This window comes from Lithobates pipiens, unplaced genomic scaffold (assembly GCF_037356315.1).
Source record: "Lithobates pipiens isolate NorthernLeopardFrog02 unplaced genomic scaffold, aLitPip1_a1.2 Scaffold_19, whole genome shotgun sequence".
Taxonomy (NCBI): domain Eukaryota; kingdom Metazoa; phylum Chordata; class Amphibia; order Anura; family Ranidae; genus Lithobates; species Lithobates pipiens.
The window spans coordinates 73,319,335-73,607,692 of NW_027507764.1; the positions used below are offsets into that span (position 1 = coordinate 73,319,335).

General features: G+C 44.0%; 1 protein-coding gene across 4 annotated transcripts; it reads right to left on the bottom strand.

The window, feature by feature from the left end:
• Positions 1 to 20,342: 20,342 nt before the first annotated feature.
• ST8SIA6 (ST8 alpha-N-acetyl-neuraminide alpha-2,8-sialyltransferase 6) lies at positions 20,343 to 194,104 on the bottom strand. 4 transcript variants are annotated; one of them, XM_077490899.1, is made up of 9 exons: positions 193,860 to 194,100; positions 118,145 to 118,231; positions 82,829 to 82,882; positions 69,845 to 69,925; positions 61,434 to 61,520; positions 53,011 to 53,155; positions 33,826 to 33,938; positions 24,649 to 24,741; positions 20,343 to 23,548 (listed from the first exon to the last, which is right to left on the bottom strand). In XM_077490899.1, exons 1-9 carry the CDS (start codon positions 193,949 to 193,951, stop codon positions 23,080 to 23,082), a joined length of 1,221 nt encoding a protein of 406 aa, XP_077347025.1. In that variant the 5' UTR covers positions 193,952 to 194,100; the 3' UTR covers positions 20,343 to 23,079. The 4 variants fall into 4 exon arrangements, with proteins under 4 accessions (XP_077347025.1, XP_077347026.1, XP_077347027.1 ...); XM_077490900.1 differs by lacking the exon at positions 69,845 to 69,925 and having other exon boundaries at positions 193,860 to 194,104; XM_077490901.1 differs by lacking the exon at positions 118,145 to 118,231 and having other exon boundaries at positions 193,860 to 194,096.
• Between the last annotated feature and the right edge of the window lie 94,254 nt (positions 194,105 to 288,358).

Sequence of the window (288,358 nt, forward strand, 5' to 3'; positions counted from 1 at the left end):
TGTACTCACCGAGGCCAAGATGCCGAGAGCGGTCGCTGTTGCGACTCGGCGCAGACCACCCCTGAAAGTGGCACAGAGAGTGGTTGCACCAAGAGGCACAAGCTACCAGTAGGACAGTCACTTGCTAGCAGATCAGCAGGTAGCTTGAGCAGAGCTGAGAGGTGATGTCCCGTGGGAAGGTCCGAAAGCAATGGTAGCAAGTCCGTAAGGCAAAGACAGAATCCAGGAGACAGGCCAGGGGTCAAACACAGTCCAGATCAGAAGACAAGTACCAGGAACGCTGAGACAGAAGGATAATCCAAGACAAGCCGGGGGTCGAACACAGGAGACAGCAGGTAAGTCCAGATGCAGGCTGAGGGTCAAACACGTTAGAAAGCAGGAGTCCAAGATCAAGCCAGAGGTCGGGTCAGGAGAAGATCAGCGAGGTCGATAAGGCAATCCGGGTCACAACGGGTAATACAGATAACAGAAGCAGACGTGGGAATCACAGGAAGCTGAAGACAAACCAGCAGTGTGTTTGGATGACCTCACTTCCTTTATAGGTCAGCGAGGGGTCACACCCTGTGTGTGTGTGCTTGTGTGCTTTCGTTTATTCCTCTTGCACACAGCTGTGCGCCGGAGTGCTTTAACCGTGCGCATCCTATGACACAGCCTACCCAGAAGAGTTGAAGCTGTTATAGCTGCAAAGGGTGGACAAACTCAATGTTGAACCCTACAGACTAAGACTGGGATACCATTAAAGTTCATGTGCATGTAAAGGCAGGCGTCACAATACTTTTGTTAAAATAGTGTATATGGTTAAATTGACTCCGTCACAGGCCTAAAGAATGTAAAAAAACAGGGCCTGGAAATGAAGAGTGTTTATAAACTTTTCCTCGGCCCATTCTTTTGATCTTTACTCTCTAGTAGAGCAACAGACCCTTCACATTCATCACACTGGGAGCGGTGGGTACCTTGTCTTCCGTTGTAAACCTGTTGTCCCTTCCATCGGCCTCTACGTTGTTACAGGATACACTAGTGATGTATAGGTATGGGCGAATGGTTCGGCCAAGCATAAGTTTGTGCCGAACCTTCAATGTACGGACATAACAGCTGGACAAACGGGACGTTCGACTGTTTGTTCGGCCCCCCAAACCATCCACAATACATTGCGGTGCTGAATTAGGTCACAGAGCACTGGCAGAGTTATGATTGGATACTGCCATCATGACTTTATCTCAGGGATCCTCAAACTACGGCCCTCCAGCTGTGGCAGAACTACGCATCCCATGACGCATTGTAAAACTTTGACATTCACAGACATGACTAGGCATGATGGGAATTGTAGTTTATGAACAACAGGAGGGCCATAGTTTAAAACCCCTGCTTTATCTAACCATGGCTCATTCCCGCCCCACAGTATAAAAGTATTCTTTCAATGGCAGGCATTTTCAGCGTGATTTTGGCGTGGAGAGAGATAGAACAGGGCTCTGTTCAGTGCTATTAGTTAGTTAGCATGCGATACTGTGCTATTTTGCTTCAATTGTCAGTGTAGAATATTAGTTTAGTGTCAGTCTAGGGATAGTGTGAGTGCAGTGAGGAGGACCATCATTCAGCTTTGCATAGTGTGCAGCTAGAGTAGGGACAGCTAAGATAGTTTCACTGTAGCGTAGTGAGACCGTGTCATTCATACATACATTAGTGTAGAGTAGGGACATCTCAGATATTTTCAGTGTAGTGTAGTGAGACCGTGTCAGTAATCTTTACATTAGTGTATAGCGTAAGGACAGTTCAGATAGCGTCAGTGTAATGACGGTTGAGCGTCGTCTATTTGATTGCGTTACTGCCAGTTTAACGCTATTTACTTCTGTGTGTGTTACTGCCAGTTTAATGCCATATAGTTTTCTGTGCATTACTGCCAGTTTATGCCATATAGTTTTGTATGTGTTACTGCCAGTTTAACGCCATATAGTTCTGTGTGCATTACTGCCAGTTTATGCCATATAGTTTTGTGTGTGTTACTTCCAGTTTAACGCCATATAGTTCTGTGTGCGTTACTGCCAGTTTAATGCCATATAGTTCTGTGTGCATTACTGCCAGTTTAATGCCATATAGTTTTGTCATAGTTTTGTGTGCATTACTGCCAGTTTAACACCATATAGTTCTGTGTACGTTACTGCCAGTGTTATGCCATATAGTTTTGTGTGCGTTACTGACAGTTTAACGCCATATAGTTTTGTGCGTTACTGCCAGTTTAATGCCATTTACTTTTGTGTGCGTTACTGCCAGTTTAACGCCATGTAGTTCTGTGTCTCACTGTATTTATTATCATTATATTGCAGTATTTTATAGTGTATCTGTGGAGTGTGTCTGTGTAGTGTGAGTACTCAAATTAAAGTGCACCAAACACCTCTTTACATTGATTGAAGTACATCTATGTACAGATTTTAACTTCTTCTTTAGATTTGCTTATGAACACCGCCCCCCCCCCCCCCCCCTCTCCCAATAATGTCTGGGAGGACAACAAGGAGAGGCAGATGTTCCCTTGGCACTGTAAGGGAGCCAGCGACAAATGTGTCCACAGGCAAAGGTGGTCATGGTGGTCAGCACTCGGGCAGTGCATCATTTCCTCTGTTTAGAGAGTTTACCCATGCTATCCAGCCACAGCATGCAGAGGAGGTGGTGGACTGGCTTACTAAACCTTCCTCATCCTCCTCATCCTCTGTCACTCAATCAGAGACAAGTGTGCAGTCCCCTGCAGTTACCAGAGTGGATAAACCTGCCTCCTTGTCCACATCAATTCTTGCCATAGCCCCAACATCAGCCATTGAGAAGTCAGCTGAGTTATTTGACCACAGCGTCATCCACTTGATCCTTGATGATGCCCAGCCATTACTGGATTCAGATGTTGGTTCTGAGGTTGAGGATGGCGGGAACATGAGCCTAGTGAGAGAGAGGAACACTGATAGACAAATTGGCATTCATGTTCCCCAAGCCGCAGCGTATTGCCAAGTTGTCTCCAGTGGTAATGATGAAGATGGAGGAGATGGAGATGATGATGATGAGGTCACTGATGCAAATTGGGTGCCAGATAGAGCAGAGGAGGAAACTGAAGGGGAGGCGGCACAACCCCAAGGAGGCTGACATCATCACATTCTGCAGCTGTTATCTCCCGACCCACTCACCAAAGCTCAGCTGTCTGGGCCTTTTTCAGTACTTCAGGAAATTGCACTGTTGCTATCTGCAAACTGTGTCTCAGGCACATCAATGGTGGCAAAAACACCAACTAAATGCATATCATTGTATTTTTTTTGCCTTGATCAAGAGCACCTCTATAGGGTTATGGTGGGTTATGGTGTCTACACCTGTTTGACAGGTGCATATGATTACAATTTTTTACAGCAAGGCCAATTCTTGCTTTCATCAAGAGTACCTCTATAGGGTTATGGTGGAAGGCACCACCGACACTCAAAGACCAACTTTTACACACCAGTTACTTCTATACAAAGTCAAAGTGACACCAGAATGTATTCAAAAAATCTCTAATCTTGTTGAGTTGTTGGGCTGCTCTGCATCCAGCGTGTTTTTAGAACGGGCATGCAGTGCTGCAAGAGGTTTCGTTACTGATCATAGAACGCATCTGTCCACAGACTCTGTGGACCGTTTGATTTTTATAAAAATGAATCGGTTCTGGATTACCAGCTATGAAGCACCAAATGCTGGTGTCCCTGATTAAGTCTTTTTGGGATGTGGAATCTCTGCAGGACTTTGAGGCTGCCTAGCTTTGAGGGTGTTTAATCATTTCATCTGGAAGAATGCTTTCGGTATAAGTTTCATGGGCACAGTTAATACCCAAAGACCAATTTTTCAGCACCTGTTTGACAGATGCATATCATTGCAATTGTTTTTGCCTTCATCAAGAGCACCTCTGTAGGGTTACGGTGGGAAGGTGCCCCCGACACCCAAAGAGTAATTTTTCTGCACCTATTTGACAGGTGCACATCATTGCAATTTTTTACAACAAGGCCAATTCTTGCTTTCATCAAGAGTACCTCTATAGGGTTATGGTGGAAAGGCGCTACCAACACCCAAAGACCAATTTTTACCCACCCATTACTTCTATACAAAATAAAAGTGACACCAGAATGTATCCAAAAAATCTCTAATCTTGTTCCCTGTGCACTACATTGTGGCCTCATCATACACACCGGCTCCCAGCTGTTGCTGAGCAAAATAAAGGCAGCTTGCAGAGAAAATGTCATTGGCTTTATAAATGCAATTATTGCTGCAGCAGATTCTAAACATGGTACAGATCTGCCACTTTACATGTAGACTAAGGGGACCCCCCTAGGCACTATATTGGAAGGAATATTTCATTTTTAGGCTTTCCCTTTAAAAATCAAAAAATCACTGCTCATTTAGAATTTTTTTTTTTTTTTATTGATACATGTCCCCCAGGGCAGGACCCAGACCCCTATAACCATTGTATTCCCAATTACTTGCATATAAGTCTTCAAAATTGGCACTTTTGATTTTTGATGTTCAGGTCCCATTGACTTTAATGGGGTTCATTATTTGGGTCTGAACATTTGCGGTGTTCGGAAGTTCTGGTGCGAACCAAACAGGGGTCTGTTCGGCCCATCCCTAGTGATGTATTAAGAAATGACAGCATGCAAAAGGGGGGGCACAGGGGTCTGACAGTCCTGGAAGTGTTGAACGGGAAGATTCTTCAGGCATCCTTGGCTCTTAAAAAAGCAAATGCCAGGGGAAAGTATAAGTGACTATTTCTGCTGAGGAAGTCCAATCAGAGGTCAATACTCGTGCAGAGGGGAGGAACCAAGCCTGTGACGTCATGCAGCCACGGTGGTGAGCGAGTGGACGCTCTTATTATACACACATGCGAGTGTTTGTTTCTATCTTGTAAGTGTCATCTTTTATTTTAATACATATTACAGGACACTGGAAACGAGTACCTAGGAGTGGAGGAGTATCTAAGGAGAGAGGCTGTCTGTATGGGAGAACAATCTTCTATCTATGTGAAACATATTGAAACACAATGAGTAGCTGAGACTGCAAAAGGGCGGATGGTGAACAGTTGATCCTCAGTAGAAGGGAGAGATCATTGAAGATAGTTATGCTTGAGTCTGCCTGAATCATTCTTGAGGTGAGCAGGTAAAATAGCTGGTGGAGGTGTGCACAAACATTAAGTGTTTAATGAAAAGCACGGTGGTGAAAAGATTATCACAGAAAATCACACCAATCAAAAATTGTGTTTATAATAAGGGCTTTTTATGTTGTGTGCTAATATAATGATTAGATTTTTATGTATTATTTGCAAATGGTGTGGTAGTAGAGTTATCACTATAGTAGCAATGCACTATATATATATATATATATATATATATATATATATATATATATATATATATATATATATGTATATATATATACATATGTATATATATATACATATACAGATATGTGTACAATATAAGTGACTATAACAACGTTGTTTCTTGGCCTAGGCTGACAAGGCCCAGGCCTAGGGCGTCACTTTGCGAGGGGTGGCAAAACAACCCCCCTCATAAAAAAAGCCTCCTCCCGGCTCTGCCTCCTGCAATAACAGTCCCCGGCTTGCTGTAGCCCAGTGTTATGGGGCGTACTTGGCAGGAACTGGTGCTCCCCCAGCTGCACTTATGCAACGGGCAGAGGTGGAGCCTAATGCTCCACCTAGCCTCCTCCATGGCATTCACCCACCTGTCGTAGGAGAGAGGAGGATGGGGGGAACCCCCAGGCCTGAAACCTCCCATCAAACAGTCATAGTAATTCTCATTGTGCAGCTGTTCTTCTTCTCGGTCTCTATGGTGTCCAAGGCTCAGAGCAATGCTAAGGGTGAGTGTCAGGCTTCAGCTGTCTGTGTTTATTGTACAGTTTAGGCATCAGGGAAAGTTTTTCTATCCTAGCAAATGAGTACAAGCGCCTCACCCAATGTTAGACTAGTCCCATCTGCAGGGAAGAGCAACGCCTGTAATTTGATGAGAACTATTGTGACAGCACTTGTTACATATAGCACTTTGCTTTATATTTATATCACTGCTTGGACATGGGATGTGTGCTTAACTACAGATCTGCCATTCATAATTTTTCTATTTCCCATATTTAGTTAATGCTGAGATGTTCTGCCGTGACTTTACTATATAGAACATTTACATTGATTAAAATGCAATAAGAGACCCTTACTGGGGCAATATGAGACTGCATTGATGGGCACTGATGAGGTTGCTTTGATGGGCACTGGTGAGGCTTCACTGGTGGGCACTGATGAGGTTGCCTTGATGGACACCAGTGAGGCTTCACTGATGGGCACTGATGAGGTTGCGTTGACGGGCACTGGTGCGGATGCATTGATGAACACTGATGAGACTGCATTGATGGGCACTGATGAGGCTGCATTGATGGACACTGATCGGGCTGCATTTATGGACACTGGTGCAGCTGCATTGATGAGCACTGATCAGGCTGCATTGATAGGCACTGGTGAGGCTGCATTGATAGGCACTGATGAGGCTATGTTGATGGGCACTGCTGAGGTTGAATTAATGGGCACTGGTGAGGCTGCATTGATGAGCACTGATCAAACTGCATTGATGGGCACTGGTGAGGCTGCATTGATTGACACTGATGAGGCTGCATTGATGGGCACTTAGCAGGCTGCATTGATGGTCACTGGTGCGGCTGCATTGATGGACATTGATGAGGCTGTGCTGATGGGCACTGGTGAGGCTGCATTGATGGGCACTGATCAGGCTGCATTGATGGGCATGGATGAGGCTGCGCTGATGGGCACTGATGAAGCTGCATTGATGAGCATTGATAGACTGCATTGATGGGCACTGATGAGGCGGCACTGATGAAGCTGCACTGATGGGCACTAATAGGCTGCATTGATTGGCACTGATACGCTGCATTGATGGGCACTGATGAGGCACAGATGACACGGCGAGTTTTAAACATGAAGGGGTTTGGCCATGATGGGAATGGGTGGGTCATATTTAAATTAGGGGGTGCACGAGTAAGGTCAGGCCAAGAGCAGCACAAAACCTAAATACACCTCTGGTTAATAAACCCTCTTCTTCTGCAGGTTCAGCTTTTTTTTAATTTTTTAATGTGGCTTTTATTTGATTAAATACATTTCAAAATCAATTTTTTTTTCATTTGTAAAGGCGGTTATATGTCACATATGTAGTGCTTTACATCCTTCTAGTTACATTTTGAAATATATTTGACATCCTGCAATTTTGTACTGTTGACTAGCAAATATGTGCCACTAAGCGATTCATAACACACAAGTATGCACTACTGGCCAATATATTAGCTGAGCACATATTTGTTGGTCAAGCATGTGCTGCCCCACTAGTATCATTGGAGGAAACAGAATGTAAAGTGATATATTAATTGAATACGCTGCACTAAAAATGATATACCGTAGATTGCAGTGTATACTATACTAAAATTAATCAAATTAATATAACTAATAAATGGATATGTAATTTTCATAATATATTATTGGAGTCAATTCAGAGAAGAAATTTCCAAAAAGATGATTTTTTTTTATTACACTATTTTTATGGCTTATTTACAACATATTTAGTTGTACTTCAACATCGCAACTTTGCATTTTCAAACTCTTTTTAGACTTGGCTAAAAAAACTTGTGTGAGAATTATTTTTATCAACCTTTGTAAACAAGTTCTGCATTTCAATATCTTCTTTTAGAAGTAGTGCTGGCATGGAAAACAGTCTCTGCGATCCCCCCCCCCCCCCCCTTCTTTTCACATTCTGTATTTAAATAATTTAGAAGGTGAAGAGCTCCTACAGGAGACTGTAGGGAGTTCACTCGTTAAGTGCAAATTTGGCAACACCGGGCTGTGTGCAGACAGCATGCAGTTGGACAACATGCGGTTGGCACTGACAAAAACTAAACCCAATTTGGGAGGGGGATTATAGGCCTGATTTAAAAGATTTGTTCCCTGGTTTGTTAGCGTCAAGCGATATAATAGAACAAAACAGCAGAAAACGTATTGCTCCCAACTGTCCCTCAATTGGTGTACTGTCCCTCTTTTGGGACCAATCTCTCTGTCCTTCTTTCCTCCTTAGTAGAACCTCTTGATTTGATGTGTACACCGGTGGAGGCTGAAACAAACTGAAAAATACTGAAAAAAAACCCATTATATGCAGCCACTTGTGCCCATCATATGACATCACTTTTGGCTCATCAAATGTCACCACTTGTGCCCCATTAAATGCCACAACTTGTGCCCATCATATGCAGCCACTTGTGCCCCATCATATGCAGCCACTTGAGCCCATCAAATGCAGCCACTTGAGCCCATCAAATGCAGCCAATTGTGCCCCATCAAATGCAGCCAATTGTGCCCCTTCATATGCAGCCACTTGTGCCCATCAAATGCTGCCACTTGTGCACATCATATGCCACGACTGTGACCCCCGCCCACCCACTGTCTGCCCGGCACTTACCCCGTCTTAGTGGTGGGTCAGGCAGCGGGTGACTGCTGTGAGCTGTGGGACGGTTCCTGTGTCCTCCATGCTTCCCCTCTTCTATTTTTCCGTTCTGCTAGGCACCCAGTCGGAGCACCTATGCCTTCAGCCAATCAGGTAATGGGTATTAGACCCGTGCTACCTGATTGATGGAGAGGCGGTTTAGTGTTAGAAAAGCAAATAAATAATAATTTGCTTTTCTAACACATCTGGGTGGACAATGCTCTGCACTCCAAGTCCACCTTTTTTTAAACCTATTAGAGCCTAAAATACCCCGCCGCTGAAATTCAGGCGCCCAGTGTCTGAAAAGGGCTCGGACACCTAAATAGGGGGTGGCAGTGGGGCCATGGATGCAATCTATCCATTAGTCATATGGGGGGGTGGCGTGACAGAGGGGGCAGCGCCTGTGCGCCCCTAGTGGAAGGGCCACCCCTGGTGTACACCTATATAAAAAAGTGCGCAATTTAACCTACATCCATACAATATACCCTCCAACCTTATTCAATGTGTTATTATGAAAAGCCTGTATAAATGAAAAGTAGTAAAAAAAAAAAAAGCAAATGTGAGTTTAATCAACAATTTTCTGCATATTCTGCAATGTTTGAGTAACTAGGAATGTGTCCTTTGCCTATATATATATTGTATTAGAAGGTTTAAAAGCTGGAAGATTTAAAATGTAAGTAAAAAAAAACAGCAAAGGGGATGGTACTTATATTTAATGTCTTGTGCTGCTGGCTGCTGCTTTAGTTGAGATTCAAAATCCTCTTCTGCATATATTTTGGAGCAGCCCAAAGTTTCGCCCATTTTGGAATGTGTCAAACAGTTAGGGCTCATATACACTTGCTTCAAAACATGGCTTCGGGCACACTTTTTTAAAGCTCTCTGAACGTCAGTCAAAGCTCAAAGTCACTAAATAAAATGGCTAGCTTACGGTCCTGTTTACACCTTGCCTTTGCTTTGCTTCAAAAATGATACCCTGTGTAGCTTTAGTAGTGCTTCAAAGTGTCTTCAAACTCTCCATAGAAGTCTATGACAAAGCTTGCTTGAAGCACCTGCAGCTTTTATTCAGCATTGCTTTGTTTAGGAGAAATTACAGGTATGAGATATCCACACACACAGGGCATTCGCCAAGCTTCATTAAAGCTTTAAAGAAGCACCACCGAAGCATGAAAGCACCACAAAAGCATCCTCGAAGCACCACCAAAGCATCATTGAATCACCACCGAACCACCACCGAAGCATCACCGAAATATCCTTGAAGCACCAACGAGGCATCATCGAAGCACCACTGAAGCATCATTGAAGCACCACTGAAGCATCATCAAAGCACCACTGAAGCATCACTGAAGCATCAAAAACACACGTTGAAGCAGTAAGTGTTTTATCGTGTGTTGAAGTCAAAGTGACTGTAAGCCCTAAGTAGTGATAGACGAACTTCCGACGGGACATTTCGTAAATGCGAACCGCAAATGTTTTGCGGCGGACCCCATTGACTTTAATGGCAGGCGAACCTTAAAAACTTTCAGGTCATATTTCCAGCCACAAAATACTTATTAGCTGTGCACACATAGTCCCACAACATGGACACTGACATAACAAAAGTATTAAGTGAATCTGGGATTGACAACGACAAGCATTCTTTTTTTTAATCTGTGAAATTTTGACAATTCAGGAGTGCATGAAGGCCATGGAGGAGAGGCAAGGGTAGGCTATGAAAGGGGTGCAGGAGATGATCAGTGCCACAGTCAGGGCAGCGCAGTCCGGTGCCAGTGTCCCAGTGTGCCAACCTGTGCTTGAGCCCCTCCCTCTGCCCGGCCCTTACCCTCACCTATGCAGGGCTCCACTGCGGTGGTCCAGAGGTGTTAGTCCAGTGCTGATCCTCAGCCATGGTTCTGGCACTGCCTGCTGATTGGCTGATTGAATCTCCCTCACTGTCTGAAACCAGCACCGTGATAGAGACTGAGCACTGACACCAACACCGTGATAGAGAGCACTGACACCAGCACCGAGATAGAGAGCACTGACACCAGTACCGTGATAGAGAGCACTGACACCAGCACCGAGATAGAGAGCACTGACAACAGCACTGTGATAGAGAGCACTGACACCAGCACTGTGATAGAGAGCACTGACACCAGCACTGAGATAGAGAGCACTGACAACAGTACCGTGATAGAGAGCACTGACACCAGCACCGAGCTAGAGAGCACTGACACCAGCACCGAGCTAGAGAGCACTGACACCAGCACCGTGATAGAGAGCACTGACACCAGCACCAAGATATAGAACACTGACACCAGCACCGTGATAGAGAGCACTGACACCAGCACCGAGATAGAGAGCACTGACACCAGCACTGTGATAGAGAGTACTGACACCACACCAGCACCGTGATAGAGAGAGCACTGACACCACACCAGCACAGAGATAGAGAGCACTGACACCAGCACTGATACCAGCAACTCGCTGCGGGACCCAAAAATATGACACCGCCCAACCTCTTCAAACAGGAGGGTACGGGCATATAGTACGGTGTGCTTTTTTTGTACAAGGAAGTGAGCCAAAGGTAGAAAAAAGGTCTGTGTGCTTGATTAAATAAATTGTTTATAGAGTTATGCATATACATGGTCTACTGGTCACGTGTTGAATTCCTCCGAGATCCATGCCTCATTCATTTTTATAAATGTGAGGTAGTCAACAACTACCTTTCGGACAGGACACTGAACGAGGAGCAAGCCGACAGTTCCATTGCAAATTGGGCAAGCTCTGGCCAGAGGTCAAGCCTGTCCACCCAGTAGTCCAGAGGTTCATCACTTCTCAGAGCGTCCACATCGACCGTTATCCCGATGTAGTCGGACACCTGTCGGCCTATGCGTTCCCTGATGCTGAATCCGGATGAGACCTGTCGATGGTTCGGCTGAAAGAATTATCTCATATCTTCTTGCAGGCGCTGTTGGATTGGTACCCGCAACTCTTTCTCTGGGAGTGAGAATTCCTCCTCTGCCAGCGCACGCAAAAGCAGAATGCAGCATTTCTCGAAGCAAGGTCTGTAAGTGCTCCATTCTGACATCCCTCTGTGATGGTGGTAACATTTCCGCCATTTTGTGTTTGTACCAGGGGTTTAAGTACGTTGCCACCCAGTACTGGTCCTTGACCCTTATGCTTTTTATACGGAGGTCCCTGTTAAAACACTGGAGCATGAAGGCCCCCATTTGCACTAAACTGGAAGCGGTGTGGTGGCTTGGCTCCTGCTCATCATCAGGATAATGTCGTCCTCCTCGTTCTCCTCTCCCCATCCACGCACAACAACAGGGATCCCAGAAAGGTTTAAAGCATGCTCTTCTTGCTCCTCCTCATCCGCCCCGACACCATCCTCCTCTGACTTCTCTTCAGACTCCTGTTGTTGACTTGTCTCAGATAGAGTAGCCCCCCCTGGGAATTCATCCAGCATTGCAACTTCCTCATCTTCCTGCTTCTGCTCCTCCACGGCTTGATCAATGACAGGACGCAGTGCACGCTCCATAAAGAAGGCATAAGGTATGATGTCACTGATGGCGCCATGGCTGCGACTGACCAGTTTGGTGATCTCATCAAATGGCCAAATAAGTCTGCATGCGTCGCGCATGAGCAGCCACTGGCGCGGTGAAAAAACCCAAGCTCTCAGAACCTGTTCTGCCAGGTTCATACAGGTAGTCATTAACTGCACGTTTCTGCTGGAGCAGCCTATCAAGCATATAGAGGGTTGAGTTCCATTGCATCGGGCAATCGCAAATAAGACGTCTGACTGGCAGATTGGGTCGCCGCTGAATGTCAGCAAGGCGAGCCATGGCCGTATAAGATCTTCTGAAATGGGGCAAGATTTTCCTTGCCTGCCGCAAGATGTCCTGGGCCCCAGGGTATTTGACGAATCGCTGCACGACCTAGTTTAAGACGTGTGCCATGCATGGCAAGTGTGTAATTTTGCCCTGTTGCCTGTGAATGCAAAGCTGAAAGGAGTGCAGGGCCAGTGTGGCTCTTGGCTTCCAGGCACAACAGACGCAGCACAGCATGGCAACGTCTCACCTGGCATGTCGAATAGGTTCTGGGGATCTTGGGCGGCGCAGCGGAAGAGACGCTAGCAGCGGAAAAGGAGGAGTAAGCCGAGGAGGAGAGGGAGGAGGATGGAGTAGGAGGAGGAGAAGAAGAGCCAGGCCTGCATGCAATCCGTGGCGGTAAAACCAAATCTACATGGGTGCCACGGGTTACATGCTTGACGGCCATCAGAAGGTTCACCCAGTGGGCAGTAAAAGTTATAGACCACGTGTCTGTGGTCAGATGTATCTTGGCACCGACACTGTGTGCCAGAGATACATTCACTTGCCGCTGAACATGGCCATATAGCTCTGGGATGCCCTTCTGTGAGAAATACTTCCTTCCTGGGACCTTCCATTGTGGTGTTCCAATGGCCACAAATTTGCGAAAGGCCTCCGAGTCCACCAGTTTATATGGCAGTAGTTGGCGGCTATCAGTTCTGACAAGCCAGCCGTCAGCCGTTGGGCAAGAGGGTTATCCGGCATCATAATTTTTTTACGCTCAAACATTTGGCCCACGGAAGCCTGCCTTTTTGCAGAAAAACGTGAGTAAGGCATGATGGAAGGTGGAGTGGAGGACAATTGTGAGGAGAGAGGAGAAGGAGAAGTAGAAGACGAAGCTGGACGGTGAGAGCCTGGAGTGTGGCTTTGTGGGTTCCATTGCTCCCACTGGGCTCGGTGATGGCAGCTCATATGCCTTCTTAAGGCGGTCGTCCCTAGGTGAGTGTTGGGCTTACCGCGACTTATGTGTTGACTGCAAAGGCTGCAGATGGCAACACTATTGTCAGCAGCGGATACGTTAAAAAAAGCCCACACTGCGGAGCCATGTGCCGGCGTTCTTGGAGCGCCAGATGTGACCGTACATGGTTGATGCCTCAATACTGATACATTAGCAGTCTGGTTTGTGCCTCCTGTGCAATCTAAGTTCCACCTGCTTCTCCTCCCTATCTGCTGGTTCATATCTCTGAACTCCCCTCCTCTTCCTCTCTTGTGAGCAACCACGTGACATCACTAGACACGTCATCATCTACGTCACCTTCCCCACCGCTATAATTAGAGATTTCGGAGTAGGCAGCAACACCGGGGACCAACCTCCTCCTTGGGCTGATCTGGGTACTGTCGTCAGACTGCTGAGTGCCGGTTGTTGCTACCTCCTCTTCCTGATCCAATGCCAAGAGTGGCTGCGCATCGGCAATGTCTTGTGATGGATCGGAAAATAATTTCTGTGACTCAAGTGGAGGGTATATGGTGGTGGTGTTGGTGGTAGTGTCTTTGGGGGTGCACACAGCAGAGAGTGAAGACAAGTGTGCAGATCGAGAGGATGAGGAGGGTGCAGAAGAGTAAGGCTGAGTGAGTCACTCAACCAAGTCTGGTGCGTCCTTTGACGTAATCGAACGCACCTTCTGCAATTTGCCACTTTGGCTCAAGCCTGTTGCTCCTGCCCTACCCCTACCACCCCTGCGGAAAGGCCTGCCTCTTCCTCTGCCTGTCATTTTTTAAATGACCCTGTGACAAAAGTCTCTAGAGAAGTGCAGTATATGTGGAAAAAGGTATATAACACCCCACTTCAATCTGTCGTTTTGTGGGGGCCACTGGTCTATCACACCAGTTATAGTACTTTTTTCTAATTGCGTTTGTCACTCTTTGTAGTATCGCTGCAGAACCACTCAGCAGTCACAATGCTGCACAGTGGAAATGCACTATACTATAATTTCTATATGTGCAAGTATTTTATACGTGTATTACACCCCTATATACTGCACACCAAATAGTGCACCTATACCAGTCCTTAAAAGGACCTTTGTGGACCTAATAGTAGCTAGCTAGTAGCTAGTGAATTGAAGACTGTCCCTGCTCCAAAAACCAAACTGTCCCTCCCGACACTGAGAAACTACAGCTGCAGAATCGGTCAGAAGCACTGCATGCAGTGCACTATAATATGCTTTCTATATTTGAAAGTATATTATACATGTACAACCCTATATACTGTACACCTATAAAAGGACCTTTGTGGACCTAGTAGCTAGTGATTTGCAGACTGTCCCTGCTCCAAACACCAAACTGTGCCTCAGTCCCTACACTGATAAAAGACAGCCGCAGAATCGGTCAGCACTCAGCTCAGCAGCACAGCAGTCAAGTATAATAGGCTTTCTATATTTGAAAGAAAGTATATTATACGTGTATAACCCTATATACTGTACACCTATACCAGTCCTTAAAAGGACCTTTGTCGACCTAGTAGCTAGTGATTTGCAGACTGTCCCTGCTCCAAACACCAAATTGTCCCTCCCGAACACTGATGAAAGACAGCTTTAGAATCAGTCAGCACTCTGCAGCACAGCAGTGCACCATAATATACTTTCTATATTTGAAAGAAAGTATATTATAGGTGTATTACAGCCCTATATACTGTACACCTATACCAGTCCTTAAAAGGACTTTTGTGAACCTAATTGTAATAGCCAATTAGCTAGCTAGTGATTAGACTGACTGTCCCTGCTCCAAACAGCGTCCTTTCCCTACACTGACAAAAGACAGAATGTAAAATGGCCGCCAGATCAGGTCTATGTGTAAGGTAGGGGTATGTCCAATTGTCCATGTGCTGAAATGTCTCAATTGGCTGTCCTGTACCCTATGATGGATGTGTCATGGGTCAAAGTTCTTCACAATGTAAACAAATATGGCCGCCACGAACAGCGCCAGAAGTCTGCCGGTTTGGCGAATCGCGAACAAGCAAAATTTGCGGCGAACCGACCGCCAGGCGAACCGCAAGGCCATCTCTAGCCCTAAGTGCTTCAGCTTACTTCAGTAGATCTGGGCCAGCATTCCATAAGCTATCTATAACATCCTAAAAAGGTGCTGCTTTTCCATTGTACGTTTTCCTTAACAATCCACCTATTAAACGCTGCCAAGCCATGTATTCCAGCTGTATGGAAGCAGCCAATTACCCTCTCAGTCTCCCTGTGGCTAGTTAAAACTGACACATTAGGGACATGGAAAGTCTTATGGCTTCTCTATATAACAGAGACAAAAGATTTTGTAATACTTGGTACCCCTTGGTGGCATTCACATGCTCCTCTGCGTACCAAGACATGCTACATCCTTCTGATGTAGGGCTGCCTTAAATTGCATGGAGAGTACCCCATGGCTCATCCTCCGGGATCAGATTATGAAGTGCATTTTAGGCACTTGCAACGTGCACATAACGGTCATGTGATTGTCTGCCTCTCCAAAGAATGGAGGAGAGGGTTAGAAGGGGCAAGCATAGTTGGCACTCTTGACAAGTGCATATGATAGGTCCCTCGGCTTGTATTAACCTCCACATCACCAAAAGATTATGGCTGCGTAGGTATGGTGAAGGGGTGGGGGAACACAGGACTTTGGTATTTAACTAACACTGGCATTGAATGTAAATACCATCCACTGTGCTATTTATTTATTTCTTTTTTTGTTGACTAAACTTGGACTGTAATCAAATATGATGCGCACATGTATGCCCTTGAAATGCATACAGTGCCTTGCGAAAGTATTCGGCCCCCTTGAACTTTTCAACCTTTTGCCACATTTCAGGCTTCAAACATAAAGATATAAAATTTTAATTTTTTGTGAAGAATCACCAACAAGTGGGACACAATTGTGAAGTGGAACGAAATCTATTGGATAATTTACACTTTTTTAGCAAATAAAAAACTGAAAAGTGGTGCGTGCAAAATTATTCGGCCCCTTTACTTTCAGTGCAGCAAACTCACTCCAGTAGTTCAGCGAGGATCTCTGAATGATCCAATGTTGCCCTAAATGACTGATGGTGATAAATAGATACCACCTGTGTGTAATCAAGTCTCTGTATAAATGCACCTGCTCTGTGATAGTCTCAGGGTTCTGTTGAAAGCGCAGAGAGCATCATGAAGACCAAGGAACACACCAGGCAGGTCCGTAATACTGTTGTGGAGAAGTTTAAAGCCGGATTTGGATACAAAAAGATTTCCCAAGCTTTAAACATCCCAAGGAGCACTGTGCAAGCGATCATTTTAAAATGGAAGTATCAGACCACTGCAAATCTACCAACACCTGGCCGTCCCTCTAAACTTTCAGCTCAGACAAGGAGAAGACTGATCAGAGATGCAGCCAAGAGGCCCATGATCACTCTGGATGAACTGCAGAGAACTACAGCTGAGGTGGGAGAGTCTGTCCATAGGACAACAATCAGTCGTACACTGCACAAATCTGGCCTTTATGGAAGAGTGGCAAGAAGAAAGCCATTTCTCAAAGATATCCATAAAAAGTCTTGTCTAAAGTTTGCCACAAGCCACCTGGGAGACACACCAAACATGTGGAAGAAGGTGCTCTGGTCAGATGAAACCAAAATTGAACTTTTTGCCCACAATGCAAAACGATATGTTTGGCGTAAAAGCAACACAGCTCATCACCCTCAACACACCATCCCCACTGTCAAACATGGTGGTGGAAGCATCATGGTTTGGGCCTGCTTTTCTTCAGCAGGGACAGGGAAGATGGTTAAAATTGAGAGGAAGATGGATGCAGCCAAATACAGGACCATTCTGGATGAAAACCTGTTGGAGTCTGCAAAAGACCTGAAACTGGGACGGAGATTTATCTTCCAACAAGACAATGATCCCAAACATACAGAAAAATCTACAAAGGAATGGTTCACAAATAAACGTATCCAGGTGTTAGAATGGCCAAGTCAAAGTCCAGACCTGAATCCAATCGAGAATCTGTGGAAAGAGCTGAAAACTGCTGTTCACAAACGCTCTCCATCCAACCTCACTGAGCTCGAGCTGTTTTGCAAGGAAGAATGGGCAAGAATTTCAGTCTCTCGATGTGCAAAACTGATAGAGACATACCCCAAGCGACTTGCAGCTGTAATCGCAGCAAAAGGTGGCTCTACAAAGTATTAACGCAAGGGGGCCGAATAATTTTGCACGCCCCACTTTTCATTTTTTTATTCGTTAAAAACGTTTCAAAAATCCAATAGATTTCGTTCCACTTCACAATTATGTCCCACTTGTTGGTGATTCTTCACAAAAAATACAAATTTTATATCTTTATGTTTGAAGCCTGAAATGTGGCAAAAGGTTGAAAAGTTCAAGGGGGCCGAATACTTTCGCAAGGCACTGTATAAGCATCTTAGGACTACACATATGTACAAAAGTCAAGGACATGTCCCCATGGTCATAACAGCCTATTTTCTAACATATCTTCCTGGCTCACAAGAGCAGGCAACCATCGATTTCAAAGCGGAAGGATGAGGTGTTACAATGTCCTTTAGGTTGATATTGCTGTTGTTCTCTGTTTTCTTTAGGGAGATTTCCCAGATAATGATTCTTCTGGTGTCACTTGTATCAGGGTATGAAAGGGTCTTACTGGGACAGGAAATGGGGTGAAATCTCACCAATGGGGACATACACAGGAATAAAACCTAAGTTGTATAGACCATCCGATCTAAAAAAATAAATAAAAAAGAAAAGTTTTGGCTGCAGTTGAGTTTTATCATTAGACATAGCTTTCCTATGTTAGTAAATGAATGGGGTTGATTTATTATAGGTAAATAAACTGTGCACTTTGTAAGTGCAGTTGCTCCAGAACTTAGTTATTATTATTATTATTATTATTCAGGATTTATATAGCGCCAGCAATTTACGCAGCGCTTTACAATATAAAAAGGAGACAATACAGTTACAATACAATAAAATACAAGAGGACTAAGAGGGCCCTGCTCAGAAGAGTTTACAATCTAATAGGGTGGGGCAGGTTGTACAAAAGGTTATAACTGTCGGGAATGAGCTGATGGAAGTGGTAGGAGATTAGTTGGAGACATGATAGGCTTCCCTGAATAGATGAGTTTTCAGGGATCGCCTGAAGGTAGCAAGATTAGGTGATAGCCAGACAAGTGGAGGCAGTGAGTTCCAGAGGATTGGAGAGGCTCTGGAGAAATCCTGGAGACGAGCATGGGAGGAGGAGATGAGAGAGCTTGAGAGTAGGAGGTCTTGAGAAGAACGGAGGGGACGATTTGGGTGATATTTGGAGACAAGATTGGTGATGTAGCTCGGGGCAGAGTTGTGAATGGCTTTGTATGTTGTGGTTAGTATTTTGAATTTAATCCGCTGGGTGATTGGGAGCCAGTGTAGGGATTGGAGAAGAGGGTTGGCAGACACTGAGTGGTTGGTAAGGTGGATAAGTCTGGCAGCAGCATTCATGATAGACTGAAGGGGGATAGCCTATGGAGAGGCAGGCCAATGAGAAGGGAGTTGCAATAGTCAAGGCGAGATATAACGAGGGAGTGAATGAGGAGCTTGGTGGTTTCATTTGTTAAAAAGGGGCGAATTTTAGAGATGTTACGGAGGTGAAATCTACAAACTTTTGACAACGATTGGACTTGGGGCTGAAATGACAAGTCAGAGTCTAGGATTACACCGAGTACCCTGGCGTGAGGCTTGATGGTTGCATTGTTGATTTTGATGGAAAAGTCATGGAGGGGGGCATGTGCAGGGGGAATATTAATAGCTCAGTTTTAGAGAGGTTTAGTTTAAGGAAGTGGTGTGACATCCATGCTGATATGTCGGTTAGCAGGTTAGTAATGTGAGAGGAGACTGAAGGTGTGAGGTGAGGAGTAGACAGATAGATTTGGGTGTCATCGGCATATAAGTGGTATTGGAAGCCATGGGCGGTTATCAAGTGACCAAGGGAGGAGGTGTAAATAGAGAAGAGAAGGGGTCCAAGAACAGAGCCTTGGGGGACCCCCACAGAAAGAGGCAATGGAGAGGAGGAGACAGAGTTGTACGTGACACTGAAGGAGCGCTGTGATAGATAGGCAGAGAGGTAGAGAACCAGGAAGGTTGCTATTTAAAGGAAAACCCCGGTGTCTCTGCACTAAACCTAACAAAGCAAAAATAGCAGCCATTTAAATCAATATAAAAAACCCACACATATACAGTATATTTATATATAAAAGTTGAAATAAAAGTGTTGTTATACTTGATGCATTGCCGCTACTCCTTTCTCTGCTCAAGTCAAGACTAGGAAGCCCTCTACTGACTTTCAATAATCGTTTTTTTGATCTGGTCAATCTGAGCATGCATTGAGCACTGGAAAATATATAACATTGCAGGGTAAGGTCTTTTTAAGATGGGTGGTTGGTAAAAACGAGTGGCTGAGCAGCGTTTTTAACTCCGGGTGCAGAGTTTGACAAGCAGCACCATGTGTCAAGTTTGCCCATTGAGGGCCATGCCTCAATCACGTCCAACGATGTAGTAGTGCGGCATTATAGGGTTAAAACAGGAAGTGAAGAGGCAATATAACAAATCCTCAACACTTGTCTGAAATGCGATCTGAACACGGATCGCTCATAAGAGGGCAAGGCACTCCACCGATAGCAGGGAGGAGCACTAAATGTGAGCAGGCCATGTTAATGTGGCACCAGAATGGCACCCTGAACACCACAAGGCTTATGAAAGACAAAAACATTTGCTTGTGATTATATAATAAAGTTACATTTTTTTTTTTTTATTGAAAAAAAAAAAAACCACATTGTAGACTTAATGGATAAGTGCACTGTCATAACGGCTTATTTCTTTTAAGGTATCCAGGTAAATCAAGAAAGACTGTAAGTATACAGTATATACTCCCATTTTCTGCTCCATGACCCCACTAAGCCATAGTGTGATAGGGTCCCCTTTGGAAGAGTTGTCTCTATCAATGATCTTGAAAGGCAAGGTACATTCACGTCATTTTTATTTAGTAGTGTGATAACAGCAGTAGCAGTGTGAGCAGTCACCACTGGGTTCATGGCCTTTGTGGGACCAAATCTAGCTCACCCCTAATAATATGTATCTCTTTCAGCTTCAATGCATTAATGGTGATACCATCTTGATATCCCTAATCGGCAGAAGTGGTTTTCATGCTTACAGATTTGAAATAATGAATGAGCTATTGCATTGAAAGGTAGGTGTTACTGATAAGCAATAAAAATGCCCCCCTTTATTGAATATAAATATATATGAAGGGGAACTGAGTCTTAAAAAGGGGAAAGAAAAGCAATGGCCTTTAAAGCTGAAGTTTAATCTGCTTATATTTTGCATTTACTGCACATTTACTGCACCCCACATCAAAATGTTAATGATTTTTAAACATTTCCGTTTTGATTACATACCTTATTTTAAACCTAGTGACATCATCCGGACTCTCATGACAATAACACTATTTTCTCGGCTTCTCTGTGCAATGCAGGCAGATCATGGCTGGTGTAGGGGTGGTATTTGTGTGGTGGTGGACATACTGTAGCTTACTAAAAACATCATGGCACCCTGGCCCTAATCTCAAGAACCCCCAGACCTGATGCAAGTAGTGGGTTGTTCTTAGTTATACAAATATAAAAATACCTTCATGGGCGGTTTGTTAGTCTGGAGGAGTGGGCATTTATAGACTACCGTAGGAAATGCCTACATTTTATGATGAGGAAAAGTCAAGCTGAGGAGGAATGAGTTAGATGAAGCAGCATGTCCTCCAGCTAGGAAATGAGGTGGGCTCTATATGGCTTTTTTGCAGCTTTTAATGCACACTGCGATAAGTTCACAGTATGCCGTGAAGTCAGAGTAAGCAGTTTCAGTACCGAGGAGGAGCCTATACAACTGTGCAAGACTAAAGGGAAGGTATAAGTTCAGTTTTTGGATATTTTTCCATTGATGCTAACAGCCCCACACCTCCCTGTGATGAATTTACTTTGCACAGCTCAGCACCCTCTACTAATTGTCTAGAGGAAAAGAGATTTCATCTCCAAATACGGAAAGGTTTCTTCACAGTAAGAGCTGTGAAAATGTGGAATAGACTCCCTCCAGAGGTGGTTCTGGCCAGCTCAGTAGATTGCTTTAAGAAAGGCCTGGATTCATTCCTAAATGTACATAATATAACTGGGTACTAACATTTATAGGTAAAGTTGATCCGGGGAAAATCTGATTGCCTCTCTGGGATCAGGAAGGATTTTTTTCCCCTGCTGTAGCAAACTGGATCATGCTTTGCTGGTTTTTTTTTGCCTTCCTCTGGATCAACTGTGGGTATAGGATTGGATATGTGGGATTGCAAGTTATTTTTTATTTTATTTATTTATTTTTATGGTTGAACTAATTGGACTTGTGTCTTTTTTCAACCTAACTATGTAACTAAGTCTGAATAATTGGCTGAACAGCTAGTGTGTATTACAGAGCACAACACATCCCAGCCAATTACTGTGCTGGATTTGCACGACATAACACAGCACCCTTTTTTGGTCAGTTGTGGGGTCCTGATTCACATACTTTTTATAGGGGACAGAAGGTGGATAGCTATTCTCTCTTTCTGCACTCCTCACTTATCTATTTGGCCATATGAACAATGTGTAAATCTTAGCGGAATGTTTAACATATCAAGTAAAGGCAGAAAACACCTCTAGATATAAAGAACACTTCACACAAGTATAATATGTTTACTAGCTATAAAAACAAGGTTTTCTTGAGTTTTCATCAGTCCCCTTGTTAATTTGGCTTTCTTCACCTGACATGTCCATTCACTAACAAAAATACTTTTCGCGTCTATTTAAAGCATAAAAAATGTAAACAATTTCAAGTTGAAAATTTTGTCAACTGAGCTCCTGAGTTTGTTTGACACGTACATAAATAAATATATCTATACTTTTTGAAAACGTCAGAAAAGCACAAAAAAAAAAACGATCCGTAAAAGGAAAGCAAAAAGAAATCTTTGCAATCAAGGAAGTTAATAATATATCTTTAAAATCCCTTTAAGTGTCTATTTTTCACTATCAATTGCCATGGTTTCTCCTCCTGCTTTGCAAAAAAAGGATGTTAACTATATTGCAGTTTAAGTCCATAATGAGATTTGTATTGCACAAGTGTCCTTTTTATAAGATTTTTCTTAGAACTACTAACAAAAAATTCTATTTAAGTTGATGGAGAAAAACTCAGCAGTGGTAAAAAAAAAAAAAAAAAACCTTCTTGCATTTGCGAATGCAGAAAGTGGTAACGTTTTTGTTTATTAAATCTTTCCAGATTACGTATCAAATATCCTGTTTATCTGGTATGTGCACCAAAGAGCAATACCACTCCCAAAAACTTTCCACAAATGAAAATCTGGTGGCTCCAAAAGCACTTGGATCTTTTTTCACCGATTCATAGTGTGATCCATAGTGAAACCCATGTAAGGTCAATACACTTAGAAATTAAATTCAAATTTGGCAATTTGATTGTTATCAGCTCTTGTGTCTCCAGTGTCCATAATGGAATCTGTGGTGGACCAAGAATTCCAAATGACATTTACAATAGACAACATTTTTTTTGTTTACTGATTCTTAAAGTTTTCCATAATGGAATCTATGTTAACCTCTGAGGTCCAAACATATCCAGATGCAGATCTTGATTGGAGACAGCATTTTAGCATTTGAATCAGTTAAGACCTTTAGATTCTCATCTCTTCTCGCATTCACCAAGTTGAAGCTTTAGAACTCCTTTATGATGGAGCTGAAGAACTTGATAAAACTCTTTGGGCATAGCATGAAAGCCAGGCTTTGGTAGCTGGTTGTCGTAGTAGTGGTGGCTGATGGGTTTCCCATCCAGGTTTTTAGAGAAAGGCCAGAACCCATACAATGTGACATCCTGACAGAGTTCTATGGCCGCGCTGGTTATCATAAATCCGGTGGACAGGCGGTAGGCCCGGACGCCCCTCCCTTTCCAAAATTGAGCAAGGCTTTTAAGGTAGTTGGGATGAAAAAATATAGCTTTCTGTTTAGCTTGGTATTTCTTCAGTAGGTGGTGGACTTCAAAAGAGATGGCTGTGTTACTGCTATAGGAAAATGCAGGCAGCAACAGAAACGAGTATCCATAATTGGTGAGATTTTTCAGAAAGGCGGTTTTCATGTCATTGAGTTTTCCATATCTGCATAAAAAATGGCAATACAAGTTATGTAAGATCAAATGTAGTGATTTAAAAGCAACATTTCAATAAATACATTTTGCATTTGTATAGTGTTTTGTTATGTATAATGTTGTATGGAAAATATTTTAACTTAAAGCGCAGCTTACTTTTTGCTATAATACATATCACCAAAAATGTTTTAAAAAAATAAATTTCTTCATCAGTTTAGGTATATATTATTTTTATACATATTTTTGTTAAAAAAAAAAAAAATCGCAATAAGTGTATTTTAATTGCTTTTTGCAAAAGTTAAAACGTCTACAAACTACGGGAAAGATTTATGGCATTTTTATTATTTTTACTAGTGATGGCAGTGATTTGCAGCGGACAGATTGGACACTTTTGACACATTTATGGGACCATAGACATTTATACAGTGATCAGAGCTATAAAAATGCACTGATTACTGTGTAAAAGGCACTGGCATGGAAGGGGTTAACACCAGGGGTGATCAAGAGGTTAAATGTGTTCTCTAGTTAGTGTTTCCAAGACCCCTTTCACACTGGAGGCATTTTTTAGGCTTTTTAGCGCTAAAAATAGTGCCTGAAAAATGCCTCATCTGCAATCCCAGTGTGAAAGCCCGAGTGCTTTCACACTGGGGTGCTGAACCGCTCCTAAGGTGCCCCTGCCCATTGAAATCAATGGGCAGTGCCGCCAAAGCACCTGTGTCGCTTTTAACCCTTTATTTGGCCGCTATTGAGGGTTAAATGTGCCTCTAAAACTACAGTAAAGTGTCGCTCTAACTGTACGGGGATAGGACTGACTGGGGGAGGAGACATATCGTTGTTCCTACTTACTAGGAACAAACAATATGTCTCCTCTCCCCTGACACACACAAATCCCCAGTCTAGCTCTCCTTCCCGCAATCACAGGTGGCCAGCGACGATTGCGCCTGTGGGCCATGAGCATCGGGCCCCCTGCCACCGGCTTTTAAAGGGAAAGACGTACCCATACATCGATATGTGCCACTTTACATATACTGGCGTCAGTCGGTCGGCAAGTGGTTAAGTAAATATCTTTGAACTAAACAGAAGCTTTTATTTTACAGCAGATCAACTTACTTCAGAGCAATGATGCTGGGATTCACTGTGACAAGGTCAGTCTTATTTCCAACATCAATACTGACATTACCCCAAATGGGTGGAAGGTTACACCTGAAACACAAAGAACAACATCATTTATTATAAGGACAGCTAAGTCAATAGAGTTTTACTGATAGCTTTTGAAGAGTCATATAGTAAATGCTATCCAGTTAAAGTGATGCAGTCTGAAAATACATTGGGGGTTAATTACAAAAGGCAAATCCACTTTGCAATACAAGTGCAAACTACAAGTGAAAAGTGCACGTTAAATTGCACTGAAAGTGCACTTGAAAGTGCAGTCGCTGTAGATCCGAGGGGGACATGCAAGGAAAATAAAAAACAACATTTTAGCTTGCACATGATTGGATAATAAAATCAGCAGAGCTCCCCCTCACTTCAGATCTACCCCTCAGATCTACAGCGACTGCACTTCCAAATACACTTTCAGTGCAATTTCAAGTGCACTTTGCACTTGTAGTTTGCACTTGTAGTGCACAGTGGATTGCCTTTCGTAAATAACCTCCATTGAACGCTGTGGCTGCTTTATCAAGGAATAGACAATGTTCACATAGGAGGTTATTTACTAAAGGAAAATCCACTTTGCACTGCAAGTGCACTTGGAAGTAAAGTCGCTGTAGATCCGAGGGGGACATGCTAGGAAAATAAAAAAACAACATTTTAGCTTGCACATGATTGGATGATAAAATCAGCAGAGCTTCCCCTCATTTCAGATCTACCCCTTGGATTTAGAGCGATTGCACTTCCAAATGCGCTTGCAGTGCAAAGTGGATTTGCCTTTCATAAATAACCCCCATAGTATTGGCACTATCAGAAAATGCTGGAGCTTTGCCTCTAAAGCTGTTCATACACAAAGACATTTTCCAATGAATGTTTCTACAAACATTTGTATGAAAATTCTCAGTACATTCAACAACTTGATGAATGTTGTTTGAAAGTACTTCAAATTTTAATTTTCTTTTAACATTTGATTTTGATATGAATGAACTTTAACAAATAAAAAACGCATACACTAATGAGACTTGCCAGTCTCTATAGATTTAGAGGACTGGAGCAAGGCCTGGTGATCAGTAGCCAAATGTTTCTCAACATGGTCACCATGGAGGTGGCCTATAAAGTTCTCTTCCACTAGTATTAGGTCCCGGCCCGAATAGCCCATTCAAACCCGTCATACGATGATAGATGCTTTAGGGGATGTGGCCAACGCAGAGACGAGATTCATATTTGGTGGTCGTGCCCACGTTTTGTGGGATTCTGGTCCAGGGTCTAGGGCTTCCTCTCAACATTTTCATGTACCCTTCCACAAGGACGCCCAGCATGCACTTCTCCACTGCCCCTTCCCAGGCCTCTTCTCATACCAACAAAAGCTTGCCACCTACCTTTTCATTGCCGCAAAGCATGCTATTGCCAGAGCTTGGAGGAAGCCCTCATTTGGATTTGCAAAGGTGAAGAGCATTGTGACTACCCTCATGTTACATGAGAAGATGGCCAGTATACTTCATGACTCATGCTAAGTTCCTCAAAGTGTGGAAAGCTTGGTGGTCCTATGCTCTCCCCTCTCTGCTTCGGTATTCTGGAGCGCGCTAGTATACGTCTAATGCGAAGGCTCCACTCTCTCTTTACGTTTAAGCCTACATCTCCTTTTTCTATTTGTGTCTTGACCATCTCCTCCCTGCTATCGGTGGAGTGCCTTGCCCTCTTATGAACGATCCATGTTCAGATCGCTTTTCAGACAGGTGTTGAGGATTTGTTATATTGCCTCTTCACTTCCTGTTTTAACCCTATAATGCCCCACTACCACACAGTTGAACGAAGAGAAGAGATGCAGAACCAAATGGGGGGGGCGGGGGGGAGGAGGAGATGGTCAAGACACAAATAGAAAAAGGAGATGTAGGCACCTTTGTTTGTTAAAAAAAAAAAAATAATTCTCCTACTCCTGACGATCGCAGTGATACCACATTTGTGTATTTTAGTTGTTGGTTCTACCTGTAGTGCAGCGCAGAAACAATAGTGCTCATTTTGCTTTTTTTTAAATCTAAAATACACGGACACTAGCCAACACTGATACCATTTAAAAAAAAAAAAAAAATCCTGCCCAAAAAAAAAAAAAAAAAAAAGAACCTGACCTTGACTCAAACACTAACCCTGGCACTGACCTAGATCAAACTTTGATCTAGGTATTTTTATATATTTTTTCTTTTTTTACACATACTTTTTTTCTCTCTCTCTCGGCAAAGAAAGAGAGAGAAAACATGGGGGCGGGTTTCACAGTGACTGATCACTGTGGTAGCCAATCAGAGGCTATCATAGTGATCAGGTGACCCAGAATTGTGCGTTTCGGGTCCCGATTATTAGTACGGGGCTCCTAGCACACAGGGAGATATGCATACATGTGGCCCCACAGAAAAAAGCCCAGTTTAGTGGGGCTGCATATTTGTGTTAGGTCAGCATCAAGGGGTTAAAAAAATTCCTGAAGCTTTTTTAAACGAATCTTAGGTGCATCTTAATCACTGTCAAGCTTTAGTATTGATTTAGTGCAATGATATCAATTGTAGTGACAGGATGAGACTGTGCTATGATGTTAGACATAATGGGGTTGATTTACTAAAGGGAAATAGGCTGTTCATTTTTGCAATCGAAAATTCCCTTAGCCGAGGGAATGAGCTAAAGCTCTGCTGACTTCCTTTATCCTATTGTGTGCATGCAAAAATTAAAGTTTTTAAAATTTTATTTTCCTTGCACGTTACTGTATATTTTTTTCAAAGCGAATACTCAGCACATACACCAAGCTAAGTAAAAATGTTTTTTTGGGCTGGGTGGTGGGGTTGTGTGACTTACCAGTGCCCATCAATGCTGACCAGTAAACACACCTGCCTGACACTGACCATTACACTCACCTGCCTGACCTACGTACACTGACCACTGGCCTGCCTGACCTACATACACTGACCTGCCTGACCTACATAAACTGACCTGCCTGTCCTACATACACTGACCTGCCTGTCCTACATACACTGACCTGCCTGTCCTACATACACTGACCTGCCTGTCCTACATACACTGACCTGCCTGACCTACATACACTGACCTGCCTGACCTACATAAACTGACCTGCCTGTCCTACATACACTGACCTGCCTGTCCTACATACACTGACCTGCCTGTCCTACATACACTGACCTGCCTGTCCTACATACACTGACCTGCCTGTCCTACATACACTGACCTGCCTGACCTACATACACTGACCTGCCTGACCTACATAAACTGACCTGCCTGTCCTACATACACTGACCTGCCTGACCTACATACACTGACCTGCCTGACCTACATACACTGACCTGCCTGACCTAAATACACTGACCTGCCTGACCTACATACACTGACCTGCCTGACCTACATACATTGACCTACCTGACCTAAATACACTGACCTGCCTGACCTACATACACTGACCACTGACCTGCCTGACCTAAATACGCTGACCTGCAGGGATCCAGACAATAATGTTGGGATCTGCCCAGCTGTCTTACTGGCAGCTTGCTCAGCCTCTCAGCGTGCCTGAGCAAGCCGCTCCCACCCTGTCCACAGTCCAGCGAGCGCTGGAGCGGCAGTACACAAAGCGGTGACTGACAGCAGACTAGGAGCAGACACGAGAACTGGGAGATCAGCTGTATTTGATTGCTCAGTTCTCAGTGTAGAGCTGGCCGTGGGCAGCCATTTAGGTGAGTACATGTGTTAATTTTTTTTGATTCCCGTACCCGTAACTGACCTTAAAGGTGTTTTCTTTTAAAAATCTACCAGGAGTTCAGCTTTAAAAGAAAATTCTTCACTTTTCATTTGTACAGCTATTAAGTCTAAAGACAATTTTGTACCACCCATGAAAACCTCCAGACTACGGTGTCCTAGCGGATAAAAAAAGCAAAGTGTTAAACCCCTATAAAACGCGACTTATTTACACATTCTTCTAACAAGCTCCTTTGAGCATTTTTTTTTTCTTCTCATAAGATTTACAAGAGCCCAGATCTCTAGGGATCGGTGAGGCTCATCTCCAGTTAATATGTCATAAATCGCTTGAGTCATAGAGATAAATTGAGAAGTTGTTAGTCATTCAAGAACAAAGCAAAGGACAATGACTTAATGTACTCCAGATCCCGTGTTCTTTAATCTAACATCATTACAACTTCACAATTTACAGTTGGAGAATCGCCTTCCATCAAATATTAATCATATTACTTTATTGAACTAAATTGTCTGCTAAAGACTAAGGTTACATGGTGTTTAGGACGTTAAAAAAAATTAATATGGCTCATAAATAGCACTGCTTACACAGCAGCTTATTGAAAAATAACAAAGTGACTTTTACTGCCTTCATTTATTATGGTTAATAAAGAAGTCAGGATCATACATATCCTTGTTTTATTTGAAGTATGCTTAACTGCAAAGCATTAAAGATATGATGCCAACTTTGAAGAAGACCTATGAGATAGAGCAAGCTTCGTTCATTAAAGGGAATGTGAAGCCTTTTCTTTTTTTTAGATACACTCAATTGATCTAAATAATCTTTAGTATGTTAATGTTCTAAGATCCTTGTTACTGCATGTAAATCAATATCATAGATGTTTGTGGTTCTACACAATGGTTGTACTTTGCTACTCCTTTCCATATGAAAGTATATGAGTTAAATGACTCATTCAAACCAATGCACCCATGGTGTGACTGAAATCTTATCTCAACAGCTGTTAAACCCAAGAAGAAAAATATTATATATTTAAGCCTACCAGTCTTTAGATGTAATGGCTTTCTTTTTTTCATGCATTTTCACTTTATTATCACCCATGATCCTGCTATTAACTCACTTCCTGTCCTAGGGTCACAACGATTACTCATTAGATTGTATACAGTATATAGTGGAGCAGTGTTGTCACACTGGAAGTTAAAGTGTGTTGGGACAACATGTAAAAGAGGGCTACTGGTAAGGTTTGGTAAATTTTTACCAATCATAGGCGTGGGAGTGAGCGAGACCCGTGTATAGTGTGGTAGAAGCCTTGAAGTGGGGTATATTGAGTCTTTTGGGTTGGAAAAGAGAGTAGTCAAGATGAGGATGTATTCTGGTACCCTTTCCCATATGAACCTGCACGGTAAGGCCTGTGGCCAGAAAAAGGAAAAGGTGAGTCTTGGAGAAAACATAAAGACATCATTGCAGCAGCTAACTCCCTAAAAACCACGGACTGGACAAGTTGTGAAAAGTGAGCTCCATATGATAGACAAAAGGATAACTTTACGGAGTCAGAGCCTATGTAACGGTGCACCTAGATGAAATAGCCTCCTATGGCCTGGTATAATCTTGGCTTATTCAGGAGAACGCGTGGGAAATAAGAGACCAATAGGTTCCAGCTTTTATGGCCACTCGGGTTTAATATATTATTTTATATGGTCTTTAATATTTTTTTATTTGCTTTTACAAACAAATGGCCCTTGCCCCAGGGGAATTTTCTTGGTAGCAGACTGGTTGGAGAGTTGAGCTGAGAATTTGCTTTAGTTTTGTTTTGCATGCGTTACCCTTCTATGTGCTCCTTGCTGTGATGGCCAGTTGTAGGTGTGGGCCGGGGCCATTTGTTTGTTACTGATGTAACATCGATGAGGGGACACACTGAAAAACTTGTACTGTGTGTCCAGTGTGCCCCTGTGCCTGTAAGGAGGGGGGTGGGCTACCCCAGGCTCACCTGCTCTACTATAAAGTACACCATGCTGTACCCAGCTCCCATCAAAAAGGAAGCATGGGTAAGTCCAGGCACAAAAGAGAGCTATATACATGCATGTATAGTGTGGTGAGGTAAGAAAGCAGCTATATACACATTGCTTATTCTCTCTTTTGTGACTGGACTTACCCATGCTCCCTTATTGATGGGAGCTGGGTCCAGCATGGTGTACTTTATAGTATGTATCCACTTATGCTTCTCTTTCCCTTGTACTTTATAGTTTTATGCTTCAGCTCTGTGGCTCCAGCCTAACCTTGGGTGCCTGGCTGAGTATTGCCATTCATAGGAGACTAGAAGTCTGGCTCTAATTTAATTTTCCGTGCCCCCCCCCACCGGATAGATGCCAATTTAATTGGTCTAGTAAGGTCAGTTACCCAGTTATCTACAGGGCTTTCTCTTCCCATCCCTCTATTTCCCTCCTTCCCCTCATTCCCTTTCCCCTCCCCATTACTCTTTTCCCCCCTCCCCTTACACCCCCCCCCCACTCTTTTCCTTCCTTTGCCTCTCCTCCCCTTTATCTCCCCCCCCCCTGCTTTCTCCCCCCCCCTTTTTTTCTATCACCTCCCTCCTTCCTCCCCCTTTTTATCCTCCTTTTCCCCTTCTCCTACCCCCCCCCCCTTGCTTTTTACTGCCCATTAATCTACCTACATATTTTATTATATATTTTTCTATCTTAATTACTCCACTTGTATACGTCCCCCACATCCGCCGTAGCGGAATCTTTTGGGTGGTGCTTCGATCTTGGCTGCTTATTGGTAAGTGACAGTGTTCTCTGTGTCTTGTATTTTTCCCCATTATACTGCTAAATATTTGGCATATCATGGTGTAAACCATGTTTATATGCTTTATTTTGATTATTATGTGAATAACTCATTTCAGACAATTCTCCTGATGATGAAGTGGTAGAGGTCCGTGAAACATGTTGAGGAATACATGACCTGTGAGGACCCACTATACCTACCTCTGGGTACCTGAGGGGCACTTTAAATATTAGTGACACACATGTATTGCTATATTATATTTTTAATATTGTCTTGGCATGGAATTTATTGAACATGTTACAATGTATTGGGATATCCTTTTTTATCTTTTTTTGTATAAAAATTTAATTTTTTTTAAACCAACTTGTCTAAACTGGTACAGAGATTCCACACTCTTTTCATTCATGGGGCACCAGTAGGGGACTGGCCTCCTTTCCCATTTTTCCTTAACATGAATAACTCAACACCAAGTTCACTATATGGACCACTTATGTATTTATACATATTGATCCCCCCTTAATCTCCTTTTCTCAAGATGGAATAAATTCAGTTCGTCTAATCTTTCCCAATAGCTGAGCTCATGCCTCTTATCTGTTTGGTTGCCCTTCTCTGCACTTTCCCCAGTTCCCCAATATCCTTTTTTGTGAAATTGTGCCCAAAACTGAACAAAGCCTATAACAAATACAAAGATATATATATATCAAGCACGGCGCTGTCCCCACCTATCCAGTTCCTCCAGAATGCTTCTAAAGAATATGTGTTACATCCACTCCGGGCGTTGCTGCTCTTACTGGAGTCCACTGGGTGGCAGACAATCCTATAGAGTACAAGAGCAAGAAAGAGCGCACACCAGCCCTAGTGCATTAACGTTTATTAAACTTAGTAAAAGAATAAAAAAGCCAAGTTTTTCACTCACAAACCGCCGATATGGTTATTGCATTGACAACTGAAGCCTCCACGGCTACCTCCTCCCCCGATTTCTTGCTCCCTGCAGCGGCTAACAGCAAAGGTGACCAGGCATTCACTTCGCCTGCTTGCTATAGGTACGCTGTCCCTCTCTCCGTGCCTCACATACACGGACCTGCCGGCTGTGGATGACGTCACTCGCGGCGGGGGGCGGATCTTTCAGCGTGTGTGCTGGCTCTAACGCTGGCTCTAACGAACTGTTTCCGTGACAACATGTTTCGGAGGCGTGGCCTCCTTCTTCAGGTCATGTTAGCCGCTGCAGGGAGCAAGAAATCGGGGGAGGAGGTAGCCGTGGAGGCTTCAGTTGTCAATGCAATAACCAAATCGGCGGTTTGTGAGTGAAAAACTTGGCTTTTTTATTCTTTTACTAAGTTTAATAAACGTTAATGCACTAGGGCTGGTGTGCGCTCTTTCTTGCTCTTGTAAAGCCTATAACAACACTGCTACTTTTTGCAATTGGCTTGCATTTAAACTCCACTTTTGTTGAGAAAAAAAAATCCCCTTCGGGTTAACAATGAACATTTTTGCAGATTCCTACCTTTTTTTAGCTCTGAAGAAAAAGCTGTTTGTTGGGTTATGGCAATGTGCATTTTGAATTTGAATGGGAGTGACTTTTTCATTACCAACTAGCTAAGTATCATAATGTAATAGTATTTAAAGTGATTCTAAAGTCTCTTTTTTGTTTTCTTTAAAAACAACAAACGTGTTTTACTTACCTGCTCTGCATAATGGTTTTTCACAGAGCAGCCCAGACCCTGCTCTTCTCAGGTCCCTCGCTGGTCATCCTAGCCCCTCCCTTCTTCCGAGTGCTCCTTACAGCAAGCAGCTTGCTATCGAGGACCAGAGCCGAGACGCAGCTCTGTGTGTCTATTCAGACGTGGGGTTGCATTTTGGCCCCACCTCCTCTCTCCTCATTGGCTAACTGACTTTGATTGACAGCAGTGGGAAAGTCCTAGATGGCCGAGGCACTCGTGCACATCGCTGGATTGAGATGGAGCTCATGTAAGTATTAGGGGGGCTGAGGGGGGCATTAAGATAAAAATTCTGCCTTTAGAACCACTTTAAGATTTAAGTTGTGGATAAGTCTTGATATTGTACCACTCAAAAAATGGAAACTAAAACATTTAATTGAGAAAAAAAAAGAAGCGATTAACCCTTTGGGAATCTCTCACCAAAAATGTTATTTTTGTTGGAGGAGATGCCTAAATTCTGATGTGTATATTAGTGCAGACTTCCGGGAAAATCAGTGAGCCAATCATGCAGGCAGGAAATTACATTTCTGGGGTGTTCTGTACACAGACTGTGTACAGAAAGTCTCCGGGTTGTCATATTGCATTACATTTTACAGAAAATTACAGCGCTGCAGATTGAAAAGGAAAGGTAATTTTTTAATAAAAGTCGAATTTCAATATGGCTTGTGTAGCAATTGTATATGATTTTATATACTGTATATATAATTTTTTATTTGCTATTTCTTTTCTCCACAAAAAGTGTTGTTACCCTTTGAATCGGCCCAAAGACAACACAGTTGTAGAAGCCTCTACAGGACAGGGTCTCATGCTGGCCACTCAGCATTCTTGATGGGAAAATAGAAAATGGAAGCTTAAAGTTTTATACTTAGAGAAAGAAATGCTCAAGGTTTATCTTACCGAAAGACAAAATCTGATTGGTCAATTTCAGCCCCGCAGCTGCTGTTCTTTAACATTCCACCGTTGCCAACCACAGCGCATTGCTTGAAGGGAATTCCATCAAAGGGCTGTGACTAAAATATTAATATAACCACATCATTAACATTTCTCTTTTCTTACCTTTTTTTTCACATGATAAAAACAAAGCATCTATAACATAATGCCATTCTGTTAAAAGTGGTTTCCTGATCAATAAAAAAGCACCCTTGAGGCTATCTTCCTCCTTGCCTATCTGGGCAGTGTATGGAGTGATACTGTGCTTCCCTGAAAATAAGCCCTACCCTGAATATAAGACCTAGCGTGATTATCAGGGAGAATTGCAATATAAGCCCCACCCTGAAAATAAGCCCCTGCTAGTAAAGTTAATGAAAAAAAAACTGTAATCTGTTTTGTAAAACGATTATACTGGTATAAGGTGCAGTGTGTCTCCCCATGTAACTGTATTAAAAAATACCATATTTACAGCCACCGGCGGTCTTCTCTCCTCTCGGCTGACATCAGTGGCCCCTCCCTTTTAGGGGCTCGGAGTGGGCTCTCAGAATGGAGAAGAAAAGCAGATCACGTAAGCCCCCAAAGGAGCTGTAAAAAAGATATTCTCCATAAAACATCTGCACCTTATACCAGTATAATCTTTTTATGAAATGGATTACATCATTTTAAAAAGGATTTTAATCAAGATGTTTTTTTTTTAAATGATATGAAAATACTTATTCCTGACTTGACAGGGGGAGGGGGGAGAGAAGACAGGGGACACAGGAACTTTAAAAACAATATTTTATTCCAGGAGAACATACCGTAGAGAGGGGTAAATGGCACAGCACAAGCACTGTGCTGTCTATCATGACTTACCTGCTTAACTGCCATTCTGCCAACGATATACGTCGGCAGAATGGCATGGTAGCACAAAAAGGCGACCCCGTATGTCCCTTCGTAATTCCAGGGATAGCAGGCACTTGCACGCCGCCGCAGGAGCGTGCCCACAGGTCTCGCGGACTCCATGTCCCTCTGTGGCCAATGACCGTGGCGAGGAGAGGCAGAATGGGGTAATGCCTATGTAAACAAGCCATTTGCCTGTTCTGCCTAGTGACATGACAGGGATCTTCTGTTAGAACACACTGAAGGAACATATTTAACTCATTGCTCGCCCCCTAGTGTTTAACCCCTTCCCTGCCAGTGACATTTATACAGTAATCAGTGGCTATTTTTAGCTCAAAAGTGTCTGATCTGTCCGCTGCAACGTGATCACCGCCATTACTAATAAAAAAGAATTAATAATAAAAATGCCATAAATCTATCCCAAATTTTTGTAGACACTATAACTTTTTCGCGCAATCAATATACACTAATTGCATTTTTTTTTTTACCAAAAATATGTAGAAGAATATATATCGGCCTAAACCGAGAAAGAAATTCGTTTTTTTTTTTTTTACATATTTTTGGGGGATATGCATTGTAGCAAAAAGTTAAAAATATAGCTATTTTTTCAAAATTGTCACAAAAAATAAAAACCGCAGAGGTGATCAAATACCACCAAAAGAAAGCTTGATTTGTGGGAAAAAAAGAACGTCAATTTTGTTTGGGTATAACGTAGCATGACCGCGCAATTGTCAGTTAAAGCGACGCAGTGCCGAATCGCAAAAAATGCTCTGGTCATTAAGGGGGTAAAACTTTCCAGGGCTGAATTGGATAACCACTTCAGCCCCGGACCACTTTGCTGGCCAAAGACCAGACCACTTTTTGCGATTCGGCACTGCTTCGCTTTAACTGACAATTGTGCAGTCATGCGACGTGGCTCCCAAACAAAATTGACGTCCTTTTTTTCCCACAAAAAGAGCTTTCTTTTGGTGGTATTTGCTAACCTATTCAAAGCAAACGCCTCCAACATACAGGCCTCAGAGAGTTTGTCAAAGGTTATCAGGCTTACAAAAGAGGAAGGGGCAGGACAGAGCTACGAGACTAAGCCCTTGTACACATGGTCGGACATTTCGACAACCAAATCTGTCGGATTTTGTCCGACGGATTTTGTCCGAAACTGTTGCATATACACAGTCGGACAAAGTTGTCAGAAAATCCGATCGTACGTAACGTGATGACGTTATTTCGTTAGGACGGGACTACGTTCAGGCTAGTAGCCAATAGCTTTGGTCTAGGAATTTGATCTGAGCATGCGTGGCACTTTGTCCGATCGGAATTCTCTACACATGATCGGACAAAGTTCGATCGGATCACGTTGTCAGAAAATTTTATAGACAAGTTGGAAAACTTGGTCCGTCGGATACTCCGATGGAAACAGTCCGATGGAGCCCACACACTGTCGGATTATCCGACAACACGGTCCTATCGGACATTGTCCATCGGAATATCCAACCGTGTGTACAAGGGCTAAGTGCTTTGGAGAGAGATAACAAATTACTGCAGATAGATGTGTCCAGCTCAAATTTCATGAATCGGTTTACATCCACTTTGAAACAAGTTCTGCTGCTACGGTGAGCCTGGTATCAATTTTAGTAGTGGCGAAGGACTTTCAGGTAAAAGTGATCCAGATCCACCCAACCACTTTTATGAGGCTCTGAAGGTGCACCCATGATTAGCTGTATTGGAGGCAGATACAGCTAATCTCCAATAAAGAGGACCTGCCACTTGCCCAATAACGTTAAATGAAAAAAATATATATTAAAAATTAATTTTATATATATATATATACACATATACACAAACATTATATATATATATATATATATATATATATATATATATAAATAAAGTGACACTCCACCCCCTATCGACTCATGCCTCTGTCATGGTAAATCATTTCACTGTCACGTATCACGTTCCGATACGAATCCAGTCGCATCTATGATGCACCAATTCGTCCGGCGTGCCCCAGGTATTTTTCGGCCTCATTTCAGTACATGCTCCAGAGTCCCGTTCGTTGTCAGTCGCAGGTTGCAGCGCACCGATTCGTGCCTCTGTCATGGGAAATCATTTCACTGTCACGTATCACGTTCCGATACGAATCCAGTCGCATCTACGATGCACCAATTCGTCCCGGCGTGCCCCAGGTATTTTCGGCCTCATTTCAGTACATGCTCCAGAGTCCCGTTCGTTGTCAGTCGCAATCGCGGCACGACCGATTCGGGCCTCTGTCATGGCAAACTTTTGTCACTCATTTCACTGTCACTTACCGCGCTCCGATTCGAATCTAGTCACATCCATGATGCACCGATTCGTTCCGATGTGCCCCAGTTGGTTACGGCCTCATTTCAGTACATGCTCCAGAGTCAGGATTCATTATCGGTTGCAGGTTTCGGTTCCCTGATTCATGTCTCTGTCATGGGAAATCATTTTCACTGTCACGTATCACGCTCCGATACGAATCCAGTCGCATCGTGCACTAATTCGTCTCGGCGCGCCCCAGGTATTTCAGCCACATTTCAGTACATGCTTCAGAGCATGCACGATTAACGGACAGTCGCAACAGCGGCATGATCGATTCGTGCCTCTGTCATGGTAATCAAAATAATTTCACCGCCACGTACCGCGTTCCGTTTCGAATCCAGTTGCATACATGCACCGATTCGTTACGGTGTGCCCCAGTGCTTTAGCCTCATTTCAGTGCATGCTCCAGAGTCCGGTTCATCATCAGTCACAGTCGCGGCACGCCCGGCTTATGCCTCTGTCATAACAGATTTTTCATTAAATTGACCGTCATATACCGTGCCCTGATTTGAGTCGGTCTCATCTGACATGCACCGATTCGTTCCGGTGTGCTCCAGTTGTTTTCATTCGTACGACCGATTCATATTGGATTCATTCCATACACATCCAAGAAACAACTTCTTGCAAATCGCTGCTAGCACGCACCTAAGCATACACTCCCTGCAATCATTGCAAACACATTCCCAGGCACAGACTTCTTGCAATCGTTGCAAGCACGCATTCAAGCATGGACGTCTTGCAGTCGTTGCAAGTACGCATTCAAGCGTAGACTTCTTGCAATCGTTGCAAACACGCATCCAAGCATAGACTTCTTGCAATCGTTGCAAGCACGCATCCAAGCATAGACTTCTTGCAAATCGTTGCAAGCACGCGTTCAGGCATGGACGTCTTGCAGTCGTTGCAAGTACGCATTCAAGTGTAGACTTCTTGCAACCGTTGCAAGCACGCATTCAAGCATGGACGTCTTGCAGTCGTTGCAAGTACGCATACAAGCGTAGACTTCTTGCAATCGTTGCAAACACGCATCCAAGTGTAGACTTCTTGCAGTCATTGCAAGCACGCATCCAAGCGTAGACTTCTTGCAATTGTTGCAAACACGCATCCAAACATAGACTTCTTGCAATCGTTGCAAGCACGCATTCAAGTGTAGACTTCTTGCAATCGTTGCAAGCACGCATTCAAGCATGGGCGTCTTGCAGTCGTTGCAAGTACGCATACAAGCGTAGACTTCTTGCAAGCGTTGCAAACACGCATCCAAGCGTAGACTTCTTGCAATCGTTGCAAGCACGCATCCAAGCATAGACTTCTTGCGAATCATTGCAAGCACGCATTTAAGCATAGACTTCTTGCAATCGTTGCAAGCACGCATTCAAGCATGGACATCTTGCAATCGTTGCAAGCAGATGTCCAGGCACAAACTTATTGCAATCATTGCTAGCAGGCAGTTCTGGCTAGCTCAATAGATTACTTTAGGAAAAGCCTGGATACTTTCCTAAATGTACATTATATTACGGGGTACTTATATTTATAGGTAAAGTTGATCCAGGAAAAAATCCGATTGCCTCTCGAGGGATCAGGAAGGAATTTTTTCCCCTGCTGTAGCAAATTGGGCTATGCTCTGTTGGGGTTTTTTGCCTTCCTCTGGATCAGCTGTGGGTGTAGAATTGGGTGTGTCGGGTTGTGCGATACTTTATTTATTTGATTTGTGGTTGGACTGGATGGACTTCTGTCTTTTCCGACCTGACTACCCATGTATCCTACCATAACTCCTTGCAATCGTTGCAGGCACGCATCCTGGCATAACTCCTTGCAATCGTTGCAGGCACGCATCCTAGCATAACATCTTGCAATCATGGCAAGCACGCATCCTGGTGTAACTCCTTGCAATCGTTGCAGGCACGCATCCTAGCATAACATCTTGCAATCGTTGCAAGCACGCATCTTGGCATAACATCTTGCAATCGTTGCAAGCACGCATCCAAACACACGTTCAAGCACAACTCCTGCAGTCTTCGCAAAGCACATGCGGTAACACGAATTTCTCACAGTCACTACGAACACATCTCCAGTGACAAACTCCCGCGCAATTGTCGCAAGCACATGTTTAAACACAACTTTTGCAATCATGCCAAGGCTTGCGACTTAGCATAACTTCTTGCAATCATTCTTTTGCAAGCACATTCTCAGTGGCACACAAACTGGCTACACGTCGTTTTCAGCAGCACTTAATTGGCCACTTGTCTCCTGTGGCTTTTCTTACAAGCCACTCACCGTTTTCTGTCTATCTGTCTCTCCCTTAGGACAGTTGAGTTCAACTTCCGTCCTGCACCAGGATCATGTTGACACACGCAACTGGCTTCTTCCTGTAACACGCTCAGGCTATATCTAGCCAGCGTTCAGCATTTCTAATCCTTACAGTACACGGAGAGCCATCTGTCTTTACGGCCCATACAGCAAGATCCCCACTATGAGGCATCCAGAGGCATCAGCCCATAGCCAACGGCAAACGCTCGCCCATCACAACTGCCATCTTTAGGGACATATAAAATCCTCGCATATTCCCCAGTCTAGTCATCCAAGCGGCCATCTACCTGGCCCTTTGTGGTTTTCCATGGCCTAGCCAATTTATTGTTAGTAGCACTGGCAGCCAGGTTCTACACAGACACCACCTGACGAATGTTCAAATCTGCAATACGGTCCATTCCCCAGGGTCGATCTTTATGTGACTCCTCCTGGTCTTCCTCTCACGGACACAGGACCCCTCTCAGATCCTTAATTTAGATGCCGTGGCAACAGCAGACCTATCAATGACGGAAGGTTCCTTACTGCATGGATTGGTGTAGCGATGTTTAGACCATCTACGATGCCCCTGTCACCCCTGGTAGTAACAGATGCCGCAGCCTCCACAGGCTTCGCTGCAATTTTTGGCCACCACTGGTTTACAGAACCATGGCATCAGGGATACTCCTAAACCCCGGGTTTACCTGGACTTCCTCCCTCTTCAAGCTATACCCAGTCATGACAGCCTCTCGACTCTGGGGTCATGTCAGGACAGGACAAGCCGTGGCTTTCACCACCGACAACTGGGCCTAGGTTCATCTTGTTGATGAAGCCAGGTCTGGACCGCTCTCGGTTGTGTCCTTCCTGTGCAGACTGCTGCAGTTATCTTGGCGGCACCAGTTTAATGTCCATTGTATGTTCATTCCAGGCCTTCAGCAATCCCACAGGCCAAGTTCTGCATAGTCGTCACTTGGCTCGCTACCAACACCATTTCATCCTCCACCTTGCAGTGTCTAAAAACCCAGCAATCTGGCTCCAGGATAGACGTCCATTTCTATAGAACAAGCAGTGCTTGGTGTCGAGTAACCATACTCGACTACCTACTGTCACTCCTACCGGAACGGGTAAACTCTAGTCCCCTATTGCCTTTTCGTGCTAACGCTTGTGTACCTGCCAGTTTCCCAAACACATGGGGTTCTTCTACGCAGCCTACACCTCGACCCCGGTCCATACCGTGGTCACTCTTTAGTATTTGAGTACCCTTGGCAGCATGTTGGCATGGGTCCCAAGTCACGTCATTGAGAGACTAAGCAGTTGGAACCCTGCCTACCTCGCCCGGTACATCCCCAATCCTCGGATGGAAATGGCACAAGCATTCACCAAACTTGCTCAACTAATTAAGCTAAAACTAATAAAACTACACCCCTACCTGAATGTTTTTGCCCCCTTATTTTGGTATACCGACCATCAGACCAGGGCACACTTCAGGTCCATTTCATGTTGTTAATCTTATGGTAAGTCTATTTGTTCATATCCGTATCGGCCATAGGGCTTCGACCATAAGTAGGAAGGCCAGTATGGTGGCCTGAATTTATGGGAGGAGCCCGGAGGGTATTTAACCAGCCCGCTCGCCTGTGGTCTTTGTCGGTTTCCGGTGCGCGGCACCCACCCTCCCATCCCCTTTTTCAGGGCATTTCTCAAATTCATTTCTCTTCACCAAATATTAATTTCTAATCTAGGGTATGCCCCCTTATTTTGGTATACCGACCATCAGACCAGTGCACACTTCAGGTCCATTTCATGTTGTTAATCTTATGGTAAGTCTATTTGTTCATATCCGTATCGGCCATAGGGCTTCGACCATAAATATATATATATATATATTTATGAATTGTATATATACACAGTACTGTGTAAAAGTTTTATGCAGGTGTGAAAAAATTCTATAAATTAGGAATGCTTTCATAAATAGAAGTGATAATAGTTTATTTTTTATCAATTAACAAAATGGAAAGTAAATGATCGTAAAAGAAGTCCGGATCAAATCAATATTTGGTGTGACAACCCTTTGCCCTCACAACATCTCCTGTGGGTGTCGGATGCCTCAGATCCTTCTGTCTCTTCGTGTATATCCAGACAGACTCCATGATCAGGGTTCTGTGGGGGCCAAACCATCACTTTCAGGAATCCTTGTTCTTCCTTACACAGAATTTAGTTCTTGATGACATTGGCTGTACGTTTGGGGTCATTGTCCTGCTGTAGAATAAATTTGGGGCCAATCACACACCTCCCTTAAAAAGTGGTATGGTGGAAAAATAACTGCCATTATTTCTCAGCATTGAGGACACCATTGATCCTGACCATGTCTCCAACTCCATTGGTAGAAATGCAGCCCCAAACTTTTAAAGCGGTTGTATACCTCAAATATTAAATCATAGTGTAGCGCTGAAAAAGAAAGAAAGAGTGACCTTATATATAACTAATCAGTGATCTCACAATGTTTATCCAGACATTAAATCCAGAATTATATAGCATTCAAAAGATACACCTTATGTGCATAATTCATTGGTGTAAAAAATCATAAAAAACATATAGTGATACGAGAAAGTCCAAAAAAGAAAAAAGTCTCTTGTAGATAGTGATCCAATCCAAACGTGAAGTAAAAATCACCGTCCACCTTCTTTATATGAGACTAACATGCAGACACCATGTGGTATTCCCATCACCATTTATGATATAGGCTTACCAGATGTATTGGATCCAAACGAATATACATTCGAAGGATCGCAAAGGCTTGTGCACTCGTATGCAAAATCTTTCAAAGATAAACTCTCCAGGGAAGTTTCGGATCAGACTAATCCATTCCAGTACTCAAAACAATTGTCAAATCTTCAGCGATATAATCCAACTCACATTGTTGAACCCATACAAAGAGAAATGAGGGCCACAATAGTGTAATTCCGTTTTAAAGAAAATTTAATAAAAAAAGTAATGAACTTACATGTAAACAATGAATCAAGCGCTTATTTCATAAAAACACAGCTGCAGTAGGAGTCCCGACGCGTTTGGCCCCAGATGACGTCTTTTGAGGACAAAACGCGTCGGGACTCCTACTGCAGCTGTGTTTTTATGAAATATTGAAAGAGCTATCATACGGTATCAGTACCTCGCAGCCAGTCCGGTGATACCATATGAGTGTAGATCCATTTAGTGTCCTTCAACTGAGTCTCCAGGCTCCTTCGGAGGAGCCAGCCTTGTGCATAGCCTCCTCCCGAAGAGTCCTCCCCTGGGTGCTTCTCCAGTTGCTGTGCCTCTCCTCAGGTGAGACGGCACCGGACCACCTTTGAATCCTCTCAGTTACTTCGCCCCAGGCTATCCAGCCCCAAGACTCGGAATTGAATGGATCTGCACCCCAGGCCATGAGGGCCATGGGGGCTGGTCAGGACCAACAGACAGAAGGATCTTCTGGACCGGAACCCAGAATAACGTGATTCCCATACCTTAAATACCACCTCCCAGAATGCACAGCAGGATGACACTCCCACTGGGCTGGTTCCGAGAAAGGATGGCACTCGATATGCCTAGCTAAACTGCATTCTCACACTTTCCAGTGGTGACAGCGACACCTGTGACCAAGGAGAACCCAGTGCAATCCAGCTAGACTGGTACTGAAACCACAATTTGGCATAATTAGCCCCAAAACCCAACTGTGGTTTTAGGAATATTAAATTGAAAAAAACATATAGCGCGTGCTCGTCAGGAGCCGGCGCTACAACATTATTTTCTGCTATAAAATTATTTGGAACACCCAAACATGATATATATATATATATATATATATATATATTTTTTTAGCAGAGACCCTATAGAATAAAATGGTGTTGTTGCAATATTTTATGTCACACCGTATTTACGCAGCAGTCTTTTAAATGCAATCTTTTTTGAAAAAATACACTTTCATGAATTTAAAAAAAAACTAAACAGTAAAGTTAGCCCGATTTTATTTTTGTACAATATGAAAGATGTTACGCCGTGAGAATCGTCGAACTTTACTCTAAGCAAAAAAATTGTGATTCTCATTTTAGCCAAAATCGTGCAGCTCTACTCTGGAAATAAGGGGGAAATCTCAGAACACAGACAGCAATAAAAAGCTAAAAGATATTCTAGGCTTTCTGAACCTTACCAATTAAAAGCTGAACTCTGGCAAAGAAAATCATTTACCCTTGTAGCGCCCCCCCGGGTTAACTGCTTGTTTTGTTCCAAAAAATTTACCTATGCAGGTAAATGATGCCCTTGTTGAAGGTGTAGGTGTATAAAGGAGGAGTGGTGGTATATAAAGAGGTATATAGATAAACTGCCTACATACCCAATAAACAATGGGGGTTATTTACTAAAGGAAAACCCACTTTGCACTGCAAGTGCACTTGAAAGTGTATATATATATATATATATATATACACACACACACACACACATACATATATATATATATATATATATATATATATATATATATATATTTTTTGCTATTGTGTAGCCATTGAAAAGATTTACCCTCACTTCCTGTCCTGGTATCAATGTTGTTACTGGGACAGGAAATGGCGGGGGGGGGGGGGGGGGGGGTTTAGTGTTCGGGATTTAATAAGGCAGCTCTACTCTATTGTACGCCTGTAGTGATTTTAAAGCTTGAAGGAAAAAGTCTGCAGGCACTTCCACAATATCGATAAGAAAATGTTATTAATTTTGCCATTGTATGCTGAGTTTTATTATCAGACTTTCATTAGTAAAATGAAAGTGCCTGCAGTGAGGAGCTATAAGACGCACACCGGAGGATTCGGAAATGACTCTTCTGCAGTTGGACTTCTGCCAGCTGATATAATTGTGTATTGTTATTAGCTGCGACATGAGCCGTGTAAAGCCTTTTCTTTCCCAGGTGATGTGAGAAAAAGAATTCTGACAAGTGTTTACAGCCTTATAGGGATATCTGTCATCCCTACATTCCGGGCTGTATTTACCAAACAGGCAGCCTAGGCATGTGCTTGAGGCCAAAACCTCTGGGGGGGTCACCATGAACACCATAGAAAATGATTCTGCACATGTTCTTGCTTTTTGGCTTTGTTACTTCTGGTTTAGCATACTTATTAAGAATGGTACCATTTATTTATATATTTTATTCCTTTATATATGCCACCAAACATATTTTATTCCTATATATATATATCACCAACAAGCTTGTAGATGGGGTGCAGCATTATGCAGCGGCAATAACACACACAGTCCAAATGCTATGTAATACTTATATTGAAGTAATGCAGTGACAGTGCACAATAAATCTGATGGGAAGATTGCCCAGCCGGGAACCCTCATGGTTCCAACAGCGTGTAGAGAGTAGATTTCAATTGCATTGACAGCGCCTGTTAGGAGGGGCAGACTGCGCCCTGGGTGTTTTGTGAGCATGTCCATAGAAGTTACGAGCCCTATGCTTTCCCTCCTCATCAGGAACCTTTCCCTGATGCTAGCTACCAGGCAGGATACCTGTCCCTACTTTACCCTCTACCAAAAAGCAACCAGGCCTGGGAGCCAGGGCCTTAAATAGCGAGAGTCAAATGGGGCGGCAGCATCCAACCAGATAGCTTTCCCAGTGACCCAGGAAGCGATAGAGCAGGGGTAGGCAACCTCAGCCTTCAAGTTGTGGTGAAACTACAAGTCCCATGAGACATTGCAAGACCCTGACAACACATGACTTCTAGAGGTAAAGGCATGATGGAATTTGTAGTTTCACCCCAGCTGGTGTGCCAAGTTTGCCTACCCTTGCCATAGAGGAACCATGTTCCCCTTGGCCTCCTCTCTAAAAGTACCATCACTATGGTTGAGCACCACCTACAGTAGGGAAAGTAGACTAACCCTGCCTACAATCTCCCCAAGCTTCCTTGTTCCAGTCCTTCTATTGCTCCATGATACTGTCTTGTTTTCACCTGCCCTCTGGTTTGGTCCACCACTTCTCTCCTGCACCACTTTATTTAGGTTACTTGTTGGCAGTCATTAGTCTTCACTAGTATGTTTTATTACTATATACAGTATTCCTTTCAGCGCATATCATGCAATAGGGTACATGTAGGGTGATGATTCTATTTTATTTTTTTATTCATCATTTCATTTGTTTTTCATAATTTATTTTTCAGGATATATTTGCCTAATTTTTTTTTCCACATGAGATTAGTGGTGGTTTTATGAAGTATTTTGGTCTTATGGCTTGATACACTATTTATTTAGTATGTATTATATACATTTGACTGGTGTTATACCAATTTAGGGCTCAATATGTGTTTGCTTTTTCAGCTAAATATAAAACTACTGCAAATAAAAAATAAGTGACATAAACTAAAAAAGCAACAATGCTTTATTGGTAAACTACAAAATACCATATAAAATCCCAAAAACACCATTAAAGTAAGAAAACCTCTCCCATATACTACTCCTGCACATGAAAACCATTAAAACCAAACCCATCAAGCAGGATTCCGGTCCAAGTCTATATAAAAAAAAGGACAAAGGTCCTCAAGAATTTGTCAACAAGAAACAGCCGGTTTTACAAAAGTACAAATTTCAACCAAATGCAAAAATACCCCTCCACCATATGAGAAGGTAAAATTTGACAATGTTGCCAAAAATGACACAGCTACCATGGACAGTCATCCATCCATATACATGCTGTTGTGATCACAAGTACTCCCAACCTCACTGAGATGAGTCCATACCTGAACACCCGGGTGGAGGGAATAATAGACAGTCGCCTTGTAATGCTATAGCTAGGTTAGCAACAGTTTTCTGCACTCTGACTTATTTTATTCATGTGATGAAAGTCTGTAGAGGGGATGTACATGGTGCTTTAAGTATGGGTGACAACCAATACGCTATAGTTACAGAGGATATAAAAAGACACCCACCCCTAGCCCCTCCTTGTTCAGAAGAAGTTTGCCCGATGAGTGAAATGCGTCAACATGACGTCATCACGCTTGTGATGCTTGGACACGGACTGCTTCCCATAGTTACTCTGCCTTCACCTGGGAGTCATTTGCAGAAGTAGTGGTAAACGCCACTTACGGAGGCCACAACGAGGTTTACATGGTGTGCAGGGTGTGGGATCATTCACTCCGTGAAGACTGCTGGACAGTTCAGTGCTGGTCAGTGAAGTACGGGAGAATTGGGGAGTGGTGAGAGACACACTGGAACAAATTTTTTCCCCCGTTGGGGATGTGTATTTATCTGTGTTACCTTGCCTATCCGGCCCCACTGCACATGAGCCATGCCCACTGCAGGACTGTGTTTAATGTGGCTGCTAAGCACGGTGCTTCTAGTGCAGGGATTAGGATTTTTCCCTACTGCCTTTGCCACACACGGCATTACCACACCGAAGTGCAATTTTACCCAATATACCAACTCAAATCCCAGGGGCTCATCCTTGTCCCAGGACATCACTTTACTACACATTCCACACCAGCATAGTATGTCTAACAGCAAGTGAACTATGTGAACATCCTGGGAGCGTGTGAGACATGATTCATACATGCACACTGCACACCAATTTTCTTACTGATTGGTACAATCTGACCCATGGAACATCACATTGATCCCTATATTGGGCAACTTTGCTCCTCTGAGTCTGTGATTACATTCCATACAGCGGGCTTACTTGTTATTTACATTTCCTACACAACAGCATGTATGTGGATGGATGAGTGTCCTTGGTAGCTACCTGTGTTCTTTTTGACAAGGTTGTCAAATTTTACTTGTTCATATAGTGGAGATGTATTTTTGCATTTGGTTGACATTGTGATTTTTTATTAAAGCAATTTTGTAAAATCGGCTGTTCCATGTTGACACATTCTTGAGGACATTTGTCTTATTTTTTTATATACGCTGTCCAGAATGTAGAGGAACACACTCTCTATCCATCTATGGATCTACTTGAGTGATGGTTTATCTATTTTTGATCCAAGGTGGCGACATTAATTGGCCCCTTGGATCCACTTATTAGAGTAGTGTAGCCTAATTACCTTTTTCGTTGTTTGTTCAATCCAGTCCAAGTGTGCCAAATAGGCTCTAGCTGAAAAGGGAAACTCACACTGAGCCCTAAAATGGTATGACGCAGGTCCAATGTACAGTATATCGCACACAATAAATAAATAGTGCAAACATCTTCCAAATCAAAGGATTATTTTATACTAGTATGTGCCACCATCCCAAACATTATTATTATTATTATACAGGATTTATATAACGCCCACAGTTTGCACAGCTCTTTACAACATGAGGGCAGATAGAGCTAAATACAAAAATTACAAGTGGCTGAGACTTTAAAAGCACACTAGAAATTGTGTACAAACTAGCAATGATCTAAAATCACATACAAACTTTATTTAACATACATAAAAAAATAGTCATGGCTGATCCAAGTGCAATTCATGTAGTCCTTGACAAATTATTTGTACAGCATTATACCACTGCATTAAAGACACAAAATGAAAAATCGTAGTAATGTCTTGCTTTCATACAATATGGTTCACATAAGACAAATCCACTGCGGTTCAAGTAGTTATCTTGTTTAGGGTTGCCTGTGGTATATTACGTATATAAAGATCAAACATCATGCATGTCCCGCCAGTCCACTCCAGTCTAAACAGCACTGACGGTCCCGGTCCCAGCTTGCCTTGCTCCCATACTGCAGACCGATGCTGCATTACGATATGCTCAGGCACCACTTCCGCCAGAGCCGCCCGATCACACTGTAGCAGGTAGTCGGATGGTCCCAGCCGGCTCTGCACCAAGCCGAGTGCCAGAGACATATTTTTTACTGGCATTTACTGACAGGAGAAAATTGCCTGTTTTTTACTGGTTGCCAGTAAAAATACTGGTGGTTGGCAACACTGCATCAAAGCTTAAAGATATATCCAGGTTTTAGAGCAGCATATGCTTCCAACCAAATGATGTCTTTTTCAGGGAAGGCTTTGCATATTACAGGACAATTCTAAACTGCATTCTGCATCTATCACTACAGCATGCTTAGTAGGAGAAGAGTCAGGATGCTTAACTGGCCTGCCTGCAGTTCAGACCTTTCACCAATGCCGCGTACACACGATCAAACAATCAGGTGGAAAAGTCCGGCAAACTCAAGTCCGCCGGACAATCCCCCCGTGTGTAGCCTCCGGCGGACTTTTTTTACCTGAAAGTTTTTTATTTTTGCACTCCAATCTTCCCGCCGGACTTGCATTTCGGCGGACAATCCGGCCATTGGTATGCCAGTCCGCCGTACTTTTGAAATGAGCGGACTTTTCCCGCGTGGAGAAAAGTGAGCTAATTTTGAGCGGGTCTTCAGGTAGACAGGGCCAGCGAAGGAGGCGTCGCTAGCCCTGTCACCTGGTATGGACTTAAAGGGGGACCCTAACGCCGAACAAATCAGCGTGGGGGTCCCCCCAAGGTCCACATCAGACCCTTGTCCGAGCACGCTACCCGGCCGGACAGGAAAGGGGGGGACGAGCGAGTGCCCCCCCTCCTGAGCTGTACCAGGCCGCGTGCCCTCAACATGGGGGGTGCCTTGGGGAAGGGGGGGCCACGCAGCCCCCCCACCCCAAAGCACCTAGTCCCCATGTTGATGAGGACAACGGCCTCTTCCCGACAACCCTGGCAGTTGGTTGTCGGGGTCTGCGGGCGGGGGGCTTATCGGAATCCAGGAGCCCCCTTTAATAAGGGGGCACCCGGATCCCAGCCCCCCACCCTATGTGAATGAGTATGGGGTACAATGTACCCCTACCCATTCACCTGTAAAAAAATGTAAAAAAAACACAACACACAAGGGTTAAAATAGTTTATTGCACAGCTCCGGGGGTCTTCCGTCTTCGGGGGTCTTCTCGCCAGACTGCTCCGCTATCTTCTTCTAGCTCTTTTGCTAGCGGAGGAGCCCGGCTTTCTTCCTCGCCGCCGCCCTCTTCTTCCGACTTCGGGGGTCTTGTCCGCCTCTTTGGTTCTTCTTGCCGGGCCACCGCGCCTTCTTCTAGCTCTTTTACAGGCGGTGGCCCGGTCTTCTGACTCCGCTTTCGCCGTCTTCTCTTCAGATGTTGCCTCGTCGCATCCTCCGCTCACAATGGCACTGACGCGACGAGCGGCGACTTATATAGGGACATCGCCGGATGATGTCCCCGCCCATTATGGTGTCACAGTCCCAGAGGATCCCATAATAGGCGGGGACATCATACGGTGATGTCCCTATATAAGTCGCCGCGTGCCTTGTCCCTGTCATTGTGAGCAGAGAGAGCGACGAGGCAACATCTGAAGAGAAGAAGAGAAGAACAGAAGGCGGCGACAGAAGACCGGCAAGAAGAACCGAAGAGGGGGACAAGACCCCCGAAGTCGGAAGAAGAGGGCGGCGGCGAAGAAGAAAGCCAGGCTCCTCCGCTAGCAAAAGAGCTAGAAGAAGATAGTGGAGGAGTCCGGCGAGAAGACCCCCGAAGATGGAAGACCCCGGAACTGTGCAATAAACTATTTTATCCCTTGTGTGTTGTGTTTTTTTTTACTTTTTTTTTTACAGGTGAATGGGTAGGGGTACATTGTACCCCATACTCATTCACATAGGGTGGGGGGCCGGGATCCGGGGGCCCCCTTATTAAAAATGAGCGGACTTTCCTCCACGTGTGTGGGCGAGTCTGTTCATTTCAAAAGTACGGCGGATAGTCCGGCGGACTTAGTACGCCGTATTAGTCTGCTGAAAAAGTGCCGTGTGTGGGCAAGTAGCCCGTTTGGAAAGTCCGGCGGACAGTCCGGCGGATAGTCCGCTACGTGTGTACGCGGCATAATTGAAAATATTTGGCGCATCTTGAAACAAAAAATACAACAAAGAGGACCCAGGACTGTAAAGCAGTTAGAATCCTATTTAAGGCAAGAATGGGACAACATTCTTCTCCCAAAACTCCAGAAACTGGTCTCAGTTCTCAGATGTTTTCAGAGTGTTGTTATACTTACCAGAAATGCCCTGTTGCCATGTAGAGCTCTTAATCTGTCACTTCCTAGTCTACGGAGCTCCTCGTCACTTCCTCCCTCTCCTGTGCTCCTGGGAAATGTTTGTCATAATTTCCCAGGAGTCTGTGAGCAGTATTGTGAGCAAAAGTTGCGTTATTTCCCGACAAGAAATTATGCGATTTAAGGCGGTTTCCATAACAATGGGTAAGGGCCTTCCTCCGTCGTCGCCCGTTGTTATGGCAACTTTCTAAACATGTGCGATATCGAGAGGTGCATGCTGGTTATCCAGAATGCACCTCTCCATCGGTAATCCAGGAAGAGATTGCGATTGGGCTTCACATGCCCACAATCATCATGGCAACGGCCAGAAGAGGATTTACTAAGTTGTGAGTATAAAATAAATATATTATCAACATCCACTAGCAAACATATAATATCGTTCTTTATGCTAATAATGCATTGTGCTCGGATACCTGAAAAAAAAAAAATGAATATGTCCGGAACTCCTCTTTAAAATAGTAAATTTTCTTAGTTTAAAAATTTGATATGTTTTCTATTTTCTATTGCGAATAAAATATGGGCTTATGAGGTCTATAAATCATTGCATTCTGCTTTTTTGTAGACTATACATAGCGTCCCAAGTTTTGGAATTGGGGTTGTAGTTTATCGGGCCCATTTTTTGAGGCTCTTTGATGTTCTTTGTGGGTGGAATTTATTTTTTATTTTTTTTACTTTCAAATGTTTTTATTGAGATTTTTAGCAGAGTTAGTTACAACAAGGGCTACAAAAAAAAAAAAAATAATATATAGTAACAAAAGTAACATAACACAGTATAATGTAGTGACAGGGTTTTCTCAGCACAATAAAGCATAGTAACAAATAGTCCACAATAAAGAATAAAGTAGTATTCCCAAGTATCTAATATTCATAGTCATAAAGGGATTCGAACAAGAGTAAGTCTCTTAGAACTTGTATAATAAAGTCCGTAATATAATTATTGTAAGAGTTATAAATAGCGATATGGATAATGGCCACTTCTGGACCCCAAGACACCCCTCACAGGGATCTATCTGTGTCCTGGAGTACCTAGGCCAACATCTTAAAGGAAATTCAAACACAGTAGTTATCTTTTATGAAGGAGAATCAAGATCTATTCTTACTCCGCAGCTCAATTCAGTTAAACAGACATGTGATACATTTGTCACTTTATTATGAAATTATTTTTAAAGCCATCCAAAAAAATATTAAAACGCACAGGAGCTCTTTCTTCTATATGATTAAAGAATCAGCATTATCTAAATTGTGGAAGTATAATTTTTGTACCATATACTCCAAGGTTCCCATAGTTGTTGTTCCTTAATATATAGGGATTTGTCATTAGGAAATAACAATTCGTAGGAGTGGTGGAGTTGGGTTAATTCTATAACTTCTGTCATAGTAGGAAGAGAGTCAGTTTTCCATTTTCTAGTTATGGATAGTCTCGCAGCTAAAAGTATATGTGTTACTACTTTACGATATTGTTTGGGAATCGTATGTAAATTCATATTCAGAATGGCTAGTTCTGGTGAAAGTTGAAGGACAATACCTGTTACGGAAGTGAGTAAATGGGAGATTGCCTGCCATGTGGGTATAATTTTTGATCCCCCGTGTCCCACCTCAAGAGAATTGACTAGCAAAACAAGAACAGGGTCCATAGCCTTGCACTGAACATGAAGACACTGATGGACAGTCGAGTCATGGGGGAGCACCGTCTGCTGGGGATGTGGAGGATCTGGTAAATAAAATGGTTTCTCCTTTCCCCTAGATCAGTGGTCTCCAAATTTCAGCCTCGGGGCCAGAGGTGGACCTTTGCTTACCATTATTCGGCCCTTGGGACACTATTCCTCTCACAGATACAAGGCACTATCCCTTCCACTAACACTATTCCTTCCACTGACACCATAATGGGTAATTTTTCCTTTCACTGACACCAAAAAATGGTGCTCTGTTTCTCCCACTGGCACTAATGATGGGGCACTGTTTCTCCCAATATTGCCAATGATTGCAATTGTTTACTCCCATCAATGTGGGGGCATTTTCTACTCCTACTGTCCACAGTGTGGCCCCCTTAAAATCCAAAGGACAGCGAACTATCCCTTAGTTTAGAAAGTTTGGAGACCCCTGCCCTAGACAAAATGAGCAATTATCCTTGCAGCATACATGCAACCTCACTGCAAGGGGTAGTTTATAATTTTCCCGGAATTGGGCTTTAAAGTATCTATAACCAGGAAAAAGTTTATATTTTGCAACTTACCAGTCCTTAGATGTGGTGACTGCATTGGATTTCAAATTTTTCAGGCTTTTTTCCTTTTTTGTTTTTACCTACTGATCCTGCTAAAAACGTAGCTCCTGTCCTAGGGTTACACACTTGTTGGAAGACTTTTTTGGTCACCCTTGTCCCACCTCAAAGCAGCTAAATGGTTATCCTATCTCTTTGAATGAATGGTACGTCTCCAAAATAGGTGTCATCTATGTGCCGTCTCCACCTAAAACCCTGGACAGCGTCTCAGCAGCCGACATTTAATTTACATTACCGCCGATAAGGTTCTAATTAATTTCCTGACACGAGTGCTAATCACACTGCGGAAGCCTTACCTTAGGCAGCATTCTGTAAATGTCCTCTGCAATTAAAATATTCTTTTTACTTTCCACCTCATACGTGATATTACTTCCCAGCGAGGTATTGTTCTGAGAGACGATGAAGTTATTAACTGCATTGCAGCATGAAGACAAGTAGAGTCTGCAAACAAAAAATCACAACATAAATCTCGATCTCTACAGTGCTTATATTCTGTAATAATAAAGGGCTGCTAGAGTCACAAATGCAGAATCTATGCAGGGAACAGGCTTACAGAAGAATGGAAGGAGAGATTGATTTGTCTTTGGTGTACGGTGGGTGGCGGCGCTTGTCTATGGAAGTACATTTGGGGGTTTATTTATAAAGCTTGGAATCAGTGGGAGGCTTTTGTTTAAATTCCGGCATGGCACTGCCGATTGTTTATGGAAGTGAAGAGAAACGCCCGACACAAAAACAATCCTTCTTCTCCTGTGTGCCGCAGAATGGGAAGCATTAGGTCATTAATACAAGGGTACCGCTGTGATCCAAATATGGTGTGACTGTTTTATGCTCCTGCTCTTCTGCTTCAAATCAAAGCCTTCATAAGTATTAGAAGTTAAAGCAGAATCATAGACAAACAAGAAAGCCCCGGTTCTATTCAGTTATGTATTAGCCTCTTAGCGCCAGTGCCTCCCGGCCCTTTAAGAGGTTTATAATGCTGGGAGGATGGGTCCGAAAACTCCCGATCACAAAGAGCGATCTGGAGCTCTCGGTTAGGCGGTGGCAACTGTGCTGGGAGTGCACAGCGCGTACGCACTCAGCGCAGGTGTATACACAGCAATTCATGCAAATATGCGGCTCCTCTGCGCTAAAGACCAGGCACCGACAGGTCACATTTGCATACGGCCGGTGCCAAGGGGTTAAAAAAAACTGTTAGTGTTCCATAACACTTGCGGATGGGGGAAACGGTGAAAAGACGCCCCCGACTGCTCCTATTTAAAGTGGTTGTAAATCTCAGACATGACATATGAACAAAGCATGTTCCTCTATAGTGTGTACTTGTCTCAATTAAGAGCGCTAAGTGTCATTTCTGTCTGCTGCTTCGTTCAGCATGAATGACTTCTGAAATGTTTTCCTGATACCAAGAGAAAAAAGCTGACAGGGAAGGGACCTCCAGCACACTGCCTGTGATTGACAGCCTCATCTCTGTTCCTGTGTGCTGTATGAAGAGGGGGGTGTCACGTCCACCCCAATCAGCTTTCAGAGCTATCCTCACTGAACTCTGCAGTGTGTAATTTCAGCTCTCCGCCCCGTTTTGTGACAGCTCAGACAAGTTTTATAAATTCTGGACTTGGAACTGCTGAAGAGTAGAGTGCAGATGAACAGGTATATTTTATGTAGGAGGATTTCTATCTGTGTATCACCTGAGGCCACTCATATATGTATATGTAAGGGTTTACAACCACTTTAAGGCTCCTTTCACACTGGGGCGGGAGCGGCGTCGGCAGTAAAACGGCGCTATTTTTAGCGACACTTTACCATCATTTTAGCGGCGGCCAAGAAAGGGTTAAAGCCACTGCAAAGCACTGCTGTCGGCAGTATAGCCACGCTGCCCCATTGCGCCCCATACACCGCTCCTTCACCGCTCCAAAGATGCTACTAGCAGGACTTTTTTTTATCACCCTGCCAGCAGACCGATCCAGTCTAAAAGCCCTCGGGCTTTCACATTGGAGACACAGGATCGGCTGTTTTAGGGTGCTATTTTTAGCGCTCTAGCTCCTGCAAAGCGCCCCAGTGTGAAAGGGGTCTAACCTGCAAAGGCAGCAGATGGAGGTGTACACAAGCTGTGGCAAGAATTAAACAGGCAGGTAAAAGGTGACAAAACATCCTCTGAAAAGTGATCAATCGTGAATTGCTCTTCAGAAAGGAATAGTTAGCTAGTATCAACTATGCCTTAGGCTTAGTTCACACAGGTGGCTTCGGGGACCTGTCATATGCAACATAATTCCCTCTGAAAAGGGATCCAACATGCAGGGCTGGTGCAAGGATTTTTGACACCCTAGGCGAAACCTAATTTTGCCGCCCCCCCCCCCCCCCGGCTCAACCCCCGATCCCAACCCCATTGCCCTGCCCATGTACACCCCACCTTTTTAATGAGGGGACCAGACCACACCAGAGGTTTTTGTGTGTGTAAGGGATGCATTTTGTGTTTCGGTGTCTGTGTGTGACTGTAAGGGATGCCCATCAATGCCACTTCACCAATGCCAATCAATGCAGCCTCACCTGTGCCCAACAAATTCAGGCAGTTTCACCAGCGCCCATCAAACGTAGCTTCACCTATACCCATCAAATACAGCCTCACTCACCTTTGCCCATTAATGCCAATTCACCTGTGCCCATCAAACACAGTGACACCCATGCCCATTAATGCTCCTTCACCTGTGACCCTCAAATAGTTTCATATGTGCCCATCAAATAGTCTCACCTGAGTCCATCAAATACAGTCTCAGCTGTGCCAATCAATGCTGCTTCACCACTGCCAATGCAGCCTCACGGGGGGGGGGGCTCGGTACATACTTGGCATTTTGGCAAATCAGTGAATATAAATACATATACACACATAACATTTGCAAATTGCATGACATTGTCAATATATACAATATCATTATTATCTAAGACAGCAACAGTGTTTACTCACCACACACTAGGTGATGGTATTGGGCTCAGCAAACTTGTATCTGAGGACATGAACCTGTCTAAAATTCATGTGTACGCCTGTACGTGCCTCTGTCTGTGCCTCTTCCAGGCTCTGCCAGGCGCCATGCTATGCTCTCCACTCCAGTGTGACACGGCCAGTCCAGGAGAGCGTCTTCGGGGGAGGGGGTGTAGTCGTTAGACACACGCAGGGGCGGACTGACAACTAATGGGGCCCCGGGCAATAGAAGATCATGGGGCCCCCTGCGTCCCAAGCCACACCTGCGCAGGGTGACATGGGGGGCGGGAGCACAGCACAGAGGGGGACACTGTGGGTGGGAGAGCACACAATGGGACACTGGGGAGGGGGAAAGCACACGGGGACACTGGGGGGAGCACACAGGGGGACACTCTGGCGGGTGGGGAGCACACAGGAAGATACTGTGGCGGGTGGGGAGCACACAAGGGGACACTGTGGGGGGTGTGGAGCACAAAGGGGGACACTGTGGTGGGTGAGGGCGGAAAGCACACAGGGGGACACTGGGGGGGGGGGGGGCACACAGGGAGACCCTGGGAGGGGGAAGCACACAGGGGGACACTGTGGCGGGTGTGGAGCACACAGGGGGACACTGTGGGGGGTGTGGAGCACACAGGGGGACACTGTGGGGGTGTGGAGCACACAGGGGGACACTGTGGGGGGGGGGTGGAGCACACAGGGGGACACTGTGCGGGGGGTGGAGCACACAGGGGGACACTGTGCGGGGGGTGGAGCACACAGGGGGACACTGTGCGGGGGGTGGAGCACACAGGGGGACACTGGGGGGAGCACACAGGAAGACACTGTGGGGGTGGGGAGCACACAGGGGGACACTGTGGGGAGTGGAGAGCACACAGGGGGGGACACTGTGGGGGGTGGGGAGCACACAGGGGGACACTGTGGGGGGGTAGGGAGCACACAAGGAGACCCTGGGAGGGAGGGAGGGAGGGCACAGGGGGACACTGGGGGGGAACACACAGGAGAACACTGTGGGGGGGGACACAGGGGTACACTGGGGGGGAGCACACAGAGGGACACTGTGGGGGGGGAGAGCACACAGGGGAACACTGGGGGGAAGAACACAGTGAGACACTGTGGGGGGGGGAGAGCAGACAGGGGGACGGAGCACACAGGGGGACACTGGAGGGGGCACGGGGGGAGAGCACACAGGGGAACACGCAGGGGAACACTGGGGGGGAGCACACAGGGGAACACACAGGGGAGCACACAGGGGAACACACAGGGGAACACGGGGGGGGGGGGAACACAGTGAGACACACGGGGGGAAGAGCACACGGGGACACACAGGGGAACACTGGGGGGACACCCACAGGGGAATGCTGAGGAGGGGACACACAGGGGGGGCACACAGGGGGACACTGGGGAGGGGACACACAGGGGGACGCACAGGGGAACACGGGGGGGGACACACAGGGGAACCCTGGGGGGGACACACACTGGGGGGACACACAGGGGAACACACAGGCAGGGGAACACTGGGGGACACACACACTGGGGGGGCACACAGGGGAACACTGGGAGAGCAAACAAGGGGGGTAGTGTGGGGAGGGGGGAGAGCTCACTGAAGTCTGGCCCAGGCCCCATTGCAGTGCCCCCTCCCTCCGATGGCGGCCCTCCAGTAAAAAAAATTAAGTTTCACTAACCATGGTCACCCGATGCCTGTAAGAATGCCGCTAATGGCGCGCTGCTCCTCGCCGGCCCCTCCTCTCTTCTCGTCTGTCCTAGGTGATGTAGTGTACAGTGCATGCACCTGCGACGGACGGGAGGGAAGGAGGGGCCGGCGGGAAGCAGCGCGCTGTTAGCGGTATTATTACAGACGCTTTAAGGGGCTTCTCGTTGGGCCGGCCACGGGCCCCTAATGGGTCCGGGCCCTCGGACGGCGACCGAATGACCGATGGGTCAGTCCGCCCCTACACACGTCAGAGCGCAGAGCGTGCGATGGGCTGGTGCTGCTGGACACATGTCACTATTACTCAGAACTATCTCCGCTCTGAGTCAGAGCGCAGAGTGGAGAGCGGGCTGGGGGGTGGGATGGCCGCTGCAAACTTGTCAGGGGGGGGGATGTGCTGGACAGTGCGGACACATATTATGTCACTGATGTGTCAGCGCGGAGACCGGGGGGTGGGGCCGGAGACCGGGGACCTGGGGCGCTGCTTCACACATGTCAGAGGCTCTGAGCGGCTGCCTGGTGTATAGTGCAAGCTCTATGGACAGTGCAGGAGTAGGATAACCAGCGGCCGGCGGGCGCCCTAGGTGGCAGTGCGCCCTAGGCGGCTGCCTAGTCCGCCTAGTGGTAGCACCGGCCCTGCCAACATGGATCAGTCTTTAGAGGGCGACAATAATGTAAACCAGCCCTTTAGGTTTGCTTGCATGGGTGGTCAGGGAGTTAGTAAAAGCAGGCGGTTGAGCTTTGTTTTACAAACCCCAACCACCTGTACCCAGTGACTCTGGGCTGTACACACGCCATTGCAAAAATGAATCTACATGTTGCATTCAGCAGGTGGCAGTATCACCAGACGCCACCCGTTTAGTTATATAGGGCCAGGTTGCAATTGCCCTGCAACCACATGCACAAGTTGTGGTGCAGTGGTTCAACCTCTTTAAAGTGGATGTAAACCCAAATTATTATTATTTTTGTTAATGTCATAATGTAGAGTATAAGATTTCCTATCATTTGAGCCCAGTCTTCCCACAAAGAATTATTCCATCTCTGAGCAATCCTCTTTTATTGTTCAGTGAGATAAATCTTGACAAACAGAGAAAAACTTTGTCAAATCCTCCCCCTTGCTGTGAGTGACAGGTGATTTACATATCTCGTGCGCTAGCCTAAGAGACTTGCATTTTTTAATTCCCTCCCCCACTACTTTCTTCTGCTGCTCTGCCAGAATTGGATGTTCCCCAACTTAGCATGATTTGGCATGCTGAAGTCATGTGGGGACTTTCCTGTCTTTTCACTGGATGTTAGTGATCAATACAGAAGTTCAGTGTAAGAAATACACAGGATAAAATGCATATTGATCAGGGGAGTGTAGAGGTGGGTGGGGAGTCTACTGACATCACAACTCCACCCACTGATCTCCAGACAACAGACCCACCCACAGGATCTGCAGTTTTTTGGGTCTCATAATAGACAGAGGGGAGACATTTGACAAGTAAAGATACATGCAGGAGGCATGTATATCTTTCTAGATAACCCCTATGGCAGTTTAGAAAGGATGACATTGGGTTTACATCCACTTTAAGGTTAAAACAGGCAGTGAGGAGATGACTTCTCACCTTCTAGTCATCTGTCAAACATGACGCTCTTTAGGGAGCAACACTAGACCTTGGGGTTTGTCCACACAGGCAGCCAAGGAGCCAGTATAAGCAGGCTGTTGAGCTGCTGTATTATTGCTCCATGACGGCATGCAGCAATATACTCCACTTATGCGGTATACTAATCCTTTAGGGCCCCTTCCCCCAAGTGCTAAGCATCTGGAAAATACGATCCTCTCAGGTGACAGTTCGTTTATAACTGAGGGCGGGGCCACACAGACGTCCCTATGGCTTCCCCGTATGCGTCGGAGGGGGGTGGGGCCACCTGGTGACATAACCGGGTGCTTTCCACAGGGAGAGAGAAGTCTGTTTCTGAGGGCCTCACCTGGGCCTCAGCTGTTGTCAGTCTATCCCTGTGGAAAGCACTCAGTGGAAATTTTAACTAAAAGCAGATGAATCCATCTCCTCTTACTTCCTGGTTCTTTGGGTGTGCCTCTAAGTGACAGGAATTTCCCAGGATGCAGTGGTGAGGCCAGGGTTACATCATCAGTGCCTCACTCAACCAGGAAGTGGAAAAAATTGCAATTACATTTTTTTTAAAGGAGCTAGTCGTGGAATTCGGTGTTTGTGGAGAAATAACCTGGAGTGACCATTAGTTTAAAGCGGGAGTCCGCCGATTTTTTTTTTTTAAAAGCCAGCAGCTACAAATACTTTTAAAATAATGACACTTACCCGCCCAGCGCGCCCGCGATGTCGGCACCCGAAGCCGATCTCTCAATCGTCTCTCGGGTGCTGCCGTCGCCATCTTGGGTATGGGAATCAGGAAGTGGAGCCTTGCGGCTTAATTTCCCGGTTCCCTACTGCGCATGCGCGAGTCATGCTGCGCAATAAGGATGGTCCCCGCTGTCTCTGGGATCCGTGCGTTTTCCAGCAGACAGCGGGGGACCTTCGGAAAGGGGCGTAGATTCTGCGGAAAGGGGCGTAGCTTCTGCAGATATCTATGCCAGGAGTGGGTGCAGATACCTGTACTGTACAGGTACCTGCACCCCCCTCCCCCCTGAAAGGTGCCAATTGTGGCGCTGGAGGGGGGGAGGGTTCCAATGAGCAGAAGCTCCACTTTAGGGTGGAGCTCTGCTTTAAGATATACCCAAGGAGGAGCAAAAGGACATCTGTTGATCTGTTGATGCATGACTAGACCCATTTAGGGGTCTTCCCTTGAGGTGAGAGGCTAGCACACACAGGGTGTGGATTGGAGAAGGATTCCTACAAGTCATTATATTATCTGCATTAGAACTTTCCTTTCTTTGACGTATTTACCCTTATAGAGACTATTTGCTTAACGTTCAAAGCTATAGAGACTATTTGCTTAGCATTTGAAGTTACATCAGTCATCTCTGTGAATTATATTTTTGCATTATTTTACACATTGAGAATTTTTATTGTTACAAGTACTTTATTACACTTTATACTGCAAGATTGGTTCAGAGACACCTGGTAACAGTATTAAGCACTTTATTATTAGTCATTCATATTTATTATTTTTTAAGTTATTTAGCGCTTATTCATCTCATATCACTCTTATTTGTGGTGTTGGCAACACTTCAGAAGTCAGCTGCTTTATATTTTTCTTTTGCACTTTAGGACTCTTATATATATATTGTTTATACGTTTAGCGGCACATTAGTACTTCATGTTTAACATAGAAAGAATGCTGGGAATTGCCCGGAAATAATTTTTTTTAAAAAAAACATTCAAATAGAAAAACTCTCTCCTCTTTCCGTCTGATAGATGCAGCGGGAGGGGCCGAGATTCCCCCTCTGACGTCAGTCTGGAGGGGAGAAGGAGAGGAGGAGAGAGGCGGCGCATCATGTGACTGCTGATGAGCAGTCACAGATAAGGTATATACAGTTTTTTTTAATACAACACACACACAGGGGGACATATCATTAGAAGACAGAGCAGATTATATAAAGTAAGACGTTATTAAAGCAGCAGCAGTGGGGGCGGGGTGGGCCCTGACACAGGAGCCAACAGACAGGGAAAGGGAGGTGGGAGGAAGACACAAGAGCAGAGAGGAGAGACAGCAGGCTGCGGATGAAGGAGGCATGCAAACTGCCCATGGTGTCAGGGCTCAACAGCCATGATAAACCGTGGTCAGTTTACATAGGGGAGGGAAGTAAATGGCAGGATCCACCAGGTTATTTAGGTGTTACAGGAGTCCAAATGACACAGCACAAGCGCTGTGTCATATAAAATGCTTTAAAGGAGCAGGATCCATTTTTTTTGGTTTAACATATGCTTTAATAGACCGTACAAGCAGCAGGAACAGGGGGATGGGGGTTGGAGGTTGCTTTGGCAATGCTGTATGCAGCCCGTTTTAAACAGGGCCCTTATTAGCAGCCTTCTACATCTGTCCTTACTGAGATCTACATAGATCTCAAACCTGCATGTTACCTGAATCGGCTGTATTCTTGGGGTCTCTTCTTCCATGTACAGTTCTGTACGTCATTAACAGCCTGGATGTAATAATCTTCTGAATACCTGCAAAGCATGGAGACCAAAATGGCATCATCAACCACGTTTAACAATAAGTACAGTATATTACCACATTACATTATTTTCTCAGTTTTTCTAAGACCCCTTCCACACTGGGGCGCTTTGCAGGTGCTACAGCGATAAAAATAGCACCTGCAAAGTGCCCTGAAAGAGCCGCTCCTGACACTCCAGTGTGAAAGCCCAAGCGCTGGCAGGAGGGTAAAAAAGTCCTGCTAGCAGCATCTACTGCCGTCACCCGCACTGCCCCAGTGTGAAAGGGGCCTAAAGGTGGGGATGGTACAGTTGGAGTATTCTGTTGTTCTGTAACTACGGTAAACAAGTTTGTAAATATAGTGGCCAAAAGCTTGAAAATCTAAAACTTCCCAATAAAAGGTCACCAGGCATAAGCTGACAAGGAGGACTCCATAATGCCTTAACACCAAGGAAGAAAGTCTGTACTAGTCAGAAGAAGCTATACCTGAAGACGCTTTCGCTTGATCTCCAGCACTGGGACCCAAACTAAATTGACAGATGCCGCTCGAGGCTCAACCAGGCCCTCTTATGTAGCAATTGATTAGAGTGCAGACAAGGACAGAGCTCATCCCCACTCTAGACATCTAATGGAAAAGGGAAAAGTCCTGGAAGTCGCTCATCTCTGTAAAATCCCATAAGAAGGTATACAGTATGACAGCCTTAACCTAGGCTCCAATCAGGCCACACTTCTAATGCGTTTCACTCCACCCATGGAGCTTAGATCCCCCTATGCATGGGATCCTTCTCTCTATTACTAAGTTCTGTGGGTGGAGTGAACGAATTGGGGGCATTGCCTGAATGGAACAAGGGCTGAGGCAGTCATACACCTTCTTACGGGGCTTTGCAGAGACGTGCAACTTCCAGGACTTTTCCCTTTTCCATTAGGTTTCACTGTGGTTGATTTATTAAAGACAAACAGACTGTGCAAATTGTAGGTGTAGTTGGACTCTTCAAGGGCATTTGCTCCAGAGTCTAGTAAATTAGTGAGAGCTCTTGTGGCTTCCATCATCCAACCATGCTCAAGCAAAAATGCTTCTTTTTTTAAATTTTCCTTGCACGTGATTGGGTATTCTTTGCAAAGTGAAGCTTTACCTCATTTACTAAGCTCTGGAGCAAAGGCCCTTGAAGAGTGCAACTATGCCTGCAATGTGCACAGTTTATTTGCCATTAGTAAGTCAACCCCACTGTCTTTTTAAGTTGTGTTCGGAATATTTCACCAATTGCTCAACATTATTAACAACCAGCAGGAAAATTCCATTTGCATCAATATGTTAGCCGTGTCATTATGTAGAAAATGACTTTTCTATGCAGCCTATTCCATGCCATAGCCTGGAAGGGAATATGGGAAATACATAGGATGATGGATTACAAATTACATTATGAATGTCACTAATGAACCCAGCTAATTAATTTGCCATGGAGCTCAGTTAATCAATAATAATAAATACCAACAGTCAAGTAAAAGGTTTATTACAAGATTAAAAGTAAAGTATTGCCTGACGGCTATTCCTGTGTATATCAGAATTAGAGACCCAGTGTAGTTTTTCTAGTGTTATTTTAGAACTTTTATCATTGATAAATACAGCAGTGAAATTAAAGCTCATTTATTGATGTTAATTTAGTTTTAAAAAAGTTTTATTTTTTTTATTTTATTTTTGTAACTTAAAGTGATTGTAAAGGTTTGTTTAAAAAACTAAAAAAACTAAAAAAATAACAAACATGTCATACTTACCTCCACTGTGCAGCTCATTTTGCACAGAGTGGCTCCGATCCTCAACTTCTGGGGTCCCTCAGGGACTCTCGTGGCTCCTCCTCACTTCAGATAACCCCCTAGGAGAAGCACTCTCCCGGGGGGGGGGGGGGATTACCTTGTGGGCGTGCTCCCGTGTCCAGCATTTGCATCCATAGACATGAATGCCGGACTCGGCCCTGCCCCCCCATCCTTAGATTTGATCGACAGCAGTGGGAGCCAATGGCTGCACTGCTATCAATCTATCCAAACAAGAGCCGGGACTGCATGCAGAGAGGGACATTGTGTCTCCGGCGTGGGAATTACAGGGCTTGGGTAAGTAAAACAGGGGGGCTGGGGGGCCGGTGACTGCCAGAAGTTTTTTCAAATTAATGCATTCTACATGAGGGTTTACAACCCCTTTAACTGACCAGTCATCCGAGGTCCAAATACCATCCCTGCACCTTGTTGAAGATGCTTGACTTGCTGCTTCCCCAGCCTGAGCTGCCTGGGTTTGACAGCTCTAACCCAGGAAGTGTTTAGAGTTGAGTGCTTCTGGGTTCATACAACTCAGTAGAGATCCATCCTGACACCTGTCATGGGCACCTAAGAGGCCAGGGGGAAAGGGGGCAAAGGGGAAAGTTTAGAAATCAGGAGGCTATACATTATGGAAGGATGAATCCCTCTGTTGGGCTATTATATACTGCAGCTGTCAGAACACTGGAACAGCAGCTTTATCTGATCGATTTCGTTATCAAAACCCTTGTGAAGAAATAGATATATTTTCACAATTTCAACATGGTTGTTTAAGCCCTTGTACACACGGTCGGAGAATCCGTCGGAATGTGTCCTATCGGACCGTGTCGTCGATAATCCGACTGTGTGTGGTATGCATCGGACTGATTCCGTCTGAATATCCGTCGGACCCAATTTTCCAACATGTTGGAAATATTTCCCGACCAACTGGGCCGATCGAACATACTCCGATCATGTGTAGAGAATTTTGATCGGACCAAGTGCCACGCATACTCAGATCAAATTCCTACATCAAAGCTATTGGCTACTAGCCTGAATGTAGTCCCATCGTAACGAAATTACGTCATCACGTTCTGAAAGATCGGATTTTTCGCCAACTTTGTCCGACCGTGTGTATGCAACAGTTTCAGACAAGATCAGACGGACAAAATCTGACGGGCAAAATCCGACGGATTTGGTTGTGGAAATCTCCGACCGTGTGTACAAGGGCTAAGACTGTATGGGTCCCAGAAACAAAGGATCACTCTTCATCCATCAGATACACACACACTTCATCCACCCACAGTACACTTGCAATTTGGAACTTCATTCATACACAAACCTATCCATCCAGAGAGACATTCATCATCACGCCTCATCATCTGACGCTTCAAGGATGCCAAGACGCAGCTCCACCCTGACGAGACACCATTTTGGGAAAGGCAGCTATTTTAGGGGACTAAAGTAACGACCATTGTAAGCCAGCATCCATTTGAAAGGGATATTGTAGCATATTGATCTTTTTACGATCCATTGCTTATTTTTATATACTAATTATTGATTTCTTGTGATACTTAGAGTGTTCCTCCCCCGATATAATAACCATTTCAATTTTTCTTTAATTTTATTTTTGTTTTTCCAATTTTAATAATTTCTTATTTGGAGCTATTGCAGCATACCGTTATTTTTTACATGGTTTTAGCCCTAGCACACACGGTCAGACATTGCGACAACAAAATCCGACGGATTTTGTCTGAAACTTGTGTTGCATACACACGGTCGGACAAAGTTGTCGGAAAATCCGAACGTTCGTAACGTGATGACGTTATTTAGTTGCGACGGGACTACGTTCAGGCTAGTAGCCAATAGCTTTGGTGTAAGAATTTGATCTGAGCATGCGTGGCACTTTGTCGAATCGGAATTCTCTACAAACGATCGGACAAAATCAGATCGGATCATGTTGTCGGAAAAATTTATATCCAGCTCTCAAACTTTGTAGGTCGGACATTCCGACTGAAAAAGTTAGATGCAGCCCACACACAGTCGGATTATCCGACAACATGGTCCAATCTGACATTTTCCGTCAGAATGTCCGACCGCGTGTGCAAGGGCTAACACTTAATCCTTCTGCAGGGGAATAACTGTTGGGCATCATAAAATGCAGACTATGGTCTGATAGTTACCTATCAATATACATGGTTATTGTGTCCACGGAGAAAAAAGTATCCTTTCCTTTTATTCATATACGTAGCAATATACCTTAGCGAGTGTTGCATACGATCTTATTATTTTATGTAAGATTGTTGTCTATATCCATCCACAAATCTAACTATTTATTGTGAATATATGTTTAGTGAATAAATATTAATTTAATTTCATGTTTAGTCTTTATTCATTGATTTGTGTTTTTCAAAGATTTTGAGTTTTGTTGAAACATTACTCAATATAATCAATCGTTCAGGCAATTCCTGACATAATCGCATAACAGAATGCAGCCACTTTTCAGCCAACAGTTTCTCAACTGGCTCCTTCGACTGGAAACTGTTGGGTGGGAGGCACCCATCAGGGCCACCCACATAGCAAACTTTGTATAGTTAACAGGAAACGGCCAACATTTTCACCATGTATGGCCATACCTATTCAGATTTATGATGTTTAGCCCACTAAAATCACTTGATTCCCCCAGCAGCGTGAATGGCAGTTCGGATGGCTGAATTTTCTCTGCCAGTTATTCAGGCTATGCAGTCACTAGTCGGCTGACAATTCTGCACCCGTATTTTTCTATTTTTAAATCTAAGTCTGTTAAAGTGGAACTAAAGGGAGGATAGTCACCTTCCCAAAGCTCCCTAGCCAGTGCTGACATCTTCTCCTGTATGCCATTTCCATTGGCTATCCCAGGAGCTAGTCATCCTGTCACACAGGGTCGGCTCGGCCACTGTAAGCTGAGCCGCGCATGTGCAGCTTCGTTTACAGTCCGGGGATTGCTGTGAGCAAGCAGGTAGGTACAGGTATGTCTTATTGCAGAAGACACATTGCATGTCTCTTTTCCAATAAAATATCACCTTCTCACAGTGTATCATAGTGGAACTTCCATTCTGCTTTAGCTGGCTGGGCCACCCACTGGTGGAATTTTAGCTGACTCTTGTATAGGGCTAGCTTAAAGTAGTTCTAAAAGTACAAGGTTTTTTACCCTAACCTTGCATCAAGGTAAAAAAAAATCCTCAAGCAGCTCCCTTACCCCCCCCCTGTTCCCACTTATACTTAAGCCCGATTTCCATCCTGCGATGTGCATGAAAGCAGAAGCTCTCCTGGCTCTCTCTCCTTATTGGATTTGCTGCCTATAGCAAAATGACGGCTGGGCGGTGGCTTCCCCATTCTGACTGGACGACAGAACATGCCGCTCGTGCGCTTCCCCAGGGGCGCACATCGTGGCGATCGGTGGTGTGGTGTGTCGCTTGGACACAGTGCATCTCTGATCATGGTACAGACCTTATGATGTAGGCTTTTTACCATATGATCAGCTATGTCCAATCACAGTGTAACTAGGAAGTGCCAGTTATCGGCATTGCTCTACTCACGCTGAAAGTGCATGAGTAAAGGAGAACTCATAAGTGGCTTTCCTGACAGGGGGGATCTGCACTGATAATCAATGCAATGTTTATCAGCGTAGCCCCATCAGTGATGCCCACCAGTGTTGCCTGTCAGTGCCTCCTCATCAGTGATGCCCACCAGTGTTTGCCTGTCAGTGCCTCCTCATCAGTGCTACCCACCAGTGTTGCCTGTCAGTGCCTCCTCATCAATGCTGCCCACCAGTGTTGCCTGTCAGTGCTGCCTATCAGTGTCTGTCAGTGCTGCCTATCAGTGTCCATCAGTGCTGCCTATCAGTGCCCATCAGTACCTCATATCAGTGCTGCCTATCAGTGCCCATCAGTACCTCATATCAGTGCCGCCTATCAGTGCCGCATATCAGTGCCGCCTATCAGTGCCTCCTCATCAGTACCGCCTCATCAGCACTGCCTCATCAGTACTGCCTCATCAGTGAAGGAGAAAAATTACTTATTTTCAAAATTTTATAACAGTAAAAAAAAACTTTTTTTTTTCTTCAAATTTTTGTTCTTTTTGCATTTGTTTAGCAGAAAATAAAAAACTCAGTGGTGATTAAATACCAGGAAAAGAAAGCTCTATTTGTTAAAAAAAAAAGATAAAAATTTTGTACTTTTGTAACTTTTGGGTACAGCATTGCATGACTGTGCAATTATCAGTCAAAGTGTTTCAGCGCTGAATGCTGAAAATTGGCCTGGTCAAGAAGAGGGTGAAAGTGCCCGGTATTGAAGTGGTTAAAGGGTTATTGTCTATACAAGTTTATGAAAAAATAAAAACGTATTTCTAATGGACTGATGATCTACAGCTATGCTTGGATGAAAAACAGAAGCCAATCTCCTGTAGTCCTTTCAAGGCCTAATTTTCCATTATGACTGGTGTGTGTGTGTGCCTTTAATGCCATTCCCTTTTACAATCAATACATCCCCAGTATTAATCTAGGATGAGCGGATGACATTTCATGTGTTATAGATATCACTTAAGTGGATTGGAATCTGTCTGCATCATTTACTGCGCAAGTTGGTTTCTAGGCAATATGGATCCCTAGTGTGCTACAAGTGGCTCATATTTTTAGTAGCGGCGTATGTATTAATCATAACATAATCACAATTGCTTATAGATCAGGCCGGAGACAAGCAGGCGCTAATATATGAAGTGTTTGGAGATGGCAGAGGAAAAAATAGTCTTTAGCATCAGAAAAGGCCCAGAGGGTCTTCTGGGATGCGTAAAAAACAAAACAAAAAAAAAACTAGACCCCAATTATGGCTTTTTATAGAGGAAACGAGGCCTGTTAAATGTTCCTGGAAAGAGCTAGGTAGGGCTATTGTGCCAAGGGTTATGTAATAAAGTGATTACACCGAATCTTCCTGTCCTGCTCACACATCTGTTTTTTTTTAGTAATTACATTTAACTAACCAGGACTCAGAAAGGGCTAAATATTCCTTTTGGCTGTTGATAGAACACAGGAAAACATCTCTGTTTTATGTCGCAGTTGTAAAGAAAATCAAACTTTGAGATAATTATTAAAGTAGATGCAAACCTTAAGGGCTTGTTTAGACTAGAGGATGGGGGGGGGGGGGGGTGTTGCACTAAAATAGTAAAATAGGCAGCTTAGCCATGTTTTTACTGCACCCCCTTTAAACTACAAAGGTGGACAGATGGTGGTAGCAAGTAAAAATACTGTATACCTTCTGTTGAGTTTGGCGGGCAGCACCGTTCGGCGTTTAGGGCAACTGTGTGTAATACAGTGGTGCAGTATTTACAGGATTAAAGCAGGGAATGCAAGGAAAATCATCCAATTCAGCTGGAACCGTCCAACTTTCGGTCCATGTGTACTGTTGTCGGCTCAACAGAAGCCAGTCTAATAACTGGCTTGTGTTGAATGATCATGCTAGAAAACCAGCATTCGGTCAGCGCTTGCAGACAGTTTTAGTAAATTAACCCTATAGTCTTCCGGCCAGTAGCGTTGCTAGGGGGTGGCTTTTGGGGCTATAGCTCTGAATATGGGACTCATAGCCCTGAGTCTCTGCAGGGGTCCTCAAGAGAAGGGGAGGCTCTCTAGAGGCCCTGATGCAAGGGGAGGCTCTCTGGGGATCCTGATTTTAAGGGGGAAGCTCTGTGGGGACCCTGATTTAAGGGGAAGGCTCTCTGGGGATCCTAATGTAAGGGGGGCTCTCTGGAATCCCTGATGCAAGTGGGGGGCTCTCTGGGGACCCTGATGCAAGGGGGAGGCTTTCTGGGGACTCTGATGTTAGGAGAAGGCTCTCTGGGGACCCTGATGTAAGAGGGGACTCTCTGGGGACCCTGACGTAAGGGGGGCTCTCTGGGGACCCTGATGTAAGGGGGGCTCTCTGGGGACCCTGATGTAAGTGGGGGGCTCTCTGGGAATATATACACACACACACGTATATTACTGTATATACATGTGTATGCCCACCCAAGCATATGACTTTCTTTACTACGCAGCTATGGGCTCTAGCCCCAGATCTTTTGTAGACCTAGCAACACCCCGCTTCTGGCAAAATAATGTCACTTTGCAAGGGAATTTTCCCCCGGTGCTAGTGCATTCACATTAATAGGTGAAGCTCTGCTGACTTCCATCATCCAATCATGTGCAAGCAGACAATTGGCTTTTCTTTCTTTGCAAACTGAAATGTTAACACATTCACTAATCGCTGGGGAAAATCCACTTTGCAAAGTGCAACTTCCCTTCGCAAAGTGCCCTTATTTGCCAATTCCCTATTTGCCCTTAGTAAATCAATCCCTATACATCCGTACTCCTGAATAATCCTAAAACCTCTTGTCGCCTTTTAAAATATATTTAGTTCTGTCAAGCAACATAAACCACAATTTATTTATCCATAAATATTCTTCTGCATAACACAATTTGTGATTTATCTTTAGTGTCTCTTTACCGGCAATAATGCACATGGTGAGTATTATTCATACATACCTCTTCCTCAAAGAAACAGACAAAAGGCGATCCTGTACATCTCTGCAGAAGAAGCTGGCTGTGTAGTTGTGTGCTGGGATTCTAAATTTGAATACAAAATTAATCAAAGTTTTTTTGTAATAACTATAAAAGCTAAGATAAATAAATAATAATAAAAAATGTATACTTTTGTGACAAAAATAAACAGAAACAGTTAAACAATTGAGTACTGTCCGTGACACTTTTTTTATTTGCACTAACATACAATTTTTCAGGAGAAGCTTTTGGGGTATGTCCCCTTCTTTAACCACTACAATACAGGGCACTTTCACCCCCTTCCTTCCCAGACCATTTTTTAGATTTCATCGCTCTCGCACTTTGAATGACAATTGCGCGGTCATGCTACACTGTACCCAAATGACATTTTTATAATTTTGTTCGCACAAATAGAGCTTTATTTTGGTGGTATTTATTCAAGACTTTGTTTTTTATTTTTTGTGATATAAGTGAAAAAAGAGCGTAAATTTGAAAAAAAATCTTTCTATTTTAAAATAAATCCAATAAAATCGAATTTTGTCAGAAATTTAAGCCAAAATTTATTCTGCTACATGTTTTTGGTAAAAAAAATTCCGTTAAGCGTATAATAATTGGTTTGCGTGATCACGGACATATGTACGCAAATGATCATGTACAGATGTGTGCAGGTGATCACAGACATATGTGTGCAGATAATCATTGGGGCATGTGATTTTAGTGGGACATATATGGGGGACATGTGTTTTTATTATTTGGGGACATTGTGTGGGGACGTGTGTTTTACATGTGTGTTTACACTAGACTGGTGATCAGTGAGTAAAAAGCTGTAAAAAAACAGCTCATACTCACTGATCATCAGCTGGCTGCAGCGATCCGCTCTCCTCTCCTCAGCGACAACTTCTGTGTGAGGAGAGGAGAGCCAATTGTCTAGCAACCGGCTGTTTGTTTACATCACATGACGGCTGTGATTGGACACGGCCGTCATGTGATCAGAGGGCCAATCACAGAGCCCTCCTGTCGATCGGAGATGCGCCGTGTCCGGGTGACACGAGCGTGTCGGGATCGCGCTGATGCGCAGGCACGTGCGCGCGATCCCCCTCCTTCTGAAGGACGTTCCTGAAGGAGAGGGCACCCACCTGGCCATATATGTACATTGGCCGGGTGGGAAGTAGTTAAGGTCCTATTGCTAGGTTCTTGAAGAAGGAGACATACCCAAAAGCTTGTCCTAAAAAATTGTATGTTAGTGCAAATAAAAAAAGTATCAGGGACAGTACTCAATTGTTTTTGTTGCACTAATACAGCTAGAATCACCTCTGAGAAAAATAAAACAGCTGAAGTAATATAAGGAGGCAGAGAAACACAGGAAGAAACCATTTCATGAAAAATAGATTACAGGACCATTAGGAAGTGGATGAGTATGGATTATTTTTGGAGAATAAGGCTATGGGGTAGTGTCACTGTCAGTTAATCATGTTGAGATGCATATATATACAGAATACAGTGCACAGGGTCATTTGTAAAAGCCCAGCCATAAATAAGAACATGTATACATAGGGGAGAACGGTGGCTTGGTGGTTAGTTCTCTCTGTGCTTGCATAGATTTCCTCCCACCCTCCAAACACATGCTGGTAGAACAAGGCTTACCTTAGAAGGAAGCCCTCCAGCACTGTGCTGATACCTGCCATCTTCACCTGGTCTTCTTTCCGGGTTCACGGACTCCGCTGTGTGAGTGGCTGGAGCCGCAATGACATCACTCCCACGCATGCGTGCGGGAGCCTTCGTTTACGTCACAGGGAGCTGAAGGAACAGCATGGGTGGCCATTCCTTCATAGCGCATGTGCCAGTGACGTCATCGACTGCATCTTAAGTAAATATCTCCTAAACGGTGCATGTTTAGGAGATATTTACAATACCTTCAGTTAAGCCTTATTATAGGCTTAACTATGGATAATAATCATGCATGGGAGTTTACTCCCAGTTTAACAAAATAAAACATACAGATTGCTCCATCACAATCAAGGTAGATAGATAGAGGAATCCTTCACGCAGGGACTTTCGACTGTCAGAATAAATTTATTAGTGCCTGCTGTCCATTGGCTGCAGCCACTGATTGAGAATAATTTTCCAAAAAGCTTGTTCAACAGAAGTCAATCAATTGAGCAGTACCAACCACATATGGATCAAAACCTGGCCGCTTCAGCAGGGGTAGCTTAGATGTCTCAATTGAGTGCCCTACCTCCTATGTTCTTTGAGTCCCCGGCAATGAAAGCACTATAGAAATACAAATTAAATTATATGTGAATCCTTGCCTTGTAAAACAACCCATTCAGTTTAAAATAGAAATAAAAGGCAAAACATTTGTTTATAGATCTAAAAAGCTGCAATAGGATCTTTGAGAGGTGGTGGAGGAGAAACAGCAGAGCACTGGTCTTCCCAGTGAATGGCTATGCAGAGGGGGTGTGTCAGCATGGGTCTAATCAGTGGAGGAAAGCAGGCTGAGTTCTTATCACAGCTAGAAAACTGAGCACGCTGTGCTTTCATGCTTTGCGTGATCAGTTTTTAACTGGAAAGGACGGGATACTTTTTTTATAGAAGTACATGGTACAGCAGGCACATACCAGGAATATGAAACGTTGGGTTTACATATTCTTTAAATAAAAAAAAAACAAAAAAAAACGTACCTTTGTGGCAGCCATGTCTTTAACCACTTCCCGCCCGCCATATAGTAAAATGACGGCAGGCGGGATGCACCGCCGCTCTCCTAGAACACAGCACGGCCCGATCTGATGATGCGGCTATTTACTCATGTGACTGCCCGTGTCCAATCAAAGCCAATCACATGTAAACAAGGAAGTGCCATTTATCAGCTATCCTCTTCTCACAATGACAGAGTGTGTGGCGAGAAGAGCCGATCAGCAGCATCACCTCGAAGGGGAGACCTGTACAGGTAATCAGGCAGGGCACTAATCTTCAGTGCCTTGATTACAATGCAGCCCCAACAGTGCCCATCAGTGACACCAATCAGTAATCATCAGTGACACCAATCAGTGCCCATTAGTGATGCCAGTCAGTGCTGCCTTTTAGTGCCCATTAGTGCCACCCATCAGTACCCATCAGTGCCGCCTATCTTTGCCACCTATTACTGCCCACCAGTGCCACCTATCAGTGCCCATTAGTGCCGCCTATCAGTGCTCATCAGTGCCATAGATCAGTGCCACCTATAAGTGCCCATCAGTGCAGCATATTAGTGCCTCCTTATCAGTACCACCTAATCAGAGCCACCTCATCAGTGCCCATCAGTGCAGCCTCATCAGTGCATATTAGCGAAGGAGAAAAATGACTTATTTACACAATTTACTGACAGAAACTAAGAAAACTTTTATTTTTTTCCCAAATTTTCATTTTTTAGAGCAAAAAATAAAAAAAAACAGCAGTGGGTAAGGAAAGCTCTATTTGTGTGAAAACAAAAATGATAAAAATCTAATTTGGGTACAGTGTTGCATGATCGCGCAATTGTCATTCAAAGTGTGACAGCGCTAAAAATTGGCCTGGGCAGGAAGAGGGTAAAAAAAGTGGGTAAAGAGAAATTCCAGGTATGGATATTTCATACATAGTTACATTGGTTCAGCTTGGACCAATGTAACTATGTATACACCATACCTGGCCAATGCCCCTGGAAGCTGCAAATTACTGAAGTACACACCGTTACCCCAATGATCTCCACAGCATTCAGTTTCCGCGCTGAGCGGCTGTCCTTCTGCATTCTGAACGCAGGAGGTCAGACGCTTGGCATAGGTGCCATTCAGAGAGTTTTGCAATTTCTGAAGGAATGCAAAACTTCCTCTGATTGGACAAGGTGGAGAAGAGGAGAGTGGATGTCACACGCTCCCACCTTGTCCAATCAGAATGATTTGCATCCATTCAGAAATTGCAAAGCTTTCTCTGAATGGTGCCCGGGTCCAAGCTGGACCAATGTAACTATGTATAAGATATCCATGCTTGGAATTCCTCTATAAACTCTACCACTTTGCTGCTCCCCAGTCATGCACAGCGGTTCCTCCCACCAGCTCGTATGTTCTGTAATGATGTATGAGCCAACAAGATGAAATCCAGCACATGGAGCAGGAACTGGTATTCTGGAGGGGTAGAAAACCTGCAGCGGCCAGGGAGTTCCAAGACGTGGGTCGCTAGAAAGGTAGGTATACTGTACACACTCTTCTGTTACGGGCTGGGCTTTTTTTTACAATTGACCCCGTGGTGACAGGTTCACTTTCAAAATAAAACGTTACAACAATCCGTCTTTTTACCTGAAACCTACACATATGTGCTAAACAAAAACTAGCAAGTATTTAAACATGCGTAAAACAGGGAATCCATGAATTTCTCTTCCTGCGGAACTCTGTTGTTTGGTGGAACAAAAGCACAGCCTTGCCATTCCATTGTAAGGCCCATAAAATGACTTTACAAGTGTGTAGGCCCCTGCTAAGACTTGCAGGTATCCATATAAATATGTTACATTGGAGCTGTTAATGGAAAACACATTCTTAGTATTCTGAATTTTAAAGTGACTGCAGCTAAATAGCTGTACAATTCTACAGCCATATATTTGGCGTCTTTGTTTTTGGGTGCATCAGATATAAAGCCTAAACTAATTTATTGCATCCAACTCGCTACAGGTAAACAGTTTACTCTACCTGGCACAAAGGAAATGTATAGGCTGTTATTGCCATTACTAGTTTCCTGGCTGCCATGTTAACCTTATAACTTCATTGGTTTTAAGGGACTGATGGGGAACAAGTATGTTGATAAGGTTTTCTGACTTCACTCTGACTTCGCACTCATCACTGGACCTCCGACCCAGAAAGTATTGAACCACTTCACATAACACACCTGTTCACCCCCTATGGACCAGAGCAATTTTTTTATCGTGCATCACGGGACACAGAGCCACAGTAATAACTGTATGGGTTATATACCTTGTTTCCGCCAAAATAAGACATATCGTGATTGACGGTGTTGGCTGCAATATAAGCCCTACCCTGTTTCCCCAAAAATAAGCCCTACCCTGAAAATAAGACCTACAGGGACTTTAACTAGGGCTTATTTGAGGGGTAGGGCTTATATTGCAGTCATCATCGACAATCACGCTAGGTCTTATTTTCAGGGAAACAGGGTAGGTACCTTTAGGTGATGGACACTGACACACCCCAGACAGGAAGTTTAGCTCCCTATATAACACCTCCCCTTACTGGGAGTACCTTAGTTTTTTCGCCAGTGTCTTAGATGTTGGCCATAAGTAAAGATGTGCTGTGCTGAGCTCTACTGGGAGGAATCTTTGCTGGGGCAAGCCAGGCAAGCCATGCAACCGGATCCATTCAAAGTGTATTTTCTAGGCTGAATTGAATGGACCTGGGCCTCGTGTCAGAAGAAACGAGGTTCTGCCTGTAACGCTTCTCTTTTTAGAGAGCTGGACCACAGGATCCAGTGTTTGTTTTTTTCAGCCATACTTCCAGGCGGGGTGCTTTACAGGCCCAGGAGTGTGGATCCCCTGATAAAAAGGGGTCTCGGTTCCTGAAGGTTTTTTAACGGAGCCCACTGTGAGTGGTGAAGATTGGATCTGTCTGGTTTACCACAGAATCCTGCAGCCGGATAAGGTAAGGCAGATTCCTAAGGAATTTTTCTAATTCTTGTGGGTTTTCTCCTTTAAGTAAATGTTGCTATGCCTAAAGTCGCTGTCAAGAGCATGTATCTGTTCCATGCTTGTGAGTCACAAGCTGCACGCTTCCTCCGAGCCCAAGCTCCAGGTGGGATGTGGGAAGGGGGTTTTTTCTTCAGAATATCCCCCCACTGCTTTTTTTCAGGCAAAGAGGACATGGGTCAGTTGGTGGTGTGCCTCACCACTCCCACTGCCGCCACCATTGTGGCGGCTCTCCATCCACCTGCTCTCCTCCTCTCCTCCACCCCAGCCCCCCTCCACATGCGATCTGGTTGGATCGGTGCCCCTGCTCATGTGGGAAACAGTCTGATTTGAAAAAATATGGGGCCTCAGCGTGGCGTTGGCGTGGTTCAACGCCCACAATGCGGGCTATGCAAGCTATAAAGGGTACACTTTTTGATGGTGCATACAGCTGAAAGAGGGACACAGGGTGGATGGATGGCATATGACTGTGGGGGACACCGGCATTCCCAGGCATGTTCACTTAGCATCAGACTGAGCTTTGATAGCAGCGGCAGTTGCTGGACTATTTTGCTCAGCGGTGAGTGCATTTCTGGTAGTACCAGCAACTATGGGCACTATGGGCAGAAGGGGAGGTACAATTACCCCAAAAAACAGGGGCTCAATGGGATCTCCCTCAGGCTCTGAGGACTCTCCCTCTGCAACGCCATCCTCCCTGAAAGACCTAGGGAGGCTGGTCAGAGTAAACCATTGGGGTTAGGGGCTGCAACTGCTTCTGGCATTTCAGCCCCTGTATATATTACTCAGGAAGTTTTTTCCTCAGCCATGAGTGGATTGGAGGAAATATTAACGGCCTTAATTGCATCTTCAAAGGGTGGAAGACGCATTAGGTCCCCTTCTACCACCCAGTACCCTCAAACAGAGGAACACTGTGAGATGGAAGATGAACCCCCCTCAGGGGACCGGGTAGAGACTGATGACTTCTCTTCCAAGGAATCAAGTGGGGAAGGACCCTCTTCAGCTTCACAAGCTGAGAAATTGCTGGTGCATTCTCTTACTGTAATGCTCTGCTCCACATTTAAGTTACCCGTAACTGAGTTGGTTGAAAAGCCCACTTCTTGTTTGGGTTCACTGAAGCCTCCTGAAGCTTTGCATGTTTTTCCTGTCCATTCTTTGCTGGAAAAACTTATATATTCTGAGTGAGATCACCCAGATAAGCATTTTTTTTCCCTCCCAAAACGTTTTTAACACTTTATCCTATGGAGGAAAAATTGACAACACTCAAATGCTTAGGGATCCAACTGATAAAAAGTTGAAGTTCCTGTTAAAAAACATTTTTTCTTTGGCAGGTTCAGCAGCTCAACCTGCAGTGGCGGCAATTGGAGTGTGTCATTCCTTAAGAGACCAATTGAAACAGGTGCTCAAGGTTTACCCTGAACAGCAGGCCCAGGATTTAGCTGAGCTGCCAGCGGCTTTGTGTTTTGCAATTGACGCAGAGATTCTATCCTTCAGACCTCTCAGCTTACGTTTGGGTTGGTGCATATGCATAAAATCCTATGTTTGAAAAATTGGTCAGCTGAAGCGCCATGCAAAAAGCTCCTGGCTGGTTTTCCTTTCCGCAGTGAAAGGCTGTTTGGGGATGGCTTGGACAATTAGATCCAAAAGATATCAAGTGGGAAAAGTACCCTTTTGCTAGTCAACAAAAGGTGTAAACGTCCCTCATTTAAACGGGCCCTTTCTCGAGTGCCAGGACCATCAGCCTCCAGGCAGTCGCAATGGTGTCAGGTTCAAGAGGTAAAACTCTGAGTCAACCCCAAGGACAAAAGAAGTCCTGGGGGAGGAAACAAGACAGAATGCTAAAGCCTCTTTATGAAGGGGCACCCCTGCTTGTTTGAGTGGGGGGAAGACTGCTAGAGTTCTCAAGGGTCTGGCAGGAAGATTTTCAGGACAGATGGGTGATCTCCACAATAACTCTAGGTTACAAACTAGAGTTATAAGAATTCCCATCTCCTCGCTTCCTCAGATCAAATGTTCCCAAAGATCCAGAGAAAAAGAAGTCTCTCCTTCAAGCGTTAGACCGACTTTTGTGGAAAAAAGTGATCATGGTGGTTCCCATAGAAGAGCAGGGGTTAAGGTTTTATTCAAACCTTTTCACGGTGCAAAAACCAAAAGGAGATGTCAGACCCATTCTAGATCTCAAAGATATAAACCGGTTCCTGAAAATTGGGTCCTCAACCTAGAGAATTCTCCTTTCTGCGGAAAGGGAAATACTTCTTACCAGTTGCTTGGAAGATGATAACAACAGATGCCAGCCTTTCGGGTTGGGGAGCAGTCCTGGAAGAGACGACTGTCCAAGGGAATTGGTCCATAACTGAAGGGATCTTACCCATCAACATTCTAGAGATTCGGGCAGCGTACCTAGCCCTAAAGGCCTGGACATTCAGGTTGCAGGGTTGTCCTGTCAGGATCCAATCCGACAATGCCACAGCAGTGGCTTACATCAATCACCAAGGGGGCACCAGAAGTCATGCAGCCCAGGAAGAGGTAAACCAGATTCTAACCTGGGCAGAAAAGCATGTGCCGTGCATATCAGCAATCTTCATTCCAGGGGTAGAGAATAGGCAGGCGTACTACTTAAGTCGCCAGCAGATGTTCCCGGGGGAATGGTCCCTTCACCCTGAAGTCTTCCTGGCTATATGCCAAAATATGGGGGATGCCGAACGTAGATCTGTTTGCATCCAGGTTCAACAAAAAGGTTGACAACTTTGTGTCAAGAACAAGGGATCCACTCGAATGTGGAACAGATGTGTTGGTGACCCCCGTGGGATCAGTTCTCATGGATTTATGCATTCCCTCCTATTCTGCTGCTACCACGACTTATTCGCAAGATCAAGCAAGAAAAAAAGTCGGTGGTTCTTGTGGCCCCAGCGTGGCCCATAAGATCTTGGTATGTAGAAATATTAAAGATGGCGGTAGGGGCCACCACGTCCAGTCCTGCTATCGCAGGAAACAGTGTTCCATCCTACCTTACAAACACTAAATTTAACACTTTGGCTATTGAAACCCACATATATCTACAGATATCTACCTTAATTAATGCAAGGAAGCCAGCTTCCAGAGTATTATAGAGTCTGGAAGGGATATGCTTCCTGGTGTGAATCCAGGGGTTGGCATTCCAGAAAGTATGTCATATGTAGAATCCTTGCCTTTCTGCAAATGGAGTTAGAGATGAAGCTGGCCTTGAGTACTATCAAGGGCCAGGTCTTGGCCTTATTGGTATTGTTTCAACATCCGCTTGCTTCACATTCTTTAGTCCGAAGCTTTATACAGGGGGTAACGCGGCTTAATCCAGTTAGAGCACCCATGCACCCTTGGGACTTGAATTTAGTTCTGTCGGCATTACAGAAAGGACATATTCCCTTGGTCCTTTTGACAAGGAAGCTAGATTTTCTGGTAGCCATTTCTTCTGCAAGGGTATCAGATTTGGCGGCTCTTTCTTGTAAAGAGCCATATTTAAACATTCACAAGGATAGAATAGTATTGTGTCCTCATCCTAGCTTTCTACCAAAGGTGGCTTCAGGTTTTCATCTAAACCAGGCTATTGTTCTGCCTTAATTTTTTCCAGAACACTGCTCTATGGAAGAAAATTCACTACATTCTCTGGATGTAGTAAGAGCAGTCAAAAACTATTTGGAGGTGACTGCTCAGATTCGAAAACAGATGTTTTGTTTGTGTTGTCTGGAGGTCCTAAAAAAGGACAGGTAGCGTCAAAATCTACTATATAGTGGATTCGGCAAGTAATTATTCAAGCTCATGGTTTGAAGAAGAAAGATCCACCTTTTCAAATCAAAGCGCACTCCACCAGGGCTGTTAGTGCTTCATGGGCAGTGCATCCCCAAGCCTCCATGGCTCAAATCTGCAAGGCCGCAACTTGGTCTTCAGTCCATACATTTACGAGATTCTATCAGGTGGATGTAAGAAGGCATGAAGATATCGCCTTTGTGTGCTGCAGGTCTGATTGCACCCTAATTTTGTTTTGTGTCTCCCTCCCCTCAACTAGCATTGCTCTGGGACATCCCATACAGTTATTAGTGTGGCTCTGTGTCCCATGATGTACGATAAAGAAAATAGGATTTTTATAACATCTTACCTGTAAAATCCTTTTCTTGGAGTAGTACATCACGGGACACAGAGGTCCCTCCCCTCTTCTAATACACGTATATTGCTTTGCTACAAAACTGAGGTACTCCCAGTAAGGGGATGGGTTATATAGGGAGCTAAACTTCCTGTCTGGGGTGTGCCAGTGTCTATCACCTAAAGGTGCCTATATAACCCATACAGTTATTACTGTGGCTCTGTGTCCCGTGGTGTACTCCAAGAAAAGAATTTTACAGGTAAGCTGTTATAAAATCCTAATTTTACATTTCTGCTATGGACCTGTTAATTTGACAACAATTGTGTCATTACTTAAGATAACAAGGTAATACATATATTGTTTTCTTAGTCCGGGTTCGCACTGCTCCGACACAGAAGTCTACGACTTCTGATCCAACTTTGCCCTGCGACTTTTAGGTCCGACTTCTATGAGACTTCAATGAACAGGATCTGACTTTGATCCACCCTTGAGATGATTGCGACTTCACTCATGGGGGGAAAAAACCGGAGGAAGAAGACATTGGTGGCATAACCGGAGAAAGAAGACACGTTGGAGCTGCGACTTAATTTTTAATAAAGGACTCATCAAAAAACGTCTTTGTTTGTTTTTTGTAACACTACACTTCTTTTTTTGTTGGTGAATGGGTAGGGCAAGTGGTTAAACAGGGGAATATTTTATTTAAAATATATATATTTTTTTTTTTAATTGTCAGGTTGCTTTAACAAACATCATTTGCAGATCATCTCTTTGATCTGCAGTAGAGTTGGGCCGAACACCAAACCCTATTGAAGTCTATGGGATCCGAATTTGAAGAATCAAATCATTTTTAAGGCTTATATGCAAGTTATTGGCCATAAAAAGGATATCGGGGCCCGGGTCTTGCCCTAGGGGACATGTATCAATGCACATTTTTTTTTTTTAAAGATATTTTTTACAGGAGCAGTGATTTTAATGATGCTTAAAGTGAAACAATAAAAATGAAAAATTCCTTTAAATATAGTGCCTCGGGTCCCCTTAGTCTGCCTGTAAGTGGCACATCTGTGTTATGTATAGAAGCAGCAAAACTGACATTTATAACGAAAAAAGACATTTAAATTTCTGGCAATACAATACCATTGGTGGTAATACAAAATAAAAAATAAAAAAAATTAGCGTGGGGTCCCTCCAAAATCCATACCAGACCCTTATCTGCACATGCAGCCAACAGTTGGGGGGGGGGAACAATCGAGCATCCCCCAAACCATAACAGGCTAAATGTCAACATAGGGGGGTGCTTTGCATTTGCTTTGCCCGAGACAAGTGTTACACAGGGGGAGGAGGACTTGTCAGTTAAAATGTTCCAGGCAAGTGTGCAAATACTTGGAGACAAAGAAAAGTGTAATCTGTCTGAGCAGCCTTCTCTTCGAGAGCTGCGTTGTTGGATGGCTGTAGAAGGAGGAGGGGTGCTCTGTCTGACTTCACAGCTAGCCTTGGAAAGCACATCAGGAGATAGGACAAAGTATTACATGTAATTCTACCCTGGGGAACACATTAATAAAAATATAAGTCAGACTTTCTATTTAACCACTTGACAACTGGGCACTTAAACCCCCCTCATGACCAGACCAATTTTCAGCTTTCGGTACTCTCACACTTTGAATGACAATTACTCAGTCATGTAATACTTTGTAATATTTGTTCACCTCTGTTTTTTTGTATTTTTTTGCGCTATAAATGAAAAAAGACCGAAAATTTCGAAAAAAAAGGCATTTTTCCTTTGCAATTTCGAAAATTATAAATTTTTCTTCATAAATTTTGGCCACAATTTATACTGCTACATATCTTTGGTAAAAAAATAACCCAAATTAGTGGATATTATTTGGTCTTTGTGAAAGTCAGAGAGTCTACAATTTGTGGTGCAAATCATAAAAAATATATCACACCTGATGTACTGGTGGCCTATCTCATTTCTTGCGACCCAAACAAGCCAGGAAAGTACAAATACCCCCCAAATGCCCCCTTTTTGGAAAGTAGACATTCCAAGGTATTCAGTAAGATGCATGGTGAGGTTTTTTATGTTGTCATTTTTCCCACAATTCTTTGCAAAAAAAAAATAAAAAAATTCCACAACATTGTCATTGTAATAGGTTATTTCTCTCACATGGCACGTGTATACCACAAATGCCACCCCAAAATAAATTCTGCTACTTCTCCTGAGTATTACGATACCATGTGTGTGGGACTTTTCCACAGCCTAGCCACTTAGAGAGGCCCAACATGCAGGGAGCGCCATCAGGTGTTCTAGGAGCATAAATTGCACATCTAACTTGTTGACTACCTATTACACTTTTGAAGGCCCAGGAGCACCAGGACAATGACACGTGACACTGATGTGGCACTGATGACAGATGGCACTAATATGTGGCACTGATGACAAGTGACACTGATACAGATGGCTAGATTGATAGCAACACAGCCATTTGCTCCTGCTGCTGTCAATCAAATCCAATGATGCGGGGGGTGGGGCCGAGTCCGGCATTCATGTCTGTGGATGCAAATGCTGGTACAAGGGAGCGCATCCACAAGGTAACCCCCTCGGGAGAGCGCTTCTCCTAGGTACGATTTAGCGCCATTAATGGTGCAAAACACGTCAGTTATCATCTGGACCTGTGTCTCTGATTGGTGTATGGATCAAGCTTTATTCCATAAAGGCATTATTTTGGAGTGTGGCCGTCCTTTTTCCCATTTTCTGACATCTCCTAGGGGGTTATTGGATGCGGGGAGGAGCTGTGAGAGCCACCGAGGGACCCCAGAAGAGGATGTTCAGGAGCCACTCTGTGCAAAACGAGCTGCTTAACAATGGAGTTAAGTATGACATGTTTGCTATTTAAAAAAAACAAAAAACAATCCTTTACAGTCACTTTAATTCGAGGACAGCCAGGCAACTAGGCATTTTTATAAGTGAGTCATCAATGGCCTTCATATATATCTCTTTTTTTCACCCATGGGTGCTTGAAATCCCAATAGAATGCCCAACTGCAGGAATACATTCTTGTGGGATTTCGAGCACTCATGGGGAAAGCATAGTGACATTACCTGCACCTCCTGGAAGCATGCATACAATGATATTAAGGTTTTTAAAAAAGTCCAGACTTACATGTGGCTGACTTCAGGCTTGACTAGCCCCACTCTGGTGGTGATGTTTCCTGGCCTATGAGAAAACAAAGAGTGACCGTTAGATGACCGTTAGATGATACAGACAAAAGTCACTTGTTATCAGTATGCTGCTCTTATTCACAATGCCAGGATGAACAAAATAATATAGAAACATGTCTAGATTAGACAATGGTCTGAAGGAAATCTGCCAGGAAAAAAAAAATAGCTGCCATTGCTGACTTCTTTTTAAAAAATGTGCAGGTTCCCCGGCTGTCACCCTGAACCTTGCTTCACCACCTAGACAGACATTGGATCAGTGGGATGGCTCCCGCTGCTGTGTCTCAGCCAATGAGGAAAGAGAGACACAGGAGAGCCTCTGCTCTCATGTACAACTCTGTATCGAGATTGGGTTCAGGATAGTATGAGGGGAGGCTGAGGGGGGAGCTGCACACTGAAGTTGGGTTCACACTTATGCGAATTAGATGCGGGTTTCTCCGCATCCAATTCGCATGACAGGAGACTGTGACTGGCTCTCTATGGAGCCGGTTCACACAGCTCAGGGGGCGGCTGCGGTCCGCACTGGAAAAGGCTACTGTGCATCCTTGGCTCCATTTCAGGCAAAAAACAAAATTCGGACCTGATTTTCACCTGAAATGGAGAACAGCGACGCATCGGGCGTCTAGTGTGAACCCGGCCTGAAGTTTTTTTTTACCTTCATGTATTAAAAAACCTTAAACCTTTAGAATCACTTAACCGATCAATGAAAAGCAACCCCCATGTGCATACTGATCTAATAAGTTGTCTAGTATAAATTAATTATTCCTATTGGAAGAGATTGATCGGAAAAGAAGTTGATTATTTATCGAAGTGTTTGACCACCATTACATGGTGGAAACAGAAATATGATTGATAATTTACTATCTAATCTAAAGAATCAATCAAAATCCACTTTCCCACGTGTGGTTGAATGAGCTGATGATTATAGATTGATTATTATAAAATCCTTTATAGAAGCGCATAGGGCATCATAACAGTAAATTGTTGATCGTTTCACATTGATCAGCGGCACTTTATTCATGTATACGATTGTATTTAGATCCAACGGATTATGAGATTACATGATGGAAAACAGAGGTGTGACCAATAATTTACATTTTTGATCAAAATCCACTTCCAAGTGTGTGGCATATTGATCGATTGGGTTGTCAACCATAGATAATTATTCCTATCGAAAGAAGTTGATTATTTATGGAAGTGTGTATGACCGCCATTACATGGAGGAAACAGAGATTTAAAGAAGTATTGCCAAAGCTCTTTCGGCCCTACTTTTGCTGTGGGTCACAGGAGTAGACCTAGTTCTGCACTCCTGTGACCCAGATTCAGCTGACAGCGGTCTAAAGTCGGCTGTTGGCTGGCATCACTCAGCCAGTCCTGGCTCTTCAGGGATCTCAACAATAATATCGGACCTAGATGCCTGACCGACAGCTGGCTCAGCTTTTGGATGTCGCTGAGAGCCTGAGCCAGCCTCTCCCTCGTTGATTCGTTTTGGAATTCGTTCTGCTTCGTTAAATTTAGTTTAGTTTATTTGTTAATGATTTTCAAATTTTCGTAATGATTGGAATTCGGATAGATCGAAAAATGACTGATTGTGAAAAATAGCTGGTTGTTAAGGAGCGGGCCCGGAAGCCAGGCGCCCTGTCCTTAACAACCAATGACTCAATACCTGGGTCAATGATCACAAGGGGGTGGAGTCACCCACTGAACTCATTGGGTGACTCCGCCCCTTAGCTAGTTAAAAAATGTCAGACAGAAGAGCAGGCAGTCAGTGGGGAGCCATTGACAAGGCCAAAAGGTTTTTTTTGGTGCTTTGTTTTGGGTCAGGCATCGTGATAGATGATGGATTTACATCAGAGGATATTATTTTTTATTTTTTAATAAAGGAGTTGTCAAAAACTCATCTACTGTCTTTATTCACTTTATGTACTGTTTTTATTTACACTTTTTTTGGTGAATGGTTAAGGGTATAATGTACCCCATGCTCATTCACATGTGGGGGGGGGGGGGGCGGGTGGGATCTGGGGGTCCCTTGTTAAAGGGGGCTTCCAGATTTAGATAAGCCCCCCCATCCACAGATACCCACAACCACAGCCCAGGGTTGACCTCATCAACATGGAGACAAGGTGCTTTAGGGTGGGGGGGGAGAGCTCCCCTGCCTCAAAGCACCCACCCATGTTGAGGGCATGTGGCCTGGAGTAGGGGGGTGGGCGCTTGCTCGTCCCCTCTTTCCTGACCTGCCGGCCTGTATGCTCTGATAAGGGTCTGGTATGAATTTTGGGGAGGGCATGTCGATTTTTTTATTTTTAGCGTGGGTTTTCCCTTAAAATCCATACCAGAACCTCAGGGCCTGGTATGGATTGGCGGGACCCCACAACTAATTTTTTCAGAATTTTATATGGCCAGCGATTTTTTGTTCACATTTCAGCTCTCAGTGGGAAAGCCTGATGACAACTGATGAGTCTTCGGTTTTTAAGGACGTGGTGGCCGGCTTCCTATCACGCTCCTTTACAACCAGCTATTTTTCACACAGAATTCAAATCTGGCAATCATTTTTCGACTGATCCCAATTTGAATGGTTCCGAAAATGTGGAATTGGTTAAAAAACGAATAAATGAATCGAATTTCAATGAAATCCATTACTATTTCATAAAAATTTTCGGTTGTAACCAAAAACATTACATTCAGATCAAAACAAATTGAACATGTCTATCCACTTCCCAACTATGTGCATATTGAAAAGGTTGTCGAATATAGATCATAAAGGAAATCAATCATTTAGCTAAGCGTGTATAGTCACCATTAACATATACCGTAGCTAACAACTGCACAGAGGATGCACAAGGAGAGGTGCTGGAATAAGCCAGCGAGCTGGGTGGTGAACATCCTCCATGTAGACGTGTGCATTCGTTATCTTCTGAATGCATTTTCGTCCGAATTTCTGGGATTTTCATGTTCGTTTTAACAAATTGATAACGAAAGTGCAGAATCCTAAATCAGATATTAAAAAATGCTTTATTTTCGTATTCATTATATTTTCGTATTGTTGCGACAACAGTTCGATATAGATAGAAGATTTGGCATGGCGGTGACAATAGTGATCTGTGTCTACCGAACCTGCAGTCGAATGTGCCTAACCTAAAGCCACCATCAGATGCTGCCAACACCAGTATGGACCAGAAACGTTAGGAGCGCAGGGCGAAAGGAAAGGAAGTGATATGCTTGAATTTTGATACAACGCAATTCCATTGGCTGTTGGGGTAGACCATTCAAAACGAACAGAAACAAACAAGTATCGTATCATTCGATACGATCAAAAATATGTATAATATCGTTTGACATGCAGAGTCGACGAAGCAGCTAAAAACATGCGATCAAACAACATTAGAAACTATAGCTTGTGGGCAGAGCATTCGACCAGAAATGTGTGATTGCGGCATCGTACAGTTTAGCTGCTTTGTCGAATCTTCTTAGAACATCTGACAGACACCATAAGCCTTCAATTGACAGATTCTAACCTTAAAGTGGTGTTGCCACCAAAAAAAAAAAATTGCTCAAAATTCATAAAAAAAAAATAATAATTTGGAAAAAAATTTTTTACTCACCTCTAAATGCCTGTTGCTAGGGGATCCCTCGTAGTCTGCCTTCTTCAGTGCCCGGGCTGGTGACATCACTTCCCCCGCCATGTGTCCCAGATGACTGTGCGGCGTATCACGGCGCCCGGTGCGGCTCGTGCATTCGCAGTGGGTGCCCGGCTGTGAAGCCACAGCCGGGTGCCCACAGTAAGAATGCCGGCGCTGCGAGCGGAGCGGGGAACGAGGGGGGGGGGGGCTTCGGTCCCCCGCATCTCTGGACCCTGGGACAGGTATGTGTCCGATTATTAAAAGTCAGCAGCTGCAGTATTAGTAGCTGCTGACTTTAAATTTTTTTTTTTTTTTTTTTTAGGTGGCACCCCACTTTAAAGCGGAGTTCCACGCTAATTTCTAACTTTTAATGAAAATCATTCTTGCAGCATAAACATTGTGAAATGGAAAAAAAATAAAAATTGTTCTGAATGGTTACCTGGATATTATTTTAGATCCAGCTTCCTGTGGCTGTCACCCGCGGATATGCCCGTCATAACCGGCGACGGCCTCTCTTGGGAGCTATGTGTTATAATTCCCAGGAGTCAGTGTGGATGGCCACTGCTCGTTATGAAGTGTATGGCTCTGTGAGGCATACATACTGCGCATGAGTGAGAACAGAGCGGTGCATGCTGGTCGCTCAGCTGCACCGTAACCAGGAAGATGGTGCTTGTGGGCTTCACATGCCCACAAGCAATATGGAACATGCCAGGGATAAAAAAAATATAAGAAATCGTATGATCTAAATCTAGTGGCGATCGATCCATAAGCCGTAAGTCAGATAAATAAAAGTATTTAAAAAAATATATAAAATTTTTATATATATATATATATATATATATATATATATATATATATATATATATATATATTCGTCCAAAAAAATTTACATAGTTGAAACTCCGCTTTAATTAATTCAGATTTTCATACGACTTTTTTAATGAAACAAATAAAAAACGGATTTCGGGAGTAACTACATCAATTTATTTTTCGGACGAAACCGAAATTTCGAAATGAAATATTTCAGTGCGCACATGTCTACCTCCTGTATCGTCTCCCCGGCATTCATAGCTCCTAGGCTCCCAGTTTGAAGCTGACGAAGCTGTTGCAAAACAGCAATTGGAATACATTAAGTTAATGAAGAACGGGAGTTATGTAATTATTTCACAGCTAACCATCCTGGTGTAAATTCAGGCTAAAGCTCCGAGCTCACAGCAAGCTTCATAACAAGTGACAGGAGGCCGGTAATAAAGCCACTGCTGCTTAGAGACAAATCTTCCGTTATGTCTGTATTATGCTAAAACCAGAACACACAAGCCTTCCATTCTGCAAACAACCTCCACACATTCTGCAGTCTATCCATTTATCTGCCACATTTGAATATTTGGCTCTTTAACATATTGAAAAGCAGAAAAAAAAGTCTTCTTTTTATAAGATGAATCACGATAAGCAGAAGGAGACTAAACAGCGAGGACGAGACTATTGCATAAAGGTTAAAGCGGACCTTTCTGTAGCTTTACCAGTCCATCACTTTGTTTTTTTATGCTACCTACCTAGAGATCTGTGTACATTGCAAGGTTTTTAACAAACTTTGTCGTAGATTCCTACCTATTGTTATTCTGGAGAAATAGCTGTTTGTCTGTGTGAATGTGCATGGGAGTGATTTTATAATTATCAATCAGCTGCTGCACCTGCAGGGCTCTAATGAGGAAGGTGGCACAGTCTGTATCCCTTTAGACGTGATTTTTCTTTGGGAGCTCCTCACCAAAAATGATATTTTAGTTGCAGGAGATGCCAAAAATGTAACTTATATCTTAGTGCAGACTTCTGGGTAAATCAGTGAGCCAATCACACATGCAGAAAATGGCGTTTCTGGGGGGGGGGGGGGGGGGGAGGGCTTGGTGTTCTGTACACCATCTGGAGACCTTTAGTTCTCCCATATAGAGGATTGTATGGCTCCCATGGTTCAGAGGAGCAGGATCTCCCATTCTATGGCTAGTGTAGAACCCACTAATAATGGGGTACTTTGTCGCAGTAAGTGGGCTTAAGCACCATATAGCAATATGGTGTGACCAAATCCCCATGTTTTTTGACTATGTCTAGGTGTTTTAAATAGCCTTGCTGGAGGTAAATGTATTTTTTGCATGTGTGCACTGTAATATTTTGTTCTGTACACCATCTGTGTACAGAATGCCTCCAAGTATCCATATTGCATTGCATTTTACAGAAAATTACAGTGCGGCAAATTCAAAAGGAAGGGTCATTTTTAATAACGTTCTATTACAATATAGTTAAAATTGTATATGCTATTTTCTTATTATTGATATTTTTTTCCCATGAATGTGGAGTTAGCTCTTGAGGATTTTACCTATTCTCAGTCTGCTGCGGCCCAGAGAAATAATTTCCTTAATTTCCTCGTCCCAGTGATCATACTGTACATTGTAACTTTGTAGTTAGTCACAAGGTGAGAGGCTGCTGTAAGGGGCTAATCTGTGTCAGACATTTGTGAACACAGCCAGGAACTGCAAAGGCACCAGGATTTACATGGTTGTCAAAGAGATTGATGAATTTATAAATCTGCAAACTTTTAAAAGAAATGTGAAAAAAAAAAAGATCCAAAACCATTAAAGTGGTAGTAAGCTCTGTACCACCACTTGTACCTACAGATAAGCCTATAATAAAGCTTACCTGTAAGTATTGTGAATACATCCTAAACTTGCACCATTTAGGAGATATTCAGAGTGCCGATGACATCATTGGCGCATGCGCTCTAAAGGTCTAGCTTACACTGCCAGACCTTCATGGACAGTGCCGTTGAAGGCGGCTCCAATGCGCATGAGCAGGAGTGACGTCATTGCGGCTTTGGCCAATCACATAGCTGGAGCTCGCAAACTCAGAAGACAGACAGGGGGAACATGTTAGCCCTCTCAGCAGGGTCTTTACAGGGTACGAGGGCTTCATTCTAAGGTGAGTAATTACTAGCACATTATGACATTGCCTTGCAGGTTTTTTTTTTTTTTTTTTAATCAGTGGTTTACAACCACTTTAACAAGCTCCCCATATGTCCCACATGCATTGCTTCAGTACCAGTCCAGTATGTATGCTTGGGAATATTAAGCACAGTGCTAATCCAAATTGTGTGTGTGTGTGTGTGTATATATATATATATATATATATATATTTTTTAACCGCTTCCCACCCGCCCTATGGCCGAATGATGGCCTTAGAGCGGGCGGCTTCCTTCGCCTGGCCGTCCCTGGACGGCCTGGTGTTTACTTCCGCAATGCGCGCCGCCGGGGGCGCGCATCGCGGAAGTTTTGTATTCGCCGTGTCTCCCGGAGACAGGCAAATACAGATCGCCGTGAACGGCCAATCAAAGCGGCCGTTCACAGAGCGATTGAAGCTGCCAATAGGAGATGATCTCAAATGTAAACATATGAGATCATCTCCCATTGCCGTGTCTCTCCCTCCTCACACAGAGACAGCGTGTGAGGAGGGAGAGCGATCTGTGAGTGCAACATTGTATCTGTGTGAGTCCCAGTGAAAATTGTCAGTCCCAGTGCCAATTGTCAGCCCCAGTGCCAATTGTCAGCCCCAGTGCCATCGGTCAGCCCCAGTGCCATCTGTCAGCCCAGTGCCATCTGTCAGCCCAGTGCCAGTGCCGCCAGTGCCACCTGCCAGCGCCACCTGCCAGCGACAGTGCCACCTGCCAGCGACAGTGCCATCCGTCAGCCCCAGTGCCGTCAGCGCCAGTGCCGTCAGCGCCAGTGCCGCCAGTGCCACCTACCAGCGCCAGTGCCAGCGCCACCTGCCAGCGCCACCTGCCAGTGCCATCCGTCAGCCCCAGTGCCGTCAGCCCCAGTGCCGCCAGTGCCAGTGCCACCTACCAGCGCCAGCACCACCTGCCAGTGCCAGTGCCACCTGCCAGTGCCACCTGCCAACGCCAGTGCCATCCTTCAGCCGAAGTGCCGTCAGCCCCAGTGCCGTCAGCCCCAGTGCCGCCAGTGCCAGTGCCACCTGCCAGTGCCACCTGCCAGCGCCATCTGCCAGCCGCAGTGCCATCTGCCAGCCCCATTTGCCAGAGCAAATAGCCAGCACCATCTGCCAGTGCCATCTGCCAGTGCCAGCCCCAGTGCCATCTGTCAACGACATCTGTCAGCGACATCTGTCAGCCCCATCTGTCTCCAGTGCCATCTGCCTCCAGTGCCATCTGCCTCCAGTGCCATTTGTCAGTGCCACGTGTTGTCAGTGCCACCTGCCACGTCAGTGTCACCTGTGATCAGCGTCACCTGTCAGTGTCACCTGCCACATCAGCGTCACATGTCAGTGTCATCTGCCAAATCAGCGTCACCTGTCAGTGTCACCTGCCACATCAGCGTCACCTGTCAGTGTCATCTGCCAGATCAGCGTCACCTGTCAGTGCCATTTGTCATCAATAAAAATGTCACAAAGATTATATTCAGCTGAGGAGGCATATGATATCCTTGCAGCCGACGAGAGCAACGGGGAGGTTTCCGCTTCGGATTCCTCCTCATATTCAGATTGTGACTCTGACGTGGACTACGAGCCTGTCCTCAGCAGCGGTACCATGACAGCCTCAGAGGAGGAAGATGATAGTCCGCCCGTCAGACGAAGGCGCACTGGTGAGGAGGCGGTACCATCCACCAGCACCGCAGAGCCATCCACCGGCAACCCAGTGCCATCCACCGGCACCACAGTACCTCGGCAAAGGCCACGTACAAGTGGGGTGTCAACTCTGCCCCAAAGGGTTAGGTCCCATGCCAGCCTTCCCTATTCCCTCCAGAACCCCTTGTGGCTTCCTCCTAACTCAGGAGAAGCCAACGTTCCCCCTTTCACTGCCAACCCAGGAGTCCAGGTGGACACACACAATTTTTCCCTGATGGACTTTTTCCACCTAATTTTTACAGAGGACATGCTTGAATCCATTGTGGTCCAGTCCAACCTATATGCCCAACAATTTATTGAAAGCAACCCAACGTCCTCTTATGCCCGTCCCTACAAGTGGAGAGCCCTAACAGTGGAGGAGTTTAAAAAATTTTTGGGCCTCACATTTTGTAAGGGACTAAACAATAAAAATGAAATATGTGCATATTGGTCATCCCGCCCCATCTATCACATGCCCATCTTTTCCTCAATAATGTCCCGGACCAGATATCTAACGATAATGAGATTCCTACACTTTAATGACAATACCCAGTGCCTTCCCCGGAATGACCCAAATTTTGATAAACTTTACAAAATTCGGCCGCTAATAAATTATTTTTCTCAGATTTTCCCCCAGTTGTTTACCCCAGACCAACACATATGTGTGGATGAGTCCCTGATAAAATTTTCTGGCAGGCTGGGCCTAAAGCAATTTATTCCCTCCAAAAGGGCCCGCTATGGAGTGAAGATGTATAAGTTGTGTGATCGAGCCACAGCGTATACATATTCCTTCATGGTATACGAAGGGAAGGACACCCAGCTACATCCCCCTAATTGCCCCGAATACATCGGATCGAGTGGAAAAGTTGTTTGGGAACTCATAAACCCACTCCTGGAGAAAGGCTGCCATCTGTATGTGGACAATTTTTATACCAGTTTACCCCTGTTCCGCAACCTCCATAGAATGCAAACTCCAGCATGTGGCACCATAAGAACGAACCGGAAGGGCTTTCCTCAAAGCCTCGTCAACAAAAGGCTAAGAAAAGGCGAAGCGGCGAGTTTACGGAACAAGGAAATTTTGGCTGTGAAGTGGAGGGACAGAAGGGATGTCTACATGCTTTCTTCGATCCACAACAACACTTTTGTTGAGATCACCAGGAGGGATGGCCCAATACTAAAACCCACTTGTATCCATGAGTACAACATGTTCATGGGGGGTGTCGACTTGAACGACCAGATGCTCGAACCCTATCTTGCCACGAAAAGAACATACAAGTGGTATAAAAAAATTGCAATTTATTTCTTTAATTTGGCCATATACAACACATATGTCATTTATCGTAAGTCCACAGAAAGACCCATACCCTTCCTTGGCTACCAGGAGGAAATCACCACTGCCCTTATATACCCCAACGGCCCACCACAAAACATTCGATCCGATGTAATTAGCAGACTCTCTGAACGCCACTTTCCTGACAAAATCCCTCCCAGACCAACAGGCCCAAGACATCAGAAAAAATGTCGGGTGTGCAGCAAACGAGGAGTGAGAAGAGACACCACTTATCACTGTGCCCAATGCCCTTCCCAACCAGGCCTCTGCATAGGTGACTGTTTCCGCCGTTACCATACTTCAGTGAATTATTAGTGAAGTATGGTAACCATAACCCTCACTTCCTGCCATTTACCTTCAAACCCCTTATGCCTCTGCTTGCTCTGTAACTGACCCTGGCTTGTTATTCGACCACGCTTCTGCCTACTGATTTTGTACATACCTCTGCCTGATCTGGAACTGACCCTGGCTTGTTATTCGACCACGCTTCTGCCTACTGATTCTGTTTATGCCTCTGCCTGATCTGGAACTGACCCTGGCTTGTTATTCGACCACGCTTCTGCCTACTGATTCTGTTTATGCCTCTGCCTGATCTGGAACTGACCCTGGACTGTTATTCGACCACGCTTCTGCCTACTGATTCTGTACATACCTCTGCCTGATCTGGAACTGACCCTGGACTGTTTGACCATGCCTTTTGCCTGCCTCTTGGACTGATATTGTACCCTCTGTGGACTAGTGGGATTCATAACAGGGGTCTCACATATGTGAGGGGCTCCAGAATAGTTTTTTTGGATGAAGAAGACAATTTCCTTTGTTTTCTCATTCCTAGATTAGGGTCTGGAGACTCGGAGGCTTCAAAGAGATTTGGGTGGGAGAAGCCTCTACCCCTATCCCCATTCTGTCCTGAACAAGGCCCTACTTCTGCCTGCTGCCTGTAGGACCTATACCATCATGCCTCTGCCTGTCGCATGAACTGACCACAGCACATGGATGGACCATGTTCCTGCCTACTACCAGGACCAATATTTTGGCAATGCTGACGATCTATGCCTGCACTGACCTTGGACTTTATATGGACAGTATCCCTGCCTGCTGCCAATATTGACTATGGACAGTATACCTGCCTGTTGCCTGGAAAATTGTGTTCACTTTTGCTGACCAAGTCCCTGCCTGCTGCCTGGACCAGTGCTATCATCCTGTGGACAACTGCGCTGCTAAAACCACAGGTAATCTTTTGTTTACTCTTTTCTCAGTAGAATGTATTTTGGGGTGTAATTCTTGGTATGTGCATGCTATGTGTCCCTGGAACACCTGATGGTGTTCCTTGCATGTTGGGCCCCTGTATGTGGCCAAGCTGTGTAAAAGTCTCACATATTTGGTATCGTTATACTCAGGAGGAGTAGTAGAACGTATTTTGGGGTGTCATTTTTGCTATGTACATGCTATGTGTTGGAAATATCTTATAAATGGACAACTTTGCGTAAAAAAATGCGTTTTCATTTTTTTTCCACATTTTCCCAAAACTTCTGGAAAAAAAATGAACCATTCAAACGACTCAATATGCCTCATAGATTATACGTTGGGGTGTTAGCTTTCCAAAATGGGGTCACTTTGTGGGCATTTCCATTGTCCTGGTGCTCCAGGGCCTTCAAAAATTTAATAGGTGGTTGAGAAATGAGATGTGTAATTTATGCCCCTAGAACGCCTAATGGTGCTATTTCAATATTGGGCCTCTGTATGTGGCCAAGCTGTGTAAAAGTCTCACACATTTGGTATCGTTATACTCAGGAGGAGTAGTAGAACGTATTTTGGGGTGTCATTTTTGCTATGTACATGCTATGTGTTGGAAATATCTTATAAATGGACAACTTTGCGTAAAAAAATGCGTTTTCATTTTTTTTCCACATTTTCCCAAAACTTCTGGAAAAAAAATGAACCATTCAAACGACTCAATATGCCTCATAGATTATACGTTGGGGTGTTAGCTTTCCAAAATGGGGTCACTTTGTGGGCATTTCCATTGTCCTGGTGCTCCAGGGCCTTCAAAACTGTAATAGGTGGTTGAGAAATGAAATGTGTAATTTATGCTCCTAGAACGCCTGATGGTGCTATTTCAATATTGGGCCTCTGTATGTGGCCAGGCTGTGTAAAAGTCTCACACATTTGGTATCGTAATACTCAGAAGGAGTAGCAGAACGTATTTTGGGGTGTCATTTGTGGTATACACATGCCATGTGAGAGAAATAACCTATTACATTAAAAATTTTGTGAGAAAAAAAATAAATAAAAAATCTTCATTTTGCAAAGAATTGTGGGAAAAAGATGACAACATCAAAAACCTCACCATGCATCTTAGTAAATACCTTGGAATGTCTACTTTCAAAAAAGGGGTCATTTGGGGGGTATTTGTACTTTCCTGACTTGTTCGGGTTGCAAGAAATGAGATAGGCCACCAGTACATCAGGTGTGATCAATTTTGTGCGATTCGCACCACAGCTTGTAGACTCTCTAACTTTCACAAAGACCAAATAATATCCAATAATTTGGGTTATTTTTACCAAAGATATGTAGCAGTATAAATTGTGGCCAAAATTTATGAAAAAAAAATTATAATTTGCAAAATTTTATCACAGAAACAAAGAAATATGCGTTTTTTTTCAAAATTTTCGTTTTTTTTTCATTTATAGCGCAAAAAATAAAAACCCCAGAGGTGATCAAATACCACCAAAAGAAAGCTCTATTTGTGGGAAAAAAAGGACACAAAATTCATTTGGGTACAGTTTTGCATGACTGAGTAATTGTCATTCAAAGTGTGAGAGCACCAAAAGATGAAAATTGGTCTGGTCAGGAAGGGTGTTTAAGTGCCCAGTAAGCAAGTGGTTAAATATTGTGCAAATCTGAAAACAGTAAATATAACACTTTGAACGTGCAAAATAAAATAAAGCGCTAGGTGCAAACAACAATAAATGAATATACATACAATTCATAAACTGAAAACACTAAAAAGTCCATAAATGTGAAAATGGCACTGTAAATGAATAATAACCCGTCAGGGAAAAAGCAAAAAACAGTCCAAAGAAGTGAAATGAATTTACAAGTGATTAAATAAAATTCAATGATGAAATTGAAGATATATTCAACCTCTGAAGGATAGGCCACCATCCAGTAAGAAATCACCATAGATTGTGAATCCACCAACGATGAAAAAATTGGATACTCTTATGCCCCGTACACACAAGCGGTATTTCCTTTGGAAAAATCTTGAATGGTTTTTCCCAATGTAATTCCGCTCAAGCTTGGCTTGCATACACACAGTCACACAAAAGTTCTCTGAACTTTCGACCGTCAAGAACGCGGTGACGTACCACACTACGACGAGCCGAGAAAATTAAGTTCAATGCTTCAGAGCATGCGCCAAATTGTTTCCAAGCATGTGTAGGAATTTTGCCCTTCGGAATTGGTACAGACGATCGGAATTTCCAATTGGAACTTTTTCCGACCGAAAAATTGAGAACCTACTCTCAATCTTTTTCTGGCGGGGATTCCGCCAGCAAAAGTCCGATGGAACATACACACGGTCGGAATTTCTGACCAAAAGCTCACATCGGACTTTTGCTGGCGGAATTTCCGATCATGTGTACGGGGCATTACCAGACTAAGTGGACCCAATGCCAACGGCACGGAGACAAACATGCATGGAACTGGGAATGTGGTCACTCTCAGGAAACAAAATATGAAGTCAGCTTCCGTTCAACCTTGTCACCAGACCCAATCATGGTCTCCACCATTCATAAAAGAAAAAGACCACCACATAGTGTAAAACCATCTACTATGTGTTTTATTGTAAAAGGTAGAACACTTACATCAATGATGATGCCCCAGATGATGTTCTATTAAAATCGGTCGGGTAGACTGAACTAGTTCCATGTTACTTCTCTTCTAGGATATACCTGATATACCCTGATCACAAGTCAACATCAAGTGTTCTACCTTTTACAATAAAACCCATAGTTGATGGTTGTACGCTATTTTACACTATTTCATCATTGAATTTTATTTAACTATTTACAGACCGCCGCACGCCGATGTACATCCTAAATTTGAAGAGGAATATCATTGTTATGGCAGCAGCTAGCTGCCTTAACCCCAGTATCCTCTTCTTCGGCTGGCGGTCCGCTTTCCAATAAGAGTGGTCTCTGCGCTCTGGTGCCCTCCACCACTTACCAGAGCCGTCGGCAGCAGTATATGGATTAGCGCTGCACTTAATATTCCCAATATCCACTCAATTTGTCTGATTGTACTGTTTGCAGCTTTTCCTAATCTGTTGAGTAGCGCAGTGTACATTTTGAAATTCAGTATGTAAGCTTAGCAGCATTTACAAGAGGAATCTTGCCATTCTACATGACCATCTCCACACAGCCCCACGGTCTCACAGCTAGAAGTACTTGGTACTTTTAGCTGTAAAGGGGAACAGTTTTTTAGGCTAATACACCCCCCAATTTCCAAAAAGTTGTAGCATTGTGTAAGATCTACATAAAAGCAGAATAGAATGATTTGCAAATCTCATAAATCCATATTTTAACCACAAAAGAAAATAGAAAAAAAATGAAGTGGTTAAACTGAGAAAATGTATGCTCTACACCAGGGATATACAATTAGCGGACCTCCAGCTGTTGCAAAACTACAAGCCCCATCATGCCTCTGCCTCTGGGTGTCATGCTTGTGACTGTCAGAGTCTTGCTATGCCTTATGGGACTTGTAGTTCTGCAACAGCTGGAGGTCCGCTAATTGCATATCCCTGCTCTACACCCATGTTCGGCCAGACCTGGAAGTCAGCTGTCAGTGTCGGGGCCAATGAGCTATGGGCAGAGGGTACCCTGCCTTGTAGCTACACATACACAAAGGAGTTGAGATGCTCATGAAATCATTGACTTAGTATGACCATATGGCCATTTTAGGTCAATGATGTCACAAGCAACACCTCTCTTTATGGACGTGCAGCAGCGGGGCAGTGGAATCCCCCATTCACAGCTTATTGGCCCGGTGTTCTGTCAAAACAGCCAACTCACTAAAATTTCCAACAACGTCACTTCCCGTGCAATAATTGCAGATTTCGACAGAACACCAGCAGCGCATACACTACAGTAGACGATATAAGGAGTGGACATTGTTGGTCCGCCCGCTAGTAACCAACAACATGGCCTTCTCTCCAAGGAGGCAGCTGCTTTTTTACTCCTTAGCCAGTGTTCATAACCACTTCAGCCCGGACCATTTTGCTGGTCAAAGACCAGACCACTTTTTGCGATTCGGCACTGTGTCGCTTTAACTGACAATTGAGCAGTCATGCGACGTGGCTCCCAAACAAAATTGACTTTCTTTTTTTCCCACAAATAGAACTTTCTTTTGGTGGTATTTGATCACCCCTGCGGTTTTTATTTTTTGCGCTATAAACAAAAATAGAGCGACAATTTTGAAAAAATTGCATTATTTTTTACTTTTTGTTATAATAAATATTCCCCAAAAATATCTAAAAAAACATTTTTTTCCCACAGTTTAGGCCGATACGTATTCTTCTACATATTTTTGGTAAAAAAAAATCACAATAAGTGATTATTGATTGGTTTGCGCAAAAGTTATAGTGTTTACAAAATAGAGGATAGTTTTATGGCATTTTTATTAATATTTTTTTTTTACTAATAATGGCAGCGATCAGCGATTTTTATTGTGACTGCGACATTATGGCGGACACATCGGACATTTTTGACACATTTTTGGGACCATTGTCATTTATACAGCAATCACTGCTATATAAATGCAATTCCTGTGTAAATGACACTGGTAGTGAAGGGGTTAACCAGTGGGTGGCAGTGTAGGGGTTAAGTGTTCAAAGGGGTGGGTTACTAAATGTTGGGGGCTGGGCTTTCACTTAGTGAACACTGATCTCTGCTCCAATCACATGGAGCAGAGATCAGTGTCACTAGTTGCTAGGCAGAATGGTGAGATGTTGTTTACAACGGCATCTCTCCGTTCAGCCGCCCCGTGAGACAATCACGGGTATGCCCACGGTGATTGAGTCCGCGGGACCCGCGACCGGACTCACAGGGGTCCCGACCAGCATGCGAGCGCTCCGGCCGCGGCGCGCTCGCGATGGCAGGGCGGCATTAGAGATTGGACGTACCTGTACGCCAATATGCTTGCCCGTGCCATACATTGGCATGTGCTGGTCGGGAACCAGATAATAAAGAACCCCGTCAGATAATGTAACAGAAGTGATGTTCCGTCAGCAGTTCATGCGTTCCACTGCTACCAGGTTTGCTAATCTGACAGAACACCTGCAGTCAGAAGAAGGCAGCAGACATCTTACTACACCCAGCTACATCTAAATTCAGAGCAATTTCAGCAATAAAGTTAGCGTCTATAAATATTGTATATAGACACCTGTGATGCTGTTTGGATGTTTAATTTTGAAAGGCTAAATAACGGTTTAGTGCTGAGCAGTGCAGCATGTACCAACATGGCCTCCGCCACCTGGCATCCAGCTTCTTTCAAAATGTAACATCAAAACAGCATCACACATGTCAACACACTATATTTGTATATGCTCACTTTATCACTGAAATTACTGTTATGCCCCATACACACGAGCAGATTTTCCGTCAGAAAAAACTTGGATGGATTTTCCGACAGAATTCCGCTCAAGCTTGGCTTGCATACACACAGTCACACAAAAGTTCTCTGAACTTTCGACCTTCAAGAACGCGGTGACATACAACACTACAACGAGCCAAGAAAATTAAGTTCAATGCTTCCGAGCATGCGTCAAATTGTTCCCGAGCATGCGTAGGAATTTTGCATGTCGTAATTTGTACAGAAGATCGAAATTACCGATCTGAACTTTTTCCAACCGAAAAATAGAGAACCTGCTCTCAATATTTTGCTGGCTGGAATTTTTTGGAATAGCAAAAGTCCAATGGAGCATACACACGGTCGGAATTTATGACTAAAAGCTCACATCCGACTTTTGCTGGCAGAATATCTGATAATGTGCATGGGGCTTAAAATTCAAGACGTAGCTTGGTGTAGTATGATGTCCGCTGCCACCTTCTTCTGACTGCAGGTGTTCTGTCAGATTAGCAAAACTGGTAGCGGTGGAACGCATGTGCAGCTGACGGAATGTCACTTCCGTTATCTAATCAGATTGGTTTGCTATTCTGACAGAACACTAGTGTTCTGCCAAAATAGCCAACGTGTTGTGTACCATAGTGCAAGGGTCTCCAAACTATGGCCCTCCAGTTGTTCAGGAACTACAATTCCCATCATGCTCAGTCATGTCTGTGAATGACAGAGTTTTGCAATGCTTCATGGGATGTGTAGTTCTGCAACAGCTGCAGGGCCATAGTTGGGAGGTCCCTGCCCATAGTGTATACACTGCCGGTGTTCTGTGAAAACAGCCAAGTCGTCGAAATCTGCAATTACTGCTGCTGGAGAGTCACTGGAAGTGACTTAATTGAACATTTTGACGAGTTGGCTCTTTTGACAAAACACCGGCACTGAAAGCTGCCTTCAAGGTTCGGCTGAACCCAAGCTCAACATTACGCACAAAATCGCACACTTTCCCAACATGCAGAGAAATGTGCTGCACTTTAGCAAATGCTCGGTGGTGCCATTAATTGTTAACAGCACCTCCACGCATTTGCAAACGTGCAGTTCACTGCAGGGCATTTTTGGAAAAAAGTCAAAGACTTCTTTTCTACCTTTCTCGTTCATAGAGAAGCCCATTGATATGAACTAAAATCCGCCCTACACGCACCGCACGGGAACGCATGCATACTGCGGTGTACGCACATGTGTGAACCAAGCCTTAGATCTAGCGCTGCAGCAATACAGCTATGAGGCTGCACAACAGGAGGGCCTAATTAAAATATGAAAAGTAAATATGGCAACTGCTAAGATCAGTTTATAACTGGCAAAAGAAAAGTGCACATTGGCAGAAATTTCTGGCAAGCGTGCGGGGAAATTTTTGAAACAATGGCCCATGGCCACCTAAACTGAGCAGGAGTCTGTTTTTACCTTTCTTCTTAGCATCTTCTACACCAGGCATGGGAAGGGTGAGCTCATTGCCAGACTGAAAGATGCAAATACAATGGCGTGTGCGTTCCAATACACATATCACTTACTTCCAGGTTACAGGCGGCCACGGAGTCGGGGCTTGTGATTTTATTCTCGCACTGATTAAAGTCAGCTTCATTTTACATCTACACTAGATTTTCCGCAGAGAGGAAAATGAGGCTGATGAAATAACAATAATGCAGCCAGCTTGAAAATAAAACATTATGTTGTGCACTGTGGCGTGCTCTGTGGCGTGCCGGCTCACATATTATTGCGCTTCTCGCTCGGTTGCAAGGTGATGTATTCAAGGCTCCTTTTGTTTCCCAGTGGCACGGTAGGCAGGTAAAAATTAAAAAAGAAAGCATTTGCCTGCTCAATTGCTTTATAGCAACCATTCTTGCATTGAATGGGATAAGTACCAATGAAAAAATGATCATAAGCCTTAGAGAGGTTGCCCAGACTGTGACTGTGCCGCATTTTATGTTCTATTTTCCAGTCTGTTAATTCAAAAGGATTTGTATTATTTTGCATTAACATTTTCCAAAGTTTGTCATGTTTTTTGTAAGCCAGGGAGATCACACTACACAGCAAGACTAACCGCTTAAGGACCACCCCACGTATATATACTGCTGCAGGGTGGCCCTTTAGTACAAAATCATGTACCTGTGTGCAGGCCAGGACTTAGGGTGGTGGGGGCCCCTGGGCTTGAGTCACTTTCGGGCCCTACCTTCTATAAAATTATCGTATTTATCGGTGTATAACACACGCCAGTATATAACACGCACCCCAAGTTTAGGAGGGAATTTTAAGGTAAAAAACTTACATTTAAATGCCTATCAATGCAGCCTTATCAGTGTCCATCTGCAGCCTTGCCCATCCATCTGCAGCCTTCTCCAGTGTCATTGCAGCCTTGTCAGTGTAGCCTTGTCATTTGCAGCCTTGCCCCAGTGTCATTTGCAGTCTTGTCATTGCAGTCTTGAAGTTTAAAAATGGCGCCACCGAGATACAGAGTCCTGTGTATCTCGACAGCTCTCGGTTCCTCTCGGCAGCTTTCCGGTCCTCTCGCAGTCCCGAGCAGAGCAGAGAGTAGCTGAGTGTACTCGGCTTGGCTCACGGTCATGCCCAGTCCCTGTGTTATGTCCATCATAGGGCGGGACTGGGCGTGACTGTGAGCGGAGCCGAGCTGAGTACACTCGGCTATGTATCTCGGCGGGGCCCCCTATTGGGCGGGGCTCATGGGCTTGAGCCCCGTCAAGCCCAATGGTAAGTCCTGCCCTGCCTGTGTGATATTTTTCTTCCAGATCTGGGACGCACACCCGTGCCCCCGGCGACCCGCTTACGCTGTGATTGAACACAGTGGGAGCCAATCAGCGGGTTCGGGGGACCTGATGTCCGCCGGGAGCCGCTGATCATTCCCGAGGCAGACAGAACGGCGTTGAACAAGGCAGATCGCCATTGTGTGACAAAAGAAGACAGAGATCTTGTGTTTCTGCTAAGCAGGAACACAGATCTCTGTCTTCTTACAGTCAAAGCACATCCCCTCCACAGTTAGAAAGCACTCCCAGAGAGCACATTTAACCCTTTGATTGCCCCCTGCCAATGTCATTAGTACAGTTGCAGTGCATATTATTTAGCACTGATCACTGTAATAATGTCTCCAAAAAAGTGTCAAAAGTGTCAGTTAGTGTCCCATTTGTCTGCCGCAATGTCGCAGTCCCGCTATAAATCGCTGATCGCCGCCATTACTAATAAAAAAAAAATGGGTAACCCAGAAAATAAAAAACTATGGTCGAAAACAATTTAATCTCACTAATGCCGCGTACACACGAGCGGATTGTATGGCGTACTTAGTCCGTCATACAATCCGACGGACAGTCCGTCGTACTTTCCACTGAACGGACTTGACCACACACGGATACACAAACAGTCCGTCGAAAGCTTGCGCGATGACGTGTACAGCACGTACGACGGGACTAGAAATAGGAAGTCCAAGACACAGCAAAGCACCCTTCCGCCGTGTAAATCCTTTCTGGGCATGCGCCATTCTTAGTCCGTCGAACTAGCATACTGACGACCGTACTGTCCGCTGAAACCAAAGTACGACGGACAGAATTTCGAAAAAACCGAAATACTTAGTACTCCGGACTGCACGCTGAAAAAGTCCGCTGAAGCCCACACACGAGCGGATTGTCCGCTGAAATGTGTTTCGACGGACTAAGTACGCCATACAATCCGCCCGTGTGTACGCGGCATAAGGATTAGAAAAATCAAACAAACGTTGTCCCATGGTTAAAGCTGCTCTGTCGCTAAAATAAAAATGCTAAGTACTGTGGCCCCTGCAAAGAACATAGTAACTATTCTTGGTGCCCCCACCATTAATTGCCTCTACATGAACAATCTTCAGAATCTGACACTTCTGGGAGTGTCAGAACTCTGGTTCCACGTTACACTCAAAGGTTCCTCCTGATGGATGTCGCTACAGGACACAATACAGAACACAGCTTTGCGGGAGGAACCAAAGGACCCACCAAAGAACACCTCAATGGCAGACATTTAACATTTAAATGGCCACCGCTTGACTTTTTAAATGGCACTGCAAAAATTCATGTCCTCTCCACTTTTTCACAATACCGTGGTTTATAATCATCTATTAACATCCTATAGCAGGCTCCTCCAGGTGACTTGCACATTTCTTCAGCCAACCAGTCAAGTGTCCAGGGGCCCTTAAAACATGTACACTGGTAAGCAGCTCCGGACACAGGTCCGCCCTCTTATAGATCCTGTGCTACCCCATAGGCCAGTCAGACTTCCCATCACTGTGACAGGCCAATAGTGAAGTGCAGGAGGTGGAGTCAATCATTGGGGCTTGAAAAATCAAAAGTTGGGGCCTCGTAGAGAAGAGCAGATGTGCAGCCATGGGGGGTACCTGCTATGGTATATGAATGGATCTTGACCTAGCATTATGTACACAGTATACAGGGAAAATCAACAAAACATGTCACTTGACTAGAGTTTTCCAAACATGCAAAGGAATTACAATTATAGACTGATCATTTCTTTGTCAGTTGGCAAACACACACAATCAGCAGGGGATCAAATACTTTTTTCCCTCACTGTAAAAAAACAAACAAAAAGATTCCTCTATCCACACAAAACAAGGATATTGTATCCTGACAGTGGGACTTTCTGCTGTTAGAATATGATAATCAGAGGTTGTAGGCCAAAAGTGTTCTTGTATGTCCCTTTGACAGAAGTAGATCAAGTGATTGGCTTCTGTTGAGCAGAGAAAGCCACAAACTGATTGAAATTTGGCTGGTCCCTGCTGAACCGAACAAATTTTGATCCATCTATGGGCAGCTTAAAGTAGAACTAAACTCTCTCAATCCACATTAACTATTTGAAATCCTTAATTATTTTAGTTCTGGAGGATTTGACCCTTTTCATGACCAGGCCATTTTTAGCTATTTGGCACTTCGCTATTTTAACTGGCGATTGTGGTCATGTAACAATATACTGAGACTAAATTTATATAATTTTTTCAAACAAATAGAGCTTTCTTTGGTGGTATTGGATCACTACTGGGTTTTTTAATTTTTGCGATATAAAACGAAAAAATCCAGAACATTTTGAAAAAAAAAAACAATATGCTATAAAACATCTGCTATAAAGCATATACAATAAAATGTTATAAACAATCTAATTTCTTTATACATTTTTGGCAAATTTGTATTCTGCGATATGTTTTTTGCTAAAAAAAAAAATCCCAATAATTGTACTTATGGTATATATACTGGAATTTTTATTTCTTTTTTTTTTTTATATACAACTGACGGTGATTGCGACTTATAATGGGACTGAGAAAGTGCGGCAGACAATTTAACACTAACTGACACTGGGGGGAACTGTCTAACTGCCACTGATATTACCAGTAACATTAATACAGTGCTCAGTGCTAAAAATAAACATGGTCACTGTACTAATGACACTGGCTGGGAAGGGGTTAACATCTATGGGGATCAAGGGGTTAAATATGTGCCTAACTATGTGTAATGTGTGTACTGTGTGCTGCTTTTTACTAATGATCTCTGAGGTTCTCATTCGCTTGCTCTGTACAGAGCTCTGTGATGAATGTCAACACAGAGCTCTTGTCTGTGAATGTACACAGCCAATCAGCAGATCCTGGCCATGAATCACCTGGCCAGGGGGGTGCTCATGCCCGTACGCCAGAACTAACCAGCGATGTACCAGTATGCTGCCATGCCAACAGCGGCCGCCCATCCACAGTACAATCTGGGCAGGTGGTCGTTAAGTTGTTATGCTGCTTGCCTTACTAAATAGGACGGTATAATTTATTTACTTGTTTTAAAGCGGAGTTCCAACAAAAAATAAAAAATAAAAGTCAGCAGCTACAAATACTGCAGCTGCTGATTTTTAATAATTGGACACTTACCTGTCCTAGGGTTCAGCGATGCGGGCGAACAAAGCCATGCTCCACTCCCCCTCCTCTCATTGTCACTGTGGGTGCCCGGCTGTGGCTTCAATCATCTGGGACCTGTGATGTGTCTCAGATGATTGCCGAGAGGGAGAGGGGAGAGGTGAACTTACTTCTGGTGCCACGGTGCCCGAGAGGAAGTGGGAGCTGGATGCCTCTAAAAAAGAGGGTTTCCGCTCCCCCCACCCCAAAAAAATGACATGCCAAATGTGGCATGTCAGGGGGGTCACCTTCTTTTAAAACGGAAGTTCCATTTTTGGGTGGAACGCTGCTTTAAACTTTTTTTTTTTTTACATTTCTTCAGTTGCTTTCTGGTTTCTAAGCCAAACATTCCCATGGGATGCCTACATGGGCATTTATTTATTTCACTTGAAGGAGGGGAGAAGGGGATTTCTCAGCTAACCCTCCTTGCCTGCATGCCTGAGCTAATAAGGGCAGATGGATTCCAGGAAGTAAATGCTACATGAATAACCTTCCCTTACTTAAGATGGCTGCAACTACTAGAAATGCTTGGGTTTAGGGGGTAGATAAGTCATTTCTCAACAGATTGAAGCATGGAGACACGCATGGGTTTTGCTTTGCATATTAAAATCAATTAAATCATGTTTTCAGTTTGTGGTTCTCTGGGTTTGATACTGCTTTAAATATAAATAAAATAATGAAAAATACACAGCATGTAACTTACAGAACATGTAAAAAGAATGAGAAGTTGCACTTCTAGAGACTGCTGGCAGTTATAATCCATTGGAAAGTTATGAGAAAAACAGTATGCAGGCTCGGAGAGAGACCGACATATTGTATTGTAAGGTCCAGACGTGATTTTGTTTCTTGCGAACATTTTGTGAAAAAGACGTCTGTTCATTCCTCTTAAATTGACGAGAAATACGCACAGACATCCATCTGTTCTACAGTCACAGCCAGTTTTTGTACTCGGAGCTGCCATGGCAGAAATATTGGAAGAAGTAAATACTCTGCTGATATAAAACATACATCGGATAGTATTGGGGGATTTTCATACTTTATACTGGAAATGGAACTCACCAATAAATAGATTTTTGCCACCGTTTTATGTTTTAGGTCCTTTCTTTGTCTTCTTTATCATGGCAAGTTTTTATTTAATGATTTATAACCACGGCCGAGTATATACAGTTGTGCTCATAAGTTTACATAACCCTGCTATGATTTCTTGGCCATTTTTCAGAGAATATGAATGATAACACAAAAACCTTTCGTTCACTCATGGTTAGTGTTTGGCTGAAGCCATTTATTAACAATCAACTGTGTTTACTCTTTTTAACCCCTTAAAGAGGAAGTAAACCCTGATGAGTTTACTTCCTCTTTTTTCCCTGCAAAGGTAAAGCATAATGGACTACTATGCATCGCATAGTAGGCCCATTATGTGTCACTTACCTGACACAGGAGCCAGCGAAGTCGCGCTGTCCCCTGTAGTCCGCCGCATCCATCTTGCTTGTGGCGTCTCGCAGCTCCGCCGCTGTCATTCGGCGAAGCCGCGATGACGTCACTCCCGCGCATGCGCACGGGAGTCGACAAATGCGGCTGCTCCATTTTTGGAACTGCCGCGTTCAGTGCGCCTGCGCGCCGCTGTCTACGGCGCATGCGCCGTAGACAGCGGTGCCCGTTTTCGGGCAAATATCTCCTAAACCATATAGGTTTAGGAGATATTGCTTGGACCTACAGGTAAGCCTTAATCTAGGCTTACCTGTAGGTCAAAGTGGTTTGTAAGGGTTTACAACCACTTTAAGGACTGAGCCTTTTTCTGAGAAAACATTAAATACGTTAAAAAGATTTTTTTTTGCTAGAAAATTACGTGAAACCCCCAAACATTATATATATTTTTTCTAACACCCTAGAGAAAAAATGGTTGTCGTTGCAATACTTTCTGGCACACCGTATTTACGCAGCAGTCTTACAAGAGAACTTTTTCGGGAAAAAAATACACATTTTTTAAATGAAAAAATAAGACAACAGTAAAGTTAGCCCAATTTTTTTTTTTATATCGTGAAAGATAATGTTACACCATGTAAATTGATACCCAGCATGTCACGCTTCAAAATTGTGCCCGCTCGTGGAATGGCGACAAACTTTTACCCTTAAAAATCTCCATAGGTGACTTTAAAAAATTCTATAGGTTGCATGTTTTGAGTTACAGAGGAGCTCTAGGGCTGGAATTATAGCTCTCACTCTATGAATCATGGCGATACCTCACGTGTGGTTTGAACACTGTTTTTATATGCAGCGCTGCTCACGTATGCGTTCTCTTTTGCACGTGAACTCGGCGGGACGTTGAGCGTTTAAAAATTATTTTTTTTCTTATTTATTTTACCTTTTATTGTTTATTTTTATACTGTTCTTTTAAAAAAAATTGTGTCACTTTTATTCATATTACAAGGAATGTAAACACCCCTTGTAATATAAAACAAGCATGACACTAAAAAGCAATAAAAACAAAATTAAAATAAAAAATAACTTTGCTTTAAGAGCTATGGGCGGAAGTGTTGCTTTGACATCCCTTCTGCCCTGCAATGGTATGAAGACGGGTGGGGGCCATCTTCCCCTCACTAGTCTCCATACCAAGCCAGGGAGAGGACCAGATTCGCTGCAAGATCACTTTTATCGGCGGTGGGAGAGGGCCCCCCTTCCGCCGCTTTCCGGGGGCCCGCTGCCGCTTACCAGAGCTGTTGGTAGTGGCTGAGGGCACCGGAGAGCGGCGTGGGGGGGCCCTCTCCCACCACCAATAAAAGTGTTCTCGCAGCGAATCCGCCATAGAGACCACTTTTATCTGATATGGGACTGCTCACTGAGGAAGAGGATACCGGAGTTATGGTAGCTAGCTGCTGCCATAAGAACGCTACCCCTCTTCAAATTACCGATGTATATCGGCGTGAGCTGGTCGGAAGTGGTTAAATCATAATGACAACAGAAACTACCCAAATGATCCTGTTTAAAAGTTTACATACGCCAGCTCTTAATACCATGTATTACCCCCTTTAACATCAATGACAGCTTGAAGTCTTTTGTGGTATTTGTGGATGAGGATCTTTATCTTTTCAGATGGTAAAGCTGCCCATTCCTCTTGGAAAAAAAGCCTCCGGTTCCTGTAAATTCTTGGGCTGTCTTGCATGAACTGCACATCTGAGATCTCCCCAAAGTGGCTCAATGATATTGAGGTCAGGAGACTGGGAGGCCACTCCAGAAACTTCACTTTATTCTGCTGTAGCCAATGACAGGTCACCTTGGCCTTGTCCCATGCGCAGCTTCCTGGCTGATGAATGCAAATGTTCCTCCAGTATTTTTTGATAACATACAGCATTCATCTTGCCATCAATTTTGACCAAATTTTGACTAAAATTCTTGTGCCTTTGTAGATCACACATCCCCAAAACATCAGCGATCCACCTCCATGTTTCACAGTAGGAATGGTGTAACTTTTCTTCATAGGCCTTGTTGACTCCTCTCCAAATGAAGCGTTTATGGCTGTGGACAAAAAGCTAAATTTTGGTCTCATCACTCCGAATGACTTTGTACTAGAAGGTTTGAGCCTTGTGTCTGTGCTGTTTGGCGTATTGTAAGTGGGATACTTTGTGCCATTTGCATAGTAATGGCTTTCTTCTGGCGACTTGACCAAGCAGCCCATCTTTATTCAAGTGCCTCCTTATTGTGCATCTTGAAACAGCCACACCACATGTTTTCAGAGAGTCCTGAGTTTCACCTGAAGTTATCTGGGGGTTCTTCTTTGCATCCCGAACACTTTTCCTGGCAGTTGTGGCTGACATTTTAATTGGTCTACCTGACCGTGGTTTGGTTTCAACAGGACCCCTCCTTTTCCACTTCTTGATTAGAGTTTGAACACTGCTGATTGGCATTCTCAATTCCTTGGATATCTCTTTATATCCCTTTCATGTTTTATACAGTTCAACTACCTTTTCCAGCAGATCCTTTGACAATTCTTTTGCTTTCACCATGACACGGAATCCAGAAATGTCAGTGCAGCACTGGATGAAAGATGCAAGGGTCTGTCAGGAGTCCAGAAACTCATTGACCTTTTATACACACACACACACTAATTAGATCACAGGTGAGGATGGTTACCTTTAATAGCAATTCAAACTCCTTTGTGTCAACTTGTGTGCTTGTTATCAGGCCAAAATCACCAGAGTATATAAACTTTTGATCAGGGTCATTTGGGTAGTTTCTGTTGTCATTATGATTTAAAAAGAGCAAACACAGTTGAGTGATAATTAATGGCTTCAGCCAAACACTAACCATGAGTGAAAGAAAAGTTTTTGTGTTATCATTCATATTCTCTGAAAATGGCAAAGAAAGCATAAATTCTGCTAGGGTATGTAAACTTATAAACACAACTGTATACTGTATGTAAGGCACACAAATTGGTAGAAGGGGTGAACGAGTCATTTAGAAATACTGTGTAATAATTTAAAGGGGAAGTTTGGGGTATTTAAAAAATAAAATGTACATACCCACTTTTATGCTGCAGCATTAGTGTGATGCTGGAGCTGTTCCTCGACCAGGTCTAAGGCTTCTTTCACAATGATGAATTTTTGCTGCTTTTTTTCTTGCTAAAAATGCAAGAAAAAACACAAAAAAATCGATGGTACTCTTCGCACCACTGTGCTGCCCCATTTACTCCACTAGAAATTTTAGATGTCCTCTCAGCCTTACCATCTAACAAATCCGCTGGACCTGATGGTCTCCCTGCGGAGTACTATAAACAATTCTGCACAGTTCTAGCAACCTTTTTATCACAAATGTGCAATGGTGCTGCCTCCTCCTCTTCACTACAAAAGGAAATGCTTAATGCATTGATATGTTGCCAAAGCCAGGTAAGGAACCTACCTTAACACAAAACTTCTGACCTATTTCACTTCTCAATATAGACATAAAAATCTATGCCATACTTATAGCAAGCAGATTGGTAAACATTATGCCCTCACTGATCCACTCTGATCAATCTGGTTTCACGAAAGGAAGACAAACATTTGCTGCAACCCGTAGACTCATCAATATAATCCACAATGCTGAATCTATACGAACGTCTTCTCTGCTTCTATCCTTGGACGAGGAGAAGGTGTTTTATAGAGTTCACTGGTCATATCTCCAAGCGACACTTCATCAATTTGGATTCCAAGGCCTCATCCTCTCATAATGGCTTTGTACCCAACACCATCAGCCCAGGTATACACGTCTAAGTCTCTGATCTCTAAATCATTCCCAATTACTAATGGTACCCGCCAAGGCTACCCCCATCACCACTTATTTTCAACCTATTAATGGAACCCCCGATCAAACGTTCAAATTACAGGTTTCAAAATTGGCACTGTAGAACATAAAATCAATCTGTTTGCTGATGACGTGATAATGATGATCACCAACCCTATAAGTCCTATATTCTAGATTTGGGATTCGATGCTACAACCAGCAACCTACTACGCAACCTCTAGGGAAAACATCGAAAACACTACACATGTGCATTAGTTTTCGTCCGAATGCATTTTCGTCCGAATTTCAGGTATTTTCGTTATCGTTTTAACAAACGATAATGGAAGTGCAGAATCGGAAAAACGAAAGATCCGACATAAACAAATGCTTTATTTTTGTTTTCGTTGTGACAACAGTTAGATATAGATAGGAGATTCGACATGACACTGACAATAACAATCTGTGTCTATCGAACCTGTGGTCGAATGTGCCTAACCTTAGCTCTATTAGTCCAGGATTATTCGACATAGAGAGAAAAGATCGCTGCTGGAATTGGGTGGGGGAAGTAAAATAAAAATAATGATGATGATGAATGTTATTGGCTGATTGTAACCAAAGAGGAGGAGCAGTAAAATAGCTAGAGCTAAGTACACACGTACAGCCAACTTACTTTCACTTATGATTGCTAGCAGAGAGAGACACACACACTGAATCATTTCAGAAGACAGACAATCTTAGCTGGTCCGTTTGTCAGAGAACCTGAATTATTTAGCAATTAACCTCCCTGGTGGTATGATTAGTTGTGATTTTAGGTGCTGAAAGCGGTACAATTATTTTGCATGGAAATTTGGCGTTTTATATTGTAGGCCTGCAATTCTTAGCGTCTAGCAGACATCCCGGGTATGATAAAGTTTATAATATAATAAATAATAATAAAAATTATTCAATAATGTAATCAAATCCAAAAACACTGAAATTTGCTCATTTGCAGAATTGTCGCTGTCATTAGATTTAGTGTTTGATGACGAATTTCCCCACAAATCGCTATCACTCAATTCTGCAAGTGATTATAATTTATTATCGCTGTTTTCTAGTTGGTCTAAAATCACTTTTGACATAAAGGGACATTTTTTGGTTGCTATGGGCAATCTCCAAATTCCAGGCAGAAAAAACTGTATTTATAATATAAAAGTGCATGCAGGGCACTGCACAGACCACTAGGGACAAAGGGGGTGTGTAATTTTTTTATACAGTACTGTAATCTGTAAGATTACAGTACTGTGTGTTTTTTGTGTGTTTTTACTTTTTTGAATTTGGCGCCAATCTCCGCTGCCGTGCGTTGTAACGTCGCAGGGAACGGACCTCAGCGGAACTCGGGCACTGTGTGAATCGAGCAGAGGACAGCTTGATCACACAGCGTGGAGGACATCGCTGGATCCAGGGGACAAGGTAAGTAACTTCTCCCTGTATCCTCGTAGTACTGAAATCCCAGCCCGAGCCAGACTCGGGATCACCGCTAGGGAGGTTAAGCATAAGCACAGAAGCAGAACAATATTGAAGCAAGCTAGAGTTCAACTTAACTTTTTCATAATAATCTGCTGCTATTGTGTTGTGTGCTATCTTCTTTGAAGATTCGACAGACACCATAAGCCTTCAATGACAGATTTGACCTTAATTCATTTGCATTTTTGGACTAATGCAATTTTTTACGAAAAACTAAATAAATCAAAATGAATTTCGGGAGTAACGAAATAAATGTATTTTTCAGACGAAAACAAAATTCCGAAACAAAATATTTCAGTGTGCACATGTCTAGAAAACACCATGACACCGGGCAACAAGCTTAAACATTGGTTGTTCAGCACCGCCACCTATCTATCACACCTACACCTGTACTCACCGACTATTCAAGCCTCAGTCAAAGCATGGAAAATACTACATTGTACTAAATGGTCCACACTTCCCACCAAACATCTATAAATACCTCTCTACACCTTCCAATTAGTATCACCTGACTTCATTTTACCCAACTGGATATTACACAAATTCTTTACTCAAATTCAAACGACATACAGCGCACCCATCACAGATTATTTCAATTACTATAGAATTCAAAAATGTCTCTCAGCTCACACACACCTAGAAGGGGCATTGTCTATCAGAATATGGAATTACTATTTCTCAAATAATATAAATACCAAAGGTATCTCACTAATATACTCTACACTACAAGAAAAATGGTGTTGCATAAATCTAAATCTTTTAAAGATTGGGAAGAGGATTTGCAATCACATTTTTCTGAACAGCAATGGCAAACGGCCTTGTAGTCAATCTATAAAGCTACTTCCTTATGAGAACTGACACACAAAATAACACTAAGATGGGACTTGACAACACGGAGGTTGGCCACATTCCAATCAAGTAAGTCAACCATCTGCTGGAGAAATTGTAACCAAACAGGTACCTTATTTCATATCTTGTGGTCATGCCCAGCCTTGACAAGTCTATGGAAAGACCTAGAAAGTGTAATCCAAGATATATGTCACTTCCATATCAACCTTACTCCGCAAATGGCTATCCTGAATATGAACACAGAGTCACTACCACCAACCTTTAGACTAGTGATCACAAACATTACTCCTAGCAACCAGATTACTCATAGCTAGATGCTGTAAAACAAAAACGACCCCAAATGTGTCAGAAGTAGTTACATTGGTTCAAGCACATTATATGTATGAATCTATCACGTGGAAAACCCTCACACTCTAAACTTAAATAATCTATGGCTTTCCTGGGAATGATGGTATGCTAAAAAAACTTGAATAACATCCTTTTGACAACACTACTGTACATTTGGTTCGAATTGCTACAACAACTGTATTTATAGTGATGCTCTCTACCTTCCCCTCCACTACCCTCCTTTTATCTCTCTTATTTTTATTTCTTTTATTTTCTTTTATCTCCCTTTATCCCCTTTATTTTTTTTTCTTACTTAAACATTTATCACAGTTAATTTTAAGCACGCATGTCTTGTTTGGTGCATACACTGTAATAACAAGTTTATCTAATTGTACCAGTTCTTGCACTACTTATATACTACTCTATATTGTTATATTATTGAAAACTTCAAAAAAAATCTATTTGAAAAAAAAAAAAAAAGAATATGCGTTTTTAATGCATTTTTTAACAGAGCAGAGTGAAAGCAGCCTAATGCCGCGTACACACGACCGGACTTTTCGAGGGACTAGGTCCGACAGACTTTCGACGGAGTTCTGACGGACTTTCCGAATTAACGGACTTGGCCACACACAATCACACCAAAGTCCGACGGATTCGAACGTGATGACGTACGCCTGGACTAGAATAAGGAAGTTCATAGCCAGTAGCCAATAGCTGCCCTAGCGTCGGTTTTTGTCCGATTTGAAACATGTTCCATTTCTAAAGTCTGTCGGATTTTTACAAATCTAAAGTCCGCTGCAGCCCACACACGATCGAATGGTCTGCCAGAATTGTTCCGTCGGACCTTTGATGTCAAAGTCTGCTCGTGTGTACGGGGCATAAGGCTGCTTTTGCACTGCCAGAATTTGGTTTGGTCGCAGCACAGTGTACCTGCAGTTTTCATGCGCGTTACCCATTATTTATCATAGACTTCTTATATGTCCTGCATTTTTTCTTGCCTTTTCTAAAAGCCCACCAAAACTCTTGCATGCTGCATCTTTGGCGCACTTTCAAAAAACATGGCAAAAATGTAGGACATCATAGAAGTCTTTTCTATTCCACAGTTCATTTGGTTTATTTTCCTGGTAGTCAATTATGGAGATAGCATGCAGTCACAATTGCCTCCCCCCAGTATGTGGTTTGCATATCTTCATCACAGCGTGGTTCTTCCATTCTCATATAAAGTACAGTTCATTCTTTCTGCAACCCAGTTTTGTTCTTAGTTCTATGGTGCAGTAGTTTGAAATATTATGCCATGCTTTCCAGCAATCGCCTGTGTGTTATCACTGTATATTCAGTTCCATTGTCTGTGCACAATACACTCGGCATTTTGCCAAATTTGTTGCTTACTTGAGCCAAATACTGTTCAAGTTTCTCTGGTGCTTCACTTTTGTTGTGTACCAGATATACAGTGGTGTGAAAAAGTGTTTGCCCCCTTCCTCATTTCCTGTTCCTTTGCATGTTTGTCACACTTAAGTGTTTCGGAACATCAAACCAATTTAAACAATAGTCAAGGACAACACAAGTAAACACAAAATGCAATTTGTAAATGAAGGTCTTTATTATTAAAGGTGAAAAAAAATCCAAACCATCATGGCCCTGTGTGAAAAAGTGATTGCCCCCCTTGTTAAAACATACTATAACTGTGGTTGTCCACACCTGAGTTCAATTTCTCTAGCCACACCCAGGCCTGATTATTGCCACACCTGTTCACAATCAAGGCATCACTTAAATAGGAGCTGCTTGACACAGTAAGGTCCACCAGAAGATCCTTAAAAGCTACACATCATGCCGAGATCCAAAGAAATTCAGGAACAATTGAGAAAGAAAGTAATTGAGATCTATCAGTCTGGAAAGGGTTATAAAGCCATTTCCAAAGCTTTGGGAATCCAGCGAACCACAGTGAGAGCCATTATCCACAAATGGCGAAGACATGGAACAGTGGTGAACCTTCCCAGGAGTGGCCGGCCGCCCAAAATTACCCCAAGAGCGCAGCGACGACTCATCCAAGAGGTCACAAAAGACCCCACAACAACGTCCAAGGAACTGCAGGCCTCACTTGCCTCAGTTAAGGTCAGCGTTCATACCTCCACCATCAGGAAAAGACTGGGCAAAAATGGCCTGCATGGCAGAGTTCCAAGGAGAAAACCACTGCTGAGCAAAAAGAACATCAAAGCTCGTCTCAATTTCTCCACAACACATCTTGATGATCCCCAAGACTTTTGGGACAACATTCTGTGGACCGATGAGACAAAAGTGGAACTCTTTGGAAGGTGTGTGTCCAAGTATATCTGGCGTAGAAGGAACACTGCATTTCATAAAAAGAACATTATACCAACAGTAAAATATGGTGGTGGTAGTGTGATGGTCTGGGGCTGTTTTTCTGCTTCAGGACCTGGAAGACTTGCCGTGATAAAAGGAACTATGAATTCTGCTGTCTACCAAGAGATCCTGAAGGAGAATGTCCGACTATCTGTTCGTGTACTCAAGCTGAAACGAACTTGGGTTCTGCAGCAGGACAATGATCCTAAACACACCAGCAAGTCCACCACCGAATGGCTGAAGAAAAACAAAATGAAGACTTTGGAGTGGCCTAGCCAAAGTCCTGACCTGAATCCTATTGAGATGTTGTGGTATGACCTTAAAAAGGCCATTCATGCTCGAAAACCCTCTAATGTAACTGAATTAGGACAATTCTGCAAAGATGTGTGGGCCAAAATTCCTCCAGGACGCTGTAAAAGCCTCATTGCACGTTATCGCTAACGCTTGGTTGCAGTTGTTGCTGCTAAGGGTGGCCCAACCAGTTATTAGGTTTAGGGGGCAATCACTTTTTCACACAGGGCCATGATGGTTTGGATTTTTTTTCACCTTTAATAATAAACACCTTCATTTACAAATTGCATTTTGTGTTTACTTGTGTTGTCCTTGACTATTGTTTAAATTGGTTTGATGTTCTGAAACACTTAAGTGTGACAAACATGCAAAGGAACAGGAAATGAGGAAGGGGGCAAACACTTTTTCACACCACTGTAGTGTAGCATACCTGGAGTAATCATCTATAAAAGTGAGAAAATACCTCTTGTTTCCTAGAGTAAATTTTTCCATTGGACCACAAAGGTCTGAATGAATTAAGTCCAGAAATGTCTTAGCTCTGCTGTTACTCTGCTTTGGAAAGGTTTTTCTTGTAATTTTTACTTTTTATACAGCTGTTGCATTTCATTGTTTAATCACATGGACTATATCTTATTCTACTTGCATAGTCATTCTCAGTTAATTTCTTTATTATGTCAGGACTTCTGTGCCCTGTTCAGCTGATACAGTTCATCTGTAATTTTAGCGTTTGCAAGTAAGATATCCAATTTTGTGATGGCACAACTATCATCTTGGAAGGTCTCTCGTCTTGTTTTGGGAGCTTCTTTACTGACAAAAGATTTGTTTTAAGGGACATAGAAGACATTTTTCACAGATATCTTTCTGGTGACGCTCTGGGAAATAGCACAGTAAAGAAAACCGTCTCCTATTCCTTCTGATTCTGTTATTTTCCCCTTAGCTGTGGTGCTTTTTTCTGTTGTACTTTGGTCAAGGTGAATAAAGACATTTCTGTCATTTGTCATGTGATTCGTAGCTCCTGAATCGACACATCATGCCGGAAAAGATGAGGCGCTACTTATGTATTGAAAAATATTCATTATCTGAAGCAAAAATCGGTTTCTTCCTTCAACCTTTTGGCCTTTTGTAGTTTAGCTTATTTTTGCATTCTAGCTTTCCGTATTCTGCCTTCTGCTTTTACATTACCTAGTTTCTTGCATACAAAACATTCACGTGTTTCTTGTTGCATGTTACTGTTTTTATTCCTATTTTTCATCTTTAAAGCAGACTCTGCGACAGAAGCACTGTCACTATTAATGCTTTCTGTTTTACACTTATATTCATCCACAAGCTTGCCCTTAACATATTCCAATGCCAGTTCATCATCTGGAAGTGCATCAAGTGCTGTGACAAGCATTCCATAACTTTCTGGTAAGGCACTGAGTAATAGTGCTGCAACATGAAAATCTTTTATTTTTTTCTCCTATACCTCTCAGGCGTTCAACCATTTCCAAGGAGTGCCTAATCTAATCCTACCTATCCTGACCTTTCATCAGCTTTGTTTGGTATAGCTTTCTAATCAAATACAGTTTATTGTTTAGATTAGCGCTTGCATGCACCTTTTGTAATTCTTCCCACATTTCTTTAGAAGTTTTGCACATACATATGTGTATGATTTAATCACCTGCTATACTGAGAGAGCATCTGTTCAGAGCTTTCTGGTCTTTCTCTATCCACTGATCTGAAGGGTGCTCTAGCCTGACTTAATTTATACATTTCCATATACCTTTTCTTATAGCAGCATTTTCAACTTGAATTACCAACACATTTAGTTCTGGTTTGTCAGATTTGTTGCAGCTATGTTACTGGCCATGTTCTTTTATTTTGTTGCAGCCTTATCTCTGTTGCTGTATCTTGCACTTATTTGCTGTAGCTGGCTATTACTGGGTTCTCAGCTTTTTTTCTGGGCATCTGGGTGGGTGTCTGGGCTATACCTGGGCCCATACCCTGTTAGAAATTCTGTATATAGCCCTACAGAACTGACAGTCACAGTCCGCATGGGCTTTGCCTCTTAACTGCAAACAGGATCTCTTTTCAGGGAATAGACATAGAGCATGTCATAGATGCAGATACAAACCTATAAGCACTGTCATCTACCGGTTGAAGAATATATCTCTACTGCATACTGGTGTACAGTAGTTGCACAAAATACTATTATGTACTCCAACAATTACACTAGTTCTGACCCTGGTTACTACCAAGAATTACTCTCATTGTTGATTTTCTTTCACTTCCTGTTTTGGCTATAGCACAGGAAGTAATGGGAGATAGGACACAGGTGGCAAAAAAGATTATAACCCTCCCTTACACTATCTGAATTGAAAAAAAAAGCTTTGTTTTCCGTTCTGCTTTAGTAGTAAAAGGAGTTTACATGAGATTTTGTTTGCAAAGCCTACTGGGCATTTTAATAAAAAACAAAACATTTTTTTTACTCACTTCTTAACGCTCCATATGAACTGATGGGAAAGGTGGGTGGATCCCTCTGACTTATCCTGCTGTGTGGGTCTTATGGACAGATGCAAACTGTAGAAGATCAAATGACAAAGTGGTACAAAAATTTCTGTTGATGTTACAAAATACAGTATATACAGTAGTGTTGAGGTGCAGCGTGGTGCGGTGTGCACAATAGCCTCGGCTCTCCGGAGACTCTCCCTCCTCATTGGCTGAGACAGCAGCGGGATCCAATGAGGAGAGAGAGGGGGTGGGGATAAGTCATGGCTCTGTGTGTGAATAGACATGCACAGCCATGGTTTAGGACAGGAAAGAGTCTACTTGGGTGCCCCCCAGTGCAAGCTGCTTGCGGTGGGGACACTCTGCAGGAGGGAGGGGTCAGGAGCACTGGTGAGGGACCCAAGAAGAGGAGGATCTGGGCTGCTCTGTGCAAAACCACTACACAGAGCAGGTAAGTATGACATGTTTGTCATTTTAAAACAAAAAATAAAGTCTTTAATATCTTTTTAAAGTGATACCAAGGTCTGTTTATTTTGCTTAAAAATAACACACATTTTATTTTTACCTGCTCTGTGTAGTGGTTTTGCACAGAGATGCCCAAATCCTCCTCTTCAGCGCTCCTGGCTCATCCCTCCTGACAAGTGCCCCCACAGCAAGCAGCTTGCTATACGGCACCTGAGCTGAGCCACAGCTCCGGGTATTCATTCAGACATGAAGCTGCAGCTAGGATCCACCCCTTTCTCTCCTCATTGGCTCACTGACTTAGATTGACAGCAGCGGGAGCCAATAATGCTTCACTGCTGTCTTAGCAAATGAGGAGGGAGAGTCCCAGGCAGTCGAGTCTCTCCTGCAACATCGCTGGATAGAGATGGGCTCAAGTAAGGATTGGGTGTGGAGGGCTGAGAGGGGCTGCTACACATGGAAGGTTTTTTTATCTCAATGCATGGAATGCAAAAATCCTTCTGCCTTTACAATCACTTTAAAGGTAAGTTTTGCAGCAAAGGTGGTTGTAAACCCTTACATATACCCAGTGAACTGACTGGCATCAGATGATACACAGAGAGGAAACAAATGCTCCTACATTAGTTGTACCTGTTTATCTGCGGTCTTCTCTCCTCTACAGCCTTTAAAGTGTAAAATTTATAAAGCTTGTCTGAACTGTCAAAAAAAGGGGTGGAGAGCTGAAATTACACTCTGCAGAGCTCAGTGAGGAGAACTCGGAAATCTGATTGCAGGGAAGAGTCACCCCCCCCCCCCCCCACACACACACACACACACAGCATACAGGAACGGAGCTGAGGCTGTCAATCATCTTTAGATCGCTCCCCTGTCACCATTTTTCTCTTTGTGTCAGGAAAACTTGTCAGAAGTGCTAGCATAGGATAAAAACAGCAGACAGAAATGACACAGTGCTCTGGATTGAAACAAGTACATACTAGAGGGATATGCTTTGTTCATATTTCATGTCTAAGGTTAGCGACCACTTTAAGGGCTCTTGCTTGGGTGTTTTGTATTTTGTTTTTATCAATCTGAATGCAACCCATTGATTTCAGTGGGCCTGTACACGCAGATGTATACATATCTGTAAATATTTGATCATGTTCAGATCAGTAAAAAAAAAAAAAAAATAGAAAAATCTGTGTTACTGGTCTGTATTTTATGTGCAAACACACAAATGGGCACAAATATGTACCTTAATCACTGTTCCCCTATATTATTTAGTATTGTTAAGCCTCATACACACGATAGGACTTTGTACAAACTTTCCCTTGGATTTTTGCACAAAGGGCGTCGGCCCTGAACTTGTATTGCATACACACAGCAGGACTTTTTCAGCCAACTTTCACCAAATCATGTGGTTTTTCTGCTCTTTACCGCCACCTTTGGTCAACTTCTGTATTGTTGTCTGATCTTTTGCATTGGTTCTGAGCATGCCTGTTTGTACTCTGTACAAAAGTCCTATGGTTTTCTGTACACACGATCAGACTTTGCTCCATCTGACTTTTGTTGCCAGAAAGTTTGTCCGTTCGCACAGCCAACAAAAGTCAGATGAAAACCAAAAAAGTTTGTCCGATGGAGCGTACACACGGTCGGATGTTGCTCCAAAACAGCTAATTTGCATGTTTGTTGTCAAAAAGTCTGATCATGTGTATGGGCCTTTAGAGTCAGAAGAATTTTTATATGTGCAAGCTGTATACACACATAAACGTGCACACGTACCCTAATCGCGTTTTTTTAGGCAGAAATTTTCTGCCAGGAACATCTGGAGTTTTTACATCAGTACCGTGTGCCTGTGTAAAAAAAAAACACGAGGATGGGTTGTATAGTAAATGTGCATCTGATGCACAGGCATAAAAATTCTTCTTGCTTTTCTTGGGTTGTGGCCTATGCACCTACTATACATGCCTGTATTTGTGTGTACGCTACTGACTGGCGATGCAGTTTTTTGTATTTTTTTTTTTTATACTGATCTATATACAGCTCAATTTTTGCATCTGTGTGTACAGGCGCAAAATTAAAAATAACATTAAAAAAAATGGGCTGCATTATCATCAACCACAAAAAAAAAAAAGAAATAGCCAGAATGCCTAAAACATTGCGTTTGCAAGCGTCCGTGTGGATGTTTCCTAACCGTATAGGCATTGTTTTCTGCCAGAAAAGTTCCTGTGTAAATGATCAGTTGGCTTTTCAATCACAGAATGCACTTTTTGTATCAATGTATACACGTATCAATGCATTTACAAGCAAAAATGCGTAAAATGCATGTCCTCAGACAACGATTTCTTGATTTTTGGTTATGGATCTGAATGCATTGTATGCTTACACAACTGTGTACATGTCCCCAAAGAAAACCATACACTTGCAATCAGATCTGTAAACAGAAAATGCTTTGAAATGCATTTTTTTACACCAATGTATATGAGGCCTTAAAATGGGGTTGCACACACACAAAAAAAAGAAAATAATTAATATTCATTAAAAAAAAAGAAAAAAAACATTTGGATTTTTTTTCCTCACCTCTAAATGGCTGTTGCTAGGGGGTCCCTCGTAGTCTGCCTCCTTCAGTGCCGGGCTGGTGACATCACTTCCCCTCAGTGCAGGAAGGGCTCAGCTCTGCCCCCCCCCCCCTCTTATCAATCATCTGGGACACATGACAGGTCCCAGATGATTGCGTGGCCACTCACGGCACGCGGCGCCGCTCACGCTTGCGCAGTGGGTGCCCCCAGCTGTGAAGCCACAGCTGGGCACCCACAGTTACAATTTTTTTCTGAGTTTCTGTTATAAAATTTTGTTAATAAGTAATTTTTCTCCCCCACTGATGTGCGCTGATGAGGCTGCATTGATGGGCACTGATAGGCTGCACTGATGAGGTGGCACTAATAAGCAGCACTGATACATAGCTCCCAACTGTCCCTGATTTTGAGGGAATGTCCCTGATTTTGTACAAAGTCCCTATGTCCCTCTTTCCTCCTCATTTTTCCCTCATTTTGGTCTGATCTATATAGTTGTATATAAAATACACTATTTATCATTCAAAAGGTGTTTCCCAGCGCTAAACCTTTCAGTCAATTTCTAAATGGCTGCATTTGTAAATTTCCAAACCCAATATAAAGGAATAGTAGTGGTAAAAAAAAGCATTTGTGGGTTTAACTAATAATTTTTTCCTCATAATTCTCCTTTATGAGGGCGTGGCCAGGGGTGGGGCCTATGGCTACATACTTTTGCTAATAGGTGTCCTTCATTCCCATTTAAAAAAAGTTATGAGGTACACTGATAGGTGGCACTCATATGCAGCACTGGTAGCTGGCACTGATATGTGGCACTGATGGGCACTGATTGGCATCACTGATGGGCACTTTTAGGAGTGCCTTGATTATCTGTGCAGGTCTCCCGTGTGAGAAAATGCCGCTGATCGGCTCTCCTCTCACGCTGTCAGTGTGAGGAGAGGAAATAGCGAGTCAGTGTGAGGAGAGGATAACCGTAATTTCCTTGTTTACATGTGATCAGCTATGATTGGACACAGCTGATCACATGGGTAAAGTTCCTTGTCATCGGCTCTTCACTGAGATCGGGAAAGTGGCGTGTCCCAAGGACAGCGCGTTGCCAAACACGGACGTGCAAGCGCGACGGGAGTGGGACGACGTCACATGACGTTGTTCCAGAATGAGAGAGTCACACCGCCGCGGTCATTTGTCCATACAGCGGGCGGGAGGTGGCTAATGGCCTATTTATGGCCTATTTATTTCTTTTCAAATTTTTGGCTGGACATCTGCCTAACGTTTCAAGATTTTGGATACCTGAGGACTATGCTTTTAAAGGAATGGCGCTGCCCATTCCGTCACTTCTAGCACTCCTATTTATTGTGTAGGTCTATGGAGTGCAGTGTGGGCTTTCCAACAGGTTAATGGTCCAAGCACACAAGATGGCGGCCCCCTGTGATGTGGTGATGGGAACAAGGTCAGCCAGTTTGACACAAAGCAAATATAACAGGTGTCAGGCTGGTTTGTGGCCCGGCAGTTTAACATAAACGTACTTAGTGAGATGTTAATATATGGAAAAGTCAGCTTCTAAGAAATTGAACTGCAAAGATGAGGCGTCCTGGGAGCATTCATGTCTGTACTGGCTTCGGTGTGTTTTGTTCCTCACACGGAGTGCAGCTGGGGGAAGGAAGGCCGCTCAGGTCTCTGTCAGTTCAGATCAGTGCGTTTTCTCGTCTGGGAAAATGAGTCGTATAATTTGCTGCAGAGAATTGCATACATAACTTGCAGGGAAACAAGGTGTTGACTTACAGGGCCACACCGCCACCAATTACTCCTACCTGATTGTGTGCGTGCCGACTACCTACCTCTATTTAGATGCATTTATAACGACCCAACAGACTGGGGGTTATTTACTAAAGGAAAATCCACTTTGCACTGAAAGTGCACTTGGAAGTGAAGTCGCTGTAGATCCGAGGGGGACATGCAAGGAAAAATAAAAAACATTTTAGCTTGCACATGATTGGATGATAAAATCAGCAGAGCTTCCCCTCATTTCAGATCTACCCCTTAGATTTATAGTGACTGCACTTCCAAGTGCACTTGCAGTGCAAAGTGGATTTGTCTTTCGTTAATAACCCCCACTATGTAGCATTTATAATTGTACAGTGCAAAATAAATGCCACCCTTGTCCACAGGAGCCTACGATTCAATGTCGCTGCCACGTTCATACACATGGTCAGATGTACCCGAGGTCAGCTATTCAAGGGTCAATAAACCTACCAGTAAAGGTGAAGTATAACTATACTATATTACCAAAAGTATTGGGACACCCGCCTTTACATGCACATGAACTTTAATGGCATTCCAGTCTTAGTCCATAGGGTATTGAGTTGGCCCACCCATTGCAGCTATAACAGCTTCAACTCTTCTGGGAAGACTGTCCACAAGGTTTAGGAGTGTGTCTATGGGAATGCTTGACCATTTTTCCAGAAGTGCATTTGTAAGGTCAGGCACTGATGAGGGCAGGAAAGCCTGGCCCGCAGTCTCAGCTTTAATTCATCCAAAAGGTATTCTATGAGCTTGAGGTCAGGACTTTGTGCAGGCAAGTCAAGTTCCTCCACCCCAAACTTGCTCATCCATGTCTTTATGGACCTTGCTTTGTGCACTGGTGTGCAGTCATGTTGGAACAGGAAGGGGCCATCCCCAAACTGTTCCCACAAAGTTGGGAGCATGAAATTGTCCAAAATGTCTTGGTATGCTGATGCCTTAAGTGTTCCCTTCTCTGGAACTAAGCCAAGCCAAGCCCAACCCCTTAACATAACCCCCCCCCCCCCCTCCGCCAAATGATTTGGACCAGTGCACAAAGCAAGGTCCATAAAGACATGGAAGAGAGAGTTTGGGGTGTAGGAACTTGACTGGCCTGCACAGAGTCCTGACCTCAACCTGATAGAACACCTTTGGGATGAATTAGAGTTGAGACTGCAAGCCAGGCCTTCTGGTCCAACATCATTGCCTGACCTCACAAATGAGCTTCTGGAAGAATGGTCAAACATTCCTATAGACACACTCATAAACCTTGTGGACAGCCTTCCCAGAAGAGTTGAAGCTGTTATAGCTGCAAAGGGTGGGCCAACTCATTATTGAACCGTATGGACTAAGACTGGGGTGCCATTAAAGTTCATGTGCGTGTAAAGTAAGGCATTCCAATACTTTTGCTAATATAGTGTATATATACCAAGGAAGTAAGCATACTATTATTGGTAGAACATACAAACTAAAATAGGATAATGTCCTGGTGGGGAAATGCAAGCAGGAACCCCAGCATTGTCCACTGAGATTTAAAAAATCTGAATTGTCTCTATAACAAGAAGAGAGGGGGGATATTCAAATAATGATGACACCTGTTTTGGTAACCACCATCTAAGAGGTGATTGTCCTCACTTTGGAGCAATTTCTTTCACTTCCTGTTGTGTTAATAGGATAGGAAGTGAAAAGAGATCTCCACAATGGGAGAACAGCCAAACAGGGGTTTTAACCCCTCCCTACTATAAGCAAAACGTAGCCACTGTGACATGTATCTCTGTAGCGCCGTTGGTGGCTGTGATCTCAGACACGGCGTACAGAGCAGATCCGAGTGGCTCTGTACCTTGTAACTGCCGTGATGCCCAGTCACAGGGATCGCAGATTTAAACCGTGAGCCCTCCCTCTCACCTCACAACAGGAGAAAGGGAAGTAAAAATATGAAAAAATACATGAACTAAAATTTACAAATAAACGAATGAAGGGCTTAAAGCAACAGTTTAAGCGTGTGGATTTTTTTTAACCCTTTCACCTCCTTTTCTTTGTACATTTCATCTTCATGCTGTCCCTATGTGATCTGTATATTAAAGCCATCTTCACCCTCATAAGCAAGTTTCCTCCTCTCCACCCTTCCTCCCCTCCTTTACACGGGGAGCACACTTTTTTTGTTGTTTTTTTTTTTTTTTTTTTTTAGGCAAATGTTCGATCCTGCCCTTTCCTGCATGTCATTCGCCTAGATGTGCGCTATCCCCCCATTACCTTCTGAGATATGTTTGTCACCATCCCAGGAGGCATAGTGCTCCATTGATAAAGAGGGGGGGGGGGGAGTTGGCCTAGTGCTGTGTGATTCGGAGGCCTCGACGGCTGACTTGGAGGAGCAGATGGGCTTCGTGATGACTTCATATAAAAAGATGGCAGCACAGGACTGAGCGGGACAGAATTCTGAACGGATTGTGCAGGACACCGCTGGATCCTCTGTGCAGGTGAGCATCTGAAATGTGCAAACCCTGCATCAAGGTAGGCAGGGAAATAAAAAAAATTGCCAGGGGAGGGGCAGCCTGGAGATCTGCTTGACAGAGTAGTTGTCAGCCAAACTATCATAGTATTGAAAGCTGAAAAGTTGCCTAGTATGGGATATGCAGGCTGTTACTCAAGTTGTTATAGAGTAAAGCTTTTGCTATGCATACACTTTAAATAAAACATCAACATTTTTATGAAAATATGTTTTCCAGGTCACATAACACAATACATGACCACATACCATGTAAAAACAATTAAAACCATGCACCCCTATTAAATAACACCAATAGATAGGATATACAGTAGGAGTTATAATCTTCTATGAACCTGGGTCTGGTGAGCTCCTTATGTTACCATGGCTCTATACAAAGGGCATCAATATATTACACATTGGTGCTGCTATCTGTGCCTCACCTCTTTTCTATCTTCCAAAATGATCCCATATATCCAGACTCTAGTTTAAAGGCATTATAGACCTTCCTACCTGCACCTTGTGGTTTTCACCTGTGCACTGATCATGTAGTTTCATGGTGTCATTTGTTGCCCTGGTCGCACAGCCTATAGTAGAGTAAGGCCCCTTTCACACTTGTGCGACTTGTCCTGCGACTTGAGACTGCAAAGTCGCATGACAAGTCATACCCCATGATTTCCAATGAGTACCATTCATATCTGTGCAACATCAAGTTGCAGCGACTTCAAACACCTATCAGGTCGCACAAGTGTGAAAGGGGCCAGAGGCTGGTTCACACCATTTGTGGTGCAGCAAACACACGTTTCCCACACCGCACAGGAACATGCTGCCTCCTGCAGACACACATGGGTGCCATTAAATCTTAATAGCACTCCATGCGTCTCTCAAACCTTGGGTGCATTCGCAGTCACCAAACTGCATTGTACCACATGCAGGATGATTTTAAAAGTAGCATCTTAATTAATTAATGGGCTGTGAAAACGTGCTATGTGGGTATGCCTCAAACTGTGCGCACTCAGACCCACCTTTTATTGTGTGAACCAGCCTTAAATCTTCACATGCTGGTGTCAGCAGTTTCAGTTTGTGTTCAAACATGAGGAATGGTCCTACACAGGTCCTGTAGTGTAAGAATTGACACTTCCTGTGAAGAAATACCCACAATCCCTGGGTCTCTCAGGCTAGAGTTCTGCAGGTGAGGGCTAAATAGTAATTAGATCTGACACAGACACAAACAGGCAGTGCAATGAAGGTAAGAGATGTGTTTTCATCACATCAGCACTCCCACATTTGTGATGCCACTCAGAGGAATTAGTGAGACGTGAACTGGATGCTGTGTGACTCCAAACAAAAAGTAACCTGTTACTTTAGTGACGTGGTCTCCAAATTGGGGCCTGGGCCAGATGCGGCCCTTTGCTTGCCTTTATCGGGCCCTTGGGTCTCTATTGCTCCTGAGACCAACAATGGGGCACTATTCCTGCCACTGACACCAACTATGGGGCACTATTTCTCCCACTGACACCAACAATGGGGCACTATTCCTCCCACTGACACCAACAATGGGGCACTATTCCTCCCACTGACATCAATGATGGGGCACTATTCCTTCCACTGACACCAGTGATGGGGCACTATTCTTCTGACTGACACCACCAATAGGGACATCATTTCTGCCACTGACGCTAATAATGGGGTACTATTCCTCCCACTGACACTATTGACTATTAACAGAGTGCAGGTTTTTGTTAGTGCTTAGGCTTGGTTCGCACTATACAGGTGCGATTGAGTGCAGGTGTGTTGCCATGCATTCCCGCTTGACAAGTGTAGGACAGCCTATCGGCTTCAATAGGCTGCCCTATTCATGTCATGACAAAAAAAAACAAAAAAAAAAACAATATGTTTCTGACTTATTTCTAAAAACACATGGGACCAAACCACTTGGTTTGCAAATGCTTGGAGGTAGAGCTGCACAATTAATCGTTAAAAAAACGTGATCTCGATTCAACCCCTCTGACGATCTCTATTGCAGAGTTTGCCGATTCTTTCATATAACAAGTGGAGAGACTTATCTGCTCACTCAGCTGTCAAAAGAAAACATCTGGGCAGTCTGCCAAGTTTTTAATATAAAGCACTGTAACTAACTCTTCCTTCTTAGATCAAAGGGATACACTTCTATTTGTAAAGAAAAAATCCAGGCAGTCTGCCAAGTTTTCAACAACTTGTAAATTCAGGAAGTTTAACCACTTAAAGTCTAAATCTTTTTCTGACACTTCTTTCTTAAAGCGGAGTTCCACCCTAAAGTGGAACTTCCGCTCATCGGAACCCTCCCCCCCTCCGGTGCTACAATTGGCACTTTTCAGAGGGGAGGGGGGTACAGATACCTGTATAATACAGGTATCTGCACCCACTTCCCGGCATAGATATCCGCAGAATCTGCGGGTAATTACGCCACTTCCTGCGGGGCCCCCAGTGTCTGCTGGGAAACACACGGATCCCAGAGACAGCAGAGACCGCCCTTATTGCGCAGCGCGACTCGCACATGCGCAGTAAGGAACCAGGAAGTGAAGCTGCAAGATAGCGGTGGCAGCACCCGAGAGCCGATCAACAGATCGGCTTCGGGGTGCCGACATCGCGGGCGTCCTGGACGGGTAAGTGTCCATATGTTAAAAGTCAGCAGCTGCAGTATTTGAGCTGCTGACTTTAAAAAGAAAAAAAAGAAAAAGAAAATGGCGGAACTCCCGCTTTAAGTTAAAATCAATATTTTTTGCAAAAAAATTATTTTTTATAATTACATTATAATTACAAACATTATATATATTTTAGCAGAGACCCTAGGGAATAAAAAATTGCAATTTCTGCAATATTTTATGTTACACTATATTTGCCCAGCAGTCTTTCAAGTGCAATTTTTTGGTAAAAAATATACTTCAACGAATAAAAAAAAAAAAAGGTAAACGCCGCGAGAATCGTGAGAGAATTGTGATCTATCTTCTAAGCAAAAAAAATTGTGATTCTGATTTTAGCCAGAATCATGCAGCTCTACTTGGAGGTACTATTAACAAACTAATTTAATGGCACCGCCACTCATCTGCTAAATGGCAGCGCATTTCTGTGGATTTTTGGAAAGCACGTGATTTTGTGTCCTGACACGCAGTAGTGTGGACCTAGCCTTAGGCCTCGTTCACACCTGTGTGTTTTATGTGCATTTTAGGTGCTGTGCATTAAAAAAAAAAAAAAGTCCAGCATGCTGCATTTTTGATGTGCTTTGTTCAAAGCGCACGTTCAATGGTAGCTCTTCTAAAATGTAAATGTAAAACAGGCCAAAAATGCAATGCACCACACAGATGTGAACCAGCCCCCATTCACTGCCATTGTCATGCAATTCTACGTGCCGCATAGAGCCAGTCTATTCCCATTAATGGGCTGCCCATGCGCATTTGTCACCCAAAAAAAAAGCTCTTGCTCCTTTTCGGGCAACATGCTTCACATGTTTTTTAAAGGTGCGGTTTACCATGACTGCCGCGTGATCCTGTTGCGCATCACCCACAGCAGAATCGCATCACTTTTGGGGTGCCATGGTAGGATAATGGCACCCAAATGCATGGTTTGCAGCCATTCTGCCCACAATTCCAAATGACAAAGTGTGAATGGGGTCTTAGTTTCGGAAACTTGGGGGATGAGTATTATGTTTGTGTAACGTGACCTGGGAGCTATTCTTTCATACCAATTTTGATTTTGGATTTAATAAATCTGTTTATTTGCATTTATCAATAATACAGCTTTTGTATATAGATTTTTTGTCCTGGGTGTGATTGCATATGAGATACCCCAGATGAAACCTGTAACTATCTGAAGTGAAGATTGATTACATGCCAAGTAAAGGACAATGTACTATAAGTGAAATGAACGAGCGTTTAACCTGCAGTAGATAAAAACATTCTAGGAAGTGAGTTGGGCATTGTTCTCGGAATACCTAACCTAATAACATCCTTTCAATGATGTGATCCGATGGCACCGCCAGCTACCATATGACTGAATAGGATAATAATTGCTGTACCCATTTCTCTGCAAACTTGTCAGCAAGATTATACAGCAGGCATTACAGAGGTTAGAGCAAAGCGGAGGGTAAAAAGACACAGCACTCAGATAATTGCCCTTCCGCTCCAACATAACTATCATTAACTTTGCAGCATGTGCCTCATTACTCATTTAGAACTCCTTAACAAGTAGCTATTTTAAATAGAAACTTGGTTTCCCCCAAAGTTTAAGTTTTCAAAGTCTTTTGTATCTTTCTTTATCGTTTATATAAAATTCTTATATAACAAATAATCATTTAATACACTTTTGGTGCAGGAATCACAGGGCATGTGTAGGTTTTCTAAAGGAAAAAAGCACATCAGAAGCTGTTTGCCTTCAGATTGTCTTTCTCTAATTGAAACTCCATACTACCAATCTGATCAAAGCACACTTGCTATGGGGTGGTGGAGACTCAGGTGAGTCATTGTGGTTGATTTACTAAAGCTGTCCACTTTGCAAGGAGTTTTTTTCCTTAGCTTAGTGAACGTGATGAAAATTCACTTTGTAAAAAATATCCAATTATGACAAGGAAAGAATTTTTCCTTGGGTGGAATGATGATAGAAGTCAGCACAGTGTCACCTCATACATTAGGACAGTGGTCTCCAAACTGTGGCCTGCAGGCCAGATGCGGCCCTTTGCTGGTTTTTATCTGGCCCTTGGGGCACTGTTCCTCTCACTGATACGAGGTGCTCCCACTAACAAAAATTATGAGACACTTATTCCTACCATTGACACCAATGATGGAGCACTGTTCCTTCCATTGACACCAATGATGGGGCACCACTCCTCATACTAAAACCAGTAATAGGGCACTATTCCTCCCACTGACACCAATGATGGGGCACTATTCCTTCCAGTGACACCAACAATGGGGCACTATTCCTTCCACCGACACCAATGATGGGGCACTATTCCTCCCACTGACACCAACACAACAATGGGGACTATTCCTTCCACTGACACCAACGATGAAACACTATTTCTCCCACTAACGCCAACAATGGGATGCTATTCCTTCCAGTGACGCCAACGATGGGGCACTATTCCTTCCACCGACACCAATGATGGGGCACTATTCCTCCCACTGACACCAACAGTGGGGCACTATTCCTTCCAACTATACTAATGATGGGGCACTATTCCTCCCACTAACACCAACAATGGAGGACTATTCCTTCCACTGACACCAACAATGAAGAACTATTCCTCCCACTAACACCAACAACGGGGCACTATTCCTTCCAGTGACACCAACGATGGGGCACTATTTCTTCCAGTGACACCAACGATGGGGCACTATTCCTTCCACCAACACCAATGATGGGGCACTATTCCTCATCAATAGTGGGGCATAATTGCTCTCACTGATATAAACAATGGGGAACTATTCTTCCAACTGATACCAATGATGGGGTACTGTTCCAACACCTACTGACCACCAATTCTAAGACATTGGGGTTGATTTACTAAAACTGGCAAGTGCAAAATATAGTGCAGCTGTGCATAGAAACCAATCAGCTTCTAACTTCAGTTTGTTCAATTAAGCTTTGACAAACAAAACAGATGCTGGTTTATTTAGATGCAGAGCTGCACAAGATTTTGCACTCTCCAGTTTTAGTAAATTGACCTCCATTGTCTACTCCCACTGTACACTGTCCACAGCCTCTATAAAGTCTGAAGAACAGTAAACTGGCCCTTTGTTTAGGAAGACCCCTGCACCAAGCAAAGGGAAAATTCTCCTACAAAGTGAACAGCCTATTTGAGCTTGAGCTGCTGAACTTTGTAAATAACAGGTGGCTAGACAGAGCAGCTAACTGTAGACAGGTAAACATTTGAAAAGTAGCCTAGGAAAACAATCTCATCACCTATTAATCCCATGTCATGGTTCATTCTGGGTTTGGAAAGTAGATGTAAACCCTGAATACTACAACATTGACATTCTATCCATTTAGTACATTCCAAAAAAAAAAAAAAAAAAAGAAATAAGGGCAGGTTGGCAGAAAGAAAATACAATTCAAGAATAAAAAATGATATAAGATCTCTAGGGTGTTCAACTAGAACAAAATTATGGCATTTATAAAGACAAATCTTAGAATGGAGGCAGAATGGGTTTCGGTAAACAAATGAGAAATAATGACTTCATTACCATCTCCTTCTGGAGATGACATTTTGTAGGAGCGTCTAATGTGTTATATTTCTCTCACGGAAATAAGGCACACGTTTGTGTCCCTAGGAAGTGGGGACTAATTTATGATCATGAGATGAATTGTGTCTTACAGTACAGTATGTTACTTATCACATTTTCACTTCATTCTCCTATACCCCAACCCTAGTGTGTCTGAGATGTAAGAAAAGTAATCGGAAAAATCATAAAAACATCATATTTAATTTTTATTTTATTTTTTAAACAAAAGCCATAACCAAAAAGTATACGCAATAAACCTGCAAGTTTCAAAACATAAGGAAAATATATCAAATTAAAACTGTAAACAGAATATGCGGTTTTCAATACATAAAATAAATACAACTGAAAAACCCTTAAAACTTCAAATATATAAATACCACTTCTATATAAAATAACACTGACATTTTTAAATATAAGAAAAAAAAAACAAGAAGATGAAACATCCCCTCAAAATTCTGTATTTTTTGAACAAAAATCAAAAACACAACCAACAAAAAAAACCACAACCAGCAATATATAGTACAAAATAAATCTACACAAAATATCAACTTAACCCCTTCACGCATAAGTGTAAAACAATCTTAATGCCAAAGCACAATTTTGCAACTTTGACATGTGTTAAAAAAACCATACATATCATCACAACTACTTTTTTCACCCATATTGATTATACCTTGTTTTTTCAGGACAAATTGGTCTTTCATTTGGTAATGAATGGTAATGGATGTCCCCTGAATTTTTTTTTTTAACAAAGGAAAACTGGGCCAAAATAGTACAAAAAAATTGTTTTTTTTTTTTTTTAATTTCTTGCTACTACCATAATCTTCCACCAAAGAACAACCCAAAATAAATTCTCCTGCTCCTACATGGAGGGTATGGACTGCTGCTCAGCGGCGTCTTAAGCGTCTGGATCAGTGGTCACCAGCACACCCTTTATGGAGGAATCCTAACCTACCGCACCTCTGCACCATTCCAGACCCTCAGGTCTGGGCGAGATATGGCATTACAACTTTGAGCCAAATTATGCCCCAGGGTACCCTGCTACAGTTCACAGATCTGAGGGCCAAATGTGACTTGCCCCGATGGATGGAGTTCTGATACTTACAACTACAACATGCAGCCAGGGCGCAGTTTGCACGTTTGCCTCTCCTCCAGGCTGACCCCATTGAGGAGCTTCTAGCCCCGGGAGACCTAACTAAGCCTCTTTCCACCCTATGACTCCCCCAAATTAGAGAAGTTATGGGAATCATGGCACGGAGATATACCCACACTGGAGAGGGAGGGCTGGGAAGACTGTCTGGAGTATGGCCCCAAACTAATTATCTCCTCCAAGGACAAGCTCATTCAGGTAAAAATTTTACACAGGGTCTATTACACACCACAAAAACGTCACTGAACTTTTCCAGACAGAAACCCTGAGTGCCCTAGATGTAAAGCACATATAGGCACGTTCTTCCATATGTTCTGGGACTGTCCCGTAATTTCGGACTACTGGGCGAAGGTATTCAGAGTCATTAATTCAAGACTGCAATTCTCCCTCCCAGTGCTACCCGAGCTGGCCCTTTTGGGGGTTCTTGAACAGGATTCTCGTCATTCTAAATAACTGATTTCCTACCTTTTATTTTACACAAAGAAGGAGACACTCCTTAAGCGGATCGGGCCCACCCCTCCACCTTTCTCCTCTTGGAAAGCGTAGATTGGAGCTGCCCTACCTATGTATAAGATTACATACATTAATCGGGGCTGTCAGTGGAAATACGACAAGGTGTGGGCCCCCTGGACCTCCACCTAGTATCTTAAGGATGATTACCCCTCTTAGAACAAGTACTAAGTGAGTCTGTTCAGTAGTTGTCTGGTTTAAAACTGTTCCCACATGTTACTGCATGTAGTGGTGTTCGCAGCTTTTATTTCTTGTATGTGCACGTATGTACTCTCCATACAATCTTTTGTACTGTACCAATGGATATGCTGTTAATTTACCTACATGACAACAATAAAGCCCCTTTGTTTGTTAAAAAAATAAAATAAATAAATTCTCCTACTCCTGACGATCGCAGTGATACCACATTTGTGTATTTTAGTTGTTGTTTGTACCTGTAGTGCAGCGCAGAAACAATAGTGCTCATTTTGATTTTTTTTTATCCTATCTAAAATACACAGACACTAGCCAACACTGATACTATAAAAAAAAAAAAAAAAAAAAAAACAATCCTGCCCAAAAAAAAAAAAAAAAAAAAAGAACCTGACCTTGACTCAAACACTAACCCTGGCACTGACCTAGATCAAACTTTGATCTAGGTATTTTATATATATATATATATATATATACATATATATATATATATATATATATATATATATATATATATATATATATATATATTTTTTTTTACACATACTTTTTTTTCTTGGCAAGGAAAGAGAGAGATACAATGTATCTCTTTCCTCCATTCACAGAGAGAGAAAACATGGGGGCGGGTTTCACAGTGACTGATCACTGTGGTAGCCAATCAGAGGCTATCATAGTGATCAGGTGACCCAGAATTGTGCGTTTTGGGTCCCGATTATTAGTACGGGGTTCCTAGCACACAGGGAGATGTGCATACATGAAAAAACACACAGAAAAAAAGCCCAGTTTAGTGGGGCTGCATATTTGTGTTAGGTCAGCATCAAGGGGTTAAAAAAAATTCCTGAAGCTTTTTAAACGTATCTTAGATGCATCTTAATCACTGTCAAGCTTTGTATTGATTTAGTCCAATGATATCAATTGTAGTGACAGGATGAGACTGTGCTATGATGTTAGACATAATGAGGTTGATTTAGTAAAGGGAAATAAGGCTGTTCATTTTTGCAATGGAAAATTCCCTTAGCCTAGCGAATGAGCTGAAGCTCTGCTTACTTCCTTTATCCTATTATGTGCATGCAAAAATTATCGTTTTTGAAATTTTTTTTTGCTTGCACGTTACTGTGTATTTTTTTCAAAGCGAATACTCAGCACATACACCAAGCTAAATGAAATTTACTTGCAGAGTAGGTAGCCTATTTGCCTTTTGTAAATCAACCCCAATTTTGAGGAAAGAGCACCAGCTCCATCATTTATTGTCTACCTACTGACCCCTTTTGACATCCATCCATTTTATCGACCATTAACTCTTGGGGGGTCAATATTGACCAGTTTGGGGACCCTATCCTAACCGTTCTCAATGCTATTCAAATGAAATAAAACGTTGGCTGTAGTTGGGTTTTGAACACATATATGGCATGTTCAAAGTACTCTAGACATGTTCGGCATGTTTTGTTCCGAATTTGAATTATTTTCAAATCTAATTCGAATTTTCAAAAATAATTAAATAGAATAGAGAATAAAGGAATAGAATATAAAAGAATATAATAGAATAGAAAGAACAGAAAGAAAAGTAAATAATAAAAAATAATAGAGTAAAACAGAACAGAATACAAAATAAAAGAATAGAAAACATTAGAATAGAAAATAAAGGGATAGAATAGAAAATACTCCTTCACTAGCCAGAAAAAAAAAATGAGCTGCAGCAGGCAGACTGAGGGGTTATTGCTGGAGGGATCGCCCCCTGGGCAGAACTGTAAAGTTCAGTTTTTCACATGTATAACATGTTCTGCCTAGTCCTCCCCTGAAGGTGGAGTAACAACCCTATGGTCAAGATTAATGGAGCTGTGTCAGTCAGTGAACGAAAGAGAAATAAAGGATTCGATTAGATAAGAAAAAAATAGAGTAAAAAAGAAGAACAAAATAGAATAGACATTTCAAATTTGAATAGAATAGAAAAAAAATATAAAATAAAATAGAATCAAAAAAAGAATAGAATAGAAAAAATATAACCATTTCCCCAAATTCAAATAGAATACATTTTAAATTCAGATAGAATAGAAAAGAATAGCAAACAAACAAACAATAGACTAGAATGGAGTAGAATAGAATACAAAAAAATAGAACAATATAACCATCTTCTGACATTCAAATTTTGAATAGAATAAATTTGAATTCAAATAGAAAAGAAAATAATGGAATAGAAAATAAAATAATAGAATAGAAAAAAACAATGGAATAGAATAAAAAAAAACATTTTCCAAAATTCAAATTTTGAATAGAATAGAATAGACAATAATAGAATAGAAAAAAACAATGGTATAGAAAGGAAAAATATATCCATCTTCCAAAATTCAAATTTAAAATAGAGTAAATTCTAATTCGAATCAATGCAAACTTTCTGAATTCGGGCCAATTGAGTTCAGTTAATCCAAATGTGAAAAATTCGAACTGATTTGATTTTGAATAAACAAAACTAATTCCAAAAACAACGAATTTAACTAAATGAATTTATGTAAATAACAAATCTAAACACATTTTTTCATTCTGCACATAAAATGTATCTAAAATACTCATAGTTCCAAAAATGTTGTGATGGCAGGCTGAAATTTGTAGCACCTCGGAGGACCCCATGACCACCTGTGTAAATGTGTCCTACACCAAAGGCGACAGATTATTTGCAGAGTAAAATGTCACTGCGATACGCTTTTCTGACTTGTGCTGCGGAGAAATAAGAATTAATGAATAATCTGCATCTGTTGCCGCACAGTCTCCTGTGCCACATGTACCAGCTCGGCACATACAATTGGCTGCAGTTAACCAGCATTAGCTGAATGTGTAAATATTTTAGCAGCTCCAGACGAGAGGTTAACAAGTTCAAAAAGCAATTTTTAATGGCAGCAGTGACACATAGGGGAATATAGACGGAGTTCTGGAATAGAACATCAGCTCATAATATTGTAATTGTGCCGGGTTGACGCCGCTGCGTTGGGTCTGCAGTTGTTTTCTCGCTTGCGTTTCTCACCCATCTGTCTCATTTGTGGGTTTTTTGGCAAGAAAGGGAAAATACGGGATATCACGGAATTACTGGAGCTCAGTAAGCACGTGCGGAATTTTAGGATTACCCCTGGAATTAATGAGCTTTGCACTGCCTCACCTGTATAATTAGTGATTAGATCCTTCAAGCCGGTAGGATGGGTGTACAGGCATACCTCACTTTTAAGTACACAATGGAGTTTATTTACTAAAGCTGGAAAGTGAAAAATTAGACTCACTTCTGCATAGAAACCAATGAGCTTCCAGGTTTTATTACCAAAGCTTAATTGAACAAGCTGGGGTTAGAAGCTCATTGGTTTCTATGCAGAAGGAGCTTGATTTGGTGGGGTATACCTGTATATGTGTGAATGAAGATAAGGAATGATATGGCGCTGTTTTTAGTAAATTATGTTACAAAGTAGTTAATAAAATCCTATTCTGTGTTTCAAATACTTCTGGATCTAAAACATTAAAGAGGTTGTAAAGGCAGAAAGTTTTTTTTTTTTTGCATTAAGATAAAAACCTTCTCTGTGCAGCAGCCCCCTTCAGCCCCTCGAATACTTACCTGAGCCCCATATCTATCCAGCAATGCTGCAGGAGAGACTCGGCTGTCCCCCCTCATTGACAAAGTCAGTGAGCCAATGAAAAGAGAGAGGGGCGGGGCCCAGCCACGCACTCCATGTCTGAATGGACACAGGGAGCTGTGACTCGGCTCAGGTGCCCTATAGCAAGCTGCTTGCTGTGGGGGCACTCAAAAGGAGGGAGGGGCCAGGAGCACTGAAGAGGCACCCGAGAGGAGGAGGATCGGGGTCGCTCAAAACCATTACACAGAGGAGGTAAGTATAACGTGTTTGTTATTTTTAAGCACAAAAAAACAAAACAAAACAAGTATCACTTCAAATCTGTAAGGATGAACTTACACAACAGGTCCTACTCACCCCCCCCCCCCCCCCCCCAACCACAGTCCCACTGACCTGGAGCGCGGCGATCACCTACACTGACATATCGGGTCGCCACTTCACCGGTCCAGGGCTTAGAAATCCCCCATAGCTTAATCTCAAAATGTACCTCATCAGGAGGTACGGTTAGGAGCATCACATGGGTGGCGCCGGCCAATCAGAACCTGTGTAGCCTGCCTGTTACCGTGGGCGAAGAGGAGAGAAAGCCACAGGGATTTCAAATCCCTGGACCAGTACAATAATGATGTGAGCTGTCAGTGTGGGGGATCGCCGAACTCCAGATTAGCAGGACTGGGGGGGGGGGGGGTGGTTTGGCGGTGGTCTAGTGTAAGTTCACCGTACACATTTTCTGTAAAGGTGAACTTACATTTTAAGCTTTTTCACCTAAAACCGGAGTTCCACCCAAATTTCGCTTATTCGCCTCCTCACCCCCTCCGGTGGCACATGTGGCACATTTCAGGGGCGAGCGAATACCTGTTTTTTACAGGTACTGTTCACCATTTACGGGAGACCAGGCCGCTGCAAATTATGTCAGCAGCTTGGCCTCCCTCCCCTTCTGTCGGGCCAATGAGAGAGCGAAGCACGCTTTGGGCATGCACAGTAGGGACCTGGGCGTTAAGCTGAAAGGCTACACTGACGGGTTCCCTTACCTGCAATGGCGGGGGCAGCATTCGACCATCCGATGTAAACATTGGCTGCAGTGCCAACATCGCTGGACTCCAGGACAGGCAAGCATCTTAATGCTAAAAGTCAGCAGCTACAGTATGTGTAGCTTCTGACTTTTAATTTTTAAAGGGGCGGCGGAACTCTGCATTAATACATTCTATGCGTTAAGCTGAAAAACCTTCCATGCTGCAAAATCCCCCCCTTATACTTATCTGATCCAGCAATGTCTCCCTCCCTCTGCTTTCTCCCTCCTCCCTGGGCAGACTGATAGCAGCGGGAACCATTGGCCACCCGCTCTGTATAAATAGAAGCAGACAGGGCAGCTCGGGAACAAGCACGTACAGGTGCTCCCATGGAAAAGCAGTTAATAAAAAAATGAATAAATAACACACTATTAGTGTCTATTTTATTTGTTTATATATTAACTGTTTTTTTAGTCTTTAGGCCGATGATCTATAGGAGTCAGGCTTTAGGGGCTTGTGCAAACTGGCATATGCTTTCAGATGCTTTTCCAAGCCGCTTCTCTCCGCCTATTGAGCTGCTTCGACTTGTATGTATACACGCAGTTCTGACGCAAACAAATTTCCATTTCAACAAAACTTTTATTGTACTATGCATGTTGACAGGAATGTAAACATTACTTCCTAAACATTATCTTCAAATGCACGCAATTTACTATAAAAGCATACTGCATTTGACTTCCAATGAGTCCAATGCCTACGCATGCTAAGCCTTTGTGAATTCCAGTATTACACAGAGCTATATCCTAAATGAAAAAGGGTGCAAATGACAGGGAAACTCCCATTATGATGAGCTGTGTAAAATCAAAAGAATAAGAGTATACACTACTTCAGCTCCAGAAGGTTTTACCCCTTCATAACCCCCCAATTTTTTTTTACACAAATAGAGCTTTCTTTTTATGGTATTTGATCACCCCTGTGTTTTCTATTTTTTATTGTATAAACGGAAATAAAAAGGCTGACATTTTTTTTTGTAAATAATTTATATATATATATATATATATATATATATATATATATATATATATATATATATATATATATATATATATATATATATATATATATATATATATTATAATATATTTTACTTTCTTCTATAGAACATATCCCATAAAAAAAGAATTAATTTTGGCCAAAATGTATTAAGAGATTTTATTCTCTTAATAAATTTTGGCCAAAATGAATTCTGTGTGTGCTGATTATAGCATCTACAAACTATGGCATATATACTGGCATTTAAAAAACATGTATACTAGTAATGGCAGTGATCAGTGATTTAGAACAAGACTGCGATTGTGCAGCCAACAATCTGACACTAACTGACGCTTGGGGGAACTAACTGCCAGTGATATCACCAGTGCTATTATTACAGTGATCAGTGTTAATAATATGCAGTCACTGTACTAATGACACTAGGATAGAAGGGCTTAACCCTAGGGCAATCAAAGTTAAATATGTGCCTAACAAGTGTTTGTGTGTGTACTGTGTGCTACTTTTACTGGGGATCTAGTTGTTTTCATTCACTGCTTAGCAGGTCCCTTGTCACTGAACACAGCTCTGTGTTGTTTACACTCACAGAGCTGTGGTCGGGGAAGATCAAAGTCGATCACCAGTGGTCCATCAGGCTTCATGAACGGCTTCTCCTTCCCCTGCTCTCCTCCTCAGCATTACGGGCGGCTTCCCTTTGCCTTACTCTCCTCCTCTGCATCACCGGCGGCTTCCCCTTCCCTGGCTCTCCTCCTCTGCATTATGGGCAGCTTTCTCTTCCCCTGCTCTCCTGCTCGGCATTACGGGTGGCTTCCCTTTGCCTTACTCTCCTCTGCATCACGGGCGGCTTCCCCTTCCCTTACTCTCCTCCTCGGCATCATGGGCGGCTTCCCCTTTCCTGGCTCTCCTCCTCGGGCATCATGGGCAGCTTCGCCTTCCCCTGCTCTCCTGCTTGGCATTACGGGCGGCTTCCCCTTCCCATACTCTCCTCCTCGGCATCACGGGCGTCTTCCCCTTCCCTGGCTCTCCTCCTCTGCATCACGGATGGATTCCCCTTCCCTGGCTCTCCTCCTCTGCATCATGGGTGGCTTCCCCTTCCCTTACTCTCCTCCTCGGGATCACGGATGGCTTCCCCTTCCCTGGCTCTACTCTTCTGCATCACGGACGGCTTCCCCTTCCCTGGATCTCCTCCACGGCATCACAGACGGCTTCCCCTTCCCTGGATCTCCTCCTCTGCATCACGGATGGCTTCCCCTTCCCTGGCTCTCCTCCTCTGCATCATGGGTGGCTTCCCCTTCCCTGGCTCTCCTCCTCGGCATCACAGATGGCTTCCCCTTCCCTGGCTCTCCTCCTCTGCATCATGGGCGGCTTCCCCTTCCCTGGCTCTCCTCCTCGGCATCATGGACAGCTTCCCCTTCCCTTACTCTCCTCCTTGGCATCACGGGTGGCTTCCCCTTCCCTGGCTCTCCTCCTCGGCATCACGGACAGCTTCCCCTTCCCTGGATCTCCTCCTCGGCATCACAGACGGCTTCCCCTTCCCTGGATCTCCTCCTCGGCATCACGGATGGCTTCCCCTTCCCTGGCTCTCCTCCTCTGCATCATGGGTGGCTTCCCCTTCCCTTACTCTCCTCCTCGGCATCACGGATGGATTCCCCTTCCCTGGCTCTCCTCCTCTGCATCATGGGCAGCTTCCCCTTCCCTGGCTCCCCTCCTCGGCATCACAGACAGCTTCCCCTTCCCTTACTCTCCTCCTCGGCATCACGGGCGGCTTCCCCTTCCCTGGCTCTCCTCCTCAGCATCATGGGCAGCTTCCCCTTCCCTGGATCTCCTCCTCGGCATCACGGACGGCTTCCCCTTCCCCGGCTCTCCTCCTCGGCATCACGGACGGCTTCCCCTTCCCCGGCTCTCCTCCTCGGCATCATGGGTGGCTTTCCCTTACTCTCCTCCACAGGCATCACGGACGGCTTCACTTTCCCTGGATCTCCTCCTCTGCATCACGGATGGCTTCCCCCTCCCTGGGCGGCACAGTGGTGTAGTGGTTAGCACTCTCACCTAGCAGTAAGAAGGGTCGCTGGTTCAAATCCCAACCACAACACTACCTGCCTGGAGTTTGCATGTTCTGCCTGTGCCTGTGTGGGTTTCCTCTGGGTACTTCGGTTTCCTCCCACACTCCAAAGACATGCAGGTAGGTTAATTGGCTTCTGTCCAAACTTGGCCCTAGTATATGAATGGTGACCTTGGATTGTGGGCTCCTTGAGGGTAGGGACTGATGTGAGTGTGCAATGTACAGGGACAATTGTGGACACTCAGGTTGAACTGGATGGACTGGTGTCTTTATTCAACCTTACTAACTATGAAACTATGGGTGGCTTCCCCTTCCCTGGCTCTCCTCCTTGGGATCATGGGTGGCTTTCCCTTACTCTCCTCCACAGGCATCACGAACGGCTTCACTTTCCCTGGATCGCCTCCTCTGCATCACGGATGGCTTCCCCCTCCCTGGCTCCCCTCCTCGGCATCATGGGTGGCTTCCCCTTCCCTGGCTCTCCTCCACAGGCATCACGGCGGATTCTGTCTCCTCTCCTCCATCCTCCTCAGCGGCCAATGGGAATGCTTCTCCTTTCAGCCAATCAGGACCTGCTTCCTAAATGACCAGGAGGAGCATCAGTGTGAAAATAGTGAATATTAATTTGCTATTGTCACACAACTGGGTGGGCTTAGAGCGGAGTGCCCTGCACCCCAAGACCCACCCTTTTTTTGAAGCCATTTAGAGCCTCTGTCTCTAATGACGTGCTTCAAAAACAATTGAAATTCATGCGTCCGGTGCCCTGGAAAATTAGGGGTCTGGACACATGGATGGGGGAGTGGCGCCTGTGTGCCCCTAATGGACGGGCCACCACTGGACCAGATAATCTGCATGTGCTGTGATTCACTAAAATGATTGCATTTCCATGTTCTATGTACTGTGGGAGACCAGATATAGTGAATGCAGGGTCCTGGGTTTAGTAACACTTTAATGCTTTGCGATGTTCTATTAATCCCAGCATGCCTCCACAAAGTAATGAGCCGGTCCACATAAAACCAGCCAAATGCTACTGTATCTTGTTAACCTTCACACCTCACTTAGGTTCAAGTTTCTCCATTTAGTCCTCTTTTCAATAGAGGACTAAATGGAGAAACTATTGTACGGCAGAATACAATTCCATTTTCATTCTGCTGGGATTTTTTTTCTTTTTTTTTTGTGTTAAGATGAATTTTTAACCTAATTTTGAGATCCGTCTGTGCACACTTCATCTTTGTGATTTGTACTTGACACTGATGCACTGCCTGTCCGGCTGATATTCCCAGACTTGACTGTTAATTCTAATGAACCTGTGAAAGCCAGGAAGCATTCCTCTTTCCACATCAGTCTGGGTGCCTATCATGTTCCGCTACATTGTTAGACTTGAGTAGCTTCTGCCGTCAGGAAATATCCATTAAGACAGCAGTGACTGGCATATGACCCACTTCTTGCTACAGACATTCCTGCCTTTGTTTCATTAGCAAGCCTTTTGAGTATTGCAAACATCTGCTGTTCTCTATTCTACAGTGTTTTGCATTTATGTATTAACAAAATCCTCAACCTAAATTGCACCTAAAAGGAAACCTAAACTCAGAATCTGGACCCGATTTAACAACTTGCCTACCGGGCATTTTTACCCCCTTCCTGCCCAGGTCATTTTTCACCTTTCAGCGCTGTCACACTTTGAATGACAATTGCGCGGTCATGCAACACTGTACCCAAACAAAATTTATATACTTTTTTTCACACACATTAACCTTTCTTTTGGTGGTATTTAATCACCACTGGGGTTTTTATTTTTTGCTAAATAAATGAATAAAGACAAAAAAAAAAATTGTGTTTCCTATCTTTTTTTTTTTTTTTTTAGAAACAGGTAATTTTTCTCCTTCACTGCTGTGTGCTGATGAGACTCCACTGATAGGCTGCACTGGTAAGGAGGCCTCAGTTCGAGGTCACCGGATGAAGAAACAGCTTCTCTGCTCCTGCCTGCTTCTACACCCCTGCCTGTGAATAATATGGCCAAGATGGATGGATTTCTGGACCAACTAAAAGCAGCTGCTGCTTCCAAGGCACTGCTTGGCTGCATCAGCAGATCGCCTCTCTGGCTAGAGGGTAGTCTGCAGCAGCCAGAGAGTCTGGGGGCCGACGTGCTCAGAGGTCTCGGCCATCGGAGTGCTCCCCCCCTCCACCCCCCCAGCTCAGTGGCAACATGGGAGCCCCCTCGCAAGGGACCCTCCAGCTCACCAGCTTGGCCATCCACTCAGATGGCTAGTGCCAGCACTGGGAGGAATCCCAGATGGAGGCGGTGCTCATCGGGCGGGGACCACGGTGCGGCTTCTCCCCGGTCCTGCCTGCACGGCAAGGGAGACAGGAACGAACAGTCGTCTTTCCTGGTAATGTTCCAGCCAGGAAGGCGGCCCAGCGAGGGAGAGACCCTGTTTCAGGCGCCGGTCAGGCGTTAAGAGTGGCGGGAGGCCATCTACCAACAAATGGGTGGGTCCTCGGGTTGGGGGTAGAGCCAGACGCGTTTCCCCCCTCGGACGGCTGAAAAAACAGCTGGCACGAAGGCCCGGAGATCGAGGGGTGCAGCGGGAGCTGGAGCACGGCACATCCCGGGTGCTGAGACAGGCACTTCCGGATCCAAGGTTGGCGCCCCTGCGACTGTCATCCCTGCGTTGGCAGGGCAGCTTTATGCGGCCTTTGAACAATCTGAGGGTGAGCTGTCCCGCTCAGAAGATGACAGAGTGCCCGAACGAATGGCAGCGGTGGATTCGGGAAGGGCAGCTGCGGAACCCTCTCCTGTGCAGCCTGGTAAGTCCAGTACTAACCGCCTTTCTTCTTTGCAGGAAGTGTTGGGTAGTCTATTGGGCATGGGGGCTGGGGGTACAGGGGGCCTGGGAGTATACCCCCACCCATGGTATTGTCGCCTGCACCCCACTCAGTGGACCAGGCATCTGCTGCGTTGGGCTCAGGAGGTGAGTTACAACAACTATTGACGGATTTGTGCATGTTAGTGCAACAGTTTTATGTAAGTGCTGTTTCTTCTTCCCCAGTCGCTGGGTGGGTTCCTGACCTGACTTGGATGGAGGCCTTATCCACCCCGGTTTTGGGGTCGGTAGCAGATGTTAGAGGTACGGCAGGGGGGGCAGGGTCAGGAGTTCAGGAGGGGGGTCCAGTATCCGGCAAGGATGATACACTGAAGGAGTAGAGTAAGGTTATGTACACCGTTTGATTGTTAGGTATATGTGTGTTTTGAGGGTCCTTTGGGGGTGCATCTCAAACCGGAGGAGAGGTGAGTACATGGAATTTTTTTCTTTGCTGTCGCTGGAGAAGTTCAGCTTGGACCGGGTGAAACCGGAAGAGACGAAAAAAGGAGGAGGAAGAAAAGCGTTGTTATAGCCTTATTCCTCGCCCCTTTGTGAACTGGCTACAGGCGTTAGCTATTCTTGCGAGCGTGCTTGGTGAAAAGCAGCCCAAGATTTGCTTGGCGCTCTTTTGTTACCTGGATGTCATTGCAGAGGCTCAGAGGGTGTATGGGGCTCAGGCGTGGCTCCTTTATGACAAGCAATTTCTACAGCAAAAAGCTGTCCGCCCCTCACTGCGTTGGGACCACAAGGACATCAGCTTATGGATGAAGCGGATGTATTTAGTGCGGGCCTCTACATAGTTTTTACCCAGCAGACCCAGAAATTTCGAATGACCTGGGACAGCCAGCCCCGAAAAGAAAAGGGGTGTGTTGGCAGTACAATGAAGGGGTGTGCAGGTTTGGAAACAGTTGCTGTTTTAAACATGGGTGCTCCGGCTGCGGGGGCAGCCACATTCTGTCCCGATGTTTTAAACAGGGAAAAGGCCGTTCCGGAGAGACTTCAGGAAAAAGGAAAGACTCCGGTGAGGGTGAAAAGGATGCTTCCTTTTCTAAATAGGTACTTTGACTGGACGGCTGTCCGGCACCTGGAATTGGGTTTTAGGATTCCATGCTCACTCTCACGCATACCTCCAGTGTCAAAAAATCTGCGCTTTGCCCTGCAACATCCGAATGTGGTTTCTGAGAAACTATCCAAGGAAGTGGCGTTGGAGCGCATGAGTCGCCCTTTCCCATTTTCACCTTTGCTGGATTTAGTGGTTTCACCATTGAGTGTGGTCCCCAAAAAAGAGCCCCATAAATTTCGATTGATTCATCACCTGTCCTTCCTGAAATGAAGGATGATGCGATCGACCTGGGTGCTTGTATATATCCTTTGATGCCGCGGTGTTCTGGGTCCAGCATTATGGACGGGATGCGCTCATGGCAACGACTGATGTGGAAGCGGCCTTTCGGCTGTTGCCGGTCCACCCGCAGAATTTCTACCTCCTGGGGTGTCAGTGGCAAGATGCCTTTTATGTGGACCGATGTCTGCCTATGGGCTGTTTGATCTCATGCTCCCTGTTTGAGACCTTCAATTCATTTGTGGAATGGGTGGTGTGGGATGTGTTGGGTATCAATTCCATCATCCATTATCTGGACGATTTTCTATGCGTGGGCCCTCCGGTCTAAAAACCGCAGAGGTGATCAAATACCACCAAAAGAAAGCTCTATTTGTGGGAAGAAAAATACATCAATTTTATTTGAGTACAGCGTTGCACGACTGCACAATTGTCAGTTAAAATAATGCAGTGCCATATCGCAAAAATGACCTGGTCATGAAGGGGGTTAAATCTTCCGGAGGTCAAGCGGTTAAGAGCCTCAAAAAATAAAATAGGCTGTCAGTATTGATCAATTTTCAAATATACAGTATATGCCATAGATTGCAGATGCTATAACTAATAAAAGAAATTAATATACATTTCTTTTATTTACCAAATTCATGAAGAAATTAAAATGTTTTAATTATCAATTAATATATGCTTATTGGGATTATTTTTACCACAAATATGTAGCAGAATACATATTGACCTAAATTGATGAAGACAATCAATTTTTTAAATTATTTTATTGGATATGTTTTATAACTGAAAATAAAAAATATTGCTTTTTTTAATTTTCTGTGTTTTTTCTTTTTTTTTTAACAAAAAGATTGTAGACGCTATAACAAAGAAACTAATTAATAAAACCCTTTTTCTTTTTTTTTTTACCAAAGACATGTACCAGAATTGTGGCCTAAATTTATGTAGAAATTTGATATTTTAAATTATTTTATCTGATATGTTATATAACTGAAAATAAAAAAATATAGTTTTTTTTTTTCATTTTTGGTCTTTTTTCATTTTTTTTTTTTTTTTTAGCAAAAAGATTGTAAGGGCTATAAGAAACCAATTAATATACACTTTTTTTTATCGAAGATAGGTAGCATAATAAATTTTGATCTAAATTTATGAAGAAATTCGTTTTTTTTAACAATTTTATTAGATATGTTTTTTACCTGGTATTTTTTCATTTATTTGAATCTTCCATTTTTTTCATTTATATAATAAAAAAATGCCAGTGAAGATGAAATACCACCAAAATTCAACTCTATTTGTGGGGAAAAAACTGTAAATTTAATTTGTATACAGTGTTGCATAATGATGCAATTGTCAATTGAAGGAGCACAGTGCTAAATAGCAAAATTTCTCTGGTCATGAAAGGGTTAGAACCTTCTGGAGCTGATATGGTTAAAAAAAAAAAAAAAAGGATCCTTATCCTGGTGTTTTATCTTTGTGAATTTTGCCAATATGAAGACTGCACATTTCAGGTGTTTCTTGTAATTTGCCACACATTTGAATTTGACATTTATCAATGGGAAGTAAAACAGAAATAAACTTGTTTATTCCAGAAATCTGAACAGTAATATCATCCTCCCCTCCCCCACAGAATAGAGAAAATTTGAATGCACTAGCTGACATCATGTGACCCATCTCTGACATGAGAATATACAGCCTGACTTGTTTACAACTTAGGGGAGACTTAGGGGAGGAGTCATGTGACCAGCACTGTGATGTCATTGGGCTTTCTGAAAAAAAAAAAAATAGGGATGCAGTCCACACAAGATCATCTCTTGTGACTACCCCAAATCTGTAACACTAAAAAGATCATGAAAAATGTTGCAGCAATTAGAAAGATAATGAAGAATGCCAAATGAGCAAGCAAGCCTATGAAAAATGCTGTAGCAGAAGTCCCACTTCTTGTGACTTCCCCAAGCTGTGAAACTAAGAAGATCATGAAAAATGTTTCAGGGATTAGAAATATAATGAAGAATGCAGCACCAGCTAGAAAGCCTATGAAGTAACTAGCCAATGTTTACCAGCTACCCAAAACTGATTCAGTTAGGGCCGGTTCACACAGCGAGGCGCGGCGAGGCGTCTCCGACTTGCCTCGCCGCGACCTGCGGGGACCTCAGCGGCGACTTGCAGAGGACTTCTGTATAGAAGTCAATGCAAGTCGCCCCCGAAGTCGCCCAGAAGTAGTACAGGAACCTTTTTTCTGAGTCGGAGCGACTCGAGTCACTCCTCTCAGAACGGTTCCATTGTACAGAACGGGGGCGACTTGCGGGAGCGAGGCGAGGCGAGGCGTGTCGCCTCGCATCGCCTCGCTGTGTGAACCGGCCCTTACTGGTAGACTTAATTATGTCACTCTGCCTTATGGAGGGGAGGAGCCGGGAACACAAAATTAAGAAAGCTCTCCCTGTCATAGATATCAGAAGACAGTCCGTCACCGAGCCTTGCAGCCTTCATCAATAACTACTTCTGAATCTTCCTCAGTGCTAGTTACAACCTTTCCCATCCATAAAAACCCGCTCTTTCCTATAACACAAATTGCTTATGTCTTTGCTCTCATTCAGGTCTTTCTGGCAACTCACTGTGCAACCAAGAAGATCATAGCCATCAAGTCAGTCATGAAGACTTCAGATCAATGTCACGTTATTGAAACAGAGGAGAAGGTCTTGCAGATGGCAGCAGGGTGTCCATTCCTCACCCAGCTTTACGCCACGTTTCAGACCCGCGTTTCCACCTGTTTTGTCATGGAATACGTCTCTGGAGGGGATCTGTTTGATTTCACCGTAAACCATTTCCCTCTTGACATTTCCGCCATAAGGTAAGTCTCATCACCACATTGAGAATAGAATAGAAAGCAATCTTTATGTGTCTATTGCATGCCTCCCTGTGTCCTGTGCAGTTTTGCCTACCTCACTGTGTCCTGTGTATACCTCCCTGTGTCCATTGCAGCCTACCTGTGCTAATCTTCATCCTTTGTGTCCTGTGCATGCCTCCGTGTGCCCATCTGCAGCCACCGATCAGCGTGTCATAAAAACATACGGCGGCCATTCCAGTATTCAAAAGCCGCGCCTCCTCTTCGTCTGTGATAGGCAGAACACTCAATTTCCCAGCAGTCAGTTTTCAGCCTATCACGGACATCCGCTCATCCTCGTCGTTTTAAATACTGGAATGGCCGCTGTATGTTTTTATGACCTGCTGGCCACCATCTGTCTACATGACATGCCTGATCAGGTAGGCAGACGGCGGTGACTCGTGTATAAGCCGAGGGGGGCACTTTCAGCCTAAAAAAAAGGGCTGAAAATCTCGGCTTATACTCGAGTATATACGGTATTTATTTGTAAAAAATTGGCATTTTCCTTCCACTTTATAATTATGTGCCACTTTGTGTTGGTCTGTCACATAAAATCACAATAAAATACATTTACATTTTTGGTTGTAACATGACAAAATGCGGAACATTTCAAGGGGTATGAATACTTTTTCAAGGCACTGTAAATTCTCCAGATCTTAATCTAATTGAGCATCTATGGGATATGCTGGAAAAACAATTTCGAACCATGGAGGCCCCATCTCACAACTTACAGGACTTAAATGATCTGCTACTAAGGGCTTGGTGCCAGATAACACAGCATAGGCTGGTGGAGTCCATAAATCGACAGGTTAGGTGGTCATAATTTTATGGCTGATTGCTGTTTGGTGTTTATTCCAGGTTGAATTTCCAGTGGCTGGAATCAGACGTGCACCGGAAGTGACGTAAGGAAGCGCTACAAATGCCAGTTTTAATATCCTTGCCTGTTTTTATTGTCAATCATGTAAGAGTCCACCCTATTGATGCTTAATAAACACACCTTATTCTTTTTAACCTACTACACTATTGGAGGCACTTTGTTCTTCTTTTTTCCATATAGCTGGAGAAGTTACTTTTGGCCCCATGACTAGTGTATGAAAGGTCCGGCGGATTTGACCGTGATGACGTACTGGCGGACTAGAATAAGGAAGTTCATAGCCAGTAGCTAATAGCTGCCCTAGTGTCGGTTTTCGTCCTTCGGACTAGCATACAGACGAACGGATTTTTCGATCGGACTCGAGTACGTCGGAAAGATTTCAAACTTGTTCTAAATCTAAAGTCCGTCTGATTTTTCGACAGCAAAGGTCCGATGAAGCCCACACACGGTTGAATTGTCCGACAGATTAATTCCGTTGGACCTTTGCTGTCAAAAAGTCCGGCCGTGTGTACACGGCATAAGACTTTCAGACTTTGGTGACAGATCAGAATTGCTCTGTGATTTTTGCTTACTATTACACTTTATATTTCTGCACGAGATCACTTTGTATTTATGAATTTCCATCATGCCTCAGCTAGAATTTTTTGTTCTTGGGTTTGGATATGCAGTAATCTCTAACAGGCCTTCGAGAGAGCATTTGAGCCCAAGCACAAATCCTGCAAGCTCTGCCTCTGCATCCAACTCCCTTGGAGACATAGCCTTTATTTGCGATACTTTCACCGGTGTACGCAATAATGCAAGAGCGCCAAAGGATAAGATCTAAATGCCACATCAGGACCCCCTCCAGTATAGATACTGTGTATGTCTCGGGCCTTCACTGGCACTGGTTGAATATCAAAAGGCTTGACTAATCCTTCCAATAAAACCTTTTCCCCCAGAAACCATCTTGAAAAATTGTTCTGTGTTACAGACAGCAACAGGTTAAACGCGATTCACCCTGGAGCTGCGATGGTGGAATCTGCTATTATTCCAGCCCTCGCTGAGTGTTTGCTGTTATCTTGTAATACTGTTCTCCAGAACAATTAAACTTCTTTCCTTGCACATATTCTAGATGATTCAGCAGATGTTCTCTTTTGTCATTATTATAAGTATTAATTGAATATACACTTCTATCTATTATCACTCATCCTGTGATCACATAGAGAGCTCCCAGCTGTTCCTCTATCAGTCTTATTTATTGCAGATGTGTGCTGTGCATCCTGTAGAAGGCAGTTAGTCATTTCTTTAATTCACATTAGCATAGGGCCTGCCTGTGGTGTACGTTATGGCTTGTACATTGCATAGGCTTTTTGTGGCTTTGTAGTGAAATTGCTACAGGGCCTGAATTGTGCAAATTCAACAACTCATAGCAAAAGATCTTCAATAACCCTTCGCTGATATGGCTATAAGAAACTGAAACCGAGCTGCATGATGTAAATAACTGCTACATCTCCATTGCTTTCTGTAAAACCCGTTCCAGGTGTCATGGTGCCCATGTCTCACTATCAGTCAGAGAGGGGGCCTATCATACTGACAGATCCACAATGCTTGAATTAAATCATCTTAATTGTGTTTGCAACTTCTACAGCAATGCATTGCATTACCACTAATGTCTGGTTAAATCAGAGTCCCACCCAAAAATGTGACTTCCGCTTTAAGGGAAGGTGACCCCCTGACATGCCACATTTGGCATGTCATTTTTTTTGGGGGGGGGGGGGGCAGATACCCTCTTTTTAGAGAGTTCCAGTTCCCACTTCCTCCCGGCACACCACAGCACCGGAAGGGAGATCACCCCTCCCTCTCGTAAATCATCTGGGACCCAGATGATTGCCCAGCCAGTCACGGCGCAGCTGTGAAGCCACACCCAGGCGCCCACAGCGACTATGCTGGCGCCGCAGAGAGGAGGGAGAGACGAGCGGGGGTTCCCCCATATCGCTGGACCCTGGGACAGGCAAGTATCTGATTATTAGAAGTCAGCAGCTGCAATATTTGAAACCCATATTTGATGTTAAACTCTACTATCCTTAGTCCCCAAATTCCCGACCTGCAGAGTCTTGAATGGGGTCAGAATGGGGGGGCCCTTAGTATATGGCTTTATTTGGGGTGGTTGCCGTCTTTTTGTATAGCTTGCTTGCTAATCTTGCCATGGGGACACATTAGATGCCTTCTGCTGCCATTGTGCTCTTGCTGGGCGTCCAATGTGTCCCTGTGCCTTTAACCACTTCAATACTGGGCACTTACACCCCTTTTCTGCCCAGGCCAATTTTCAGATTTCAGCCGCTGTCGCACTTTGAATGACAATTGCACCATCATCATGCAAAGCTGTACCAAATTAAATTTTTAGCTTTTTGTTTAGACAGATAGAGCTTTCTTTTGGTGATATTTTATCACTAAGTAGTTTTTTATTTTTTGCATAACAAATTACGACAAAGACCACAACATTTTTACAAAAAAAAATATTTTTTTACGTTTCTATTATAAGAATTAGCAAATAAGTAATGTTTCTTCTTCACTGATGGGTACTGACAAGGATGCACGGATGGGCACTAATGAGGCAGCATTGATAAGCTGCACTGATGGGCACTGTTGATGCGGCACTGATAAGCTGCACTAATGGGCACTGATGAGGCGGCACTGATGGGCACTGATAAACTTCACTGATGAGGCTGCCATGATTATCAGTGTAAACAATGTACTGTCAGCCTTGCCGCTTATCGGCACTCCTTTCCTCACACAGAGGCAGCGTGTGAGGAAAGGACTGCTTATAACCAGCAAGTCTGTTTACAGCTGTAATTGGCCCTTTACTACGATCTGTTGTCAGCTGTGTACACAGGACACAGCAGTCACAGAGCGTGCCCAATGTGTGCCCCGGGGGGGCATGCGGGAGGTGTGGTTCTAGGAGGATGTCCATGGAGCTGTCTTTCAGCTAAAGGGAAGGGGTTAAGGAGTAATGGGCTCCCTCCAGGCAAACTTGTCCTTCATTTATCCACTGTTATATGTGCTCCAACTTGGAGACTCAAAAATATAGAGTTAGGACCGCAGTACACAGAGGAACCTTGGCATAGGCGCTGTGGGTTCCACATATTCAGGGGTTGGACAAAATTATGGAAACAAGTATGGTAAAAGAACAAAATCATTACCCAATATGGTATTGGACCGCCTTTGGCATCCAAGACAGCCTGAATTCTCCTGGAAATTGACAAAAATTCACTTTAGGAAAAGCTGAATTAAAGGGGTTGTAACCCTTCCGGTTTTTTCACCTTAATGCATCCTAATTATAATTATAATATCTGATGGTTACATGCCCCCCAGCCCCCCGGTTTACATACTTGAGCCCTCGAAAGCCCGAGAACGTGCTGGCTTCCTGGCTCTTCATTGGATAGATTAATAGCAGCGCAGCCATTGGCTCACGCTGCTGTTAATCAAATCCAAATGACGCGGCCGCTGGGGGCGTGACCGAGACATACACTCTGTGTCTATGGACGCATAGTGTATGAGACGGGAGAGCACCCACAAAGTAACTACCTCGGGAGACAGCTATCTATTGAGAGGCTGAGGGACCCCAGAACAGCAGGATCGGGGCCACTCTGTGCAAAACGAACTGCACACCGGAGGTAAGTATAACATGTTTGTTATTTTTTTTTAAAAAGAACCTATACAACCACTTTAAACAGTTCCACATATATTTTGTGAATGAATTAATGGGACAAGAGTTTTGATCATCTTTTATGGAGTTTGAATGTTTGTCTACTTTAACGAGTTACAGATAATAAACTTTTGTCATTTAAATTTTATTTTGAGTTCAACCTGTGCCTTAAAATTCCCACCACTCCAATACTTTCGTTTCTCATTGAAGTACTGCAGGAGATGACCCTAGATTGAAGGTCAGTATTTTAACCTATGCTCCTTTTTCAATCCACAAGCTGACATTTTAAATAAAAAAAATGCAGGGTTGAGTTTTAAAGGCACACTGGTCTTTTAAACACACTGCCCGATATACAGGTGACCAATGACATCTATAGAACTGTATGTGAAAATGAAGGCTGCAGGCCAGGATGTGCAGATGTGCATGCAGCCTGTTAAATAACAGCCTTCTGATCCACTGATGGGAGCTCTGAGGTAGATATGAGATGTGTTGTAATTATGTGTTGAGTACATGGTGGGGTGTGATGGGGTCTTCTCTCCATACACTGTGCTGCGGGTGTCATAACTCCCATGCTGTGCAGCACATTACATAATCCATACTGCTAATCATCACTCTTTGGGCATCTTAATAGAAGTTATTCATGCTACTAGGTCTTCCAGATTCTATTCTATTCTACGAATGGGCACACTTTTTGATAAGACTTTTGCTAGTCTTATTAGGCCTCATTCACACTTGGCCAACTATAGTGTACAGATGTACTATAGCATACACACCTTGTACGAGGGCCGTGGTTACTTGCATAGGGATTCATAAGTGTTCCATACATCCCTGTGCAGGCAGTCCCATTCAAGTCAGTTGGGACGCAGCACTTGCATGGACACAGCCGCTGCTCCCAATTTGACATCTGTGTGTGCGTGTCCCCAAACGCAAACATTGTGAGCTCGGGCACACACCTATACAAATGTCAAATTGGGAGCAATGGTTGTGTCTGTGCAGGTGCTGCATCCAAATAGACTTCAGTGGGACTGCCTGCATGGGGATGCATAGAACACCTGTGCAAAAAATGCAGCGCTTACACGGGCGAACGCTATAGTACAACACACACATATAAAAAAGTCAGGTGCCAGTATAGGGGGATGTAGACCAAGAGATCCTTTAAAAGAGTCCATAGCTGCTAGAGATAACCATTGGAGGTCACTCTCCAACCTGATGAGCATCCGTTGTGGCCTTCTGACGCCATCTTCGGTACCCGACGGTGGAGTGCTGCAGCCCCATACAAAGGCACTTCATTCTTCTGGCAGATTCATCTTAGTGGCTCAGCTGGTCGGAAGGCACTGCCCAGCACATAGTGTCTTCTACTTTCCGAAGGTTTAATTCAGCGGTTCACTTCTTGCGGTGACTCAACTGCCGAGGGCTCATTTCACCAGCTCCAACAGCTGGCAAGTAGCCTTATAACTCTGCACATAATGTGGCTCGGATGTTTTTGCCTTGTTTTACTACAGTGTACAGTGAAACCTCGGATTGCCAGTAATGCAGTTTACAAGCGTTTCATAATACAAGTTATTTTTTTAAAAATCCTGAGTCGATTTGTGAGCATTATTTCGCAAGATGAGCAGGATTCAAGCCTCTGGGGTGTGCAGTACCGCATGTGCGTCTCTGAGTCTCAGAGTGTTCCCGTGTGTCTCTAAATGGTCTCCGAGTGGTCTTTGAGTGTTTCTGAGTGTTTCTGGCGCCCCTGCACCCCTGGCCACATGCTGCATACACCAGCAGTGACACTGGAACCAATTATCTGGACTTTCCATTGATTGCTATGGGGAAACTCGCTTTGATATACAAGTGCTTTGGATTAAAAGCATGCTTCTGGAATGAATTATGCTCATAGTCCAAGGTACTACTGTACTTTTATTTGTTGACAGCACTACAAACTGGTGCATATGCTAATATTTGAAGTTTTATATGGCTCAATAAACTTTTGATGTTTATTATACTTACAGCTGAATCTATTGTCTCATGGGATTGGCACTGCAATCCACAATCAATGTGTAGCGGCGTCACTTTTAACAAAGTGTCCGCTATGTGCAAATTTAGTTTTTTTCCTCAGAACAGTAAAAGGGGTTCTCAGGGTTGATCGTGTAGGTTTAACTTTGACCTCAGTTTGGCTGGGCTGTGTTAGGGTTCTGCCTGGTCATATGTACAGTTAGGTGCACATGACAGGACCAGAACCAGCCCTGGTTGGACACTTTGGTTATCAGCGTTCCTCTAAGCCAATCAGTGGGTGAGTCTGGCCCCGCTGAGGAGTCTGGGAAAGGGTACTTAAGAGGCTGGAGTCACGTGTTCGGGGTTTGTTCGTTAGGCCAAGCGGCCTGTTCCTGAAGCTGGTCACGGGAGTGTGTGCTACCCCGCAACATGGTCAGTTTGACTAACCCCATTAGACCCACATGGTCTGGGGTAGGGATCCATCTGTTCCCGAGTCTCGGAACCGGCTGGTCCGAGGACCAGTAACTGAGGGAGGATTCAAGGCGTTCGGGTGCACTCTCAACTTGGAGGGGCACCGCAGCCCATGTAAGTGATCGGGGGAGGACTCTTCGGAGGAGGGCCAACAAGCTGGCATCCCAAGAAGTGCCTGATTGCTGGGTTGTCAAGGACACTAACAGATCCACGCTTTCCCAGTACTGCCAAGGAGACAGAGAACGTTCCAGGTACTGAGGAAAGGTTCCTGTTCACTTTTGGTTGCAACGTGTTCAAGGTTAGAGACTTTGCAAGTTCCGGATTAAAGTGCAGACTGCCATAATCTCTGGCTAGAGATTTGTTCAGCTTTGAAGCGCCCAGCTGCGAGTGGCTACTCTCTGGGCTGGATTAGAGACTTTCTAGTGATTAGCAGTTCAAGGTGCATGAGTTTCTTCACCCTTGCCCTCTGTTCCCATACGAGACTGTGTTGTTGGATGTTACCCCCTGCAAATAAAAAAACCTTTTTAACTAGTTGCTGACCGCCGGCCGTCAAATGACGGCCAGGCGGCGCAGCTATTGTGGCGGGAGGCCGTCATATGACGGCCTCCCGTTTAAACAGGGATGCGTGCGATTGTGCGCGCGCATCCCTGTTTCTTCGGTGGCGGCGTGTCACGGAGACACCGCTCGCCACCGAAGGGGGTGAACAGCCATTCGTTATGGCTGTTTACCACGTGATCGGCCGTGATGAAGTCACGGCCGATCACAGATGGTCACACCCCCTACGTGCACGGCGCATGCGCGCGATCGCGAGCGCGCTGCGCGTGCACGTCGGTTGCGGCGTGTTCCCCGGGAACACTGCTCGTCACCGACACTGGTAAACAGCCATTGGCTGGCTGTTTACCCACGTGATCGGCTGTGATCCTTTCACAGCCGATCACTAAAATGTAAACAAACCGCGGTAACGGGATGTTACCGGGTTCTCCTCCTCACACACCGATCGTGTGTGAGGAGGAGATTGCGGTAACATCTCGTTACCGCATACAGTGTACACCAAACATACTGATTGCCCCCCCCCCCAATAAAGAGGACCTGTCACCACCCCTCATAGTACCTGTCAATCACAGTCCATCAGAGTACCTGTCCCAGCCCATCAGAGTACCCGAGTACCTGTCACAGCCCATCTGAGTACCCGAGTACCTGTCCCAGCCCATCAGAGTACCCGAGTACCTGTCCCAGCCCATCAGAGTACCTGTCAGCCCATCAGAGTACCCGAGTACCTGTCCCAGCCCATCAGAGTACCTGAGTACCTGTCCCAGCCCATCAGAGTACCCGAGTACCTGTCTCAGCCCATCAGAGTACCCGAGTACCTGTCCCAGCCCATCAGAGTACCTGTCCCAGCCCATCAGAGTACCCGAGTACCTGTCCCAGCCCATCAGAGTACCCGAGTACCTGTCCCAGCCCATCAGAGTACCCGAGTACCTGTCCCAGCCCATCTGAGTACCCGAGTACCTGTCCCAGCCCATCTGAGTACCCGAGTACCTGTCACAGTTCATCTGAGTACCCGAGTACCTGTCCCGGCCCATCAGAGTACCCGAGTACCTGTCCCGGCCCATCAGAGTACCCGAGTACCTGTCACGGCACATCAGAGTACCCGAGTACCTGTCACGGCACATCAGAGTACCCGAGTACCTGTCACGGCACATCAGAGTACCCGAGTACTTGTCACGGCACATCAGAGTACCCGAGTACCTGTCACGGCCCATCAGGGTACCCGAGTACCTGTCACGGCCCATCAGGGTACCCGAGTACCTGTCACGGCCCATCAGGGTACCCGAGTACCTGTCACAGTCCATTAGAGTACCGAGTACCTGTCACAGTCCATTAGAGTACCGAGTACCTGTCACAGTCCATTAGAGTACCGAGTACCTGTCACAGCCCATCTGAGTACCCGAGTACCTGTCACAGTTCATCTGAGTACCTGTCACCGCCCTTCAGAGTACCCAAATACCAGTCACCAAACCATCAGAGTACCTGTCACCAGGCCATCAGAGTACCTGAGTACTTGTCACCAGGCCATCAGAGTACCCGAGTACCTGTCACCAGGCCATCAGAGTACCCGAGTACCTGTCACCAGGCCATCAGAGTACCCGAGTACCTGTCACCAGGCCATCAGAGTACCCGAGTACCTGTCACCAGGCCATCAGAGTACCCGAGTACCTGTCACCAGGCCATCAGAGTACTCGAGTACCTGTCACCAGGCCATCAGAGTACCCGAGTACCTGTCACCAGGCCATCAGAGTACCCGAGTACCTGTTCCAGTCCATCTAAATACCCGAGTACCTGTCACAGTCCATCTGAGTACCCGAGTACCTATCTCCAGCCCATCAGAGTACCCGAGTACCTATTTGCAGCCCATGTCTCATAGAATATACGTTGGGGTGTTTACTTTCCAAAATGGGGTCATTTTGTGGGTAATTTCACTGTCCTGGTGGTCCAGGACCTTCAAAAGTGTGATGGGTAGGAATGAAATGAGATGTGTCATTTATGCTCCTAGAAGGCCTGAACGTACTACTTCAATGTTCGGCCTCTCTATGTGGCCAGGCTGTGTAAAAGTCCTACACATGTGGTATCGCCATACTCGGGAGGAGTAGCAGAATGTATTTTGGGGTGTAATTTTTGCTATATACATGCTATGTGTTAGAAATATCTTATAAATTGACAATTTTGTGTAAAAAAAAAATGCGTTTTAATTTTTTTTCACATATTCCAAAAACTTCTGGAAAAAAATGAACCGTTCAAAAGACTCATTATGCCTCACAGATTATACGTTGGGGTGTTTGCTTTCCAAAATGGGGTAATTTTATGGGAAATTCCATTGTGCTGGTACTCCAGGGCCTTCAAAAATGTAATAGGTGGTTGAGAAATGAGATGCGTAATTTTTGCTCATAGAACGTCTGAAGGTACTACATCAATGTTAGTGCTCTGTATGTGGCCAGGCTGTGTAAAAGTCTCACACACGTGGTATCGCCGTACTCGGGAAGAGTAGCAGAATGTATTTTGGGGTGTAATTTTTGCTATATACATGCTATGTGTTAGAAATATCTTATAAATTGACAATTTTGTGTAAAAAAAAATGCGTTTTCATTTTTTTCCACATATTCCAAAAACTTCTGGAAAAAAATTAACCATTCAAAAGACTCATTATGCCTCACAGATTATACGTTGGGGTGTTAGCTTTCCAAAATGGGGTGATTTTATGGGAAATTCCATTGTCCTGGTACTCCAGGGACTTCAAAAGTGTAATAGGTGGTTGAGAAATGAGATGCGTCATTTTTGCTCGTAGAACGTCTGAAGGTACTACATCGATGTTGGTGCTCTGTATGTGGCCAGGCTGTGTAAAAGTCTCACACATGTGGTATCGCCGTACTCGGGAAGAGTAGCAGAATGTATTTTGGGGGGTAATTTGTTGTATACATATGCTGTGTGTGAGAAATAACCTGATAATATGACAATTTAGTAAAAAAAAATAAAAAATCTTCATTTTGCAAAGAATTGTGGGAAAAAATGACAACTTAAAAAAACTCACCATGCTACTTACTTAATACCTTGGGATGTCTACTTTGTAAAAAGGGGTCATTTGGGGGGGGTATTTGTACTTTCCTGACTAGTTAGAGTCTCAAGAAATGAGATACACCTGATGCACTGAAGGCCTGATCAGAAGTGATGAATTTTTAGTGATTGGCACCATAGATTGTAGACTCTATAACTTTCACAAAGACCAAATAATATATACTAATGTGGGTTATTTTTACCAAAGATATGTAGCAGTATAAATTTTGGCCAAAATTTATGAAGAAAAATTACTAATTAGCAAAAATTTATGACAGAAACGAAGAAAAAGGCATTTTTTTCACAAAATTTACGTTTTATTTTATTTATAGCACAAAAAATAAAAAACCCACTAGTGATTTAATACCACTAAAAGAAAGCTCTATTTGTGTGGAAAAAAGGACGCAAGTTTCATATGGATACTGTGTTGGATGACTGAGTAATTGTCATTCAAAGTGTGAGAGCGCTGAAAGCTGAAAATTGGTCTGGTCAGGAAGGGGGTGTAACTGCAGTGTACTGAGGTGGTTAAAGGACTTTTATGGTGTCAGCGTCCAAAGTTGTTGGGTACTAAACCTGGGAACCCCTAGACCAGGAAGAACAAACTAAGCAGAGGTAACCGGTAAGCCCAAAAAGTCAAGACCGCCCCATTGAGGGTTATGGCCGCTACAAATGCATGGACATTCTAAAGAGTTCAAAGCGTTATAGAGGTTTTTTTTTTTTTTATGCTGTTTGCTATAGTACACATACCTCCCAACTTTGTGAGATGGGAATGAGGGACACCTATCAGCAAAAGTATGCAGGCATAGGACACACCCCTGGCCACGCCCCCTTAAAGGATACTTGTACAAAAAAACAAGATTGCTTAAACCCACAAGTGCTTTTTTTACCACTACTATTCCTTTATATTGGCTTTTGGAATTTACAAATGCAGCAATTTAGATGAATCGGGTGAAAGGTTTAGTGCGAGAAAACATATTTTGATAGATAAAAAGAGCATTTTATATACATCTATATAGATCAGACCAAAATGAGAGACAGAGGGACATTGCTCCAAATCAGGGACAGTCCCTCGAAATCAGGGACAGTTGGGAGCTATGTAGTACACCCAGGGCTGAAGTCCTGCGGGAATGTATGGGAACGGAGCTCTTGTACTTTTTTCACAACGGGGAACTCAGTTCCTGTTAGCAGCCTTGTCCTGCAAGACTTTGAAGTGTGCGAGGTGTGTGGCAGGTGCTACACCAGCAGCTGCTGACACAGCTCGCAATAGTAAGTGCCGCACACCTGACCATTCAGGCATTGCCAGTAGGGGGCTCCATGACAGCTTCCGCTTCGATCTACCTGTCAATCACAGCTAGCTGACGGGTAGATCAGGTCTAGGTCTAGCTGACGGGTAGATCAGCTATTCTGCTCACAGGACATGCAGGGAGAGAGGTGAGCTGAGGGAGGAACATCAGTTTGGGGTGGTAAGCTGAGCACAATACCTGGCAAAGTTTAATGCCAGGGGGGAAGTTTATGTGGAAATATATGAAGGGTTGGAATAGCAGCGAGTGTGTGTTGGAGCCCTGCAGAGTTTGCAGCCCCCCAAGCTAACATATATCTCCTAAGCAGGAACACATCACTATCCCCCCAAGCATTCTGTCCAGATAATGTGCAGTTCATTTATGACATTTCTGTTTAACCCTGTGTTATCCAAACTCTGTTCAATGAAAAGTGTAAACTCACCACTTAAACACTCTATATACAAAATAAAATTCCCCAATAAAGATCAGAACATGATGTTCACATTTGCATGAAAGCACAATTGAATGAATGCTGATTATTCAGAGAATTACCGTATTTATGTTTATTGAGGATTGTTTTTTTTTTTATGTACTAACAGTTAAGCTTCATACACACAATACCAAGATTGGATGAAAAATAAAATTTTTGAAGCATTCGTGCATATGAGCATATCGTTTATTTATTTTTGGTTGGGGAGTGGTTCTTGGGTGGGAGTTCCCACACTTTTTTCCCCAGGACTTGACCCCTGAGTACACCCCGTGTAAAAAAAAAGCCCTACAAGGTCAAATTTGGTAATAGAGTTTTCCATGGCCTGATTTAGATTTTTTAGCAACCAGCTCTGAATGCAATGCATTCCTGGAAATGATTTTAACATCTTAGAAACTATGGAATAACCATGCAGAACCTGGGTGTACTATCCATAAACATAACATTTTGTATATCTGAGCTGCCACATTTTTTCTCTCCTGACTCGTGACATTTTTGAAGGCTGAACTCCAGGCAAGCAACCAAATAGGCATTCAAATAAATATGCATGAAATGTTTTATACAGTAAAATTATTTTAATTCTCTTCAGCCAGTCTTGTGATTTAGATGGGTATGACAAACTATACACCCGTGTCAATGAATATACTAGTTCCTGTTTCAGCTTTACAGCTTCCTGTGTCACCTTCCTGCTCATTGGACACAACTTGAATCTAATACTATCCAATGAGGAAGTTGTGGGGGTGGGGAGGGGACACAGACATTCCCAAGCAAACCCTTGAGTCATCTTCCTTGCTATGCAGTGAGACAGAGGTGTGTAAATCGCAAGAATGGCTGAGCAGAATTGGGAAATACTCTGGCAAGAAAAACAACTCCCTTTATATGTATTATGTTTGTGTAGTAAGCTTTTTGCTTGGAGTTCAGCTTTATGTGGAAGATTCTGAAATCTACAAAGCCCCCCCCATTCACCAGGGTCCTTCTAATTACAAAGCGCTGCACTTATTATGCTAAATGAAATTAAAGTAAATGGAAAACATGGCATGTCTGCTGGTGTTCATAGTAATACAAACCTCCGCAATCAAAGGCATCACATCTGGTTGCGATTCATCTCCTATAAGCCAAGATCCTCCACAATAAGTTCCAGAAATCCCGAAACACGCATTCTGTCTATGATTTGGAAGAGCCATGAGGAGAGACAGACGGAGATGTATACATTTAGAGGATTAAATGTCAGGGGTGTGTTTCTGTTCAGACATCAACTGTCATTTTTTTCATTCAGACTTTAGAGACCACCAAGATTAAAGCAGGACTCCAGGTACAAAAAAAAGAGCTGCCCGTCTGCAGCAGCTCTTCCCCTCTCTCTCTCTCTCTTTTCACAGGAGACTCAACAGCAATGAAAACTATTGGCTCCTACTGCTGTCAATCAAATCCTGTGAGGAAGGAATGGGGAGGGGCAAGGCCAAGCTGGGCTGTATGTGTACCTGGGGGCTTGCTCCTGAGCTGGGTTGTGTCTCTTCTCAGTTCCCTACCATAGGAAGATGCTTCTTATGGGGGGGCACACCTGCGGACTTGCTCCTGAGCTGGGTTGTGTGCATCTATAACAGGGATCTCAAACTGGTGACCCTCCAGCTGTTGCGAAACTACAAGTCCCATGGGGGCATTGCAAGGCTGATGGTTACATCATGACTCCCTCACGCAGAGGCATGATGGGACTCGTAGTTCCGCAACAGCTGGAGGGCCACCAGTTTAAGATCCCTGTTATAGACGCACACAGCCCAGCTCAGGAGCAAGCCCGCAGGTGTGCCCCCCATAGGAAGCATCTTCCTGTGGTAGCGAACTGAGAAGAGACACAACCCAGCTCAGGAGCAAGCCCCCAGGTGCGTCCCCACAGGAAGCATCTGCCTATGGTGGTGAACTGAGAAGAGGCAGAACCTAGAGTTCCGACAGCGGACCCCAGAAGAAGAGTTTTGGGGCAGATAAGTATAACATGTTTTTTTTGTTTTTTTAGAAAAAAAAAATTTATGCCCCGTACACACGAGCGGAATTCCGTCGAAAAAACCATCGTCAAATTGTTTCTGAGCATGCGTAGGAATTTTGCGCGTCAGAATTGGTACAGACAATCGGAATTTCCGAACGGAATCTGCTTTTAAAACAAGGATGTGGATGAAAGCCCTGGAGCTTGCCACCCTGCCAGGATCTTTTTAGTAGTTAATTGTGCCCACTCAACCATGGGTGCTGCCAGTCCCCGACTTGTTTTTAAAAATGTGGGGCTGTCGTTTGATTCTGGCTGTTCTACTGAAACAGGTCATCAGTCCTGTCTCAGGAAACCCCTGCTGATAATTACTATCTCTTCCGCTTACAGTAGATTAGTGTGATGGTCAGTAGGAAGAATACTCCTTATATTGGTGATCACTGGGAATAATGCTCTTTACATTTGTGGTCATAGTGGGAAGAATCCACCTTACAGATAGTTAAAAAGATCATTGGTGTTGTTGGTTACTTATCTGAGAGGCAGAAATTGCTAATTTCTCGAGGAACCCTGGTTGAGAAAGTTCCAGCTGCAAAATTGGTTGCGAGGGCAACATGACAAGGCCTAGCGGGCCAGATTCGGCCCTTGGGCCTTGTGTTTGACATATAGTATCTCACAAAAGTGAGTACACCCCTCACATTTTTATAAATATTTTATTATATCTTTTCATGTGACAACACTGAAGAAATTACACTTTGCTACAATGTAAAATAGTGAGTGTACAGCTTGTATAACAGTGCCAATTTGCTGTCCCCTTTAAATAACTCAACACACAGCCATCAATGTCTAAACCGCTGGCAACAAAAGTGAGTACACTCCTAAGTGAAAATGTCCATATTGGGCCCAATTAGCCATTTTTCCGCACCGGTATCATGTGACTCGTTTGTGTTACAAGGTCTCAGGTGTGAATGGGGAGCAGGTGTGTTAAATTTCGTGTTATCGCTCTCACTCTCTCATACTGGTCACTGAAAGTTCAACATGGCACGACATGGCAAAACTCTCTGAGGATCTGAAAAAAATGAATTGTTGCTCTACATGAAAATGGTCTAAGCTATAAGAAGTTTGCCAAGACCCTGAAACTGAGCTGCAGCACGGTGGCCAAGACATACAGCAGTTTAACAGCACAGGTTCCACTCAGAACAGGCCTCTCCATGGTTGACCCAAGAAGTTGAGTGCACGTACTCAGCGTCATATCCAGAGGTTGTCTTTGGGAAGTAGACATATAAATGCTGCCAGCACTGCTGAAGAGGTTGAAGAAGTGGGGGGGGGGGGGTTCAGCCTGTCAGTGCTCAGACCATACGCCACACTGCATCAAATTGGCCCCTGCATGGCTGTTGTCCCAGAAGGAAGCCTCTTCTAAAGATGATGCACAAGAAAGCCCGCAAACAGTTTGCTTAAGACAAGCAGACTAAGGACATGGATGACTGGAAACATGTCCAATGGTATGATGAGACCAAGATAAACTTATTTGGTTCAGATGGTGTGAAGCGTGTGTGGCGGCAACCAGGTGAGGAGTACAAAGACAAGTGTGTCTTGCCTACAGTCAAGCATGGTGATGGGAGTGTCATGGTCTGGGGCTGCATGAGTGCTGCTAGTACTGGGGAGCTACAGTTCATTGAGGGAACCATGAATGCCAACATGTGCTGTGACAAACTGAAGCAGAGCATGATCCCCTCCCTTTGGAGCCTGAGTCACAGGGCAGTATTGCAACATGATAATGACCCCAAACACACCTCGAAAATGACCACTGCCTTGCTAAAGAAGCTGAGGGTAAAGGTGATGGACAGGACAAGCATGTCTCCAGACCTAAACCCTATTGAGCATCTGTGAGGCATCCTCAAACGGAAGGTGAAGGAGCACAAGGTCTCTAACATCCACCAGCCCTGTGATGTTGTCATGGAGGAGTGGAAGAGGACTCCAGTGGCAACCTGTGAAGCTCTGGTGAACTCCTTGACCAAGAGGGTTTAGGCAGTGCTGGAAAATAATGGTGGCCACACAAAATATTGACACATTGGACCCAAATTGGACATTTTCACTTAGGGGTGTACTCACTTTTGTTGCCAGCGGTTTAGACATTAATGGCTGTGTGTTGAGTTATTTTGAGGGAACAGCAAATGTACACTGTTATACAAGCTGTACACTCACTACTTTACATTGCAGCAAAGTGTCAGTGTTGTCACATGAAAAGATAAAATAAAATATTTACAAAAATGTGAAGGGTGTACTCACTTTTGTGAGATACTGTATATGATCTAAGGCTTTGCCTCTGACTGCTGTTCTCATGGATTTGGGGATGTCACTACTGTGCTTCTCGCCGGATAGGAGGGTGCCCCAGACAACCTGTAGTGCAAGGAACTTCCTACTTCATTCTTTCTGTATTTCTCTACCTCTCTTTCTGCTTCTTTTAAAGAAAATCTCTATGAAGATAGTCGCCTCTGCATAGGGTGGAGAAACAAGGCATGGTTGGGTGGTGATGTGGAAAGGATTAGTTGGATGGAGCCTACAGACAATACTGGTGTCTGTTTTCTGTGTCTGCGTTTTTTAGGCATAGCTTTAACAGCACAGGTTCTCTTTAAGCCAGACAGTACTGTCCATCAGAGCCTGGATCTACAGATAGATAAATTGAGCAGTATGTTGACACCGCTGGAAGCACCTCAGTTCCATAAAACATATTGCATATAAACGTGCTCCAGGGTAAGTAGAAAACCTTGATGTAGACCCATGTCTATATAAAACCACATGCATTCCTCTGAATGGTGTTCTAAGTTCAAAATGAAGTGTTCCACTTATGTCTCAACATAACCTCCAGCAATGGTAAGCAGTTCTTCAATCTACAAAGCTGTACGTTTCAACAAAATGAAATCTTTTCCTTTGTTGCATTCTCAGAACGAAATCCTTTATCGCCTTAACCTTTCTTACCAACTAAAAATCACTCTTATCTGAATGAAATTTTAAGTTCCGAAATCCTATTTGGGAAGATAGCTTTGGCTGTAGACAAAAACTCAAAAATAACCTTTAGGTGCATAAGTCTACTTGAGGCTTCCACTTCAAAAACAGCAGCCCGACCAACCAATCAAAGCCTTTGCCCCAAAGAGAGGCTGAGGCTGCAGTAGGGTAATGCCACGTACACACGAGTGGAATGTCCGACAGAAAAAGTCAGATGGAAGCTTTTCATCGTATATTCCGATCGTGTGTATGCCTCATCTGACTTTTTTTTTTTTCGAAAATTCTGAAGGACCTAGAAATAGAACGTGTTCCAAATATTTCCGACGGAACCAATTCCTGTCTGGAAAACCGCTTGTCTGTATGCTGTTCCGACGGACCAAAAACGGCGCATGCTCTGAAGCAAGTACAAGATGGAAGCTATTGGCTACTGGCTATTGAACTTACTTTTCTAGTCCCGTTGTACGTGCTGTACGTCACCGCGTTCTTGACGATCGGACTTTGGTGTGATTTTGTGTACGCAAGGCAGTTTCAGCGGAATTCTGTCGGAAAAACCTTCAGAGTTCATTCCGAAAACAGGTCGTGTGTACAGGGCATAAGTATTTTTTGTGGTCGCAGCCATTTTTTAAATAAAAGCTTCACAGTCAACCAATGGACTTAAAGGGGTTGTAAACCCTCACGGTTTTTCACCTTAATGCATTCATGCATTAAAGAGGAAGTAAACGCTTCCCCTCCAATGCTGCTTTTTAAACAAGCCAGTAGGTAAAGGTATTCTAATACATTCTGCATTATATTTCAGCCCCAATCGCATATTCCTTACTTTATTACAGCTGTTTTAAAGTTTGTACTTCTTGTGATAAGACAGGGCCATCTTGACTACTGTCTTCCGAGTCCTTAGGGCAATTTACTTCCACCCTTTCAGCTGCAATCTAGTGCATAGACATGGGGTGTATAAGGAGAGTATGAATGAGACTGTAGTCTCGTGATATCTCGGCGCAGTGCCGCGGAGGAGCTGATATGACAGACGCGGTGTTCTAACGGCACACTTCTTAATCGTGAATGCCGTGAATCGGGGGGAGAGATGCACATGTGCCACTGACGTCACTACAAAGAACAATACAGATTACAAGCCAATGGAGCAAGTAAGGTGACATCTACAGTACATACAGCAACTAGCAGTGCTTTTAATGGTGATGTATATGTGCAAAAGTTATGGGGGAGGGTTTACAACCACTTTAACCACTTCAATACCGAGCATTTTCCCCCCTACCTGCCCAGGACAATTTTCAGCTTTCAGCGCTGTCACACTTTGAATGACAATTGCGCGGTCATGCAACACTGTACCCAACAACATTTTTATCATTTTCTTCCCACAAATAGAGCATTCTTTTGCTCACCTCTGGGATTTAAATTTTTTGCTAAACAAACGAAAAAAGACCCACATTTTTGAAAAAACAAAAGTTTTTTCATTGTTTCTGTTATAAAATCTTGTTTTCTCCTTCATTGACAGGCACTGATGAGTTGGCACTGATGAGTTGGCACTGATATGTAGAATTAATGGGCACTGATAGGCGGCATTGATATGCAGCACTGATGGGCACCGATAGGCGGCACTAATATGCAGCACTGATAGGTGGCACTGATGGACACTGACAGGCGACACTGATGGGCACTGATAAGCGGCACTGATGAGCACCGACAGGTGGCACTGATGGACACTAATAGATGGCACTGATGGGCAGCACTGATGATGAGGTACTGACAGGTTTTACTGATGGGCACTGATTAGCACTGTGATGGGCACTGATTGGGACTGTTGTGGGCACTGACAGGCATTTCTGATGGGGCACTGACTGGCAGTTGACAAGCAATTATTGGCATTGTTGGTGGCCCATCTGATGGGGCTGTGCTGAGAATAAATGTGCTGATTATCAGCACAGACCCCCCTCTGACAGGGAGAGCCGCCGATCGGCTCTCCCTCTCAGCACGAACCAAGGAAATCCATTTACAGGTACTTCCTGGTTCACGCTGTGATCAGCTGGGATTGGTCACAACTGACCACATGGTAAGGAGCCTCCATCAGAGGCTTCTTACTACAATCGGTGGTGCAGTGTGTCAGAGTGACACACAGCAGCTATGATCGCCATGCTGCACGCCCCCACAGGCATACGCCGGCATGTTATCCTGCCGGACATCGTATGATGCCCAGTCAGGATAACTGAACCACCGGCCAGCCATCATTCTGCTATAGGCCAGGTGAGAAGTGGTTAAGCCGAAAAACCTTTTGTGCTGCAGCTCTGTTGGTTCACCACTAGTGACTGTTCTCTGTTGGTTCCCCACTAGTGGCTGGTCTCTGCTGGCAGACACACTAGTGGCTGGTCTCTGTTGGCAGACCACTAGTGGCTGGTCTCTGTTGGCAGACCACTAGTGGCTGGTCTCTGTTGGCAGACCACTAGTGGCTGGTCTCTGTTGGCAGACAACTAGTGGCTGGTCTCTGTTGGCAGACAACTAGTGGCTGGTCTCTTTTGGCACACCACTAGTGGCTGGTCTCTGTTAGCACTCCACTAGTGGCTGGTCTCTGTTGGCACACCACTAGTGGCTGGTCTCTGTTGGCACACCACTAGTGGCTGGTCTCTGTTGGCACACCGCTAGTGGCTGGTCTCTGTTGGCACACCGCTAGTGGCTGGTCTCTGTTGGCACACCGCTAGTGGTTGATTTCTGTTGGCACACCGCTAGTGGCTGGTCTCTGTTGGCTCACCACTAGTGGCTGGTTTCTGTTGGCTCACCACTAGTGGCTGGTTTCTGTTGGCACACCACTAGTGACTGTTCTCTGTTCCAAATGAACTCCATTTTCAACTACACATAGGGTTTAGAACTATTTTAAATGTCCTCAGGACCTTACAATGCTCTTACCACAGTCAGAAACACACTCTAAGTATAGGTTCTTGACCAGTGATATAGGTACTAAAGGGGGGGGGGGGGACATCAGGCAGGTTCAGTGTTTTTTTTATGTAATGACACAGTGTCTCATTCAACCAGGAAGAGAGCCAGTCCTGAAGCCTGACATAGGGTGAGTATTGTGCACCGAGAGCTGTAAAGAGTAAGGATTTGTTTAGTCTTGGGGGTGTGCAGAGTAGAGCATTATTTACTTTTTTCTTGCTCCTATTGCAGCTGGTGTTCCCAGTATGTGGATGGGCCCTTGGTGCAGGTCTTGCACTGTACATGATGCATGATCATAGGGGTTGCAATGATAGTAAGATCATTCTCCTGGATTGTATGTGATGAGACCTAAAAGTCTACCACTGGATGACCAGTAAACATGAGAGGCTTCTAACGCAAGAAAAGTCTGTACTTTTATGCACCCATGTACTAAGGCCTTGTTCAGACTAGCATTTTAGGGGGGGGGGGGGCATTAAAACTGTGCCGCTGAGCTGCATTTTTAGTGTCCCCCTTAAGCTGCTGACATGCCACAGTCACAATGCTTTGCACCAGCAGCGAAAATTATCCAACAGATTGTGATCGGCGGACAAACTTATTCAAGCAAATAGAGAAGTGACGCAAAAAGTGTCCAGCAAAAATGGGGTTAAAACAGGAGGCGAGGAGGCGTCACATCGCTTCCTCACTCCCTACCAATTGCCTCTGAAAAGCAATCCAAACAGGCTTTTCATTCTCCATGGCCCCACCCTCTCTTGCTCCCTCCCGAGCTATGGACTATGGCATTTGTAGTGTGCATAGAGCAGTGTACATGACTGCAACTAATGTGCGCTGCTTATCCTGAACAAAGGGTAGCAAGATGGAAAAGAAGAGGTTTGGAAGCTCATTAGGACATGACAAGGAGGCAGAAAAAAAAAAATGTATTTCATGAAAAGTAGATTACATGGCCATTATGTAATGGACATGTATGGATTATATTTGGAGAAAGTCTAATTAGTCTAAGTCTAATTACTAAATACAATATCATGTTTGGAGTTTATTACCCTCTCTCTGTATGATGGTAACACAAACTGGAGACAACTAATATGATATTCACAGACAAGCAAGTTTCTACGACCCAACGCTGTATGGATTGACTGGCCCAACCAACATGCCTTTATTGATCTTGCCTAAGAGCTTAGTGCTTTAAATAGCAGCATAAACCGCAGTGACATATTACTATGCATGCAACGTTACCTAGAAATGTATTTATAATATCTCCTAGATGGCACAGCTCACATGGTTATAATTCATGAATATTTCATCTATAATCGGAATCATAGTAAATATAAAAAAGATTATGGAGATGCAGTCACACATTGATCACATTTCTTAATATTTTAGTATCATTTCCTAGTTCCTCCTATTAGCGTCAGCAATAAACTAAAATTTAATCATAGCAATGTTTATCAATTTTGTTATATTATTTCATTATTATTGTTATATCTACTGTATACTACCAAATGCTAGCTAAGTACCTCTACGTTTTAAAAAAAAAAAGTACACCCAAAATCCTGTATATTTATAGCAGGAACTTCAGTCTCCTTGATCAAGGCTTGTTCCTTTCCACCAGCATCACCATTGTTTGCATGCGTAGATGAGGCCTGGTGGAGCCCTGTGGCTCATCTGTGCACATGTGGAGCTGGACTCACACATGTGCAGGTCCAGGACCTCTGTCAGTGCAGCGTCCTTGTGCTCTTGCACACCAGAACCCGCACGTGAGCAGATGTGACAAAAGGTCACAGTGGTGGCAGTAAAAAGCGTTGCTGGTTCAAATCCCAACCATGAGACTACCTGCTAGGAGTTTGCATGTTCTCCCTGTGCCTGTGTGGGTTTCCTCCGGGTAATCCAGTTTCCTCCCACATTCCAAAGACATGCTGGGAGGTTGATTGGCTTCTGTCCAAAATTGGCCGTAGTATATGAGTGTGAGTTGGGGACCTTGGATTGTGGGCTCCTTGAGGGTAGGGACCAATGTGAGTGTGCAATATATGTGTGGAGCTCTGCAAAAATTTATGGTGCTATATGGGTTCCTTTAATATATAATAGATGAGCATCTTAATAAGACACAATGTGCAGGGACAGGGAAAATTGTACACATGCACCCTCAGGATGGACTGGTGTCTTTAATCAACCTTACTATGTAACTATATGTCTCTGCTGGATCCCAAAGTCTTGGCAAGAAAGGAGAAATTGCTGTCCTGCAGCATAAGAAAAAAATGAACAAAAATATCCAATTGTGGTAGAGGAGGGGGCTGGAGTCAGGTACACCCAGGGAGAAGGTCTTCATCCACAACTGCAATGCAACTTATAATGTGCAACATATTTACCTGCCCTGTATGTGTACAGACAAAACAATAGATTTGATGAAACCCCACCCCTAACAAACATCTCCTTTATTTTCTTTTGCTCCCGTTCTGCTCTGTTTAGAGGCGGGAGATGAAAGAACTGCCTGGTACTTCCATGTGAGAGTGCTTGGTCATATGGCTCACTCCAGATGATAGCGCTCGGCCAATCAGCACTGTCACATGGTACTGTCACCAAGCTTTCACGGGACTTTCCTTAACCACTTGCTTCCCGGGCCCCCTCCTGCCCAGATCAGTTTTCAGCTTTCAGCGCTGTCACTATCTGAATGACAATTGCGCAGTCATGGAACACTGTACCCAAATTAAATTTTTATATTTTTTTCCCCCACAAATCGAGCTTTCTTTTGGTGGTATTTAATCACTGCTGGGTTTTTCTTTTATGCTAAAAAAAAAAACGAAAAAAACAAACATTTAGAAAAAACAAAACAGTTTAATAGTTTGTCATAAAATTTTGCAAACAGGTAATTGTTTTCCATCATTGATGTTGCACTCATGGGCACTGATAAGCTGCACTGATGGGCACTGATAAGGCAGCACCTATGGGCACTTATAGGTGGCACTGGTGGGCACTGAGAGGTGGCATTGATGGGGGGCACTAAAGAGCTCTGATATGTGGCACTGATGGGCACTGCTAGGTGACACTGAGAGGCAGCACTGATAGGTGGTACTGATAATGATCCACTGATGGGCACTGAATGGCAGCACTGGTGGGCATTGATAGGTGGCACTGGCGGGCATTGATAAGTGGCACTAGTGGGCACTCATAGGTGGCACTGATTGGCAGAACCGGTGGGCACAGATACTCGGGTGATGTCTCACTGACTTCAGGGCCACTGTCCCTCTGACACAAGCCGGTTATTGCCTTTTTTTTTCTGCTCGCGCTTGAGCTGATCATGTGGCAGTTCGAATCTCAGACGGTTCAGCAGGGACTGAGCGAGATTCGAACCATGTACGGGCAGGCTGATTGTACCCAAGTCGATCCAGCAATCGACTTGGGTTCAACCAGTATGTTGGATTTTTAGGATGCTATTATTGCCAGCGGCTTTAGGCACTAGAAATAATCACTGTGTGTTCTCCTGGCAGGGGGAATCGAGCGATTTTATTTCCCTGCAACCCTGGTCTATGGCCGGCTTAACATTCTTGTTTAGGCCTCTTTCACACGGGGCGGATCAGTAATGATCCGCCCCGTGATGATCCGCTTGCTCAGCGGGGATCGCTCCGTTGTCCCCGCTGAGCCGGCTGCGGACAGGGCGGTCTCCGCACACTGTGCGGGGACCGCCCTGTCAGCTCTCCGCTCTCCTCTATGGGGATCGGATGAGCACGGACCGTGTGTCCGTGTTCATCCGATCCGCTCTGCAGGCGGATAGAAAAATAGGATTTTCCTCCGTCTGCAGAATCGGACTGTTGCGGAGGCGGAGGAAATCGGGTGTCTGCGGATGTTCATCCGCAGACACCCGCTATCCCATAGGGATGAATGTATGCCCGTATTTCATCCGCAAACGGATGGATGAAATACGGACATATCATCCGCATGTGTGAAAGGGGCCTTAGACTTGCAGTTGGAGATAAACAGTAAAAGCTTTGTTGATAAACAGAGGCATGTCACTCATATGGATCTATTTATCAACAAAGCCACTGATCACCATCTGAGTGACAGCACTCATCACATGGCTTTGTTGATAAACAAAGCCGTGTTAGTGACATGCCTTTGTTTATGCAAAGCTGTCACTGAATTTCCTTTAAAGTGGAGTTCTGCTTAAAAAAAAAAAATTATTAAAAGTCAGCAGCTACAAATACTTCAGCTGCTGACTTTTAATAATTGGACACTTACCTGTCCCAGGGTCCAGCGATGAGGGGGACGAAGCCCCGCTTGCCTACCCCTCCTCTCTGCGGCGCCAGCATTGTCACTGTGGGCATGCACTGTGCATGCGCGAGCTGCACCGCCTGCTGCGACTGGGCGGGCAATCATCTGGGACCTGTGACACGTCCCAGATGATTGCCGGGAGGGAGGGGGAGAGGTGATCTCCCTTCCGGTGCCGTGGTGTGCTGGGAGGAAGTGGGATCTGGAACCCTCTTTAACCACTTCCCGACCAGCGCACGACGATGTACGTCGACAGAATGGCACGGGCAGGCATATTGGCGTACATGTACGTCCAATATTCGTTGCCGCCGTGCCATCGGGAGCGCGCCGCCGGCGGCGCGCTCCCGCGCTGGTCGGGACCCCCGTGAGTCCGGTCGCGGGACCCGCGGACTCGATCGCCGCGGGCATCCCCGCGATCGCCTCACGGAGCGGCCGAATGGAGGAAATGCTGTATAAACAACATTTTCCCATTCTGCCTAGCAACTAGTGACGCTGATCTCTGCTCCATGTGATTGGAGCAGAGATCAGTGTACACTAAATGAAAGCCCAACCCCCCCACAGTTAGTAACACACCCCTAGGAACACTTAACCCCTACACTGCCACCCACTGGTTAACCCTTTCACTGCCAGTGTCATTTACACAGGAATCACTGCATTTATATAGCAGTGATTACTGTATAAATGACAATGGTCCCAAAAATGTGTCAAAAATGTCCGATGGGTCCCCGACAATGTCGCAGTCACAATAAAAATCGCAGATCGCCGCCATTACTAGTAAAAAAAAAAATAATAAAAAATTATTAATAAAAATGCTATAAAACTATCCCTATTTTGTAAACGCTATAACTTTTGCGCAAACCAATCAATAATCGCTTATTGCGATTTTTTTTACCAAAAATATGTAGAAGAATACGTATCGGCCTAAACTGAGGGAAAAAAATGTTTTTTTATATATTTTTGGGGGATATTTATTATAACAAAAAGTAAAAAATAATGCGTTTTTTTCAAAATTGTCGCTCTATTTTTGTTTATAGCGCAAAAAATAAAAACCGCAGGGGTGATCAAATACCACCAAAAGAAAGCTCTATTTGTGGGAAAAAAAGGACGTCAATTTTGTTTGGGAGCCACGTCGCACGACCGCGCAATTGTCAGTTAAAGCGACGCAGTGCCGAATCGCAAAAAGTGGTCTGGTCTTTGACCAGCAAATTGGTCCGGTCTGAAAGTGGTTAAGGGAGGTGACCCCTTGACATGTCACATTTGGCTTACGGCTTCATTCCAGTCCCTCCCTAGCCACTGGAAGCGGTGGACGTGCAATCGGTGCTCCCAATTGAGCGGGAGCACCGGTAAGAGCGGCGGGAGGGGGGACGTCCCCTCCCGCTCCTCCGGCATAACAGCCGAGCGGCTTTTAGCTGCATTGGTTGTTATGGCTGGAAAGTCAATCGCCTGCTCTAAAAAACGTTACTGGGATGATGCCTGCAGGTGCGGGCATCATCCCGGTATAACCCCCGGAAGCCGCGTACGCACAACTGCGTACGCTCGGTGGCAAGGGGTTAAACAGCGCCATTATCCCTTTCCAGAGAGATTTATATTGTTTGGCTTCACCCTGGTGAAGTTTTTTTAGGGGGCTGCAGTTCATCATCCATAAGCGTGGATATCTGTGATTATTTATTTAGCAAGCATATAAGTGCCTACATTTATTTGGTTTAAGCTTCTTACGATCTGTACATCAGAGCACAGAGAGGTGGAAGGAGAAGCAGCACAAGGAGCCACACAGGTGTACTGCAGTGCATGCTGATAGGAGAATAGAGCAGAGTGAAATAGATGAGCTCATCAGTGTGCTGCTTCTCCTTTCACTGTCCAGTCACAGGCTGGGGGTGGGAAGGAGACCTACAAATGAAAGTGATGCCGTGTACACACGACCGGACTTTCCGGCAGATTAGGTCAGACGGTCTTCCCGACGGACTTCCGATGGACTTGGCCACACACAATCACACCAAAGTCCCACGGATTAGAACGTGATGACGTATGACTGGACTAGAATAAGGAAGTTCATAGCCAGTAGCCAATAGCTGTCCTAGCATCAGTTTTCATTCGTTGGACTACAGACGAACAAATTTTTCGACCAGACTTGAGTCCGTCGGAAAGATTAGAAACATGTTCTAATTCTAAAGTTCATCAGATTTTTTGACAGCAAAGGTCTGATGAAGCCCACACACGATCGAATTGTCCAACAGATTTGTACCGTCGGACCTTTGCTGTCGAAAAGTCCGGTTGCGTGTATACGGCATTAAACTGCAGCAGAGAGTCATCAGCCCCCCACCCTTACCAGGCAGTGCTGCGCTATGTGGCAGAGCTGTGTAAATGTCAAAACTGTATTGACATAAATACAAATCATTTGTCAGGTAAAACAGCTCTTGTATATGTATTTTATCTGTGAATTTAGTTTTTTCCCTGGAGTTTAGTAAAAAAAATAAAAAAATTTAGGAAAAATAGAAAGATGCAGTGTCAGACCAGATCAAGCTATATTTAATAGAGGAGAATGTTCACGTCTATGAATATTTTTTTCCAACCTCTATTTTGAGACTGTATAATAGTGCCCACACACATATATACATATATATATATATATATATATATGTATATGTGTGTGTATATATATATATATATATATATATATATATATATATATATATATTTATAGATCTATCCATAGCGATGAAAAGAGCACTTTACAGCTCATCTCTGCTCTCTGTAAGTAAACAACATTGGAGGATCATGATAAGATCTAAACGCTTAAAGGCGATAAAGATGCAAACATTAGAGGACAGCTGAACTTGCAGGTACAAAAAGCTGCCCTCAGGCACTAACATCATTCTCTGGGTATTTAGACAGTCGTATTCTGAAGACATTCATATTTAGCCCACAGATAGGGGTGGGGGAGGGGCACTTAAAACACATCCGGTGGTAGTATCAGTAATAAAAAAAAAATAACATTCGGAAAAGGTTCTCCAACATGTCCAATAACTCCCATAGATATTGGACTGTCTAAAGTTTATCACCAAATTAGGAGGTACCCGGTAGACTCCAATTATGTTGTCAATTACCAATGCTTTTACCATAAAAGTGGTAATAGTTTATTTTTTTTTATCAATTAACAAAATGGAAAGTAAATGAACAGAAGAGAAATCCAAATCAAATCAATATTTGGTGTCACCACCCTTTGCCTTCAAACCCCCATTAATTCTTCTAGGTACACTTGTACACAGTTTTTGAAGGAGGTAGGTTGTAGGTGGTAGGTTGTTCCAAACATTTTGGAGAACTAATCACAGATCTTCTGTGGATGTAGGCTGCCTCAAATCCTTCTGTCTCTTCATGTAATCCTGGACAGGGAGGCGTGTGATTTTCCCCAAAAGTATTCTACAGCAGGACAACGACCCCAAACATGCAGCCAATGTCATTAAGATTTATCTTCAGTGTAAAGAAGAACAAGGAGTCCTGGAAGTGATGGTTTGGCCCCCACAGATCCCTGATCGTGGAGTCTGTCTGGGATTACACGAAGAGACAGAAGGAGCTGAGGCAGCCGACATCCACAGAATATTTGTAGATAGTTCTCAAAGATATTTGGAAGAACCTACCTGCCGATTTCCTTTAAAAACTGTGCAAGTATACCTAGAAGAACTGATGCTGTTTTGAAGGTAAAGAGTGGTCATATCAAATATTGATTTGATATAGATTTCTCTTCTGTTCATTTACTTTCCATTTTGTTAATTGATAAAAAATAAACTATTATCACTTTTATTTCTGAAAACATTCTTCATTTAAAAGTTAATTTATTTCAGTAATTCAATTAAAAAAGTGAAACTCATATAGATTCATTACACACAGAGTGATATATTGAAAGAGAGTAGTAAAAAGTCTGTCCATGTCCATGTATAGTATGCACTCAATACTTGGTTCGGGCTCCTTTTGCATGAATTACTGCATCAATGCGGCGTGGCATGGAGGCGACCAGCCTGTGGCACTGTTGAGGTGTTATGGTAGCCCAGGCTGCTTTGATAGCGGCCTTCAGCTCCTCTGCATTGTTGGGTCTGGTGTCTCTCATCTTCCTCTTGACAATATTCCACAGATTCTCTATGGGGTTTAGGTCAGGTAAGTTTTGGAAACTGCTGGTGTTGGTCCACTGTGTTTTATCAAGTCCAAAGTCAGCGCAGCCCTCTACCAGGAAATTGGACAGCACTTCATGCTTCCCTCTGCTGACCAGCTTTATGGAGATGCTGATTTCATTTTCCAGTGGCACTTGGCACCTCCCACACTGCCAAAAGTACCAATGGTTTTGTTATCATGGTATCACTGTGCTTGAAACTTGCCTGACCCAAATCCCATAGAGAATCTGTGGAGTATTGTCAAGAGGAAGATGAGACACACCAGACCCAACAATGCAGATGAGCTGAAGGCCACTATCAAAGCAACCTGGGCTTCCATAACACCTCAGGAGTGCCACAGGCTGATCACCTCCATGCCACGTCGCATTGATGCAGTAATTCATGCAAAAGGAGCCCTGACCAAGTATTGATACCATGCTATACTGTACTTGGACATACTTTTCAGTAAGCCAACATTTCTGTATTAAAAATCCTTTTTTTTAAATTGGTCTTATGTAATATTCAGATTTTCTGAGACACAGAATTTTGAGTTTTCATTAGCTGTAAGCCCTTGTACACACGGTCGGACAATCTGATGGACAATGTCCGATAGGACCGTGTTGTCGGATAATCCGACAGTGTGTGGGCTCTATCGGACTGTTTCCGTCAAAGTATACGACGGACCAAGTTTTCCAACTGGGCTATAAAATTTTCCGACAACATGATCCGATTGGACTTTGTACGATCATGTGTAGAGAATTCCGATCGGACAAAGTGCCACGCATGCTCAGATCAAATTCCTAGACCAAAGCTATTGGCTACTACTCTGAACGTAGTCCCGTCCCAACGAAATAACGTCATCACGTTAAGTACGATCGGATTTTCTGACAACTTTGTCCGACTGTGTGTATGCAACAGTTTCGGACAAAATCCGACGGATTTGGTTGTTGGAATGTCCGACCGTGTGTACAAGAGCTAAGACATATTCATCAAAATTAAAAGAACAAAATGCTTGAAATATTTGACTGTGTGTAACGCATGTATATATAAAATAAATAAGTTTCACTTTTTGAATAAAATTACTGAAATAAATTAACTTTTTTGATGATATTCTAATTTTATGAGACGCACCTGTATATACAGTATATACACATACAATGCAGCGGCTAGTGTGTGGTGTGGTTCGGTCTGATCAGTGCAGTGATCATGCTCTGGTCTTCCCAATTCACACTGTTCCTTGTTTTGTTTTTTACACAAACGTTGTTGAGATGTTACACAGACATCTCGTAAAGTTGAATTGCTGGCCATGTGGTGCGAGGCAGTGGATTGCATCACACTGTGATTGATTTACTATAGGCAAACAGACTGTGTACTTTGCAGATGAAGCTTTACTTGGCAAAGAATACCCAATCACATGTAAGGAAAATTAAAAAGACTACACTTTTGCTTGTACATAATTGGATGATGGAAGTCAGCAAAGCTTCCCTTCCTTTGCTTGCAAGGTGTGCAGCCTTTAATAAATCAATAAATAAATGCCTTTAATAAATCAAACCCCATTGTATTGCATGCATTCTTTCTTTTCAACAAACAATACTTGTGTCTTATGACGTTGCATGCAGATGACGAAACGCACTGGAAGGGTCTTCCAGTGGCGTCACTTTGGCATGTTGAATGCAAATCAGCTTTCCTAGTTTTATTTTTAGTTAAAAGTTATCCATATAAGTGCAATACAATTTTATTTAAAAAAAAAAAAAAATCATAAAATTACTACACTATAGTAGAGGCTTCCCCATTCTCTCTCTCAATGCTTCAGATATTGGGCATTAACAAGTGTTTTTAAAGGGATGGAAACATTTCCACTGATCTTAATCACTTGCCGACCACCTAGCTGTAAATTACTAGCTGCCATAACCCCGGTATTTTTTTTTAGTTAGGCGGGCGGGTTTAAGATAAAAGTGATCCCAGTGGATTCGGGATCACTTTCATAGGTGGCGGGAGAGGTCCCCCCCCCTCCCGCCACTTCCTGCTGGTTTCTCATCAGAGCCATCAGCAAGCCCGGGACCGATCCGGTGTAGCCAATGGTTAAGCAGGAAGCTGAGTGAGGGCAAGATAGTCCCCACTCGGCTCTATGCCCTTGGAGGACCAGAGCGACCTCCGACGTCACATCTGGTCCTCAGCAGATAGACAGGATTTTTTCTTCTTGACCCCAGATCTCTCAATAAAGAGGACCGGTCATGCTTTTTTCTATTACAAGGGATGTTTACATTCCTTGTAATAGGAATAAAAATGATAGAAAAAAAATGGGACAGTGTAAAAATAAAAAGTAAAATAAATAATAATGAAAAAAATAAAAATAAAGCGATCCATCCCTCCACGCTCACGCAGGAAGCAAACGCATATGTAAGTCGCACCCGCTTATGTAAACGGTGTTCACACCACATGTGTGGTATCTCCGCAATCGTTCAAGCAAGAGCAATAATTCTAGCACAAGACCTACTCTGTAACTCTCCCATAAATATTTTTAAGTACCGTAGTTTGTTGCCAGTCCACGACCGTGCGTGATATGTTATCTATTTACTCGGCGTAACATCATCTTTAAAATTATACAAAAAAATTGGGATAACTTTATGTTTTCTTGTTTTTTTTTATTCATTAACCACTTCCCACCCGGCCTATAGCAGAATGATGGCCGGGCGGTGGTTGCATTATCCTGACTGGGCGTCATATGATGTCCGGCAGGATAACATGCCAGGCAGGATAATCCCTAGCATGCTCGCAGGGGGCGCGCAGCGCAGTGATCAGGGACGGCCTGTGCCCCTCGGACACAGCGCTTCCCCGATCGCAGTAAACAGCCAATAAAATTGGCTGTTTACCACGTGATCGGCTGTGTCCAAATCACAGCCGATCACATATGACAGGAGACCCGGAGGAGCGCATGAAGTGTAAGTGCCCGGTTGAAGTGGTTAAAGTGTATTTTTTCCAACACAGATCACAATGGGGACATTTTGTTGGTTTGTGAACCATTACGAATAAAGTCCTGCAGCTCACAACAACCAATCACATCACCATTCCTCAGTTTAGAGCAGCCTATACCGTAAAAGGTGAATTCTGATGTGGCTCTTGTGGGTTCTGTGGCTCTTTGCCTGATGCCATGAACCTGCCTGTAGGCAGTGAGATAACCCAGACACCGATCTATAGTAAAATCATATTTCCTCTTATTTAATAAGGCAGAGAGCACAGCCGCAATGATAAGCTGTAACCCAGAGCAAACACTCATAAATCTCGGCAGTCAGAGGCAGGGTTTGCCGACGGTGCAGATAAATATTTATATTTAAAAATTCAGACTAAATAAGGTTTCCCCGGAGCAGAGAAGGAAATAAAAGTCCACGGCAAACTATTGATTATTCTCACATCTTAGAAATATCGGAAATTCACAATATTGTGTTTTTTTTTGGAGCATCCCAAATAGTGGGGGATTTTCTGATAATGACACAGATGGCTGCCTGTCCAAGAATTGTTTCCATATCTATCAAATGTGACTATTATAATGGCTGAAATGTAACTAATAAAGCGCCAATGGCCGATCATACGATGATTGTCAGCTCTTCAGCGTCTTCCTAAAGATGGTGAGTTGTTGCGAAGTGTTCAAGTTATGATCTAATCTATGTTTCCTCCATGTAATCTCATAATCCGATCACTCAAAATACGATCGTATTCATGAATAACGTATCTCACTGCTGACGATTGCTGCAAAGTGATTGAAAACATTCCCCTTCTGACCATTTGCTCAAATCCCATCTATATCAATCGGAAGGGAAGTTGTGGCTATTCCATTGTTTGCCGATTTGATTGTTTTAATTGAATTGTACAATCAAACAGATAATAAAATTGAAGCGTGTGGCCACCATAAAAGAGACTGTACAATCAGATTGTATACAGTATGATCAGCTTTAGGCTACATACACACTGGGCGTTTAGCCCCTGTGCATCAAATCCTGGCATTGTTGTGCGCATGGGAGGCACATGTGCAGCATCCAGCCCTACTGCCAGCAGCCTGTCACAAATCTGTAAGACCCCTTTCACACTGGGGAGCTTTGCAGGCGCTATAGTACTAAAAATAGCACCTGCAAAGCACCCTGAAAGAACCGCTCCATTCACTCCAGGGCACTCCAGGGCTTTCACGCTGGAGCGGTGCGCTGACAGGACGGTAGAAAAAGTCCTTCTCGCAGCATCTTTGGAGAGGTGAAGGAGTGGTGTGTATACCGCTCCTCTACTGCTCCTGCCCATTGAAATCAACGGGGCAGTGCGGCTATACCCCCCTGCAGCAGTTTTTACTTTTTTGCAGCAGTTAACACTTTTTTTGAGCTATAAACAGACGAAGAAGACAATATTTTTTACTTTCTGCTATAAAAAACACATCCAATTAAAACATTTTAAAAAATCTAATTTCTTCATAAATTTAGGCCAATATGTATTCTCCTACAAATATTTGGTAAAAAAAAATTGATTGGTTTGTGCAAAAGTTATAGCATCTACAAACTATGTGATATATACTGGAATTTGGGATTTATTCATTTTTTATACTAGTAATGGCGGCGATCAGCAACTTATAGCAAGACTGCAATATTCCGGAGAACAATCTGACAATAACTGACACTTTTGACACGTTTTGGGAGCCAGTTACACTAATAGAGTGATCAGTTCTAAAAATATGCACTGTCACTGTACTAATGACACTGGCTGGGAAGGGGTTAAACATTTAGGGTGATCAAAGGGTTAAATGTGTGCCTAACCAGTGTTTTTGTGTACACAGTGGTATTGCTTTAGTAAAACCAGAGAGTGCAGAAACTTTTGCAGCTCTGCAGAGAAACCAGTCGGCTTCCATGTTTTTTTTTTCGTCAAAGCTTAGTTGAACAAGCTTCAATTAAGAAGTTAGAAGCTGATTGGTTTCTCTGCAGAGCCGTGCTGAATTTTATTCCCTGCTTAGCAGGGACACAAACACCAGCACATCCCTGCTGACATGACGGAGTTCTGCTTTGTTTCCATATACAGAGCTCTGTCCACTGTGTCCCCTTGGCGATCAGCGGGTGCTGGCAGTCATTCATTGGCTGGCACCCACTGATCGGCTTTTGCTGTGACTAATCATAGTAGAAGCATTGTGCATGAGGCGTGCACGCGTGCCCCGACCTGGAAAAACAGAATCAGGTATTTCTATGTGATTCTGCACAGAGCGGCCACCCTGTAGTAGTAAAGTTACAATAGGGTGGTCGTTAACTGGTTAACATGGATTCCAATGGTCCTAATTCACACCAGTGCAGTGAGTTCCAGTGCAGATAACAATAGTAGAACGTGCTGCAATATTTCTGTATGGAATGCATCTGGAATGTGGCAAAACACATCAAAACTGCACTGGAATGCACATGTCCTCAACTGAGAACAATAGAGAAAAGAAAAATGCTCCAGAATGTATCAAAAACGTATTAAAAAAACGCACATGCAGAAACGCATACAAAATGTAGAAATTGTGGGGGGAACCAGCCCTAAGGTCACACAGGAGTTGATTTACTAAAATTGGAGAGTGCAAAAACTGCTGCAGCTCTGCATAGAAACCAATCAGCTTCTAACGTGAACAGTTTGTTCAATTAAGCTTTGATAATAAAACCTGGAAGTTGATTGGTTTTCCAGCAGAGCTGCACCAGATTTTGCGCTCTTCAGGCCGGGTTCACACTATAGCGATGCGGGAACGCCGCGAATCCGCGGCGTTTACCCGCATCGCACACCTCCCTCCGGCAGTTCACACTGCCCTATGCGGACGGCTGGGAGTGTCAATGTTATGTTAATGACACCCCCAGATCCGTCGGCATATCGCAGTGCGATCTGCCGACTCGCACAGGAATCGGATCGCATGGTGTGAACCCCCATGCGATCCGATTCTGTTGCGGACCCAAAAAAGGGTCCCGTGCGAGTTTGCTGCGGGAGCGCTGCGAATTCAGCCATACTATCTGTATGGCTGAACTCGCATCGCTACGGAGATCGGATGTGATTTGCTGTGCGAATCACATCCGGATCTCCCCCCGCAGCAGTGTGAACCGGGCCTTAGTTTTGGTAAATCATCCCCACAATTACACAGAATACAAACTGGCATTTTCCATCATTATCATTTTCTGTTCTTTGTTATGTCCATGTTATGAAAACGTATCATTTCTGTGTTTTTATTTTTATTTTATGATATTTTGTATCAAATTTCTACAAACAAGGAACCGGCTACAACTCCGGTGTCTTTGGGTGGATGTTAAAGAGGAACTGCAGTCTACTCACATAATTTGTAATAAAAACATCTTTACCATTCTGACAGTGGCGGTGCGTCCATTAAGGGCACAGGGGTGCCGCCCCCTTTCTCCAGCCACCCCCCTCTGTGTAGAATGGATAGATTTATGGTATGCATGAATCCATCCACGGCCGCTGTAGCCACCCCCTATTCATGCCCCTTTTCGAATGCCGGGCACCTGAATTACAGCAGGGGGGTTTGAAGCACCTGATTAGAGCCATAGACTCTAATAGGCTTAAAAGAAGGTGGACTACGAGCGCAAAACACTGCGCTCACAGTACACAGGTGTGCTAGCGAAGCAAATTAATATGAACTGCCTCTCAGCCAATCAGGAGGCGTGGATCTTATACCCGTCACCTGATTGGCTGAAGGCACAGGCGCTCCGATTGGACAGAACGGAAGAAGAGACGCATGGGAGGACGGAGAACCAGGGAGGACACAGGTGCCATCTCCTGACCTGCTGCATGTCCCACAGCTCGCCGCCATCACCCACCACCAGCAGGGGGTAAGTGTCTGCTGGTAAGACAGCAGGGGGGGGGGGGTTCACAGAGGCTGCATATGATGGGCACAGGCTGCATATAATGGGCACAGAGGCTACATATAATGGGCACACGCTGCATCTGATGGGCACAGGCTGCATATGATGGGCACAGAGGCTGTATGATGGGCACAGGGGGCTGCATATGATGGCCACAGGGGGCTGCATATGATGGGCACAGGCTGCATATGATGGGGACAGTGGCACATGCTGCATATGATGGGCACAGAGACTGCATATGATGGGCATATGCTGTATATGATGGGCTCAGGCGCTACAGATGATGAGCACAGGTGCTGCATATGATGGGTCACAGTGGCTACAATTGATGGGCACAGTGAGGCTGCAATTGATGTTTTTTTTCCAGTATTTTTCAGTTTGCTTGCGCTCTCCCCAAAAATATTGAGCACCAGCCGCCACTGCATTCTGAAGCTTCCCTCCAACCACTTTGCATATTATTTTATATTTTATTTTTTTATTTATTTTATATTTTATTTTATACATACTGAGATTCTGTACTTATACAGAATCTCAGCATAGCATAACAAATATGCTGCAGAAATCTCACTCCACTGAGTCTGGCTGCAACCATTTTAACTGTGGGCAGCTGAAGCTGCTGCCTGTTCACTTCCTGGATTAATGCCGCGTACACACGACCGGACTTAGGTCCGACAGACTTTCGACGGAGTTCTGACGGAGTTCTGACAGAGTTCTGACGGACTTTCCGAATGAACGGACTTGGCCACACACAATCACACCAAAGTCCGACGGATTCGAATGTGATGACGTACGACTGGACTAGAATAAGGAAGTTCATAGCCAGTAGCCAATAGCTGCCCTCGCATCGGTTTTTGTCCGTCGGACTAGCACACACACGAGCGGATTTCTCGGTAGGAACTGGGTCCGGCGGAGTTTTTTCGGAAAAATTTGAAACATGTTCCATTTCTAAAGTCTGTCAGACTTTTGCAAATCAAAAGTCCGCTGCAGCCCACACACGATCGAATAGTCTGCCGGAATCATTCCGTCAGACTTTTGATGTTGAAAAGTCCGGTCGTGTGTACGCGGCATTACACAGACACACACCACTTGCTCTGCAGCTCTCATTGGCCCTCTTATGACTCCCACCCCCTTTCTGGCAAACTCTCACAAGAGTGAAAGAGAGAGAGAGCTGTGCATGGTGTCATAAGCCTAGGCGAATGACCAGACAAGAAACAGGAAGTGGGCTGTATAAACTAGAAAAAAAAAATTACTATTCAAAGTTAAAACAACAACGGCAGAAGATTTAATAGATGGAAAGATAAAAAAATGACTGCAGGTCCACTTTAAGGCCGTATTCACACTTGAAGATTCAGAATTGCCATGATTCCAAATCGCAGAAAACACACATTGCCAGTGCGATTTTGCCAACATTGTTGTGTGACAGAATCACATCGAAATTGCATCAAAACATTCTTTTAAGGCTGGGTTCACACTGCTGCGGGGGGAGATCCGGATGTGATTCGCACCGCAAATCACATCCGATCTCCGTAGCGATGCGAGTTCAGCCATACAGATAGTATGGCTGAATTCGCATCGCTCCCGCAGCAAACTCGCACAGGACCCTTTTTTTGGTCCGCAACAGAATCGGATCGCATGGGGGTTCACACCATGCGATCCGATTCCTGTGCGAGTCGGCAGATCGCACTGCGATATGCGGACGGATCTGGGGGTGCCATTAACATATCATTGACACTCCCAGCCGTCCGCATAGGGCAGTGTGAACTGCCGGCGGGAGTAATGCGATGCGGGAAAACGCCGCGGATTTGCGGCGTTCCCGCATTGCAGCGGTGTGAACCCGGCCTAAAAGTTGTGCAAATCTTGTCGCCCAAAGAGAAACAGGAGCTTCTTTTGAGTGACAAACATGCATAGGGTAGCTCATTGAAGTGAATGGGCTTCCCCATGCGCGACACGTGAAAAATGCGTGCAAATAGCTCTTAAAAAATCTGAGAGATCTGAACGCAGACTAACACCTTGATGAGAATTATCAGGTTACAAATTCTGTCCGGATCACTAATGATCTCCCCCCGTAAATGTGGTGCCAGCATCCTCCCTTCCCCCTCTCCACTCACCACAGCCAAGCATACATGTTTATAGCACAGAAGGTTTTCATTTCAGGTCCATTCACACCAGATGCGTTGGCACATTTTGTAAGGCATGTCAGTACAAGGATGTGAATGAGAGCAGTTCACACTGGTGGGTTGCGCTGATATTCACTGGTTTGTAGTAGAAAAATTAAAGGAGAACAAGCCCCCTTGTTTTGTTTTGTTTTCTGCGCGACACCCCGCAACAATGTCAGTGCAGCACAATGCACAGAAAGAACAGCTGGCCAGCATAAGTTTGGCTCCTCTGCCAGGCCATAGACCCTTTGCATGCTTCAGGATGTCAGGAAAAATGTGCATGGTAAAATGAAAAGCAGCGTGCCAGCGCACGTGCGCCTACCTGTGGTCAGTGCATACATTGCACTGTGAATGGACTCTAAAGCCTCGTACACACGATCGGATTTTCCGATGGGAAATGTGTGATGACAGTCTGTTGGCGGAAAATACGACCGTGTGTACACTCCATCGGACAATTGTTGTCGGATTTTCGTCGGAAAAATGTTGGATAGCAGGTTTTAAAATTTTCCGCGGACTAATGTCTGTTGCCGTTTTTTACGAGCGTGCGTACACAAGTCCGTCAGACAAAAGTCCAAAATACAAACACACATGCTCGGAAGCAAGGACAAGCTAGAAGCGGTCAGTCTTGTAAATTAGCATTCATAATGGAGAATTGACATTCGTGATGCGGAAAATTATGAAATCTCCAAATGCAGCGCACAATTCTCTTCTTCTTTAATGGGATAATAATGAAGCTGCTTTGCTGGTGATACTGATGGAGTTATTGCAAAACTAGTTTTCAAAGGCTTTTTTTTTCTAGTGATATCAAGAATAATATTATTATGTTTTTTTGTTTTTTGGGCAAGTTACCACAACACCATTATCCTGCAGTTTTTAAAATCAACGCTACAATATGTTGGTGTACCTTGTCAATTTTATATTGTATTTTTTTTAAATATAACTGCTTACTCCTAAACTCTCATTTGAAGTAAAACACACAGCCAAGTATTATTCTACACAATGTGTTATTGTGCATTAAAAAAAGAAAACAAATAAAATTAGACATGCTATCTGCCAATAGAACTTAAGGCTCGGTTCACACCAGACACGGCACGACTTGCCGCGCCGCGACCTGCCGCGACCTCAGCGGCGACTTGCAAAATGACTTCTGTATAGAAGTCAATGCAAGTCGCCCGAGGTCGCCGCAAAAGTAGTACAGGAACCTTTTTTCTAAGTCAGAGCGACTCGAGTCGCTCCTACTAGAACGGTTCCGTAGTACAGAACGGGGGCGACTTGTCAGGTCACGGCGCGGCAAGTCGTGCCGCGTCTGGTGTGAACCGAGCCTAACCAAAAAGGGCATTCTATACATCCAAAAATATAGAAAATATACCAAATGAAATCATTATTCAACCAAAAAAATAATGTCAAAGCAATAACTCCAAGGCCAATAATAAATAACAGGTTATCTCCTCCGATTCCACAACATGTCTGGTTGACGAATGGCCATTCAGAAACTAACTGAAAAGCGCAAAATGAAAAGTGCGAATCAACACTCACCAAACTTCTACTAACGCAAAATTAACAGAAGGAGCCCAAAGGGTGGCGCTAAAGAGCTTAAAAAACACGTAGTACATCTAGTACGTTCGGGATTGTTGGCCAACAATTGTGTGACATGTGTATGCAAAAGTCAGCGGTTTTGTTGGCCAACAATCCGATCATGTGTACGAGGCTTTAGCCTGACAAAAGTTGGAGGACTGTGTGTCTCACCAGCCCTAAGGGCCAGCTCATGCCAGGCCGGGGTGCATTCTGTGTGCGTTTCTCGTGCCACATTCAAAACGCACTGCCTTTGTGATCTGCATGTGAGTGCCAATTGTATTGTTACCGGTACCCCAAACACACATTGCAAATGCAGTTTGGTGCAGTGCATTTTTAAAAGTGATTCAAACACTACTTTTTGCACTGTCCGGTGCATTATACAGCCTGTACGTATGAATTGGCTGTTAAAATACATCGCACAGGAATTGCATGGAAACTGCATGGGAAGGAGCGCGTTCCCATGCGATTCTGCTGTGAGCCCTGCTACATGCATTATTTTATATCAGATGTTAAAGTCTGCAAATTTACTTGCAAAACATTATTGGAAAAAAGTCAACCAAAGTCCAAAGTGATCATTGTGGGATCAGGCGAAGTTCACAGGTAACATCTGGGGTGCGTTGCCTTAACGCATGTGCGCAAAACTACGCATTAGGGTGTGCTGCAATAGGCAACTCATTCCAAATGAAGGGAGTGACAACGCACCTCAAACACTCCAGAACACGGACCTGTGCCTTTTCTGTACAGCAAGTTAAAGTGATTGTAAACGATCACCTTGCAAAACAACCCACTCGGTTTAAAACAGAAATTAAAGGCAAAACATTTTTTTGTATAGATTTAAATAGAAAACAATATAAATACCCTTTCCCCGTTTTTATAAGTGATCACATTCCCTCTGTTCTCAGCTGCATAAGAGCTGGGGAAGGAGAAACAGCAGCACACAGAACTCTCCAGTGAATGGCTATGTGTGTGTGTGTGTGGGGGGGGGGGGGGGGGGGGGAGACAAGTCTCTGATCATTGGAGGAGAGCAGGCTGAGTTCCCAGCATAACCAGAAGACTGACCACGCTGTTCTTTCTTATGATTAGTGTGGTCAGTTTTTAATAGAAAAGCAGAGGGACTAGTAGGAACACCAGGGATTTCATACAAAGGAAGCAATACAAAGAGAACAGAAGACTTCTCCATACAAGTACATAGTACAGCAAGTAGATATTAAGAATATGAAGTGTTTAATGTGTTGCCTGCCTCGTTCCCCATAGGTGGCATATTGATTATAAATCAATTATTCTTAACTCTAAGTCGAGATCAATTTGAAAACAAATCAATTATTCATCAACGTGTAAATGGCAACCATAGTGCTGGCCATACATGTAATGATCTGATCCAATGAATATGGAAAATATGAACGGCTCTGTGACCTATTGAAAAGACACATGGGGTGTCAGCGATCGCTTAAGAGTAAAACTGATGGATTTCATTTGTTAAGTGAACTTGATTGTATTTCCAATTAGACAGTAAATCTATCAATAATACGATCACATATGACATCATTCCATGTATTACCACCACTGGTCTCCATACACAGAACAATGATACATACAATTATATTGCGGATAGATTTAGCCCTGCGATTTGTCATGCAATTTGACAGTCCCAGATCGCATGACAAAACAGCACCCCATTTGCAGCAATGGAACCAATCAAAACAATGCGACTCAAGTCACAGCAACTTTGAAAAAGGTTCCTGCAGTACTTTTCTGAGATTTCATTACAACTTGCATGGACTTCTGTTTAATGAAGTAGCAGACCGCAATGAAATCGCACATCACAATCGCACTGATCCGCGGCACTGCACTGAAGGAGCTGCCATTTCACAGGTGTGCCCCGGGGCTTTACTGTCAGATTGGAAATAGAATTGGAAGATTGAAAAGACTGTTCAATGCAACATAGGCCCCTTTCACACCAGGGGACCGATTGGGTTGGCCTGTCCATTTTTCAGGGGGACCCGATCAGACCACCCATTGTTCTCTATGGGGCAGCGGATGTCAGGGGACATGTGTCTTCTGTCACCCACCGGTCCAATCGGGTCCGAGACACTAAAAGCAGACGAATGGGGGTCCGTTCACCATCCGCCAGGTGGATTGAATGACAATCGGATGAAAACGGACAGGCAGTCCATTTCCATGTGACCGCCCCATAGAGAGCAGTGGGCTGTGTCTGTGTCTGCTCTGCATAGTGGAGAGAACACGGGCCTGTCATCTGCCTGCTAAGAGGTGATCAGCAGAGAGATCCTCCAATGAGCAGGTGGATCCACTAACTTTCACACGGAGCCTGATCATTGGAAGATCTCTCCGCTGATCACCGCTGAGCCGGCAGATGACAGGTCCATGTCCTCTCCACTATGCAGAGCAGACACAGACACAGCCCACTGCTCTCTATGGGGCAGTCACATGGAAATGGATTGCCGTGTCCGTTTCCATCCAATTGTCATTCAATCCGTCTGCAAAGGTGTTGCATCGGTGTGCAGCCGTCCAGGACTCTCTCTTGCTTCACTGCTCGGGCGGTCAGATGTAAATGGACTGCCTGTGTCTTCATCCGATCATCATCCAATCCGATCGACGTGACAAACATATCCCCACACGTCTGTTTTTAGTGGACCGGGTGATATCCGCCACCCCATAGAGAACAATGGGTCGTCTGATTGGGTCCACCTGAAAAATGGACAGGCAGACCCGATCGCACCGCGATCATATTGAATAATCGACTTTCCTACAATCTGACTGAAGGATATCTGAACAGAATCGGAGAATATGATTGGATCCTATGAAGTATGAAAGGACGCAGGCCGTGCCATCGATGGATTTCTAACAAAACTGATCGATTTCTTTGAAATATGTGATCAATAATTGTATGTTATATCAAACAATCCATTCAATCTTCTGATTGTATTTCTAATCAGTAAATCTGTCTACAATACGATCAGATATAAAATTGGTCCATGGGTGACCACCAATGATTTTATTGATGATGTTTTTGATAGCTTCACTGGCTGATTGGAAATACGACTGAATGATCGTTCGATGTGCTATACGCTTAACAATCATATTGAATTTCGATTGTTTTTTAATTATAACCAATCATAAGAATAATACATGTAACGATCTGATCGAATGGTTCTTCACAGAATCAGACAATGTGATTACATCTATGAATTATCAAAAAGACACATACTGTGTGATCAATCCCATTTTGCGCAAAACTGATCGATTTTATCAAAATGATTCGGATCGATCTCGACAGAAGATCCAAACATAGGACAGTAGAGAGATTGATATGATTGTTTAATTGTGACCATACACTGAATGATTTTATACATCGAATCGATGATCAATTTACTCTCTGGCAGAAAAATATGACTGGAAGATTGACAAGATCGTTCGATGCGCCAAATGCTTATTGATCATATTGACATTCTGGTGATAGGATTATCCACCAGGACTATCTTAAGTTAATTGATTGGTATTATATACAATTGTATTATTGATCAATTTACAGTTTGGGAAAAATAATATGATTGGAAGATCGAAAAGATTGTCCTATGCCCCATACATTTAATGATCATATTGAATGATCTTCATAGGATTATCCTTCAGAACCAATCAGGATCAGTTTTATATACTGTGTATTATCGATCAATCTGGGAAAAAAATATATATAATTTGAAGATCAATACAAAAGTTCGATGTGTAATACAATCATATTGAATGATCTACATTTCTATGATTGGATTATCAATCTGATCAGAATAACTTCAATTCAATTGATTGGATTTATATACAATTTTATTTTTGACCAATTTACTGTCTGGAGTAAAAAATATGATCAGAATTCCGATAAGTTTATTATACACACCATACTCAGAACAATCATATTGATTGATCTACTTTCCTACAAATAAGGACCAATCAGAATAATTTCAATCAAGATTGGATGTATATAAAATCATATTATTGATCCATTTACTGTCTGGGAGAAAAAAACTGTTGGAAGATCAAAATATTGTATCTATCATATTGAATGATCTGCTTTCATGTGATTAGATTATCCATCAGGACTGATCAGAATAATTTCAATTCAATTGATCAGTTTTATATGCAATCGTATTATTGATAAATTTACTGTCGGGAGGAAAAAATGTGATTGTTTGATCGATAAGATCATTCAGTGCACCATACACATAACAATCATATTTGATTGTTTTACAGTCCCTCAATTGGATCATCCATCAGGACTGATCAGAATAACTTCAATTCAATGGATTGGCTTTATATACAATTGTATTATTGATCAATTTACTGTCTGGGGGAAAACATACGATCGGATGATCAAAATAAATTATTTGATGTGTCATACACCTAACAATCAGATCGAACGATCTACATTCCTATGATTGGATTTAGCCATCAGAGCCAATCAGAATAACTTCAAATAAATCAGTTGAATTTATATACAATATTATTATTGATCAGTTTACTGTCTGGGAGCAAAAAATATGATTGGAAGATCAATAGGATTGATGCCTCCCATACACACAGGACTGTATCGAATGATCGCTGTTCCTACGATTGAATTTCTGTCACCATACACATAACAATCATATTGATTGATCTACAGTCCTACAGTTGGATTATCCATCAGAAGTGATCAGAATATCTTCAATTCAATTGATTGGCTTCATATACAATAGTATTATTGATCAATTTTCTGTCTGGTAGAAAACATACGATCAGACGATCAAAAAAATCGTTTGACGTGTCATACACCTAACAATCAGATCGAATGATCTACACTCCTATGATTGGATTATTTATCAGGACAAATCAGAATAACTCAATAAATCAATCAGAATTATAAACAATATTCTCATTGATCATTTTACTGTCTGGGAGAAAGAAATATGATTGGACGATCGATAAGATCAATTGATGCACCATGCACATAACGATCATATTGATTGATCTACTTTCCCGCAACTGGACACCACTGGGACTGATCGGAAATATCTTCAAATTGATCGGATTTATATACAATCATATTATTGATCAAATGATCTACATTTCAACAATCTCATTTTTTTTCCCCATCAAAACCAATTGGAATAATTTTAGACAGATTTACATACAATCCTATTGTTGATGAATTTACTATCTGGGAAAAAAGGAAGATCGATAAGATCCATGCCCCCGAATGATCTCCGCTCCTATACGATTGCATTTTCCATTGTGATCAATCAGAATAGTTTCAATGAAATTGATCCGTTTTATATACAATTGTTTTATTGATCAATTTACTGTCCAGGAGCAAAAAATATGATCATAAGACCAATGCCTCCATACACTCAGTGACCGAATCCAATGATCTCCGCTCCTGCGATTTAACTTTCCATCAATACTGATCAGAATAGTTTCCATGAAACTGATCAGTTTTATATACAATTGTTTTATTGATCAGTTTACTGTCTGGGAGCAAAAAATATGATCAAAAGATCGATAAGATCGATGCCCCCATACACTCAGTGATCGCATTGAATGAGCTCCGTTTCTACGACTGAATTTTCCATCAGGACTGATCAGAAGAGTTTGAATGAAATTGATCAGTTTTATATACAATTGTTTTATTGATCAGTTTACTATCTGAGAGCAAGAAATATGATCATAAGATCGATGCCCCCATACACTCAGGGACCGTTTTGAATGTCCTCCGTTCCTATACGATTGCATTTTCCCTGGTAATCAATCAGAATAATTTCAATTAAATTAATCAGTTTTATATACAATTTTTTTTTTTTTTTTTATTGATCAATTTACTGTCTGGGAGCAAAAAACAGATGATCGATAAAATCGATGCCTCCCCATACAGTGACTGTATTGAATCATCTCCGTTTCTACTATTTAATTTTCCGTCAATACTGATCAGAATAGTGTCAATGAAATTGATCGCTTTTGCTGGAAATCGATCCGTTTTTTGGATAATCTATAGATGTGATGATCTGATCGGTGAAGAATTGTTTGGATCGGAGTATGGAAGCTTTCTCGGGAAGAACTGTATCTCCGGGGTTGAGTTTCTGGAATAGGAAGGCAAGCAGCACACATGATAGCGCCAACCTAGGCTGGGGCGAGGTACAGGCGATGTGATGTTTGGGTGATCCCCCCTCCCCCATCCCCGTACCTGTACCGGGGGGCCTCTCCTATGGCCAGCCAGACGGTGATGAGGACGAGCAGCAGGCTGGTGCCCAGGAGGATGAGTCCGCTCCTCCGCATGGTCTCCGCTCAGCCCGGTCCTCCTCCTCCTCCGCCGCCCTCTGCCCACCTGTCTCCGGAGCACAGACAGCCTGTGTCTGCCCGACCATCCTCCGCCCACCCCGGCCGGTCCTCCTCCTCCCCCTCCCGGGGACACGGACCACCTTCCTCCGGTGCCATCATCCGGGAGGAGGAGGGGGAGGAGGGGGCTGTACATCAATTCATCACCGCCACCGACCGAGTACCACCCCCCCTACTATTCTACATATACCGCTACCTGCCGCATACATCCCCCATTCATATGCAAATTCCGACTTTCTGCTAAAAGTCAGTATGCAAATCAGTTCTGGGTGTGGCTACTAATTAAACAGATTGGACTAGACGCGTTTTGTAGATTCTCCCAACCAGTGCTGCTGGGACAAGGTCTTCTATAGCCCAGGGCGAACATGCCAAAACTGCCCCCCCCCCCCAGATGGATGAGCATGGCCAGGAATAAACCACCCCCCCCCCCCCCAGATGTATGAGCATGGTCAGCAACCCCCCCCCCATGTATGAGCATGGTCAGCAACCCCCCCCCCCCCAAAAAAAATGAGCATACTTATCCTCTAAGCATAAATTCCCACTCCTTCCAGTACAAATCTCCCCCCCCCCTAAAAAAAATCACCTCTCTTAGTACAAATCCTCTACCCTTCACATCCCTCAAATGTCCTCTCTGAGTACACATCTTCCCCCCCACTTCAAAGCCCCTTCTTATCACAACCCCCCCCCCCCCATCTCCTACCTAGCTCAAAACCTCTCCCCCCAGAAAAAATTCCCCTCCTAGCAAAAAAAATTACTATTAGCACAACCCCCCCCCCCCCCCACAAAAACCTATTTCACATTCTAGCACAGTTCACCCCCCCCCCCCCCCCCAACGCCTTCTACCACCATATCATCTCTTCTGGCACACCACCCCCCCCCCCCCCACAAAAAAAATATTTCACCTCCTAGCACAGTTTCACCCCCCCCCCCCACGCCTTCTACCACCATATCACCTCTTCTGGCACACCACCCCCCCCCACAAAAAATATTTCACCTCCTAGCACAGTTTCACCCCCCCTCCCACGCCTTCTACCACCATATCACCTCTTCTGGCACACCACCCCCCCCCCCCACAAAAAATATTTCACCTCCTAGCACAGTTTCACCCCCCTCCCACGCCTTCTACCACCATATCACCTCTTCTGGCACCCCCCCCCACAAAAAAACTATTTCACCTCCTAGTACAGTTCACCCCACCCCCTCCCTTCTACCACCCTATCACCTCTTCTGGCACAACGCCCCCCCCCCCCCACAAAGCCAACACAAAGCCCCCTAAATCACCACTCCCAGCACACAGCCCCAAATTTCCCCTCCTACAACAATTCTTACCCCCTGCTGCCTCCCATATCCCCCCCCAATCTTCTCATGCCCCCCCACCTAACATGATATCACAGTACCCAGGGCAGCCACCCCTCCTCCCCACTCCTTCTCCCGACTCTGCTCCCAGCTGATACCACAACATGCATAGCCCTGGGCACTGTGGTATCATGTGAGGCTGGGGGGGGGGGGTTACCACAAGGAGATTGGGTGGGGGCGAGGGGATTTGAGTCGAGAAGACAAATTTGGGGAGCGGCAGTGGGTAAGAATTGTTCTGGGAGGGCAAATTTGGGGAGGTGTGCTAGGAGTGGTGACTTGGGGGGATATGTGTAGAGAGGAGGGATGAGGGGAGAGGATTTGTTCTAGGAGGGGGAATTGGGGGGAGGGGGGGGGGGGTTACTATAAAAGTAATATGGTAGAGAGGGGAAATGTTTTTTTTTTGGGGAGTGTGAGTGCTAGTAGGAAAATTGTGGGTATTTGTGCTAGGAGGGGAATTTGTGCTAGCATGGGGTATTGGGGGAGGGGAATGTGTGCTGGAAGGGGGGGATTTGGAGTGGGGGGGTTTGAGGGGTAGAGTCAGTGGCGGTGCATCCATTAAGGGCACATGGGCGCCGCCCCCTCTCTCCAGCCACCCCCCCTCTATGACTAATGGATAGATTCATGCATTGCATGAATCTATCCATGGCCGCCGCCGCCACCCCGTATTCAGGCGTCCGGCCCCTTTTCGGACTCCAGGCACCTGAATTACAGCGGCGGGGGTGTATTTTTGAAGCACCTGATTAGAGCCATAAAAAAGTTTTCAAAAAAGGGGAACTTGGAGCATAAAGCATCATCGCTCAGACTCCACCCAGGTGTGTTAGAAAAGCAAATGAGTATTCGCTTTTCTAACACTGAACCGCCTCTCCACCAATCAGGTAGTGCGGCTCTGATACCTGTCACCTGATTGGCTGAAAGGACAGGCACCATGATTGGACGCATTTCAGGAGGAAGGGAGGAGACGCATGGAAGACACAGCTTGCCGCTGCAAGCTCCCACAGCTCGCCGCTGTCACCCGCTGCCTGACCCGCCACTGAGAAGGTAAGTGGCGAGCAGATGGCAAACGGGGGGGACACAGTGGCAACTTTTGATGGGCACGGTGGCGGCATTTGATAAGCACAGTGGCAGCATTTGATGGGGCACAATGGCAGCTTTTGTTGGGCACAGTGGCTGTATTTGATGGGCACAGTGGCAGCATTTGATGGGGCACAGTGGCAGCATCTGATGGGCACAGTGGCAGCATTTGATGGGGCACAGTGACAGCATTTGATGGGCACAGTGGCTGCATTTGATGGGCACAGTGGCGGCATTTGATGGCACAGTGGTTATATTTGATGGGCACAGTGGCTGAAATTGATGGGCACAGTGGCTGCAATTGATGACACAGTGACTGCATTTGAAGGGACACAGTGGTGGCTTTTGTTGGGCACAGTGGTGGCATTTGATGGGCACAGTGGCTGCATTTGATGGGAACAGTGGTGGCATTTGATGGCCCCGTGGTGGCATTTGATGGTACAGTGGCTACATTTGATGGGCACAGTGGCTGCAATTGATGGCACAGTGGCTGCATTTGATGGACACAGTGACTGCGTTTGATGGGGACAGTGGCTAGATTTGATGGGCACAGTGGGTGCTTTTGATGGCACAGTGGTTGCCTTTGATGGCACAGTGGCTGCGTTTGAAGGCACAATAGCTGCATTTGATGGGCACAGTGACGGGTTTTGTTGCGCACAATGGCGGTATTTGATGGGCACGGTGGCAGCATTTGATGGGGCACAGTGGCAGCATTTGATGGGCACAGTAGCTGCATTTGATGGGCACAGTGGCGGCATTTGATGGCACAGTGGTTATATTTGATGGGCACAGTGGCTGCAATTGATGGCACAGTGGCTGCATTTGAAGGTACACAGTGGCAGCTTTTGTTGGGCACAGTGGTGGCATTTGATGGGCACAGTGGCTACATTTGATGGGCACAGTGGCAGCATTTGATGGGGCACAATGGCAGCATTTGATGGGTACAGTGGCTGCATTTGATGGGAACAGTGGTGACATTTGATGCCACCGTGGCATTTGATGGCACAGTGGTTGCAATTGATGGCACAGTGGCTGCATTTGATGGGCACAGTGACTGCGTTTGATGGGCACAGTGGCTACATTTGATGTAATGGGCACAGTGGTGCTTTTGACTGCACAGTGGCTGCGTTTGAAGACACAATAGCTGCAATTGATGGGCACAGTGAGGCTGCAATTGATGGGTTTTTTTCAGAATTTTTCAGTTTATTTGCGCCCCCTCCCCAGCTGCTACTGGTTAGAGCAATTGTACTAGGAGGGGGGATTTTATTTGGGGGGGGGGGTTGGGGAGAGAGAGGATTTGAGCCGGGAGGGGGTATTTCAGCATGGGGTGAATTTGTACCGGAGGAGGGAAAATGTATGCTTAGGGAGTGAGCATGCAGATTAGTGCTCAATTGTTTTTTGTTTTTTTTTTGGGGGGGGGGGAGTGGATTTTCACTGACAGATAATGCTCAGAAATCTTGGGAGTGGGGGGGGAGGGGTAATTTGGCATGTTCACCCTGGGCTCTGGGTGCTCTTGCCGGGCACTGCACCTGCTTGCTCCAGATATGCACAAAAAAAACGGAGTCACGCTTGCAGTGCCAAAAACACTCAAACATGCCTAAATGCCCCTAAACGCATTTAAACACATGTTAACACTAAGCGAGTTTAGTACTTGAGCATTAATTTCAATGGCCCGAATAAATTAATATTTTGGAAAATGAAATGAATGAACGCCCAAGCGCCTGAAGCAACTAAACACACTGAAACTGTATTGCAGCGGGATCTGCTGTTCCCAGTGATCTCTGTTGTGTTCCAGTGAGCCCATCCCCCCTACAGTTAGAACACACCTAGGGAACACACGTAACCCCTTGATTGCCCCCTAGTGTTAACCCCTTTTTGCCAATGTAATTTTTACATTGATTAGTGCATTTTTATTTTTTTAGCACTGATCAATGTAATGTCACTGGTCCCCAAAAAGTGTCATTTGGGGTCAGATTTGTTCGCCACAATGACGTAATCCCGCTAAAAATTGCAGATCGTCGTCATTACAAGTAAAAACAATAATAATAATAATAAAAAAAAAAGTTCCTAAACCTATCCCATAGTTTTTAGACATGATAACTTTTGCGCAAACCAATCAATATATGCCTTTTGCGATTTTTTTACCAAAAATATGTAGAAGAATATACATCGGCCTAAACTGATGAATAAGTGTGTTTTTTTATATATATTTTTTGGATATGTATTATAGGAAAAAGTTTTTATTTTTTTTCAAAATTGTCTCTCTTTGTTTGTTTATAGCGCAAAAAAGGAAAAAACGCAGAGGTGATCAAATTCCACCAAAAGAAAGCTCTATTTGTGGGGAAAAAAAGGACGTTGGGGTGCAACATTGCAATTGTCAGCTAAAATGGCCTGGTCATTAAGGGGGCAAGTCCTTCTGGGGCTGAAGTGGTCAATGAATTAAAAACAAAACTTAGCAGTAAAGTTAGCCCAATCTTGATGATTTTACTCCGCGAGAGTCGCAATCTTTATTCTTAGCAAAATAAATTGTGATTCTCGGTCATGTAACACTGTACCTAAATTACATTTTTATCATTTTTTCCCCCACAAATAGAGCTTTCTTTTGGTGGTATTTGATCACCTCTGCGGTTTTTATTTTTTGTTAACAAAATTGAAAAAGACAGAATAAAAAAAAATGTTTTATATTTTTTAATATTTTGTTATAAAATTTTGCAAACAGGTAATTTTTCTCCTTCATTGATGTACGCTGATGAGGCAGCAGTGATGGGCACCGATGGGTGGCAGTGATGGGCACTGATGGGTGGCAGTAATGGGCACTGATTGCTTATACTAATAGGCAGCACTGCTAGGTGGCACTAATTGGCACCGCTGGTGGACATTGATAGGTGGCACTTGTGGGCATTGATAGGTGGCACTCATTGGCATTGATAGGTGGCACTGGTGGGCACTGTGGGCACTGGCAGGTGACAATGGCAGGTGGCACTGGCAGGGGGTACTGAATGGCACAGAGGCGGCAGATGTGCCTCCTTCCTCTTCGGGACTGATGTCCCTTTAACATAAGCCGGTGATCGGATTTTTTTTCTTCTCACGCTGTCAGTGTGAGGAGAAAAAAAAAGGATCACAAGCTTTTGTGTACATCATGTGATCAGCTGTCATTGGCTGACCGCTGATCACATGGTAAGGATCGGTGATCAGCCCAGTCTCAGTGACTCGGTGATCACAGCGCGCTCCTCGCGCGCCTTGCAGGGCGCACGAGGGGAGCGTGAAGAAGGGAAAACGTCTTATGACGGCCCGGAAATTGAGGTCCGCGCTGTAGCCGTCATTCGGCTATGGCCCAGACCTCAAGTGGTTAAAAAAGAAGAGAATTGTGCGCTGCATTTGGAGATTTCATAATTTGCCACGCCACGAATGTTAATTCTCCATTACGAACTCTAGTTTACAAGACCCAAAGCTTCTGCTTCTGAGCATGCGTGTTTGTACTTTGGACTTTTGTCTGACAGACTTGTGTACACACGATCGAAAAGTTCGACAACACACATTTGTTGGTGGAAATTTGAGAACCTGCTAGCCAACATTTGATGGCAGAAAGTCCAACAATAATTGTCCGATGGAGCATACACACGGTCAGACTTTCCGCCAACAAGCTCACAGCCAACATTTCCCGTCAGAAAGTCCCATCCTGTGTACGAGGCATAACAGTTATATAAACACTTTTCTCCTGGCCAGCTTTAAAAAATGCACCTGAGCCGCATTTTTACAAATGTGTCTAAGTGCATTCAGCGCTTGGGGTTTATTTATTTAATTGGCTAGAACATTGATTTATTGTGGCCATAGAACTGAAAAAACGCTCAAGTGCTAAACGCATCTGGCGCTTAGTCACGCTTAACCTCTTGCCATTTACTGTGGAGCGGCAGCTCCTCTGCGCAGAATCACATACAGGTACGTTATTCTGCACTTTCAGGTCTGCGGCATGCACGAACGCCGCTGACGACCCACTCCCACTGTGATTGGACACAGCTGGAGCCAATCAGCGGATCCAGCAGAACCGAAGTCCGCTGGGACCCGCCAATCATTCCCGACAGAGGCAGAATGGCGGTTTGTCTATGTAAACAAGGCCGATCACCATTCTGTTAGTGGGGAAGACAGAGAAGATGTGTTTCTGCTAAGCAGGGACACTGATCTGTGTCTTCTCACAGTTAAAGCAGCCCCCCCCCAGTTACCAGGCATTCTCTAGGAACACATTTAACCCTTTGATCGCCCCTGATCTGAACCCCTTCCCTGCCAGTGTCATTAGTACAGTGACAGTGCTTTTTTTTAAGCACTGATCACTGTATTAGCTCTGGTTCACATTGGAGTGATTTAGCATGCGATTTGACATGTCAAATCACATTGCAAATCAGCAGCAATTGCCGATTCCGAAACGGCGGATTCTCAAAAGTAGTTTCTGTACTACTTTTGGCGACTTCAGGGTGCGATTTCCATTGACATCTGTGCAGCAATCAGCACAGATCTCTCTGAAATTGCCCCTGAAGTCGAGACTGACATGTGGGAATGAAATAGTGCCAGTTCAGCAGAACTCACACAATTTCATTCCCACTGTCAGTGTGAACCAGGGCTTAGTGTCACTGGTTCAAAAAAGTGTCAAAAGTGTCACTTAGAGTCCGATTCGTCTGCTGCAATGTCACAGGTCCACTTTAAGTCATTGATCGCCACCATTACTAGTAAAAAATATATGAAATAAATAAAAATTCCATAAAAATATCCTATAGACTTAGACGCTATAACTTTTGTACAAACCAATCAAAATATACGCTTATTGGGATTTTGTTTGCCAAAAATATGTAGCAGAATGTATATTGGCCTAAATGTATGCAGAAAGTCGATTTTTTACATTTTTTTTATTGGATATGTTTTAGCAGGAAGTAAAAAAAAATATTTTTTTAACAAAAGTACGTAGAAGAATATATATCAGCCTAAACTGATGAATAAATGTGTTTTTTTAATATATATTTTAATATATATTTTTTTGGATATGTATTATAGCAAAAAGTAAAAAATGTTTTGTTTTGTTTTGTTTTCAAAACTGCAGAGGTGATCAAATACCACCAAAAGAAATCTCTATATGTGGGGAATAAAAGGAGATCAGTTTTATTTGGGTATAGCGTCGCACAACCGCGCAATTGTCAGGTAAAGTAACACAGTGCTGTATCGCAAAAAATGGGCTGGTCATGAAGGGCATTTTTTTATTTTTTTTTGCTCAAAAGCTTCTCTCTTGAATGTGACTTTGGTGTTTTTTTCTGCCTCTAAACTCCTGTAAATGGTTATCATGTGCATGGACACATAAGGGGTTATTTACTAAAGGAAAATCCACTTTGCAATGAAAGTGCACTTGGCAGTGCAGTTGCTGTAGATCCGATGGGGACATGCAAGGAACATAAAAAACAGCATTTTAGCATGATTGGATGATAAAATCAGCAGAGCTTCCCCTCATTTCAAATCTACCCCTTAGATTTACAGCGACTGCACTTCCAAGTGCACTTGCAGTGCAAAGTGGATTTGCCTTTCGTAAATAACCCCCATAGGCTAACATGGAGGGGCGTTTAATGCCCATCAAATGCCCGTAAAAGCCGTATTTTTTAGCTGAAGTGTGCATGAGGCCTTATACTGCGCTGGTCTGGGTCATGATGGTACGCATTATTCTACCGCCTCCCCGCACTATTAATAAGTCTATGTGCAGTAAAAAAGCAGAAAGGAATTTCTCCCGCCGGGGGATCTGCTCTGCCTGCAGCTGTCTCTTCCTAACACTGACTGGCAGTGATCAAAGCCCAGGACAGCAATACAAAGCTTCCTCTGCCTCTCACCGGCCTCCCTCTAAACATTGGTGGTGGTCACATTTATGGCTTAACAATAGGATTCAAGTCACACCATAAAAACAAGCTGTCTTCAGGTATATGACTTGGTATTTACATGCTAAACTCCGATAAAGTGCAAGAATTAGCCAGAGCCATTAACCACTTCATGACCAGAAGTTTTATCCCATCCAGTTTTTTTTTTTTTTTAGACATACATACATTAGCTTAGTATTAAACGTAAAAGCAAACATTTATTATATTGCATCTTACCAATTCTTAGATGTGATGGCTGCATTTGTTTTATTTTTTTATTTTTTTAGGCTGTATTTCTTTTATTTTCACCTGGTGCTCCTGCTAGCAAGTCTGTTGTTTTTCATTAGAACAAGTGGCCCCGAATATGTAGCAGAGGGTTGAGACAAATCATTTACCACTGACAGGGGTGCTTATCATGATCAGCTTTTATTTAGTGATGTAAAACCTTTATCCCAAAAGGAGCAAAACTGTTGCTGTAACTGATTATAAAGTACAGGCATATCCCACTTTTAAGTACACAATGGGGTTTATTAACTAAAGCTGGAAAGTGCAAAATCCGGCTCACTTCTGCATAGAAACCAATGAGCTTCTAACCCCAGCTTGTTCAATTAAGCTTTGGTAATAAAACATGGAAGCTCATTGGTTTCTATGTGGAAGGGAGCCTGATTTTTCACTTTCCAGCTTTAGTAAATAAACTCCATTGTGTACTTAAAGCGGGAGTCCACCGGGACTCCGCGTTTTTTTTTTTTTTTTTAAAAGCCAGCAGCTACAAATACTGCAGCTGCTGACTTTTAAATAGTGACACTTACCTGTCCAGCGCGCCCGCGATGTCGGCACCCGAAGCCGATCGCTCGCTCGGCTGCCGGGTCCCGCCGCCATCTTGGGTATGGGAATCAGGAAATGGAGCCTTTCGGCTTCATTTCCCGGTTCCCTACTGCGCATGCGCGAGCCGCGCGGCGCAATCCGGACGGTCCCCGCTGCCTCTGGGAGCTGTGTGTTTCCCAGCAGGCAGCGGGGCACTTGCTGAAGGGGGCGGGCGCTTGCGGAACGGGGGCGTAACCTACGCTCGTTCCGCAGAGAGCTAGCCCGGAAGTGGGTGCAGTTACCTGGATTATCCAGGTAACTGCACCCCCCTCCCCCCTGAAAGGTGCCGATTGTGGCGCCGGAGGGGGGGGGATTCCGATGAGCGGAGGTCCATTTTAGGGTGGACCTCCGCTTTAAAAGTGGGGTATGCCTGTATTCGCTGGAGTTTGGCTTCAATTTGTTAGTGTAGGTCAGAGTTATTGAATTAAAATTCATGGAGATCTGGTCAGTAAAATTTTCTTTATTAAAACCAATAGTCTCAAACTTCTTTCCAGACCGAGATCCAGAAGCTCCGGCTCCGCTGTTGACCAGAGGTAACGGGGAATATGAGGTCGAAGTCATCCTGGACTGCAAAAAGCGGGGAGGTCAGACCCAGTTCTTCATTAAATGGAAGGTCTACAGTGCAGAGGATAATTCCTGGGAACCATCCTCTAATGTCCATGCTCCATGGTTGGTGCAAGCCTACCTTCGACTTCATCCTGAAAAACAGATTCTAGTGGGCATCCGGAGGCTGCCCCTAAGGGGTTGCAATGTCAGGGAATCCCTGTGAGACGCCTGGTGCACAAATATGCACATGGTATTTCCTGCAAAAAAGCTAACAGGCACCAGAAGGGCATGGGTAGAGGTAATCAGGGCACTGATCATTAGTGCCCTGATTATCAATGTAGCCCCAGCAGTGCCCAGCAGTGACACCAATCAATGCCCAGTGATCTCCAGCTGTTTCCTGTGTCCTGCGTTTATCCTGTGTGATTTCCTTGTTTCTAGCTCCTGACCTGATCTTGGATTCTGCTTCTGATCTGTCATTTAATTCCTGACCCGGCTCCGTTCCTGACTTTGCTCATGATTTGGTACCTCGCTGCGTGCCTGTTTGCGACCCTGGCTTTTTCTATGACCACACTTCTGTCTCTGATCCTGGCTTCCTGTCCTGCTCAAGTGCCTATTCGGCTGTCTGGTGTACCACTCAGTATTCCTGACTCAAGTCTGCTAAGAGCCCTGACAAGCTGCATATCCTGAACCAACAACGTGAGCAGAGTGCCCCTTTAACCTGGTCTAGATTTCTGAACACTACTAATGTTCCTGATCCATCAGTTCACCAGTCTCCTTGGAATCGCATCTCCTGCTGCAAATTCTTCCATCAACTTCCACAGGCACTCATGCTTCTCCTGTCCCTCGGTACCATCTGTTCCACCTTCAGTGAGGCCCAGGCTGGAGATACAAGAGAGGCCAACCTCATCATTTCAGTCTCCTATCAGGTATGGGACACTGGCACTGCGCACACTAACACTACCTTCCTCAGAGCTGCTTGTTAGATTTTCCATCTGATGTTTTCGTAATGGAATTACCGCCCAAGGCTGAAGCATATAAGTTACAAGCGTGTATGTTTTACATGTTTCTGAGTATCCATTTGTTATTTGGTATCTAATACATTGTATGGCGGTGATGCAAGAGGAGTTGCGTCCTTTTGTGTGTGTTTTTGCAGCACTAGAGTAATCAATGAGCCCATACACACAGTTGGGTTTACATGCGGGGAAAAAAAAAGGACACAGCTGCATCCAGGACCACAGAGATCTGCAGATTTTACGTGTGTATGCACATAGACATGAATAAACACATGCATGCATATATGAATAAGCCATTAGAAAAATGCTGCACATATAAGCGCTGTACGTGTCTAAACATGATGACTTTACCATGTATTTTATGCAGGATCTTCTGCTAGCGCCGCCAGCAAGAACCTGCATTCCGTGCAGAAAACACACATATGCCCGTGTGAATGAGGACTTAAGCCCCATACACACAATCGGATTGTTGGCCAACAAGAAGTTTGGTGAGTGTTGATTCGCGCTTTTCATTTTGCACTTTTCAATTCGCTTCTGAACGGCCTTTGTCAACCAGACATGTTGCGGAATCGGAGGAGATAACATGTTATCTATTATTGGCCTTGGAGTTATTGCTTTGATAGTATTTTTTTGGTTGAATAATTGTTTGATTTGTTATATTTTCTATATTTTTGATGCATAGAATGCACTTTTTTGGTTAAGTTCTATTGGCAGATAGCAGATAGCATGTCTAATTTTATTTGTTTTCTTTTTTTTTTTAATGTGTAGAATAATACTTGGCTATGTCTTTTACTTCAAATGACAGTTTGGGAGTAGGCAGTTATATTTTAAAAATATATTGTAAAATTAAGAAGGGACACTAACATAGTTGTATCTTTGATCCTAAAAACTATGGGATAATCGTGTTGTGGTAACTTGCCCAAAAAAAAAAAAAAAAAAGCATAATAATATTATTCTTGATATCACTAGAAAAAAAAAGCCTTTGAAGATTTGTTTGCAATAACTCCATCAGTATCACCAGCAAAGCAGCTTCATTATTATCCCATTAACCACTTGCCGACCGCCGCACGACGATATACGTCGGCAGAATGGCACGGGCAGGCATATGGGCGTATATATAAGTCCCTGCCTGCCCGCGGGTGGGGGGCCCGATCGGCGGTCGGCATTCCTTCGAGAGCGATCCGGGATGAGGGGGCGGCCATTCATTCATGGCCACCCCCTCGCGATCGCTCTCGACGAATGGAAATCCCCCGTGACATCACTTCCTCTCCTGTAATGTAAACACAGGAGAGGAAGTGATGTATTCTCTCCTCCGTGTCGGTATTTTTCGTTCCGACACGGAGGAGAGCGGATCGGTGAGTTGCACCAACACTCTACACACACAGTAGAACATGCCAGGCACACTCACACCCCCCCTTTACCCCCCGATCACCCCCCCAATTACCCCTGCCCCCCAGTCACAGTGACACCAATGTCATTTATTTTTTTATTTTTTTGCATTGGTGTCATTTGTGACTGTAATAACTGTTAGGGCAGTTAGAGTTAGCCCCCTTTAGTTCTAATGTGCCCCCCTAACCCCCCCAATAAAGGTTTAACCCCGTGATCACCCCCCGTCGCCAGTGTCACTAAGGCTGGGTTCACATTGCAGCGGTTTATGAGAACGAATGTGATTCGCACCGCACTGCAGTGCAAATCACATCCGATCTCTGTGCGATTCGAGTTCAGCCATTCGCCGCACCCGCCGCACCCGCCGCACCCGCCGCAAATTCGCACGGGACCCTTTTTTTGGCCCGCAGCAGAATCGGATCGCATGGGTGTTCACACCATGCGATCCGAGTTTGCAGATCGCACTGCCATATGCGAACTGATCTGGGGGTGTCAGTAACATTTCACTGACACTCCCAGCAGTTCGCATAGGGCAGTGTGAACTGCCGCCGGGAGGCATGTGATGCGGGAACCCGCCCCGGATTCGCGGCGTTTCCGCATCGCTCCAGTGTGAACCCAGCCTAATAAGCGATCATTTTTCTGATCGCCGTATTAGTGTCACAGGTGACGCTAGTTAGGCAGGTAGGTATTTAGGTTCGCCGCAGCTTTTTATAGCGCCAGGGACCCCCATATACTACCGCATAAAGCCCCCTGATTGCCCCCTAGTTAACCCTTTCACCTGTGATCACCATATAACTGTTACAGGTGACGCTGGTTGGTTAGTTATTTTTTTATAGTTTCAGGGCACCCGCCATTTATTACCTAATAAAGGTTTAACCCCCTGATCACCCGGCGGGTGTCATTTGTGACTAATAACTGTTAGGGCAGTTAGGGTTAGCCCCCTTTAGTTCTAAGGTACCCCCCTAACCCCCCCAATAAAGGTTTAACCCCGTGATCACCCCCCGTCGCCAGTGTCACTAAGGCTGGGTTCACATTGCAGCGGTTTGAGAACGGATGTGATTCGCACCGCACTGCAGTGCAAATCACATCCGATCTCTGTGCGATTCGAGTTCAGCCATTCGCCGCACCCGCCACACCCGCCGCACCCGCCGCAAATTCGCACGGGACCCTTTTTTTGGCCCGCAGCAGAATCGGATCGCATGGGTGTTCACACCATGCGATCCGAGTTTGCAGATCGCACTGCGATATGCGAACTGATCTGGGGGTGTCAGTAACATTTCACTGACACTCCCAGCAGTTCGCATAGGGCAGTGTGAACTGCCGCCGGGAGGCATGCGATGCGGGAACCCGCCGCGCATTCGTGGCGTTCCCGCATCGCTCCAGTGTGAACCCAGCCTAATAAGCGATCGTTTTTCTGATCGCTGTATTAGTGTCACAGGTGACGCTAGTTAGGCAGGTAGGTATTTAGGTTCGCCGCAGCTTTTTATAGCGCCAGGGACCCCCATATACTACCGCATAAAGCCCCCTGATTGCCCCCTAGTTAACCCTTTCACCAGTGATCACCATATAACTGTTACAGGTGACGCTGGTTGGTTAGTTATTTTTTTATAGTTTCAGGGCACCCGCCATTTATTACCTAGTCTCACTAGTGTACCCCTAAATTTAGGGGTGTCTACTTTCCAAAATGGGGTCATTTGGGGGGGGTTTGTGCCATCTTGGCATTTTATGGCCTTCAAAACTGTAACGCCCTTAGAAAGCCTGAAGGCGGTGCTTGGTTTTCGGGGCCCCGTACGCGGCTAGGCTCCCAAAAAGTCCCACATATGTGGTATCCCCGTACTCAGGAGAAGCAGCAGAATTTATTTTGGGGTGTCATTTCACATATGCCCATGGCATGCGTGAGCAATATATCATTTAGTGACAACTTTGTGAAAAAAAAAAAAAAATAAAAAAAGTTTGTAATTTTCCCGCAACTTGTGGCAAAATATAAAATATTCCATGGACTCAACATGCCTCTCAGCAAATAGCTTGGGGTGTCTACTTTCTAAAATGGGGTCATTTGTGGGGGTTTTGTGCCATCTTGGCATTTTATGGCCTTCAAAACTGTAATAGGTAGTGAGAAGTGAACTCAAAAATTTACGCCCTTAGAAAGCCTGAAGGCGGTGCTTGGTTTTCGGGGCCCCGTACGCGGCTAGGCTCCCAAAAAGTCCCACATATGTGGTATCCCCGTACTCAGGAGAAGCAGCAGAATTTATTTTGGGGTGTCATTTCACATACGCCCATAGCATGTGTGAGCAATATATCATTTAGTGACAACTTTGTGTAAAAAAAAAAAAAAAATTTTTTTTTTGTCATTATTCAATCGCTTGAGGCAAAAAAATAAAATATTCAATGGGCTCAACATGCCTCTTATCAATTTCCTTAGGGGGTCTACTTTCCAAAATGGGGTCATTTTGGGGGGTTTTGTACTGCCCTGCCATTTTAGCACCTCAAGAAATGAGATAGGCAGTCGTAAACTAAAAGCTGCGTAAATTCCAGAAAACGTACCTTAGTTTGTAGATGTGACAACTTTTGCGCAAACCAATAAATATACAATTATTGACTTTTTTTTTACCAAAGACATGTGGCTGAATACATTTTGGCCTAAATGTATGACTAAAATTGAGTTTATTGGATTTTTCTAATAACAAAAAGTAGAAAATATCATTTTTTTTCAAAATTTGCGGTCTTTTTACGTTTATATCGCAAAAAATAAAAATCGCAGAGGCAATCAAATACCATCAAAAGAAAGCTCTATTTGTGGGAAGAAAAGGACGCAAATTTTGTTTGGGTACAACATTGCATGACCGCGCAATTACCAGTTAAAGCAGCGCAGTGCCAAAGTGTAAAAAGACCTCTGGTCATTTACCAGCAAAATGGTCCGGTCTGAAAGTGGTTAAAGAAGAAGAGAATTGTGCGCTGCATTTGGAGATTTCATAATTTGTCACGTCACGTATATTAATTCTCCATTATGAATGCTTGTTTACAAGACCGACCGCTTCAGGCTCGTCCTTGCTTCCGATCATGCGTGTTTGTACTTTGAACTTTTGGCCGACGGACTTGTGTACACATGCTCGGAATATCCGACAACAGACATTTGTTGATGGAAAATTTGAAAATCCGACAACAATTGTCCGATGGAGCGTATACACATTTCCCCTCGTAATATCCGATTGTGTGTACGAGGCTTAAGTGGTACCGCACGCTTCATATTGGACTTTGCAATCATGGATTGACACAGCTCACAACTGAACAGAAATTAAATAGCAAGCGGGCTCAACCAGTGACCTTCATTCTAAGTGCGTATCTCCTCTCCTGGCCGTGAAAAATGAAATTTACCTTTGCCGGGAAGGGAGGGAGATCCTTTCAGCTTGATAACTATCTGTGACTGCGCACCCTGCACATCATAAGACATTGCTGGCTGTGTGATATTTGCCGTTCCTGCCCAAGGTACTAAAAGTTCTCCCATCTGAAGGTGGGAAGTCAGAGGAGACTTGCATTAGTGTGATGATCAAACACCAGCTCTTACAGCTTCAGTGTCTTTTGAGGTTCTCAGCAGATGCAGTAAAATCTGAAAACATTTCAACAGGTTGTGTTCATAAAAGAGATTTGGGTTTGTTCCGTTACCATAGTCTTGTCTGTGTGTGAAGACTGTTTGTAGTAGCTGTGTACAGGATTTGTAGGATCTCTAAAATGTGGACTTTAGCCAGCAGGGCCAAGAGGAGACAACTGCATTGTGCAATGATAAGGGAAAACAGCAGAAAGAACAGATGAATCAAAATCGGCATCACAGATGTAGCCACTCTGCCCTGAGCAGGAGTGTCTATTTAAATTTAGTGCTTCTAAGCTGCAGTTAGCATAACTGAATTGATAGTTCAGCTTCTTCTGGTTTCTTTTGGGCCCTCAGTGCTGGAATAAACTCTGCAGAGGCATCTAGGCAGTCAAAACCTTGCCCTCCCCCAATGTGGCGGCTGGTGCTCAATAATTTGTGGTGGGGGGTGAAACCAATGCCACCCCCCCGGGTGGGAGACATGGGGGGAAGGGAGGGGGTGGGACCGTTCCCCCCCCTCATGGGAGGCGGACATGAAGGCAGAGAAAACCAGCAACACCCCCCCCCTGCAGGAGATGGGCAGGCGGGATGGTGGAAGGCCTCCTTACCTTAGGAGGCAGATGAAGAGTCCTGTCCGGGATGACACTCTGATCCTCCCCCTCTCCTGTCCGAGCCGGGAAATGCTGGATGTTGCCGAGCCGCTGCGGGTGAGAAATCCCTGGAGACCTCGCTTTGTGCCTTTGCTTCTCCTCTTGGCAGAACAGGAAGTGGGTCACGAGACTCCCTGGTCAATCGGGTCTCAGGAGCTGCTTCCTGATTGGCCGTGAGGCGAATCAGGAAGACAATAGCAGATATTAATTTGCTATTGTCCCACAACTGGGTGGGCTCAGGGTGTAATGCTCCAAGCCCACCCTTTAAGCCAATTAGAGCCTCAGGCTCTAATCATGTGTTTAAAAAAAAAAAAACCCCATAGAAGTCCATGCATTTGGCACCCTGCATGTAGATTAAGGAGCCGGATGCATAGATGGGGGGGCGGCGGCCATGCACTCAAAATGGGTGGGCCACCACTGCTCCCCCAGCAGGTTTCTGGAGTTTGTTTTTTTTTGATAATTTTTATTCCTATCACAGGAAATGTAAACATGCCTTGTGTTAGAAATAGGGCATGCCAGGTCCTCTTTATGGAGACCCCAGACATATGCTCTACACTGGAAAGCATGAGATAATAAAAAAAATATTGATTTATGTTTTCCAGGAAAAAATATGGCAGTGTTTACATCTGCTAGAGCCAGACGTGATATCATGACGTCGCTTCTGGCCTACCAGGATCATATCTTTCAGGTCCTCGACCAGCTCTGTGGCAACCCAGTGGCACTGCCAGATCAGATCCAAGGCTCTCTGATCACACAGGAGAGCCTGGAGAGGTGCCGGTGGGTGGCGGGAGGGGGGACATCTCCTCCCACTGCCTGTAAAAGCCATCCAGCAGCTAATCATAAAATAGGATGGCTTTTACATTGCAAGAATAGCTGAAAAGAAAGCGATCTGGATGATGCCTGTAGCTGTAGGAAGCATCCAGATATCTTCACTTCAAGTCCAGGACGTCATATGAGTGGGAAAGTTTTTGTTTCTTTAAGTTAATTCGTTTGTTTTATTCTTTTGTAAACAATTCAAGAAAGCTTCATTGTAAGTGCTCATGCACACGGACGTTTTAAAAAACTGGCTGCAAAGCTAGCTCCGATGCCTGGAAAAATTGTTGTTAAAAACGTGATTTTTACCGCGTTTTGCATTGGCGTTTTTGCGCGTTTTTTAGCGTTAGCGTTAAGAAGCGTTTTTTAAGAAACACATCTCTTGGCTATAGCACTCAGAAAACAAAGAAAATATGTTGCGCGTTTATGCGCATTTTTGCGCGTTTTCCCGCGATTCACGTTTTTACAGCTCTAGCTCCACGCCACGGAACGCACTGGTCCTGGGTTTTTTTTACAGCTTAAAAACGCCTATGCCATTTGCAGCTCAAAAACGCCTAGGTGGGCATGAAGCCATAGACTAACATGGACAGCCGTTTTTAAGCTGCAAAAAAAGCTCAAAAAAGTGGCTGTAAAAACGTCCATGAGGCCTAATTTTCTTTCAAGATCAAATCAATATTATTTCGATCTGATTTGTTTTCACGGGGTCCTTAAATGGCATTGGGCCCATAAGTCAGTGCCTACTCTACCTACTTGGTAATTCAGCACTTGGGACCCTGGTTACAGTATGTATTCTTCTGCTGTCAGTAGGTGGCACTGCTAGCATGAGAGCTGCACTAGCCAGAATATTTTTCTTTCCATGACCAGTAGGAGTTTTCTTGCCACTTGTGCATGTTGGGAGAGGGTATAAATATTCAGGGAGAGACATTATTAAGTCAGTCTGTTCTCCCTGGGCCTCCTGCATGGGGAAGCAGTGTACTTGCTGCTGGAACCTTTTAGGCCTGCTGGCTTAGATGGTGACCATGTGGCTGGACAAGGGATGGGCTTTGAGGCCTAGCCTGTCAAACCTGGGGATTGAAGAGCAATGGAGGTCCTCCAGATGTCTTGAAGCTCGGATGTGGAGCTTGGACCTTACTAGAGAGTCTTCTGTCTAGGGTTCTGGCAGCTAATTTTCAAGTATCTTACAGTCAGGAGCTTCTATCACAGAATGCCGGGTTGGCTTCAAGGATCTTTATGTGAGAGTACTGTGAGTATGTTTATTCCCTTTTTGTTGAGTCTGCTAGTTCATGGGTGTCCTGTGCCCTACCCCTTTCTCACTGGAGATTTGAGTGAGAGTCAATAAACTCCTTTTTTTGTACCTTAAAGTGACTTGAGCCTATCTGTTCACATCCCACCCTGAGGTGAAATGCCAGTCCACTCTGTTTATGTTGGTTACCACCATGTCTTTGGGGGGGTTGGGGGGGGGGACTTTGCTACACAAATATGAATCCTTTGATATTTGTTTTCTTTTCATGTTTTTAGTTTTTTGGTTCTTAGACTATTTGGGAGTTTTCCCCCACCCCTATCAGTTATAGTGTGTTAAGTGTGGACTGGGCTGATGATCCCAGTAAGAGTTCAGGTGTGGACACATGCCGGTGAATCTGCTGCCTTATAAGCTATCTTGAGAATTCCAACATTTCATTCCTCTGATACAAACGTATTCTCCCTGGATAAGAGACAGTTAGGAGGGGATATGGTCGCAATAAACAAATCTTTGAATAGTGACGAGCATTGGAAGGAAACGCTAAGGTCTAAACACATAGCCACACTATGAAGTTGGATGAGAAGCAATTCAATTTAAAACTGTGTAATAGGTTAGAGTGATAAGGATGTGGAACTCCTTTCCACAGTTGGTGGTGTCAGCAGGGAGTGTAGATAAATTTAAAAAACTGTTAGATGTATTTCTTAGTGAACACAATGTACAGGGATATTGAAAGTGGTAGTGACATAAACACACTCACACTCTCAGGATGAACTGGATGGAACCGTGTCTTTATTCAGCCTTACCAACTATGTAACATTATTTCTCAATTCTATTACTACTTTACAGTAAACGAATGCTTTTGCCCACCTTCCACCTTCCCCAGCTTCTCATATGCACCTCCCTTTTGCTTCCATGTCACTGTCCACCAAAAGTGAAGAGAAGAGTCCCTTTTGGTAAGTCATGACCTGGGGCTTATTTAGAACTGAGGACTGTATCCCCATGGTCATGTCACTGTAATGGGCTCATGATCAACCAATCACTAAGCACCAGCACTGTCACATAGGTGGATTGGGAGTAAGTCACGTGTACCCCATAGCCTCATATACCAGGGGTAACCAATACCACAAAGTCATCTTTCTTTTTTTAATACAAACTTTTATTGAGAGAAGTAAAAAAAAATAGAACTGATCTGTTACAAAATGTAGGAAAGAATCAATCTCTTAACACAATCAAAAGGCCTTATAAACAAATTAGGTTAATTAAGACCGATCATAATATTAACTTGCCGTAAGGTGATATCATAGACAGATAGCAGCGCAATCATTACACTAATATAGATCTCAAGTGAAGGATCTCAGGTAGGAAAAGTCTGGAAGCATCGGATGTTATTTGTGCGTTTTCGTGCTGCTCCGTGATCCTTAGGCTATTCCTGCTTATCTTAGAGAATATTTAGTCTGTTTATAAGTAAAATAACAGAAAAAATAAAAACAAATAAAAATTCAACAACTAAAGAGTAGAACGAAACTGTTACGGGATATAAAACAAAGATAAGCTGTAGCTAGAGCCGCTCTCTGTGGAATTCGGTGTCTGAGAGCCTCATGGGTATGGAGGATAATCAGGGGGTCCACGACTTCCATTTCAGGTCGTATATATGCATGGTATCCATGATAGTATGGAATATTTTTTCCATAAGTCTGATAGCAGACATTTGCCTAAGAACCTGGTCCCAGGGGACTCCTGAGGTACGCCAGAATAAGGCGATGCACCAATGGACTGCACTAAATAGTGTGTGGGAAAGTTTTTGTTCTGGGGGGGGAGGCTCCGGGGATATCAGCGAATAGAAGGCCCATGTGGTGAGTAATAGTGATCTGTACACCGGTGATCTCCGCCACCTTGGCTGTGGCTCATTGCCACAGGTCTCTCAAGCAGTACAACTCCAAAAGATATGTAAGTGGATCCCTCTTTCATGGCAACCTCTAAAGCAGTTCTCAGAAACGGCAGGGAAGAATCAATGTAACTTAGCAGGTGTATAGTACAATCTGGTATGAAGCTTCACCACCGTTTCCTTCACCGCCACAGACTTTGTACATTTATGCATGTTAGATACCATATTAGACCACTCCTCTGTGGTTGCTATAAGTCCAGTTTCTTCCTCCATTCCAATCATGGCAGTAGACTTGTCAGGGAGGGCCAATCCACCCAAATAGTCATATAGTAAAGAGATTGTATCCCTGCCTCTAGATGGGGGGGCCACACAAAGCTTCAAAAGCGTTAGTGGGGTTGGCATCTGAGCTGGGGAAGTGAGAGTTGAAAAAATGCCTGATTTGCAGGTATTTAAAGAATTCTGATCTGAGTATGGAGTGAAATGATTGTAGGTACGAGAGAGTGAATCACGCCCTCCCTCTGAAGAGAGCCCAGGGTGACCGGGTCCCTTGATATCCAAGTTGTAAAAACATTGGGGTTAGGGAATGCTGCGGGAAATGAGGGGTTATCAATAAATGTGGCCCACCTAGGGTATGTAGGAACAAGGGAGAATTTCTTCTTATATAAGGACCATAGATGTAGGGATTGGCCTACTATTGCATTGTGTGGGGAGATATCTTTAGGGCAAATTGTATTGGTCCAAAGAAAACCGGGTAAGGAGTACGGGGCTATGGATGTCCGCTTGAAGCAGAGCCAGGGGATTCCGATTGGGGGGTTATGCCATTGTGCCATCTGAACTAGCCTGGCCAAAAGATAGTAAAGCCTTAGGTTGGGTAAGCCCAACCCACCTCGGTCTCGGGATCTGTATATCATCTGTTTGCCTAGTCTGGGTTTTTTGTTGTGCCACACAAATTTATTCACATCTCTCTGAATTAGTTCAATAGTTTGACGAGATACCTAGTCGGGGACGGCTCTGAAAAAGAATAAAAGTTTATGAAGAATCAACATTTTTATCGCCTAGATCCTTCACAAAGTCCTCTTTCTAGTGCCAGAAACAAGATATACCTGTGCTCAGATCTCAATAGCTTGTACATGTATATAATCTATCAGGTGCTAAAGGGGTGTGACCACAAGTTAACACTAAAAATTCTGAAAGAACCCTCTGCACACTGCTATGAACCCTTTATGGCAAACCTTGCAATGAAAAACAGGGATTTTTAGTCCACGCATATTGCAATAAATGTTTAAGCTGACAAACTGTGTCAAAGTAATGTCTCTTATGGCCAGTCCTACTCTGCTCTGCCAATGCAAATGCTATGGTGGACACAATGCCAACATGGGGCAAACCGACACAAAGTGGGGGAGAGCTGTTAGGTTCAGATCTGGTCACTGACCTGCAATGCAACAGAAACAAGATATACCTGTGCTTAAATCCCAATACCTTGTACATGTATATAATCTATCAGGTGCCAATGTCAGCATGTACAATGTAGGACCAGAGGCCACATTTACTAAATGTATACAATATTGTTTTACAAATTAAAGTTTATTACAAAAGATTCCCATAGTACTATGGGTCAGTTAATGAGACAGCAGCACAGCAGACAATGCCTGCTTTGAGCCTAATCTGTCTAACTGAAACTATAGACAGCCTTTCTTAACTTTGGGGTTCATCCAGATGGTGCTAGGGGTGCCTTCATAAGTGAACAATGGTGGATTGTTCTCCGCCTATGCAGACCTTCACTAGGGGACAATTTTCACCAGGCATCCAGTGTCGGGGTTGTTTCTACACTGACCACCAACATGAAGGGGGCACTCACTGGTCATCCATGTAAGAGGGAAATTTTCCAAAGATCACCAACTTAAAGCGGAGTTGCACCCAAAAATGGAACTTCTGCTTTAAGGAAAGGTGACTCCCTGACATGCCACATTTGGCATGTCATTTTTTGTGGGGGGAGCAGAAGCCCTCTTTTTAGAGGGTTCCAGCTCCCACTTCCTCCTGGCACACTCACGGCGCCGGAAGGAAGATTACCTCTCCCACCTCCCTCTCAGCAATCATTTGGGACCAGTGTTGGTCATCTTACTGTAAAAAAGTAATTAGTTAAGTTACAAATTACTTCTCCCAAAAAGTGATTGCGTTAGTAACTCGGTTACTACATTGGAAAAGTAATTAGTTGCTCAGCAAAGTAACTGACTTTTTTTTTTAGATTCTATAGACAGGACTAGCGAAGGAAGTGAATGTTGCCGCCTCAAAAAAAAAAAAACACAACACATGTTTTTAAAGTACTTCATTAGACAGCTCTGGGGGTCTTCTTCCAACTTCGGGGGTCTTCTCGCTGGGCTCCTCCGCTATCTTCTGCTCTTGCCAGGCTCCTCCGCTAGTAAAAGAGCTAGCGGTAAAAGAGCAGAAAATAGCGGAGGAGCCTGGCGAGAAGACCCCCGAAGTTGGAAGAAGACCCCCAAAGTTGGAAGAAGACCCTCGGAGCTACGGGGCTCGTGAGGTGTCAATCTCGCCCATGGAGGCGGCGACAGTCACTTCCTTTGCTAGTCCCGTCTACCTGGAGTCACGTTCAACATGAACGGACTTTACTGCGTGTGTGGGCAAGTCCCTTTATTTCAAAAGGTCCAGATAGGATGTATTTGCGGTAACGCCGCCCAAGTAATGGGAACAGCACTACCATGAGGGGAAGAGTAATCAGTTAGATTACTCTTTACCCTCTAAAGTAACTGCGTTAAGTAACTCCGTTTATTTTAACTGAGTTACTTACATCAATGTCTGGGACACATCACAGGTCCCAGATGATTGCACGTCTGTGAAACCACAGCCAGGCGCCCACAGTGACAATGCCGGCACCACAGAGAGGAGGGGGAGACAAGCGTTCCCCTGCATCGCTGGACCCTGGGACAGGTAAGTATCCGATTATTAAATTATTATTAAATGTCAGCAGCTGCAGTATTTGTAGCTGCTGACTTTTATTTTTTAATTTTTTTATTGGAACTCCACTTTAAGGGTGACCTACAATGAGCACAATGTAAGGGGACATTTCTCCACAGACCATTAGTTTAAGAGGGTGTGACACTTTTCACTATCTGCATTTCTTTTCTGGTTGTTACTAATATTATTATTAATATTATTATTATTATTATTATTAATAATAATAATAATAATAATAATAATAATAATATAATTTCAGGATTTTTAATAAAAATAATTTGGTTTAATATGTTGAGGATGCTGTAAAATTATTCCTTCTGGATATCAAATACTCTTTTTTTTTTATATATATATATATATAAAACTTTCTACAACGTACTGACCATTCTAAAATACTATGAGCTGTACACAAATTATTTTTTTAGCAGGGGTTTATCATGACCTGACAGCTGTTTCAAGAGTTCCTTCAAGGTAAGAAGGTTGAGAAAGACTGCGTTAGAATAAGCCATCTAATAAGAAGAGTTGAGTCACCAGGATGAGTCATTCACCTGTATGTGTATAATTTGCCAAATGACTTCTGTGAACAACAGGCCTTTGTTAAACCAGACCTTGAATACAAATGCAAGGTTCACTTATTAAGCAGTCCCCCACCCCCATAAAAAAAGAGAAAAACAATGGAAATAGATCAGAACTAAAGTGAAAATGACTTACTTTACCCATGATCTCTGACAAAGTTGAATGGTGAGGATGACCTCACTAGGCCTTCTCCTGGGATTGTGGAAAAGCTGAGGACCTCGAATCCCATGACAATGCACTCTAGCACCAGACAGCAGTACATTGTCCTGAGATTTTGAGTGTTCATCTTTTCCAGGACCTAATGAGAAGGTCCAGTGACATCGCTTTCACCTACCGGAATCAGCTGGAAACCAGAAACAGTGCTGTGAAAAAGTATTTGCGCCCTTCCTGTTTTTTTATTTTTTGCATATTTCTCACGCTTAAAGAGGAAGTAAACCCTGATGGGTTTACTTCCTCTTTCATTCCCTGCAAAGGCAAAGCATAATGGACTACTATGCATCGCATAGTAGCCCATTATGTGTCACTTACCTGACACAGGAGCCAGCGATGTCACCGCTGTCCCCTGTAGTCCGGCACATCCATCTTTTCGGTGGGGTCTCGCAGCTCCGCCGCTGTCATTCGGCGGAGCCGCGATGACGTCACTCCCGCGCATGCGCACGGGAGCCGACACGCGCGGCAGCTCCGTTGTTGGTGCCTGTCTTCGGGCAAATATCTCCTAAACCGTATAGGTTTAGGAGATATTTCTTGGACCTACAGGTAAGCCTTAATCTAGGCTTACCTGTAGGTCAAAGTGGTTTGTAAGGGTTTACAACCACTTTAAATGATGCAGATCATCAAACTAATTTTAATTTTAATATTACACAAAGATAACTCGGGTAAATACAAAATGCAGTTTTTAAATGATTTCATTTATTAAAGGAAAAAAGCTAATAATTGGTGGTGCCACCCTTGGCGGCAACAACTGCAATCAAGCGTTTGCCATAAGTGACAATGAGTCTTTCACATCGCCATGGAGGAATTTTGTCCAACTATTCTTTGCAGAATTGTTTTAAAGAGGAACTAAACTCTCCTACTCTGATGCTTCTTTTCATATAGTCCATTATAATAAGTAATTATCAAACTATAGCCACTGTAATCCAGCCCAAATCGCATATTACTTAGGCCGCGTACACACGTGGGGACTGTTCGCTCAACTTTGTCCGTCAAACAGTTTCAGCGGACAGTCCGCTCAAAATTAGCATGGACGGACTTGCCCACACACGACGAACGAACAGTCTGCTGAAACCGTGCGCGATGACGTGAACGGCACGTACGACGGGACTAGAAAACGACGTCCTATACACTGCAATGCAAACTTCGGCGTGTAAATCCTTTCTGAGCATGCGCGGAACTTAGTTTGACGAACAAGCCTACACACGAGGGGACTGTTCGCTGAAACAAAGTTTCAGCGGACAGTTTTTCGGAATTTCCAAAAAACTTTGTTCAGCAGACTGTCCGCTGAAACTGTCCTCTGAAAGCCCACACACGAGCGGACTGTCCGCCGAAACACTGTTCAGCGGACAAAGTTGAGCGAACAGTCCCCGCGTGTGTACGCGGCCTCACTGTTTAACCACTTGAGGACCGCCGTATTGCCATTGTACGTCAGCACAATGGCACAGGCAGGCATAATCACGTACATCTACGTGATTGCCTTCCAGCGGGTGGGGGGTCCCATCGGACCCCCTCCCGCTGGTTACGGCAGTCCGATTCGGTCCAGGAGCGCTCCGTGATGAGGGGATGGCCGTTCGTTTTCGGCCACCCCCTCTGGATCGCTCCTGGCCAATGAGAAGCTTCCTCCCCTGTGTATTGTTTACACAGGAAGGAGGAAGTGATGTCATTCTCCTCGGGGCGGTCTTTTTGACCGGACTACGAGGAGAAGAGTAAAAGTAAGTCTGCACGAACACTACACTGACATGTAGGTACACACAGGCACACAAACCCCCCCCGATCCCCCCCCCGCCCCCCCTCCCCCCCCAGTCACAGTGTCACTGATTGCATTGATCATTTCTTTACTGATCAATGCATTCAGTGTCAGTTGTGACAGTAAAAACTGTCAGGACAGTTAGTGTTAGGTCCAGGGTAGCCCCCTATCACCCCCCAATAAAGATTTAACCCCCTGATTGCCCCTAGAGTTAACCCTTTCACCCCCTTTTGCCAGTGTCACTAAGCGATCATTTTTCTGATCGCTGCATGTGTCGCTAGTGTCGCTAGGTAGCTAGTTATTTTTTTAGGTTCACCGCCAGGTTTTTATAGCGCTAGGTACCCCGATATACTACCCAATAATGTTTTTAACCCCCTGATTGCCGCTAGTTAACCCTTTCACCCCCTTTTGCCAGTGTCACTAAGCGATCGTTTTTCTGATCGCTGCATTAGTGTCGCTACAGTCGCTAGGTAGCTAGTTATTTTTTTAGGTTCACCGCCAGGTTTTTATAGCGCTAGGTACCCCGATATACTACCCAATAATGTTTTTAACCCCCTGATTGCCGCTAGTTAACCCTTTCACCCCCTTTTGCCAGTGTCACTAAGCGATCATTTTTCTGATCGCTGCATGTGTCGCTAGGTAGCTAGTTATTTTTTTAGGTTCACCGCCAGGTTTTTATATCGCTAGGTACCCCGATATACTACCCAATAATGTTTTTAACCCCCTGATTGCCGCTAGTTAACCCTTTCACCCCCTTTTGCCAGTGTCACTAAGCGATCGTTTTTCTGATCGCTGCATTAGTGTCGCTACAGTCGCTAGGTAGCTAGTTATTTTTTTAGGTTCACCGCCAGGTTTTTATAGCGCTAGGTACCCCGATATACTACCCAATAATGGTTTTAACCCCCTGATTTCCGCTAGTTAACCCTTTCACCCCCTTTTGCCAGTGTCACTAAGCGATAATTTTTCTGAACGCTGCATCAGTGTCGCTAGTGTCGCTAGGTAGCTAGTTAACTAGGCTCCCAAAAAGTCCCCCACATGTGGTATCCCCGTACTCGGGAGAAGCAGCAGAATTTATTTTGGGGTGTAATTTGACTTCTGCCCATAGCATGTGTGAGCAATATATCATTTAGTGACAACTTTGTGCAAAAAAAAAAAAGTTTGTAATGTTCCCGCAACTTTTGGCAAAATATAAAATATTCCATGGACTCAACATGCCTCTCAGTAAATAGCTTGGGGTGTCTACTTTCCAAAATGGGGTCATTTGGGGGGGTTTTGTGCTATTTTGGCATTTTATGGCCTTCGAAACTGTGATAGGTAGTGACGAGTTAAATCAAAAATTTGCACCCTTAGAAATCCTGAAGGTGGTGATTGGTTTTCGGGGTGCCGTGCGCGACTAGACTCCCAAAAAGTCCCACACATGTGGTATCCCCGTACTCGGGAGAAGCAGCAGAATGTATTTTGGGGTGTCATTTTACATATAACCATGGCATGTGTGAGCAATATATCATTTAGTGACAACTTTTTGTAAAAAAAAATATTTTTTTTTTTTTTTGTCATTATTCAATCCCTTAGGACAAAAAAAATAAATATTCAATGGGCTCAACATACCCATCAGCAATTTCCTTGGGGTGTCTACTTTCCAAAATGGGGTCATTTGGGGGGGATTTGTACTGCCCTGCCATTTTAGCACCTCAAGAAATGAGATCGGCAGTCATAAATTAAAAGCTGTGTAAATTCCAGAAAATGTACTCTAGTTTGTAGACGCTATAACTTTTGCGCAAACCAAAAAATATACGCTTATTGACATTTTTTTTACTAAAGACATGTGGCTGAATAAATTTTGCCCTCAATGTATGACTAAAATTTAGTTTATTCGATTTTTCTTATAACAAAAAGAAGAAAATATCTTTTTTTTTCAAAATTTTCGCTCTTTTTCCATTTATATCGCAAAAAAAAAAAATCGCAGAGGCAATCAAATACCATCAAAAGAAAGCTCTATTTGTGGGAAGAAAAGGACGCAAATTTCGTTTGGGTGCAATATTGCATGACCGCGCAATTACCAGTTAAAGCAGCGCAGTGCGAAATTGCAAAAAGACCTCTGGTCCTTAAGGTGTTTATTGGTCCGGAGCTGAAGTGGTTAAAGAAACGTAAAAAAAAAACTTGTTTCCAGAGGTTAGGCAGCGCCATCTTAAGTATTGTTTTCTGAGTCCACAGTGGAGTGTATTTCCGCCCTTACATTGAGCACTTCCTGTACTGTTAACCAAGCCTCCTTCTCAATCCAACGTTTCTATGGCAATCCTGCTTCCCTGTTCATAGCTGACTTGTTTATTTCATAGTATTTACTTGTGCTGATTACCTAGTGTTTGCCTGTATGAGTCCTATCAACTTCAGCTGATAAGACTGCAGAACTGCTGTCCCATTCCCTGCTTTACACTGTATGTCATGTCACATGGTGTGTATGAGGAAGCTCTGAGTGATTAGCAGCCTGCTGGGAGTTCAGTGCTGTGCCTAGAAAGTCCTGATAACAGATAGATAAGACATAGAGAGTGTGCCGTAAATCAGGGGAGATCTGTGCATGCTCAGTGACGTCATTCTAAAGAACAAAAAGGATTACAACAATACTAAGCAAGTAAGGAGATATCTGCAAGCAGTGTTCATTAGGGTTTTTTATGCTGATTTGCATGGGACAAAGTTGTAGGGGAGGGTTTACAACCACTTTAATTCAGCCACATTGGAGGGTTTTTTGAGCATGAACGGCCTGTTTAAGATTATGCCACAGCATTTCTGTCAGATTTATATCCGAACTTTACATAGGCCACTCAAGAAACCTTAATTTAGTTTTTTTCTGAGCCATTCAGAGGTAGACTTGCTGCTGTGTTTCGGGTCATTGTCCTGCTGCACAACCCAAGTGCGCTCACCCCAAATGAGGTCACACACTGATGGCCGGACATTCTCCTTCAGGATTTTCTGGTAGACCACAGAAATCATGGTTCCCTCAATTATGGCAAGTTGTCCAGGTCCTGAAGCTGCAAAGCAACCCCAGACTATTACACTACCACCACCATGTTTGACTGTTAGTATGATGTTCTTTTTATGAAATACTGTGTTAGTTTTACCTCATATGTAACTGGGTGCAAAAGTTAAACTTTTGTCTCATCAGTCCACAGACTATGTGCCCAAACGTCTTGGTGATAATTAACCGATTGCTGACCGGCTCACGCCAATATACGTCGGCAGAATGGCACGGCTGGTCAAAACCACGTATGGGTATGTCTTCCCCTTGAAGAGCCACCAGAGGGCGCGCACACCTCTGCGCGGCGGGGGGACCCCATGCGCGTGGCCGCCGGGTGCGATCGAGCCGGCCATGCGCGATCGGGTGCACGAGAGCCAGCGCGGGAATTTGTGTGTGTAAACACACAAATTCCTGTTCTGTCAGGAGAGAGGAGACATATTGTTTGTTCCAACTAAGTAGAAACAAAGACATGTTTCCTCCCCTAGTCAGTCCTATCCCCATACAGTTAGAACACAACTAGGGAACACACATTTACCCCTTGATTGCCCCCTATTGTTAATCCCCTCCCTACCAGTGACATTTACACAGTAATCAGTGCATATTTATAGCACTGATCGCTGTATAAATGTCAATGGTCCCAAAAAGGTGTCAAAAGTGTCCGATCTGCCCATCACAATGTCGCAATACCGCTAAATGTCGCAGATCATTGCAATTACTAGTAAAAAAATTAATTAATAATACAAATGCCATAAATCTTTCCCATAGTTTGCAGACGCTAAAACTTTTGCACAAACCAATCCATATACGCTTATTGCGATTTTGTTTACCAAAAATATGTAGAAGAATATATATTGGCCTAAACTGATGAAGACATTTGTTTTTAACCACTACAATACAGGGCACTTTCGCCCCCTTCCTTCCCAGCCCAATTTTCAGCTTTCATCGCTCTAGCGCTTTCAGTGACAATTGCGCGGTCATGCTACACTGTACCCAAATGAAATTTTTATCATTTTGTTCGCACAAATAGAGCTTTATTTTGGTGGTATTTATTCACGACTCCGTTTTTTATTTTTTGCGATATAAGCGCAAAAAAGCGGAAATTTGGAAAAAAAACAATATTTTCTTTTTTCTATTTTAAAAGAAATCCAATAAAATCAAATTTTGTCATAAATTTAAGCCAAAATGTATTCTGCTACATGTTTTTGGTAAAAAAAATTCCGTTAAGTGTATAATAATTGGTTTGTGTGATCAGGGACATATGTACGCAAATGATCATGTACATATGTGTGCAGGTGATCACGTACATATGTGTGCAGATAATCATTGGGACAAGTGATTTTAGTGGGACATATGTGGGGGACATGTTTTTATTATTAGGGACATGTGTTTTTATTTTTTGGGGACATGTATGTTTTGGGGACATGTGTGTTATGGGGACATATGTGGGGACTGTGTTTACACTGTGTGGTGTGTTGTGTGTTTACACTAGACTGAAGATCAGTGAGTAAAAAGCTGTAAAAAACAGCTCATACTCACTGATCATCAGCCGGCTGCAGCAATCTGCTCTCCTCTCCTCAGCGATGACTTCTGTGTGAGGAGAGGAGGAGCCGATTGCCTAGCAACCGGCTGTTTGTTTACATCACATGACGGCCGTGATTGGACACGGCCGTCATGTGATCAGCAGGGCCAATCACAGAGCCCTCCTGCCGATCTGAGATGCGCCGTGTCCCGGTGACACGGGCGCATCGGGATCGCGCCGCTGCGCGGGCACGCGCGCGCGTGATCCCGCTCCTCCTGATGGACATTCCTGAACGTCCTAACAGGAGTAGACGGCTCCCACCCGGCCGTATATGTGCATTGGCCGGGTGGGAAGTGGTTAAAAACATTTTTGGGGATATTTATTATAGCAAAAAGTAAAAATATTGTTTTTTTTTTTTAATTTTAGCTTTTTTTGTTTATAGCGCAAAAAATAAAAACCACAGAGGTGATCACATACCACCAAAAGAAATCCCTATTTGTGGGAAAAAAGGACACAAATTTAGTTTGAGTTTAAAAAAAAAAAAAAAATGTATTTATCAGTTTAGGCCAATATATATTCTTTTACATATTTTTGGTTAAAAAAAAAAAAATCGCAATAAGCGTATATAGATTGGTTTGCACAAAAGTTATAGCATCTACAAACTATGGGAAAGATTTATGGCATTTTCATTTAGTTTTTAGTTTTTTTTTACTACTAATGGCGATGATTTGAGATTTTTAGCGGTACTGCGACATTCCGACGGACAGATCGGGCACTTTTGATACTTTTTTGAGACCATTGACAATTATACAGCCATCATTGCTATAAAATGTACTGATTGCTGTGTAAATGTCACTGGCAGGGAAGGGGTTAACACTAGGTGTTCCCTCAGTGTGTTCTAACTGTGTGGGGATGGGAGTGACTAGGAGAGGAGACATATCGTTTTTCCTAGTAGGAACAAACTACTTAGTAGGAACAAACAATACGTTTCCTCTTCCCTGACAGCACAAACAAATACCCGTGCTGGCGTCGTGCATGCGATCGCGTGTGGCTGGCGGCCATATGCAGTGGGCGCGCATGTGCTCCTTTGGTGGCCAAAAAAGGGAAGGATGTACCCGAACGGGATTTTGCCCAGGGGAGCCATTCTGCTGCAGTATATCTGTGTGAGCCGGTCGGGAACCGGTTACGTTTTTTTGGCAAATGTGAGACAAGCCTATGTGTTCTTTTTGGTCAGCAGTGGCTTTCGACTCGGAACTCTCCCATGGATGCCATTTTTCCCAATCTTTTTCTTATTGTTTCATCATGAACACTGACCTTAGCTGAGGCAAGTGAGGCCTGCAGTTCTTTAATTGTTGTTCTGGGTTCTTTTATGACCTCCTAGATGAGTTGTCGTTGTGCTTTTGGAGTAATTTTGGTAGGCCGACCACTCCTGGGAAGGTTGCCCACTGTTCCAAGTTTTCTCCATTTGTGGATAATGGCTCTCACTGTGGTTCAATGGAGTCCCAAAGCCTTAGAAATGGCTTTGTAACCCTTTCCAAACTGATGCATGTCAATTACTTTTTTTGTCATCTGTTCTGGAATTTCTTTAGATCGTGGCATGTGCTGCTTTTTTTTTAGATCCTTTAGCGTGCTTCAGAAAGCTTCTATTTAAGTGGTTTCTTGATTCAATAGGTCTGCAAGTGAAATGTAACATTCTTTCGAAAAAATGTGGTTAATCAAAGTTCATTCATGATTTAGCGGGCGGGGGGGAAATTACGTTTTTTTAAAACTGCATGTTGTATATACTCAGGTCATCTTTGTGTAAAATAAAAATTTGATGATCTGAATAATTTAAAAGCTAAGTTTGCCTTTATATTTTTTCTAAATTCTAGCTTCCCTATGCACCAATGTGGCATTCATGTACTTTTTTTGCAAAAATATCAAAGCTTTCCATAAAATCTACAGTCATGTTACTTACTGTCAGTGGCGTAACTAGAACCTTCAGGGCCCCGATGCAAGAAACCATGAAGGGCCCCCCTGAACCCCAGCCAGGGCCCTTCCCTCCGAGTCCGGCGGTGGAACTCCAGGGCGTGGTCACAGGTATGACCTTTGTGAGCCCTGTAGTTCCACCACTGGTATCAGTAGTTTTTTTTTTATTATTTTAATTTTATTTTTAGGTGCCCCATTGGGGGACTGTCCCTAGGCAGGATGGGGTACCCGTCCCCAGAAGAGATGAGGTCCTTTTCTCCAGGGCAGATGAAGTTACTGCCCCCAGGTGAGAAGGGGTCCCTGTCCCCAGGGGAGGTGGGGGTCCCTGTCCCCACATGAGAAGGGGTCCCTGTCCCCAGGGGGAGATGGAGGGGGTATGTAATGGTGTGTGGGGGATGGGGTCCTCTCACTCACCATGACCAAGCTGCAGGCCACGCACTTATCCCTGTTGGCCTGGGCTCCATCCAGTGCGCTGGACGGGCGATCAGCATATCTCCCAGAAAGACCTTTCATCATCTGTGTATGACGGGGAGGAGGGGGGCTGGCAGACAAGCCTGCAGTGTCCTCCAGGCAGCCGGCTCTCATAGGGCTGAACTGCATCTGTGTGCTCAAAGTTTGTTTACCCGGGAGAAGTATGCAGTGCAGGTCGGACTTGGGGGGCGCGGGACTCTGGCTGGGGAAAACAGACATCGGACTGAGCGGCAATGCATGGAGCAGGAGAGGGATACTCTGAGGAGCCGGCTGAGGACACAGGTCATGCAGGGAATGCACAACTGAAGAGCAGCCAGTGCGATAGTCGAGCATGGAGCTCTGCTAGTCACCCTCCAGCCACCCGTGTGCATGGTGCACTGGTACCCCTAGCTGCCTATGCTGCTGCTGGCCATATGTAGAGGGGGCTGCATGGGCCCCCTGCATCACAGGGCCCGGTTGCGGTCGCGACTGCTGCATCCCCTATAGTTACGCCCCTGCTTACTGTCCTACATCCATGATTCAAAATGTATCTATTGCTTCTGTCTTACGTCCTTACAGACTGTAGGTTAGGGGTAGGCAACCCCCGGCACTGGTGCCGCAAGCGGCACACGAAGCCTCTTTTGCCAGCACTTGACACCCTCCCCATCAGCAGAGCAGTGCAGGGAAGTGTCAGTAAGACACTAATGCATTCTAATCTCAGAATTCCCCACACCGCACCTACACTGAGGGGGAGGCACTGCGCCCCCATACATTGTAAAAGATGGGAAGCATTGTTTGGTTCTCTAACTTTGCTGTAGCTGCAATCAGCTTTTGTGATGGGAAGAGATCGGGTGCAGTTCTGCTGGGGGGGGGGGGGGGACCCTGTTTCCAGGAGGAGGAGGACTGTCATTGGCCAATGCTAAAGCCAGTCCTGCTAGCCCTGCCCACCATCTGGAGGAAGGTGACTTGCTTGGTTGCCACTACCAATCTCAGAAAAAAGGTATATCACTGATTGAGAAAACCACATCAGGTGGCAGTTTGTGGAATTACTGTTGAGCTTCTGGGAACTTTGTTGAAATTATTCCTGAACCTTTACTTTACTACTGAACCCCAGCACTCTGTGTCCTTTTGAGCCATAGCCAGTATTCAGCGCAATGAAAATCACACCCAACTTTTCCTGTGGTGCAAGGAAACACACCGATGTGAATGGAGCCTCATTGTTCTTGTGTTACCACACCAATTTCACTTTCAGGCCCCATTCACATCTAGCATAGTGGGAGCAAACGTTTTGTGGCTCGTTTTTTCTGTGTCACGCATAGGGCAGCCTGTTGATTTAAATGGGATGTGCTATATGTGGCTTATGGGACATGTTGAGGTTTTGTGGGTTGTTGTTTTTTACTGTGCATTTTGCAGCATTTGCCACTCATTTTTTCACATGGCAAAATGTGTGTTTGCTTCTGTGTTTGGTGTGTTGTTAACAATTAATGGCACTGAAAGCGCAACTAGTAATTTTAGGTGTATAAAGATGGCCATACACTATACAATATGATTGTACAATCTCCTTTAGATTTACCAAATGTATATAATAGGAGGAAACACCTATCTAGCCAATCACTCTATATCCAATCAGGCAGGCCCTTGCACAACATTAATGATGGCAACTCCTTCCTGTGTCATGATCTACAGTCTGTAAGGACGTAAGACAGAAGCAATGGATACGTTTTGAATCATGGATGAAGAACAGTAAGGTACGTGTCTGTAGATTTTATGGAAAGCTTTGATATTTTTACAAAAAAAGTACATGAATTGGTGCTTAGGGGAGCTGGAGTTTAGAAGAAAAAAAAGTGAACTTAGCCTTTAAGTGTGACATATTTATTTTTTTTTAAGTCTTTTTCACAGCACTGTATAAAGTTGTAAACCTCAGATATGAAATAGGAACAAAGCATATCGCTCTATAGTGTGGACTTGTCCCAATCCAGAGCACTAATTGCCATTTCTGTCTGCTGCCTCATTCCACTGCTATCAGCATGAATCACTTCTGAAAAGTTTTCCTGACACCAAGAGAATAAAGGTGACAGGGAGGGATCTCCAGCCTGTGATTGCCAGCCCCAGCTCTGTTGTGCTGTGTAAAGGGGGTGTGTCCCTTCCCTCCAATCAGCTCTCCTCACTGAGTTCTGTAGAGTGTACAGTCAGCTCTCTGCACCCCTTTTTCTGACAGCTCAGACCTGGGCCGGACTGGGAATAAAAACCAGCCCTGGAAAAAATTTCATACCAGCCCCACAGCATTATTATACCAGCCCAACAGCAGAACATCAATATTTTCTTGTTCATGAAAGGGAAAACCATACATTTTAAAGCACATTTGATGAAGAGAGTATTATATATATAGATATGAAATCACCTAGGGCTATATATATATAATATATTAATATTCAAATTCCAGACTCCCTCAGAGACTGCAAACATGATACATGAAATGGTTATAGACTGCAGACATGATACAAGAGCTCAATGCAGCCTCACTGTGTCCATCAAATGCAGCTTTACTGTGCCGGGAATGAAGTCTAACTGTGCCCATCATTGCAGCCCCTCCTGTGCCCCATGTCCCAGTTTGCAGTTCCTGTCTGTGGGAAGGTGTGTTGTTGATGCTCGGTATGGTACCTTGCATGCCAGCAGGATATCCATTATGGCCAGCAGCAGGCAGGGTCTGTTCTCGTTTTGGATGGGGATGGTGCTCCTTCCAGAGGATCTGTTTGCTGTGAGATGGAGTGGTACCTGGCTACCTGCACCTTCAGCCGTCCCCAAAGAGCAGGGGGGAGTGGAGATCACAGGTGTGGGGACCGGAGAGCACTGGGAGGGAACATGAGAGCATTGGGGGAGCCAAAAAGAACAGGGGTGGAGAGCATGGTAGGCTGAGAGCACTGGGAGGGCTAAGAGTGTGGGGTGGTGAAGAGCACTGGGGGGCAGAAAAACAGGGGTGGAGAGCACGGGGGCTGGAGAGTACTGGGGGGGTACAAAGAGCAGGGGGGAGTGTAGAGCAATGGGGGGGGAGCTTGAGAGCACCAGTGGGGGCCAGAAAGAACAGAGGTGAAAAGCACAGTGGAATGGAGAGCACTATGGGGGGTGGAGAGCACATGGGTGGGGGCAAAATGCAGGGGGCAGTGGAGGGTGCTGGGGGAGTCAAAAAGAACAGGGGTGGAGAGCATGGGGGGGGGGGGGGGCTAGAGAGCACCAGGGGGCCAGAAAGAACAGGAGTGGGGAGAATGAGGGGCTGAAGAGCACTGGGTTGGGGGCTGGAGAGTGATGGGGAGAGCTGGAGAGTACTGGGGGGGGGGGGCAAAAGAACAGGGGAGAGCACTGGGGGGAGTGGAGAGCACTGGGGGGGGGGGGAAGAACATGGGAGAGAGCACGGGGGGGGAGAGAGGAGAGCACTGGGGGGGAGAGAGGAGAGCACTGGGGGGAGCACTGGGGGGGAAAGAACGGGGGGAGAGCACTGGGGGGAGTGGAGAGCACTGGGGGGGGGGAGAACAGGGGGGAGAGCACTGGGGGGAAGAACAGGGGAGAGAGCACTGGGGGAAGAGCACTGGGGGAGTGCAGAGCGCTGGGGGGGAGAACAGGGGGGAGGGCATTGGGGGATTGGAGAGCACTGGGGGGTAGAACAGGGGAGTGGAGAGCACTGGGGGGTGGAACGGGGGGAGAGCACTGGGGGGAGTGGAGAGCACTTGGGGGGAGAACAGGGGGGGAGATCACTGGGGGGGGGAACGGGGGGGAGAACACTGGGGAGAGTGGAGAGCACTGGGGGAGATGGGGGGGAGAGCACTGGGGAGGAGAATAGGAGGGAGAACACTGGGGGGAGTGGAGAGCACTGTGGGGGAGAATAGGAGGGAGAACACTGGGGGGAGTGGAGAGCATGGGGGGGCAGGGGGGAGAGCACGGGGGGCAGGGGGGAGAGCACTGAGGGGGACAGGGGGGGAGATCACTGGGGGGGAGAACAGGGGGGAGTGCACTGGGGGGGACAGGGGGGAGAGCACTGGGATGGTGGCTATAGAAGGATGGGGAAAGATGGAGAGCAGGGGGGGCAGCAAGTACAGGGGAGGAGAGAACTGGGGGGGGGGCAGGAGAGTGTAGTGGTGGAGAAGAGCACTGGGGGGGGGGGGGCAGGGAGCACACAGTGAACTGGGGACAGTAAAATAAGTTGGATGGGAGAATCGGCAGGGGGGCCCCCTGCAGCCCCCATCCCGCCGATCCTCCTATCCAGGCACTGTGGCACACAGGGTGGGCTGTACAGACGGCATCTCCTCCTGCGGATCACAGCGCTGGCTGGCTCTGTTTTCGGCAGGTGCTCTGTAACATGGCTCCGCCCCCCAGACTGGCTCGTGTGATAGGCGGAAAGTTGATGCTATCTACTATCACACGAGACGGTCTGGGGGGGCGGGGCCATGTTACAGAGCGGCCGCCGAACACAGAGCCAGCGTTGTGACCTGCAAGAGGGAGCCGAGGATGCAGCCGCAACTAAAATCGGCCCCAGGGCAGGCGGCCTACCGGGAAATCTCCCGGTATCCCGGCAGGCCAGTCCGGCCCTGGCTCAGACAAGCTTTATAAATTCTGCACTTTAAGCAGATGTGGAGAAGAGATGACTGCAGATAAATAGACTTAGGTAGGAGGATTTGTTTCATCTCTGTGTATCACCTGAGGCCAGTCAGTTCACTGGATATATGTAATGGTTTGCAAGCACTTTAACCTAGCATACTTTAAATTGGTGGTGAGGGGGCTACCTAATAAATGGACCTTGTGTTTTCATGCAAGGTCCACTTCAAAGCTGAAGTTTATATATGGCAACCTTTATATAGCTACATTGATGCAGCTTGGACTAATGTATGGGCCAGTGGCGTTCTGTTCATTAGGGACGCCCGGGCGCCACCTCTCTGTCCACGATCGACACCCCCTATTCATATGTCCGGCCCCTTTCAGGACACCGGCACATGAATTACAGCAGTAGGGGTGTTTTTTTGTTTTTTTTTAAGCACCTGATTATAGCCAGAGGCTCTAATAGGCTTCAAAATAGGATGGGCTCATGGCACAGAGCATTGCGCCATGAGCCTACCCAGGTGTTACAACAGCAAATGAATATTCGCTGTTGCAAAACTGATCCACCTCCTGGCCAAACAGGAAGTGGGTCTGATACCAGTCACCCAACTGGCTGAAAGGACTCGTGATCCTATTGGACGCCTAGGAGGAGGGGAGGAGACACACGGCAGAAGTGAAGAGGAGAAGACACAGGAGCCGATGCCCGATGTCTGCCGATACTTTGATCCCCGCTGCTGCCTGGTGTACCAGTGGACCGGCAGACAGCGAGGGGGTTTGAGGTGCCGCAGGGGGGGTTGGCTGTTTGCCGCCCCCCAAACAAAAACCACAATCAGCCGCCACTGGTATGCCCCATACCTGTGGGATCCCTGTAGAATCACTGTACAAGGCACTGCTACTCCAGAGGTCTCCACTAGCTTCCGGGTCCCTCGCCGATCGGCTGCTCTGCTGCTTACTAAGGATGAGCTCCGGCGTGTTCGCACACCCTACGTTCAGAGCCCACCAGGAAGTCAGCACTGCTCTGCGCTAATCACAGGCAGTGAGACATTGTCCCGCTGCGTGGCTGCAGAGATCGGGAAATGTCTCACTGCCTGTGATTAGCGCAGCGCCGACTTCCTGGCGGGCTCTGCACGTGGGCTGTGCGAACACGCCGGAGCTCATCCTTACTGATCACAGGCGTTTGCCTATTCAGCATGGCACCTGAGCACACTTTGCATTTTTTCCCCAGGTATGGCACATATATACTTACACTGGTCAAAGCTGGACCAATGTAACTCTGTACAAATTCAGCTTTAAAGTACTAAAGAAAAAGCCTGGAAAAAAAATGACATTCTCTTTGGGCACGCCTGCATTTGCCTAAGCAAAAATCTGCTCAATTATGCATGTACCTCTGACAGTTGACAGCATTGTGCTCCACAAGAACAGCTTTGCCATAAATATCTCACTCCTTATGTCTAACAAGGGCACAGAGAGATAGACTGCTGCACTGTGTGTGAGCAATTTGTAGCCAAAATGAGGCAAACAAGTGAAAATAAAATACAGCTTATGGACCAAAATTCACAAAACACAAGGTACCTCATTACATGCCAGAGTTTGTCAAGCTTTTGTAAACTCTAAAAATATGCATCCCTTTTGCTCTGCTAAATAAGCCAATGAAAGCATTTTGTTATATCTGTTTAAGGAGTGCAAAAACAAGCCTGTGGATGCTGCACAAAATCCAATGACATCCTGTCTTCTGTGCACTATCCAGGGGTATCAATAATATCAAAAAGTGTGTTAGAACTACAGCATACCTCCCAACTTTTTGAGATAGGAATGAGGGACATCTATCAGCAAAAGTATGCAGGCATAAGCCACGCCCCTTGCCGCACCCCTTAACCAATTCAGCCCTGGAAGAATTTACCCCCTTCCTGACCAGAGCACTTTTTGCGATTCGGCACTGTGTCGCTTTAACCGATAATTGCGTGACGTGGCTCCCAAACAAAACTGACATCCTTTTTTTCCCATAAATAGAGCTTTCTTTTGGTGGTATTTGATCACCCTTTGCAGTTTTTATTTTTTGCGCTATAAACAAAAAAATTGCAACAATTTTGAAAAGAATTGCATTGATTACTGTAAAAAATGTCACTGGCAGTGAAGGGGTTCACCACTAGGCGGCGCTGTAGGGGTTAAGTGTGTCCTAGGGAGTGATTCTAACTGTGGGGGGGGGGCTGTGGGTGACACATCACTGATCACTGCTCCTGTTACAGGGAAAGCTGATCAGTGACAGTGCCATTAGGCAGAACGGGGAGTTACTTGTTTACATTAGCATCTTCCTGTTCTTTCTCACCGTGAGACGATCCCTGTACGAGGCGGTCGGGAAGCAGTTAAAGGAGAATTGTACAGACTGGTTATACCCACAAGTGCTTTTTTACCACTACCATTCATTTATATTGGCTTTTCTTACAAATGCAACAATTTAGAAATCAGATGAAAGGTTTAGCACTGGAAAACACTTTTTGATAGATAAAAAGTGCATTTTATATACAACTGTATGGATCAGACCAAAATGAGGGACAAATGACGAGGAATGAGGGACAGAGGGACATTGCTTCAAATCAGGGACAGTCCCTCGAAATCGGGGACAGTTGGGAGCTATGCTATAGAACACTTTCCCTTGTGTTATGGGATTGAGTAGGCGCCGCAACTCCCTATTCATGCGTCCGACCCCTAATCTACATGCAGGGCGCTGGATACATATATTCAAATGGAGCGGGGGGGGGGTTTAGGCATGTGATTAGAGCCAAAGGCTCTAATAGGCTTCAAAATAGGGTGGGCTCATGGCGCGGAACAGTGCGCCCAAAGCCCACCCAGTTGTGTGACATTAGCGATCTTTTTTAATGGAAGCAACAGTCACTTCAACAGATGTGAAGGAGCCCTAAGAGTAGCCAAGCAAAAGCATGCAGGGAAGTAAAGTGTTAAATCTCTTGACATGGTAACAGAAGGTTCAGCCTGATGTCCAACCAGGATGACAGTGTAAGGTGATACACAGTCTATGATTCTATGCTGACAGGTCCTGCAGTCAGGCAATTGGAGGCACATTCCACAAGCAGTTTGCTGATAACAGAAGATAAAAGCAATCAGGCAGCCTGTGACAGCAGGGGAAGGAGATCCAGGTGTCAGCCTGACAATAAATAAGGCTGAGCTCTGGTGAAGTGAACATTCTCTAATCATGTTTGACTTTATTTTCCTCCCAAGTGTGTGGACACCTTGCTGGGGGGGGGGGGGCACTTGACCCCCCTTGCCCCCTCCTGCAGACACCCATGCACCTGTCTGCTGCTAGCCAGTACCTGCCAGTTCCCGCTTGCTACTCAAATGCTGTTGCCAACCAGCTATTTTGTTGTGGTCCACTGCTGTAATCTTGCCGCTGTGAGCTTGAACATCCTACTCTGGCATCCTACTGCTGGCAAGATCAACAGGCACACATGCCACTCCACACTCTCATGCTACCTGTTCCCCCTATCAGGGGCCCCGAGCCAAAAGTGTAAGAGAGGCCTTCCTCATCATGTCATGTTCACCCACCAAGAACGAGACACTCTCAGTGCTCTGGGAATCCTTTGTCAGCTACTAAATGTATATTTGTTACACACGTGTGTGTGTGTGTGTGTGTGATATATATATATATATATATATATATATATATATATATATATATATAAAATATATATATATTTTTTTTCCCTACTTCACCCTGTAAATGGAATTATGAAAAAATACTGGCAAGTGTGCAGCAACAGCCAGAGTCAGCTGCTGCATAGTTAAGCAGGAAATACCACATTAATCCACATTTTTATTTCTTATTTGTATAGTTCAGCTAAAAATATCAAACATTTTGCAACCAGTTTAAAGTGAACTTTTCCTGTTTATGGTAATGTTCCTAAAATATACCTTCTGCTTATGTTATCTCTCCTCAACATCCACAAACCAATAAGCACCCAAACACAAAAACAGCATACCCTCTGGCCTGTCAATAGAAGGAGGGATGAGCCAAATCTCTAAAGATGGCAATAAGCACTCAGTGGCAGATCGTAGCACACATGTACAATTTGGCCACCGAATGATGAATCTAAGTTATCTAACCAAGGATTTTTCTACAAATATGCAAATTTAAATGGGTGAGAGCATTACAGACTGCTCTGGAAACACCATCCCAGCTAAATAATCCTTCCCCCAAGCGGGTTAGGCCAGAAGCAGCTGGATTGGGTGAATGAGTTCTTCTGTGTGTAGATCCCCAAAGTTATAGAATGCAACTTAAAGAATATTAAAACCCAAGAACAAAAAGCAACAGTAATGCAATTTACTGCTCCTTAGGCCGCGTACACACGGGCAGACTGTTCGCTCAACTTTGTCCGCTGAACAGTGTTTCGGCGGACAGTCCGCTCGTGTGTGGGCTTCAGCGGACAGTTTCAGCGGACAGTCTGCTGAACAAAGTTTTTCGGAATTTCCGAAAAACTGTCCGCTGAAACTTTGTTTGAGCGAACAGTCCCCTCGTGTGTAGGCTTGTTCGTCAAACTAAGTTCCGCGCATGCTCAGAAAGGATTTACAAGCCGAAAGTTGTATTGCAGTGTATAGGACGTCGTATTTTTCGTCCTGTCGTACATGCCGTTCACGTCATCGCGCAAGTTTCAGCGGACTGTTCGTTCGTCGTGTGTGGCCAAGTCCGTCCATGCTAATTTTGAGCGGACTGTCCGCTGAAACTGTTTGACGAACAAAGTTGAGCGAACAGTCCCCGCGTGTGTACGCGGCCTTAGATGTGGTGGCTGAAATAGTTTTCTTTTTAACACCTTTTTTCCCTTTATATTTATCTGGTAATCCTGCTATTAAGGCCCCAGTTAAGGATGAGCAGAACACCCACCCCCCCCCCCCCCCCCGGTTCGGTTCACACCAGAACCTGCGAACAGACCTAAACTTCGTGTGAACTTTAGAACCCTATTAAAGTCTATGGGACTCGAACGTTCAAAATCAAAAGTGCTAAATTTAAAGGCTAATATGCAAGTTAGTGTCCTAAAAAGTGTTTGGGGACCTGGGTCCTGCCCCAGGGGACATTGATCAATGCAAAAAAAAAGTTTTAAAAACTGACATTTTTTCAGGAGCCCTGATTGTAATAATGCTTAAAGTGAAACAACAAAAGTATAATATTCCTTTAAATTTCCTGTAAAGGGGTGCATGTTTCCAGTGTTTAGAACTGTCCCTGCACAAAGTGTCATTTCTGCAGGAAAATAAGCCATTTAAAAGCACTCGCGGCTATAATGAATTGTCAGCTCCCCGTAACACAGAGAACAGTCATTGAAAGTCACTAATTAAAATAAATGCGTGGGGTTCCCCCCCCCCCCAATTCAATTACCAGGCCCTTCAGGTCTGGTATGGATATTAAGGCAAAGAGTCAAATAAAAAAATAAAAAATGATGTGGTGTTCCCCCCAAATATACATACCAGGCCCTTTATCCGAGCACGCAACCTGGCAGACAAGAGAGCACCCCCCTTTTGAACCGTACCAGGCCACATGCCCTCAACATTGGGAGGATGCTTTGGGTGTCTGTGACCCCTCAAAGCACCATGTCCCCATGTTGATGGGAACAAGGGCCTTATCCCCACAACCCTGGCCGGTGGTTGTGGGGGTCTGCGGGCAGGGGGCTTATCAGAATCTGGAAGCCCTCTCCTGCCCCCCCTGTTTGAAATGGTAAGGGGGTACAAAAGTACCCCTACCATTTCACAAAGAAAGTGTAAAAAATTGTTAAAAAACACACACCTTTGGGAAAAGTCCTTTATTAAAAAAAAAATGTTTTAAATTTGGCGTGGAGTTCCCCTTAAAATCCATACCAGACCTGAGGGTCTGGTATGGATATTTGGAGGGAACCCCACGTCATTTTTTTAAAATTTGACGTGGGGTTCCCCTTAATATCCATACCAGACCTGAAGGGCCTGGTAATTGAATTTGGGGGGAACCCCACGCTTTTTTTTTGTCAATGACTTTCAATGACTGTTCTCTGTATTACAGGGAGCCGACAATTCATTATAGCCGTGAGTGCTTTTAAATGACTTTTTTTTCCTGCAGAAATGACACTTTGTGCAGGGACAGTTCTAAGCACGGGAAACATGCGCCCTTTTACAGGCATACTATAGACACCCCACAGGTGCGAAATTTAAAGGAATATTACACTTTTATTGTTTCACTCAGCATTCAGCATTATTATTATTATTATTATTATTATTATTATTATTATTATTATTATTATATATCACTGCTCCCGAAAAAATTTCAGTTTTTAAAAGTTTTTTTTGCATTGATCCATGTCCCCTGGGGCAGGACCCAGGTCCCCAAACACTTTTTATGACAATAGCTTGCATATAAGCCTTTAAAATTAGCACTTTAGATTTCTCCCATAGACTTTTACAGGGTGTTCCACGGCTTTTCAAATTTGCCGCAAACACCCCAAATTGTTTACTGTTCGGCGAACAGGCAATGTTCGAGTCGAACATGAGTTTGACTCGAACTCGAAGCTCATCCCTTGCCCCAGTTATATTGTGCACTTACCCCCTTCAAGTGTTCTGTCCAGTCCCACTGCTGGCAAACTGTCAAACTTTATAGTTTATGTTCTAAACTTTTATATAGAGTCTAACAGCTGCTGCAGCTGGACGGTGCACTTAGCTATACAAACTTTAAAGCCAGTATTTCTATAATATTAACTTTGCAAGGAAAGCTTACAGCCAGCTGTGTCACAAAACAGAAAGGTTATGGAAAATACACTATGATGATGGCTGTTGATGAGCAACTCCTCACCTGTTTTAAGGGTCAATCTGACTTTAATCAACAGAATCGTAGATCTTTGGGTGGCTGCACTGATTATTACATGCAACTTTTCTAACTAATGTATCAGTTTAGCTGTCTGTGGTTCTCCTGATGAGTGATTTTTGGGCTCCATTAGCTTTTAGATGTGCTCTTTAACCACTTAATCCCCGGACCAATTTACAGCCAAAGGACCAAGCCCCTTTTTGCGATTCGGCACTGCGTCACTTTAACTGACAATTGCGCGGTCCTGCGACGTGGCTCCCAAACAAAATTGGCATCCTTTTTTTCCCACAAATAGAGCTTTCTTTTGGTGGTATTTGATCACCTCTGCGGTTTTTATTTTTTGCGCTATAAACAAAAGTAGAGCGACAATGTTGAAAAAAATTCAATATTTTTAACTTTTTGCTATAATAAATATCCCCAAAAAATATATAAAAAAACATTTTTTCCACAGTTTAGGCTGATATGTATTCTTCTACATATTTTTGGTAAACAAAATCGCAATTAGCGATTATTTATTGGTTTGCGCAAAAGTTATAGCGTTTACAAAATAGGGGATAGTTTTATAGCATTTTTATGAATATTTTTTTCTTACTAGTAATGGCGGCGATCAACGATTTTTATTGTGACTGCGACAATATGGCGGACACATTGGACATTTTTGACACATTTTTGGGACCATTGTCATTTATACAGCAATCAATGCTATTTAAATGTACTGATTCCTGTGTAAATGACACCAGCAGTGAAGGAGTTAACCACCATTGGAATGAATGGGCACTGCTTCTGAAGCCCCTGAAAAGCGTTTCGAAAGCGCCACAACACGGTTGCGTTTAACCGCTTCTTCGGCCGCTAGCGGGGGTTAAAAGCACCCGCTAGCATCCGAAAAGCACAGCTTAAACAGCGCTAAAGCGCCGCTATAACTATTGGTGCTTTACCTCTAACCGACCGGCCTCCCCATTGTGAAAGCAGCCTAAAGCAGATGTAATAGTGAAAATGGGATCTTAATTGTTCCTATTTTTTTATTTATTTTTTAATACACATAATTCTTCTTTCAGAATCTTTTGTTTGATAAATAAGACTAAATACATGTCCCTCAGTTCTGAACCATTTGCCATTTTCCATTTATATGAGCACATAACTTCTGTACTTATTGTACAGTTCACAGCAGTGAAATATCATTCTATATTCAAAGTAAAAATCTATGTGGTAAGTTAATCATTCTTTAATAGATCTTTTCACTTCTGCCGGATCAGCCCTCAGGAGGAGAAAAATTAGCAAACCATATTAGTCCATAACGGTGCCTCATATATACCCAGGAGCCAAGTTATCCTCCTAATTGATTTCTCCTGCAGCTCAGACATAAAAAATTAAATTGTAAAATTTTTACATCAAGTGGATGCCAAGAATGATAAGTTTTTCTTTGATATCTATCTATTATCTATATATAGTTAGTATTGCCACAGAGCACTAATGCAAAGACCTATCTATCTATCTATCTATCTATCTATCTATCTATCTATCTATCTATCTATCTATCTATCTATCTATCTATCTATCTATCTATAATTTTTTTAATTGTAGCACCCTCTTCCTTAGGTACAGTGCCTTGCGAAAGTATTCGGCCCCCTTGAACTTTTCAACCTTTTGCCACATTTCAGGCTTCAAACATAAAGATATAACATTTTTATTTTTTGTGAAGAATCACCAACAAGTGGGACACAATTGTGAAGTGGAACGAAATCTATTGGATTTTTGAAACTTTTTTAACTAATAAAAAAATGAAAAGTGGGGGGTGCAAAATTATTCGGCCCCCTTTGCTTTAATACTTTGTAGAGCCACCTTTTGCTGCGATTACAGCTGCAAGTCGCTTGGGGTATGTCTCTATCAGTTTTGCACATCGATAGACTTGCCCATTCTTCCTTGCAAAACAGCTCAAGCTCAGTGAGGTTGGATGGAGAGCGTTTGTGTTTTCAGCTCTTTCCACAGATTCTTGATTGGATTCAGGTCTGGACTTTGACTTGGCCATTCTAACACCTGGATACGTTTATTTGTGAACCATTCCTTTGTAGATTTTGCTGTATGTTTGGGATCATTGTCTTGTTGAAAGATAAATCTCCGTCCCAGTTTCAGGTCTTTTGCAGACTCCAACAGGTTTTCATCCAGAATGGTCCTGTATTTGGCTGTATCCATCTTCCCCTCAATTTTAACCATCTTCCCTGTCCCTGCTGAAGAAAAGCAGGCCCAAACCATGATGCTGCCACCACCATGTTTGACAGTGGGGATGGTGTGTTGAGGGTGATGAGCTGTGTTGCTTTTACACCAAACATATCGTTTTGCATTGTGGGCAAAAAGTTGGATTTTGGTTTCATCTGACCAGAGCACCTTCTTCCACATGTTTGGTGTGTCTCCCAGGTGGCTTGTGGCAAACTTTAGACAAGACTTTTTATGGATATCTTGAGAAATGGCTTTCTTCTTGCCACTCTTCCATAAAGGCCAGATTTGTGCAGTGTACGACTGATTGTTGTCCTATGGACAGACTCTCCCACCTCAGCTGTAGTTCTCTGCAGTTCATCCAGAGTGATCATGGGCCTCTTGGCTGCATCTCTGATCAGTCTTCTCCTTGTCTGAGCTGAAAGTTTAGAGGGACGGCCAGGTCTTGGTAGATTTGCAGTGGTCTGATACTCCTTCCATTTCAAAATAATCGCTTGCACAGTGCTCCTTGGGATGTTTAAAGCTTGGGAAATCTTTTTGTATCCAAATCCGGCTTTAAACTTCTCCACAACAGTATTACGGACCTGCCTGGTGTATTCCTTGGTCTTCATGATGCTCTCTGCGCTTTCAACAGAACCCTGAGACTGTCACAGAGCAGGTGCATTTATACAGAGACTTGATTACACACAGGTGGATTCTATTTATCACCATCAGTCATTTAGGACAACATTGGATCATTCAGAGATCCTCGCTGAACTTCTGAAGTGAGTTTGCTGCACTGAAAGTAAAGGTGCCGAATAATTTTGCACGCACCACTTTTCAGTTTTTTATTTGCTAAAAAGGTTTAAAATATCCAATAGATTTCGTTCCACTTCACAATTGTGTCCCACTTAAAATTTTATATCTTTATGTTTGAAGCCTGAAATGTGGCAAAAGGTTGAAAAGTTCAAGGGGGCCGAATAATTTCGCAAGGCACTGTAGGTAGGTGCTAGAGTAGCGTTTTGTTTGCACTGCCAGTGCAGTTTAATGTAGGCAGGCCTTACACCTGAACTCCAGTTTGGTTTGGGTATAATTATTCCAAATGTGGACCTCAGCATCAGTCTGACTGGACTATACTGTGTTCAGCCTGGCCATAGGGGGCACTGTCTCTTTTGGCAGGCATGGAACCACAGTCTGGTTGGGTGCTTTAAGGTTACTTTCTCTCCGAGCCAGCCCAGTGGGAGTGTCACTCTTGCTGTTCTTTCTGGGAGAGGGTACTTAAGATGCGGATGTCACATGGTTCAGGGTTCCGGTCCAGAGGTATGTTCTGACTCCATGGTCCTGGTCTTCCTGACCAGCCCCCAGGAAGACTATGGCCTGGAGTGCGGATCCACCTTATGTCTCAGGGCTGGCTAGCCCGAGGTAGGGATGAGCCGAACACCTCCCGGTTCGGTTCGCACCAGAACTTGCGAACGACCCCCGGGTTCGGTACGAACGTTAGAACCCCATTGAAGTCTATGGGACTCGAACGTTCGAAATGGAAAGTGCTAATTTTAACGGCTAATATGCAAGATAGTGTCCTAAAAAGGGTTTGGGGACCTGCCTCCTGCCTCAGGGGACATGGGTCACTGCAAAAAAAAGTTTTAAAAACTGCCGTTTTGGCGGGAGCACTGATTTTAATGACGATTAAAGTGAAAAAAAAAAAGTGAAATATTCCTTTAAATATGGTGCCTGGGGGGTGTCTGTAGTATGCCTGTGAAGTGCCACGTGTTTCCCGTGTTTAGAACAGTCCCTGCACAAAATGACATTAAACGGAAATAACACCATTTAAAACTGCTTGCGGTTTTAATGTTATATCTGGTTCCTGCAATATGGTTGAAAATCATTGAGAAACATGGCATGGTTAGCCCTCCCTGCCCATTACCAGCCTATTTGGGTCTTGTACGCATATTAAGGAGAACCCCGTACCCATATTAAAAAAAGGAAATGCGTGTGGCCCCCAGGCCCTATATACTCAGAACAGCAGTATACAGGCGGTGCAAACAAGACAGGGACTGTGTAGGTTTGTTGTGTTAAGTTGAATCTGTTTGGCATTTTCAACCGGTACATTTTTAAAGTGTAGCTCCAGTCAAAAAAACTATCTTTAAGCTTTTTGGAAAACATAGGGAAGGGTTATCACCCCTGTATAATTTGTTTTGTCGTCCATCTTTTTTCATCTCACTTGCTGCTGTCTCCTTGCGTTTGCAAGTAGGAGATGTTTGTAAGTTGGATGTTTGAAAGTAGGGGCCTGCCCTATATTATAGCGGTATGTACTGGGTACAGAGCACGCAGACAGCACGCACTCTCCTAACACTACTGACTGCAAGCTCTATTATTAACCACTTGTTAGCCCAATGTTTGCATAAAGTGAAAGATGAAGTTATGCTGAGTAAATAGATATCAAACATGTCACTCTTCAAAATTGCACATGCCCGTGGAATGGCGCCAAACGTCGCTACTTAAAAAATCCCCATAGGCGACGCTTTAATTTTTTTTTTACTGGTTACATGTTTTGAGTTGCAGAGGAGGTCTAGGACTAGAATTATTGCTCTCGCTCTAACATTCTCGGCGATACCTCACATGTGTGGCACATGCGAGCACATGGGGACATGGGCGCTTTAATTTTTATTTTATTTTTTTATTGTTCATTTTACTTTATTTATTTTAGTTTGACATTTTTTTCCCCAAAAATATATTTTTGATCACTTTTATTCCTATTACAAGAAATGTAAACATCCCTTGTAATAGGAATATGGGGTGACAGGTCCTCTTTACAGTGAAATCTGGGGGGTCAATATGACCCCACATCTCACCTCTAGGCTGGGAAGCCTGAAATAAAAAATAAAAAAAAGATTCTGGCTTTGATCGTACTGGCGAGTTGGTAGAAGCACCGGAGGGTGGTGAGGGGTGGGGGGCGTCTATGGCTGGGTATTTCAGGGTATCACCGAGTATGGCTGGGTATCTCTGAGTATGGCTGGGTATGGCAATTTATGGCAGGGTATTACAGAGTATTGGCGGGGTATTGGCGGGGTACTACAGAGTAATGGCAGGGTACTGCAGAGTATTGGGGGGTACTACAGAGTAATGGCAGGGTACTGCAGAGTATTGGGGGTACTGCAGAGTAATGGCAGGTACTGCAGAGTAATGGCGGGTACTGCAGAGTATTGGGGGGTACTGCAGAGTAATGGGGGTTACTGCAGAGTAATGGGGGGTACTGCAGAGTAATGGCAGGGTACTGCACTGCAGAGTAATGGCAGGGTACTGCACTGCAGAGTAATGGCGGGGTACTGCAGAGTAATGGCAGGGTACTGCAGAGTATGCACTGGTATTGCAGAGTATTGGCAGGGAATTGAGGGGTTAAATTCGGTGAGCAGCGATGTGGGCACTGCAGATGCAGCCCACATCGCTGCTGACACCGATCTCTTTCCCCTCCGCTGTACCGATCGGTACAGAGAGGGGAGGGAGGAACAGGCGTCATAACATGACGCCGGTTTGTTTCCAAGTGATCACTCCGTCATTTGACGGAGCAATCACGTGGTAAACGGCCGCTATGAGCGGCCGTTTACCGTGATCCGTGATGCGACCCGGTGGTCACGGATGCTCTCGAGTGCGCACACCTCGGGGCACGCGAGAGCAGAATTCTGGGAGGCCGTTAATTAACGGCCTCTCAGAGTTAAACAACCGCCCTGAAGCCGTTAATCGGCAATGGGCAGTTGTTAAGTGGTTAAAGCTAGATCACTAGCTATATAGGTGAGGTGAATATAGTGGTGTATACTGCAGTCAGGGCACAGACAACAACCACTACACAGCAGCAAGATAGGAAATCAGCCAAAAACGATTGGTGTGTACTGTGTTGAAGGTACACAGAACACCCACTGCTTCAGATGCTAAGTAACACACTACACGAGGCCGCCTCAAAGGCGGCCTTATATAGTGTGGGGCGTGCACTACACAGCCTGAGCTATGATTGGCCACAGGCAGGATGCCTGTGGCCAATCATGGCTCTCCTCGCTGCCGGCGCTGCGATTGGCCAAGCATGCGGGGTCACAGTGCATGCTTGGCCAATCATGGGGCAGCAATGCACTGCGCCACCGCAGTGCATTGTGGTCCGCGCGCGCGTCACTCGAATATTGACGCGAACGGCCCAAACGTTCGGAATTCGCCGAACGGCCGAACAGCCAATGTTCGAGTCGAACGTACGTTCGACTCGAACACGAAGCTCATCCCTAGCCCGAGGCAAGGAAACTAAAGAAAGGATTCCGAGGTGGTCCGATGCTGTCTCCGGTTGTGGAGAGGCCCAGCAACTTCATAGCTATCCAGGGGAGGACTCTTCAGAAGAAGGCCACGTACGGGTTGGCTTCTTAGCAAGAGCCTGGTGAGGCTGAGTGACCTAAGTGAATCCAATCTCGTGGGTATCGCCAAACCGGCTGAAAGATACTGGTACCACATGAATGTTCTACAAGTTCTAGTTTCCTACATGTTCTACAACAACGTCTGTGGCTGAGACTTGTTCCTGATTTAAGAACCTTGTTGGCTGCTAGGCCTTGTGAGAGAGGGACTATCCAACTTGAGTGAACATCCATCTGTGAATGGCTATTCTCTGGATTTAGTCGAAGTAAGCAAGTTCTTTATTACTGACTTTGACACTGAGAGTACCTGGACTTTCCTCCTAACCCTCTGATCCTATACTAAGAGACTGTTCGTTAACTAAGTTTTTTCGAAAAAAAAACTTCTTTAAGCGGATCTGTCTTCAGTCTCTAAAGTTTTTGGGCCATCTACCACGGGAAACCCCTAGATGCAAATCGAGATGAAGAAGGTAACGGTAAGCCCAATCAAACCAGCAGCTCCTTTGGGGGTTAGTGCTACAGTAGCATAGGGTGACCAGATGTCCCCGGGTTTTACACTGTCCCCAGACCAAGTCTGTCCCCGGTTTTGTCCCCGGATTTGACTTTAACAGGAGTTGAAGTCAAGTCCGTAAGATTTTTGGACAGCAAAGGTCAAAGGTCCGATGGAAGGGGGGGGTGAACTCCGGCCTGGAGCTTGGGAGCTGGAAGGGAGCCTCTCTTTACACGGTCATTGAGAGGTGTCCTGGAACAGGAGCAGGAAGAGGAGAGTGAGGAGCACTGCTGGACAAGTCATTCAGGAGGGATCCATGCCGGGGTCCGTGAGTGAAAAGCACAGTGAGAAGCTCTGGGAGAGACATGCCAGGATTGAATGTGAAGCCAGAGGGAAAGGCTGTGGTGTTGTTGAAGTCATGTCACTGCAGCCAGGAGGGTTGGCAGGATTTGCACCTATTCTTTTCATCTAAAATGGTTGCTACAACTTAGGGGACTGCAGACCCCTGCCTGCAAATGGCTACTGGGAAAATGTTAGGACTTATTCAGAGTGAGGACTAGCCATGTGCTAACGGTGACAGGAATCTAAAATTGGACAGTAGATGAAAGCAAGTGATCTCAAGTAATGTGCTGGAAGCAGGGCCGCCATCAGGGGGGTGCAGGCAGTACTGAAGGGGCCCGATCGTCCCAAGGGGCCCGGCTGGCCAGGGCCCGCTCCACCTGCAGCACAGCAGCACATGAATTCTATCAACTGCACCGCAGCAGTGCCCGGCCCTTATAGAGAAACAAGCCTCCTTTCACTAGCACCCCCCCCCCCCAGTGTACAGAAGCAGTGGAGAGGGGTATTACTTAGATGAAGCCTGAGCCTCCGCCAGCCGATGCCTTTCTAACCAGCAACCCCCCTCAGCAGGAGATCGCAGCCAGTACTAGCGCCTCATCTTTCTCCCCACCCAGCACCATCCATCCATCCCCATCCCCACCAAGCACCATTCATCCATCCCTCTCCACAATGCATCCCCACCCAGCACCATTCATCCATCCCTCTCCACAATGCATCCTCATCCCCACCCAGCACCATTCATCCATCCCTCTCCACAATGCATCCCCACCCAGCACCATTCATCCATCCCTCTCCACAATGCATCCCCACCCAGCCCCATCCATCCATCCCTCTCCACAATGCATCCTCATCCCCACCCAGCACCATTCATCCATCCCTCTCCACAATGCATCCTCATCCCCACCCAGCACCATCCATCCATCCCTCTCCACAATGCATCCTCATCCCCACCCAGCACCATTCATCCATCCCTCTCCACAATCCATCCTCATCCCCACCCAGCATCATTCATCCATCCCTCTCCACAATGCATCCTCATCCCCACCCAGCACCATCCATCCATCCCTCTCCACAATGCATCCTCATCCCCACCCAGCACCATTCATCCATCTCTCTCCACAATGCATCCCCACCCAGCACCATCCATCCATCCCTCTCCACAACATGCTTTGTTAATGACAGCCAAACATGGTGCAATTTTCATGCACCAATACGCAAAAAAAAAAGAAAAAGTAAAACACGGAACGCTAAACACACCTGGCCCAGTGCCAAAAATTGGTACATGTGTTGCTTTGACACATTTGGACAGTAGTGCTGATAACCGGCTGATTGGCTCCTTGCCTCAATATGTGATCAGCAGTGCCCTCCAAACTCTGCGATTATGGAGCATAGCGGGTTGTGATCACAGGACGGCATCCCACCATGCTGCCATCATTCGGCTATAGCGCGGTCAGCGTTCCATGTCTACCTCAATGATTGCTCTGTAGTGTGTGCACATAAGGGTATTGAAGTCACAGTCACGGCGGTGTGGTGGTGGAGTGTTCCTGGAAGTCTTTATGAATTATAATTATAATTGATTCACCGGTCACTATCTAATGAACGTTGGACTTTTTGTGTTTAAAAACTGGACACTTCATTTAGTTATTCATTCATATAATTTTTTGCAATTATTCACTTCACAGGGTGTTGCTATTATAGTTTAAAGTTGTAACAATCAATGTTATTTTATTTATGTTATGTGTATACTTTATTGGATACATTTGAGTTTAGAGTGTGTATTATTAGCATATTCATTGAGTATTTAGCGCCGCTCATATCCAAATACCGGAATTACAGTATAAACAAAGTTTACTGTGTGTTATTAGTGTACCATTTCAAAATGATGCTTTGTAATCATTAGAATTGTGTCATTGTAATCATGTGATGAAAATGTTTTTCTTTGTTCACTTTGCCACATTGTAATTGAAAAAAATATAAAATTTTTGTTTCGACCAATTCAAAACGTATAGATTTGAACGTTTCGAATCGAAAAAAAATCGGTAAATTAGAATAAAATTCAAAAAATTATTAATACGAATCCTGAATACGAATTGAACGAATTAACCAAATTTAACAAAAGTAAATAACTAGATTAACAAAGCAAAATTAAACAAAACACATTTTTTCATCATGCACATATCTATATGGAAGCCTCATAGTAAGTCAATAGATGACGTCACTTCCCATTCATTTCACGCTTCTGTGGCTGGAGATCGGGTCGGATCAGCGTCAAAAAAGTTATGTATACCGATTTCTTCTTTACAGGGTTAGAAAGGTTAGTCAATATCTATAGGTGCAGGGATTTTAGTTTTAGGGTGGACTTACACTTTAAACACCTCCCACTCGGCCACTGCACATATACAGCCGGGTGGGTGCTTCCTCCTTCTGAGTGTATGTTTGGGAACATCCTTCAGAAGGAGGGGGATCACGTGCATGAATGCATGCCCACGCAGTGGCGTGATCCAAATGCGCTCGTATCACCCGGACACGGCGCATCTCCGATCGTCAGGAGGGCTCTGTGATTGGCCCTCCTTATCACATGATGGCTGTGTCCAATCACAGCCATCATGTGATGTAAATTGAGAGCCGGTTGCTAGGCGATCGGCTCTCCTCCCCTCACATGGAAGTTGTCAGGGAGGAGAGGAGAGCGGATCGATACAGCCAGCCGGTGATCAGTGAGTATGAGCTGTTTTTTACAACTTTTTACACACTGATCACCGGCCCAGTGTCCCCACACATGTCCCCACACAATGTCCCCAAAATAGTGTCCTCAAAACACTGTCACCAGACACACGTCCCCATACAGTAAAAACACCTGTCCCCCACATATGTAACAGTCAAATCATGTCCCAATGATCATCTGCACACATCTGTACATGGTCATCTGCGCACATCTGTACATGGTCATCTGCGTACATCTGTCCGTGATCACAAACCAATTTTTATACACTTAACAGGATTTTTTTTACCAAATACATGTAGCAGAATACATTTTGGCTTAAATTTATGACAAAATTTGATTTTATTGGATTTCTTCTAAAATAGAAAGTAGAAAATATATATATATTTTTTTTTTTTCAAAATTTCCACTCTTTTTTTCACTTATATCGCAAAAAATAAAAAACTGAGTCGTGAATAAATACCACCAAAAGAAAGCTCTATTTGTGTGAACAAAATCATAAAAAATTAATTTGTGTACAGTATTGCATGACCGCGCAATTCTCATTGAAAATGCATCAGAGCTGAAAGATGAAAATTGGCCTGGGAAGGAAAGGGGGTGAAAGTGCCCAGTATTGAAGTGGTTAAGTTCTGTTATTAGCAGCTTATTTAGCAAACAAAAAAAACATTATCTTTTTAATAACCTCCGATATGATATATCATACAGAGAAGAAAGGCTCAGCTTATTTTCCTCATGACGGGAATGAGGTAACTGAACACTGTAATCCAATTTATACAGAGGTTCCAATGTTAATAGGAGATCTCAGTCAGTTTGGTATGAAAGGCTCTCTTTAATCGGTGTCTGTTTGTAGGGACTAGAAATGTTTGTGTCCCCGGCTCCAAATCAAACACAGCACTAAACAGAAACCAGCTCCCTCTCAAAACCACTGGTAAGGAAGTCACCATGTGTCATAAAAACCTTGCGCCTTTTTATAACCAATTTACACAGGGGTTTTCCCTGGATTTTCCATCTCGGGCCTACTCATTAGGCTTTTATAGCAATTTGTTCCTCAGACTTTGTTCCAGTATGGCTTTTATGATTTTTTTTCCCCCCTGAAAATAGCCATTGTGTTTTCAAGCTTGTTTGGAGAATATCATCTAGCGTTACTGGGTCTGAAATGCCAGCTCGGCTTTATGAGCTATAAACTGAGGCCAGGCCCCAGAAGAATGATTTTTACAATTCTGGTAATATAATGTGCATGTTTGTATGACTACAGGAGGCAATGGGAAAAGGGGTGTTGAAAGGACTGGTGATTTTCTGGGGATAATGTATGAAAAGTGTGCTGAAAAAAAAACTTTTCTTGTTGCCCACAACAGTCAATCAAAATCTATTGCTTAATTATTATTATTTAGAATTATTTAGGTTCTTTAAGAGAATCTGCATGTTAGGAGGGGGAGGCAGGTTTTCAATCATATGCTGCTGTCACAGCAGTCATATAATCAGAAGCTCCCAATCGTATACATTGATTGGAAGCTAATAAGTTTGGGAGAATGGTTCGGTCTGAGCAGGAGTGCGGAACGTTTTCTCTTTTTTCTTTTTTGGGTACCGCGGGCGTCACGATTGATGATGGAGTTACATCAGGGGTCACTGTTTTAAAATTTTTCAAAAAATGCTCCCCCTGCCCCAAAAGCACCCCCCCCCCCCCCCATTTTAAGGGCATGTGGCCCACAAACCACCACAACCACCAGTCACGGTTGTGGGGACGTCTTTTTTGCTGCAGCATGTTCTATACATGCTACAGATGCGCCACTTTACTGGCGGGCTAAGCGGACCCCCCAAGTACTATATAAAGGAATTTTTAATTTTTATTGTTTCACTTTAAGCATCAATAAAATCACTGCTCCTTTAAAAATTATTGTTTTAAAAATACAAAAATTGCATTGATACATGTCCCCCCAGGGCAGTACCTTGACCCCCATACCTCTTTTATGGGCAATTACTTGCAAATAAGCCTTCAAAATTGGCAATTTTGATTTCTTTTGTTCGGCTCCCATTGATTTCAATGGAATTTGCTGTTCTGGGCAGAACTTTTCCCCTGTTCGGGAGTTCTGCTGAGAACCAAACATGTTTGGCCCATCCCTAGAAGCTGTCAGATACCAAGTCAAATTCAGGTACTCACACTAGTTGCTTTTAAAAATGCATTTTTATACCATTTACCTCTGTGGATGATTAGCTTTCACTGCCCACGCAGTAGATACGGGTGTATGGGGATTTGAAAGCGGTGGTCTTCTTCCCCTTCTTTCCACAGGCATGTCAGGGTGGGTCAGACCAATTCTTATTTGTCAAAGCAGTCACGTGCTAGAAAGTGACTACCGTAATCAGAATTGCTTTCATCTGTCCCGGGAGAAGACCACGACTTTTTAATCCTGGACTCCTGCACTGACTCCATGGGCGGCGAAAGCTAATCATCCACAGAGGTAAGTGCAGCGGAGACCTAGAGTGTGTACGGTGTTAGTTCACTTTTCTCTTTTTTATGAAAAGGTGAACTTGCACTTTAGAGATTTTTTTTTTTTTTTTTTTTATAATTGTATAACTGCAATCACTGGAGCTTTTACTTATATCTGTCTAGGGTTCAGTTTTAAAGAATATGTAAACCCAACATTTCATTTCATATTCCTGATATGTGCCTGCTGTACCATGTACTTGTAGCGCTACCCTGGGAGGAGCTGCTGATTGATTTGGTCCTTTATCCTTTCCTTGGCCCTGGTTAGAGACCCACTCCTGCTGACACCACTCTACACAGGTACCTTGGGCGAAAGGTCTCCTGGCAATTACACAAAAAATTGCACTAGCTGTGGTAAAAATGACCAGATTGTATTGACGCCCATAAAACAATAAAGCAATGCAACAGTTTTAGGCTGGGTTTACACTGCAGTACGAAGCAGCTCACAGCAAGGGTCCAGTGCGTCCCTGTTCACCGTTTCAGGTCTGATTTTGGTCCGAATTTTTAGCTGAGTCAGACCTTAAATGAACCAAAAGACGCACAGGATTCCTGTGCAATTCGCTCTGGAGCCGCTCCGGAGATGTGTGAACTCACTCCATTGAGAGCCCATCACAATCTCCTGACATGCAAATTGAATGCAGGGAAACCCACATCCAATTTGCAATAGTGTGAACCCAGCCTAAAGGTTAATCAATGAGTACAGTGAGTCAACACAAAAATGATACAGTTTGGTAAAATACCCTTTGAAGTGTGGTCACCTATGTCCTGCAGGACTGAGGGTATACAAAATAGTCACCTGTAGGCCCTCAGTCAGGAGAGTCTAGGTTTAATACCAAAGAAAAATCTGTTAGACCTCCTTCACTCCAGTACTTCTACAAAGATGGTCCTTGAATATGAACAAGCTGAAAGGTTGATTCTTCTGCCAGCTTAGTTGGGGTCCTTAGGTTGGCGTGCAGTAAAAGGTGCCTTCCCTTTAAGATGTTGAAGAAACAGAATGATTCCCTTTAAGAGGCAAAGTGGTTGGCACCATTTGCTTTAAAATGTGAAGCTGTTGGGAAGGATCACTTGAAGATTTTGACTTGAACAGTCACTTTAGACGCTGGGTTGTGCATAATAGTCTCTTTGGGGGGGGGGGTCGTAGGCATCTTTCCCTTTATAAAAGATGAATTTGAAGCAAAGGGTAACTCAGTTCAGCAACCTGCTTGCAGTGACAATGATGGCAATTGAGGAATGCCAGTTTGAAGCAATAAGGGGGTGGTGGTGCATTTGACCCTGATAAAGGGGCCACTTTTGAAGAATGCAGTAGGCCTGGCTGGCAAAAAGGGTTAACTTAAATGGCAGTAATGATGGGTGGGTCAGCAACCCTCTCTCCAGTCCTTCTGTGACAATCCAGACGACAGTTGTTCTGCGATGGGGGCCCCCTTGAGCTGAAGATGTGGTGGTGGAGCATGGGACCCAAACACTCCTGCAGCTGTGAGATCTCCCTGGAGCAGCTCTCTGCATGAAGTGTTCAGATAGATAGTCTCTTCATCAGGTTCTTTAGGGGCAAAGGCTCTCTCTATCCACCCTATGTCTTCCCTGCTTTTCCTGTTATATGCTCCCACCCTCCAGTGATTGCTCATGGACTCTGTAGTTTAGTTTCAGCTTTACTATGAGGAACAGTTCTGCTTCAGTATACAACTCAGAGAAGTCTTCAAACACCTGTAATAAGGCTTTGGCAAGTAACAGTGCTCAAACGCTGCCATCTTGTGGTTACATACAAATCTGAATTCACAGTAACAATGCACATTGTTACATGTCTGTATAAAAAAGTATCCTGCTCTCTCTGTATTGCTTCCTTTGTGTGAAATCCCTGGTGTTTCTGCCATCCACTCTGCTTTTTCATTAAGACCTGACCAAACTAGGCATGAGAACACAGTGGTCAGTTTTCTGGCTGTGCTGAGACTCAGTCTCCAATGATCAGACTTGTCCTGACACCTCAACCCCCCCACATGTAATCACTTCTAAAAAAGAATAAAATAATGATCTATATGCAAATCTTTTGCTTTCATTTCTATTTTAAACATAACAGGTTGTTTTACAACAGGAGGGTTTACATATACTTTAAAGTAGAACTCCAGGTTTTTAAGCTCTGTAGTGGAGGGTGAGAAATATGTCATGACACATATTACACTGACCTCTGTTCCTCCACTTAAGAAATATTTAGGTGTAAAGTCCTACCCAACCGGAGGAACTAATAAAAAAGGGAAAAGGTTTTTGGGACTTTAAATGAGGCTGGCACTAAAGGAATGCCTGTCTCCATCCCTATCAAAAATATATTAGGAGAGAGAACAAGATTGGGACTTTAAATGAAGCACACATCAGTAAAAAAGTAAGTCAAGTGACTATAATATTTATTATATAAAGTCCATGATATGTTATACAAACATTTCGGGTATCAACCTCAAAAATGCTCAGGGCATACAGCCTCTACACAATAACTCATGGATTAGTATTACACAATAATTTACAATCGAATACAAATTCATATAAAACATAAAAAGCAATAAATACATGTATAAACATATCCTATTGTAGTTGAACCCAAAATGGCCAGGATAACCATGGTAAGTGAATAATAGATTAAAAAAAGTTTTTTGAATAGTCATGCCTAAGTAATGAATTATAAGACAGAGAAGATTAAATAAGTCTTGATATTCCATAGTTGAGACAAAGGATAATGGCCAACGGCTCTACGCGTTTCGCGGTATTCCAACCGCTCATCAGGAGCATGCAACATGGAATAATTCTGAAAATTATATATAAAATAAAATGAAAATTTGAATTATTCGATAAAAAATTAACGGAGTAATTTAATTATTATAATTAATTTCAAGGCTGGGCGTCAAACTCACATCTGCATCAGTGGGCCAGTAAAACAGCATCTGGGTCCGCAAAAAGAGCCGCAGTGCATAGCCACCAGGCACCGAGGCAGCCCGCGGGAAAGGTAACCACCAACGCAGACACTTCCAGGGTGGGAGGATGCAATACCTGTGAAGTGAATGCAAATATCTATCTGAGAAATCTATGTGTGACAGACCAGATAAGGATCTGTCTTTGTGTGAAAATATATTTGTATAAGAAGATAGAGTGAAAAAATGAGGGAACAAGAAAAAAGGGGGAGCACCAAAACATGAAAACAAAGAGAGTGTGAGCAAGAAAATACCAGACTAAGATGATTAGGTAAGTGAGCTAAATATTGTGAGAGTAAGTGAAAGTTCAGGGAGGAAAAGAAAGATGAATGTATGTAGCCCAACCTGTGAAGCGCCCACAATGGAGAACCATCCTGGTCCCAAACACCGGCGCCATGCTGGCGAACACACTACCGGAGAGTAGGACTGCCTTCACCTGGGCGGCTCAGCCGTCAGGCGATTAGCGCCAATCCATCTCCCCAGTGTGATTGCGGAAGAATGACTATCCGACGGCACCCGAGCGCCATGAGGACGCCTAATGCCCGGCACATATAACATGACGTCAGTGAAAAGGGACCAAGTATCCACCCCCTCAACATGGCCAGAAGGTGGGGAGAGGGGAGGAGCACCGCATAGCACACCGCGTGCGTGGAGGTCAGCAGTAACGGTCAAATCAGCGAAACCCAAGCCGCTGTCAAGGGCCCACGGATGCAGTACAAGCGGGACGCATTAACCAATATATCAATAAATAAATAATAACTATTGGGCCATTTTTAACAACAGCCTATACATGCTAGCAAGAGTATTCTACAGACTACTGATGTGTGCTTCCATCCCGGGTATTTGATAATAAAAAAGTCACCATAGATGCACAGAGGCACTCTGCCCTCAATTGCGGTTATTCTGGTAATTGTTTTTTATTTTTTTACCTTCACTCCCCATACTGATTACCTTCCCCCTTCCTCTGTTGTTTTCTCAATCCTGCTCAATTTTTCACATTTTATTTTTATTATTTTTAGCATTTTTTCCTTTTGTTTTTTTCACTTAGCTCTTCAACATAGGGGTTTTTCCACCCATCATATCGTTAGTACACATTTCGATTCACATGAGGTGTTGTCCAATTTGGGTTGCCACCTGCTGCACTACGTCCCCTCAGCTCCCGGACGGGGCATTGTTTGGTTGGTCTGGGGATCTCACTGTCTGTGCCACCACTGCAAGGACCCTCATGTAAGTAACAGGGCTAACTAAGTTCAGGGGTATTTTCCCCTGTCCGTGGTTGGCCCTTTTTAATAATTTTTCATAGTAAAACATTATTCATTCCCCTCTTAATATTTTCTCTATAGATCCCTACCACGGTTTCGCTCCTGATGATAGGCTATAAGGCCTTGAAACGCGTAGAGCTAACAACAACCGCGTGTATATACGTATGAATTCCTCTGATCTCCGTTCCTTCTTTAATTGTTCTTCGCTATTTGTTTCTTTTTTATTTTCATTTTTTTGCTTTTGTTATGGCTCCTCTGTGATATCTGTATAGTCATAAATTTTATTGCATTAAATCATGTCTCAATTACTGTTTGTATCTTGTAATAGAAGTATCAACTTCTTGTTGGAAATTGTAATCAATGTGGAATAATAATTTTTAAGAATTGTATATGTGTAAAAAATATAAAAATATTAATATATAGTAAAATGTATGGCACTAATTGATACAAATATTTCATAAACAATTCAAATAATTAAAAACTACTTTTATCCAATCTGTTTCATTGCTCCCGTGTGCTTCATGGAAAAGTCCCGCTATCTATGTTCTTCTATTTTTTTACTTATGGATCCTATTTCTTCTTATCTGACTTTCTATGGCTTTATGGTAAGCATAGTTTACAACTGTCCCTGTTTTCGAGGGACTGTCCCTGATTTGGAACAAAGTCTATCTGTCCCTCTTTCCTCCTCATTTGTACCTCATTTTGACACTGATGAGCACTGCTGTAATCAGGGCCCTAATGATCAGTCCCCTGATTACCTGCCCTGGTCTCCCCTGGGAGGAGATACCGCTGATCGGCACTTCTCCCAACACACTCTCTCAGTGTGAGGTGAGGAGAGCTGATTAACGGCACTTCCGCATTTACATGTGACCAGCTGTGATTTGACACAGCCGATCGTATGGTTAAAGAACCACGTCACCGGCTCTTTACAGAGATCGGGCATACACCGCGTCCCAGGAACATGGCACTGCATGTATTCACACTATGACATGTTTCGTCACTTCAGAGTGTGACTACACTGCAACCGGGAGTGACGTATCAGCATTGCGAGAACAAGTGGCATCTCCTTACAGCCGTTGGAGGCCAGCATGGAGGTGGTGAGATGGTTGGAGAATGCTACAGTTCTTAGTTTCTTTGTACAATGCTTGGTGCAAGATGTTTTACATGTGAGTGAGATAAGAACATTTTAATAATTTACATAGTGATGACAATATTACACTAGTGGGTCCCTTCTTTGCTTTTCTTTTCTACATACCTGTGGATAAGAGCCCATGTCATAAGAGGGGCGAAGAAGTGGATTGTCTTACTATGAAAGGAGTCATCATAGATTATTAAGCGTGTTAGCCCACTCATGAGAATGGGGGCAATTGGATCTGGTGAGTTGCTGTCCTTTGGGAGAAGGGCTAATTGTCACACAGCGGTGGTGGATTTTGTGGTGGTCCATTGTCAGCTGGATATCACGATGTCCTTGTATATACAGTACGAATGGACTTTTTTGTGGAGGACTTTATTTGATCACATTTAAAGATTTTTTTTTCTTTTTTTTGTTGGTGTTATTGATCTTTTATATACAGTACTTGTTGCGCTGCTGTGGACATTTAACTCAAAAGTAGTTCAATTTCCTTTATATGCTAAGTGGCGGCACAATATTTCATTCTTGTTATATATTTAATGTGCAAGGGAATTACTACATAATGTTCTCTTTTATTGAAGGCCATAGGAACAATGCAGATAATGCTATACAGAGGTAAACATCCCATCTATTGTGCTCTCTTTTGCAAGATTGCAAGCCCAAAGGGGAAAGCATGCTGGCAGTGACTCTTGTGAGTGTTTTTGTGACGGTTGGAGAAGTTTCGTCCATCTGTGACTGGATGCTTCTACTTGTCGACCACTCATATTGCAAGAATATTTATTATCATTTGTCAGTAGTTTCCTTTTTTATCTTTCTAATAAATATAACCCAAGGATAATGCACATGGCTGATGCGCCCTCTTTGTTCTTCTTCCATTTCTGACTTCTAGGGTTCCCCCACTCTTGAAGGCAGCAAGGCCTGTGCCACTGTATTGCCGGTCTGGTGGTTCGCTTATGTGCAGGCGTGGTTCTTTTCTGTATAGGGGAAAGCATGCACCTGTCCACCATGTCTACAGCTACATTTCTCCATTGAACCGCATCTAGCCCTGATCCTCCTACCCCATTTATATACCAAATGGGTGGACCCAACCTTAGAGACAGGTGATTTAGCACCCAAAAAGAAGGAACAAGCTAACAGAAAAGTGACATCTGTACTGTACAACTTAGATTCAGCAGGGGATCTGCTCACAGATCAATTGCCAATCGAAATGGTCACGGCCAGTGTGAAAGGACCTTTAAAGACCTTGTTTCTGTACACCACCTAGGGACAGCCTGCTCTTTCCTGCAGCTCAACCCTGTTTACTTGGATTGTTCTTTTGCTGCTTCTCACCACAATATTTGCTACTCATGCATAGTGATTGTTCCTGTGCATTTAAATGAGGATGAACCTTCCCTCAGCAAGAGCCCAAATAAATGACTACTGCAGTATTCGACGAAGTGCGTCGTGTTGAACTGACAGCTGGGTTGTGGGAAAAGCTTTCCTGGGGGCGTTAATTCTTCCCGTGTGTAACCGAGCCTCAGCTTTTCATCTTAAGTGGCTTTGAGCTTTAAGGCAATGCTAAAGAGCGCAGTACAGGTTTTTGTATGCAGCTCAACAGTGGTAGTCCATTGACTGACAAAGCAGAATGGCAATATGTGGGATGAGGTTTAATCAAGAGTCCATTGCCTTTTAGTTCAACGATTGTCACACCTTAGATCGATATAATGACCTAATGGCAATCCAAATGAGCGAAGCGATTAGACCACAATTTTGTAATTCCTAAAGCCGTATAAAACCCCAAACCAGGAATATAATACAGTATATTGCAGCTTGCCAGTCATTAGATGTTGTGGCTTCATTAGTTTTTGTTTTTAGTCTTTTTTTTCCAATGTTTTCAGCTGGGTATCTGGCCAGTAACACACCTCCTGTATTAGAGTGCCTACTCTCTGAATGAAGGAGCAACAGAGATACCTTTGGACAGCAGCGTTGTCAGCCCGGGGAGGGGGGCATGTTAGATGCACTCACAGATTTAGATACACTAACAAATTGAAGCCAAACTCAAGCTACTGTAACACAGAAACAGTTTTTTTCTTTTGGGATAAGTTTTTTTCATACACGCATCGGCCATTTTGTTACATACACCTGTTCAACTGCTTGGTAACACAAATTGCTAATCAACCAATCACATGGTGAAGACGACTTGCTAAAGTTCAAACCGAGCATCAGAATGGGGAAGAAAGGGGATTTAAGTGACTTTGAACGTGACATGTTTGTTGGTGCCAGACGGGCTGGTATCAGTATTTCAAAAACTGCTGATCTACTGGGATTTTCACAGACAACCATCTCTAGGGTTTACAGAGAATGGTCTCAAAAAGAGAAAATATCCAGTGAGCGGCAGTTGTGTGGAGAAAAATGCCTTGTTGATGTCAGAGGAGAATGGACAGACTGGTTTGCGATGGTAGAAAGGCAACAGTAACCACTCGTTACAACAAAGATATGCAGAATACCATCTTTGAACGCACATCACATCGAACCTTGAAGCAGATGGGCTACAGCAGCAGAAGACCACACCAGGTGCCACTCCTGTCAGCTAAGAACAGGAAACTGAGGCTACAATTCGCACAGGATCACCAAAATTGGACAATAGAAGATTGGGAAAACGTTGTCTGGTCTGATGAGTCTCAATTTTCAGCTACGACATTCAGATGGTTGGGTCAGAATAAGGTGAAAACAATATAAAAGCATGGATCCACCATGCCTTGTATCAACAGTTCAGGCTGGTGGTGGTGGTGTAGTGTAGATGTGGGGGATATTTCCTTGGCACACTTTGGACCCCTTAGTACCAACTGAGCATAATTTAAACGCCACGGGCTACCTGAGTATTGTTGCTGACCATGTCCGTTCGTTTATGACTACAGTGTCCCAATCTTCTGATGGCTCCTTCCAGCACGATAATGCACCATGCCATAAAGCTCAAATCATCTCACCACTGATTTCTTGAACATGACAATGAGGTCACTGTACTCCAATGGCCTCCACAGTCACCAGATCTCAATACAATAGAACACCTTTGGGATGTGGTTGTACGGGAGATTGGCATTATAGGTGTGCAGCTGACAAATCTGCAGCAACTTTGTGATGCTATCATGTCAGTATGGACCAAAATCTTTGTGGAATGTTTCCAACATCTTGTTGAATCTACGCCATGAAGATTTAAGGCAGTTCTGAAGGCAAAGGGGGGGTCCAACCTGGTACTAACAAGGTGTACATAATAAAGTAGCCAGTGAGTGTATATAAAAGCTGACCATTGTAAACTCCCCTGTCAGTGCCAAATGGTTTGTCTCTACCCACTAATTGCTACATCACCAGGACCACTTGTTCTGTACAAAAACAAAAGGCATACTGTCAAGATCACCAAGTTAAAGAAAGCTTAAAAAAAAAAAAAAGAAAACGAATGCAGCCCACCACATATAAGAATTGGTAAGATGTAGCATAATAAATGCATGCTTTAATACCACTTTAATTTTACTAATTGAACTGCTTAGCTGAAATTTTACGCAAAAATGTTTTTTTTCTTGATTCGATTATTTTTGATCTGTGAACTGTGTTTAGGATTGTTTTGTTTTTAAATGTAGTATTCTTGTAATTTTAGTTTTCTTTATTATCTATTTAACCATTATTTGGGTACTGTTGCTTTTACTGTTTTTCCCACTTTTAAAAAACATAAAATAATGAGGGGGGGTTTTTCTTGGAACAAGAACAGGACAATAAGAGTTAAATGTTGTGTATGTAAATTGCAATAATGATCTTCTCTTATTTGCTCCATTTAGGTCTTTTTCATTACATCCTCCATATTTATGACCACTTATCATGATCACGAATGATGTGCAGAAAAATAGGACTAAATGTCTGCAAGGTGAAATTAGAGGCCTAATTGGAAAACCCAAAACCCCAGGTCTGGAACCAAAACTCCAGGCCTGGAAGAAGCATAGCAAGTGTGAAACGTGTGTTACCTGTCTCTCTCTCTCTCTCTCTCTCTCTCTCTCTCCCTTGTGTGCATTTTGTACCATTGAGCTGCTTTTATGGACTGTTTGTGAATAAATAAAGTTTTACTCTAAAGAATAAGGGAGTGTGGGCATTTGAAGATTTTACATGTGCAAATTAATATTCTGGCCAATGCAATCCATAATCATTCAAACGCTTGGTGCTACTAAACGTGTGTGCAATACGCACCTCATTTTTAAAATGTCAGGAATAAAGGGCATTCAAATCCAAAGGTCTTTTAAGCCGATAAAGATAAATGGGCAATTGCGTATCCTCCATGGGTGCAATGTTTGCGGTGCACACTGGCCATGGGGGAGTGGAGGCCCACTGTGCCCTCAAGCATAGCACAACAGTGGAGAAATACCACTCTAATCTCTGTCTTTGATGTAGCTGCAAATGTCACTGTCACTGGTGGCAAGAGATGACCTCTGAACTCTGTAACACTGGACTTGCATCATTCACTCTTGGCCCCTGAACTTTGCATCACCTGTTACTGATCTCTGAACTCTGCATCACTTACTACTGACCCCTGAACTCTGTGTTGCTTACTAATGACCCCTGAACTCTGCATCACTTTCTACTAAGCCCTGAACTCTGCGTCACTTTATACTGACCCCTGAACTCTATCACGTACTATTGACCCCTGATCTCTGCATCAGTACTGACCCCTGAATTCTGCGTCACTTACTACTGACCCCTGAATTCTGTGTTACTTACTATTGACCTCTGAACTCTGCATCACTTACTCCCGACCTCGGAACTTTGCATCATCTGTTACTTATCTCTGAACTGACGTACTACTGACCCCTGAGCTCTACCCCACTTATTACTGACCCCTGAACCCTGCTTCACTTACTACTGACTCCTGAACTTTGATTTATCTATTATTGATATCTTGATTGACACCGCCCCAACCTATAACTAGCCTTTTTTATGTCCATTAGAGACATCCCTTGGCTTTTGGGTATAATGGAGTATGTGACCTCTCTTGGGTCACAGTGGTTACGCTTGAGCATCCAAGTGCCACATTGTCATGCGGTGGTTTTGGTAAACAAGGGACATCATCCACCCAACTAAGCTCCAACACTGGACGTTACTGAGGCTGGACTCCTGTAGCAGGGAGCGTGGATGGGGCAGCATCATAGGGTGGGATATCAGGAGGCATTGTATCTCTGCTCTAAATGCACAAGGGACAGAAGTCGTGTTTGTTAAACAGTTAAGTATTCATTTATTTTTAACATCAAAATCTTCACTCTGGCTGCTTGTATCATGATCTACTCAAAATGAATAGCGTTAGAACCCAGCAACAAAGTACAACTTCCTAATAGCTGTAGATGAGTGCAATGACAGGAACTTTAACAAGGTCATTTTAATATGAAGCTCAGGCGGGTGGTGGACTGCATTTCTTCATAACTGTAATATAAACGTTTGAAAGGAATCACATTATTAACCTAGGGAAAAAAATAAAGAAAGAAATATCTGTGCTATATGCCACAATATTATTAATTGATTAATTTTCTCAAGAATAAATTAGATACATTCTCCCTAAACATTTGATTAATTTCCATTGCATAAAATAATTTCTCCACCTCGTCAATTAGCAAAATAATTTCCCTTGGTAGGGGGCATCATTACAGACAATGAATCCTGCTGGGTGAGCTTATTGCTTCCTGGTGTCCCATTCATAATTATAACAATAAGAGTAATACAAGAGGAGTACTGTATATATTGGTACATTATTCAAGCTTACCATATCTTCTGTGCAATCAAAAATGTGCTAAAAAACATATAACAAGGTCATATAAGAAACACTGCTGTTCAGATGCAATTAAATATATACTGTAAATGATATATTAAAATAGATCTATTATGCTAAATAAAAAAAAAAAACTCCCATTAAAACGGCTAGGGCTGTTCCTTTATGCTATCTCATCTAACAGTTCCTACACATATAGGCTGTTGTAAGCTCTTAAAGTGATATTAAAGTATATATTTTTGTATATTAAAATAAAAAATACATTTTACATACCTGCTCTGTGCAATGATATTATACAGAGTTCTCCCTTACTTCCTCTTCGGCAGCCCCCCTCCCTCCCCGGCGCTGCTCGCTCTTCTCTCCTGCAGTGCCTCTTTAGCAAGCCGGGTGCTAAGCAGGCACCCATGGGTGCGTCTTTCTGAGCTGGGCTATGTGCGTCTATACACACACACACACATTGCCGATAAGTCACACCCCAGACCCCTCCTTACAAGAGTTTGACAGCAGCAGGAGCATATGGCTCCCACTGCTCTTAGTGTCTTCTATGAGACCAGAGAACTGAGAAGAGCAGTGCTGCACCCGGGACAGTGCTGCACCAGTGAAAGGAGCCAGGTAAATGTTTAGAGATGAAGGGGAAAGGGGGATGAGTTGAACAGGTAACAGCTAGTAAACAAACAAGCTGAAACCGGAAGTGACAAAATCCTTGTCACTTCCAGTTTCTTAGGTCACAGAAGAGATTGGTGAACTGAAGCTCCTCCCATTCTTCATCTGTCTTGCATTGGTCTTAGGCTCCCCGATGGAGCGGGAGAGCCCAAGTAAGATGGCGGGAGGGGGGAACCCCTTCCACCCCCTGTAAAAGTTATCTGGAGACTATAGAGCCACTCCATTAATTTTACAATAAAGAGAATTGCCTACTGAAAAATTGTAGCCATGATTTTGGTATAACCAACAAAGACATTTATATACCTACAAGAATCGGTTAACGAGGAAATAAACTATGGAAACTGTGCCAATAAAGGTAAGAAGAGGGCAGTAACCTGGCACCAATATTTCCTATAGGCTCCTTGCAACTGATCTTTTCCCCATTACTGATTTGCCATGCCTTGTCTGCAATGAGTATCTGTGTGCAGGTGGCCACCTTAATAGAGACAGACCCTTGCCCTCTCCTCCCCAGCAAGAACAGGGAGCAGTTAACCAAATCTAAAAGGGGAGACCATAACGTTGTATATCCTGGTCTTGTTGCTGGAGAACCTTTAGCGTCAGTGGTAAGTAAATAGGGTTGTCATTTTAAATGTTTGTAATGAAGGCAGTAGTAGACCGAAAAAGGAACCCACGTAGACCAAGTAATTAGGAGACTGTCTGTTGTTTATTTATCACAGGAGAGACTGTGTTCCATTAGATATTTGGAGTCCAGCTCACACACCCACTCTGAAAGCAGAGGAGTGTTGGTTTTTCCTCAGTGTTGAGAAATATACGTAATAGTATGTGTGGAGATCAGAAAGTGCCAAAGTATGTCTCTTTTGATTTGTAGGGGCCAGAAATGATGGATAGAAGTGTAATTTGGGGTATGGTGACACCAGTCAACCTTTGGTATATTCTTAAGATTTTGTAATTAGGGGCATGTCCATAAATGAGACAGCCGTCAAGACTGCATCTCCAGTGCCTGGAATAGATTGACTTATTTTATGAACGGGGCTGGGCATTGGTACCACCTAGATCAGTGATGGCGAACCTTGGCACCCCCAGATGTTTTGGAACTACACTTCCCATGATGCTCATGCACTCTGCAGTGTAGTTGAGCATCATGGGAAATATAGTTCCAAAACATCTGGGGTGCCAAGGTTTGCCATCACTGACCTAGATAGAATCTAATAATAACATTTTTGTGCTCTGGAGGAGACAGATAGTTTACAAGTGAGAATTAATATCTTGTCCCAATGCAGCTCCCTTTAAGTGGTTGTAAACCTCAGACATAAAAAGAACATATCCCTGTATAGTGTGACCTTGTCTCAATCCAGAACACTAAGTGTCATTTCTGTCCACTGCCTTGTTCCTCTGCTATCTGTATGAGTAACTTCTGACAAGTTTTCCTGACATCAGGAGAAAAATAGTGACAAGGAAAGGCACAACCTGTGATTGACAGCCTCAACTTTGTACCTGTGTGCTTTGTAAAGGGTGTGTGTCTCTTCCCTCCAATCAGTGATTTCACTGGGTATAAGCATTGGTGTATTTTGGTTTTGTGCTGCCCCTAAGCAAGTCTAAAATTGCCCCCCCCCCCCCCCCATCTAAATTTGTCCCACCCTAGGCGCGGTATACCATTCTTGTCTCAGGATCTGATGGGGAAGCTGCAGCAGTTCACAGTGAACAGCTGCAGCTTCCTCATCAGACCTTGAGACATGAAATTGTCCAAGTGCCAAATATAGAATTACTGCCAATGATCTGACATTCGGGGTGATACCTCACATGTGCGGGACGATCGTTTGTGTGCGTGTGGGACCAAAACGTGCATTCACTTTTGCACGTGAGCACGGGAGGACGGTGGCACTACATTTTTTTTTTTAATTATTATTATTATTAATTTTTTTAAATCACTTTTATTGCTGTCACAAGGAATGTAAACATCCTTGTGACATCAATAGGCAGAGACAGGTACTCTTTATGGAGAGATCTGGGGTCTATGAGACCCCAAATCTCTCCTCTGCACTTAAAAGCATCCAAAACACCAAAATCTGTGTTTTTGAATGCTTTCGATTTTTTAAAATTGGCACCAATGGTTTCTGATTAAAGCAAAAGTGATGTCATGTCACCGCTTTCGATTTACTGTTATGAACAGCCAGTCAAGGCCGATTTTGACTTTGCTTGGCTGTCCGGCCAGCTGATGAAACGCAGTGTGTGGGGGGACGTCCCCTGCCACTGTTTGTAACATGGGGGGTTTGTGGATAGGTTTCGTGAAGGAGAAGCTGGTAAATGATAAAGATCACATAATCAGGTCTAATAGAGAGAATAAGTATCTTTTAAAGCATGTAAGGACCAGAAAATCATGTCAAGTGATGAAAGGGATTTCAGGTAGTGAGATAATTGGAAGTACTCCAGCCATGCAATTCGCAGATTATTGCAAAAATATAAACGTTATGATAGTGCAGGTACATTTTGGCACTGCGTCGTTTTAACGGACAATTGCGCTGTCGTGCGACGTGGCTCCCAAACAAAATTGACGTCATTTTTTTCCCACAAAATAGAGCGTTCTTTTGGTGGTATTTTCTCACCTCTGCGGTTTTTATTTTTTGCGCTATAAACAAAAAAACAGTGACAATTTTGAAAAAAACACATTATTTTTTACTTTTTGCTATAATAAATATCCCCAAAAAATATATAAAAAAACATTTTTTTTCCTCAGTTTAGGCCGATGCGATATATTTTTGGTAAAAAAAAAATCGCAATAAGCGTTTATTGATTGGTTTGCGCAAAAGTTATAGCGTCTACAAAACAGGGGATAGTTTTATGGCATTTTTATTAATCATTTTTATTTTTACTAGTAATGGCAGCGATCAGCGAATTTTATCGTGACTGCGACATTATGGCGGACACATCAGACAATTTTGACACATTTTTGGGACCATTGGCATTAATACAGAGATCAATGCTATAAAATTGCATTGATTACTGTAAAAATGTCACTGGCAGTAAAGAGGTTAATCACGAGGGGGCGGGGAGGGGTTAAGTGTGTCCTAGGGGAGTGTTCCTGACTGTCTGGGGGCGTGGCTGTGTGTGACGTGACACTGATCGCTGCTCCCGATGACAGAGAGCAGACGATCTGTGTCCTGTCATTAGGCAGAAGGGGAGAAGCTGTTTACATCAGCATCTCCCCGTTCTTGAGCTCTGTGACACGATTGCGGGTATCCCCGCGGCGATCAAGTCCGCTGGTCCCATGGGCACGGTCACGGAGCTTGCGGCAGGTGTGCGCTTGCGCGGTGAGAAATTCAAAGTAACGTACAGATACGTTACTTTGCCCAGCCGTGCCATTCTGCCGACATATATATGCCCACAGCAGTCGGCATGCGGTTAACAGGGAGACAGCTAGGCAAATCTGTGTGCTGTCTACTTAACAGAGAGTTGTGACTGACTGAAAGTCTTCTCAGTATTCTGGTGCTGCTCATGCTGTCTTGAGTTTCACACTTATCCAGTAGCTATAGAGCAGTGTTTTTCAACCGGAGTTCCACAGGAAGTCCTCAAGGGTTCCGCTGCGATGTAGATTGGGTCTCCACATGCAGAGTATCGCAGGAAGCGTCTGTAATAAGTTCTCTCTCATATCGCCCTGCTCCCCGCCGGCCCCTCCTTTCCTCCCATCCACCCCAACAGCTTGTGACATCACCTAGGATGGACGAGAAGAGAAGAGGAGCTGGCAGGGAGCAGCATGATATGAGACAGAAGACTTATTCCAGCCGCTTCCTGCGCTATTCTGCATTTGAAATGTCTACAACAGTGTATCAGTGTGCCCCATGTCCTGCTGTGAGTGTGAGCTTGTGATGTGCCCCATGCCCTGCAATTTGCTCCATGGCCTGTCATGTGCCCTGTAATGTACCCCATGCCCAGCTCTGTGCCCTGGGATGTGCCCCATGCCCTGCCATGTGCCCTGTGATGTGCCCCATGCCCTGCCATGTGTCTGTGATGTGCCCCATGCCATGCTGTGTGCCTGTGATCTGCTCTGCTGTGTGCCCCATGCCCTGCCATGTTACTGTGATGTGCCCTGCCTTGTGCCTGTGATGTGCCCTGCCGTGTGCCCCATGCCCTGCTGTGAGCCTGTGATATGCTCTGCTGTGTGCCCCATGTCCTACTGTGAGCCTGTGATGTGCCCTGCCATATGCCCTGCTACGAGCTTATGATGGGCCCTGTCGTGTGCCCTATGCCCTGCTATAAGCCCCATTATGTGCCCCATCTCCTGGTATGTGCCCAATCTCCTGCTATGAGCCCTGTAATGTGCCCAATCTCCTGCTATGAGCCCTGTAATGTGCCCCGTGTCCTGCTGTGTGCCCTGTAATGTGCCCTGTGTCCTGCTGTGTGTGCCCCATGTTCTGCTGTGTGCCCCATGTCCTGCTGTGTGCCCCACAATGTGCCCGATTTTCTGCTGTTTGGCCCACGATGTTCCCCATTTTCTGCTGTGTGCCCCATGTTCTGCTGTGTGCTCCATGATGTGCCCCATTTTCTGCAATGTGTCCCATGATGTGCCCCATGTTCTGCTGCGTGCCCCATGTACTGCTGTGAGTCCCATTATGTGCCCTGTGTCCTTCTGTGTGTCCAATGCCCTGCTGTGAGCCCTGTAATGTGGCCGTGCCCTGCTGTGTGTCCCTTAATGTGCCCCATGCTCTGCATTGTACCCTGCTGTATGCCCCTTGTGCCCCATGTTCTGCTTTATGCCCCATGTCCTGCTGTGTGTCCCTTGATGTGCCCCATGTTCTGCTGTGTATCCCATTTTATGCTGTGTGCCCCTGGATGTTCCCCATTTTCTGCTGTGTACCCCATGTTCTGCTGTGTGCCCTTATTATGTGCCCCATGTTCTGCTTTGTTCCCCATGGTCTGCCCAATGCTCTACTGTGAGCCCCATGGTGTGCTCAATGCTCGGCTGTGAGTCCTGTAATTTTCCCTGTATTCTGCTGTATGCCCCTTGTGTCCCATGTTCTGTTGTATGCCCCGTGATCTGCTGTGTGACACTTGATGCGCCCCAGGTTTTGCTGTGTGTCTCTGGATGTGCCCCATGTTCTGCTGTGTGCCCCATAATGTGCCTTGCTGCCTCCATGTAATATGGCCCATAATATGCCCTGCTGTCCCCCCTGCATTGTGTCCCCCTGACCTCCTATGCCCTGCTGCCCCCTATACACTATTTATCTCCAGTTAAACCCAGAATTGAGCATCTGTGCAGAAAAAAAAACAGTACAAGTTTCACATAAAATAGGTACGTTTTAATATTTTTTTCTATTATTTAATTTGATTTCTTAAAATTGTTGTTATATCACAGCTCGCTGATCACACTGATGTTCCGTGAGCTGTAGATCTGAACATTTATTCAGGGGTTCCCCCGAGATCTCAGACTTTTTGCCAGGGGTTCCCCAACGTTAAAAAGGTTGAGAAACACTGCTATAGAGTATACTGGATAGTGGGAGGCAGATGAGAGCATGACTGTCTTTAGAGCCCTGGCCAATTAGAAGGGGAAGTACCCCAATGCATGCTGGATGACTGTATTTATATCTGAAGAGCACATGGGGTCTGTCTCTTCTGCCAAGAGAGAGGTCCAGGCGTCATGTGCGGTGGCGACAGGGCTGGCCTATCCACGATCGATGTTGCTCTTGGAATCCCACCTTCACACCTGACCCCCATACGCCCAACATGGCGGCCAGAGCACAGAGGACTAAGACAATGAAAATCGTGATCCGCCACTGTCTTTTCTTCCTCCTACCCTCCGGACCAAAGCAGGACAAAAAAACTGAAGGTAAGTCATGTTGCTGGCCCGGGGGGTGGGTGGACTCGGTCTGGGGAGAGGGAGCAGCCGGAGAGAGAGAGAGTGTAGAAGAGCAGTGCCATGTAGTGTCAGTTTAGAAATACTGTAGGTAGGACAGTGTAGTGGACAGTATAGTATAGTGGTCAGTGTAGTATAGTGAACAGTATAGTGGTCAGCGTAGTATAGTGGTGGGTGTAGTGTACAGTATAGTGGTCAATGTAGTTTAGTGGAAAGTATAGTATAGTGGTCAATGTAGTGTAGTGGACAGTGTAGTGGTCAGTGTAGTGTACAGTATAGTGGTAAGTGTAGTGTACAGTATAGTGGTCAATGTAGTGTAGTGGACAGTATAGTGGTCAGTGTAGTGTAGTGGTCAGTGTAGAGTAGTGGACAGTAAAGTGGTCAGTGTAGTATAGTGTACAGTATAGTGGTCAGTGTAGAGTATAGTGGTTAGTGTGGTGTACAGTATAGCGGACAGTATAGTGCTCAGTGTAGTATAGTGGTCAGTGTAGTATAATGTACAGTATAGAGGTTAGTGTAGTGTAGTGGACAGTATAGTGCTCAGTGTGGTGTACAGTATAATGGACAATGTAGTGTAGTGGTCAGTATAGTGTAGTGGACAGTATAGTATAGTGGTCAGTGTAGTGGACAGTTTAGTGCTCAGTATAGTGGTCAGTGTAGTGTAGTGGACAGTATAGTAGTCAGTGTAGTGTAGTGAACAATTTAGTGGTCAGTGTAGTGTAGGGGACAGTATAGTGGTCAGTGTAGTGGACAATGTAGTATAGTGGTCAGTGTAGTGGTCAGTGTAGTGTAGGGGACAGTATAGTGGCCAATATAGTGGACAGTGTAGTGGACAGTGTAGTGTACTGGTCAGTATAGGAATCGGGTTGGTCAGTGTAGTGGTCAGTATAGGAATCGGGTTGGTCAGTGTAGTGGTCAGTATAGGAATCGGTTGGTCAGTGTAGTGGTCAGTGTAGGAATCAAGTAGGTCAGTACTATTGTAGGAAGGGAAGGGACTTGGAGTGCTAAAAGTCCACAGGTTATGGCACTATGCCACAGGTTGTATGATAGTTGTTTAACTTGATTTGTTATGTCCACTGTATACTGGTAACCACTGGTCCAGCATATTAGTGGTCAGTGTGCCCCCTGTATGCTGGTGGTCAGTGAGGCTCATGTATGTTGGTGCTACGTGCAGTAGGATGCTGCATAAAGAATGCAGGGCTCAGGAGGATGCTACATACAGAATGCGAGGCTTAGGAGGATGCTACATACAGAGTGCAGGGTTTGGGAGGGTGCTATGTACAAGGTGCAAGGCTCAGCAAAAATGCAAGGTTCAGGAATGCACCCTCACCCCTATCCTGAAACGATCTCTGTGTGCTGAGAGAGAAGAAGCTACTGCTGGGTGCACAAGGGAATTAGGTCTGCTGGGGGGGAGGAGTTAGATCCTGGAACGGGAGAAGGATCATGGCTGATCCCATAGAGGGATTGGTTTTGGAGATCACCCCCCACAGATTAATGCTTATTAAATATCCATTGAAATTTCTTTTAAAAAATTATGAAAAAAAATAGAAATGTAGTGAAATGATTAGTATAAGAGGTAATACAAGAGGTGTTTTAAATATGAACTATGGCTATATCAAGCCTCCACATTTATGGGGGCTGTCTGGAATGTAACAAGTTGCACATCAAAGTTTTGTAGCATTATAAGAATCTTCATCTGAAAGGAAGTCAGGCCCTCCATCAAGGCCAAACAATAGCTTGGTTCCTGCTTGACTGGTGTGATAACGCTCCGCAAGCAAGCTTCAAAGAGGACCATGGCTGCCAGGATGATTGATGAAGGTGGGTTACAAAGATCAAAGGATCAACAGGCACTGAAGATTGACCCAGGCCACATAGACATAATACATGGACAATGCTGCCCCTAGAGACCAATACAGCAGGATGGACAGTAAAATAATATATTGAGGAGGACTGCCCTGTAAATACTTTGATTTGTTAGAAACCTAAATGGACTGGCAATGGGGTTGGGTCTGGACAGTGTATGGATGAAGTTTAAAAAGTGCACACATAAGGGAAGACATCCCTTTTGCAAGTAAAAAACAGAGAGAGGGAGGCGCCGACCTGAGTGTACTATTAAAATGATGACTTTAATAGAATAAGATTAAAAACACTTCCAAGATGATAGAAGATGCATGCTCGTCAAAGTGCAGTCCTGGCATTCCACGTGGCTCTGTGGGTCCCATCGCTGTTCTGGACAGCTGGAAAGGATTGAGAAGCTGGCTGGAATGGATCACAGAATTTCCCCAGGAGCAAAGGAACCAAGCAGCTCCACACAGACAAGCATGGACCATGGAACAGGAAGTGATGTCACTGGCTGGAATCTTGTCAATCGGGGCTGCAGTGATGGAAGGCCTATATGGAATAAATAGAGGGAATCCGTAACCATTCTCGGTTAATATTTATTTTAGAAGTTATTTCAATGTTAGAAGTTATTTCAATTGGCACCCCAAAAGGAGTGTGGAATTTATTTCTGCACAGAACCCAAACCCTGATGTATTTTTGTCTTGAATACCTATAAGCTAAGGAATCAGCTACACCTAGAACTGAAAGCCTTCTCTACTTTGGACAAGATTCACGCTGGTTCGTGAACTCTGAAGCCCTGCTTGATTGGTCCTGATAGTTCTATGAAATATTTCATTGGTGAAGCAGATGAGCAAAACCTGGTGAGATTTTTTTTTGGCTGGTATATGTGTATGTGTTAACGTTTATTGTATTGCTAGTTCAAATTGTGTTAGGCCTGTCAAGTGTGCCGGCGAGTGAGGGGCTGATCACCCTTGGTAATCTGATGTAGTCTGCAGATTGACAGGATAAACCACACATATTTGAGGAGAAAGTGGGAGAAATATATATATATATATATATATATATATATATATATATATATATATTTTTTTTTTATTATTATATATATTTTGTTTTTTTATTTTTTCCCCATGTGAGAGTGAAATAGCTCTCTGTTCCAATAGAAATTCAATGTGGCCTGCATTCTGAGATATTAGGGCTAAAGTCAGTGGTAATAGTAGAGCATTGATTAAGAGTGTGCTCTGCCTTGTGTTGTGTAGTACTTCAGGTAAAAGTTAGCTTTTAAACAGCTTTTATCTGTGTGTTTTATCTGTGTGCATTGTCTAAGCAGCGCAGTTGAGCAACCTTCAGTGTAGACTAATTAGCACATCAATGGAGGTCATTGAAGTTTTTCTTAAGAGACATGCATGCCTATGGTAATTTTAACACTGTGGCAGAAAACTCTTTAACACACCAATTTAAGGAGTTATTGAGACAATGTAATATTCATGATGATCAGATAAAACATAAAAAGTCTTTGAAAAAAGGCAGGAAAGCGAAAATGGGCAATGATTTATGCATGTTATTGAAAATGGAAGACTTTGCTATAGCGAAAGAAGGCCAGTGATGTACTGAGAGAAAGCAATTATTAGAGCAGGTACAAAGTGTAACTAATGCCGCGTACACACGGTCGAACTGTTTGACGTACTTAGTCCATTGAAACACATTTCAGCGGACAATCCGCTCGTGTGTGGGCTTCAGCTGACTTTTTCAGCGTGCAGTCCGGAGTACTAAGAATTTCGTTTTTTCCAAAAATCTGTCCGTCGTACTTTGGTTTCAGCGGACAATACGGTCGTCAGTATGCTAGTCCGACGGACTAAGAATGGCGCATGCCCAGAAAGGATTTACAGGGCTTTGCTGTGTCTTGGACTTCCTATTTCTAGTCCCGTCGTACGTGCTGTACGTCATCGCGCAAGCTTTCGTCGGACTGTTTGTGTATCCGTGTGTGGTCAAGTCCGTTCAGTGAAAAGTATGCCGGATTGTCCGTCGGATTGTATGACGGACTAAGTGCGTCAAACAGTTCGACCGTGTGTATGCGGCATAAGAATATATTAACAATGGTTGCAAAGGCAGATGCAAACGTTTGTGATCACATTGAACAATTAGTGACTGAAAAATGTGTACTGGAACAGAAAATGAATGAATTAGAGGAAGCGTGTAAACAAAGAAAAAGTTGCATTGCCTCTTTGAATCAGAGAGAGGCTGAGAATATTATATTATAGCATATTATAATACTGCTTAGGAAGCAACTACATGAAGCCCAGTCTGCCATGGAGTTCTCCTCCACGCATGCTCAGTGCTCAGCAAAGATAGAGGCTCTGGAACAACATGTAGAAAAGCCAAATGCAAGTGTTGCTGCAAGTGATGTTGCTATGGTGGGAATCAATGTTGGAGATCTGAATGAGCAATATTTAAATAAAAGTGCGGTAACTGCGCTTGAAATTGATTCGGGAGTTGAAACAGTGGAGACTTCTGATGAGTCCATTGCTAGTGAATGCTCAGACAATGAAAGTGTAAAATCTGTTCATTCCAATCACAGTATCACAGTAATGTTATGCAGCAATGTGAGTCTCCATTGCCATATGCTCAGAGAAGGGCCTATGCAGGGAGACCAGCCCTCAAGTGCTTTGTTTGTAAAAAGGGGGATCACATAGCTAGGTATTTTTTGATGGCTAATAATGATAGCAAAGAAGGTCACACTACCCGAAAACTATACCAAGGCGATATGAAGTTTATTCTGCGAGATGGGGTAGCAATCCAAGGCATAGAGGCCATAGTAATCAAACCCGTTTCCCTTTTAAGACCCAAATGCTGAGACTACAAACCGAAAATAGTCAATTAAGACAGGAAAGGCATCACTATGTAGAATAGTTGCATAAACTCAAAATGGAGGTAGCTGCATGTTCATTCAAATATAGCACTGGGGAGTGGGGAAACAATGTTAGCAGCCCTTAGTGAGCTGCATGGATGGTAAACATTTTCTGGTTAATGTTTGTTTGCTGTGAATAAGGTTTAAATGTGAGTTTCAGAGATTTGTCTTTCATGTTTGGAATATTATAGAGGACCTTGATATATTTTTTGTATTTTCAAGGATAAGCTTCTGGATTGTAATTTTTTTTTATTTTTTCCTCCTCTCCTTTTTTTTTTTATTTGTTTTTTCTTTTTTTTGTTTTTAATTTTTTTTAAAATTTTTGTTATTTGTTTATGCATTTATTTTATTTTGGTTTTGTTCCGGTGGAAAAATTGTTAGGTTTAGTCCACCTAAAAGGGGGGTCATTGGCTATGCCCTCAATTAGCAGCTGAATACATTTTGTTTAAGACGAGTTGGTAGGAAGCCATTCTAGCTGTTGGAGTTATTGCAGTTTTTTTCTTTGTTTTTATTTTTTTATTCAGGTGGAAAAAGTTCGAAAAGATTTAGGCGTTGTCCACCTGAAAGGGGAGTCAGTGCATAGTCTTAAGGTATAGATAAGTGCATTGTTTTTTTTTTTAGCAGTTAAAATTAGAATTTTTGAGAAGTAACATTCACGTTAATTTTTTATTTATTTTTTGCTCTTAACATGGGGATCCATTTTAGAGTGGGTTCAGCCTAAAGAAATCATGGTTGTTTTGATAATTTGTTTAGAGTTGCAGAAGCCAGGAATACTAAGTTCCCAGGTTCCAAGGAGGGAACTATAAGTAAACATAGCAAGAGAGTAGATATTATGGATAAGAATTTAATTCTGCTCTTGTTTTTCACTTCCAGAGTCCTGGTGGAGCGAGATTGGAGAGGTTTCTGGAACAGAGATGAAAGATGTTCATCTGGTTGGAAATTTGTCTGTGCCATACCACACCACAAATTTGTTCTGATAAACATTCAGGAGAGAAGAGACAAACGAAAAGATTCAGATCAATACTTGCAATTTAGTGCTAAATGCCCAGCAACAAGAATGGTAAAACATTTTGCCGGAGTCTCTGTCATTTATGAACGCAAACATACTGTGAATACAAGTGCAATGGGTTGGAGGTTGGGGAAGGAATATAACCCATCCAATCAATCAGAACAAGAAATGTAAAATATGTTTTTTTTTTTTGTTGGAGGGAGTAATTGAAAGAAGGAAATCAAGTTTTTAATGTGGGACATGTATTGACATAACTGAATTAATATGTTGCAGGTACCCAGGAGACTGGCACTTACGCATAAGTAAGATGTCTGTTGGCCAGGTGACACATCAGTGGGGTAAAAATTTCCCTGTAGGGGTGGTGTCTTAATCTTAGCAATCCTACAGAGAGGGTGTTGGTTACTGGACATGTGGGACATCAGAGCTGGATATCGGGGGAGATGCGCCTGGTTGATGTCTAACCTGAGAGGTTGGAACATTGCACAGGTAATGCCAGTGAATACACACAGAAGCATGCTCTGTTAGAGAAAGAGGAACAAACGCTTCCTACCAGGGTACAGTATGCCTTCACCACATGGAGCTTCAACATCTCACAGTGGTTGATAAGAATCTATTGCCCTATATGTGCTAAGTATACACCGAATCAAGTGCGGTCATTGTACCAGTGGCTTACTCCCAGAGATCTGCGGATACAGAATGAAATTCCTTCAGGATGCTTATTTCTGAGGAGTAACCAAAAGAGGAGGAATGTATTCAGCACTATATTGGGGGGGAATAGGAGCTGGAGTGGGTGTTAATGGAGTGAACATGCTTCCTCATTGATCCCATATACCGAATGCGCAGACTTACTCTGTGTATTCGGTGGCTTACTGACTGTTGCATCTGAGGCTAAATTACCCACATGTGATCAGAGAGGATGGAAGCTGGAGGCAGGGTGATATTTCCCTCTCGGTACAAAGGGTAAACCGCGCTACTCAAACAACAAAAGAAAGCAACCTATAAGCAGCAACCCTAATCGTAATACTCCGATATCAAACTAAATAGGTGAACAAAATGAGCTGCGCTAAAAACAAAAAATTAATCAAACACCTAAAGCTAATCAAAACCTATACCAATAAACATGAAAAAAACAATATTAAGTTCACACAAAATGTGATTAATAAATAGTATACATGAATACTATCATATCATCATAAAAGTGAATAAAGTGTATACTAGATCTAAAATGAAATTAGCATAAATAATATAGAAAAAACCCCCCACAGTAATTAGTGTAAATTGAAACAAAAAATAATGTGTGCTAAATCTAAACGAATAAAATTAACAAAAATAATATTCAAAAACAATAAAGAGTTCATATATGATGAAGAAAAAAATTTGTCCAAAAGGTATTGTTGATTCCTCAAACTTGATATTAAGGTGCAAAAATATCCACAAATACGTGTATATAGAAAATAATCAAAACAATCCTCCACCAGTGAGAAGAGGGGCCGCTTACCAGAGCTTTAGATCCCAGTGTTAGTGAGATCAGTAAGGCAACAGCACAGAGGTTTCTGGATGAACTGTCACAGGCATCCCACCATTTACATCTCCAATACGAAGGCTCCAATCGGGAAACGAAGGTATCGTAGATTGCTGGCACCACGCTGCCTCTATCTCCAGTACGAAGCCTCCAGTCAGGAAACGAGGGTATCGTGGATCATGTATAAAAAATCAAAGACACTCGCATAGCGTAAAACCACTTGGTTTAATGAAGTAGAATTTAAAAAAAAAAATAAAAAATTTACACTCACATATGTAAAGCAAAAACGATCACATAAAAAACGAGCCGGCCGGACTCGTGTGCCGCCCGCACTTCCTGGTTGGGCGTAGAACGCGGAGACGTCAGAAGGCGTTCTGACGTCTCCGCGTTCTACGCCCAACCAGGAAGTGCGGGCGGCACACGAGTCCGGCCGGCTCGTTTTTTATGTGATCGTTTTTGCTTTACATATGTGAGTGTAAATTTTTATTTTTTTTTTAAATTCTACTTCATTAAACCAAGTGGTTTTACGCTATGCGAGTGTCTTTGATTTTTTATACATGATCCACGATACCCTCGTTTCCTGACTGGAGGCTTCGTACTGGAGATAGAGGCAGCGTGGTGCCAGCAATCTACGATACCTTCGTTTCCCGATTGGAGCCTTCGTATTGGAGATGTAAATGGTGGGATGCCTGTGATATTTCCCTCTGTTGGAAGCATGACCATGATGTCCTTTGTGTGCCAGGTAAATACACGGTGGTGAACAAGAAATGTTGGAAAGATTTTTCACTCTGTGTTCTGGATGGACAGATCAATGCTGGGAAGGAAGTACCTGGGTATTATTTGGGACATAGACGAGTTTGTTTCTTTGCCCTAAAGGATACCGATGTAACGTTAGTCATGGAACTAGGGTGTTCCTTGAACCTAACAATAGGTAGGGGTGCATGTGCATGGTATACGCTGGGCATGGTCTCTGAAATCCAGGCACAGGGATGGAATTTTGTGGTTTGTCATTTTTTCAGGTTTATATGTGTTAGACTCAAAATCTATATAGGAAGCTCTCCTAATTATCTATGTAATTTGAGTGACGAATTGACGGTAAGGTCTCTTCGCACAAATTAGAGGCTTTGCTGCCAATTCAGAGTCCCGAAGTACAGCGGACATGCCAAGTAGCAGTAGGAAAACCACTATGAGCAAGCCTGCCTAATCCTGACTCGTGTTTATAATAAAGAGTTATAGGAGGTTGGGAAAGGGATGCATAATTTGATGGGCCACATATATATGCATATAAAATGGTAATGGGTTGATTTATGTTATGGTATAGTGTGACATATGTGTATTTTAGGTTAGTAATATGGATGAGTAAGGCCCTCCTCAAGACTCTGTATCTCAAAGCTGGTTAATATGTTGGTCTGAGTGTGTGCTGGTGAATGGTGAGTGAATGGACACCCCTTGCCTGTAGTGTACCCCATCGTGAAGATATCAGAAAGGAGAAGACACAGAATGGTGACATGGAAGCTGTCACTGAAGAATGATGGTGGTGTGTCACTCAGTGGCAAAGCGGCACATGTTGGGAAGCACAAAACATTAAGACCGTTATGGACTGTTCAGTAGGAGCTGTTTCTGAAGTACATGTTGGGGAATGTAACACGTTAAGACAGTTATGGATTGTTCCATAGGAACTGGTTCTGAATCACATGTTGGGAAGCACATTGCGTTAAGACAGGTATGGACTGTTCCATAGGAGCTGTGTCTGAAGAAGACACCCGCGGCCCCCCAAGCACACGGGGCGGATGACCACCAGCGGACACTTACTCCTGTGAGTCAGCGAAGGAACGGGCACCGGAGCAACCCCCCTCCCGTGCGGGAGGGAGCTGGGCTGGTCTGATACAGAAACAACAAAGGTACTGCCAAAACCTCCTCCATGGAGAGAGCGCAGCCCCTCTGGTTCCCCAGCAGTGCTTCAACCATGGCGGAGGAAACACTAAAACTGATTGCATGGTGGAAGCAGCTGATTTTAAATGGGCGTTGTCACACAGTGTTTCCTGTTCGGAGGCGGAGCTACGCTCTCCAAGGTGCTGTCCTGAAAGGTGAGGGGAGAAAAATTATTGATGCTCACTTGTACGACTCCAAAGTTGCACTGACTTTGGAGTGCAACTTTGATGCAACTTTGGATGGGTGAAACTTATAAATCGATTTGACCAAAGTAGTGCATCGACTACTTTGAAGTAGCTGCAACTATAAGTTGTGAATATATGAATGGGTATCATTGGAAAACATGGGGAACAACAAGTTGCACAAGTGTGAATGGAGCCTGAAACAGAAAGTATTTTATGTAAGCCATTGTTAAATGTATGAGTGGCACCTGAAAAGTCCCAGGTTTGTTTTTCTTCTTCTCTTTGCCAGTTTTTACACAATTACAATAAACTTAAGCCCAATTGAACTTTTAGTTGAAATCAGCTCCAGATACATCAAAACAAAATATATAAAGGTCTTGCAGTTCATTTTTTTTAAGCAGCTACAGCTTGAGTAAAAAAAAAAACCTTGCAGATGTTTGAGAAGCAGTGATCACTCTGCAGAGGTCAGCTGCACTCCCTGTGAGTCTTAGCTAGAGCTCTCCACTCAGCAGAGTCCAAACTTTGCTGATTGCAGAGATTTGGACCCAACTCAGTAGGAGGTGTGTGAGACATCTGCAAAGAGACCACTGCTTCCACACGGGGACCAAGGGTCCCACTCTGCAGGTACTGGCAGAGGACAAGCTTTTCTACTTGGGCTGTATTTGCATTAGAAATAAATCAAGCTTTAATACATTGAACACTTTTTTTGTTTTGTTGTGATGCATACAAGAATGTATCTAGCTGATTTAAACGTAAAGTTTACTTCGGTTTTAAAATAAAATTTACAAGGGGCATGATCTCCACTGCTATAGAATGAGAGCTGTTATTTGTGGTTTATCTCCACTTATTTCTAACTCTGTGTTGAAGATAGTGAAGAGTAAACTTGGGAAACAGTCCTGGATACCCTAGCACGAGATCTGGGAACCTCAGCAGTATTAAAGGCTTCTTTCAGTTTCTTGTCACTATGCCACAGCATTCATGCAAGATGGTAGACATGACCTAAGACACCCAGGCAGCTAGGGAAATTCAGCTCTCCCTGATGTCACAAAAATGTGTAGACTGCTTGCCAGATCCGAATTCAGTGGCTGACTGGCATCTGCAGACATATGTAAAATCCTCACTAACCAGAGGCTACACTACCTGGAAAGTTATGTGGAACGTCTACAGATTTTGTATGAGGCTGAAGTACACACAGTAAAGCAGGATCTCTCTGACACACAGGCACAGGCCTCTGCCCTGGAAAACCAGTATTTTCAGCTTCAGAGCACTATTGAGAGACAGCTACAATATGCTGTGACCACTGGTAATAAAGTTGACTCTGCTGTCTTGGCTGTTGATGATCTGGAAAACAGGAGCCATCTCAAAAATGTGAGGGAATTCCAGGGAGGCTACTGGCTCACAGGAGGCCTCACATGCCTATATTTAAAGGTATATTCAACCCCTTACTAGGATGCTCCCCTGCTGCTGAGCCCCTCATTGACAGCTCTATGCCATAAGAACCTGAACCCTCCTAGAACCTCTGGATGTTCTTTTTAGGCTGCATTACTTCCATATCAAGGAGCTGCCTGGGATAAAAGTCATATATATTTTGATGGTGCACGTATCTCACTTCTCAATGACCTATCCAGAGCTCTCAAAGCCAAGGACATCCCATATACTTTATGAGAGCTACCCGGGATAAAAGTCATTTTGACTTTGATGGTGCACATGTCACTTTTAATTGACATAAATTCAGATATACCATGGCAAAAAGGAGGGCTGTCTACACCCATCTCAATGCTCTCAAACCAAGGACATCCCATACAGATGGGGCTTCACTTTTTGAGCTAAAAGTCTGTTGTAACTGGCAGACAGTGGTCTTTTGAGGAATCAGATCTCTTGAGGAATTTATACCATTTTTATAACAGCTTGAACTATCTAACGTGCCTCTAGCTTCTGACAACAGGAATCTGGACCTGCCTTGGTGGTGATCTGCTACTATGTTACTAATATTAATAAATGTCCACTTTGCTCTCTACTCTAATGGGACATCTACTTTTTCGATATTTTGAAAGCTGCTGTTGCCCAACAGGTGTAGCTTTTACTCCTTTTCGTCATATAACCCCCCTCCCCCATCTGAATCCCTTTTCTCCTGAGGATACTATACAGTCCCTAGTGAAAGCCACTCTTCAGCTGTTAGATGCTTAATTTAAATGTAGTGGTATCTCCACAGGAGCTGCTGGATATTGGTTTGTCCAGGCCTCACACTGATTACTCTACAGCCAGATACAAAGTATTTTAACACATCTAGGTGCACACACTCTTCCACTCGTTATCTTCAATGACCAGTCTAGGGGATTTGCTTTTGTATTTTATTTGGAGAACTTGGATAGGAGAAGGGAATTAGTAGGATAACTAATTAACTATTCACAGGTGAGGACAACTCTCTCAATAGAACTGTGTAGCAGATTATCTGTAGGACCATACAGCGACTGTATGGAATGAACAAGTCCCTTTGTAGCAGAAGGAACATAGTGAACCTTACCTCTTCAAGACACTAGCCAGTGTCCCCTTTAGCTTGCACCCGGTAGCTGACTTCTAGCACCCAGAGGGGGATCTAACAGCACAAGTCCCAGGGATCCCCTGTGGGGGTTTGTACTCACAAGGCTCCTGAAGCACTCACGGCAGCCTTCTTCAGCAGTACCAGACAGGATCTGTGGACATCCTCCCTAAGTCAGCTCTCACAAGAACCATGGGTTGCAACTTCAGTGTATCAAGCACTCAGGTCCACCACCTGAGGCCATATGGCATAGGGTGAGCAGAAGTCCCCGGTTTCCGTGGACAGTCCCCTTTTGAGGACATCATCCCCGGAGCCTGTGTGTCCCCGGATTTGTCACCAGATTCAGGGGTGGCTCCCAAACCCATTGCTGAGAGCCTAACAGGACATGCAGCAGTGTGACCATTGTTGTGGAAAATTTTATGAAGATGTTTTAGATGTGTTTTAATATGTATTGTCATAAGAGTCCCCTCGTGTTCGTTCTCCCCCAACCCGCTCTAAAGAGCGGACTGGGGCAGACAGACACTGGTTGAGATCCGTTAGGTAGTGGTAAACTTCCTGGGATTGTAAAGAGGTGTTTGCAGAGTGGGGATATGTCCGCCAGCGAAAGGGCCCCTGTGCATTACACAGACGATCGTCTGGGGGGATATGCTTGCTCTCCAGGGATTGGTTGTGGGCGGATGTACGCTCATTGTCTCTGCTGTGTCTGATCAGCACATGTGGGGATTTCGCAGCGTGCATGTGCAGATAACCTTCCATCCACAGGGAGGTGTAGAATAATCTTTAATATACATTGTTCCAGAGAACAATGCATACCTGGATTATTATCAGCAGAATTGTAGTCATCGTTCATTGGTTTTGTATGGTTTGCATCATTGACTATTTGAATGTATACATGTCTGTGATTGGTTCTTTTGAAGGAAAACAAATGTCTGATTGGCTGTTTGTGAAGACACCACCTTCTGTATTGTATTGTATTGTATTGTATTGCTTAACTAGCGCTGTTGGAAGGATTTCCTGTGTTGTCAAATCCTTATATGGTCATTCACATCCTGTGTTGCTGCTGTGAGGTCACAAGCTTTGTAGGAGGCGTTTAGCTGTTGGAGGCAAACCCTCCAAGGTGTGGCTTCCTGTTGCTATGTAAATAAAAGCAGACGCTCGAGTGAGAGGGGTTAGTCATGCTGACCGATTTAAGAACGTAAGAAGGATGGGCATGTCTGTTCATTTGGATGAGTAGGTTGAAAGGTAAGGTAAAGTATTATATCATTAAGACGGAAATGTTATTATTATCAGAAACAGGAGATTTGGCTGTGTGCTCTGCGTACCGCCAAATTTCGCAGACACCATGGATCCAGCGCAAACAGTGATTGGGGGCAAGCGGGGGCATATGGCTGCAGAGAGAGTGAGTCGAGCTGTCAAACTGAAGCTCTGATGTAGGGGATGGGTGGAGACAACCCAGTACATAGACTAAACAGCTGAGTTTATGGCAGAATACCAGCATTTAGTGGGTGGGAAGAACATTAAGGGGCCCAGAAGCTGACAAGTGTCTCTTTCCCTCTGCCTAAGGGTTCGCTGGTGGTCATCCGCCCTGTGTGCTTGGGGGGCCACGGGTGTGGAGCATCAGATGGAGCATATGTGGCAGGTCTCGGCATGTCCCAGATGGCGGGTGACATAATTTCTGGGGGGGGCGGAGACTTCCGACAGGGCATAGCAGCACGTGGTTCTGGCTGCTGGAATGCAGGAGGAAGGGGCGGGTCACCTGGTCGGGACTTCCTTCTGCTCCTGAGCAATGGATGCCAGAGGAGCTGCATTTAAGGAGACACACAGGCGGCTGCTGCAGAGCTTGGGATGGAGGTGATGGAGTAGTCGGCAGGGATGGCGGATGCAGGCGCCCAGGCCCAGGTAGAAGAGGTGCAGAGGCACCTCTTTCCTTTCTTCACTGGGTGAATGTTTTTTGATGATGATTAGAGCCTGCAGCTGTCTGCTAGGATTATATGGTCCATTAGCAGTTCAGCATAGAGGGAGACTCTGGGGCATGGTGCGGAGTATGCTTTGGGCACTGTGTTTCTTGTCTCTCTACTTGCAGTAGTATCTTGCCCTAATAGAGGTATGGGGGTTGTTTTTGTCTTACAGAAAGAAACCGCCAAAACAGAGAGAGCTGGAGGAAGATAGCGCCCTTCATGCAAAAACCCATTATGGGACTCGTGGCCCAAACTGCTTTGCAGATCTTACATGGCTGGTTTAGTAAGGGAAGAGTCCACACAGGAGTGTAAGGAGCTCTTTTCCTCAGTGAGAAAGGAATTAGCAGAGACCGTAGGGACGGTACGTTCCCTTATGAAAAAACAGGGCCAGTGTTCCAGCCAGGAACAGAGCTCCCACTCCACTCTTCCTCTTACCACTTCAAGGACTAATTGAAAGTGAATCAGAAGAAGAAAAAGAGAGTATTCCCCCTCAACAATTGACTCAGAGGAAGATGGGGGGGAAGAGGAGACGAGAGTGTCTAGATATAAACTAATGCTAGAAAAAGTGGATGACTTGCTGAGAGCGGTCTATCTCACTTTAGAAATTCAAGAAGAGAAAGTCCAGCTGTCATTACATGACAAAAAGTACCAGGGGCTAGAGCAGACAAAACCGAGTTTTTCCTCTCCATAAAGTCCTGACCGATACAATTAAGAGGGAATGGAAGGATCCAGAAAAAGGACAGCTTTTATCTAAAGCCCTCAAAAGAAGGTTTCCTTGTGAGAAGGATGAAGCCTTGGTATGGAATAAAAGGCCACAAATTTATGCCGCCTTCTCCCAAGTGTCTAGACGGACTGATATAGCATTTGAGGACATGAACATACTTAAAGGGATTGTAAACCCTCGTGTCTTTTCACCTTAATGCATCCTATGCATTAAGGTGAAAAAAATACCTGCCAGTGACCCGCCCCACAGTCCCCCCATTTTACTTACATGAGCCCTGTATTTCTGTCGGCAGAGACATGCTCTCCTTCTCTCCACGGGGTCCTAGCTCTTGATTGGATATATTGAATAGCAGCACAGCCATTGGCTCCTGCTGTTGTCAATCAAATCCAATGACGCGAGCGCCAGGGGGGGGGGGGCAGGGGCGAATCTGGCATTCGTGTCTATGGATGCAAATGATGGACTCTGAAGCATGCTCGCAAGGTAACCCCCAGGGAGAGCACTTCTCCTAGGGGGTTATCTGATGTGGGGAGGAGCTGTGAGAGCCCAGAAGACAAGGTCCGGGGCCACTCTGTGCAAACGAGCTGCATAGTGGAGGTAAGTATGATATATTTGTTATTAAAAACAAAAAACAAAACTAACCCTCACTTTAAAGATGCCATGGACAAAAGAGCAGATGGACTGGGACTCGTCCTTATCTAATCTAAAGCCGGCGATGGCCGCTACAGTAGTAGCCAGAAACATGGAATGCTGGCTGGAACAACTTAAAGTCCATGTGGTAGCAGGCACCTCTAGGAAAGATATGCTAGAGTCCTTCCCTACCCTTTTAAGAGCGGTCAAATACATGGCAGACGCCTCGGTGGAATCCATTAGAATGTCGGCCAGGTCTAGGTCTACAGCCCTAGTTAATTCAGCTAGGAGGGCTCTTTGGCTTAAGACCTGGTCAGGGGACTCCGCTTCAAAAGGTAAAGTTGTGCGGAATTCGCTTTACAGGAGATCTGATGTTTGGACTAGAATTAGAAACCGCCCTTGCTAGAACGGTGGACAAAAAGAAAGCCTTTCCACAGAAAAAGAAAGTGGTGCAGCAAAGGAATAATTTTCATCCTTTTCAGCAAGCCCATAAAGAAAAAGATCAGACCCAGAAAAGATCCTGGAATCCTCAAAAGGGGAGAGGCAGAGGAGGGGTTCTCTTTAGACCCCCCAAGCAAACCTCAAAAAAGCAATGATAACCATCTACCAGTAGACGGAAGGTTACAGGCTTTCCTGCCAGGTTGTGAAAGAGCAACAAAAAGCCAGTTTGTTCTGAATATAATCAGTAAAGGATATCCTCTAGAATTTTCACAGACACCCCCAAGTCGGTTTTACATTACAAACCTTCCAAGGGATCAGGTAAAAGTCCTGGCAATGACATCTCTTCAGAGAGAACTGATGCAACAGGGTGTTATTTCCCAAGTCCCAAAGGACCGAAAAGGGAGGGGTTTTTACTCCCACATTTTTTTGGTAAAAAAAAATATTGGAAATTTCGTCTGATTATCAACCCGAAGATTCTGAACCAATCAATAAAGTACAAAAAGTTCTGGGTGGACACAATTGAAAAATGTAATACCCAACTGTTATAAGCATCCGTCAGGTTGATGGATGCCATATCTCCATATACCAAGTGCAGCTACATTGCAGAAATTCCTGCGACTAGCAGTCAATTGGGGGGGGGGGGGGGTTGGCACCTCCAGTTCAGGGCACTGCACTTTGGACTTTTCTCCTCTCCCAGGGTGTTCATGAAAGTGATGGCAGAGGCTCTGGAGTCCCTGAGACTGAGGGGGGATCTCTGTAGTACCCTATCTGGATGATCTACTTCTGTTCGCAGAAACAAAAGACCAGGTAGTGATCAATCTGCAAGTATCCCAGGGACATCTAAACAGCCTAGGTTGGCTTCTGAATCTCCAGAAACCAAATCTGTTACCACCTCAACGAGTGAGGTTTCTGGGATACAAAATAGGATCAGTAGAGCAAAGAATTTTCCTCCCATAGGAGAAGGTAGAAAAAAATGCAGTTGGCTCTAAGAACACTTCAAACCAACACAGAGGTTTCAGTAAGGAAAGTCATGTCAGTTTTAGGTCTGTTAACTGCAGCAATCCCTTCAGTGCAGTAAACCAGGCTACATGCTCAATGTCTGCAGGCAGACATTCTACTGAATTGGACACACCAGGCTCCTCTGGAAAAGTAGTTCAAAATAGGAACAAGGGCAAAAAGGTCACTTTGGTGGTGGAGAGACCAAAAGAACATCTCAAAAGGACTCCCCTGGACTTTTACAGTAACACAGTGAGTAACGACAGATGCGAGCGCATGGGGGTGGGGTGCTCACCTTAAAGAGCAGATAACACAGGGAGTTTGGTCCAAGCCAGAGACAAGAAGGTCCTCAAATTGGGGGGAGCTAAAGGCTATCCATTTAAGCCTTCTATTCTTCCAGCAGGCCCTAAAAGAACAGCATGTCCAGGTGTTGACGGACAACATGACGGCACTATTATACCTAACAAAGCAGGGGGGCACAAAGAGCAAGACCCTGATGGAAATAGGTCATCAAATACTGAGTTGGGCAGAGAAAAATTTGGCCTCACTGTCCGCAGTCCATCTGAAGGGCACGGAAAACATGCTAGCAGACCTTCTCAGCAGAAGGGAAGTAAGGGAGGCGGAATTGTTGTTAAACCAAGACAAAATTCGCATAATTTTTACTACAAAATATATGTATTCTTGAACAGATGTCATTATCTTATCTAAAACAAATGCAAGCCTGAGCTAGGTCAAACTCCACAGTCTTAATATATATGTAAAAATAACCAAGAGAACATTTCTATAGATAACAGTTTAAACATGTGTGAGTTTCAACTTAAACTCATATTTGAATTTAAGAGTTTTCAAGTAAAACATAAAATCTTGAACAAAATGGAGTCTATCTTGCTATCGTTCTTTACACCCCTGTCTTACGCTTTCGCTCCCATTTAGCTAATACCAAGAGTACCGACAAAATTCAGAACAAAATCCACAGATCTGATCCTAATTGCACCCTATTGGCCAAAGAGACCCTGGTTCTCTACCCTATTGAATCTCTCAGCAAAACCTTCATGGAGATTACCAATCAGGGAGGACCTTCTGAGTCAGGGTGAGATTCTCCATCCAGATCCAACGTACCTCAATCTAACCGCCTGGTTTCTGAGAAAGAAATTTCAAGAAAAAGGGGGCTATCAGAAAAAAAACATATCAACACCCTTCTTGCAAGTAGGAAGTTTGGAAGTGTTACAATTCCTGGTGTTCCAGACAGAACTTTAATTTAGTTAGCGCTATTTCAGTTTTAACAGTTCTCTTTACCTTTGGTTCTTCAGGGACATACTAAATCACCTTTTGAACCTCTAGAAGAAACATCTTTAAGATTCCTAACCCTTAAAAGGGTTGTAAAGGTAAGTTTTTTTTTCACCTTAATGCATCCTATGCATTAAGATGAAAAAACACCTGGCAGTGACTGGCCCCCAGCCCCCCCCCCCCCCCCGTTTTACTTACCTGACCCCTCTAACTTGTCCCACTGGGACGCGCTGTCTCTCTGTCTGGGGTTCTCGACTGTTGCTTGGATAGATTGATAGCAGCACAGCCCTTGGTTCCTGCTGCTGTCAATAAATCCAATGACGTGGTCGCCGGGGGGGCGTGGCCAAGTCCTGCATTGGAGCATGCCCGCAAGGTAACCACCTGGGAGAGCGATTCGCCGAAGGGGTTATCTGAAGTGGGGAGGAGCAGAGAGAGCCGCCAGGGGACCCCAGAATACCAATATTGGGCCACTGAGTGCAAAACAAGCTGTACAATGGAGGTAAGTATGATATGTTAAACCCAATGTAAGTATAGTAGCAAGTCCTAGTTGCAATCACGGAACACCCAAGAGGATAGTATGTGACCAGTCAAAATATATTAATGCATTTAAGTGTTTGTTCACCAATGCCAGGAGTCTGCCAAGCAAAATAGGTGAATTGGAAGTTCTCGTGCATCAGGAGAGCTATGATATAATCGGTATTGCTGAAACTTGGCTTCATTCCACACATGACTGGGCTATTAATATTCCTGGCTATGCACTCTTTCGGAAAGACAGAGTAAAAAGGAAAGGTGGAGGGGTCTGTATGTGAGAAGTGATCCCAAAGCGAGTGTGAAAGAGGACCTGGTGGATGGAGAGTGTGATTAGTCTGAAGCATTATGGGTGGAACTGCATACAGATGTGCGTAGTTCAAAGTTAATCATTGGAGTTTTATAGACCACCCAATGTTAATGAGGAGATGGAGACACAGCTCCTTGTACAGATGGAAAGGGCTGCAAGGGATGGGACGGTGATAATAATGGGGGATTTTAACTACCCAGAAATTGACTGTAGAAATGGCACTGCTGGGACAGTTAAAGGGCAAAAATTTAAAACCCTATTACAGGACAATTTTATGGTCCAGTTTATTGAGGTCCCAACTAGGAATGATGCTCTGTTGGACCTGGTAATCTCAAACCATGCAGAGCATATTACTAATGTTCAGATAAAGGAACACCTGGATAGCAGTGACAATAACATGATTTCAATTGATGTTAGCTGTAAGCAAAAATCACATACGGGAAAGATAAAAACACTTAATTTCAAGACAGCAAATTTTCCAAGGATGAGGGCTGCTCTCCAGGACTTAGACTGGGAGAGAATATTGGCATCAATGGGCACAGAACAGAGATGGGAATTCTTCAAAAAGACTGTTTGTGAACTCACTGCAAAGTATATTCCCATGGGCAATAAATTTGCAATAAGTTTAGGCTAAAAATAAAACCTATGTGGCTCACGGCCAAAGTTAAAAAAGCTATAAACTACAAGAAAAGAGCTTTTAAAAAATATAAAAATGAAGGAACACTAGTGTAATTTAAATGTTACGAAGAATATAACAGTATATGTAAAAAGGAAATCAAGGATGAAAAAATTCAAAACGAAAGACAGATTGCAAAAGATAGTAGGACAAACCCCAAAAAAATCTTCAAATATATTAATAGTAAAAAAGTCAAGTCTGAGCATGTAGGTCCTTTACAAAATAATCTAGAGTGGGTGACTGGGGACAAAGAGAAGGCTAATTTATTAAATTAATTCTTCAGCTCTGTGTATACAAAGGAGCATAGGGGAGCTCATGTCCATAATGGGGGTGATAGTGACACAGCCCCAAATCCACAATGGCTCAAAAGTGATATGGTCCATAAATATTTAGACAGAATAAAGGTGGATAAAGCACCTGGACCTGATGGCATCCACCCACCGATCCTAAAAAAAT

Coding starts and splice junctions, on each gene's coding strand:
- ST8SIA6 (XM_077490899.1), bottom strand. CDS start 193,951: ATGCGGAGGAGCGGACTCATCCTCCTGGGCACCAGCCTGCTGCTCGTC. Junction 118,232..193,859: donor GGAGAGGCCCCCCGGTACAG/GTACGGGGATGG, acceptor GATCTTCTACAG/TTTGCATCTGTCCATAAGAC. Junction 82,883..118,144: donor TTCATATGGAGCGTTAAGAA/GTGAGTAAAAAA, acceptor GTTTTCTCATAG/GCCAGGAAACATCACCACCA.